Source organism: Lissotriton helveticus, chromosome 1_1 (assembly GCF_964261635.1).
Source record: "Lissotriton helveticus chromosome 1_1, aLisHel1.1, whole genome shotgun sequence".
NCBI lineage: Eukaryota > Metazoa > Chordata > Amphibia > Caudata > Salamandridae > Lissotriton > Lissotriton helveticus.
Window position 1 is genome coordinate 90,789,263 of NC_136057.1, and position 288,358 is coordinate 91,077,620.

Sequence of the window (288,358 nt, forward strand, 5' to 3'; positions counted from 1 at the left end):
ACAAAAAAAACAGCACCAAGAATTCTCCCTTTTCGTGTTGAAGGAGATGCCATAGTTCACAAAACAATATTCTTCAAAAGCAACACTAAGCGGAAAAATAAAAACGATGGTTCTGGACCGAGGCTGCCGTTGATTTGTTCTCCGGGATTCAAGACGGGTGTCGCTATACTGGGTAGAACTGATCCCCCCCCCTTGATATTCCCGGCTTCCGTTTCACAAACCTCAGAGCGGTTACCAACCAGTTTCAAAAACACAAAAGGGAATCTTATTTCCTGGGACGTAGATTGTACTTCACTTTATCAGAAACACCGTGGTCCGGGAAGGCTCCCTCCAATTCATCAGGCGTGACAGCTGGGCTCTTTTCTGTATCCAAAATCTTTCTGTAGTCGGATAGCACCACAGGGCTCACCAGATCCGGAGAGACACGTCGGCAGTGCGTTGAATGTATCCACCGCTTCTTGTTGGTGACTCTCACAGCAGTTCGCGTAGCCAGCAGCACTTGTTCAGGGCCATGCCATCTCGGTTCCAAACTGCTGGATCGCTCAAATACTTTGACCATCACGTAGTCCCCAGGGTGGAGATCGTGAGCCTCACCAGTGGAGTTATCAGAGAGCGCCTCTCGAACCTGTTGATGAATAGAAAGCAAATCATTTGTTAATCGTGCCAAATAATCGTTCATCATTATACAAGGCACATCATGTATTAAACGAGGTTTTGGAATTCCCCAAATATTCATCGGCCTTCCAAACACCACTTCATAGGGTGTGAGGCCAGATCGGGAATGTGGGACTGATCGAATGGACAGCAATGCCAAAGGCAAAGCATCCGGCCATTTCAGAGATGTGGATGCCACTATCTTTGCTAGCTTCAGCTTCAGAGTTGCATTATACCTTTCTACCAAACCTGCTGATTGTGGGTGAAAGACAGCATGGAATCTTTGCTTGATTCCCAATCCTTTCAGGATGTACTCAATTACTTTCCCAATGAAATGAGGACCATTATCACTCCACATAAGTTTACAAACACCATAGCGCGGGAAGTACTCTTTGAGTAACACCTTAGCTGTTGTCAATGCTGTATTGTCTTTCGTAGGGTAAGCCTCAATCCATTTGCTGAAGGCACACACCACCACTAGGACATACTTGAGATTATTACAGCGTTCCAGCTGGATGTAATCCATTTGCAGTACTTCGAATGGTGCAGTAGGTGGAACAAACCCTCCTTTGGGAGTATGAGTCCCTTGTCCAGGATTGTGCTGTAAACATATCAGACAAGTCTGTACTACTCTCTTAGCCGTGCTTGCAATATCAGCATTTTCCCAAACTCGTGTAAGCAATTTAGTAATTGTGAGAGCTCCAATGTGTGCCAGCCCGTGTGTCATTTGCACCATTGTTTGTAAATAGGCCATGGGTAGTTTCCATCTCTCCATATCTTTACTACGCCAGCAACCCTCATCATCCAATACTCCTTCAGTGGCCCATTTCGTAAGTTCTGCCTCAGATGCAGACTTCTGTATATCTAATATTTCTTCTCTAGCATCATGCCACCGCTCAGCTTGTGACTTCACCACATACATGGGGAAATTATTTTGTAGCATAGCGGTCTCTCTCGCAATGCGATCTGCGAAAGCATTGCCTTGCCCTATTTTGTCCGTCACCTTTTTGTGTGCACTGCACTTGACTATTGCAACTTTCTTTGGGCACAACAGTGCATTCAGGAGATCGCGTACCAATTCTCCATGCATGATGTGTACTCCGTGTGAAGTCAAAAATCCTCGTTCCTTCCAGAGTAAGCCAAAATCATGCACTACTCCAAAAGCATAACGACTATCCGTGTAAATGTTCACACATAGTCCAGTACTTAACTCGCATGCTTTCGTTAAGGCTATCAGTTCAGCTGCTTGAGCCGATTTCTGGGGTATTCGTGCTGCCTCTACAACTGTCTTAAGTGTCGTGATCGCGTAGGCTGCAGAAGTCGTACCATCTGGTAACCTCACGCACGATCCATCAACCCACAGTTCCCCATCTACATCTGGAAACGGTGTATCCTGTAAATCGATACGACCCTTTGTCTGTTCCTCAGTCAGAAAAACACAATCATGTTGTTCTTCCTTCTGAGTCTCAGCAACAGGATCCGGCAGTAAAGTAGCAGGATTCAGTGTCGTACATTGTTTTAGTGTGATGTGCGGCGCCAACAATGTTAGCTCATATCCTGTCAAACGGGCGCTGGTTAGATGCTGTGTTTTTGTTTGATTCAGTAACGCATCTACCGCATGGGGAACTAACACCAACAATTTGTGTGACAAAACTATTCCCTCACTTTGTCGTATCGCAACTGCTGTTGCTGCAACTGCTCGAAAACATCCAGGCAATCCTCGAGCCACAGGGTCGAGTACCGCCGAGAAGTATGCACAAGGCCTCTGTTTGTCTCCGTGTGTCTGCACTAGCACTGACAATGCGCACCCATCCTTCTCGTGTACATACAATGTGAAAATCTTCGTGTAATCAGGTGTACCTAACACTGGTGCAGAACAAAGAACTTGTCTTAATTGTTCAAAAGCATTCTGACATTCATCCGTCCATTCAATGGGGATCGGTGTATCTTTAGACAACAATGCCAACAATGGTTTAACGATGTGTGAAAAACCTAATATCCATTGCCTACAAAAAGACGTCAAACCTATAAAGGTACGAACATCCTTCTGGGTGCGAGGAACTGGAGTGTCTAGGATTGCCTGAATTCGATCTGGTGTCAATGCACGGCCCTCCTTAGACAAAAGATGACCGAGGTAGGTCACCTTTGGTCTACAATATTGCAGCTTTTTCTTCGAAACTTTATGATTATGTTTGGCCAGGAAGGAAAGCAAGGAAAAGGTACTCTTCTCACATTGTTCTGGCGTGTCTGCAGCAAGTAAGATATCATCAGTTGCATTATATTCTATATATTCCTAACTGTATCTTGCACGTCCCACTTTATAGTCACCGGTAATGCACCGTTTGCTACCTCATATATTATTCTTCTTCTTCTTTTGCTGCTCGCTAATGCCACTTGCTGTGCCATTTAATATGTGTCATTTAATCTATGTGTGCAACTGTATTCCATCAATGTACCTTACATATTGTGACTACTCACTATTGGCACCTTTGATCTAGATATTTGTATGGTCTGCACAGTTATTTTATTTTATCTTATTCAAGTTTTTCTTTCTCAGGGATATACTTCATATGTTATACCTCATATATATTATATATAACACCCATATCAAGTGTTAATCTCGTATGCACCGAGTACTACCTCAATTACCTTGGCAACTCACTAGTGTCAGTTGTTCTTGCACGCACCAACTACTACCTCAAATACCTTGGCAGCTCACTAGTGTCTCTCCCAATTATCTCACTATTTTCGTCGGCTGTACTCTGCACATAGCATTACTGTGAACGCACTAGTATCACCTTAGGCCCTCGCAACTGTCTAGGACAGTGCACCCTCCCTACTACACCCTCCTTCCTACACCCCCCCCCTACACCTATCTAGACTGTTCTCCCATTATGGAACCCGTCGGCAAACACACATATAAAATCAACTACCCACCAGCACTCACTAAAAAGGCCGCTAAACGCTTTAAACACAACTTCCTGAGGTCCCACCCTGAAACTCCGTGTGCAGACACCTACTTCTCACCAGTCAATGGTTCACTGAACATTGATATTATCTTCCACACCACACGCAGAGCCCAATGGAGAAACACGTTCCGCACCTTACTCTCCGTCTCCACCTCCAGGAATTTCGCGCATGGCCTAAAACTTACCATCACCCCATCACAACTTTTCCCTGGCAGAACAACCATCACTATATACAATAATGGGATTATCCTAATTCAATCCACAGACAAGAACCTGGAACTACTGGACAATCTGTTCCCCACGTTCAAACAGCACCTCACCAGTCATCGGACACCCACTCATAGCATCCGCAGGCCCATCACTCCTAAACTCACAGCCCCCAACCACAACCCTCCTAACCTAGCTCAACCACAAAACGGCACGCACCTTCCCTCCATCCCCGGCACCTTAGACATTCACCCACCTAAGGTAGCTATCGCGCACTCCACATTTACAGACATAGATCCCTCACCCACACATTCCAGCGATACCCCCTCCCCCCCCTACAACCTCACCCTGTCACCCTACCATACCACACCCATTCCCGTCACCCCTGACACCGCAGCCTCAAACCACACCCATTCTAATCCACCCCAACCCCTAAACTACATGCGCCTCTCCTTTACTCCCGACACCCCAGTCACTCACCCACCTACCATACCTACCTCACTCCCGTCGAGCACAGACATAGATTACTCACCCTCTTACACCAACCTCACCCCTTCCCCCCACACACCAGTCCTCATCCACTTTCCCACCCCTGATACCACAGCTCCCACCCAAAAAGACATGCACCACCCCTCTATTCCCGGCACCTTAGTCATTCCCCCACCTACCATAGCTATCCCACATCCCTCAAGCACAGACATAGATCTCTCTTCCTCTTACAACAACAACCCCACTCCTTCCACCTACACACCAGCCCTCATCCCCGTTCCTCTCACCCATGATACCACTGCTCCCACCCGCATCCCGCCTATCCTAGATCAACATCAGACCGACACACACAAAGGCAAACCCCACCCTTTATCCTCACCCATTCTCAGCCCCCACTTCCTCCCACTAACTAACCACACAGAACACTCCACCTCCATCAGCTCAACTCGACCCTCTCTAAATAGAACCATCTACAATCCCACTACCCCCCCCAGTCTTACCCCCCATCACCCAACCTCCACCCTCTTCACCACTAATAAACGCCCATCCTCCACCATGCATTCTACGCCCACCACCAATACTCTCATCCACACCACCAACCTCCCCCCTATGTCATCCACGCCTGACCCTCCCATCCCCACCACCAACACATGTCCCTCAGTGGACCACATTACGGCCTCCCTCCTCCAACTCAAAGAAGACATGTACAGCATCAAACAACAACTACTCTGTCTATCACACTCCAGCCACCCCCCACCCAACACTCTCCAACAGATCAAACAAGACATTCACATCATCAAACATTTACTCAGCACACACCCCAGACACCACTCACGCGTCTCCACCATCACCTCCCCTCCCAACTGGTCCTCCACCCGGGCGGCGAACTCACGCACTCGACTTCCACCACACTGGACCTCAATCCCTGTTCACAATCGTGAAAACCGCCCCCGTCGCTCCTGCAACCCTCTTTCGGACCTAGACACAATCACCCTCCTCCGCTCCTATGACCCAGCTCCCCTCAGCAACACACCCGACACACTCACTGCCATACCTACGATTCACTCCAATCCCCTTAGACCCCCCACACTGAACAACAGAGTCGCTATCCATAGTAACCTGAGTAAAGTCCCCCTCACCCTAGAGCACCCTTCCACCCTCGACACACCCCGTCTCAAATGCACTCTCCTAAACTGCAGATCAGCCGCTAGACACTCCGCCGCTATCGCCGATCTCATCCTAAAATTGGATCTGGACTTAATCATCATGACTGAAACATGGCTAACAGAGTCTTCTACACCTATAATGGACATTCTGGTTCCCCCCAACTACCTCATCACTAGACTCGACAGGTCTGGCAATAAAAAAGGTGGCGGAATCGCATGTATATACAGGAGCAACCTCTCTGTATTGAAAGTATCTTCACCTTCCCCGCCCTCCCCATCGTCCTGTGAATACATCAACCTAGATATTATCAGTCAGGGCAAACCGATCTGCACTCTTCACGGCGTTTACCACCCACCCGGTGACAACCTCACCTTCTCCCAACAAATCATGGACATGATCTCAACCAACGCCGGGCGGCAACTCACACAAATATACCTTGGGGATTTCAACCTCCACTGGAATGATCATAATGATGCGGTGGTAAAAGGTCTGAAGAATTTCCTCAACGCCCTTGACCTTGCACAAATTTGCAACAGTCCAACACACAAGAAAGGCTCTATCCTCGACCTTATCATCTCCAAAGAGGCCGCTATCCAACTCGAATCTATCCAACCCTGTGACTGGTCGGACCATCATATCATCACGTTCTTCATCAATGAAAAAGTTAAATTTAACCCTATCCAATCCGCCAGGCCCAAAGTCTGGAAAAGAGACATGAAAAAACTAAACTCAATCTCTCTGCCCTCCAACAGCTACAACTTACTACTTCCTCCGGCTGGCGTGAAGGACGTCCAATCCTTGACTGATCACTATCTTAACAATATGACCGCAATAATTAATGAAGTCGCGCCCTTGCAGCTAAAAAAAGCCACCACAAAAATCTCCAATCCCTGGTATGACGGGAGTCTCAATGACGATAGACGTGCCATGAGATTGGCAGAGCGCTCCTGGAGATCAGCCCCCTCTGCACTGAACCTAAAAAACCTGAAGAAAAAGAGAAATGCCTACTTCAGGAAAATAAAACGATCAAAATCAGACTTCTTCAGCCGTCAGCTAGACCAAGCCAAAAACCGTCCGAGAAAGCTGTTTGAGCTTATCCGTTCACAAACCAAAGAACAACCCCAACCTCTCAACACTATGTGCAATGCCCCTTCCTGCGAAGACTTCACCTCTTTCTTTAACCAAAAAACAGATAACATAAAGAATGATCTCCTCATGGACGCAAGCCTCTATCCCAAACCCCACTACATAACACCCACTAAACCAAAAAACAATGCAACCTGGTCAACCTTTGTCACCTACACGGAAGAAGAAATTGGCAAACTGCTCAGCACTCTGAAACCATCCAATCACCTCACGGACCCCCTTCCTGCTAATGCTGTAAAAGTCCTTACCCCGTCGCTCCTTCCACTCTGGACCAAAATCATTAACAGCTCACTTCAACAAGGGATCATTCCCGACTCCCTCAAAGTTGGACAAGTAACACCTTTGCTAAAGAAACCTACAGCCGACCCTTCTGACCTAAACAACTACCGTCCCATTACCAACATTCCGACTCTTGCCAAACTGCTGGAAAAATGCGCACAAATACAATTGACTAAACATATTAATCAATTTGATCTCCTCAACTCTCACCAATCAGGCTTCCGAGCCAATCACAGTACGGAAACTGCCATGATTCACATAATCGATGACGCCCTCCAAATACTAGATCATAACGATACCTGCCTCCTCATCCTCCTTGATCTCTCCTCCGCATTTGACACCGTCAAACATGAGAACCTACTCGGACTATTAAACACAAGAATGGGCCTATCTGGAACTGTGCTCAAATGGTTCACTTCTTTTCTGCATAACAGGTCGCAGAAATTCAAGAGCAACAACTTGATGTCCGCACCAAGACCTGTATCGCTAGGCGTACCACAAGGATCCTCCTTATCCCCAACTTTGTTCAACCTAGTTATGGAACCTCTCACCACCTTGCTGCAAGAATCCAATGTACATTTCCACATGTATGCTGATGACACCCAACTCTATCTCAAACTACAATCACCCAAAGACATCACGCTTTTGAACTCAACAATCAGAAGCACCCAATCTTGGCTGGCCGCTAATCATCTCAAACTCAATGCCCTTAAAACAGAGTTCCTCCTGATCGCACCTCCCGCGAAGATCACTACCGTGCAAATGTGGCTTAAAGACCTAACGGCACTCAATGTCCAACCCACCATTGTGGACTCAGCGAAATCCTTGGGCATAACACTTGACACCAATCTCAGCATGCAGGAACACATCAACAAAGCAACTAAGGGAGCAAACTACCAAATCAACACCCTCAGGAAACTGAAACCTTTCCTTCCAGCCAAAGACTTCCAAACTGCGGTACAATCACTAGTCATACCTCGAATAGAATATGGCAGCACCGCCCTCTGCGGTCTCCCCCTAGCTACTACGGCACCCATAAGAGCCTCTCTAAACGCCGCAGCGAGACTCATCACTGGATCAAAAAAACACTCGCACATTTCCCCCGACTTCAAATCCCTGAACTGGCTACCGTTTGAAGCCAGAATACACCTGAAAATCGCTTGTTTGACCCACAAGGCTGTACACCTGAGCTCACCTAGATACCTCGCTCAGAAGCTGACGATTTCTGGAGGCTCCAGGATCACTAGAGGCACAAACAATCTTTTGCTAAAGCCTAAAAGATTCCGCAAGGAAAAAACCTATAAACGCTCCTTCTCAGGAATGGCCCCCAGGATTTGGAACTCGCTCCCCCCTGAAACTAGGCTCATCACCTCTACCATACTGTTCAAGAGAGAAGTAAAAGCAATCCTCATGGCTAAATACACTTGAACGACTATTGGGGAAAACTACAAAGACTCGATACTCATCTGTACTACTTGTTCGAACCCTTGTATTTTATGTTGACTCTGAAATTGATTTACTTGATTGTTTTATGATATCACCTCGATGTACTCCTAACATGATTGATGTATCTGCGTATACATGCTCCCCTCCTCTGTAAAGCGCTCTGATATCTGCGAAGATCTTGTTCGCGCTATATAAAACTTTCAAAATAAATAAATAAATAAATCTACATATTGAATAAGAGCCACTCCATCTTGTAATTCAAAGGAATCAAGCTGTCTTTTTAATGCCTGACTATAAATGCTAGGACTTTCAGTATAGCCTTGAGGAACTCGACAAAATCTGTACGATTTGTTATTTAATGTAAAGCCGAATAGATATCGACTGTCAGGATGTACAGGGATCGAAAAGAAGGCATTCTTCAAATCGATGACTGTAAAAGTAGTTGCCGTCGAAGGAACCAACGTAAGCAACGTGGTGATGTCGGACACCACCGGGTATTGAGGTACTACTATCTTGTTTATTTCCCTCAAATCAATAATGAAACGGTAAACCTTAGCATCTGTATTTCTTTTAAGGATCGGTAAAATGGGGCTATTGCAAACATTGTAGGGGACTTCCTCAACTACTTCTGCCGAAATCAAATCATTTACAATGTGTATCAAAGCAAGTTCACCCTCTGGGGAAATCTTATATTGTGGGACACGTGGTAGAGATACTCCCTCCTTTACAGTAATACGTACTGGAGGAATTATCATCCGCCCCACATCCGTATCGGAAGTGGCCCACAACGTTTTCGGTAAAGAGGCCAGTACTTCAGATTCATGGAGAAAACACACCCGTTCTAATTCTGGGTAATTCTCATTCAACACAACTCGCACTCCTTCTGGGGCACAGCGAATAGTGGCGCGAAAGTGTTTTAACATATCGAGTCCCATAATATTATCTGGTGTCTTTGGAGACAACAAAAAGGGACAAGGGGCAGCAAATTTATCAACATGAAATGCAACTGGTTGAGACAGTGGGCTAGAAGTAGGTGTTCCATCGAACCCTATAGCTGTAATTACCTCGCCAGACAGGGGAGCCCTTGGAACCAAGTATTTGGACAAGGCGCTACGAGTAGCTCCTGTATCGACCAGAAATTGATCAGTAGAACCCAGAACATGTGCTTCTATATATGGACCCCTTTGATCAACCGGTACCTCAACCGATTCCACACCCCATCCTACGCAATCCTATGCATAGTGCTCATCCCGTGGTTCAGCAGAACCACCCTCATTTATCTGATATTGATTACGATTATCAAACGTATTATAGTCTGTCTGACCACGACCCCTTGCTCCATATCCTCCGCGATCATTCGTGCCATAACTTCCTCGATCAGTCGTTCCATAGCCTCCTCTTGACCCCCCATAATTACTTCTAGACCTCCCACTTCCTCGTCCCCTCAAATTACGCTGCTCTCGAAACACCGGACAGTCTGCAATCCAATGCCCAAACTGTTTGCAGTATGCACATTGATTCACAGAAATGTCAGAACGAGGGGGAGGAGCATTACTGTACGATCCTCGCCCTCCTCTATTGTTTCCTCTCGTAGCCTGAACCTGAGCTAACATTACCTTCGTCTTCAAATCCTTCGCCTTCTTTTCACTACTTTCTTTTGCCTCCAATTCCTGTCGTTCATAATATTGAGCCATAGTCAATAAAGAAGCAGGGGTTGCTGTGGTCCATGAACTTTCACTCGCTTTTAATCGTTTCGCAATCTCCGGTAGGAGATTAGCCACATACTTATCAACGAATAAATGCCTGCCTGTATCTTCTGTCAATGATTGACCACTGTAATCATGGAACGCTTCCTCGAAGCGAGAGAAAAAATCAGAAACCGATTCATCCATTTTTTGTGTACAAGAAGCTAACATAGTCCAATTAATCTTTTTAGCGGGAGCAAGAGTCTTTAATTTTGTTAGTATGGCCTGTGGAAGGTCTAATATTAATTGACACGGCTTACATGCTGGTTCTCTATCTAAATCAGCCTGAACAAGATCTTTCCAAGTGGCCCCGAGAGTCGTGAGGTCATCAAACTTACGAATTGCTCTCCACATATCAGGAGGCAATATCAACCCGAAAAACAGGTCAATATCAACTAACGTCATAATACACGAAGAAATCGCGCTTTCAACATTTTCATAAAAAGCCGCAGGATTTTTACGGGGATCAGGTAAAGCATTCTTAAGCGCCATAACATCTGCTCTATTCCAAGGCGTATAAACCCAGTTATATACAAAATACCCTTTCGCATCTTTGGATCTTTTATCATCATCTGTGCCATCCCCTTTATGAGGGACATATAAAGGCGCAGCTTCTCGCATAGGTCTAACATTAATCGCAGCAATCTTATCTGTTTCAAAGATAGGGCATTCTTTGGATATCCCCGTCGCTCCGGACGCAGACGAATTCTTCGACTTTGCCAACTCCCGTAGTCGTGTCGCCTCATTTCGCAGTTGAACCAAACGCTTGAAGAAGTCGTCCGCATCTGAAAGAACAAAAAGACCTTTACGGAAATTCTCACGACCCTCGGATATCTCCTTTGGCTCTAACTCGAGAGAATATTTTCTGTACCGCTCAACAACTTCATCTCCAAAATGATCTAAAAAATACAGTCGCTCCTGATCAGACCACTGTTCCATTTTCGCAGTAATGTCAGAAACAGTAACAGTATTAATATTTAGCTTTCGTGCAAACGAACGTAATTCCGCAGTTCGTTCCGCATGTAACCTGGTACGCTGTGTTCGATCACTATCCTCGTCTGATTCCTCGTTCGGAGCCGTAGGTGCGACGTACGGAGGCGGACAACGATCTAGTAATGAAAAATCATCTGTTTCATTAGTAAGGACTGGATAAAGAGGACGCCTGATTGGGAATTGACCATTAACCTGTAAATTGCGTTCTCGTCTCTCCCTCTCTTTCTTTTCCTGTAATTCCTTCTCCTGTAGCTGTAAAGCTTTGTCATGTGCAGCCTTCCGCTGCACTTTCTCCGCCAAGGCTTCCTCACGCTTCGCTCGCTCACGCACCTCTTTCTCCCACATACGCACACAATCAAACATATCTTGTCTAGACCTTCGCTGAAACAAACACTGCTCTACATATTGTACCTTTCGAATGTCAAACGATCCATATAGTGGCCACTGTAATTCGCGATCAGTCTTAGTATACTTATGCCATAATGTACTATACATTATTGGTGGAATACCGAATTTGACATACATTTCACGATTTGGAGTCCCCTCTGGGGGAGCCGGCTGTTTTTTACTTAATCGATAATTGGTACCATTTTCCGGACAGCACATCCTGCGGAGTGTGCTAAAAACAGGCATGTTTCAAAAAGTACCACGAGAACGCGACACTACAAAAATGACACCTAACGCGGTGTACCGTTCAAATCAAATAATATCAGAGAAATATCCCTACATGCCTGCCTATGTGAGGTGCACTTCACATATTCAAATTCAAATTCAAAGATTGAAACGTTAGCTAACTTCAAACAAATTCAAATTCAAATTCAAAATTCAAAAAGCCACAGTAAGTGTCAGTAGACTACCTCACCAATCAAAAGCTTACCAAATATTTTCAAACGTCCAAAGTCCAACTGCCAAGTTCTGTGGTCAAATCAGCCAAAACGGCACATCACGACAATCCAAGATCAGAATCTCAGTCGGAGACCGGCGCCATCTGGAAGGTCAGATCGGAAGGAAGGAAAAACACACCGTGGGTGCCAAGACTCGGGTCACTCAGTGGCAGCGTACGCGTCCATGGCGAGTTTCCTAACCTTCGTCACGACCTCTCCTTCGGGCATCCGAGTCGCCGATGAGTCCCTTCGTGGTCGCCAATTGTGGTGTTGGGTTCAAATCAGGCCTACATACTCTGCTAAGCTCTCGAACACCTTAGTATAGAAGTTGGCACGGACACTGGAAAAGGTAAAAGACAAGTTTATAAAGACCCCATGGGGTGGTGATACATTCCTACAGCACCCTTCGGCAGTGTAAGAAGTAGCACACCGAACATTGGTGCGCGACCTCTTTTATACAGTTTAATAGCAATAAAAAGATAGGCGGTCACAAGTTACACATTTTAGGTACATATAAGGTCATTTTTGGAACACAGCCAGCATGTGGGAGGAGTTAAATAGCACTGGTCAGTTAGTACCAACATTCCTAAAGAGTGACCAGTAAATGCATGATGCGCATGTGCGCTTGACCAGTACTAAAAATAGCCTGTTGCTGAGCAGAATAAGGGACCATGGATATCGAGAAAGGACGAAAGGGCACACTGACCACGAGGCAGCGTGTTCATAAGAAACGGAAGTCAGAGGGATTCAAAATGGCCCCCGTTCGTTTTGGTCAAGTTAACAGAAAAGACCGTGTAGCTGTGCTATACGCTAACTCAGGAGCTGCCAAAACACGACATCGGGATACCAAAGCGGCAGTCTGCCAAACCCCTCCTCATCAAACTTCATTGGCTCCCTGTCAGCCTTAGGGCTGCCTTTAAGCTTGGGTGCCTTATCTTTAAGTCTCTCTCTGGCTCTTGCCCCGCTTTTCTGAAATCCCTCATTCGACCTTACTGTCCTTCACGCAATCTTAGATAACTTCACTTACATCTCTTGGTGGTCCCTTCCTTTAAACTCTATAGATCTGGTGGTCGAAGAGTCGCCTTCCTCGGCCCCAAATTCTGGAATTCCCTCCCTCTCCCAGTTAGGATCTCTGGCACTCTCATCCAATTCCGCAAATCACTAAAAACCTGGCTCTTTCCACAAACTAGCTAAATTCCCTCTGTCTCTTCTCAGCACCCTACCAGCGCCATGATACCCACGGTGACAGTGCGCTTTACAAGCACCCCCTTAACATAACATAACATAACAAACCCCTCTTGTGATGTCTCACCTCTCTTATCCCTGCTCTGATCACAAACCCCTCTTGTGATGTCTCACCTCTCTCTTATCCCTGCTCTGACCACAAACCCCTCTTGTGATGTCTCACCTCTCTCTTATCCCTGCTCTGATCACAAACCCCTCTTGTGATGTCTCACCTCTCTCTTATCCCTGCTCTGATCACAAACCCCTCTTGTGATGTCTCACCTCTCTCTTATCCCTGCTCTGACCACAAACCCCTCTTGTGATGTCTCACCTCTCTCTTATCCCTGCTCTGATCACAAACCTCTCTTGTGATGTCTCACCTCTCTTATCCCTGCTCTGATCACAAACCCCTCTTTTGATGTCTCACCTCTCTCTTATCCCTGCTCTTATGACAAACCCCTCTTGTGATGTCTCACCTCTCTCTTATCCCTGCTCTGATCACAAACCCCTCTTTTGATGTCTCACCTCTCTCTTATCCCTGCTCTTATGACAAACCCCTCTTGTGATGTCTCACCTCTCTCTTATCCCTGCTCTGATCAAAAACCCCTCTTGTGATGTCTCACCTCTCTCTTATCCCTGCTCTGATGACAAACCCCTCTTGTGATGTCTCACCTCTATCTTATCCCTGCTCTCATGACAAACCCCTCTTGTGATGTCTCACCTCTCTCTTATCCCTGCTCTGATCACAAACCTCTCTTGTGATGTCTCACCTCTCTTATCCCTGCTCTCATGACAACCCCCTCTTGTGATGTCTCACCTCTTATCCCTGCTCTGATCATAAACCCCTCTTGTGATGTCTCACCTCTTATCCCTGCTCTGATCATAAACCCCTCTTGTGATGTCTCACCTCTCTTATCCCTGCTCTGACCACAAACTCCTCTTGTGATGTCTCTCCTCTCTCTCATCCCTGCTCTGATGACAAACCTCTCTTGTGATGTCTCACCTCTCTCTTATCCCTGCTTTGATCACAAACCTCTCTTGTGATGTCTCACCTCTCTTATCCCTGCTCTGACCACAAACCCCTCTTGTGATGTCTCACCTCTCTTATCCCTGCTCTGATCACAAACCCCTCTTGTGATGTCTCTCCTCTCTCTTATCCCTGCTCTGATCACAAACCTCTCTTGTGATGTCTCACCTCTCTTATCCCTGCTCTGACCACAAACCCCTCTTGTGATGTCTCACCTCTCTCATCCCTGCTCTGATGACAAACTCCTCTTGTGATGTCTCACCTCTCTCATCCCTGCTCTGATGACAAACTCCTCTTGTGATGTCTCACCTCTCTCTCATCCCTGCTCTGATTACAAACGTCTCTTGTGATGTCTCACCTCTCTCTCATCCCTGCTCTGATCACAAACCCCTCTTGTGATGTCTCTCCTCTCTCTTATCCCTGCTCTGACCACAAACCCCTCTTGTGATGTCTCACCTCTCTCTTATCCCTGCTCTGATCGTAAACCCCTCTTGTGATGTCTCACCTCTCTCTTATCCCTGCTCTGATCACAAACCTCTCTTGTGATGTCTCACCTCTCTTATCCCTGCTCTGATCACAAACCCCTCTTTTGATGTCTCACCTCTCTCTTATCCCTGCTCTTATGACAAACCCCTCTTGTGATGTCTCACCTCTCTCTTATCCCTGCTCTGATCACAAACCCCTCTTGTGATGTCTCACCTCTCTCTTATCCCTGCTCTGATCATAAACCCCTCTTGTGATGTCTCACCTCTCTTATCCCTGCTCTGATCATAAACCTCTCTTGTGATGTCTCACCTCTTATCCCTGCTCTAATGACAAACCCCTCTTGTGATGTCTCACCTCTCTCTTATCCCTGCTCTGATCACAAACCCCTCTTGTGATGTCTCACCTCTTATCCCTGCTCTGATCACAAACCTCTCTTGTGATGTCTCACCTCTTATCCCTGCTCTGATCACAAAACCCTCTTGTGATGTCTCACCTCTCTTATCCCTGCTCTGATTACAAACCCCTCTTGTGATGTCTCACCTCTCTTATCCCTGCTCTGACCACAAACTCCTGTTGTGATGTCTCACCTCTCTCTTATCCCTGCTCTCATGACAACCCCCTCTTGTGATGTCTCACCTCTTATCCCTGCTCTGATCATAAACCCCTCTTGTGATGTCTCACCTCTTATCCCTGCTCTGATCATAAACCCCTCTTGTGATGTCTCACCTCTCTTATCCCTGCTCTGATCACAAACCCCTCTTGTGATGTCTCTCCTCTCTCTCATCCCTGCTCTGATGACAAACCTCTCTTGTGATGTCTCACCTCTCTTATCCCTGCTCTGATCACAAACCTCTCTTGTGATGTCTCACCTCTCTCTTATCCCTGTTCTGATCATAAACCCCTCTTGTGATGTCTCACCTCTTATCCCTGCTCTGATGACAAACCCCTCTTGTGATGTCTCACCTCTCTTATCCCTGCTCTGATCACAAACCCCTCTTGTGACGTCTCACCTCTCTTATCCCTGCTCTGATCACAAACCCCTCTTGTGATGTCTCACCTCTCTCTTATCCCTGCTCTGATCACAAACCCCTCTTGTGACGTCTCACCTCTCTTATCCCTGCTCTGATCACAAACCCCTCTTGTGACGTCTCACCTCTCTTATCCCTGCTCTGATCCCAAACCCCTCTTGTGATGTCTCACCTCTCTTATCCCTGCTCTGATCACAAACCTCTCTTGTGATGTCTCACCTCTTATCCCTGCTCTGATCACAAACCCCTCTTGTGATGTCTCACCTCTCTCTTATCCCTGCTCTGATCACAAACCCCTCTTGTGATGTCTCACCTCTCTCTTATCCCTGCTCTGATCACAAACCCCTCTTGTGATGTCTCACCTCTCTTATCCCTGCTCTGACCACAAACCCCTCTTGTGATGTCTCACCTCTCTTATCCCTGCTCTGATCACAAACCCCTCTTGTGATGTCTCACCTCTCTTATCCCTGCTCTGATCATAAATCCCTCTTGTGATGTCTCACCTCTTATGCCAGCTCTGATCACAAACCCCTCTTGTGATGTCTCTCCTCTCTCTTATCACTGCTCTGATCACAAACCCCTCTTGTGATGTCTCACCTCTCTTATCCCTGCTCTGATGACAAACCTCTCTTGTGATGTCTCACCTCTCTCTCATCCCTGCTCTGATCACAAACCCCTCTTGTGACGTCTCACCTCTCTCTTATCCCTGCTCTGATCACAAACCCCTCTTTTGATGTCTCTCCTCTCTCATATACCTGCTCTGATCACAAACCCCTCTTGTGATGTCTCTCCTCTCTCTTATCCCTGCTCTGATCACAAACTTCTCTTGTGATGTCTCACCTCTCTTATCACTGCTCTGATCACAAACCCCTCTTGTGATATCTCCCCTCTCTCTTATCCCTGCTCTGATGACAAACCTCTCTTGTGATGTCTCACCTCTCTCTTATCCCTGCTCTGATCACAAACCCCTCTTTTGATGTCTCTCCTCTCTCATATACCTGCTCTGATCACAAACCCCTCTTGTGATGTCTCACCTCTCTCTTATCACTGCTCTGATCACAAACTTCTCTTGTGATGTCTCACCTCTCTCTTATCCCTGCTCTGATCACAAACCCCTCTTGTGATGTCTCACCTCTCTTATCCCTGCTCTGATGACAAACCCTCTCTTGTGATGTCTCACCTCTTATCCCTGCTCAGATCAAAAACCTCTCTTGTGATGTCTCACCTCTCTCTTATCCCTGCTCTGATCACAAACCCCTCTTGTGACGTCTCACCTCTCTTATCCCTGCTCTGATCAAAAACCCCTCTTGTGATGTCTCACCTCTCTCTTATCCCTGCTCTGATCACAAACCTCTCTAGTGATGTCTCACCTCTCTCTCATCCCTGCTCTGATTACAAACCCCTCTTGTGATGTCTCACCTCTCTTATCCCTGCTCTGATCACAAACCCCTCTTGTGATGTCTCACCTCTCTCTTATCCCTGCTCTGATCACAAACCCCTCTTGTGACGTCTCACCTCTCTTATCCCTGCTCTGACCACAAACCCCTTCTTGTGATGTCTCACCTCTCTCTTATCCCTGCTCTGACCACAAACCCCTCTTGTGATGTCTCACCTCTCTTATCCCTGCTCGGATCACAAACCCCTCTTGTGATGTCTCACCTCTCTCTTATCCCTGCTCTGATCACAAACCCCTCTTGTGATGTCTCACCTCTCTCTTATCCCTGCTCTGATCATAAATCCCTCTTGTGATGTCTCACCTCTTATGCCAGCTCTGATCACAAACCCCTCTTGTGATGTCTCTCCTCTCTCTTATCACTGCTCTGATCACAAACCCCTCTTGTGATGTATCACCTCTCTTATCCCTGCTCTGATGACAAACCTCTCTTGTGATGTCTCACCTCTCTCTCATCCCTGCTCTGATCACAAACCCCTCTTGTGACGTCTCACCTCTCTCTTATCCCTGCTCTGATCATAAACCTCTCTTGTGATGTCTCACCTCTTATGCCAGCTCTGATCACAAACCCCTCTTGTGATGTCTCTCCTCTCTCTTATCACTGCTCTGATCACAAACTTCTCTTGTGATGTCTCACCTCTCTTATCCCTGCTCTGATCACAAACCCCTCTTGTGATGTCTCTCCTCTCTCTTATCACTGCTCTGATCACAAACTTCTCTTGTGATGTCTCACCTCTCTTATCCCTGCTCTGACCACAAACCCCTCTTGTGATGTCTCACCTCTCTTATCCCTGCTCTGATCACAAACCTCTCTTGTGATGTCTCACCTCTTATCCCTGCTCTGATCACAAACCCCTCTTGTGATGTCTCACCTCTCTCTTATCCCTGCTCTGATCACAAACCCCTCTTGTGATGTCTCACCTCTCTCTTATCCCTGCTCTGATCACAACCCCCTCTTGTGATGTCTCACCTCTCTCTTATCCCTGCTCTGATCATAAATCCCTCTTGTGATGTCTCACCTCTTATGCCAGCTCTGATCACAAACCCCTCTTGTGATGTCTCTCCTCTCTCTTATCACTGCTCTGATCACAAACCCCTCTTGTGATGTCTCACCTCTCTTATCCCTGCTCTGATGACAAACCTCTCTTGTGATGTCTCACCTCTCTCTCATCCCTGCTCTGATCACAAACCCCTCTTGTGACGTCTCACCTCTCTCTTATCCCTGCTCTGATCACAAACCCCTCTTGTGATGTCTCTCCTCTCTCTTATCACTGCTCTGATTACAAACTTCTCTTGTGATGTCTCACCTCTCTCTTATCCCTGCTCTGATCACAAACCCCTCTTGTGATGTCTCACCTCTCTCTTATCCCTGTTCTGATCATAAACCCCTCTTGTGATGTCTCACCTCTAATCCCTGCTCTGATGACAAACCCCTCTTGTGATGTCTCACCTCTTATCCCTGCTCAGATCACAAAACCCCTCTTGTGATGTCTCACCTCTTATCCCTGCTCAGATCACAAACCCCCCTTGTGATGTCTCACCTCTCCCTTATCCCTGCTCTGATGACAAACCCCTCTTGTGATGTCTCACCTCTCTCTTATCCCTGCTCTGATCACAAACCCCTCTTGTGATGTCTCACCTCTCTTATCCCTGCTCTGATGACAAACCCCTCTTGTGATGTCTCACGTCTCTCTTATCCCTGCTCTGATCACAAACCCCTCTTGTGATGTCTCACCTCTCTTATCCCTGCTCTGATGACAAACCCCTCTTGTGATGTCTCACCTCTCTCTTATCCCTGCTCTGATCACAAACCCCTCTTGTGATGTCTCTCCTCTCTCTTATCCCTGCTCTGACCACAAACCCCTCTTGTGATGTCTCACCTCTCTTATCCCTGCTCTGATGACAAACCCCTCTTGTGATGTCTCACCTCTCTTATCCCTGCTCTGATGACAAACCACTCTTGTGATGTCTCACCTCTCTCTTATCCCTGCTCTGATGAAAAACCCCTCTTGTGATGTCTCACCTCTCTCTTATCCCTGCTCTGATCACAAACCCCTCTTGTGATGTCTCACCTCTCTCTTATCCCTGCTCTGATCACAAACCCCTCTTGTGATGTCTCTCCTCTCTTATCCCTGCTCTGATCACAAACCCCTCTTGTGATGTCTCACCTCTCTCTTATCCCTGCTCTGATCACAAACCCCTCTTGTGATGTCTCACCTCTCTCTTATCCCTGCTCTGATCACAAACCCCTCTTGTGATGTCTCTCCTCTCTTATCCCTGCTCTGATCACAAACCTCTCTTGTGATGTCTCACCTCTCTTATCCCTGCTCTGATCACAAACTCCTCTTGTGATGTCTCACCTCTCATATCCCTGCTCTGATGACAAACCCCTCTTGTGATGTCTCACCTCTCTTATCCCTGCTCTGATGACAAACCCCTCTTGTGATGTCTCGCCTCTCTCTTATCCCTGCTCTGACCACAAACCCCTCTTGTGATGTCTCACCTCTCTTATCCCTGCTCTGATTGTGGTATATAAATAAATAATACCGGATCTAGGTTTGAATAGGCATAGCAATAACAGATAGCTCAATAAATAAGAGTCAAGATTCGAGGTAGTAGGAGTTTGCAGGTTTATTACAGCATAAAGGACAGGAACAGGACAACCTGCACAGGAATGGGATGGCAAGGCCGGGCAGCTGCCCGGGGCAGGATCTGGAATGAGCGCGCTAGCTTTTAATAACAATACACGAACATATATTCTAAAACAGTTGCATTACAGTACATAGGATATTATTTATTTTATTTTATTTTGAATATTTGTAGAGCGCAGCTGATACCTTGCAGGCTTCCTGGCGCTGGAGAATACTCTGTTGACGGTTGACCGGGAAGCAGTCAGACGGGCATTTATTGGGGGAAGAGCCAGGTCTTAATACGTCTCCTGAATGGCAGAAGCTGAGAACTCTGACGTATGTCGGTGGGCAGGCTGTTCCACAGCTTGGCCGCTGCAACCCTGAAGGATCTGCCCCCTGTTCTGGTTTTGTTGAATCTGGGTACCTTTACCAGACAGGCCGAGGATGAGCGTAAATCTCTGGCAGGAGTGTACCACCGAAACAGGGCTTGCAGAGGTTTGGGTCCAAGTCCATGCAGAGCCTTAAAGACAATGCAGAGGGACTTGAAGGCCACACGTTGTTTTAAGGGAAGCCAATGTAGCTCAGCCAGAGCTGCTGTGGCCGAAGCCCTCCTCGTCCAGCCAAGAGCAAGCTTGGCGGCGGCAGATTGAATTCGCTGTAGTCGATCCATCAATGTGACTGGAGACTCCAGGAGCAGGGCGTTACAATAGTCGAGGCGACTAAGTATCGTACCCCTGACTATTGACGCCCGAGCTTGTGCCGGGAGAAGAGGCATGATTTTTCGGAATGAGCGGAGCAGGGCTGTGCAGGTCCCCACGATTTTCGTCACCTGTGTTTCCAAACTTAATTTATTGTCAAGCATGGCTCCCAGGTTGCGTACCGCGGCAACCGGCAGAGGCTTGTCTCTGATCTCTGGGGGCCAGAATTCATTCGGAAACTGGCGGGGTATCTTGGTGCCTGAACAGAACAGGACCTCCGTTTTAGAGGAATTGAACTGGAGGGAGTTTCTGTGTAGCCATCCAGCCGTCTCTCTTAGGCAGTCATGGAAGGTGGACAAAGGGATGGCATCCTCACCTTCCCAGGAGAGGATGAGCTGCGTATCATCAGCGTAATTTATTGTTTTAATCCCAAAGGATTTGATTAGCTTGACTAGCGGGATGAGGTACACATTGAAAAGGATGGGGCTGATGGAGGAGCCCTGAGGGACTCCCTGGGGTACTGGTGCAAAGGTAGATTGGAATGGGGGAAGGGCGACAGCCTGTCTTCTGTCCCGAAGGTAGGAGTGAAGCCAGAGCAATGCCGTGCCCTCCACTCCCACTTCACCAAGTCTCTGCAGCAGCGTGCCGTGGTTAACCGTATCGAATGCGGCAGACAGGTCCAGCAGTATCAGCGCCACTGGCTGGCCCCTGTCTGCACGCATGCGAAGATCCTCCATAGCTGTCAAGACTGCTGTTTCGGTGCCGTGGGCAGGACGGAACCCGAACTGGTGGTCGTCAAGCAGTGTGTTCTGTTCTAGGTGGGCGGACAGGCACGAACTGACCCATCGTTCGGCGACCTTCGCTGGGAAAGGCGAAGCAGTGGGTGTGGTCAATAGCAGTCGCGAAAGATAAGGGTAAAAGTGGGTGTAACAAGAGGCGTATACATAGACATGTGATGTAAACGTAACAGAATATGTCATGAATGGGGCGGAAACATGGAGGGGGCTACCTAAGGAGCCGGGACCTCTAACCTAATGGTGCGCGCAAACTGGCAATGACGTGTTACTAGGAGAAGCTGGGGGCTATGAACTCTGTGCTAGGAGCAGAGACTGAAGTCTGGAGAGTCAGGGCGACATGTACCTAAACAGTATCTAGTATCTGATGTTTAGAGAACATGTTGATAGAATCCAAAAGTTATCGGGGTAAAGGCTAACAGACTCTAAGACTGGAGCATGCATTATTCTACATGTAGTGCGTGATGAAGAATATTAAATGACCATTAATACAGTATTTTCTCTTACATGGAGACGTAAAGGCTAGACAATGACGGAAACTATTGATGCAGTTCAGTAGCTTAGGAATGCAGAGAAGGAGGGCTGGACTGATAACTAGAATCATAACATACTCTTGGCAGACTCAGAGACAGAGCCAGGCTGAGCCGGGCACTGTGAGGCAGGAAGTAAGTGAAGGGTCAGGAACACAGGTGGGGGCTGTATCGCTCCTCAGCGAGGGCTCAGGAGACAGGAGCTGAAATCTGGTGTCCGGGCCCTTTTGAGGCCTAGAAACGGGGACTTTACAATGAAATAACGTGCACACTGAGAAACGTGGCAACATGACTTTACATAGGCCTGATATTCGTAGTATTCACGAGGACTGGGAACAGGCATACTGGAGATGGACACAACTATAATTGCGTCTTTAATCGAACAGAGGGAATACATATGCATATTAATCATGCACACATAACATATGATGGAGGACGCGTAGGGACACAGAACATGGCAAAATTTACTTTTCCACATTCCCTCCTTGTCACTACGTTTCCATCAGGAAACATCAATATTCATGATACCATCTATCATTTCACACAGTATCATTTGCTCGTCTCGAATTGTCCTGGAACGGGATTCAGAACGTGACCCAGGACTAGGAATACAAGAGGTAGCACAAATGCCGCAAATCGCAGGGCCACATTGTATACAGAGGCAGCAGCTGAATATGATCGCTACTGCAATACCTAGAAAGGACAAGACTTTCCATCCCCAGGCGGAAATTATATTCCAGAACCAACCGGACCATGTCCAGGTGCCTGGATCTTGGTGTAACAGATGGGCAATTTTATGGAGTCTGGTTATAGCTGAATAAACAGACGGCGCGTTATTTGGAATGAAAATGCAGCAACTAGATCCGATGACTCTACAAGCCCCGCCCCTATCGGCCAGTATGACGTCAAGGACGAGACGATTCTGGAGCACGACAAATCTCATAGCAGATTGTTCTTCGGTTAAGTTACCTAGGGCAGAGGCAGTCTCATTAACTACGGCTTCGAGGGTTCTGGTTAATCTACGTATTAGCTTACTATTCTGGATAGGTCCTATAAAGAAAAAGAAACCTCTATTGAAATCTGTATACTGTTCTAGAGCAGTTTCAGTATAATCGACAATGGGGGACTCGACCTCCCTTCTATGTCTAAAGTGTACTAGAAGTGTGTTTCTATGATAATCAGATGGGGCTAGGAAAACTGGTGGCAGTAGGAAGGCAATGTAACAGGTTCCCTCCCAATCGAGGGGCAGACGAACATATGCGGTTTGACCACAAACAAAATAAGAATGACGTGAAGCTTTGAAAATAGATTTCCCACTGTCACTATACTTGACAATAGTAGTACAATCACTATGTCCTACATGTACGGAACCATAATTTCTAACACATAATTCGCCTTTAACTGGTAGTACTGAAATAGCGGGTAAGTCTGGAGTGGAATCAGACTGAACATTCAGGACCATGAAATTCGAAGAATAATTACCTAGATTATAAACTTCATTTTCTAGATCTAACCCTGTTCTGTGGGGAAGACCTTGCTTGTCTGGAAAACATGTACTGTTAAGAAAAGACATATCTGTTGAGGATGACGTTAACGTGGACCAGGCTCCACACGAACCATTATGTGAAAATGGATAAGGAAAAAGTGGCAGAACTCCCTTCGGTGTCTGGAAAGGGGGGAGTCGACCACACACCCAACAATTAGTGGCATTGCTGGTCTGGTGTGAATAATGTAACATGCGGATAAAAGAATTGTTGCGCATAGCGAGGCGATAAGAGAGTTCATGAGGAGGCAGATCACTAAACGTGTGCTCTACTGTAACATTAGAAGACTTATTTACATGAGAAACTGGAAAATACAAGTAGAATGCATAACTGGTGCAGGAAATCATAATGCTGAGAAACAAAACGAAACTTAGAAAAACGATACATCGGATTGAGTTTTGACTAACTCTCTCACTATGGGGGTCTATTTTATACATGTCAGAAACCGGTCTAACCGTTTCACCTAGGGGAGGACTTAGACAATCAAACTGGCTGACTTATTTTACTAGACCTTAACTTTTTCTTATACTCCTGTTGCGGAGTTATCTCTAACAGGGAAGGGTTCGTGTCAATGTCTTTTGCGGGACAGTCCTTAAGAATAGTACTTTGGCAGTCTTTAGAATCCTCGGAAATGTTCTTTGAAACAGGTTTCAGTCCATAACATTTCTTGATATGCGAAAGATGCACCCAGCCTTTCCTTCCCTCCAACTTCACGGCTGTACGGGTGGTGAGGAGGACCTGTCGGGGCTCCTTCCAGCGAGGCTCCAGCGGACTTGAACGATCAAAGTTTCTCACTAGGACCATGGATCCGGGAACGATTTCATGCGGTGCCACTTCGGTATTGTCTGGAAATGCGGCGGCAACCTGTGAACGACAAGAGTTGAGGGCAGACATCAAGGAAGCTAGGTAATCTGTCAGCATATTACTTGAAACATCGGTAATACTTCGGGGTCTGGGTGTACCCCACATGTTAGGGGGGCGGCCGAATACGACCTCGTACGGGGACAGACCTGATCTGGAATGTGCGACCATGCGCATGTAAAACAAAGCAACAGGCAGAGCTACTAGCCAGTCCACACCTTTCTCTTGACATACTTTTGCAATGCGGATTTTCAAAGTCTGGTTATGTCTCTCTACGAGACCGGCTGCTTCAGGATGGCGTACACAATGGAACTTCCACTGGTACCCTAACAAAAGGGAAACATGTTTCATCAACTCGGATGAGAATGGCTGGCCGTTATCAGAATATACGACTCTAGGGAGTCCATAACGGGGGAAGAACTCACGAACCAACTGCTTGGCAGTGGTCGCGGCTGTGTAATCTGGGACTGGATATGCCTCTGTCCACCTTGACAAAGCGCATACAACTACAAGGACATACTTGAAACCTCGACATCGCTCCATCTGAATGTAATCCATTTGGAGGACTTCAAAAGGGTGGTCAGGCGGCTGGAATCCACCTTGTTCCACCGGGACACTTTTACCTGGATTAAACTGGCAACATATCATACAGGTACGGACTTTCTGCTTGGCTGCAGCTCGTAAATGCTTGTTGAACCAAATGTTCTGGATACTGGCTAACATAGCTTTTTCTCCTAAATGTGCTGGACTATGTGCGGTATTAACAATAACTTGAACCATAGAGTCGGGGAGAAACCATGTGGTTCTACCCTTCGTTACCCATCCCTGATCTGTCTGGACCCCTCCTTGTTCGGACCATTTCTTGATTTCATCAGGAGTAGCATGTAACTGGATATCTATGACATCTTGAGTAGGGTCCTTAACTGTCATACAGGTAGTCGGATCTGGAGTATGTGTCTGTGTTGGATTAACTGAAATGTCTGGAGTCTGTGCTGTAAGCTTGGCTGTGTGATCTGCTAGATCATTACCCTGAGAAATAGTGTCAGTAACTTTCGTATGTGCTTTGCACTTCATGATAGCAATAGATGTCGGTAAATGTATGGCATCTAACAGAGCCTGAATAAGGAGACCATGCTGAATCTTGGTTCCATGAGAAGTCATGAAACCTCTCTCCTGCCAGAGCACTCCGAAGTCGTGTACGACTCCAAATGCATAACGTGAATCTGTGTAAACATTAACTTTCAGGTCCTTGGCGTGTATGCAGGCTTGAGTCAGAGCAACTAGCTCTGCTGCTTGAGCAGACAGGGTGTCAATACGGTGTGTTTCAATTACTTCAGTGTCAGTAGTCACTGCATACGCGGCTACTAGTTCTCCTGTACTTGTTCTCATGCATGAACCATCCACATAAAGTGTCAGGTCGGGATCTGGTAATGGAATATCTGTCAGATCTTGTCTTGGCTTAGTCGTAATGTTGACTACTTCCACACAGTCGTGTGTGGCAGGATTCGAAGTAACTGACGGTAACAGTGTAGCAGGATTTAAAACGTTGCAGCGTCTGATTTCTATGTGTGGCTGGAACAGTGTCAATTCATAACCTGTTAAACGTGCAATTGTCAAGTGCTGAGTTTGTGTTCGGTTTAAAAGAACTTCCACGGAGTGTGGAACTTGTACTGTCAGGGAGTGTCCTAACACTATGGAATCACTTTGTCTGATAGCTAGTGCTGTGGCTGCAACTGACTTGAGGCACACAGGCAGAGCCTGGGCTACAGGATCTAATGTGCTCGAAAAATAAGCACAAGGCTTGTACTGTCCTGCTTGATCTTGTGTGAGGACAGATAATGCGGTACCTTCGCGTTCAGTGACGAAAAGTGTAAAAGGCTTACTGTAGTTCGGTGTTGCTAGAACTGGAGCTTGACATAAAGCTTTCTTTAACTCATTGAAACTAAGTGTATGTTCAGATGTCCAAGGGAGGACAGTCGATACGGCTGCCTCCTGTGTCGTTAACTGTATCAGTGGTTTAGCTAGAAATGCATACTGAGGAATCCATTGTCTACAATAAGAAGTAAGGCCGATAAAAGCACGTACCTCCTTCTGGGTCCTGGGCTGAGGAAGACTCGCTATTAACTGGATACGGTCTGGTGTCAACTGCCTACCCCTCTTGGACAGTAAGTGGCCTAAATAGATCACTTGCTGGACACAGAATTGAAGCTTAGAAGGGGACACCTTGTGCCCCATCTCGGCTAGGAAATACAAGACTGTAAGGGATGCTCGCTCGCAAGCACGTTCAGAACGGGCTGTGATCAGTAGATCATCGACATACTGGAGCAGGGCAGTGTCAGTTGGCATGTGAATGTTGTCTAGTTGTCTCTTGAGTGCTTGACTGTAAATACTAGGACTTTCTGTGAAACCTTGAGGAGCGCGTGTGAACATATAGCTCCTTCCATTTAAACAAAATCCGAAAAGAAACTGGCTGTCTGGATGAATGGGGACACTGAAAAACGCATTCTTGAGGTCTATGACAGTGAAAAATGATGCTTCTGAATCAATAGCTGTCAACAGGGATGAAATGTCTGGGACCACTGGGTACTGAGGAATAATACATTTATTGAGTTCTCGAAGGTCAATAACTAATCGATATACTGGAGGTGCATTTGGATCAGTACGTTTCATGACAGGAATGATCGGAGAATTACATACATTGGAGTCAGTTTCTACAATTACTCCTTGAGCCATAAGCTCGTCAATAATTTTGGATAAGGCTGCTACAGCCTCAGGTGGCAATCTGTACTGTCTGATTCGTGGCAGGACTACACCTGGCTTGAGAGTCACACGATGGGGTGTGATTTGCATAAAACCAACATCAGTTGGACCTTGTGCCCATAGATGCTGCGGAACATTAGACAATCGTGGATCAAAATCTCGTAATACATAGTGACCCTTGAAGTCACGAAGAAACAATCGTATTCCCTCTGGGGAACAGCATATAACTGCACCTAACTCTTTCAGTGTTTTAATGCCTAACAAATTCTCTGGACATGACTTCGTAAGTAACAGATCAGTAGTGCGGGACAATGGACCTACTTCTAGAGTAACTGGCTGTGATATCTCGTTCACAATAGGTTTTCCTGAAAATCCAAGGGAAACATTTCTAGAGCCTGAGAGTGGAGCCCCTGGAACTTCGGCGTGACTAATGGTGGTCCTACTTGCCCCTGTATCAATCAGAAACTTTCTGTCTTTCCCTAGTACTTGACTATGAACATAGGGACCTTCTTGATCTACAGGTATCTCGATGAGAGGCAAGCCTACCTCCCTCTCTAGGCTGTTTCATGAATATGGCTGATATTCTGGATACTCGGACTGTGCATACTGGTACATCTGCTGTGTAACATGCTGTGTTGCAGCAATAGGCTGCGGTGCTGGAACGGGCTGTTGTGCATTCTGTGGCTGAGAAGTCTGTGTAACTTGTTCTTGTCTAAGCGGACGTGGTCTTTCTTTAGTCTTACCGGTAGCTATGTTGTGTTTCAGAACTGCACACTCGTTTATAAAATGACCTGGCTGTTTACAATAATTGCAGTTTCCTTTAACGGGAGCTGCAGGATGACTGGCTTGATTCGGACCCCTCTTCTGACTGTCTTGAGGAACAGATTGTGCAACTAGTACTTTCATTTTCGTGTCTTTCATACGTTTTCTCTCGTGTTCTTGCTCTTCTCTGATTCTATTCTGGTGGTATTGAAGCATCTGTAACATCTGGGACGGAGTACTAGCTTGCCAGGTACTTTCGACTTTCAAAACTCGGTTCTTAACTTGTGGACTTGAATTCTCGACTAATTTAGTAACAAAAAGGTGAGGGTATGACTCGCTACTTGTCTTGAGGCCACTGTTTATAATAAAACATTTTTCAAATCTAGAATAAAAATCACTAATATCCTCATCTTGCTTCTGTTTACAGGCTGAGATTGCATCCCAGTCTTCTTTTCTAGTTGTCAATAATCTAGGCAAAACTTGTATTAACAATTCTGGTAATTCTTTACATTTATCTCCAAGACCGGTACCTGGTACTCGTGCCTTGTCTTCAGCTTCTAGAACTGCCCAATCGATCTTTTTCTCTCCCACCTCCCAATCCTTTTCCTTGAGTTTCTCATATACCCCTGCGGGCAATAGGACTTTTAGCATTTTAATAACGTCTGGATACGTATATTCTCCCATACGGAGCATGTCTTTTAATTCTCGGTGGAACCCTGCTGGATCTTTATCATGACAGGGAATTAATTTTTTCATCTCTAAGAGTTCCATCTTTGTAATCGGGGTGTAAACAAACACTCGTTGCATTTCACCACCCTCTGTCTTAATTGGATGCACTTCTCGTAACGGATTCTGTCTATCTATGCAAAAGGGTTTACTTTCTGGGGGCGAGACATGAACAAAATGCGGGTTCAAGAACGTTCTATATTTGTGGCGCTGTTCTAGAATGACACTAATTAAATCGGTACCTAAACCTCTCCATTTATACTGGAGTAACTCGTTCAGGACATCATGTAACGGACCTGGATCAGAATGTTGACCCTCATACAAAGTAATGAGGTGCTGGATCATATACATACCCGCCAGTCGCTGCTCGGCTGGGGGCAATTTCAGAAACATTTGTGCCACTATTTCGTCTGGAAAAGTGGTAGAATCAGTAATCCATCGGACCGCTGATCGGACTAGTTCTTGTTCATGCATAGTACTTAACTCGCTATAACCGATTCGTGATTTCAGAATGTGATCGGTAGCTTGAAATACTTGTTCTAGAGAACCTTGTTCTGGTGCTGGGTGATGAAAAACTGACTTGTGTTCTAGGCGAGAATGACGGCCTGGAAATCTAGATTTTCCTACATACGCTATTCTGTCGGGATTCTCGTCGTCTACCTCTTCCGTAGGAGAGTCATTTTCTTTCTCGCTTACCTGTGCTGCCTTACGTTGATCGTGTAACCTTATTATTTCCTTACGAATTTTCTTGTACATACTCTCTATACTACCGATAGTTCTGTGCTTACCGTCGGCTATATTATCACTCCACCTTGTCAGGGTTCTCATTTCGACTTGATTTTTGGTCGGATAATCTTGTTCTCTTATTAGACAATTAATCAGAAACTTTAATAACATGAGCTGGACTTCAGCTTTTCTTTGGCACATGACGTCACTAATACTTTCTGGATCATTCCCTGTACGGATGAAACGATATATTCTGTCTAGATCTTCTTTCATATCTGGTAGGGTGTCCAAATACCCGGTCACCCGTCTTACACGTATGGAATATAGAATCATACTATCATCACCTGTGACTGGATCATAGCGACATTCAGTAAGGACTCGTCGGATATCTGCAGCGGACTGATATTTGGGCGTACGCTGTGACGCACATTCATGTAACTCGGCCAACGTTTTACGTTGGTGTGGTGGCGGGTACCAGGAGGACCTCCTCCTGCGGCCCCTAAACTGGAATCGTCGACTGATACTCTTCGTATTGGCAGAGTGGGAAATTGAAATGCAGGCTGGACTTGTATGGCGGGCTGGACCGGGGGTACCGTAGCAGGTACTCCGGTGTCTGGGGGAACAGGAATTGCCTGCTTTACAGGGACTGGTGGAACAGGAACAGGATTTGCATATTCCGGGACTGTGTCGTCCAAATAGGACGAGATGAAAATATCAGCTGCGGTCGGTTTGTGACGTAGCTTGGTCGGAACTAATGGTGGCGGGAAATTACTGGATGCCTCCGGGGTCGCTTTTGGCAAGCCCTCGGCAAGAAGAGGATACATACCCTTAATGAGGGCGTTCCTCTGTCTGTCTGACTGTTCAGTTTTAACTCGTTCCCCTATCTCGATTAATTCTTTTTCTCGGGCTCGCTCTAAAGATTCCCTACTTAATTCAGACTTTCTGATTTCTTTTTCGGTTCTTCTATGAGATTCTTTGCGCCATAACTCGATGGCATCTTTCTGTGACTGTCTGGCTTTCTTTTTCCATAATGCCTCTTCTACTCTCATGATGCACTCGGCATCCCACGTACCTGATACGGGCCATCTATACTTTTCTTCCAACTCTTTGGTGTACTCTACCCATAAATCTAGATACAATATGGCGCTTATGCCATGCTTCTGATACATAAAATGACCTGGACTGTCCCTAGGCGGGACAGGAACTGCTGGCTTCTAGCAGACCTTTTCTGGTTTTTAACTGACGCAGTTTTGAAAATAACGGCATGACTGAACTGTAATCTGGACACAATACAATACACAATAAACACGATAATTACTCCACACTCATACCACGACATTAAAATACATGAAGAACATTGAAAATAACAGTTCGAACAGAATACCACCTGGAATACTGAAAACAGAATACATGAATTTTCTCGAGAGCAGAACTGACTAGAACAGAAACTAGATGCACTGCTGAAACAGTACGAAACTCACCGGTCTCATAAAGAGACACGTCAGGACCCGCATCCACCGAAATGGACACTTCGTTTCGGGATATGTGTACCACCAAACCCCACGGACCAGAGTCAATTAGATTGACCCTGTCTAGATACTACCCCAGCAACGGTACTCACCGGGCAGCAAGAACGGAAGGCCTCGGACTGGACTGGACTGCTTCGACGCCGGACGGACGAACTTCGGACTTCTGTTACGGGTGGGCCTCCGGATACCTCGGACCTTGGACTCTCGGCTTGGGCTCTGGTCGGGACTCGCCGCATTCCTCCACCGCCTCGTCTGGATGCTGGACCGCCACCTCCGTCTCCTCCGTGGGCCTGAGGGATACTTGAAGCAGAAATATCTGCCGGTGCGCAGAAGAGTTCCGTCACGGCTGCAGAGGGTCAGGGGGCACGCGTGGCTTCACCGGCGCGTGGGGAAAGGGCAAGTCCCTATTCGGGCGCCATTATGTGGTATATAAATAAATAATACCGGATCTAGGTTTGAATAGGCATAGCAATAACAGATAGCTCAATAAATAAGAGTCAAGATTCGAGGTAGTAGGAGTTTGCAGGTTTATTACAGCATAAAGGACAGGAACAGGACAACCTGCACAGGAATGGGATGGCAAGGCCGGGCAGCTGCCCGGGGCAGGATCTGGAATGAGCGCGCTAGCTTTTAATAACAATACACGAACATATATACTAAAACAGTTGCATTACAGTACATAGGATAGGCGGAGCAGTGGGTGTGGTCAATAGCAGTCGCGAAAGATAAGGGTAAAAGTAGGTGTAACAAGAGGCGTATACATAGACATGTGATGTAAACGTAACAGAATATGTCATGAATGGGGCGGAAACATGGAGGGGGCTACCTAAGGAGCCGGGACCTCTAACCTAATGGTGCGCGCAAACTGGCAATGACGTGTTACTAGGAGAAGCTGGGGGCTATGAACTCTGTGCTAGGAGCAGAGACTGAAGTCTGGAGAGTCAGGGCGACATGTACCTAAACAGTATCTAGTATCTGATGTTTAGAGAACATGTTGATAGAATCCAAAAGTTATCGGGGTAAAGGCTAACAGACTCTAAGACTGGAGCATGCATTATTCTACATGTAGTGCGTGATGAAGAATATTAAATGACCATTAATACAGTATTTTCTCTTACATGGAGACGTAAAGGCTAGACAATGACGGAAACTATTGATGCAGTTCAGTAGCTTAGGAATGCAGAGAAGGAGGGCTGGACTGATAACTAGAATCATAACATACTCTTGGCAGACTCAGAGACAGAGCCAGGCTGAGCCGGGCACTGTGAGGCAGGAAGTAAGTGAAGGGTCCGGAACACAGGTGGGGGCTGTATCGCTCCTCAGCGAGGGCTCAGGAGACAGGAGCTGAAATCTGGTGTCCGGGCCCTTTTGAGGCCTAGAAACGGGGACTTTACAATGAAATAACGTGCACACTGAGAAACGTGGCAACGTGACTTTACATAGGCCTGATATTCGTAGTATTCACGAGGACTGGGAACAGGCATACTGGAGATGGACACAACTATAATTGCGTCTTTAATCGAACAGAGGGAATACATATGCATATTAATCATGCACACATAACATATGATGGAGGACGCGTAGGGACACAGAACATGGCAAAATTTACTTTTCCACATCTCTTATCCCTGCTCTGATGAAAAACCCCTCTTGTGATGTCTCACCTCTCTCTTATCCCTGCTCTGATCACAAACCCCTCTTGTGATGTCTCACCTCTCTCTTATCCCTGCTCTGATCAGAAACCCCTCTTGTGATGTCTCTCCTCTCTTATCCCTGCTCTGATCACAAACCCCTCTTGTGATGTCTCACCTCTCTCTTATCCCTGCTCTGATCACAAACCCCTCTTGTGATGTCTCACCTCTCTCTTATCCCTGCTCTGATCACAAACCCCTCTTGTGATGTCTCTCCTCTCTTATCCCTGCTCTGATCACAAACCTCTCTTGTGATGTCTCACCTCTCTTATCCCTGCTCTGATCACAAACTCCTCTTGTGATGTCTCACCTCTCATATCCCTGCTCTGATGACAAACCCCTCTTGTGATGTCTCACCTCTCTTATCCCTGCTCTGATGACAAACCCCTCTTGTGATGTCTCGCCTCTCTCTTATCCCTGCTCTGACCACAAACCCCTCTTGTGATGTCTCACCTCTCTTATCCCTGCTCTGATGACAAACCCCTCTTGTGATGTCTCACCTCTCTCTATCCCTGCTCTGATGACAAACCCCTCTTGTGATGTCTCACCTCTCTCTTATCCCTGCTCTGATCACAAACCCCTCTTGTGATGTCTCACCTCTCTCTTATCCCTGCTCTGATCACAAAACCCCTCTTGTGATGTCTCTCCTCTCTTATCCCTGCTCTGATCACAAACCTCTCTTGTGATGTCTCACCTCTCATATCCCTGCTCTGATGACAAACCCCTCTTGTGATGTCTCACCTCTCTCTTATCCCTGCTCTGACCACAAACCCCTCGTGTGATGTCTCACCTCTCTCATCCCTGCTCTGATCACAAACCCCTCTTGTGATGTCTCACCTCTCTCTTATCCCTGCTCTGACCACAAACCCCTCGTGTGATGTCTCACCTCTCTCATCCCTGCTCTGATGACAAACCTCTCTTGTGATGTCTCACCTCTCTTATCCCTGCTCTGATCACAAACCCCTCTTGTGATGTCTCACCTCTCTTATCCCTGCTCTGATGACAAACCCCTCTTGTGATGTCTCACCTCTCTCTTATCCCTGCTCTGATCACAAACCCCTCTTGTGATGTCTCACCTCTCTTATCCCTGCTCTGATGACAAACCCCTCTTGTGATGTCTCACCTCTCTCTTATCCCTGCTCTGATGACAAACCCCTCTTGTGATGTCTCACCTCTCTTATCCCTGCTCTGATCACAAACCCCTCTTGTGATGTCTCACCTCTCTTATCCCTGCTCTGATGACAAACCCCTCTTGTGATGTCTCACCTCTCTCTTATCCCTGCTCTGATCACAAACCCCTCTTGTGATGTCTCACCTCTCTTATCCCTGCTCTGATGACAAACCCCTCTTGTGATGTCTCACCTCTCTTATCCCTGCTCTGATCACAAACCCCTCTTGTGATGTCTCACCTCTCTCTTATCCCTGCTCTGATGACAAACCCCTCTTGTGATGTCTCACCTCTCTCTTATCCCTGCTCTGATGACAAACCCCTCTTGTGATGTCTCACCTCTCTTATCCCTGCTCTGATCACAAACCCCTCTTGTGATGTCTCACCTCTCTTATCCCTGGTCTGATCATAAACCCCTCTTGTGATGTCTCACCTCTCATATCCCTGCTCTGATGACAAACCTCTCTTGTGATGTCTCACCTCTCTCTTATCCCTGTTCTGACCACAAACCCCTCTTGTGATGTCTCACCTCTCTCTTATCCCTGCTCTGATCACAAACCCCTCTTGTGATGTCTCACCTCTCTTATCCCTGCTCTGATGACAAACCCCTCTTGTGATGTCTCACCTCTCTTATCCCTGCTCTGATCACAAACCCCTCTTGTGATGTCTCACCTCTCTCTTATCCCTGCTCTGATCACAAACCCCTCTTGTGATGTCTCACCTCTCTCTTATCCCTGCTCTGATCACAAACCCCTCTTGTGATGTCTCACCTCTCTTATCCCTGCTCTGATGACAAACCCCTCTTGTGATGTCTCACCTCTCTCTTATCCCTGCTCTGACCACAAATCCCTCTTGTGATGTCTCACCTCTCTCTTATCCCTGCTCTGACCACAAACCCCTCTTGTGATGTCTCACCTCTCTCTTATCCCTGCTCTGATCACAAACCCCTCTTGTGATGTCTCACCTCTCTTATCCCTGCTCTGATCACAAACCCCTCTTGTGATGTCTCACCTCTCTCTTATCCCTGCTCTGACCACAAACCTCTCTTGTGATGTCTCACCTCTCTTATCCCTGCTCTGATGACAAACCTCTCTTGTGATGTCTCGCCTCTCTCTTATCCCTGCTCTGAAGACAAACCCCTCTTGTGATGTCTCACCTCTCTCTTATCCCTGCTCTGGTCACAAACCCCTCTTGTGATGTCTCACCTCTCTCTTATCCCTGCTCTGATTACAAACCTCTCTTGTGATGTCTCACCTCTCTTATCCCTGCTCTGATCACAAACCCCTCTTGTGATGTCTCACCTCTCTTATCCCTGCTCTGATGACAAACCCCTCTTGTGATGTCTCACCTCTCTCTTATCCCTGCTCTGACCACAAACCCCTCTTGTGATGTCTCACCTCTCTCTTATCCCTGCTCTGACCACAAACCCCTCTTGTGATGTCTCACCTCTCTCTTATCCCTGCTCTGATCACAAACCCCTCTTGTGATGTCTCACCTCTCTTATCCCTGCTCTGATCACGAACCCCTCTTGTGATGTCTCACCTCTCTCTTATCCCTGTTCTGATCACAAACCCCTCTTGTGATGTCTCACCTCGTACAAGAGCTCACGCCTACGGTACAAATATCAAACTTGTAACACAGGAGGTTCAAGGGTCAATCAATGATTCGACCCATATCTCAGTTATCCAAGTGGAAAGGTGGAATACCAATAAGGACAGATCAAGTTGCAAGAATCTGAGAATTTTAGTATTCAGTGCTTACACTGTAGCTGTACAGCGAGGAAAAACAACTGTTCATCATATAAAAATGTACATGAAGAATAAGACCTTAGAACCTTTCAACAGCAAAGTACATTTCATTGGCAATGTGGCTGTGAACATGACAAAATCAGGTGGCAGGAAGAGGAGAAAGAAAAATATAAAAGCAAATCATGATAACATGGTTAACAACAAGGAGAAATAACATGATCCTACTAATGTAGAATCAGGTTATTTCTCCTTCTTCTACTCAGGAGTCTGAGTGATGTTGCAAGTCCAAGAAAATGACTTCAAGATATTCGTTGCCGCTCCTCAGTCAAACAAACACATTGGACAAGTGCTGTGGTCTTCGTGCAGGATCCTCCCATTCGCTCTAATAACAGCCCAAGTACCCGCGTCCCATTGAGGTTTACTACAAAAATTAAAGACTCAGGTCGAGATGGATGCCTCGAAAAGCTATTCACAAAGTTATCTTACACCTGTGAGTACACTACACATGCTAGGACGCTCCTAGAGTAACTGTGCTACTTTTAGCTATTCACCAATACGAGTGTAAAGTTACTCAAGACCTGCGCGTCACCACGTCATTAAACCGAGGTGGGGCAAAATTTACAAATGTAACTTACTACATCCAAAGTGGAGCAATAGAAAGTGAAACACCAGACATAACCCTCCCTTATAAAATATTGAAGACAGACACTTAAAAATAGAACTAAATAGGAAATAAAGATAAATTGCAATTATTTATTGTGCCTGCATATACATATATTCAAAAGAATGTTACAAAATTACATACATTTTAAAAATAATTACTTCATGATAAAATATGAACCTTTTAATTTAAAAAAATATTGTAACAATTTCAAAAATAATTTCAAATCATTCTACACATAACTTTTTGTAAAGCAGTGTCCACTCAACAGATACGTGAAGCAATTCTCAGTACATTACGAAAAAATACAATAAATACATTTTAGGTGGTATTTTTCAAAACAACTCTTTAAAAAATAGTTTATTTAACCCATTTAAAATTAATTACCTATTTAATTAAAATACAAGTTCCAAGAGTTGTAGCATTTTTTATTTTGTTCTATATTTAAAGTATCTAAAATGTATTTACATATATATTTCACATAAAAAGGACATTTATTTCATGTTTAATTAACTTTTTACATTTTTCTTATGTTTTTACAGAGCGAGCCCCAATTAACCCCTTCGACGCTCATGACGAGCTCAGCTCGTCATGAGGTACGCCTGTCGTACGCTCCTGACGAACCGCGGGTTTTTAAAAAACTCAGCGTATGGCGGGAAAATGTGCCGCACGCATGAGGTTAAGTTGAATCTATTCAAAATGATGACTTTTTTCGTAAGCTTAAATTAAAATGTTCCCACCTAAAGTAACATTTGTATTATGTTTTAATAACTATTAAATTGTACTTTACAAAGTGAGGAAGGCAAGGGGAACATGACGACAGGTTGACGCCATTCGCAGGGAGCTCCAGGGATTCATCCTGCTTATCTCACACATTCCACTATCTACTACTGCTGGAGACCTACCTACATTACCCTCCAGTAGACTGTTCTTCAGATCTTAACCTCTTTCTGGCTCTTCCTGCTGTTAACTTAATTTTTCTGATTAATTCATTGGCATTCTCTCCCCTCCCTAAGACTGTGCATCTCATTATTACACATAACCTTCAACTTGGCGGGGAATTTAAACTTAACAGGAGGCTCCCAGATCTCTTCGCTCCTCCATTTTCACGCCAGCTTAAGCCTCGCCAGATTCACAGATCTCCTGCTTTGCTTTTCAGTTTAAAAAGGTTAGATCTTTAGCTAGGACGCTAGATCAGTCAAAGCTTGGCCATGTGTATTCTGGTATGTTGACATTCCTGAGTGCTGAGAAATGTTTATATAAGTTCGGGGATCTAAAATGTTCTAAGGAAGTGAGTCTGAAAGTCCCTTTGTCAGCACTCAAGGGCTGGGTGCACTTAAGGAAGAATCTTGGGAACCACTGCTATACAGACTGGGACTTCTGCGTGGTTGAGGGATGAACTCAGTTTCCCACTACAAACGTTAAACTTTAGCACCTGGGGGGGATCTGCGGTCGAGTGACACCTCTATTGCAAGGAAGGCCCTCCGTTGTTATTGCAAAGGGAAATCTCCAAGTTGAAATAACTGCAGCTTTGTTCATGGTGGGCAGTTCAGGGAGTAGCAAAAATAGAGCACTGGGAACACAAAACCCTCTCAAATGAGAAGAAATGGATTCAAAAGGAAGTATCTTTGTGGTACTGGGGCATGGTGGTTGCAGAGGACAAGAAGAATATAGATAAAAACCAGATATGGGAGAAAGACCTGTTGTAGCTGGCTGAGGAAGACCTCTGGAAGTATATAGAAATATTATTGCTAAAACAGTAAAGTCTGTACGGCTGAAGCAAAACCATCTCTTCACTCTCCCCAGAGTCCACTGGACACCCCAGAGATTGGCTAAGTTCTCCCAAGTAGTCCCAGGTTGCAGGAGGTGCAGTGTGACGGGAGCAGACAACAAGCATAAGTTCATGGCATGTGAGTCAACTAGACCTAGCGTGTAACAATAAAGAAGCTGCAAAGCATAGGACTCCTTTTGTAACCTGCAAGAAAATCCTATTTGTCCAATAATTACACCATAACTTTGCTGAGTTGAGGCCGGACCGTCTAGTGTATAATACCATTCAGCAAGACATGCAGTCGTACCTAGAGTAAGGAGTATCTGAGTCCATCGACTAGGATAACTAGAGTTGGACAGCGACTGACAGTGGAATGAGGATAAAAAAGATAAATTATACTTTACTATAAATTTAATGCTGTATTAGTGCTTAAATTAAAACATCTTAAAATAATTAAAAAAATTCTTTTTAGATATTTTATGCCATTAAATTCCATTGATTCAGATTTGTAACTAGTTTACAGTATTAAATTTAACATTATTTCTTATAAGATTTTATTTAGCGGCCCTAACTCCATTATTATTTAGGGAGGGTGTTGCAGTTCCAGCGGATGGCTATGTGTGATTTGGAGTACATTAAAGACTGTTTTAGGTACATTATGGCTGGAGTAACGTCAGAAGTGTGTCTTGTAAATAGAAATGGGCTTACTCCTTTGTGGGAGAGTGCTTGTTCTTCCCTAAACTCCTCCCTTAGCCTCTCACCTTTATTCATAAGTATTTTCCATTTTACAGCCACTCCCCTCTGTCCCTTCCACATTTACTACTAAAAGGTATACTAAAGTGTGGAAACTGGGCAGACAAGGCCGACAACTCCAACCAGAAAAAGATGGGAGAGGCACACATAGGTTTGTGAATCACATTTTGTAGTACTATCCTATTGCAGTTCATGAATAGGCCTGACTATCGGTGAGACTCTCTTGGATGTATCTGATGTGATTCTAAAGCTCGTGGGTCAGTTCTCAGCAGATGGGAAGCAGGTTCTATTTGTAGCAAAAAGGAAATGATAATAGTGGATCATTATAATACTAGGCCGTGTCCCCTCAGAACAAAAGTGTTTAGGACTATTTATGGTGAGGCCAAGAATGGTTTGCATAGGGTTGGCCCTGACTGTAGTTGCACAAAGACTAGAGAAAGATGTGGCGGGATGTTGCAGAGAGTAACTACCAGTCGTTCCATCACTTTTAGTTTTTCTCAATGATCAGCCCTACGTGGCACAGGCATTAACAGAGTGTCGTTCCCAAGAGACCCATGACAAAGGGACTCCTGCTGCAGCTCCCTGGTGAGGCTCATTTATCCTAGAAATAGTTTGAAGTTACTTAAATTCCTGATCATAGGGGTGTGGCCTCAAAGTTCAGGATTAACTCGCCCTTGTGAGTTGGTGCCATGACTTATTAACACTGGGAGCAAAACACACAGAATGGAATGAAATCCAAATAGTTACTAAGGAATAAGGTTAATTCAAGCGTTTCCATCCCTCGCTGTGTGTTTTTCTCAGTAGACGGTTTGTAGGACAATCAATAGATTGATGTCTTTGAGGCTGCCTTATGTGAATGTTCTGCAATAATGAAACCTCCTCCCCAGGGGTTGACACAGAGCACCTTATACTCTCCCACACTGATTCTCTCATGTACATGGGTTGCATTTATAATGGAAGTTTTTGTCACATTCAGAGCACTGATAAGGTTTTTGCCCGGTATGGATTCTCTCATGTTGAATGAGACTGGTCTTATAACTGAAACGTTTTTGCCATTCCGAGCACTGATAAGGTTTGTACCCAGTGTGTGTTATCTTATGTCGAGTGAGATTACTTTTCTTATTGAAGCTTTTCTGGCATTCAGTGCACTGATAAGGTTTTACCCCAGTGTGAGTTCTCTCATGTTTAATGAGACTGTTTTTTTTATTAAAGCTTTTCTGGCATTCAGTGCACTGATACAGTTTTAGCCCAGTGTGAGTGTACTCATGTTGAGTGAGAGAGGATTTCTGCCTGAAGCTTTTCTGGCACTCCGAGCACTGATAAGGATTTAGCCCAGTGTGGACGTTCTCATGATAAATGAGCCTGGCCTTACAACTGAAGGTTTTTTGGCACTCTGAGCACTGATAAGGTTTGTCCCCAGTGTGTGTTTTCTCATGTTGAGTGAGATTACCTTTCTGACTGAAGCTTTTCTCGCATTCTGAGCACTGATACGGTTTTTGTCCAGTGTGAGTTCTCTCATGTTTAGTGAGAGTACCTTTCTCACTGAAGCTTTTCTGGCATTCATTGCATTGATAAGGTTTTTCTCCGGTGTGGCGTCTCACATGTACAATGAGAGAGGTTTGGTAACGAAAGTCTTTCTGGCATTCTGAGCACTGATAAGGTTTTTGACTAGTGTGGATTCTTACATGTTGAATGAGGGAGTATTTGTGAGAGAAGCATTTTTGGCATTCAGGACACAGATAAGGTTTCTGTCCAGTGTGAGTTCTCTCATGTTTAGTGGGGTGGGATTGATAACTAAAGCTGTTCTCAGATCCATTACTCTTATTCGAGTTATGTGAATCTTCATGTTGGGTTTGCTCCTGGACACCGGCCATGATAAGACTGAATCTGATTCCAGAGTCTGTACTCGTTTACGTTATACTCCGCATTAACTTCTAAAATAAACGGCAGATGCTCTTCTTAATATTTGTATTTAGCTAATTAAAGCTTTTATCTGGAGATTATTTTCCTACTTTTAAAGGCAGCATGGCTAACCTGTTTTATAAACTTTCACTGAGGAGCCCCTTATATTTATTAAGATGGATTCATTTTCTCCAAGTTCTGCCCTGGTGAGTTCCCTCAAGTTGAACTAAACTCAGTTTGTGAGTCCAGTTTTTCAGATTCGATTTCTGAGCTTTAAAAGCCCTGATAAGGTCTTTGGGGTTTAGTGTTTATCGTTTAAGTATATTTGTTCATATAAGTAATGACAGGTGATTAGGGCACGCCAGGGTGGCTTTATGAATTAGAAATACATAGCCGTGCCCCCTTTCAAACTTTGTGCCAGGACATGCTTTGCCACTCTATGGCTAAGGCAGGTACATGATCGACTTTGGCGGTCCGGTACACTTTGAAACTACTTGGATCAACCCAGGAGACCGAGTTGGTGGGGACAATCTTTCTATATTAAAATGGAATGGCACTTGACACAGAGCATTTACAATTCATTTTTTTAAAACAATGTCTTCTCTCCTCAAAGACGTAGACAAAAGCTCGCTCCTTTAAACTGCTGTTATTAGTCTTTCTGACAATTGTGTCACTCTGCATTTCGCATAAACCATCAGACAGAATTTACAATTCTGATTATTCTCAAGTGCACTGTGTGGGTATCCATTGTTGGCCAATGTTCTTTGTTCAACCGATCTTGAAATATTTCTTTTAAGCGAAAATATTTTTACAATTAGTAGATGCAGATTTTCAATTTACACTTGAGTTCTATTCATATTTCAGAGGCTCTTCAGTCTCAGTAACTGGCTCTTGGTAAACATTTATCGTCATTTTTCTTTAAATATTTGACAACAAATTTACATTCAGCCATTTCTTCCGCTCTAAATTCATCACCATTACTGGCACTTAGAATACGTTTCTCCTCTAGAGCTCGAGAATGTTTTTAACTTTCCTTAAAATAATCTTTTATGTTGTGTTTGACTAAATTAAAACCTTCATTTTTCTGTTGACGCTTCAGTCACCTGTAGAAATGGAGATAGAGATTGTAAATGAACACAAATAAAAAATATTTATGACTTTGTACTTTGCAGCAAGAAAGCATTTACAGAAGCAAGATTGGTAATCCGTTTGAGTTGCATTTCTGATAGTAGTGAAAAAGCTCTTTGACACTTTGTAGAAAGGGAGCTTGGAACTACTGGAACTCAAGGATGTGAGAGCAAAAGAAGTATATATATTAGGAAGAAACACAGTTAGACATATATTCTGACACAGATTCTGAGATGCAGACAACACCATCAATTTAGACTTTCTGTGGCAACGTCTGGCATCATATTTGTAATAGTTTTAATGAATTATCAGATGTTCTTTACTCCACTGCACACTTGGAGTGTTCATTATTTCCTTGTTCTATTTGTGAGAAGTTAGCCTGGCATATGATGTCCACTAGTTCTAGTGGGCACCTTGCACCGGTCTAATCGACCCTTATTGATGGTGGTTGTAAACTCAACCTTATAGAAAGCTATCCTAGTGGTAGCATGGACCAGCAGTCTTCAGGCTAAGACTTCAGTAGGCGAGTTAAGCAAGGACACCACAAAAGGTATATATCAAATATATATGTATTTAATCTAAACACAACCCCTCTGCACTCTTTATGAGGTCAGAGGTAAAAATACAATACAAGTCACACAGTTAATATACGGTAAACTGCACAGTATACGTTATGTCCTAGGGGCCTCGCAAACCATATACTAAGAAAGTGGTATAAGTACCACATGAGAGTTAGAAATCAGGCCTGGGGCCTGTGGAATCGCTGGGGCTACACTAAACAACCAAAGGTTAGGAAGTAGGAGGCCCATGGGAGACGCGTGCAGTGTCTAAACACAGATGCGGGTTACCATTGACTTTCTATGGGAAACAAAGTAGTTACAAATATGCAATTTAAGGACTCTTTCGGATGGACAAGGATGGAACCCTGTTAAACTAGGACACTTTGAGAGTCAAGACCCATGGGAGCACCCGAGTACTTGTGTAACCTCACCCAGGGAAGTCGGGTGCATAGGTGTCTTTTCGTGTCGGGTTTCTACATCGTTTTCTATGGAGAGCTGCAAAGAAGTGCTGCAGGCAAACAGAGGAAAAGTGTCCGGGTGGATCCAAGGATGGATCGGTGATGTGAAGAACCTGAAAGCAGAGGGGACAGAGTCTGGGTCACTAGCAAGTGACTAGGAAGGTACCAGGAAGGAACCAGGCGATGTCGGGTGCTTGAAGGTGAGGAAGGTGAGTTTGTCTCTTCAGCCATGAGGTCCAGGAGGCATCGACGATGACCAGGTGCTGGATTCGAGCTGTCCCCCAAAGGATCTAGATGACTGCGGTGTTGGTATCTGGATTGGACCCAACAAGCCTTCTCAACCGCAATCCATGCAGGATGTCAAGATTGGCTCTGTTGCAGACCAGCAAGGTCTGTGGCGCTTCTCCTTTTCAGGGCAGCTGGAGCAAGCCTGGAGCAACCAGGAAAGCAAAGTAAATTCAAAGATGGTGTCTTCAGGGGGCTCACTAGCCAACAGGCAAGGAACCGGGAAGACGCATCGAGCGCAAATGCAAAGGCGGGGCCCATGGGACAATCGGGCAGTGTGGGGGCCGGGCTTTGGTGCAAATGGTGCTCGGGGATGGGGCTTCTTGTACCCCAATGCACAACTTACTGAGGCTTCAGGAAAGGAGTGCAGGTAGCAAAATGCAGGATGTGCAAGATGTCCGGTCCCACGTCTCTCGTGTCTGCCAAGGGTCTCAGCTTTGCTGTGGATGTGGGTCGAGGTCAGAGAAGTCTGGAAGTACAGTTATTGTGTCGCAGAGTCTTCGGATTCCGACGGGAGCCTTGAAACTGCAGACCAGCAAAGTTGCTGTCGGTGCCTGTTTGCACAGGGTGGTCACTCCTTGACCACAAGGGAGATGTCTTCCTTCTTCCAGTCAGAATGGAATGTCGAAGGTCCAAGATATGTCTTTCAAAGATTCGTCCAGGATAATCTAAAGTCCTGGGGACAGAGCTCCTATACTAAGAAAGGGGGCTGGATTACCTGACTATGTCCCTCCAATAGGTGGACCTGAGAAGGGGGTGGTTACACCCCTTTCCCTTTGTCCAGTTTCACGCCAGAGCTGGGGCTGGAGTGCCCCAGCAACTGGTTTGAACCGGGCTATGCATGGAGCACCTTGTGTGCCCCAGGCAGTGTCTAGATGCATTCACTGAATGCAGCCCTCCCTGCCCCAATACACAAAACCCCTGTCTGGGGAGGTGCTGGCACCTCCCTGGACAGGAAACCTATTGTCCAGGCTGCCCTTACTGGAGTTCCCCCAGCAACAGGAGTCAGACTCGTGTCCGTGGCAGCAGCATCCATTTTGTAATGCTGAGGCTCTGTTTAACTTTAACCGGGTAAAGCAGTAACTTACATGTCTTCTCCCTCTAGAAGGGTGGAATGCTATCCCCGCCACCAGAATTGGCGGGGGGGGTAGTATTCCAAAGTGTTTGACACCTTACACGACATGTTTTGATAAAGCCAAACCAAAGTTAGCATTAACCGTGCGGATTATAATGCACTTAAGAGTATATGGTATGGTATTCCTCGCCTCTTGAGGACAGACTGCTGGATGGCCATCTTCCGGAAAAGGCCAACTCGCTAACGTACAAGAAACTCATAAACCACACACCAGACCTGCTGATGGCCCTAAGGGGAAAATGGGAGGCAGGTGGACTCAAAATTGATGACGAGGAATGGAGAGAGGCACTGGCATCCCCTAGAGAGATAGCAATATCTGCCAAATTGCGCCTCATACAACTGAAAATCCTGCACCGAGTCTACCTGTCTGGCACAAGGATGGTTCTTATGGGTCGTAGTGAGAATGGGCTCTATCGCAGGGAGTGTGGGGAGATAGGCACCTTCCTGCACATATTATGGGAGTGTCGAGAGATACAGGCCTGGTCCCGTGTGTTGCTTTGTATGTATGAGGTGTGGGAAGTGGAGCTGCGACCTGAGGCAAAGAGGTGTCTCCTCAATATATGGGAGACCTCAGACGTTTCATGAAGGGGGAAACTATGGGTCACATTAGGTCTAGCGATTGTAAAACGGAATATTGCGAGACTGTGGGGGGCGGAGGTACCTCCTACTCTTAGCTCCTGGAAAAAATACATGGACTGGAGCATGATCCAGGAGAAGACAGTATATGTGGCTCGGGGGTGCCCGCGGAAGTGGCTGGCGATATGGTCTAACTGGAATGAGTATAGGGGAAATATCTGTGAACCTCCATCGACTGCCCGTGACGAAGAGCTGACCAATCTATGATCATGGTAAATATCATCTAACCAGAATTTGATTATGACTTGACTGAAGCTGTAGTCCAGATGATTCTTTGATGTATTTATGTACTAGCTGCATGCCTTGGAAGTGACACCTGTGTTTGCTTTGCCTTTTGCAAATAAAAAGATATTGTTAGATCCGGCCTCGTGGCGTGGTCCTCCCCGACCCGTGCACCACACCAGGCCCCTGATTATCACGGCCTACCCGACCATTCCCTCCATGATCCACACCCACGACACTGGACTTCCCCGTCCTTCCCCCTCCATCTTCCCAGTACCGGACGCACCCAAACCCTATAGGCCCCAAAGGCCCCGGTGCCATTCCCCTGCACCTAAGATGGCCGCCCCCGGCCCCAGCACGACCTCGGCCCTAGACGCGCCATATCCAACTGGGGGGTAGAGCGCTCCCCGTGAGCGAGAGAGGGAGGAGTAGTTCGATCACACCTCCCACCTCCCCTCGAGAGATGGTTTCGATCGCCCATCCGGCCTCCCTGAGGGCTGGCTCCAAGCCTGCTGCATGTCTGGGATCCCTCCAGACCCAATTTGAAAGGATGAAAGAGGCCGCGTGGGAGGAACCCCCAACAAGCGGCCCCCAGGTGCCAAGACCTCTGCCTGCGAGGACTCCCGACATCAAAGAGGAGCGGTCATATATCAAGGGGAGCTCTGGGACGATCGAGTTAGTTGAATCCTGGAACTACGAGAGCCCTGCTGACCTCGTCGCGGCTCCTACCCGGCAGAGAAGGACTTCTGCCCGAATCCATCTGAGCCCTGCAGACATCGTCGCGGCTCCTACCCGGCAGAGAAGGACTTCTGCCCGAAACCACCTGAGCCTGCTGACCTCGTCGCGGCTCCTACCCTGCAGAGAAGGACTTCTAACCAAATCCATCTGAGCCCTGCAGACATCGTTGCGGCTCCTACCCGGCAGAGAAGGACTTCTGCCCGAACCTACCTGAGCCCTTCAGACGTGGTCGCGGCTCCCTTGCAACCTTGAGAACACCTGAGCCCTGCTCATTCGATCGCGGCTCCCCTTAAGACTGTAAGAACTGGCACATCCTTGCTCGAGCCCTGCGGACATGGTCGCAGCTCAGAGACTATCCTGGTCCGGCTGGACCCAAGATCTACTCGTATCCCCCAGCTCGAGGATTGAGAGCTGTGCGCCGGATACGCACCTGCATCTACCTTGAACACTAAGACTGTCCCGCTACCCTAATCCCTACCGAGACTCTTTGAGCCCTTGCTCTACTTGTACATAAGAATCCTGCGGATCATAGAGATCCATTGGTTTGAGATATAAAGAATACGTTCTCCTGAAAACCTACAGTGTGGTGTCCCTTTGTCGAGTGGTGCTAGCTCAGCGCGTGCGATCTTAGATTTGAGACTCTCCCCCTGAAGGGTCTCCCGCCAGTGCTCGGCAGTGTTCCTAGGAGAGGTGGGTCACAGGGTGGTCAGGTACATATTCTGGCCTCCACTGGGATCGCCCTTCTAACAGATATATTTAAAAAAAAAGAGTATATGGTATGGGTATATCATAGAACAGCTATAAGGAGATGGTTCCGAAAGCTGCAGAGGGGCTCAGCTCATGCCAGAGCACCCTCTCACATAAAACCAAGCACTCTGCCTCCAGGATTGACGAGGCCTACCATAGGAGTGGCTTATAGGTGTATATGTGTCTATATGTAAAGGTAGAAATAGGTATACTATATCTAAGTAAGGGGTGATTATACCACCTTACCCAGGCTGTGTGAACAGACCTGCGGTGTCAGTTTGGAAGGCAAACCAGGGGTGCCAAAATACATGCTGCAGCCCCTGGACGGCCTAGGGTACACCTATGCACTGGGTACCTATGGTACACTATTCAGGTGCTCACAAGAGTGACCCAGTAACCAATCTGGTATGTACCTAAAGTACATGGTATCAATTTAGAGATCAATCAATCAATCAGGAGTTTGTTAAAGCGCGACTACTCACCCGTAAGGGTCTCAAGGCGCTAGGGTTGGGGGGGAGTTGGGGGGGTGCAGGTTCCATTCCATCAAGGAGGGGGTCTGTCGAAGAGCCAGGTTTTGAGGTTTCTTGCGAAGATGGGGAGCGATGTTGTCTGTCTGAGGTGGAGCGGAAGGGCGTTCCATGCTTTGGCCGCGAGGAAGGAGAAGGAGCGGCCTCCCGATCTGGTCTTTCTGGTGCGGGGGACCACAGCGTAGGAAAGCTGGGCTGATCGTAGGGTCCTTTGGGGTGCGTGGAATTTGAGTCGGCTGTTCAGGTTTGCTGGTCTGGTGCCGTGGAGGGCCTTGTGTGCGTGGGTGAGCATCTTAAAGGCGATTCTCGCCTCGACGGGGAGCCAGTGGAGTGAGAACAGCTGGGCTGTGGGTCTGATTAGCAGGCGCACAGCCACACTAAAGTCGAAAAACCAGAGAATCACAGCAAAAAGTGGGGGTGACCATAGGAAGCAGACCCTACTCTCCTACACAACCCCCCCCCACCCCCCAACGCAGGGACATTAAACTAACCTTGACCAGTTGAGTCTTCATGTTCTAAGTGGAAATATCTGGAGAGTCCATCTGCATTGGCATGGTCTGTCCCAGGCCTATGTTCCACTGTAAAGTCCATCCCCTGTAGGGAAATGGACCACCTAAGCAGTTTGGGATTTTCACCCTTCATCTGATTTAGCCACACGAGGGGCTTATGTTCTGTCTGAATCTTGAAGTGAGTACCAAACAAGTATGGCCTCAGCTTCTTCAGTGCCCAAACCACAGCAAAGGCCTCCCTCTCAATAGCTGACCAACGTTTCTCTCTAGGGGTCAGCCTTCTGCTAATAAAAGCTACTGGCTGGTCTTGACCATCTTTATTCAGTTGTGAAAGCACAGCCCCTACCCCCAACTCAGAAGCATCTGTTTGGACAATGAATTCTTTAGAGTAGTCTGGACTTTGCAGAATAGGAGCAGTGCACATGGCCTGCTTCAGGTCATCAAATGCCTTTTGACAGCTTACTGTCCACTGAACTTTCGTTGGCATTTTCTTTGAAGTTAAGTCATTCAGGGGTGTCACAATGGATCCATACCCCTCGACACATTTCCTGTAGTACCCAATCAGGCCAAAGAAAGCTCTGACCTGTGTCTGGGTGGTTGGAGGAGTCCAGTCCATTATGGTCTGGATCTTGCTCTGCAATGGTTGAACCTGGCGTCCACCTACAAGGTGGCCCAGGTATACAACCTGACTCTGCCCTATCTGACACTTGGTAGCCTTGATAGTTAAGCCTGCCTTCTGCAGGGCCTCCAAAACATTCTTCAGATGGATCAGGTGATCTTCCCAAGTGGAGCTAAAGATAGCAATATCATCTAGATAAGCTGCACAGTAGTCATCCAGACCTGCAAGGACTTGGATCACCAACCTTTGGAATGTGGCAGGTGCATTTTTCAGACCAAAGGGCATTACCACAAATTGATAATGTCCACCTGGGGTTGAACATGCTGTCTTTGGCTTTGCATCATCAGCTAGTCTGATCTGCCAGTAGTCAGCTGTCAGGTCAAATGTACTCAAAAACTTGGCAGATGCCAATCTGTCAATGAGTTCATCTGACCTTGTTATTGGATGGGCATCTGTCCTAGTGACAGCATTGAGGCCTCTGTAATCCACGCAAAACCTCATCTCTCTCTTACCATCTTGGGTGTGAGGTTTAGGCACCAGGACTACTGGACTGTCCCAAGGGCTCTCTAAGGGCTCAATGACTCGTAAATCCAACATCTTTTGGACCTCTGTCCTGATACAGTCCCTGACATGATCAGGTTGCCTGTAAATTTTACTCTTCGCAGGTAGACTGTCTCCAGTGTCCACTTCATGAGTGTACCAGGTAGTCTTACTTGGAGTCAGAGAAAACATATGTCTGTAGGACTGTATAACTTGTCTGCAGTCCTGCTGCTGTTGTTCGGTGAGGCTGCCTGCCAAGGCTACACCATCAACTGAACCATCACCAGGGTTCTGAGAAAGCAGGTCTGAGAGAGGGGCACTCTCTTCCTCCTGTCCCTCATCTGTAGCCATGAGCAAGCCCATGTCTACCCTGTCAACATATGGTTTCAATCTGTTGACATGAAGCACCCTGTGGGGGCTCCTGGGAGTTCCAAGGTCAATCAAATAGGTGACTTCTCCCTTCTGCTCAACAATAGTGTGGGGTCCACTCCACTTGTCTTGGAGAGCTGCTGGGGCCAAAGGCTCCAACACCCACACACTTTCTGCCCTGGCTGGTAAACAGTCAGCACAGCCTTTTGGTCATGGCAGGCCTTTTGCAATTCCTGACTAGCCTCAAGGTTTTTAGATGCCTTTTTCATGTTCATGTTCAATGCCATCCTGGAGTGGAGACCAAGTACATAGTCCACAATGTCTTGTTTGTGAGGGTTGAGAGGTAATTCCCATCCCTCCTTCACCAGACAAAGGGGTCCTCTTACAGGATGCCCAAACAGAAGTTCAAAAGGGCTGTAGCAAACCCCCTTCTGTGGGACCTCTCTGTAAGCAAACAAAAGGCAGGGCAGCAGGATGTCCCATCTCCGCCTGAGCTTTTCAGGGAGACCCTTAATCATACCCTTTAAGGTCTTGTTGACTCTCTCAACTAGACCATTGCACTGTGGATGATTGGGTGTGGTGAACTTTAGTTCACTCCACACTCCTTCCACATAGCAGTCAGATATCCAGACATAAAGTTTGCACAACCTCCTTTGGAAAACCCACTCTTGAGAAAACTCCCAGGAGGGCTCTTGCCACACAGGTGCTGTTGTGGTCCTTAGGGAAATAGCTTCTGGGTATCTAGTGGCATGATCCACTACCACCAGAATACATCTGTGCCCAGAGGCTGTTTGTGGATCCATTGGTCCAACAATGTCAATCCCTACACATTTGAAGGGAACCCCCACCGCAGGTAGTGGTATTAGGGGGCCTTTGTGGTGCCACCTGATTTGCCACTGGCTTGGCAGGTGACACAGGAGCGACAAAACTCCTTGGTATCCTCTGACATATGAGGCCAGTGACAAGCCTGTCCCAAGTCTTGTTCTGGCCAAGATGTCCTGCAAGGGGAATATCATGGGCTAGTGCGAGAAGGAAGCCCCTGAATGCCAAAGGTATGACCAACCTCCTGGAAGCTCCAGTCTTGGGATCTCTAGCCTCTGAATACAGGAGCCCATCATCCCAATAGACTTTGTGGGTCCCACTAGCATTCCCTGCAGCCTCAGCAGCAGCTTGCTGTCTGGGGGGTTCAAGAGAAGGGCAGTTTAACTACGCCTGCTTCAGATCTGCCCTGGAGGGACCCCCTGTTCCAAGAAACTCAACCTGATCAGGCTCAAGCTCTTCTAGGACAGTTTCCTCCTGGGTCTCTCAATCAGTTTCCTAGTGTTAGAAATGGGATTTCCGGTTGGCTAAGGCTTGCGCCAAAGCCAGGCAGAAACCACCACTCTAGTAAGGGCAAGGGAGTTACACGCCAAAGATAACCCCTGCTCACCCTCTAGGCAAAGTGACGCGAGCAGTAAGGCTTATCCCGGAGGCAATGTGAGTTAAGTATTTGCGCACGCACCCAGCAACAACACCCAAGGCCCACCACAAAGGAAACTCCACACAAGGTCATATATAAAAATAGCCTTTGTATTATACCAAACACATTAGATAATAAATACACACTTTACAATGTGCCATAGGCACGGGCAGAATCTACAGGGGATTATATACATGGGACAGGGCCTCATGGACCATGAGGTTCCGTGGCGATTTCACTCGTGTTCATAACCGTGTCGTAAATACATAATTTTGGTAGCAGTGAACCGCAAATGATCCATTTAGTATATCCTGGTGTTTTCGCTATGCTACGAGCAAGAGCACTCCTGTTACCAACACATTTGTGATTTACCCATGGCATCCATCTTAGATCACGGAAGCCATTTTGTTTTCCTTGCCCTTACATAGTCAATGGACACGCAATGATCTCGTTCTTATTAAAGGACACGTAGGCTTTAACCGGCGATTCACCTTGCTAGTGACACGTGCACCTTAGGCCAGCAACACTGTAGCAGCATGACTCGGCAAGAACTGCCTCCCCAGCCTGAGGCCAGTCCTGCTATACTGGTTCCTGTGTTCGTTGGCCTGATCATGATTAGGCGGCCGAGGCTGGTAACCGTGCCCATTTACGACCCACAAACATTTCTTATCCTGTCTTCCTATCTTCTACACCTGTCTCTGCTCCTTCCCTTCTGGGCCTTTATTAGGGGGAGGTGACGAAATTTACGATGAGGCGGTCCGGGTCTTGAATGAAGAATTGACATGGGAGTATGATGGACTAGTGGGAACCCCTCATTCGTAATGTTTTGACATCAGATACTGTTGACGATTCCTGTGCAACGCCAAATATTTATTGTTTAAGACACGAATGTTTAGAACTGTGGTAACATGTAAAGAATTTGCCTGAAGCCCAATATTTAGTATATAAGGAGCAATCCTCTTTGTACAAATCGAACAGGCTCCTAGATACTGCCCATGTGTAGTTTCTGTGACTTCTGTGTCCCTGCAGTAATAAACCTTTGGTCTTTGACGCCACCATCGAGAAGCCCGTGTTTCTGTTTATTTGTGTACCAAGACAGGTTGAACTCCGGGGTCTTCGGGTGTTGTCCCTGACACCTCTGGACGTAGCGAAAAAGTCCAGAACTCCATTTGGCGCCCAACGTGGGGCGACGTCATTCGGTACCGGTCCAAAAGCCTGAAGAGTTCGAGGAGCTTCGTGTGAAGATTTCAGAGGGAGGCGCCCCACTTCATCGATCCCGGCATATCGCAAAAGTGGCCCCGACGTCCTCTTCCACGAGGGTTCCCGTTCAGACGGCTGCAGTGCTCCGTTGCCTTGACCGTCGCCCTGTCTTGGACCCGAGGTGCAGTCCTCAGTACGGCGAAACGTGACGGGTTTCTCCTTGGTGACGTCTTCAGTGCCTCAGTTAAGTATTCAGTGGTTGCTAGTTAAATATTTTGTGAGGATTGCTCCTGTTTGGATAATCCTTTTAGTTCTCAGTTCAGTTCAGTTCTGTAAGATTATCACTGGTTATTCTGGTTACGATAATCATTCTGTTCAGTTCAGGTATCGATACATTTGTCAGTTCTGGTAGGCCTAAGTTCGTGGTTCGAGTGCGCATCTTTTCTGTTTGTGTCTTGTTTGTCTTGTGTTCCGGATTATAAAATGGTAAGTCGGAAAAATTGTATGTTGTCTTGTTTTAGTTGCAACAGTGATTCCCGGTTGGAGGACTCGTGTTTGGTTCCTCCGATTGGAACTCCCCTTTATGATCTATATTGCAAATTTGGTGTGGGCCCTATCTCTTATAATGAGGTATGGATCCGCTACACAGAGAAAGACGGTGTCCTTAGTTGGCCACTGCATGGTAGTTTTGAACCTGAAGTTCTCGATAATCTAGAAAGAAGGTTGTTTAAGAAGAAAGCCCGGCCGGCAATGTTTGATTCTTTCCGTTATTGGCGAAAAGAATCTAAACAGAGAGAAATTAAAAAGTTGAAGAAAGAACAGAAAGAGCAAGAGTTGACTTTAGAACAGTCTGCTAGGCAGCTGCAACTCAACGAGTCTGAGAAAGCGATGGAGGTGGCCGATAGAGAGCGTAATTTAGCGATAGACAAGTGCTATCCTGCTTTGCCATCGAGTACGGCTAAGACAGTAGAGGACCCTGAAAAGGATCCCCTTTTGTCTTACTTGTTACGATCACCCCCACCGTATGCACAGGGTGCTACGGCTCCACCTATACCGAATGTTCAATTACCGGTTGCTGGACAACCTGGTGTCCCTGTTCCCGCTCCCCTGAATCTAGTTCCTGTACCTCCTGTGGTCAATATTAATGTTCCTTCGACAACCCCTCTTCTAGGGTTGCCGGCTTCTTTTCCTATGCCTGTGTCACTCACACCTGCTACTTCACAAGCTATCTTGCCTGCTACTCCTACTGTTCCTGATCTATCTATTCCAACTACTACTCTATTCACTGCCTCTGCAAGTATTATGACTCCGATTTCTGTTCGACGAAGAATCACTGATTCTGTCTCTAATATTCTATCTCCCTTCTATAAAACTCTGATTAAGACTCCTACCTCTGACTCTGTGCAGAGACGTAGTCAGCTTCCCAGTACTGAAGAAAGAGGAATACTAGATTCCACTGCCCTTAGATGGGTTTCGAAAGTTGGAAGATATAATGTACAAAATGTATTAGATACATTTATGCAATGGAACGAACCGACACAACGATATGTGTTCGATGAAATGTGTTTCCTTCTACGTGAGGAATTGGAAGAGGATGACCCTGAACCAAATTTAGGAGAATTAATTAATGTTCAGAAAGAGTTTGCTACAGGTATGATAGTTGGTCAAAATATAAAAGAAGCGATGGAACTAATTTTAAGTTATAGATCCGACTCATCCCTTCGTTCACCAAGAGAATTAGAGAAACGTAGTACGAAACGAAATCGTCAATATCCAATGAGAGAGGTTCCACCAATTTGGCGTGAAGCTGTGCAAGCTAATGCAAACCTTGGTATTGCAGCCGCTCCGGCCCAATTCCAGAGAGTATGGATACATATTCCATGGAAACGAGCTGGAGTGTTAGCAGTAAAACAGGCCTTGCCAGATCCGCGTAAAAATCCTGCAGGGTACTACAAAGAGTTGGCTCAAACAGTTGACGCTTGTGTATTGAATCTTGCTGACATAGATCTGCTATTTGGTAACGTAGTACCGCAACCAATTTGGGTTAAAATTCGTAAAGAGAATCATCCAGTTGCCCTAGGTGGTGACTGGGCAGCTATAACTGCAGCGGATGGTCAACAAATAGGTGGTTCCAAACCTGAACCTTTAATTGCTAACTTGCCTGGTAGAATAATCGATTTAATGAAAACCTTAATGCCTGCATTACGCGTTAACTGGGATAAATTGTCCGCATGCAAACAAAAGAAAGACGAAAGCGTCTCCGACTTTTTCACAAGATTCGAGGAGACTTTCGTGGATCATAGTGGTCAGGATATGAGCACAGAAGGGGGCCAGAGATTATTTGTTGATAAATTTGTGCACAATCTGTTGCCAGAACTTAGTGGTAAATTAAAGAATTCTGAAAGTGCGTGGGCTGTCTCTACGACTGCGCAAATACTTGCGACTGCTCAGTACTACGAAAATAGGGATAAAGAAGAGAAGGAAAAATCAGATAAAAAGACGAAAGATTTAAAAACTAAAGTACTTTTACAGCAAGCTTATCCGCCTCGCATGAATCAAACTAATATGCAGCAAGGGTCATATCAAAGAACGGATTATAATTTTCAAAGGCCACAATACCAATGGAATCAATGTGCTTATTGCAAAAAGGAAGGTCATTACAAAAGTGATTGTCCAGTTCGGGCGCAAAATAATGATGCGGCCGCTCAGAGAGGTCGTGGTAGTTCTATGCAAAACTCTAGAGGTCGAGGACGAGGTGCTATGCCTCCACAGACAAGTGATCGCCCCTCTAATTATTTCGACCAGCGTAATGGACAATCTGCCCAACAGAATAGGTCTCCACAGTATCATGTTGAAGACTATTATGAAGCTAGTGAGGAAGGTCAGCAAAGTGAATACTAGGACAGCCATGGACAAAGAGAGGGAGTAGTATCAGTACCAGTAGATCAGAGTGGGCCTTATGTCGCGGTAGCAACATCAGGTATAGTCGAACCGTTTCTGTTGGATACTGGTGCAGCAAAAAGTTCTATCATACATGCGAAACTCCCTGGCGCACCTTTGTCTGGCTCAACAAACGTTTCAGTAGGTTTTTCGGGCGCCCCTGTTCACAACCCTGTTTCTGGTCCTTTGTCTATTTCTGTTGGACCCCGTCAATTGAAAGCACCCCTGATTTTGACGACAGGTTGTAACGAAAATCTGCTTGGTTTAGACTTGTTAAAACGCCTGTACGCGACATTGTACTGTTCTCCAGCAGGAGTACAGCTTACGTTGGGTAAAAGAATAATCTCCCCGATGTACTTGTCGATGGATGCGCTCCCACCAGAGCTGCGTTCACTCCCTGATACTCTTTGGGCGACTGGTCCTAATGATGTAGGTCTATTGGAAATTCCACCCTATGTAGTAACTTTGAAAGCGAATGTCAAACTTCCACGAATCCCACAATACAGAATCTCTAGTGAAGGTGAACGTGCGCTCCTACTGATAGTACAAGACCTGATCAAGAAAGATGTTGTAGAAGAGACTAGAGGTAATGTCTGTAATAGTCCTGTACTGCCTATTTTGAAACGAACTGACCCTACAAAGCCTCCAGTATATAGGTTCGTAATTGATCTTAGAGAGGTTAATAAAATTGTGATCCCACAGTTTCCTGTGGTTCCAGACATTACTGCATTGTTAACGTTGATTCCTGCTACAGCAGCATGGTTTTCGGTTGTCGACTTGAAAAATGCCTTTTTCAGCATTCCGATAGCCGAGGAAAGCAGAGATATCTTCGGTTTTTCTCTAGGAGGACGAAGTTTTAGATTTAAACGCGCTCCACAAGGTTATTGTGAAAGCCCATCCATTTACAGTCAAGCATTAAAAAGCCAGTTAGATTCCTTCGTACTTCCTAGTGGTTCTGCTTTAGTACAGTATGTCGATGATCTTCTAGTGGCTGCCGATGACAAGGAAACTTGCAAAACAGCTACGATTTCTTTATTGCATCACTTGTCAGATTTGAATCACAAGGTGTCACCTTCAAAAATGCAATACTGCTGCCAAGAAGTGACCTACCTAGGTCATCTCTTGTCAAAGGAGGGAAGGAAGTTGACCCCAGAGAGAATAAAAGCAATTACACAGATGAATGTTCCTAGCACGCAGAGAGAAGTGCGTGCCTTTTTGGGTATTACCTCATATTGTAGGCAATGGATCCCAAATTTTTCTCTTCTAGCAAAACCATTGGTAGCCTTGACTGGGAAAAATGTTCCGAGTCCGGTACCATGGTCTGCTGAATGTCAGCAGAGTTTTTCTGAATTGCGAAATACACTGTGTTCAGCACCTGTATTGGGTACACCCGACTACAGTAAGCCATTCACGCTCTATGTCCACGAGAGAGAAGGTTGTGCATTGAGTGTTTTGACGCAGAAATTCGGTGATAAACAACGCCCTTGTGCGTATTTTTCATCAACGTTAGATCCGGTAGCCAGAGCATTGCCTAGCTGCTTGAGAGCTACAGCCGCAGCTGCAGCCTCCATTCGACAATCTGCTGGTTTAGTAATGAACAACATGTTAGTAGTTATGGTTCCGCATGCTGTGGATACACTCATGAACCGAACCAAGACGCAACACCTTACCAGTGCTAGATTATCAGGTTATGAACTGACACTGTTAGCTAGTCATATTCAGATCAAAAGATGCAATGTATTGAATCCAGCAACATTGTTGCCGACCAGTCAAGAGTCGAGTGATTCCGAACCACACGACTGTTGTTTCAAAACTGAGGAAGAAACAAAAGGACGAATCGATCTGAAGGACACTCCATTAACAGAACCAGATGGCACGTTGTATGTTGACGGGTCTTGCTTCAAATTGGAGAATGGTGATGTGACTGCTGCTTATGCAGTAACAACTTTGAGTACGATTGTGGAGACTGCAAGAGTGAGTCAGAATTCTGCCCAGGCTGCAGAATTGATCGCGCTAACAAGAGCGTGCGTTTTAGCTAAGGGAAAGAGAGTGAATGTGTTCACAGATAGTCAGTACGCGTTCGGCGTGGCCCATAGTTTTGGCCGTTTGTGGAAAGAGAGAGGTTTCATTACGTCCCATGGGACTAAGATTCAACATGGTCAGCTAGTTAATGACTTGTTGGAATCTCTAACCTTACCGACTGAAGTTGCGATTGTGAAATGCAGTGCTCATAAAGCAATCACGGATGATGTTGGTCGTGGGAATGCTTTTGCTGATGAGACTGCAAAACAGACAGCCAGAAATATGATGAGTAGAATGTATGTTGCAACGTCTGCAAGATGGATTTCTGAGTCTGGAATGTGTGAAGACACAGTGGAAAGCGTGAAGGAAATTCAGAAAGAGGCGACTGAGGAGGAAAAACTTGCATGGAGAGAGAGCACGGGTAAATTGGACTCGAGTGGGTGTTGGATTGACTTGTCGGAACAACAGCGTTGGATGTTGCCTGATGCGTATGTGCTTGCAGTAGTGATGATGGCACATGGAACAGCGCACATCAGTTCAAAAGGGATTTGTAAGATGTTGGCTCCGGTCTGGAAGAATGACGGGATTAGTAGGTGTGCAGAGAGAGTGGTGAGGAATTGTATGGTATGCTTGATGCATAATCCTGGCAAGGGAATCCCCACACCTGCAGGTCACTTCGCTCCTCCTTCCTGCCCCTTTGAGGTGATCCAGCTAGACTTCATTCACATGGATCGTTGTAATAACCTGAAATACGTCCTAGTGGTAGTTTGTGCTTTCTCCAGATGGATCGAAGCATACCCACTGAAGGACAATACTGCCTTATCCACTGCCAAAATTCTTCTTAAAGAATACTTCCCCAGATACGGAATGCCACGGATTGTATGGTCAGACAACGGAAGTGAGTTCGTAGGGAAAGTTATGCAGAGTGTGTGTGCCGGCCTAGGGATTAGACAGAAATTTCATAGTGCGAATCATCCCCAGTCCGCGGGTTTAGTCGAGGGTTACAATGGCACCCTTAAACTGAAACTCGCTAAGATACAAGCATCCACGGGTTTGTCCTGGCCAGACGCATTGCCTTTGTCTTTGCTATCAACAAGAGCAACTGTACATTCTAGAGTAGGGCTTAGTCCCTACGAAATAGTTTTCGGTCGTCCTGCAAATGTTTGGGGGGTACCTAGACCGAAAGAATTTAAACAGCTGGAATACCCAATGTTAATTGATTACCTTTTCGACTTGACTGCTAAATTGAGTCTTATTCACCAACAGGTTTTCGATGCATTGCCAAAGCCACCGGAGAGTCCAGGCCATCAACTGAAACCGGGTGATCAGGTGGTCATCCGAAATTTTGCAAGAACGAAAAATCTGCAGCCCAGATTTATTGGCCCGTTCCAAGTCCTGCTAGCAACGAGAACTGCTATTCGTGTGGCCGGAAGAAGAAATTGGATCCATACAACACACGCTAAACGTGTGCCTCTGCCACTTCCTTATGACAACTGGGTAAAGAAAGGAATCGGTGCCTCTGAAACGGAACAAATCCCCAGGTTCATACCTTTCAGCGATGCAGAACTGATCACGGATTCACCAAATTCTGACTCTCCTCCTGAAACTGCTCTTTTGAACCCTGAACATTTGCTTTCTGCACCAAAAGAACATTTGTCATCTGCGAACGTGAACATTGCAACGTCAGCTGAAAATACATTGTTTCCAGATCAGACAGCTCCTGCAAAACTGAGATACAACTTACGTTCTCGCAATATGGACAAATAAAGCAGGAAACTGCCTATTTTCAGATTTGAATTTGCTATACATTGCCTCCAGCCAGGAAGTTTGCTAATACTTTGTATTGTTTCTTTTTTGTTTTAAAATTGCCTTGCCGTCTGGGTAGCCGTAGGGTCGTGGCTGTGTGCCTAGTTGAATCTGCAGGGGTCTGACACAAGGTCGATCTTTCTGTTAGTTTTGGGAACTCCCAGGGCTGATAGAGGCATTTTCATCTACGTACACATCATCAGTGGTCGCGAACGGTCGTAGAAGATGGAGCTTCCTGAGCTGCAACGAGAAAATGTAATTTATGTTCGCAGAAATAGACTGTACAGAATACTTCACAGCAAATGCTTTCTAATGCAATGTGCAGTTACATTTTTAATTGTTTTGATAACGTTGGTGGGTGGAATCGTCTTTGGTGTACATTTGATTTTTATGCCAGTAACTACAGTACCTCCCCTTGATCCTACTACTTCCACGGTTTCTTCTATGCATTCTTTTCACTCATTTCCTGAACACGAACAAGCTCGACGCTCAGAATTTATGAACAATACATTTGTACAGCTCTTGCATCAACACCAACTGATAGTTAATACTACAGACTGCTGGGTGTGTGGTTTGATACCTCACACTATGGATAAAGGCATTCCCTATCTAGTCTTGCCTTTTAGCTATAATGGATCATTTCAGGCCTTTCAGACCATTTTTTCATATGCCCTTGAGACCTATCCTCCGCGTCCACCACGGTCCACTAAATACAACTCAGCCAACAAAGCTTTAGTCCAGGGAATTATTGACATGATTAAAGACGTCAATAATACTCCATCTTACCCTAGAGATGAATTACGGGTGTATTTGAGTTGGAACTCTACAGAGTATCGCCTTAGTTTGGGAGAAAGCAAGCGTAAAAGCTCCACTTCAGTTTGGGTCGTGCCTCACCGAGGTCAGGTCTGTTTGCAAGGAAATGGGAGAAATCTGAGAGCTCAGCTAGGGAGGAGTGAGTGCGTTGAGACTTACGTATTTCCGTCTAACTCCTCCCCTGCCTTTCTGACTGCTAGGGGTACCTACTTCATTTGTCAGGACAGAGCATATACATGGCTGCCTGCTGACTTTTCAGGTTCATGTTATATTGCTCGAATGTTACCTCCGACATACACTGCTTCTTCAGATTATCACAAAACCAGAGTAGCAAGAGGTGTCTTCAGCAAGGAAGATACCGCTGGTCAAGAAGCTGGAGACTTTTTCAAAGGTTTCCTTCCGTTTTGGGGGCCTATGGCTAATAGTAGAAGTATACGTCAACTAACACGAGTAGTTGAATCTACTATTACAGAAACTGCTGGTGCCCTTAGTAACTTAACAGCTGAGCTTCAGGCGGATCGTCTCATGACGTTGCAGAACCGTATGGTTCTAGACGTAATACTTGCAGATCGAGGTGGGGTATGCAGAATGATCCAATCGAGCTGCTGTGTCTTTATTCCTAATAATGCTCCAACAGTCTATGAAGCAATCTCTAAGCTACATAAGATTTCCGACTCTATACACGTAGATAAGGGAAACTGGTCCTTCATGGAGTGGTTTTGGACTCTGGTATCAGCGTGGGGATGGAAGGTTCTGATGGTCATTGGTGTCATCCTAGTATTTCTGTTCTCATGCTGTCTTATTATCCAATGCGGTCCCGCTCTGTGTAGCCTCTGTGCTGCAACCTGTTTCAGAAAACCACCTGCATTTGGAGAAAAAGCACGAGACAGGATGATGACGCAACAACATGTCACTGACCTAATGAACATAGAATTGGACTCTGACTCTGATATAGACTAAGTAATTGCCTACGTAAGGGCAAAAGGAGGGTCTGAGGTTCCGTGGCGATTTCACTCGTGTTCATAACCGTGTCGTAAATACATAATTTTGGTAGCAGTGAACCGCAAATGATCCATTTAGTATATCCTGGTGTTTTCGCTATGCTACGAGCAAGAGCACTCCTGTTACCAACACATTTGTGATTTACCCATGGCATCCATCTTAGATCACGGAAGCCATTTTGTTTTCCTTGCCCTTACATAGTCAATGGACACGCAATGATCTCGTTCTTATTAAAGGACACGTAGGCTTTAACCGGCGATTCACCTTGCTAGTGACACGTGCACCTTAGGCCAGCAACACTGTAGCAGCATGACTCGGCAAGAACTGCCTCCCCAGCCTGAGGCCAGTCCTGCTATACTGGTTCCTGTGTTCGTTGGCCTGATCATGATTAGGCGGCCGAGGCTGGTAAAAGTGCCCATTTACGACCCACAAACATTTCTTATCCTGTCTTCCTATCTTCTACACCTGGCTCTGCTCCTTCCCTTCTGGGCCTTTATTAGGGGGAGGTGACGAAATTTACGATGAGGCGGTCCGGGTCTTGAATGAAGAATTGACATGGGAGTATGATGGACTAGTGGGAACCCCTCATTCGTAATGTTTTGACATCAGATACTGTTGACGATTCCTGTGCAACGCCAAATATTTATTGTTTAAGACACGAATGTTTAGAACTGTGGTAACATGTAAAGAATTTGCCTGAAGCCCAATATTTAGTATATAAGGAGCAATCCTCTTTGTACAAATCGAACAGGCTCCTAGATACTGCCCATGTGTAGTTTCTGTGACTTCTGTGTCCCTGCAGTAATAAACCTTTGGTCTTTGACGCCACCATCGAGAAGCCCGTGTTTCTGTTTATTTGTGTACCAAGACAGGTTGAACTCCGGGGTCTTCGGGTGTTGTCCCTGACACCTCTGGACGTAGCGAAAAAGTCCAGAACTCCAACCACTGTCAAGAATATGCACTTTTAGAACTAGCACTTGGTAGAATTAGCACTTTGTAGGAATAACACATAGAACATAGAACATATAATAACTGTAGCACCAAATAGCAAATGTAGCACACAACCAGTAACCACTGTTAAAAGGTAAGTACCACCTACGCATGAAAACACATTCAGAGGTATAGGTAAGACACATGATGCATAAATACACATTCAGCGGTGTAGGTAAGACACATGATGCATACAAACACGTTCAGCGGTGTAGGTAAGACACATGATGCATAAAAACACATTCAGCGGTGTAGGTAAGACACATGATGCATAAAAACACATTCAGCAGTGTAGGTAAGACACATTAGGCAGGTAATCACCAATTGCGCAAAGATCACATAGAACCAAAGACATGTACCCCAACACATCAACTGTCCCCAGGCCAACCGGCCTCTCAGGGGCTGAAAAGCCCTTTGTTCAGCAAAGTCAGGGCAGGCTGCGCAGGCAGCCAAAGAAGATTCACAAGGGGCCTAAACGTAGCAGCTGCCCACTAAGTGCTGGGCAGCTGGATAATTGAGCCTGGCACCAGCGTGCCTCCTGGCTCTTTTGTGGGGCTCCAAATGACCAGTAGGGCCCGAACACAATGGGAGAGCCTCGTGGGCGCTATGAACCACAACTGGGCCCCCACGGGCCTCGGGGCTCTAGAAACGAAATGCGCCCGGGAGCCTTCTAGGCTCTAGCTACAATGCCCGGAATCGTTGGAGTCCCTCCTCTGGGGACTCTGGAAGACCATGGCACCAGGAGCTCCTTGTGGGCTCCAGACAACTGCCCCCAAAGAAGAGGGAGCCACGGGGCTCTAAACCAAATGTCCACGACATGGGAGTCAGTCTCGGGGGACTCGAAAGGAAGCAATGCTGCGGGCAACAGGGGAGCGGCCCACTGCCAACCGGGGCCACTCTACCCCTACAGACACGGCCCCAAAATGATGAATAATGATGATGATTACGCACTTGTATAGCGCACGACTACCCGTAGGCATCTCGGCGCTTGTACGAATACCACCGAGGAACCCTTCCTGGCATTTCCCTGTGAGGAGCCCACTCCTGGGCACCTCCAAGGTGAAGTCAGGCATCCTCAGCGTTGTTGGGGCCGTTGTAGAGATTAAGCAAGCTATTGCCCAGAGGTGCAGAGTGGGACTCATGATTAGAATAGGCACCAAGGTGAGAATTATCAGGGACGAGGAAATTGAGCCCAAGCCCCACCAAGGCGGGAATTGAACCCTGGTCCCGGCCAGACTACTGCATCAGGGTCTGCCGCTCTAACCATTGAGCCACACTTCTCTAAAATGATGATAGCACTACTGTGGGGGGGCAAGCACCGGCAATGTGCCCCGACGCCTCCCTCTCTCCCCACAAGACTACAACGGGCCCCCACTCACCGGAGGTTGCTGGGCTGGACTCGGGATCCGGACTCAGTCTCCTTCTGTCTGGGCGGCAGGGCAGCAGTGCGGCACCCGCAGGGCTCTCCCACGCTACCAGGGGGCCCCGGGTGCAGGCACCGTCCTTGTGCTCGCGGCGGGGTCGGGCGAGCCTCTCCAGTCCAGGAGCGCGGGGTGGGCTCCCGTCCGCTTCCTGTTGTACTTTTCAGGGGCAGCCAATGGCAGCGCGGCCCTTAGGATGAGCCTCTCGGCTCCAGGGCGCGCTGGAAAATGGCGGCGCGGCGATACCTTGTGAAAGTACAGGGTAGGCTCCCGTTGTAACGATGAGGTCCCTGGCGGACTAACTCGGGGTGGGCACCCGTGTAAGGGGAAACCAGGACACCAAGACGCAGGGTGGGCACCTACGCTCTTGGATAGAAGAATAGCGGCGATTCTGCAGGGTGGGCACATGCTCTGGAATGGCAAAAAAGGGGGGATCCTCACGCTGGGGGATCACTCGAGTTAGGGATCGCAGCGCTGGGCTGCAGGTGAGAACAGCAGCGCTCCTGGGCAGGGATATCAAGCGCTGCCCAGGCGCTTTAGGGACAAAGTTTCCCAGTCAAAAAGAAGTCCAGCAAGGTCCTTAGGAAGGTGGGGGGGGGGCAAAGGCTAGGCCCAGGGGCCAGCTCATAGGGCCCTCCAGGCAGGGAGGCAGTCCCCAGTGGCGGTTCCTCCTGGCACCCAGCAGCAGCAGGGCCCCCTCAAGTTAGGATCAGGAAAAATAACATTTTGTATGGGGTCACAGCCCCTTCTTATACCAAGAAATCCTTTGTCTACAAGGGTGCAGGCAAGGGGCGAACCAGATACAACTGGTTCCTGAGCACTTTGTTTTGCTCAGCCCCTCTGCCTATTCACAGGATGGGTAGGGTCATCAGTCGCACCACAGGGGGCAGAGCCAGCATTGTGTGGGGAAAGCCCAGCCCTATTCAGGTCCCAGGTGCACTCCTCCCTCACATCACTCATGCAGATCTCTCCACTCACCACCGGGGCAGACCCATCCTGACTCCTGGAGCCAGGCTCACCAGCCAGGTCCAGCCAATCACAAGCCAGACAGCCAATTCACATAATTTACACAGACATGCCAACTTCTGGAAGTGGCACTTCCACACTAGGCACAATTATGCCGCACACATCATCGCGCAGCATTTAATCACATAAGTCCGCACATACCAAACTCGCACCTGCACTCCCCACGCATCAGGAACTACCAGGGACACATACATTCCCCATGCATTCCTATGGGAGGGCAGGCCAACCTTACTACACGCACGCACTTTACCCTGGGACACAGTGGTAAAGTGCAGAGAAGCAAACAAAAAAATCACTAACACCATGTCACAATTAAAAGCAAAAAGTTTAGGGGTGAACCTGCCAGAAGGGCCAAGTCCAACACCTGTGAATGCTGATCCTCTTCCTGAGGCAATGGGGAAGGCACTGCCTTAACCCACCTGCTTCTCCTCCTGGTAGGCAACGGGTCCATTGTTCCAGTGCCAGTTCAGTGTTGCTATTTCTGACCTGTGACCTAGTCACAGCAAGGACATGAGCTGATATCCCTAACATTTCTGCATGGGTCCTATACTCCACTTCAGCCCAACCTGAAGTCTCCAGGTCATTTCCAAGCAAGCATTCTACAGGTAGGTCTGAGCTAACCACAACCTTTTTGAGGCCAGTTACTCCTCCCCAGGAGAAATTAACAATTGTCATACTGTAAATGGTAGTAACATTGCTAGCATTGGTCAGTAGGTAATTTTCACCTAGTATGATCTGTCCAGGATCCACAAAGCCAGGCGTCACCATTGTGACGCTAGCACATGTGTCCCTGTAGGCCTGAGCCACTTTGTCATTAATTAAAGAAGTTTGTCTGTACTTGCACAAAGGTTTCTTTGGGCCTTCTTTCTTTTTAGATTGTTGGGAACCCCCACCATTAGAAGCTTTTTAGGGACCTTGAGAAGACTTCTGGTCTTTTGCTATCTCCCCACCCTTTTGGTCTTGCTTCTTCTGATCACCACCTTGGTTCTGTACCTTCTGCTTCACCCTGGTTCTGACCCATGTGTCTGCCTTCTTTTCCAATTCTTGTGGAGAGGTCAAATCAGAGTCAACCAGGTGTTGATGCAATAGCTGGTTTTGACAGTTATTAAGAATCTGTTCTCTCATAAAAAGGTTATACAATCCTGTATAGTCACTTACTTTACTGCCCAATAACCAGCCTTCCAGAGCCTTAGTAGCAAAATATACAAAATCAGTCCAGTCCTGAGTCTGTGTCTTTTGGTTATCCCTGAACAGCAACCTGTACTGCTCAGTGGTTAGGCCAAACCCATCTATCAGAGCTCTCTTCAGGACATAGTAGTTCTCAGCATCCTGGTTATTAACTGTCAGGAGCTTATCTCTGCTTTATCTGAAAAGGAGAGCCACAAGATTGCTGCCCACTGACTTTTGGGTATCTGCTGTACTTTGCAGGCCCTCTCCAAAGCAGTTATCCATTTGTGGATGTCATCCCCAATCTGATAGGGAGGGACAATCTTGTTCAGGTTTCTATGGTCATGAGATCTTTCCCTATCTCTAGGAATTATGCTGCCACCAGTGGGCTCTAGCCCACTCAATTTCATCTCTCTCTCAAGAGCTAGGGTCTCTTTTGCATGGACAACTTCTTGCCTCTTGATACTAAGCTTGGCCTCTCTTATTCTAGCTTTATGCTCTCTTCTCTGAGGAGAAGACATCCTCCTCAAAGCAGAGGCATTGGACCTTACTGAGGAATCAGAATGCTCAGAGCCACTGGATTGTGACCTGTGCCTTCTGTTTCCAGTGTTAGGCCTACTGGGGTGAATGGAGGGGGCCTGCCTTGGCCCTCTCCACTTCCAGTTAGTCCTAGGTTGCCCAGGTCAGCACCATCAACTGCATCCTGATCATCATCCTCATCAGAGACAACTGGTTCTTCCCCAGTTATATTTTCCTCGGTTGAGAGACGGCCCCCCCTCTCTACCCCCTTGGCTACCTGGGTCTGATGCATTCTCTACATCATGGGCCACTAAGATATCTACCACGTGGTAAAAGGTTGGACTCTGTCCTTGTCTCAACTTTCTGACTGCACACAGGCTTCTCAGTTCTTGAAAAGTGAATGAGTCATACTTAGAAGGTACCCTCTGGGTTTCTTCTTGAAGAGGTCCACTAGGGCCTGCTTCCAAGGACATTTTCTAGTGAGGTGTGGTGTGGGAACCTACCTACACTAAATGGTTTCCTACTAGAACCTCTCTAGGAGTTGCAGTCAGGGTGTGCTAAGCCCTTACCACCTACAACTACTAAGTTCAGTAGAACTTACGTATATCTAAGACTTGATTTATATGTACCTACAGGTACCTTGATATGATCTTTCAGATGATATTACAAGATTATTTGGTAAAACAAATTGCAAGCTCTTATCCCAACTGCTGCACACCAATGTGAGAAGTTAGCCTGGCATATGATGTCCACTAGTTCTAGAGGGCACCGTGCACCAGTCTAAACGACTCTTATTGATGGTGGTTGTAAAGTCAACCTTATAGAAAGCTATCCTAGTGGTAGCATGGACCAGCAGTCTTCAGGCTAAGACTTCAGTAGGCGAGTTAAGCAAGTTGTTTTACCATATATAATCCCTTGAATACCAAATGAAAGGACACCACACAAGGTATATATCAAATATATATGTATTTAATCTTAACACAACCCTTCTGCACTCTTTATGAGGTCAGAGGTAAAAATACAAGTAACACAGTTAATATACGGTAAGTTGCACAGGATACGTTATGCCCTAGGGGCCTTGCAAATCATAAACTAAGAAATTGGTATAAGTACCACGTGAGAGTTAAAAGCAGGCCTGGGGCCTGTGGAATCGTGAGGGCTACACTAAACAACCAAAGGTTAGAAAGTAGGAGGCCCACGGGAGACGCGTGCAGTGTCTAAACACAGACGCGGGTTACCATTGACTTTCTATGGGAAACGAAGAAGTTACAAATATGCAATTTAAGGACACTTCCGGATGGACTAGGATGGAACCCTGTTAGACTAGGATACTTCGAGAGTCAAGACCCACGGGAGCACTGGAGTACTCGTGTTACCTCACCCAGGGAAGCCGGGTGTAAAGTTGCCTTTTCGTGTCTGGTTTCGTCGTCGTTTTCTATGGAGAGCTGCAAAGAAGTGCTTCAGGCGACCAGAGGAAAAGTGTCCGGGTGGATCCAAGGGTGGATCGGTGATGTGAAGAGCCTGAAAGTAGAGGGGACAGAGTCTGGGACACTACCCATTGACCAGGAAGGTACAAGGAAGGAACCAGGCAATGTCGGGTGCTTGAAGGTGAAGAAGGTGAGTTTGTCGCTTCAGCCCCGAGGTCAATGAGGCATCGATGATGACCAGGCGCTGGATTCGAGCTGTCCCACGATGGATCTAGATGACTGCGGTGTCGATATCTGGATTAGACCCAACAAGGCTTGGCAACTGCAACCCACGCAGGATGTCAAGATTGGCTCTCTTGCAGACCAGCAAGGTCTGTGGCACTTCTCCTTTTTAGGGAAGTTGGAGAAAGCCTGGAGCAACCAGAAAAGCAAAGTCAATTCAAGATGGCATCTTCAGGGGGCTCACCAGCCAACGGACAAGGAACTGGGAAGATGGGTCGAGCTTAAATGCAAAGGCGGAGCCCACGGGACACTCGCGGAGTGTGGGGGCCTGGGCTTCGATGCAAATGGTGCTCGGGGCTGGGGCTTCTTGTATCCCAATGCACAACTTACTGAGGCTTCAGGAAAGGAGTGCAGGTAGCAAAATGCAGGATGTTCAAGATGTCCGGTCCCACGTCTCTCGTGTCCGCCACGGGTCTCAGCTTTGCTGTGGATGTGGGTCGGGGTCATAGAAGTCTGGAAGTCCAGTTCTTGTGTCGCAGAGTCTTCGGGTTCCGACGGGAGCCATGAAAATGCAGACCGGCAAAGTTGCTGTTGGTGCCTGTTTGCACAGGGCGATCACTCCTTGACCACAAGGGAGATGTCTTCCGTCTTCCAGTCAGAATGGAATGTCGAAGGTCCAAGATTTGTCTTTCAAAGATTCGTCCAGGATAATCTAAAGTCTTGGGGGCACAGCTCCTACACTTATACTAAGAAAGGGGGCTGGATTACCTGACTAGGTCCCTCCTATGGGTGGACCTGAGAAGGGGGTGGTTACACCCCTTGCCCTTTGTCCAGTTTCATGCCAGAGCTGGGGCTGGAGTGCCCCAGCAACGGGTTTGAACCGGGCTATGCATGGAGCACCTTGTGTGCCCCAGGCAGTGTCTAGATGCATTCACTGAATGCATTCTTGGAATGCAGCCCTCCCTGTCCCAATACACAAAACCTCTGTCTGGAGAGGTGCTGGCACCTCCCTGGACAGGAAACCTACTGTCCAGGCTGCCCTTGCTGGAGTTTCCCCCAGCAACAGGAGGTCAGACTCGTGTCTGTGGCAGTAGCATCCATTTTGTGATGCTGAGGCTCTGTTTAACTTTAACCGGGTAAAGCAGTAACCTACATGTCTTTACCCTCTAGAAGGGTGGAATGCTACCCCCGCCACCAGAATTGGAGGGGGGGGGGGTATTATTCCAAAGTGTTTGACACCTTACATGACATGTTTTGATGAAGCCAAACCAATGTTAGCATTAACCGTGAGGATTATAATGCACTTAAGAGTATATAGTATGGCTATATCATAGAGCAGCTATAAGGCGATGGTTCTGAAAGCTGCAGAGGGGCTCAGCTCATGCCAGAGCACCATCTCACATAAAACCAAGCATTCTGCCTCCAGGATTGTTAAGGCCTGCCATAGGAGTGACTTATAGATTACTATGTGTCTATAGCTACCTTATATATAGACACCAAGCTGAGTGATCAGCCTGTGCTGTCAGTTTGGATTGCCAGCCAGGGGTGGCATAATACATGCTGCAGCCCCTGGTAGGCCTTGGATGCACGTATGCCCTGGGTACCTATGGTACACTATAGAGGGGCTCACAAAGGTGACCCAATACCCAATCAGGTATGTACCTAAAGTACATGGTATCAATTTAGAGAGAGAACAGCTGGGTTGTGGGTCTGATTAGCATGCCCACAGCCACAATACAGTCGAAAAACCAGAGAATCACAGCAAAAAGTGGGGGTGACCATAGCAAGCAGACCCTACTCTCCTACACTAGTGATCTAGGAAAGGCCATTTGTTTTAAACTAAGGAATCAGTCTTGTTGTAACCACTGCTTCAAATGTCAATGTAGACTGAGGCCGTGTCCAGTTAGCTCAGTGAAATTCACCATGTAAAATTGGGGGATGATAAGGACTTACCTGGTGGCCCAGAACTCATCACACTCCTCCGACAGGACCTGGTCACTGCAACACCTGACAATGGAAAAACATCACAGCTGTAAAGGAAACCAAAAAAGGACAAAAAAGACAAAAACAAAACAAACAAACAGAGGGAAGAGAAAAAAACACTATCTTCCACAATCACTACAGTTACACAAAACAACCCCTGAAGTGGCAAAGAAGACAGAAAAGGGCAGGAGGGGAGGACGTAAAGAGGTGGAAGTCAGAACCAGAGAGAAAAGACGCAGAAAGAACAGCCAGAGGGGGCACAGTTTCACATGGTGTAGAGCAGGAGACAAATACTAAATGTTTTATTTATTTTTGACATGTATAAAGCGCTCTGCAACCCTACGGGCATCCTGGTGCTGAAACCCAAATAGTGAAGGAACTGCTGGGCAAACAGGAGGCAAGTGCTCACGGCCCAGTGCAGCCCAACTTGATAAGGAACATGAACTGCACGAGGCCCACAACATGTTCCAGGTGGAATGTAGCTCCACTGGGTTATTATCAGAAGTCTGATAGCAACAAGAATAGTGTACAGAGGGAGTCAAATGTTGAAGTTGGAGAGACATAAATAAACTGAGATTGAGAGAGGGAATAGAGAAAGAGGAAACAGGGGAAAGGGAAGCTTAGGGTGCTAAGAAACACTACCTGGCAATTCTTTTTTACTTCCTTCAAGGGTGTCAGCCTCACGTCACAGCACCGTCTGATCATCCAAGAATACCTTGAAAGGAAGTAAAAAGAAGGTTTTAAATCAGCCAACAATCACACTTCACCCGATCTTCCAAATAACCGCCCTGAACCAACAAAACTAAAGGAACTCTTGTGCTCTGGAAGCCATTGTGAAGCAACTATGGTTGTGAATAAATATACTTTTTTGGGTCACCAAGATTCATGATCCCTTGCTGGAAAAGGTCTCAGTGAATATGGAGCGCACCCACAGCCTCAGAGAACAGACCCCAACAACACAGGCCCTTCTTCATAACTCCCATCTTTCCATTTACATCCCGTTAAACTTGCGAAGCAAAACAATCTTATTCACAAACGGCATATTAAAGCCCTTGTACATAATTGTGAGCACCCCTCATTAATCAGTCAACCAGACTCTCAGAATTATAGATAACCTGGTTTCTGAGTAACAGTGATTCAAGTTCAAGCTGATGCAGTGTGCGAATGCTGCGAATGAAAGCAACAAGGCATCAATGTGTTGGTGTAGGAAAGCGCCCTTTTTTGAATGGGTACCACCCACGTTTTGCCTGACTTCTGATGCAACCAGACTTGATGTGCCCTGGGACTCTGCCAATCAAGCTCCCAGGGCCTGTGTTCTCTTCCAAGATTGGACCTTTGTACCAACAATTGGCACATATCTGGCCACAGGTAAGGGCACTGTGACCAGGACAGGCCTCTAAGGGTTGCAGCACATTTTGTGCCACCCTTAGAGGCCCTGTACCTTAACACACATACACTGCCATTGCAGGCCGCATATTTTGGTGCAGAGAATTGTGAAAAGTCGACATGACGCACATACCTGTGTGCCATGCTTGCAGCCCACTGCCAATGGTATAGATAAGCCATCCCTCTAGCTGGGTGCACTATACCAGTGGTGAGGGTACGGTTGCATGAGCCCTGTACTCCTTCAGTGTCTAAGTCCATTCTTAGACATTGTAAGTGCAGTGCTGCATTAAAGATTCTATAGGCTGGGAATTTGTCATTACGAACTCCACAGCACCATAATGGCTTTACTGAATTCTGGGAAGTTTGGTAGCAAACTTCTCAGCACATTAAACCCACACTGATGCCAGTGTCGAATTTAATGTAAAATGCACCACAGAGGGCATCTTAGAGATACCCCTGAAAAACAACCAGCTCTGGTGTGGTTCCTGATTGGCTACCCACCATTTGCCTCCACCAGACAGATTTCTGGATCCCTGGGTAGAGAGCCTCCGCTCTCTGGGTCAAAAACCAAAGCCCATCCTGGGCAGAGATGTCATGCCTCACCCCCCATGATAGGCTGGGACCATGAAGGGAAAGCTTCAAAGGCCTGCCACCTTTGTAAGCTGTCTCTGCCTTTAGCTGCCCCAGCATCTTACTCCCTCTGTTGTGACCCCCACTTTAGGCAGGAGAACCGGCAGGAAAACCCAGTGAGAAAGAGAAGTGTGCCCACCTTTGCCAACCCCACCATTAAGTGGGGGAGTTGAGGTGAGGCACACATCTCAGTCCCCGTCATCTTGAAGATGGTGATCACAGCAAACTGGAGAGAGGCTCATGCTCCACTCCCACCGGAGGGTGGCATAGTAGGGGGTGTACTCACCCCAAGGAAGGGACCCATTGGTCCCAATCTGCACACCTCTGTAAGGCTCCTAAATTTAGTATTTAGGGGTGATCCTGAACCTTGCCTCCTCAGATTCGAGGAAGAAAGAACAAGGACCAAATAAGCCATGCTGACCCAGAAAGTAGAGGACGCCTACTGCCTTGGCCACAGCCCTACTGGCCTGTCCTGACTCCGACCTGCCTACAGCGAATAAACTGGCGTATCCAGCAGCAGCAGCTCCCCAGAGCCCAGAGGCCTTCCCCTGCACCCATCTTACAGACTCTGTCTCCTGTGAGCACCGAACTTGCTCAAGCAAAGACTCACCCACAGAATTCGGATCCAGGCAGCTCTGCGATTTTGCACCACTCTCCACCCGACACCATGGCCGGAGCTCAAGTGCCCCAACACCCAGAAAAGGTCACACCCTAGCGATCCTGGCCTAGAATATGGTGACCCCCGACCTTCCTCAAGCTTCGAGACGACGCCTGCAGCTTCAATTTGAAGGGTCACCACGACCGGAGCGGGTAGGAAAACTTGATGCCAGAAGACACCTCAGCACCCAATGCCCCACGGCCTTGGGTGGCCCAACCGATGGTGTCCAGGCATCCCCCAAGAATCCAACTTACCTTTCGAGCGGGTGATTGCCTTCAGGAAGTCTCCATGCCCGAGCCTGCAGGATTTTTTCTGAACTGAAAGTCCCCATTGAGAAGCACTGGGTTTCCGACGTCTCCTAGGCACCCTGCACCCAGCCGCCCCTTTGACGCTGGTGGTGCACCTTAACCCCAGGAACTTGGCTCACAAACCCGAGTGGCCTGCCAGAGAGCAGCTCCTAACCAAAGGCCCTCTTAGCCCAATTGGCTAACGTTGAGCCCCTGCACTCAGCACCCGGACGCCCCAGTTTCGCTGGTGGTGCAACTTGAGTGCCAACCTAGACCTTAGGGAAGCTTGGTCTCAACCCCCCCAAAGCTCCCACTCGTGAGTCTCGTACTTACCTGTGAGACCACTATTCTCTCACAGGAACTAATGTTGTGTATTTTTGTTCCTGAAATGTTTTGTGTGCAGTTGATCTTTTGTATGGGAAGAAAGTAACTAAACTGCAGTCATGCTATCGAGATTTGACCACTCTATTGCCAAATAAACTAGGCTCCTTGCTGAAAGCACAAATAATCTGTATAGTTTAGGGAATAAATCACATTTAAGATCTCCTATACAATCAGCAGTCAAATACCATGAATTCAAATAAACGCGTTGTTTTATTACATGAAAAAGTAGCGTCTCCTGGTTAGGGGACGTCCCCCTGAGCACAGCGTGGGACCCGCTAAGCGGGTATTATGAATCGGTGAAGGATCATTCAAGGACTGCTATGATCTTGAATGGTGCGTTCATGAGAATTTATTCATGATTGATATTGGTATCTCATATCAAGGGATCAAGTTCTAAACTTGAGTGCGACCATCATTCATATAAACATGTTTCCCTGATGCATTTCGGGCTCTTACGGCCCTTCGTCAGGGAGCATCATCTACAAAAAAGAAAGCAATGATACTTAGTGGGAGCCTTTAAATGTATTGTCAACTAACAATCACATTATCACGTAAAGCATGGGTGAGTCAAATTATGACAGTAACGTAAAAAGAAGTGCAAACTCAAATCAACATAAACGTGTGACCCGCAATAAACGTTGAAACATTGCAAAAATATTACAAAAATAATATGGGCAGCGAGTCCTCGACTCATGGGTCATGCCATCTAGTGTAGAACATCATGATCACTATGAACATGCCGGGTGAGGTGAGTAAGTGAACCGTAACACGATAACCAAGTGTTTAACTGAATCGTAATGGTCTAGAACTGCGTGCTTGAAATAAACATGCCGGATGTGCAGAGTGATTCAGAAAAGGGGGTGGTGATGAACAGAGTGTCTGAATTAAGCAGACCACTCTTACCCAGTCCAAAGATCAGGGCTTGATCCATCACCGTTATTTAGCTCACTGCCTCATCCCAGCTCAGAACCTGGCTATATGCAAATTAGTCTGTCCCTGGCCCAGTGCATCATGGGAACAGGGCAGACCAAACTACCAAGCCAATTCTTCACCAGAAAGGAGACAAGCTACCGGGGACCGGTTTCTGGCATTTCAGCCTCGTCGGCCCGGCTTGCTTGAATCCTGATGGAGCAGTGAGCAAGGGACTCATGTCTGAGTATACCCTGCCACACCTATAGTGGCCAAAAATGATTCAGAAAAGGGGGTGGTGATGAACAGAGTGTCTGAATTAAGCAGACCACTCTTACCCAGTCCAAAGATCAGGGCTTGATCCATCACCGTTATTTAGCTCACTGCCCCATCCCAGCTCAGAACCTGGCTATATGCAAATTAGTCTGTCCCTGGCCCAGTGCATCATGGGAACAGGGCAGACCAAACTACCAAGCCAATTCTTCACCAGAAAGGAGACAAGCTACCGGGGACCGGTTTCTGGCATTTCAGCCTCGTCGGCCCGGCTTGCTTGAATCCTGATGGAGCAGTGAGCAAGGGACTCATGTCTGAGTATACCCTGCCACACCTATAGTGGCCAAAAACGATTCAGAAAAGGGGGTGGTGATGAACAGAGTGTCTGAATTAAGCAGACCACTCTTACCCAGTCCAAAGATCAGGGCTTGATCCATCACCGTTATTTAGCTCACTGCCTCATCCCAGCTCAGAACCTGGCTATATGCAAATTAGTCTGTCCCTGGCCCAGTGCATCATGGGAACAGGGCAGACCAAACTACCAAGCCAATTCTTCACCAGAAAGGAGACAAGCTACCGGGGACCGGTTTCTGGCATTTCAGCCTCGTCGGCCCGGCTTGCTTGAATCCTGATGGAGCAGTGAGCAAGGGACTCATGTCTGAGTATACCCTGCCACACCTATAGTGGCCAAAAACGATTCAGAAAAGGGGGTGGTGATGAACAGAGTGTCTGAATTAAGCAGACCACTCTTACCCAGTCCAAAGATCAGGGCTTGATCCATCACCGTTATTTAGCTCACTGCCCCATCCCAGCTCAGAACCTGGCTATATGCAAATTAGTCTGTCCCTGGCCCAGTGCATCATGGGAACAGGGCAGACCAAACTACCAAGCCAATTCTTCACCAGAAAGGAGACAAGCTACCGGGGACCGGTTTCTGGCATTTCAGCCTCGTCGGCCCGGCTTGCTTGAATCCTGATGGAGCAGTGAGCAAGGGACTCATGTCTGATTATACCCTGCCACACCTATAGTGGCCAAAAACGATTCAGAAAAGGGGGTGGTGATGAACAGAGTGTCTGAATTAAGCAGACCACTCTTACCCAGTCCAAAGATCAGGGCTTGATCCATCACCGTTATTTAGCTCACTGCCCCATCCCAGCTCAGAACCTGGCTATATGCAAATTAGTCTGTCCCTGGCCCAGTGCATCATGGGAACAGGGCAGACCAAACTACCAAGCCAATTCTTCACCAGAAAGGAGACAAGCTACCGGGGACCGGTTTCTGGCATTTCAGCCTCGTCGGCCCGGCTTGCTTGAATCCTGATGGAGCAGTGAGCAAGTGAGTCATGTCTGAGTATACCCTGCCACACCTATAGTGGCCAAAAACGATTCAGAAAAGGGGGTGGTGATGAACAGAGTGTCTGAATTAAGCAGACCACTCTTACCCAGTCCAAAGATCAGGGCTTAATCCATCACCGTTATTTAGCTCACTGCCCCATCCCAGCTCAGAACCTGGCTATATGCAAATTAGTCTATCCCTGGCCCAGTGCATCATGGGAACAGGGCAGACCAAACTACCAAGCCAATTCTTCACCAGAAAGGAGACAAGCTACCGGGGACCGGTTTCTGGCATTTCAGCCTCGTCGGCCCGGCTTGCTTGAATCCTGATGGAGCAGTGAGCAAGGGACTCATGTCTGAGTATACCCTGCCACACCTATAGTGGCCAAAAACGATTCAGAAAAGGGGGTGGTGATGAACAGAGTGTCTGAATTAAGCAGACCACTCTTACCCAGTCCAAAGATCAGGGCTTGATCCATCACCGTTATTTAGCTCACTGCCCCATCCCAGCTCAGAACCTGGCTATATGCAAATTAGTCTGTCCCTGGCCCAGTGCATCATGGGAACAGGGCAGACCAAACTACCAAGCCAATTCTTCACCAGAAAGGAGACAAGCTACCGGGGACCGGTTTCTGGCATTTCAGCCTCGTCGGCCCGGCTTGCTTGAATCCTGATGGAGCAGTGAGCAAGGGACTCATGTCTGAGTATACCCTGCCACACCTATAGTGGCCAAAAACGATTCAGAAAAGGGGGTGGTGATGAACAGAGTGTCTGAATTAAGCTGACCACTCTTACCCAGTCCAAAGATCAGGGCTTGATCCATCACCGTTATTTAGCTCACTGCCCCATCCCAGCTCAGAACCTGGCTATATGCAAATTAGTCTGTCCCTGGCCCAGTGCATCATGGGAACAGGGCAGACCAAACTACCAAGCCAATTCTTCACCAGAAAGGAGACAAGCTACCGGGGACCGGTTTCTGGCATTTCAGCCTCGTCGGCCCGGCTTGCTTGAATCCTTATGGAGCAGTGAGCAAGGGACTCATGTCTGATTATACCCTGCCACACCTATAGTGGCCCAAAACGATTCAGAAAAGGGGGTGGTGATGAACAGAGTGTCTGAATTAAGCAGACCACTCTTACCCAGTCCAAAGATCAGGGCTTGATCCATCACCGTTATTTAGCTCACTGCCCCATCCCAGCTCAGAACCTGGCTATATGCAAATTAGTCTGTCCCTGGCCCAGTGCATCATGGGAACAGGGCAGACCAAACTACCAAGCCAATTCTTCACCAGAAAGGAGACAAGCTACCGGGGACCGGTTTCTGGCATTTCAGCCTCGTCGGCCCGGCTTGCTTGAATCCTGATGGAGCAGTGAGCAAGGGACTCATGTCTGAGTATACCCTGCCACACCTATAGTGGCCAAAAACGATTCAGAAAAGGGGGTGGTGATGAACAGAGTGTCTGAATTAAGAAGACCACTCTTACCCAGTCCAAAGATCAGGGCTTGATCCATCACCGTTATTTAGCTCACTGCCCCATCCCAGCTCAGAACCTGGCTATATGCAAATTAGTCTGTCCCTGGCCCAGTGCATCATGGGATGTGCAGAGTGCACAGAAAAGCCATGGAGCGATACTCATGATGAATGGAAAACACAATATCTCAAAAAACGTAACCATAGGGTGTACAAAGAATGTGAGTGCCAAGATCTAAGCCCAAAATGAGCTGGTGTACTTTCAGCGGTATTGTTGCTAGGATATTGAGCGTGATCCAAAACGTGTAACCCGAGTGGGAGGCTGGGTGTTTAACAAGTGAAGATTAACAAGTGAAAGGGGACTGAAAGGTCAGAGTGTGGGTGATCGCGGGTGGGTGCCATCTTGTAACATGTGTAAATACGGAGTTTTACACAATGTAAATATGCGAGTGCAAATATCAGAAATAACAGGATGTGTATCAAAATGACAAAATCTGACCAGATGACATGTAACTGAATAAAACGGACACAATCTGTATACAAAATATATACAATTCTAATGTAAAAACATACCAGGCCAAAGCACCCGTGTTATGATGCCCAAATAAAAAAATAGTTCCAATATAGAAAATGGAAATAACAATAAGAGTTGAATACAGCAGGGGTTGTACAAGATAAGAAGCTGAATGGAGAAAAAAAAAGAATACAATAATGACAATGTAAATAAAAAATTAACACACTAAGGGTTGTGCAATGGTAAAATGAGCTGAAGAGTGAAAGTGGAGCAGCAAGAGTGAAACTAACATGAGAGACCTGTGAAGTGGAGAGGAGTTAGTGTATTCAAGAGTTGATAACCTAAAGATGCAAATGGAATTCACCATGTACAAAGTGCGCGAACAAAACGTTAGAATAAAAAAAACGCTGTTCTGAACATATAAGAGTAGTAAGAAAAATGTGTAAGGAGATAAAGAAGTGTGATTGGTGGTGAAAGTAATTACACTAAAGCTACAGGAATTACTATGAGATGATAGCATTAAATGAAAAGAGAGCATTATAAGAGTCCATGCTGGTGTTACAGATAACAAGAAAATGCCATTCTGTCATTATGGCCATTGGGCTTGAGTGAGTTGAGAAATGTAATCCAATGATTTCCACTTTGAAGAAGACAACGACGACAGTTGTTATTATCTCTTCCTTCCAATTTCTCCACTGTGATGTTCGAGAAAGTGAGCAGCAATCACTGATTCTGTGTTTTTGGTCCGAATGTTGCTTTTGTGCTCATGGATTCTGGTTTTGATTTTTCTTTCAGTCTTGGCCACATATACTAGGCCACAGGGGCATTTCAAAAGATAAATGACATGGGTGGTATCACAGTTCGCTGTCACTCTGAGATTGATTCTTGTCCCCTTCATTGGATGCGTCATCCAAGCTCCTTTTACAACATTGTTACAATTGCTGCAGATGTAACAGGGTATGGATCCTTTGTAAGTATTCTTATTGACAACTTTGGGTTGTTGTGTGAGCAGCTCTTTGATATTTTTGCCTCTACTGTTTGTAAAGATTGGCCTCTAAAAGAAGAGTCCCTTGAAATCTGGTTCCATGGCTAGAATCGACCAATGTTTAATAATGGAGTTCTTAAAGCGAAGGCTCATGGTGGAAAATTTGGACTCCACTACCATCCTCTTCTGATCTTTCTTTTAAGTAGATCAGCCCAGGTTTTAGCTGCACTTCGTAGTTTGACGTGTTCCAACACATTTGAGGGTATCCATATTGCTCAAATCTAGTTAACATGTTGTTGACTTGTTCAGAGCAAGTTACGGGGTATGACACTATCCGTTTGACTCGCAAAAGTTGCGAGTATGGTAGGTGATTTTTAAAGGATTGTTGGGGAATGCTGTTGTAATGCAGCATGTTGTTCCTGTCCATGATCTTTCTGAAAATGTTGGTTTCTAGCTTGTTAGAGACTCTGTTGATTTTAACGTCTAGGAATGCCATCGTATTTTCATGAATCTCATAAGTGAATTGAATTCTGTCATGAATTTCATTCAAAGAATTGAGTGCAGTGATTAGACTGCTCTGTGACCCTTTCCATAAGCTGAAAATGTCATCGATGTATCTCAGAAAAACTAATGAGTGTTCTTTCCAGGTAGTCAACCTCAGATTATTGTTCTCCTCAAATTTGTGCATGAAAATGTGAGCATAAGCTGGAGCGGCACAATTGGCCATTGAAGTCCCAGTGAACTGTAAAAAACACTGGTATTCCCACTTGAAATAACTTTGTTAGAGCGTGAAGTGTAACAGTTGGAATGTAACAAAGTGTCTTAAGTGGCTTCAAGACCCAAGTAGTGTGGTATGGAGTCGTATGGAAGTATATAAGGATTTCATATCCACTGCGCATGGCCACATGTCGTCATACGCCGCAAAGGAGATTTGATTAATTCTGGAAGTAAAATCTGTAGTTTCTCTGATGTAAGTTCTCATACTTTGACCGAAGGGTTGTAGATGTTTATCAAAGAATTTGCCTATGGGTTTGTGTATGCTCCCTCTTGTAGAAACAATAGATGTAAATTGAGGAAGGTGCAGATTTTTATGTACTTTAGGTAACATGTACATTACGGGCGACTTGGGAATGGTTTGCGTAAGATATCTGCTCACTTTCTCAGTGAGGACTCCGTTGTCGACGGCTCTCTTTAACAAATATTTGAGGATGTTGGAAAACTGTTAAGTGAGATTGTAGTCCAGCATAGAATCAGTATCAGAGTCCATAATATGATTTCTCTATAAAAACTAGTATCCATGGTTACCAATGCCCATCCTTTATCTGCATTTTGACACGGGATAGTTGGGTTGTTGGCTAAACGTTTCAACACTTCCGTTTCTTTGATGGTTAGATTGTGGTTTTTCGATTTCTTTTGAAAATTAAATGATTGTAAATCATTTTTAACTAAGTTCTCAAAAATACCAAGGCTTTTGTGGCTGACTGGAGCCATATGGGTGCTCTTGGGTCTCAGGTCCCTTAACCGGTCGTCATCTTCAGCGTTATGTTGCACAACAATATATATGATCCTTCACAGATTCATAATACCCGCTTAGCGTGTCTCATGCTGTGCTCAGGGGGACGTCCCCTAACCAGCAGAAACTAGTTTTTCATATTAATTTCACACTCCTTTGACCAGAGAGTGAGACCCCAGAGGCACACGCAACAATTGGAACAACTTATCTATCTTCATTTGTGCATTTTCTAACACATACTACGTGTGTTTTATTATATATCAAAAAATATAAATTTCTTATTAATATGTAAAATCAAGTCATAATTGTGTACATTCCATAGCATCATGATTGTTCTTGCTGTATCATAATTTAGTTCATGTTAACGTTAAAGTAAATTGGGTTTGATCCTGGTACGCACCTCTGTATGTGGGGTTTTAAAAGCTCTTGCATGTCCATACATTGGTGGTGTTTGGATGTTTGGTTATGTATCATTAATGCAGATTTATAAAGTATTGGGTTATAAATGTATTATGCTACTAATGACCGTACAAACCACTTGTTCCTAAATAAAAATTGTCCCATTTAGAACTTGTTGCTGTTAACATGAAAGTAAAGTGATTTTCACCCTGGAGCAAACCCCTGTAGTGTGTTATGCATAAGGATGGGTGTGCTGAAGAGCAGTCTTGTTGCTGTTCCTCACTGGTTGGGTTGTGGTGGTGGTGAGAATGATGATGGTCGGCAGTAGGAAAAACTTCCCAGACTCAGCACTTTGTTAAAATGAAATCGGTGGAAAGCATTAGTTTCTACTATCTTTGGCTACTGAAGATGTATCCTTTCTCCTTATATTCATATTATATCGGTGAACTCCTTCCTCTAAGCAGGACTGGGCTATGAGAACACTGTGTATTTGACAGCTAAAGCAACACAAAAGCACATTACAGATGATTCAGAATGCTACGATCTATCTTATTTGTGGTCTGAGGACGTGCCAACTGCATCACAAAGTTTCACCGTTTGCTCATGAGGCAGTATATACTTTTTATGTCCATTCATTCACTGCCATTTTATAAAACGAGGGTTTCTTTTTGCTTGTTATGTTATGTTTTGATAAAGTGCGCAGCTGCCCCAGCAACGGGGCGTCCCAGCGCTAAAATGTCACTGCCACAAGCAAGCCAAGAACACCCAGGAGGCAATTATGCAGGGAAGAGGTGAGTTGTGATGGCTTTACGTAAGAGAAAATGATTTTGAATGTTTCTAATATGTGCAGGGAGGGAGTTCCAAAGCTTAGGGCACAAACGGGGAAGGAGCGCCCTCCGGCCCGTACTCTCTTAAACTGAGGAACAACCGCTAGATGCTGAACCATGGAGCGCAGCTGACGAGTAGGTCTATAGGGCGCCATGAGGCTAGCCAGAATAGCAGGAGATTGGAGAAAAAATGATTCTGTGGGCAATACATCTTAAATTGGATGCTTTTCTCCACTGGCAGCCAATGTAGTTTGTGGATGGAACTAGTGATGGAACAGATTCTTGGCAGACATGTGTGTGTTCGCTGAAGGCTCCTTAATGTTGAGTAACGACTAAAACTACTTTTACATTCACTACAATGGTATGGTTTTTCCCCTGTGTGTGTTCGCTGATGTGTCTGTAGATTTGATAACTGACTGAAGCTCTTCATACATTCACTACACTTGAATTGTTTTTCCCCTGTGTGTGTTCGCTGATGGATCCTGAGAGTAGCGGAACAACTAAAACTACTTCCACATTCAGTGCAATCATATGGTTTTCTCCCTGTGTGTGTTCGCTGGTGGCTCCGGAGGGTTGATAACTGACTGAATTTCTTCACACATTCATTGCAATGGTAAGGTTTTTCCCCAGAGTGTGTTTGATTATGTTTTTGTAGGTCTGATGACCCACTAAAGCTCTTTACACACTCACTGCACTTGAATGGCTGTCTCCCTGTGTGTGTTAGTTTATGTAATTGGAGGTCTAATAAATGACTGAATTTCTTCACACACTCACTGCAATGGTACAGTGTTTCCCCTGTGTGTGTTCGCTGATGATCTTTTAGGAGTACTTTTGAACTAAAGTTCTTTATACATTCATTGCAATTGCATGTTGCTTCTCCTGTGTGTGATTCCTGATGGCTCTTTAGTAGCGATGACAAACTAAAGCTCTTGCTGGATGTGTATGATTTTTCCTTCTTGGTTTGTGTCTCTGGGTCGGGTTTATATTTGTCTGCATCCCATGACTGCATTTCCTGAAGAGCTAACATGATTGATAAACCACTTGTTTTATTCTCACATTCCCTGTATGTGTGTAGCATTTTGGACGCTTGATTTCAGATTTCACAATGAAATACAAGACTCGCCAACTACATATATTATAATTGTGGAAAGTAAAGCTTCTTAGTAGGTGGTTATGTCTTTAGATTGCATAATGGTTTTGCATGTTTACGGGTAAAGATTAATCTTCCTTCAGGTCGAAGCAAATTGGGAAAGTCTGTTGTAGATCAGAGACCCTCTCTTTCCTTTCCCCTTCAGTTGTCTGGCTCCACTCCATTGTGCTTTTTTCTTGCTCCTGTGGTTTGGCCAGAAAGAGTTTACTTTACACCTAGAGCACTGAATGGTGGTCTGCCCAACAGGTTCTACATATGTAGATTTAGTGAGCCATGTTTCTTAGAGGAATAAGATGCTGAGCTTGTGATCCAGGACAAGGTCGGGGATATCAGCAGAGTGGCAGGTCAGTGAGCGAAAGTTAATGCTTGCATTTTTTAAGTTAATGATATTGAGTTAGCCTTAGAGGAAGTAATAGCAGAAATAGTGAAGTTACCCTTAATAGTTGAAGCAAAACAACAATGTCTGCAGTGCACTCCGGCCATGCCGTTTTCCCCAAAGGCGAATGGGTGTAGGCAAACCTTGGTGCAACGTGGTCTGAATAACAGAGGTTAAGGGGCAGAGTAGGTAATCCTAGGCAATGCCAAAGGAGCAGGGGTTCTGGCCTCACGCACTGACAGGCTTGCCTTAGGTGCACCTTCAGCACATCCGCCCATTGGCTGCCATTTTATAGCAGATCTGACTCATAGAGCTTTCCCCAGGTGGCAGCCACTAGACTGCAAACCTCTCTCACTCTGTGGCCAGAACAAAATGGCCACTGAGGAGAACAGTAGCTCAACTATGGTGAAGAACGTCAAGCGAATTGCGCCCCGCCACACATTCAAATTCATAGGATTCTGTAGCAGCACACAATTTTTAAGATTATTAAAATTTAATGGCAACAGTTTTTAAAAGCGCCTCATGTCAAGCAGCAAAGTCTCACCACAAAGACAGTGTCTGTGCATTGGCTGCCTTTTTATGGCCACCTTTTTATGGTCGATTGGACTTTGACCCTTTCCATGAGAGTAGAAGAGCCTGAAAAAGCTAACACCTAGAGGATGCCTGTGTTGAGGGGGGAGGTGAGGGCCCAGGTGTCAGACAATATCAGACAATATCAGCAAGGGGCATAAAAGGATCCTAAGGAACACCCTGCTTCTCTGACATAGCCACAACAGATCCAAGGTTCATTTGCTATCAGTCCACTCTCTCAAACTCAGATTCCCTTTCCAGTGCCTCTGGGACTACAGCTGCTTCTAGGACCCCTTCCTGTAAGGCTGGTTCTCGCTCTACAACATTGGTTTCAGACTTGAAGATTGATTTGGAGATGGCAGAGCGGTTATTGCATCACAAATGTGACAGATATCTCAGTCTATCTTACGACAATTGTCACTGGGTTAAATGCACTTCTAATATGGCAGGCGGGATACTCGTCACGTTTGTGATGGAGTAACCTGTCTGCCAAAATCTAAATGAAACCCTTGATGTACATCGTGTTCAGTGTCACCCCAAGCAGAGACCACCATTTATTTATTTATGCAACTTATATAGCGCGCAAATACCCTGGGGTGTGTCGGCGCTGTGGAGTAAATCAGGGGGAAAGCAGCTGAGTGTGGAGACTACTGGTTGAAGGGCCAGGTTTTTATTTGTTTCTTGAATGTCATGAAGGTAGGACTAGTTTTAATGTGGAGTGGGAGGGCGTACGATCTAACCATCTAACCGTCCCCCTTGCAGCTAGTCACTGGTACGTCAATTCCAACGCCAATACCTCAGAGCAGAACCAAACTAAGCGCAGAGTCCAGCTCCAAGGCCTTAGGTAATGAAATACATCTATATCTCTCTGAACTGACCAAAACTTGCAGACTCCTCTCTAAACAGGTTACCCAAAGGAAGGCGGCGCGCACCTCCGTGGGCCTACTCTACACCATACAGCAGCCCTGGGACCGAGTTCTGATGCGCAACATTCATCGGCAGTGGAAAGACAGTAAGTTTGAACGGCCCTTCAAAGTAGTCTTTTCAACTCCTATAGCTGTCAAGGTCGAAGGGAAAGAGTCATGGTATCACTTGTCAGATATTCACTTGAATACATCACCGCCATAGCAACCCATACTAGGCCGGACCATCAACGCCCCCCTAAAGTGGGCAACGGTCAAGCCCCTCCTCAAGAATCCCTCGGCTGACCCAACGGACCTGAAAAACTACCGGCCCATCTCTTCTTCCCTTTGCAGCTAAAGTCACGGAGAGATTCATCAACACTCAGCTGACCACCTTCATTATAGAAAACGCCATCCTCGACTCCTACTTGCAGCAACCACAGTACCGAGACCTCCCTCCTCGCGGCCACCGACGACATCCGCATGCTACTTGACCAGGGCCACACTCCGGTCTTCATCCGACTAGACCTCTCCAGAGCCTTCAACACTGTCTCACACTGCACTCTCGAAGACAGACTCTACGACGCCGGTATACGAGGAACCACACTCTACAAGATCTGATTCTTTCTCCCAGGTAGAACCCAAAGGATCAGATTCCCTCCCTTCCTCACCGAACCTACAGAGATCAACTGTGGTGTACCTCAAGGATCCTCACTTAGCCCCACACCCTTCAACATCTACATGGCCCCCCTCGCTGCCATCGTCAGATAGCACATGCTCAGCATAGTATCTTACATCGACGACACCCAGCTCATCCTCTCACTCAAGAAGAACCCTGAAGACACCAGACTCAGCCTCCAAGAAGGAATGTAAGACATTGCAGCCTGGATGAGCGACAGCTGCCTCAAACTGAACTCAGAGAAGAGAGAGGTCCTCGTCCTCAGACCCTCACGCACCCTGTGGAACAGCTCCTGGTGGCCCCTTGCCCTTGGAAACCCACCCACCCTGACAGACCACGCCCAGAGCCTCTGCATCATTCTAGACTCCTCCCTCACCATGACCCGCCAGATCAACGCCGTCGCCTCCACCTGCTTCAACTCCCTCCGCATCCTTCGCAAGACCGCCAAGTGTATCCCCCCAAATGCAGAAAGACCGTCTCATAACCAGTAAACTAGATAAAAGCAACGCCCTCTACGCCGGGATCAACAAAACCCTGCTACACAAGCTCCAAACCATCCAAAACACCGCTGCCAGACTCGTCCTCGGAACCCTGCGACACGAGCACATGACCCAGCACCTACTCCACTGGCTCCCCTTCAAGAAGAGAGTTATGTTATGTTATGTTACAGTTATTTCTATAGCGCACGACTCACCCGGGGGCATCTCGGCGCTTGACTAGAAATATTTCCTGAAACTAGAAGAGCCAAGAGAGATTAGAATAGGAAGGCCTTTGGCTGTTTTCTAAATGTGCTGTAAATAGCGATTTCACAAAGGGGATTTGGTAGCTCATTCCAATATCTTCTACAATAACCTCTGAGCACACATATCACAAAGCAGTCTGTAAATATGAATAAAATGTTCCAGGCAAGAGTCACTTTTCACAAATCACCAATGTGTGATATAATCGTCCAAAATCAAATAGATGAGTCTTTCTTGTCGTTTATTTTCTTGCTTCAATATTCCAATTGATGATACAACAACAGCCAACACGTGTTTCGTCGTGTACAAAATAAACACACTGACTTCTTCAGGGCTGAAACCAAATGAACAATATCCACATTTAATAAAACGAATATCGATGGCCTAATTCAAAGAAAAGGGGGTACCATGCACCTTCCTCTTAGTACGAAAGCCCGCATAGTGTGTAGTTTTAAGAGAAAGAAATAATAAGTCAAACCACTCCTTATAAAGTATTCTCCAAAGTTATGTGAGTCAAGTGAGAGTCCAACACCAAGAGTATAGAAAAGAAAATTAGTAATCAAAAGTGAAACTAATATTAATATTCACCTATATATTCACAGTTCCTTAAACTCTTGGTTTGGTATTTGGATCAAACGAAATTATGTCTCTATAAAGAGAAACCTTATATCAATATACGTTATTTGAATAATTCTATATGTATTTACATTACTCGTTAGAGTTCTGACAAAAGACTAGACCGCTAGAATTCTATTGTTAACTCTAACCAAGGTATTTAACATATTTCTTAAGGTTTTCCCAATATTTAGAAAATTCCAAGCTTAGAATAAAACAAAATCTTCTCATTGTGGTTGCACAAATGAGCAGTAAACGTTACTCACTAACTCATAGTATCGGTCTATTAGGTTTACGTAAGCGGTAGTAGACATAACTCACCAATATTACTTGCATCACTGAGGTATAGGAAAGTAGTGAATTATCACCTTCATATTATTTTTCACGTTTCCTATTAAAAATAAATAAAAGTAGTGCCATTAACAGTCCCGCTGCACATAATCTAAGCTATTAGTCATTATATTTTACGTGAACTCTCACCTATTATCGAGTATATTGTCACACGTCTTTCCTTCTCCTAAGTAAGTATCAGTTCCCCTATCCCTATGAACGGTGAGAAATATCAGTCAAAGTCACTCCTTTCTTCCTTTCCATTCTTATTTAAGAATAATTATGTGCACTCACCTACAGTCCGTTAATATGCAGGCTGTAGACGGAGGTCGCTAACCTTCTAGTATTCAAAAAGTACACTGGAAAATAATTTTACCAAATTCAGAAATAGTAAAGTAAATAGTGTGAAAGCAACCAAAAAGTATTCCCAATTGCTCACCAAATTTTAATTTCTCCGTTGTGTCACGGCCTCCTGTTTACACGTATCCCCTCCTGGTCAAAAAGAAATATAATTTTATATCCCTTCTGTCTGCCATAGTCCTTAAAAAATATACGAATAACTTAAGTAAACAGCTACCTCGTCTCGGTGCAGCAACTATCCTCGCTGTCCCAACTCGGCGTCTGAAATCAGCGCCATCTTGTAATACCCTCATATAGTCCTAGAGTATGAGCGCCATCTTGGAGCATGTTCGTTTCGTACTTAAAGTCCCGATTCAAATACAGGCACAAGTATATTGTTTCCCAATGTAAAATATGAAGTTATTCATATATTTTAAGTCTAATTATATTTACACTATTATCTATGAACGAATATATAAGTAGTCAGGAGTGAGTAAAATAACGCTCATGTGCGGTATCAGTATAGCAGTTACACCGTATCTAAATGAATGATATTAGGATAGAGTTAAGTAAAAGATTTATATATAGTAGAGAGTGCCAATGTTAACCACAGAACCGGGAGTAGGTTAAAGAGTTAAAAGTAAAGATAAAGCATTACAGATTCCTTTGAAAGAGGCAAGATAGGAAATATAACCTATGTATTCATTCTACATTTCAGTCATTAATACCAGATATCAAATGTAAATATCTGAGAACATGTCTAAACAGTCACATTCAAGAGCAAAGTTAGTTAAGTGAAATCATTCTAATAGTTCAGTACAGTTTCAAGGCTATAAGTAGTTTCAAGGCTAAAGCGAACATTTTACTCCATAACTGAATAGAATTACATGATTATCAGTATTAAACATACATTTTATCCGTGAAAAGGAAAAACCAGAAAGCCTCCCATATATGATTAAGAGTAGAGCCCTACTTCCTTGAATTCTTATTCAGTACCTAAAAAGAATTGATACTCATTGTCATATCAAGTATCATCCTAGTATGTTCCAATAATTCAGCCGGTCTCCTGTTCAAGAAGGTCTCAACTGCGATTGTCCCCAAAGTGTGGTCAATATTGGAATATAAAGACACAACGTCTAAGGTAACAAGATACATATCTTCCTGCCATGTAACATCTGACATTATGTTCAATACATGTTTAGTGTCCTGAATATAAGAGGGCAGGCTTTCCACATAAGGTCTCAAAGAAATGTCAATATACTCAGAAATTCTCTCTGTAGGTCCCCCAATGCCCGATATTATCGGTCTACCAGGTGGGTGTTCTCGGTTTTTATGTACCTTGGGCAAAGTGTATAAGCAAGGAGCTTTGGGTGTCGATAAGGTCATGTAATTGTATTCATCTACATCTAATAGTGTCATATCATACCATATTTTAAGTTTCTCATTAATAGTACACTTCAATTTTTCTAGTGGGTTATTCTCTAAAGGTTGATAGTATCTTCGATCCTCAAGTTGTGATTTAATTTCTGCATTATATTTCTCTGTGTCCATAACGACAACATTACCACCCTTGTCCGCCATACGGATGGTAATGCTGTCGTTAGTTTTCAATATTTTCAATGCTGTTCTCTCTCCCTGCGTCAGATTGTCCAGTTTCCTACAGTATCCACTCTTGGATTTATTATCAATAGGTCTATTTATATCCAATTCCACTGACTTGTGGAATGCATCAATGGTATTACCAGTACCAAACTGTGGAGTCCATTTAGATTTAAGTTTGAGACCGCTACTTTCGCTCAAAAACCTGTTAATCTCCAAGTCTTCAAGTAATTTCGCAGTGGTGATAGGGTCATCTTCACTCTCAGTAAGTGAGAGTAATAATCTCGTTGCATTTGCCCCCTCAATAGTAAGGTCACTCATTTGCTTTAATTGATCTTTTTTCTTGTCTTTAATAGGTGCATGTACAAAGAATTTCTTAATCTTTAGTAGTCTTACAAACTTATATAAGTCAATTTTAGTCATATACCAGTCTGGTATTACATTAGGACAAAAGCCTTGTCCCCTCTTTAACAAATTGACCATATCATCCGTAAGTACAACATTCGACAGATTAATTATCTCTATTTCATTCTCTATGTTGACTGGTGTACCAGTCAATCTTTCCACGATCTTGTTCTCATCCCTCTTCTGGTGCCCTGTTGTCCCCTTGCCCCTTGATCCTCTCCTTGTCCTGTAGCTGCGCCACCTCTGCCTCTGGTTGTGGAATCCCGATTCCCAATCCTGAGCCTTTTCACTTCCTCTAAAAAAGTATTTCTCTGTACCCCAACCCCGGCTGTCGGTACAGCATCAGTCTCTTCATTTTCACTACTCACTATAGATGATACTTCTGTATCGCTAGCACTAAGGCTAGGTGTGGTCACTGTTTTCTGTTTGGAACCCCGTGTTTGTTTAACCAAGTAATCAAAGCGCTTAGCAAATGTGAAGATGCGACCTGCCTTATAGTCATTTTCATCCCTTTGTAATTTCCTTGTCTTCCTACGTTTTATATCTGCCTGTAAGTCTGCGAGGAAGTTATCTAGAATAGTATAATTCCTAACTGTTGCCTCAGGCATATTAAGTTCCTTAATCTCATCTTCAATTTTCTGAATTTCCTCTAGTAATTTTTTGATCTTTCTCTCAGCATTTTCGATAAGTATGTTAATAAGATTTCTAGAAGAGTTTGTCAATTCTTGTTCCCAATTAGCCAATAGGTCAGGTTCCAAATCCTCATAAGTGGGCATAATTTGAGATCTCAAACCCCTAGGTACTCTATTCAGGGTAAGGTATTGTTTAAGGGTCGCGGCATCCCACCATTTGTTAAGCTCCTGTCTCTTCAAATTCTCCAATTTTATAAATTTTTCCCTTAAGCCTACATTCTTAGCAGGTAACGAAGCATTGACAGTCTTGCCTTGTCTGCTTCCAGTTTGCAGATTATTAAATAGATCCTGTGCTTCCTGATCTCTATTCATCATAGAAGTAGATGTATCACTAAATCCCAATGGGTGGCAGCACCTTGCTGTGAATTGCAAAACTCAATTTGGATACCAACAGACTAGTGGGCGCTCAACCTTATTACTATCCGGGATACCTGTATATATATTACTGTACAGTGGTGCCTCTAGAGGTAGGATGCATATCCAACATCCACAACTCTCAAAATTGAAAGCTACAAATTCTACAATAACCTCTGAGCACACATATCACAAAGCAGTCTGTAAATATGAATAAAATGTTCCAGGCAAGAGTCACTTTTCACAAATCACCAATGTGTGATAAAATCGTCCAAAATCAAATAGATGAGTCTTTCTTGTCGTTTATTTTCTTGCTTCAATATTCCAATTGATGATACAACAACAGCCAACCCGTGTTTCGTCGTGTACAAAATAAACACACTGACTTCTTCAGGGCTGAAACCAAATGAACAATATCCACATTTAATAAAACTAATATCGATGGCCTAATTCAAAGAAAAGGGGGTACCATGCACCTTCCTCTTAGTACGAAAGCCCGCATAGTGTGTAGTTTTAAGAGAAAGAAATAATAAGTCAAACCACTCCTTATAAAGTATTCTCCAAAGTTATGTGAGTCAAGTAAGAGTCCAACACCAAGAGTATAGAAAAGAAAATTAGTAATCAAAAGTGAAACTAATATTAATATTCACCTATATATTCACAGTTCCTTAAACTCTTGGTTTGGTATTTGGATCAAACGAAATTATGTCTCTATAAAGAGAAACCTTATGTGGAAAAGTAAATTTTGCCATGTTCTGTGTCCCTACGCGTCCTCCATCATATGTTATGTGTGCATGATTAATATGCATATGTATTCCCCATGTTCGATTAAAGACGCAATTACAGTTGTGTCCATCTCTAATATGCCAGTTTCCAGTTCTCGTGAATACTACGAATATCAGGCCTATGTAAAGCTACGTTGCCACGTTTCTCAGTGTGCACGTTATTTTATTGTAAAGTCCCCGTTTCTAGGCCTCAAAAGGGCCTGGACATCAGATTTCAGCTCCTGTCTCCTGAGCCCTCGCTGAGGAGCGATACAGCCCCAACCTGTGTTCCTGACCCTTCACTTACTTCCTGCCTTGCAGTGCCCGGTTCAGCCTGGCTCTGCCTCTGAGTCTGCCAAAAGTATGTTATAGTTCCAGTTATCAGTCCAGTCCTCCTTCTCTGCATTCCTAAGCTACTGAACCGCATCAATAGTTTCCGTCATTGTCTAGCCTTTCCGTCTCCATGTAAGAGGAATACTGTATTAATGGTCATTTCATATTCCTCATCACGCACTACATGTAGAATAATGCATGCTCCAGTCTTAGAGTCTTAGAGTCTGTTAGCCTTTACCCCGATAACTTTTGGATTCTATCAACATGTTCTCTAAACATCAGATACTAGATACTGTTTAGGTACATGTCGCCCTGACTCTCCAGACTTCAGTCTCTGCTCCTAGCACAGAGTTCATAGCCCCAGCTTCTCCTAGTAACACGTCATTGCCAGTTTGCGCGCACCACCAGGTTAGAGGTCCCGGCTCCTTAGGTAGCCCCCTCCATGTTTCCGCCCCATTCATGACATATTCTGTTACGTTTGCATCACATGTCTATGTATACGCCTCTGTTACACCCACTTTCACCCTTATCTTTCGCGACTGCTATTGACCACACCCACTGCTCCGCCTATCCTATGTACTGTAATGCAACTGTTTTAGTATATATGTTCGTGTATTGTTATTAAAAGTCAGCGCGCTCATCCCAGATCCTGCCCCGGCAGCTGCCGGGCTCTGTCATCCTATTCCTGTGCAGGTTGTCCTGTTCCTGTCCTTTATGCTGTAATAAACCTGCAAACTCCTACTACCTCGAATCTTGACTCTTATTTATTGAGCTATCTGTTATTCATTTATGCATTCAAAAAGAGAGGTATTATTTATTTATTTACCACATAATGGCGCCCGAACAGGGACTTGCCCTTTCCCCACGCGTCGGTGAAGCCACGCCGACCCCCTGACCCTCTGCAGTCGTGACGGAACTCTTCTGCGCACCGGCAGATATTTCTGCTTTAAGTATCCCTCAGGCCCACGGAGGAGACGGAGGAGGCGGTCCAGCATCCAGACGAGACGGTGGAGGAACGCGGCGAGTCCCGACCAGAGCCCAAGCCGAGAGTCCAAGGTCCGAGGTATCCGGAGGCCCACCTGTAACAGAAGTCCGAAGTCTGTCCGTCCGGCGTCGAAGCAGTCCAGTCCAGTCCGAGGCCTTCCGTTCTTGCTGCCCGGTGACTACCATCGCTGGGGTAGTATCTAGACAGGGTCAATCTAAATTGACTCTGGTCCGTGGGTTGGTGGTACACAGACCCACAAACGAAGTGTTCACCTAGGTGGATACGGGTCTTGATGCGTCTCTTTATGGGACCGGTATGTTCCGTACTGTTTCAGCAGTGCATCCAGTAACTCTAGTCTGTTCCGTTCTCGAGAAATTCTTGTGTTTCTGTTCTCAGTATTCCAGGTAATATTCTGTCCGAACTGTTATGTTATGATGTTGTTCAATGTATTTCCAATGTCGTGGTATGCCTGAATTGTTCTCCCAATTGTTATTGTTCCTCGTGTATTGTATTGTGTTCCGATTCAGGTTTGCAATGTCTCTCTTTTCGAGATTACGTCAGTTAAAAACTAGAAAGGGTCTGTTAGAAGAAGCAGTTCCTGTCCCGCCTAGGGACAGTCCAGGTCATTTTATGTATCAGAAGCATGGCATAAGCGCCATATTATATCTAGATTTATGGGTAGAGTATACCAAACAGTTAGAAGAAAAGTATAGATGGCCCGTATCGGGTACATGGGATGCCGAGTGCATCATGAGAGTAGAGGAGGCATTATGGAAAAAGAAAGCCAGACAGTCACAGAAAGATGCCATCGAGTTATGGCGCAAAGAATCTCATAAAAGAACCGAAAAAGAAATCAGAAAGTCTGAATTAAGCAGAGAATCCTTAGAACGAGCACAAGAAAAAGAATTAATCGAGATAGGTGAACGAATTAGAACTGAACAGTCAGACAGACAGAGGCATGCTCTTGTTAAGGGTATGTATCCTCTTCTTGCCGAGGGCTTGCCAAAAGCGACCCCGGAGGCATCCAGTAATTTTCCGCCACCACTAGTTCCGATCAAGCTACGTCACAAACCGACCGCAGCTGATATTTTCATCTCGTCCTATTTGGACGACACAGTCCCGGAATATGCAAATCCCGCTCCGCCAGTCCCTGTAAATCAGGCACTTCCTGCTCCTCCAGACACCGGGGCACCCCTTGCAGTACCTGCTACGGTACCCCCGGTCCAGCCCGCCATACAAGTCCAGCCTACATTTCCATTCCCCACTCTGCCAGCACGAAAAGCCTCAGTAGACGACTCTAGTTTAGGGGCCGCAGGGGGAGGTCCTCCTCAAACCCCACCGCAACACAAGCGTTTAGCGTTAGCCGAATTACATGCACAAGCGTCACAGCGTACGCCCAGACATCAGTCTGTTGCAGAAATAAGAAAATCCCTTGCCGAATGCGGCTATGATCCAGTCCCAGGCGAGGATGATATGGTTTTATATTCATTACGCGTAAGAAAGGTGGCCGAGTATCTAGTCACCCTACCGGATATGAAGGAAGATCTAGACAGAATATACCGTTTCATCCGTACAGGGGATGATCCAGAAAGTATTAGTGATGTCATGTCGCAAAGGAAAGCTGAGACCCAGCTCATGATATTAAAGTTTCTGATTAATTGTCTAATAAGAGAACAAGATTACCCGTCCAAAGATCAGGCCGAAATGAGAGTCCTGACAAAGTGGAGTAATAGTATAGCCGAGGGTAAGCACAAGACTATCAGTGCTATGGAGAGTATGTACAAGAAAATCCGTAAAGAAATAATAAGGTTACACGAACAACGTAGAGCAGCACAAGTAAGCGAGAAAGAAAGTAACTCTGATACTGAAGAGGTAGAGGACGAGAATCCCGACAGAATAGCGTATGTAGGAAAATCTAGATTTCCAGATCGCCATTTACGTCTAGAACACAAGTCATCTTTTCACCATCCAGCACCAGAACAAGGTTCTCTAGAACAGGTATTCCAAGCTACCGATCACATTCTGAAATCACGAATCGGTTACAGTGAGTTAAGTACTATGCATGAACAAGAACTAGTCCGATCAGCAGTCCGATGGATTACTGATTCTACCACTTTTCCAGACGAAATAGTGGCACAAATGTTTCTGAAACTGCCCCCAGCCGAGCAGCGACTGGTGGGTATGTATATGATTCAGCACCTCATTACTCTGTATGAGGGTCAACATTCTGATCCAGGTCCGTTACATGATATTCTGAACGAGTTACTCCAGTATAGATGGAGAGGTTTAGGTACCGATTTAATTAGTGTCATTCTAGAACAACGCCACAAATACAGAACATTCTTGAACCCGCATTTTGTTCATGTCTCACCCCCAGAAAGTAAACCCTTTTACATAGATAGACAGAATCCGTTACGAGAAGTACATCCAGTCAGGACACCAGCTGGTGAAATGCAACGAGTGTTTGTATACACTCCGATCACAAAGATGGAACTCCTAGAGATGAAAAAATTAATTCCCTGTCATGATAAAGATCCAGCAGGGTTCCATAGAGAATTAAAAGACATGCTCCGTATGGGAGAATACACGTATCCAGATATTATTAAAATGTTAAAGGTCCTGTTGCCCGCAGGGGTGTATGAAAAGCTCAAGGAAAAAGAATGGGAGGTGGGAGAGAAAAAGATCGATTGGGCAGTCCTAGAAGCTGAAGACAAGGCACGAGTACCAGGTACCGGTCTTGGAGATAAATGTAAAGAATTACCAGAATTATTGATTCAAGTTTTACCCAGATTATTGACAACTAGAAAAGAAGACTGGGATGCAATCTCAGCCTGTAAACAGAAACAAGACGAAGACATTAGTGATTTTTATTCTAGATTTGAGAAATTTTTAGCATTAACAGTGGCCTCAAGACCAGTAGCGAGTCATACCCTCATCTTTTTGTTACCAAACTAGTAGAGAATTCAAGTCCACCAATCAAAAACCGAGTTTTGAAAGTCGAAAGTACCTGGCAAGCTAATACCCCGTCCCAGATGTTACAGATGCTCCAGTATCACCAGAATAGAATCAGAGAAGAGCAAGAACATGAAAGAAAACGTATGAAAGACACGAAAATGAAAGTACTAGTTGCACAATCTGTTCCTCAAGACAGTCAGAAGAGGGGTCCGAATCAAGCCAGTCATCCTGCAGCTCCCGTTAAAGGAAACTGCAATTATTGTAAACAGCCAGGTCATTTTATAAACGAGTGTGCAGTTCTGAAACACAACATAGCTACCGGTAAGACTAAAGAAAGACCACGTCCGCCTAGACAAGAACAAGTTTCACAGACTCCTCAGCCACAGAATGCACCACAGACAGTTACAGCACCGCAGCCTATCGCTGCAACACAGCATGTTACACAGCAGATGTACCAGTATGCACAGTCCGAGTATCCAGAGTATCAACCGTATTCATGAAACAGCCTAGAGAGGGAGGTAGGCTTGCCTCTCATCGAGATACCTGTAGATCAAGAAGGTCCCTATGTTCACAGTCAAGTATTAGGGAAAGATAGAAAGTTTCTGATTGATACAGGGGCAAGTAGGACCACAATTAGTCACGCCGAAGTTCCAGGGGCTCCGCTCTCAGGCTCAAGAAATGTTTCCCTTGGATTTTCAGGAAAGCCTATCGTAAATGAAATATCCAAGCCAGTTACTCTAGAAGTAGGTCCATTGTCCCGCACTACTGATCTGTTACTTACTAAGTCATGTCCAGAAAACCTATTAGGCATTAAAACACTGAAAGAGTTAGGTGCAGTTATATGCTGTTCCCCCGAGGGAATACGATTGTTCCTACGTGACTTCAAGGGTCACTATGTATTACGAGATTTTGATCCTAGATTGTCTAATGTTCCGCAGCATTTATGGGCGCAAGGTCCAACTGATGTAGGTTACATGCAAATCACACCCCATCGTGTGACTCTCAAGCCAGGTGTAGTCCTGCCACGAATCAGACAGTACAGATTGCCACCAGAGGCTGTAGCAGCCTTATCCAAAATTATTGACGAGCTCATGGCTCAAGGAGTAGTTGTAGAAACTGACTCCAATGTATGCAATTCTCCGATCATTCCTGTTATGAAACGTACTGATCCAAATGCACCTCCAGTATATCGATTAGTGATTGACCTACGAGAACTTAATAAATGTATTATTCCCCAGTACCCAGTTGTCCCAGATATTTCTTCCCTATTGACAGCCATTGATTCCGAAGCTTCATTTTTTACAGTCATAGACCTCAAGAACGCGTTTTTCAGTGTCCCCATTCATCCAGACAGCCAGTTCCTTTTCGGATTTTGTTTAAATGGAAGGAGCTATATGTTCACACGCGCTCCTCAAGGTTTCACAGAAAGTCCTAGTATTTACAGTCAAGCACTTAAGAGACAACTAGACAACATTCACATGCCAACTGACACTGCCCTGCTCCAGTATGTCGATGATCTACTGATCACAGCCCGTTCTGAACGTGACTGCGAGCGAGCATCCCTTACAGTCTTGTATTTCCTAGCCGAGATGGGGCACAAGGTGTCCCCTTCTAAGCTTCAATTCTGTGTCCAGCAAGTGGTCTACTTAGGACACTTACTGTCCAAGAGGGGTAGGCAGTTGACACCAGACCGTATCCAGTTAATAGCGAGTCTTCCTCAGCCCAAGACCCAGAAGGAGGTACGTGCTTTTATCGGCCTCACTTCTTATTGCAGACAATGGATTCCTCAGTATGCATTTCTAGCCAAGCCACTGATACAGTTAACGACACAGGAGGCAGCCGTATCGACTGTCCTCCCTTGGACGTCTGAACATACACTTAGTTTCAACGAGTTAAAGAAAGCCCTATGCCAAGCTCCAGTTCTAGCAACACCGAACTACAGTAAGCCTTTTACACTTTTCGTCACTGAACGCGAAGGTACAGCATTATCCGTCCTCACACAAGATCAAGCAGGACAGTACAAGCCCTGTGCTTATTTTTCGAGCACATTAGATCCTGTAGCCCAGGCTCTGCCTGCGTGCCTCAAGTCAGTTGCAGCCACAGCACTAGCTATCAGACAAAGTGATTCCATAGTATTAGGACATTCCTTGACAGTACAAGTTCCACACTCCGTGGAAGTTCTTTTAAACCGAACACAAACTCAGCACTTGACAATTGCACGTTTAACAGGTTATGAATTGACACTGTTCCAGCCACACATAGAAATCATACGCTGCAACGTCCTAAATCCTGCTACACTGTTACCGTCAGTTAATTCGAATTCTGCCACACACGATTGTGTGGAAGTAGTTAACATCATGACAAAGCCAAGACAAGATCTGACAGATATTCCATTACCAGATCCCGACCTGACACTTTATGTGGATGGTTCATGCATGAGAACAAGTACAGGAGAACTAGTCGCCGCGTATGCAGTGACTACTGACACCGAAGTTATAGAGACACACCGTATTGACACCCTGTCTGCTCAAGCAGCAGAGCTAGTTGCTCTGACACAAGCCTGCATACACGCCAAGAACCTGAAAGTCAATGTTTACACAGATTCACGTTATGCATTTGGAGTCGTACACGACTTTGGAGTACTCTGGCAGGAGAGAGGTTTCATGACTTCTCATGGAACCAAGATTCAGCATGGTCTCCTTATTCAAGCTCTGTTAGATGCCATACACTTACCGACATCCATTGCTATCATGAAGTGCAAAGCACATACGAAAGTTTCTGACACTATTTCTCAAGGTAATGATCTAGCAGATCGCACAGCCAAGCTTACAGCTCAGACTCCAGACATTCCAGTTAATCCGACACAGACACATACTCCAGATCCGACTACATGTATGACAGTTAAAGACCCTACTCAAGATGTCATAGATATCCAGTTACATGCTACTCCCGATGAAATCAAGAAATGGTCCGAACAAGGAGGGGTCCAGACAGATCAGGGATGGTTAACGAAGGGTAGAGCCACATGGTTTCTCCCCGACTCTATGGTTCAAGTTATTATTAATACCGCACATAGTCCAGCACATTTAGGAGAAAAAGCTATGTTAGACAGTATCCAGAACATTTGGTTCAACAAGCATTTACGAGCTGCAGCCAAGCAGAAAGTCCGTACCTGTATGATATGTTGTCAGTTTAATCCAGGTAAAAGTGTCCCGGTGGAACAAGGTGGATTCCAGCCTCCTGACCACCCTTTTGAAGTCCTCCAGATGGATTATATTCAGATGGAGCGATGTCGAGGTTTCAAGTATGTCCTTGTAGTTGTATGCGCTTTGTCCAGGTGGACAGAAGCATATCCAGTTCCAGATTACACAGCCGCGACCACTGCCAAGCAGTTGGTTCGTGAGTTTTTCCCTCGTTATGGACTCCCTAGAGTCGTATATTCTGACAACGGCCAGCCATTCTCATCTGAGTTGATGAAGCATGTTTCCCTTCTGTTAGGTTACCAGTGGAAGTTCCATTGTGTACGCCATCCTGAAGCAGCCGGTCTCGTGGAGAGACATAATCAGACCCTGAAAATTCGAATTGCAAAAGTTTGTCAAGAGAAAGGTGTAGACTGGCTAGTAGCTCTGCCAGTTGCTCTGTTCTATATGCGTATGGTCGCACATTCCAGATCAGGTCTGTCCCCGTATGAGGTCGTTTTCGGCCGCCCCCCTAACATGTGGGGTACACCTAGACCCCGAAGTATTACTGATGTTTCAAGTAATATGCTGACAGATTACCTAGCTTCCTTGATGTCTGCCCTCAACTCTTGTCGTTCACAGGTTGCCGCCGCATTTCCAGACAATACCGAGGTGGCACCGCATGAAATCGTTCCCGGATCCATGGTTCTTGTCCGGAATTTCGACCGCTCAAGTCCACTGGAGCCTCGCTGGAAGGAGCCCCGACAGGTCCTCCTCGCCACCCGTACAGCCGTGAAGTTGGAGGGACGCAAAGGCTGGGTGCACCTTTCGCATATAAAGAAGTTTTATGGACTGAAACCCGCCTCAAAGAACATTTCCGAGGATCTTAAAAACTGCCAAAGTACTATTCTTAAGGACTGTCCCGCAAAAGACAATGATACTGCACCCTCCCTGTTAGAGAAAACTCCGCAACAGGAGTATAAGTTGAAACTCAGGTCTAGTAAAATAAGTCAGCCAGTTTGATTGTCTAAGTCCTCCCCTAGGTGAAACGGTTAGACTGTTTCTGACATGTATAAAATAGACCCCCATAGTGAGAGAGTTAGTCAAAACTCAATTCGATGTATCGTTTTTCTAAGTTTCATATTATTTCTCAGCATTATGATTTCCTGCACCAGTTATGCATTTTACCTGTATTTCCCAGTTTCTCATGTAAATAAGTCTTCTAATGCTACAGTAGAGCACACGTTTAGTGATCTGCCTCCTCATGAACTCTCTTACCGCCTTGCTATGCGAAATAATTCTTTTATCCGCATGTTACATTATTCACACCAGACCAGCAATGCCACTAATTGTTGGGTGTGTGGTCGACTCCCCCCTTTCCAGACACCGAAGGGAGTTCTGCCACTCTTTCCTTATCCATTTTCACATAATGGTTCGTGTGGAGCATGGTCCACGTTAACGTCATCCTCAACAGATATGTCTTTTCTTAACAGTACATGTTCCCCAGACAAGCAAGGTCTTCCCCACAGAACCGGGTTAGATCTCGAAAACGAAGTTTACAATTTAGGTAATTATTCTTCGAATTTCATGGTCCTGAATGTTCAGTCTGATTCCACTCCAGACTTACCTGCCATTTCAGTACTACCAGTCAAAGGCGAATTATGTGTCCGAAATTATGGTTCCGTACATGTAGGACATAGTGATTGTACTACTATTGTCAAGTATAGTGACAGTAGGAAATCTATTTTCAAGGCTTCACGTCATTCTTATTTTATTTGTGGTCAGACCGCATATGTTCGTCTGCCCCTCGATTGGGAGGGAACCTGTTACATTGCCTTCCTACTGCCACCAGTTTTCCTAGCCCCATCTGATTATCATAGAAACACACATCTAGTACACATTAGACATAGAAGGGAGTCCCCCATTGTCGACTATACTGAAACTGCTCTGGAACAGTATACAGATTTCAATAGAGGTTTCTTCTTCTTTATAGGACCTATCCAGAATAGTAAGCTAATCCGTAGGTTAACCAGAACCCTTGAAGCTGTAGTAAATGAGACTGCCTCTGCTCTAGGTAACTTAACTGAAGAGCAATCTGTTATGAGATTTGTCGTTTTACAGAATCGTCTCGTCCTTGACGTCATACTGGCCGATAGGGGCGGGGCCTGTAGAGTCATCGGATCTAGTTGCTGCATTTTCATTCCAAATAACGCGCCGTCTGTTTATTCAGCTATAACCAGACTCCATAAAATTGCCCATCTGTTACACCAAGATCCAGGCACCTGGACATGGTCCGGTTGGTTCTGGAATATAATTTCCGCCTGGGGATGGAAAGTCTTGTCCTTTCTAGGTATTGCAGTAGCGATCATATTCAGCTGCTGCCTCTGTATACAATGTGGCCCTGCGATTTGCGGCATTTGTGCTACCTCTTGTATTCCTAGTCCCAAGCCCCGTTCTAAATCCCGTTCCAAGAAAATTCGAGACGAGCAAATGATACTGTATGAAATGATAGATGGTATCATGAATATTGATGTTTCCTGATGGAAACGTAGTGACAAGGAGGGAATGTGGAAAAGTAAATTTTGCCATGTTCTGTGTCCCTACGCGTCCTCCATCATATGTTATGTGTGCATGATTAATATGCATATGTATTCCCCATGTTCGATTAAAGACGCAATTACAGTTGTGTCCATCTCTAATATGCCAGTTTCCAGTTCTCGTGAATACTACGAATATCAGGCCTATGTAAAGCTACGTTGCCACGTTTCTCAGTGTGCACGTTATTTTATTGTAAAGTCCCCGTTTCTAGGCCTCAAAAGGGCCTGGACATCAGATTTCAGCTCCTGTCTCCTGAGCCCTCGCTGAGGAGCGATACAGCCCCCACCTGTGTTCCTGACCCTTCACTTACTTCCTGCCTTGCAGTGCCCGGTTCAGCCTGGCTCTGCCTCTGAGTCTGCCAAAAGTATGTTATAGTTCCAGTTATCAGTCCAGTCCTCCTTCTCTGCATTCCTAAGCTACTGAACCGCATCAATAGTTTCCGTCATTGTCTAGCCTTTCCGTCTCCATGTAAGAGGAATACTGTATTAATGGTCATTTCATATTCCTCATCACGCACTACATGTAGAATAATGCATGCTCCAGTCTTAGAGTCTTAGAGTCTGTTAGCCTTTACCCCGATAACTTTTGGATTCTATCAACATGTTCTCTAAACATCAGATACTAGATACTGTTTAGGTACATGTCGCCCTGACTCTCCAGACTTCAGTCTCTGCTCCTAGCACAGAGTTCATAGCCCCAGCTTCTCCTAGTAACACGTCATTGCCAGTTTGCGCGCACCACCAGGTTAGAGGTCCCGGCTCCTTAGGTAGCCCCCTCCATGTTTCCGCCCCATTCATGACATATTCTGTTACGTTTGCATCACATGTCTATGTATACGCCTCTGTTACACCCACTTTCACCCTTATCTTTCGCGACTGCTATTGACCACACCCACTGCTCCGCCTATCCTATGTACTGTAATGCAACTGTTTTAGTATATATGTTCGTGTATTGTTATTAAAAGTCAGCGCGCTCATCCCAGATCCTGCCCCGGCAGCTGCCGGGCTCTGTCATCCTATTCCTGTGCAGGTTGTCCTGTTCCTGTCCTTTATGCTGTAATAAACCTGCAAACTCCTACTACCTCGAATCTTGACTCTTATTTATTGAGCTATCTGTTATTCATTTATGCATTCAAAAAGAGAGGTATTATTTATTTATTTACCACAGAAAAGAAAATTAGTAATCAAAAGTGAAACTAATATTAATATTCACCTATATATTCACAGTTTCTTAAACTCTTGGTTTGGTATTTGGATCAAACGAAATTATGTCTCTATAAAGAGAAACCTTATATCAATATACGTTATTTGAATAATTCTATATGTATTTACATTACTCCTTAGAGTTCCGACAAAAGACTAGACAGCTAGAATTCTATTGTTAACTCTAACCAAGGTATTTAACATATTTCTTAAGGTTTTCCCAATATTTAGAAAATTCCAAGCTTAGAATAAAACTAAATCTTCTCATCGTGGTTGCACAAATGAGCAGTAAACGTTACTCACTAACTCATAGTATCGGTCTATTAGGTTTACGTAAGCGGTAGTAGACATAACTCACCAATATTACTTGCATCACTGAGGTATAGGAAAGTAGTGAATTATCACCTTCATATTATTTTTCACGTTTTCTATTAAAAATAAATAAAAGTAGTGCCATTAACAGTCCCGCTGCACATAATCTAAGCTATTAGTCATTATATTTTACGTGAACTCTCACCTATTATCGAGTATATTGTCACACGTCTTTCCTTCTCCTAAGTAAGTATCAGTTCCCCTATCCCTATGAACGGTGAGAAATATCAGTCAAAGTCACTTCTTTCTTCCTTTCCATTCTTATTTAAGAATAATTATGTGCACTCACCTACAGTCCGTTAATATGCAGGCTGTAGACGGAGGTCGCTAACCTTCTAGTATTCAAAAAGTACACTGGAAAATAATTTTACCAAATTCAGAAATAGTAAAGTAAATAGTGTGAAAGCAACTAAAAAGTATTCCCAATTGCTCACCAAATTTTAATTTCTCCGTTGTGTCACGGCCTCCTGTTTACACGTATCCCCTCCTGGTCAAAAATAAATATAATTTTATATCCCTTCTGTCTGCCATAGTCCTTAAAAAATATACGAATAACTTAAGTAAACAGCTACCTAGTCTCGGTGCAGCAACTATCCTCGCTGTCCCAACTCGGCGTCTGAAATCAGCGCCATCTTGTAATACCCTCATATAGTCCTAGAGTATGAGCGCCATCTTGGAGCATGTTCGTTTCGTACTTAAAGTCCCGATTCAAATACAGGCACAAGTATATTGTTTCCCAATGTAAAATATTAAGATATTCATATATTTTAAGTCTAATTATATTTACACTATTATCTATGAACGAATATATAAGTAGTCAGGAGTGAGTTAAATAACGCTCATGTGCAGTATCAGTATAGCAGTTACACCGTATCTAAATGAATGATATTAGGATAGAGTTAAGTAAAAGATTTATATATAGTAGAGAGTGCCAATGTTAACCACAGAACCGGGAGTAGGTTAAAGAGTTAAAAGTAAAGATAAAGCATTACAGATTCCTTTGAAAGAGGCAAGAGAGGAAATATAACCTATGTATTCATTCTACATTTCAGTCATTAATACCAGATATCAAATGTAAATATCTGAGAACATGTCTAAACAGTCACATTCAAGAGCAAAGTTAGTTAAGTGAAATAATTCTAATAGTTCAGTACAGTTTCAAGGCTATAAGTAGTTTCAAGGCTAAAGCGAACATTTTACTCCATAACTGAATAGAATTACATGATTATCAGTATTAAACATACATTTTATCCGTGAAAAGGAAAAACCAGAAAGCCTCCCATATATGATTAAGAGTAGAGCCCTACTTCCTTGAATTCTTATTCAGTACCTAAAAAGAATTGATACTCATTGTCAATGTTGAGACCCAGTTCAACCGCTTTAAGCTTCATTAGCCATATTTCTTCCTTACGTCTGAGTTTCAGTAACCTGTTACCTCCCCTAGGGTCCGGCAACACATGTTTAATCCCATGGTAGCTGAATTAGTGACCCTCTGGATGTTGATTATTTTGGACATAATGGGCAGCAATGGGATACCTTGTGTCTCCATTTTTCCAAGCTCTAATATGTTCCATAATTCTGTCTCTGAGCCTACGTATAGTGCTGCCCACATAAATCTGTCCACATGTACAAGCTATCACGTACACTACAAAAGTGGTTTCACAATTAATGTAAGTGTCAATCTCATAAGATTCAGAACCATTATAACTGAAACTCTTTACTTTCTTTCTCGCCCACCTACAACAGTTGCAACGTCCACATTTGTGAAATCCTGTTAATGTATTCCTGGGCCAAAATGTACTGGTCCTGACTGGGTAACTCGGGCTTAAGTCATTAGCCAAAGTTTTTCCTTTCCTGAAGGTTATGGATGGTCTCTCACCAATAAAGGGTGCCAAGTCCTTATCAGCCTTAAGTAAATGCCAGTGACGATTAATAATAGAATAGAGTCTATATGACTCAGTGTTATAGCTAGTCACTAGGCGTACCTTCTGTTTATCTATATCAGTATGTACTTTCTGAGTCAAAGTTTGGGAAGGCCTAAGTTTAGATACTCGTCTCCTTGCTTTTTCTATCACTGCCTTGTCATAGCCTCTAGCTCTGAATCTACTGGTCATGTCTTCAATGTTATTCTTAAATTCCTCATCTTCTGAAGGGGCAGAAGCTTGGTCTTCAGAAATACAAGTCGGAGAGGTGGCAGGTGGGGAGCTGGAGTTGAGGATTTCTAAGTCTGTGTAAATATCCGAGATCTTTTCATGGAAAAATGTAGAGATCTGGTCACACAGTACCTGGGATGCTGTGATAGGGTCAGGGATCTGAATAAGGGAGAGATTATCCACTATCTTAAACAGATCACTGGGAGATTTAAGCGAGGATGTAAGCTTGGAGTAATAGGCCTGTTTTTCTGTGAGGACCGCAGCATTATAGCCTTTGAGAAAGGACTTATGTTTTTCCTTCTCACCGGGGTCCAGGTGTGTCCTCGAGAGCCTTTCCTGCCTCCTACATCCTTGTCTGAGGGTCCTGAGGGATTCAGAATACCAGGGGGCCGAAGGTCATTTCCTGGCAGAATAGTGTTGCCGGGCCGGGGCAAGCAAATTGACAGCCTCCGTCAAAGTATTGGAGAGGTCAAAGGCTGCAGCATGAACATCCCTGGTAGAACGGAGTTTGAGAGTGGCTAAATAAGGGGTGAGGGAGTCGTTGGTGATGTCCCCAAAGTTCCTTCTCAAAGCCCACTTGATGTAATCAGACCGAAGGCCAGTGGGAGAAGAGAAGAAGAAGTCAAAGGGGACGACAAGATGGTCTGACCACGACAAGGTGAAGGGAGTACCAATTTGAAGACGGGGTCATTACTCAAAACTCCATCCAGGTTATGCCCAGCTGAATGGGTAGGCCCCGTCACTAACAACGGCAGGCCATAGGAGGATAAAGAGTCCAACAGATGGGCCGTATCAGGGGAGTTATAATTTTCCAAATGGAAATTAAAGTCTCCTAGGATGGTTAGACTAGGCCCATCCAATATAGGGCTCTAAGATCTTGAGAAGTTCTAAACTGAATGTAGACCCAGGACCAGGGGGTCTGTAGACCAATATTCCAGTGAAGGAGATCGTAGGGGAAGGATTGAGGGTAAAATGCATTGCCTGAAGGCGTTCGGACGGAGAGGACAGATGGACAGTCCGGCATTTTATGGAGCTGAGGTACAGTATCCCCAGACCTCCTCCCACTCGACCCACTCTATCCATCCTGGCCAACGAATGCCCCTGGGGATAGCATTTAACAGGTCCGGTTCAGACGAATCCGAGGCCCATGTTTTAGTGATGAAAGCCCATGTGGGCTTTCTCTGTGAAATGAGATCCCTAAAGGAGATGTTATTTTTGACCAATGAGCGGGAGTTAAGAAGGAGACCCGTGAGACCAACGGTAGGCGACAGAAGTACCCTCGTGGAAGGAGGGCGAAAGTTAGCCGTATCCAGAGAGTTATGTGTGGTGGCTGTATAGTTACAGCCGCATTCATGGGCGTTTGCAAGGGTTTCAGGAGTGAAAGAGTGATGGCAGGACAGCTTAGAGGGTTTCAGTGCTCGCAGGGCAGAGGAAGAGTATAAGTGTTCACCTGAGGCAGCATGCCTGGCCCCTGGCGCCTCCTTGTCGCTGACGGGCGCAGACGGGCTGTACTCTGGCTCGATTCCGGCGCGAATGCGGCATGACCGCTGATCGCGTCCGCTGCGCGGAGTCATGACCAGTTGTTTAAATACTGACGACTAGAGCGCCGAACCACGAGTGCCCAACCAAATATGGCCGCTACAGATTTTCACCGCCCGGGAGCCTCAGCCCTTAATTCGGCCGCGAGCTACCCTGGGTGCGTGAGAAAGCTTAGTTAAAAATTATCTGCGGAGCAGAGTGCAGGTTCTGCAAAGTCCGTGACACCCGAGGTAAGTTTTAAAAGAGGGGAAGCGCCACGATAAGATCCATGAGCATTGGGAGATAGGAGGGGGGAGGGAGCGGACACAAAGGGTCAATAACAGGTACAGGATAAAAGATATTTTAAAAACGCTACTGGGACAATGCCTCCCGGCTTCCGCCTCAGGAGAAAACGAGCAGCAACCCTTTTCTCCCTATTCGTCAACGGGGTGATGGACCATTTGAGGGAGGACACGGCCGATGCCCCAACCCTGGCGGGGGAAAAACCCCCATGCTGCTTTTCGCGGATGACACCCTCTTGATTTCAAAAAGCCCCATGGGGCTACAAAAACTCCTCGTCCGCTTTACCCAGTTCTGTGATTCCAGAAGCCTGACTATAAATACCTCTAAAACAAAGTTAATGGCACTGGCACCATCGAAAAGTTTCAGAAACAACATCAAGCTGAACGATTCCCCTCTGGAACTTGTCGAAGCCTTTGACTACTTGGGAGTGTGGATTAATAGCCGGATGAAGTGGTCTTCCCATTTGGCAAAAATGTTGCTAAATCATAAGCACGTGTCGGGGGCCATCACTAAACACCAGCGCCTTTCCCATAGTCGGCCTGTGGCTTCTGCCATTAAGGTCTACGAGTGAAAAGCCCTGCCGTCATCACTATACGGGGCGGAACTGTGGGGTTTTGAGAATGTTACAGATCTACTGAGGTCAGAGAACAAGTTCCTCAGAGATCTGGTCTCGCTCCCTCCATCGACCCCATTAGTCCCGCTCCGTTATGATCTCGGGAGACACCCAATAAATGAGGTGGCAATGCTGTGCCCCCTACTGTTTTGGACACGCCTCAGAAAGACCCCGGAACTAAGTCATTATGCCTCTGCACTGACCGAGCTGATCCAAGTAGATGCAGGACATAAGATAGCCTGGCTATCCAAGCTGAAACAGTTAGTGGGGGACATTGGATTGGGAGAGGCCTGTGCGAGTCAGAACCCACCATCCAAGCAGGTTGTAAAGAAGGCCTACTGGGACTGGGTTTCTGCAGCTGCTTCACGAAACCAGAATTATGGCACTTTGATGGAAACTTTCTTGGACGTGAAGCCTGCACCTAAACTAGAACCCTACCTGGATCTCATCGAGTCCCCGAAAGATGGGGCACTTTATGTAAAGTTTAGGTTTGGTACCCTCCCACTGAATGATTTTAGAGCTGGCTGGATGAGGTCGAGGGAGGGGGACGCAGGGTGCCCGGGCTGTGCCTCCCCTACGGAATCTGTCGCCCACTTTCTCTTCGCCTGTTCAGCGTATGGCCAGGCGAAGAGAAAGTGGCTGAAACCCGTTTGTTCCAACCTGGGTTGCCAAAACCATAGGGAGGCACTGCGCATCCTAACATCTGAGACCTCGATCCCTAGTGTGATATGTGGGACAGCTAAGTACTTGGGCTGTGCCTGGTTGAGAAGAATGAAGCTTTCTAGGGTGACACAGGGCCAGGCGGTGGTCCTGTAAACTGTTATTTCCCATTGGGCTGTACTCTGTTTTATATAATATGACACTTTTTAAATCCATGTTTCATATTTTTTTATCTTTACATATCAAATATCGAGGATTATTACTCTATATACCCTTTGTACACATTATGTGGATGTAACATTAAGGGCTGTTTCTCTCCTCCATCTCTTTTTAGGGCTCGGCATCGAGCCCTATTGCAGTTGAGTTCGCTCTCAAGGGAGGACAGAGCGGTGCACGAGCCTACCAGGGTCTGTGGACGCGCACACACACAGGCAGGCAGGCACGCCCCAGACACACATAGACAGACAGACACACACACACACACACCCTCCCTCTCTGCCCACTCCCTCTCTGCCGCCCCCCCCCTCTACCCCCACTCACCGGGCTCTTTCCCTCCAGCGGGTCAGTCACGGCAGCAGGCAGACTCGGTGTCTTCTCCGGCGATCTTCAGCTGATGTGCACGCCCGCGCTGCGTCACGTGCGCGCCCACCACGCTGTTTCACGCCCGTTGATCCTCAGCTTGTTATATACTTTGGCTATGGACAATTAGACCACCGTTTTGCTCCGTCAACCATGTTTTCTTGGGCTGCGGTGTCTACAAGGCAAGGGGGCAGTGCACTGCACATGGATTTATCCTCGTCACGCCAATCGGTATTGTTTAATTTTATTTCTTTCGATCAGCATGTTTTTTTGTAATCTCTGGGAGAGCCGACGCTGGGACTTGAACCCCATTCCACAGTGTCAAAGTCCGGACACCGAGTGAAAGAACGTGGCTGTGCAAGCTACCACTGGACCCACTATACTCAGTTACCATGAGGTGGCGATATCTGCCACCCACTTTCCTCACTGCACCTTTGTGTTAGCCACGATGATCATAATCATTTCTATCCACTTCCATAATAGGCTTGTATTTTCAAAGATATCCTCTAATACTGAAAAGAAATTAGGGCAATAAATATCTATACAGCAGAGTACATAAACACAAAATGTCATGACATTTTGCACACTGTTGCAGGTCCGCTGTAGTCAAGGAGATTGTCTTCTGAGAAGTGTTTACATCCTCAAAATGACTTTCCAGTGTAGAGGACCATTGGTGCACCTGCTTATCTGGCAATATGCATAAGGATTACTACCTATCTCACTAATATTTTATCTTCATAAATAGTTTGTTCACAGTACATTGTAAATTGTTTTCACATCATGGGAGCTCTAAAAATGGAATTCTGTTCATCGCTTCTAAATGAGGCGTTTTGTTTGCATTCTTCGACAATGCTTTCAAACTAATTTCTGCTACTGCGGTAGATGGATGGCACTCCGGAGAATATTGTGTTGATCGGTATAGCTCTATAAGCCGTGCGCGCCCCTGGTGACCCTCACGCCCGACCCCAGGTCTGCCCAGTAGAACGGCGCTCACTTCATACCTCTGTGAGGCAGAAGGTGAGTGTGAGTGCAGAGTGCGCAGAGTGTGAAGTAGTGAGTGCAGAGTGAGTGTGCAGAGTGAGTGTGCAGAGTGCAGAGTAGTGAGTGCAGAGTAGTGAGTGCAGAGTAGTGAGTGCAGAGTTGTGAGTGCAGAGTAGTGAGTGTGCAGAGTAGTGAGTGCAGAGTAGTGAGTGCAGAGTAGTGAGTGTGCAGAGTAGTGAGTGTGCAGAGTAGAGAGTGCAGTGTAGTGAGTGTGCAGAGTAGTGAGTGTGCAGACTAGTGAGTGTGCAGACTAGTGAGTGCAGAGTTGTGAGTGTGTAGAGTAGTGAGTGCAGAGTAGTGAGTGCAGAGTAGTGAGTGCAGAGTAGTGAGTGCAGGGTAGTGAGTGCAGAGTAGTGAGTGCAGAGAGTAGTGAGTGCAGAGAGTAGTGAGTGCAGAGAGTAGTGAGTGCAGAGTGCAGAGTAGTGAGTGCAGAGTGCAGAGTAGTGAGTGCAGAGTAGTGAGTGCAGAGCAGTGAGTGCAGAGTAGTGAGTGCAGAGTAGTGAGTGCAGAGTAGTGAGTGTGTAGAGTAGTGAGTGCAGGGTAGTGAGTGCAGAGTAGTGAGTGCAGAGTGCAGAGTAGTGAGTGCAGAGTGCAGAGTTGTGAGTGCAGAGTGCAGAGTTGTGAGTGCAGAGTAGTGAGTGCAGAGTAGTGAGTGCAGAGTAGTGAGTGCAGAGTAGTGAGTGCAGAGTGCAGAGTAGTGAGTGCAGAGTAGTGAGTGCAGAGGAGTGAGTGCAGAGTAGTGAGTGCAGAGTAGTGAGTGCAGAGGAGTGAGTGCAGAGTAGTGAGTGCATAGTAGTGAGTGCAGAGTAGTGAGTGCAGAGAGTAGTGAGTGCAGAGAGGTGAGTGCAGAGTAGTGAGTGCAGGGTAGTGAGTGCAGAGTAGTGAGTGCAGAGTAGTGAGTGCAAAGTAGTGAGTGCAGAGTGCAGAGTAGTGAGTGCAGAGTAGTGAGTGCAGAGTGCAGAGTAGTGAGTGCAGAGTGCAGAGTAGTGAGTGCAGAGTGCAGAGTGTTGAGTGCAGAGTGCTATGTGCTGTTGAGTGCAGAGTGCTGTGTGCTGTTGAGTGCAGAGTGCTGTGTGCTGTTGAGTGCAGAGTGCTGTGTGCTGTTGAGTGCAGAGTGCTGTGTGCTGTTGAGTGCAGAGTGCTGTGTATTGGCAATGTAAATGACAATGTCATTTGTTTATGATTTAAAGAAAAAAAAAGAAATGTCATGAGCAATGCCAATAGCTCTTCCTTTAATGATGCCGAGACCATGGCATTGTAAATGCTTGTTTTTTAACTGGTTTATAAATTGCTTTTATACTTTTATGATATTGTATATCGAATAAAGTTATACATACATACATGCATATGGCCATGTCTGAACTGGGGTGGCTTGGTGAGCAAAATAACGATGGATTAAACCCAGATCTGTGACTGGAGGTGAATGTTTTGCCATTGTGCAACATTCCGTCCATCATCTTGTGTGTTTTGCTGTTCACCCTATGTGGGAAGAGTATGCCCAGACGTGGGTCCCTTGCTCACTACGCCACTGGAGTCAAGCTATCCTGGCTGAAGATGGCTGATAGCCAGAAACCGGTCCTTGGATGCTTGATTCCAGTCCAGGGAAGACATGGCTCGGCAGTTCGGGCTGGACTGTTCCCATCAGGCACAGGGTCAAGACTGATTTGCATATGGCCATGTCTGAACTGGGGTGGTTTGGTGAGCAAAATAACGATGGATTAATCCCAGATCTGTGACTGGGGGTGAATGTTTTGTCATTGTGCAACATTCCGTCCATCATCTTGTTTGTTTTGCTGTTCACCCTATGTGGGAAGAGTATGCCCAGAAGTGGGTCCCTTGCTCATTACGCCACTGGAGTCAAGCTATCCTGGCTGTAGACGGCTGATATCCAGAAACCGGTCCTAGGATGCTTGATTCCGGTCCAGGGAAGACATGGCTTGGCAGTTCTCACTACGCCACTGGAGTCCAGCTATCCTGGCTGAAGACGGCTGATAGCCAGAAACCGGTCCTAGGATGCTTGATTCCGGTCCAGGGAAGACATGGCTTTGCAGTTCGGGCTGGACTGTTCCCATGAGGCACAGGGTCAGACTGATTTGCATATGGCTATGTCTGAACTTGGGGTGGCTTGGTGAGCAAAATAACGATGGATTAAACCCAGATCTGTGACTGGGGGTGAATGTTTTGCCATTGTGCAACATTCCGTCCATCATCTTGTTTGTTTTTCTGTTCACCTTCAAGCTCCTCACCCAAACTCACAAGGTACTCCACGACACCGGACCAGCATACCTCAACAGACGACTCAGCTTCCACACCCCGAACCGCCAGCTGCGCTCCACCGACTTCGCCCTGGCTACCGTCCGACGCATCCGAAGAGCGGCCACCAGTGGCAGATCTTTCTCCTACCTCGCCGCCAAAACCTGGAACACCCTTCCCAGCCTCCTGCGGCAGACCGAAGACCTACTAACCTTCAGGAGGTTACTCAAGACCTGGCTCTTCGAACAGTAGCAGTAGCAGCACCCTCACCTCCCCAGCACCTGGAGACCCTCACTGGTGAGTAGAACGCTCTACAAATGTATTGCTTGATTGATTCATTGACACATCTCTCTTACAGCATGGGCAAAGACAACTGAGAACGATTATGTAATTGAGTGGAAATGCAGGTTTTAAGATCAAACTGTGGGCCCGATTCACAGAATGAACTTAAGACTCAATCCTAAACTTACTACTATTTTGTATGATGCAACTTAACAAAGTAATAAGAATTACTACCAGACTGTATAGGACAAACATCCCAACTATGGCAAATTATATATATGTCTAGTTCTACCCTTATTTTGTGAGCACAGGGACATATGTGCGATCTCTGGGATTTGCCTAAGACCCCATACCTGGTGTATGTATTTAGGTGGTCTGCATCATGAGTGTAAACTTGGTTTATGCAAGGTTGCATGTCAGGCACTGCTGTTCCAGAACAGTCCTCTCTGCCGGAATTCTCCTCTTTGCCCTCCAGGTGACAGAACACCATTTATATCATAAAACTATTGTGCTGGAGATACAGCTGTGCATCCGTGTTACGTCTAAATGTAAGGAGCTGTTCCTGGACGAGCAAAGAAAACAGTACACCATGTTGTTATGTATTCCAAACAACCTAGTATAAAATTTGAAGACGAAATCTAAAGAAGAGTCAATGAATAACAAACAATATGTACAGCTTATTGTCAAAATAATATAGCAAACACAAATGTGTTATATGTGGCAAAGCAGAGTGAGCAGGGGCAGCCTAACAAGTCTAAAACGCAAAACTAACGGAGAGCCAAAATGGGCCCAAAAGGGAAATCACTAGAAACTTTTTATCCATTCTTGTAATGCTGGTTACACTGCTTTGTTTTTTTGCCGAATAATTGCAGTACACTCTTTGTATACAAGATTATGATTGTTTCAATAAATGTTTGAAAAGTCAATTTGTATCTTTCTTGTTTTTACCTTGGGCTTGCAAAAGTAAACAACAAAAGGGTAGTTCTCTTTCCATGTTTCCCTTGGGGAGTAAAACAGTGGTCATGTTTGTGATTGCTGCTACCATCTGGAACCCTTGTAAGTTTAGGGGGTTCAGATGGGGCACTGTGAGCTAGTTAGAAGCCAGGCCAACAATTCCTGATCAAACTTGTAAACCACGTTCCCATATTTTGACATTTATGCAGTCCAGGATACACAGTCCTACTTAATTCGTAGGAACCGTAGCACATTCCCATGGGTAGGACACAGGAAAAAAGGAATTGGGTTTCAAGTCAGTACAAAAGGAAAAGAATATTCTTTCAAGCTCAAAGAGATAACTTGCTACAGGGGTCAGAATGAGGGGGCATTCAGAAAAGAACTCTCAGGTGAAAGACATGAGCCCCTGTTGGGCACAATCTAGCAGCAATCACCATTTTGGAAGGGGACACGGATGTTCCTAAGTGCAGGAATCCAAATATCATTGGGTCTGTGTTCTTAGCTAGCCTCGAAGGGAGGAAGGAAATTACACTGAAGGATGCAGGTGCTTACAAGACTATAGTTGGGAGGGAGTATCTCAAGCTTGAGGAGATTCTCCCTGCTCGCAGGCAGGTCGCTACCCATGCCACCACACAGCCGCCAGCTGCCTCGTTGCTCCTGCCACCGCCGTCTCCTGCTCCCTCGTTCCCGCCGCTACGTCACTGCGGCCCCTATCTCCCGCTCCCTCGTTCCCACCGCTGCATCCCTACGACTCCGCCGCGTGACACCCATTGGCCACCCCGCTCCCGCATCCCAGCTGCTCCTTCCTCCCTACCCACCTCTTATAGAGGCCGCGTAGCGGACGTGCGCCAAATTTTTGCCCGTCTGCGCCCGTCCGCGCCTTGACCGCGCCCAGTGCCAGAACCGCTGGACCCTTAGGACGCCACAACACCAGACTCCACTATGACGCCAGCAGCCTCCACGCACTCAACGCCAGCCGAAGCCACACCTGCTTCCAAGCCACACCGAAACGGACTCACGGACCTTTCACATGCCACACCTGCAGCTTCACCTGCGACAGAACCACCAAAACCTCCAAGGACCGGACCCAAATACCTCCGCTGCATACTCCTCAATACCCGCTCCGTACGCAAACACGCCGTCGAGCTTTGGGATCTGCTTGACACCCCCGCCCCAGATGTGGCCTTCCTGACCGAGACCTGGTGGAACGACTCCTCTGCTTCCGACATCGCCATAGCCATCCCGGACGGCTACGAGATCACCCGCAGGGATCACGCCAACGGAATCGGAGGAGGAATAGCCATCGTCCACAAGTCCACCCTCAAGGTCGCCGCCCACGCAGACGACACCCTTAACACTGCTGAACACCTGCACTTCCAGATCTACACCGACCCCACCACCACCCTCAGAGGAACACTCATCTACAGACCCCGAGCACAATTCAGCGACTCCATCGCCGACCTCTCCAGCACCCACGCACTTGCCTCCACAGACTACATCCTGCTCGGTGACCTGAATTTCCACCTCGAGAACTACAACGACGCCAACTCCGCCACCCTGATCGTCAACCTCGCCAACCTCGGCCTTAGACAACTCGTCACCGCACCCACCCACGCCGCTGGCACACACTGGACCCCATCTTCTCCACAGGCACCCACGTCAACCACACCACCGAACTCCACTGGACCGACCACCGCTGCATCCATTTCACCTTCAACAAACCAACCACCCACCACCGCACCCAACAGCTGCCGCGCCACTGCTGGAGCAAAGTCACCGCAGAACAGCTGATCACCACCCTCGCCCAGAACCCACCCACCGACCCCACCAACCCAGATGCCGCAGCCCACAACCTCAGACAGTGGATCGACGACTGCGCCAACACCCTCGCCCCACTCAAGAAACACTCCAACAACCACGCCAGCAAGAGAGCCACCTGGTTCTCCGACGAGCTGCAGACCTCCAAACGCGCCTGCCGGAAACTGGAGAAGATATGGTTCCACGAACGCACTCCGGACAACCGCGCAGCCAACAAGGACGCCACCCGCAGACATCACCACCTAATCAGATTAGCCAAGAGATCCTCCTTCAAAGACCGCCTGGATAACAATGCACACGACAGCAAAGAACTCTCCAACCCCAGCGCCAAAGCCAACGACATACCGCCCTCACAAGAACTGTGCAACTCACTGGCCATCTTCTTCCACCGCAAGATCGCCGACATCCATGACAGCTTCAACACCTTGACCACCCCGACTACGCCAGACCCCATGTCCCCTGTGAACACCACTAGCGCCAACCGCCTGACCTCCTGGTACCACGTCAACGACGACGAGACACGCACGGTCATGAACTCCACCCACTCAGGATCTCCGTCAGATCTGTGCCCACACCACGTATTCAACAATGCAGACGCTGTCATCACACCCCAACTACGGAAGGTCCTCAACATCACCTTCGAAACAGCGATATTCCCGGAAAGCTGGAAACACGCCGAAATCAGTGCCCTCCTCAAGAAGCCCAATGCAGACCCCAAGGACCTCAAGAACTTCAGACCCATCTCCCTGCTCCCGTTCCCGGCAAAGGTAATCGAGAAAATCGTCAACATGCAACTGGCCCGCAACCTGAAAGACAACAACATCTTGGACCCGTCCCAGTCCGGGTTCAGACGAAACCACAGCACCGAGACAGCCCTCATCGCCGCCACAGACGACATCAGGCGCCAACTAGACAACGGCGAAACGTCAGCCCTCATCTTCCTGGACCTGGCAGCCGCCTTCGACACGGTCTGACATCTCACTCTAAAGACACGCCTTCTAGAAGCCGGAACCCAAGAGAAGGCCCTTGACTGGACCACGTCCTTCTTCTCTGGCAGAACCCAGAGTGTGCGCCTCCCGCCCTTCCGATCCGAGGCCACCGACATCATCTGCGGCATCCCCCAGGGCTCATCCCTCAGCCCGACGCTGTCAAACATCTACCTGGCCCCCCTCGCACAAGTGGCCCGCCAACACGACCTCAACATCATCTCCTACGGTATCGACAGCCAGCTCATCCTCTCACCAATTAATCTTTTCCATAATCAGAGAAATCAGGGTGCAGCAGCCACCACCAGCAACATCTCCTCTTGCAAGACCCATTGCAACAATCTCTGTAACTTCTTTTGGAAGGAGATCACATCCACCTATGTCAACTTCAACCTTCAACCTGACGCCAGCAACCTCGCAGCCAGTCTTCCAATCTCACCTGAAGAATGGACCTTGACCATGTAGAACGCCATCCCCACAAAAGAGACTGCCGCAACCATGAACATCAATGACCGTGGGGACCTGTTAGACCCATGCCCCCACCACACTTTCAACAAAGGTCTAACCACCATCAATGAAGTCCTCACTCCCATCCTGAATGACTCCATCAATGCGGTTCTCTTCTCAGAAACACGGAGGCAGGCAGAAGTCACAGCCCTGCTGAGGAAACCCTCTGTGGATCTCACCAAACTCTCCAACTACTGACTAATCACCCTCCTATCATACATGGCCAAAGTCCTAGAGAAAACCATCAAGAAGTGTCTGACCAGCTACCTCGTCAACCCCCAGCAGCCAGTTGTGGACTGGAGACAGGCAGATAGGCATACAGAGCCATGAGTACAGAAATTTCCACTTTCCCTACGTGATATTTCCACTGTTGTCGTGTCGAATTCACTGCATTAAGAAATAATCGATATCAAATACTGCCACTCCTCTGCATGCAGGAAATCCAGCTCAATAGCCTTTCCACAGGTCTCTCAGGCCAATCCAATATGAGAAGCAGGCCCTACTGTACCAAACACACCACTCGGTTCCATTCACTACAAGCGTATGTAGCGGACACACGCACATGCCCTACCTCTTCCCGACATCGCACCCTGTCGACAGGGAGTACTCAGATATAGCAAGAGGCATGCAGGACCTTGACAAGTGTCTTCTTAAATGCCAAACCTAGTAACAGTAACCTGTACACACAGGCCCCGTCATGGCAAATCTGCGGCACATTTGAAGAACTACCTCCATGGGTGGCACAACCAGTTCTGCAGGCCCACGGAGGAGGCGTTGAGTTACATGCCCTAGGTATATGTCTTACCTCTAGACAATGGACTTATACCAAACTCAATTTAGCCAATCATCTCTACACTAATCACCAGTATTTATATGACAAGCACAGCATATTGACACTTAATGGCAGTGTAAAAAGAGATCAAAGTCTTTAGGCTAGCACATAGATCAGCGGAAAACCGGGAGGGCAAAAAGCAGAACATTTTTGAGGGAAAGCACCCTAGAAAGGGACATTCCCAACAGCACTTATTGGTATTGGTATGTGTGCTACATAGGTAACACAGATATGTGCCGTATGTGCATAAACCCACTTATTAAGGAGGGAGGTTAGAACCTGGGACCTCTTAACTTTCTCACTAGAGCTGAAATTGGTAACCCACAGTAAAATACATTGATCCCTCCATTTAGTTCATTTACACCGTTCAGTGATTGGGATTAAATCCCTGATCCATAGCTCTAACGTTGGCTCAAATATTGGTATCACTAAACAGCACCTTACAGCTAAAACTCTTCAAGACTCACATTCACATCACACTTAAATCACATTATTAGCTCAGAACATATAATTCCACTTTTGTCAATTTATAAATAATGTTTATTACATTTCTATTCCTGGCCATCTTTTAGAACTCTCACTCCCTCCCCTCAAAATTTCTTTCTTTCACATTTTGGCCAATATGTATTAATTTCTTTTCTCCACCCTTCGTGTATTTTCTCTCTGTATCCCTCTTATTTCTCTTCTCTGGCCTCTTCTTGCTTTTTCTTCTCGCTCATCTTGTTCTCCCCTTCCTGCTGAAGTGACAACTAGAGCAGAATGACTTCAAGAGTAAATTCAATTCAATTTCAAGGCTTTATTCGAATATTAAAAACAATCACAAAAGCATACAATAATGAAACACAGGCTACAGACATTTCAGTAGAAAAAAAATAAAAAAAAATAAACAGCTCATCAATAATGGGATTAAAAGGATTAAAACACCAGACTGTTCCTAAGTGAAACAGCTTTAAGTAAAAAAGTAGCAGTAAAAAAACAGATATCCATGGTATCAAGTGCAAATAACAGTTTCAATGCTTGGGCTGTAGTATACACAGAATATTTCTTAAAAACAGGTCTGAGATAGTAACGACGAAGGTGCATATGAAGAGGGCAAATAAGCATAAAATGCAAAGTGCTTTGCCTAGTTAGGCCATCACAGGGGCAGGGGGATTGGCTATGAATTTTCATCTCTGGAAAAGCCACTAGATAATGTACAATACCAAGTCTCAACCTCGTGAGAACAAACTGGTGCGATTGCTTGGTAATAGTTTTAAGGTACATAGGCATGCCCCTGTCTTCCAACATATTAGAATAATAAAATACATGAGTTGACATGAGGCTGCATTTAGCCCTGCGTAATTTAGATTTGGTCCCTATAAAGACATGTTTGAGTTCCTTTTTTGGTACAGTAACGGCACTATGGGGGTCATTAACAATATCAAGGTTAAAGATTTCACTAAAGGAAGATGAAACATAATTTAGCCAGGGAATCTTACGGGCGTTGTCCAAATGAAGACAATCTAAAATAATCCGCCTGGTAAAATCTCATCTTTAGCCCAGATTGACCTTCAGACAATTAAAGGTCTCATTTCCATTAGGTCTGTAAGATGGTTCATGCCCACCTCGCTATGGGCACAGTTCATTAGATGCCGAGGAGGGTAGACAAAGGAGTCTTTTGAGGAACCGATTCTCAGTGACTTGCAGTTCCCTGTGGTTACAATATCCCCATATACCAGAACCATATAGAGCAATGGATACACATCTATGCCTATAGATATTTAACATGTCTGGTATGCGGCGATTACCTAGCTTAGATGCAAAGTGGAATACTCCAGAGGAGCTTTTGCCCATCCTAGCATTCACGTTTAAAATCTCAGGTGCCCAAGTCCCTCTGTTATTGAATGTTACTCCAAGGTAACAAAATCTGTCCACCACCTCAATTTTGTGATTCAAGACTTCAAGAGTCTCTTGGAATCCTTCATGTAGGCTTCACATCACAGCAACCCCTTGTAGCATTGTCATACAAGTAGCCCTGGGTGCTTGTGGCAGTCACATATTTGGAAGTCGTGCTGAAGTCTCACTCAAACCTGCCTAATTCTCCCAAACTATGGGGAAGAACTAGAACTTCATGTGTGACTTTGCTCAGACGTCTACAGTGTGCCGAGTAGTACCTGACCATTCTGCACAGAGCAGACCCTGTCACAGCAAGTGATCATAAAGATTTTGATACAGAGAGGAGAGGCCGAGAAGAGTAACTGACAGTCCCGCCAACCTCTGCTAAGACAGACACACTCCAAAAAGACACACTGTAGACACGCCTCAAAGACACATACAGCCTGCAAAGACAACTCTACCCTGTTCACATGCACACACATCCAACTTGCATTTGTACATCGAAAACACAGACATGTATGTTCCACTGCTTGAAAGGCCTCCTACCTGGCAGACCCAAGGTCAGTGCACACACCCACAATCCCTGAAGCAGACACATAACCTCTGCAGCAGATAATGCTATAAGCCAACCTATGCCGCTGGAAACTATTGCAATGACTGGGGTTTTACCTAGACATAGATATGAGGACAGGGGCAAAGGGGCATGGGGCAGCAGGGAAAGCTTGATGTTCAATTGCCTGGGGGACATGCTTCTGACATAGGGGTACGGGTGGGCAAGTCAACAAACTGACAGCGAGAGCAGAGCAAAGAGTGTGCACAGTTTTCTTATAGTGCAGCAAGATACAGTGCATCGTGCACAGATCGCCTCTTTAACACAAATGATAACCACAAAAACCTTCAGGGCCGTACGGAAAGTCCCCCACAGGTCCCCAGATAGAAAAGCCTGGCTCCTGGCAGAGATTTACTCCAAGACTATTCAGTCTATTTCTACAAACATAGCACAAGGTGCTGACAATCTCCTACCTGAGCAGCAGGTGCAGATTTGGGATCTGGGGAGGGGGGTGTCTGTAAAAGGATAAGGATTACTGCACCGAGAGCCAGGGCGTTCTTCCTCCTCTGCAGCAGGCTGGACTCAGATTGAGTAGCAGGAATTAATAGCAGCATCCATTGCTCGTGCTGTCTCTGCCACCGCTGACTTGGAACAGGAAACTCTTCTCCCTTTCATACAATGTGCTCAGTGGATTTCATCAGCAGGCGAGGCACGCCCTCTGCTGGGCACTTAAAGAACCTTCACATCCAGACTCCAGGAGTGAATACACACAGACAAGCATTTTGTGGCAGGGTCTGGGTTTTTAGATGTCACATGGGTGGATGTTTTTAACATACACACAGTCCACATACAGGGTCTCACCCTTAGTTGCTGCTGTAAAAAAGTATTTACAGCTTCACTGCACATGAGCATCTTCAAAAGAATGATGCAGAGGACTAAAGAGTATTTACAGAAAATTGTCAACTGGAAGTGACAGTTGATATTTCATTCAATAAATGAGAATATGTGTTAGTGGTGCAATTAAACTGGGCAGCGTATTTATGCTTTCATTTTATTTTTTGAAACGCTTTATTTATCAGGTTTTTCAAATGCACATCATGGTACATAGCAAAGTAAATAGAGAAAAATACAATTCAGTTTGTTTCACCAGATCATATAATGTGGCATAAGTCATATATCAAAGCGAAAATTAAAATAACAGATTTTTTCTAATCTTCCTGTGTTTTTGGGTTATTCCTTTTATTTAATACTGTTTTATATCCTCAAACAACTCTGAATTTAGGCCCAAATTAGGCATAGCTGCCAAAGTTTCAGATTGCTATGTGTGAAATTTTCATATTTTCAGGGTAATTATGAGTGACATTTCAATGACTTGGAGTGACACTAGCTCCGTCACCACTGACCAGAGTCATCTGACCGTCACCCTCGTGGCCCAAGATACTTCTATCAATCAATCAGGGAAGTTTAAAGCTCGCTACCCACCCATGAGGGTCTCCAGGCGCTGGGGGAGGTAGAGAGCAGCTTCAGTCAGTCGAAGAGAGAGGTCTTGAGGGTCTTCCTGAAGATGTGCAGGGTGGTGCGCGTCTGATGTTGATCGGCAACTTGTTCTAGGTCTTGGCCGTGATGTAGGAGAAGGTTCTTCCCCCCGTTCTTGCTCTGCGGATGCGTGGGGGTTCAGTGAGGGTGAGGTCGGCAGATTGGAGGGTCCTTTTGGGTACGTGGAAGTAGATTATGTCATTGATATATCAGGGTCCAGTGTTGTGGAGGCATTTGTAGGTGAGGGTTAGTATCTTGAAAGTTACTCTTTTCTTGATGTGGGAGCCAGTTTAGGTTACACAGGTGCTGGGTGATGTGTTCGTGTCGAGGGATGCCAAGGATGAGTCTGGCTGCGGTGTTCTGTATGGTTTGGAGTTTGAGGAGCAGAGACTTGTTGATTCTGGCACAGAGGGCGTTTCCTTAGTCCAGTCTGCTGTTTATGAGTGCATGGGTGACCATTTGAAGGTCTTTCAGGGAATGCAGAGGTTATTGAAGCAGGTGGATGCGACGGCGTTGGCCTATCAGGTCACGGAGAGAGGGAGGAGTCAAGTATGATGCAGAGGTCTGTAGGGGTAGGGGGCTACATGGGACAACACCAGGTGTTGTCCCATGCTGATGGGGAGGGGACGAGGACCTCTGTCATCTCTGAGTTCAGCTTCAGGCAGCTGCTGCTCATCCAGGATGTGACATCCTTTATTCCTTCCTGAAAGTTGAGTCTGGTGGTGATTGGGTCCTTGGTGAGTGAGAGGATGACCTGGGTATCGTCTGAGGGGCTGAGCGACGATCCTTGGGGTACTCTGCAGTTTATTTCCATGGGTTCGGAGAAGAAGGGTGGAAGTCTGATTCTTTGGCTTCTGCCGGTGAGGAAGGAGGGGAGCCTGTCGAAAGCGGTTCCCTGTATGTCGGCTTTGTGGAGTCTGGTGGTGAGTGTGTGGGGGTCACAGTGTCGAAGGCTGCAGAGAGGTTGAGTATGATCAGGGCTTTGGTGTGTCCTCGGTCGAGGAGGGTGCGGATATCTTCTGTGGCGGCGAGTAGAGTCATCTCAGTGCTGTGGTTGCTGCAGAAACCGGATTGGGAGGGGTCTAGGATGGAGTTTTCTTTAATTCATTTCGTTAGTTGGAAGTTGACGGTCTTCTCTAAAATGTAAATGTAAATTGATACTTGTATAGCGCACTACTCACCCGCAAGGGTATCAAGGCGCTTGTACGAATACCGCTGTGGAACCCATCCTGGCTTTCCCTGTGAGGTGTCCACTCCTGGGCACCCCCAAGGTGGAAGCCAGGCATCCTTAGCATTGTGGGGGCCGTTGTGGAGATTAAGCAAGCTATTGCCCAGAGTTGCAGAGTAGGACTCCATGATTGGAATAGGCACCGAGGCGACAATTATCAGGTCCGTGGAATTTTGAGCCTAAGACCCGCCAAGGCGGGGAGTTGAACCCTGGTCCCGGGCTAGACCTCTGCATCAGGGTCTGCCGCTCTAACCATTGAGCCACACTTCTCCACTATCTGTGACTTTTGCCGCGAAGGGGAGGAGGTAGATGGGTTGTAGTTCTTGAGGTCCAATGGATCTGCTGAGGGCTTCTTGAGTAGGGATCTAACTTCTGCGCGTTTCCAGTCGTCTTGAAAGATGCAGGTGGCATTGATTGTGCATCGTAGTTCCGTAGCGATGCTTGTGGCGGTTCTGTGGAAAATGTGTGTGGGCAGGGGTCTGTGGGGGCTCCCAAGTGGATGCTTTCATGGTCGATGCGGTGTCTTCGGTGGTGACTGAGGTCCAGGAGGAGATGGTGGGCTGGCTGGCGTTGCTGGAGGGGGGAGTGGTTTCGGAGTAGGGTGTCTGGTCGCTGATGTTGTCGTAGGGGCCCTTGATTTTCTGATGGAAGTAGGACCCAAGCTTGTTGCAGAGGTCCTGGGAGGGGTTGATATCCGTGGTTTTGTTGGGGGGTTTGGTGAATTCCTGGATGATGCTGAAGCGTTCCTTGGATCTGCTGGAGTTGGCAAGGCTCTTGTTCTGGATGAAGGTCCATTTCGTGGATCTGAAGCGTTGGTGGTATTCTGTCGTGGTGTTCTTGTAGGTGATGCAGACCTCCGAGGATTTGTTGTTTCTCCAGTTCTTCTTGAGGCATCTGCAGGTGCATCTAGAATCTTGGAGGTCGGCGGGGAACCAGGTAGCTTTTCTGGTGCTCTGTTTGTCGGGGGTAGGTGGAGGTGCAAGCTCGTCTGCGCAGTTGGAGATCCATCTGTGGAGTTCTTTGGATACAAGGTTGTCGTTGGTCGAGGTGGCGTAGGCATTGCGGCTGAGGATGGAGTTCAGCTGCTCCTCAGTAATTGTGCTCCTGTTTCTTCCTGTAGGTTGGGGTGCAGGTTTGGATGCCGTATTTTGTCAACGTGGAAGTGTACGCAGTGGCGGTCCGTACATGGGGCTTGCATGGTGTGGCTGAAGTGGATGTTGTTATCTGCTATGAAGATGGGGTTGAGGGTGTGTTCTGTCTTGTGGGTGGGGGTGGTGACAAGTTGTTTCAGTCCGAGGTTGTTGAGGTTGTCAAGGAGGGTGGCGGAGTTGGGGTCACTGATGTTGTCGAGGTGGAAGTTGAGGTCTCCGATGAGTATGTAGTCCGTGGAGGCGATGGCGTGGGGTGCTATGAGGTTGGCGAAGGTGGTGGTGAACGCAATTCGAGGTCCAGGAGGACTGTAGCTGAGGGTGCTTCTTACGGTCCTTCTGGGGCTGGTCTGGATCTTGAAATGGAGGGGTTCGGTGGTGGCGGGCTGTCGCACAAACTCAAGGTCGTGAGTCAGAGGGAGCTCTTGTGTACGATGGCAAGTCCTCCTCCTGGGCTGTTGGGGCGGTCCTTCCTCTTGATCTTGTATTCGTCACGGATGGCGGAGGCGATGTCGGGATGGTCCAGGTTTCTGTGAAGAAGATGATGTCTGGTGAGAGGGTGTTGATGAAGTCCAGATCTCTATGACATGGCTGTGCATGGAGCGCATGTTGAGGAGGATGCACCTCAGGACTTCGGTGGTATTGGCGTACAGCGTGGGTGTGGTGGCCATAGGGGTGTGAATGGAGGTGAAGGCCTGGCAGCAGTGATGGCAGAATAACTGCCTGTGGGTGGTGTTTGACGAGGACAGCTGACAGTTGTTCCTGCCGGGGTTGAGTGCAAGGAGGGCTGCTCTGTTGTAGCAGTGGGTGGCCGGATATCAAGGGACTCTGGCGCTGGATAGGGACGGGTCGCGGACGGGTGCATGCATCCTTTGGCATGCAGCGACCCCCATTAAATAGGGAGGGGGGAGGGAAGCACAGCTGGGAGTTGGGAGCGGCGGGAAACCAGCAGGGTGGAGGGGCCATGGGGCAGCAGCAGTGGGAAAAACCAGGCACAGAGGACACAACAGGACAACATGAAAGACAGATGAAGAAAAAGAAAAATCAAGGCAAAGAGGCACAAATCAAAAAAGCACAATAACAAGACACCAAGGCACAGTAATAACAGACACAGACAAGGACATCACAAAAACAGACACAAGCAGAGAATCAGACAGAGGCCTCGAACACCTACTGGCAGAGCTGAAGTGGGGTCAGTGGCGGCGGCACCACAGCGGAGCTGCTGGGGGAAAGAGCAGGTCCCTGGCCAGGAGGTCAGGGGTCTTGCTCGTGCTCTCTCACAGCGGCCGCCATTAAATAGGGAAGGGAAGCGCAGCTGGGAGGTGGGAGCAGGAAAGCAGCGGCAGGAAAAACCTGTGCACAGAGGACACAACAGAACAACTGCCAAGACAGATAAAGAAAAAGAAAAAACAGGCAAAGAGGCACAAATTAAAAAAGCACAATAACAAGACACCAGGGCACAGTAATAACTGACACAGACAAGAACAGCACAAAAACTGACACAAGCAAAGAGGCAGGTAGAGGCCTCGAACACCTACTGGCAGAGATGATGTGTGGGTCAGCTTCGGTGGCACAACACAGAGCTGCTGGGGGAAAGAGCAGGTCCCTGGCCAGGTGGTCAGGGGTCTACGCACCCTCGCAGCGTCTGCCATTAAATAGGAAAGGGGGAGAGAAGCGCAGCTGGGAGGCGGGAGCAGGAAACCAGCAAGGGGGGGAGCCACAGGGGCAGCAGTGGCAGGAACAAGCGTGCACAGAGGACACAACAGAACAACAGAAAAGACAGATAAAGAAAAATAAAATACAGGCAAAGAGGCACCCATCAAAAAAGCACAATAACAAGGCACCAAGTCACAGAGGAGCCGCGAGGTCAGCTCTCCCTGTGACTGTATGTCATTGACAGATGTACATCCTGGATACATATGTTTCTTTCAACCATTTAAAGCCAATTTCCTTATTATATTTTTTTACAGATTTGTATTGCAACAGGTTAACCTATTTTTAAATATATGTACGGGCCATGTCAGATCACTTTTTTCCTAACTGCTGTTGACCTACCTGTGCTTTGACTCCCGCCACATGTGCGGTCTGGGTCTCACACTCCGTATGCCACATCTGAGGCCAGACTCCCGCAAACCTTCAGGTCTATAAATGTTAGGGTGCTATGGTCGGTTTATGATGCCTCATCACCCCCCTCCTGTTCCTGGTTATTAGGGCTAACCAGTCGAGACCTGGCCTGTGGGGTGCTGGGAGTGGATTCTTGTTCTACATTCTTCAGGTTGTCTACTAGAGCTCCCCAAGCCTGCACTCTCTCCTGTCTGCCTATAACTCGTTGTGCATTCCGAAGCAGTATTCTATGTTCGCAGCCCGCCCTCTTCTCCAATTCCCGCATCCAGCTGAACACCCCAGGACCCGCTGGGCCTTCCATTGGCTTATTAGTTTGCGCTTTGCTAATATATATGCTAGGTCCTGGAACTTCGCCGTGACTTTGGTCCTGGCGGAGTGGGGGGAACAGGTTGACCAGCACATGGCTTGGGGTGCATGGTATCTCCTTCTCTGTGATGCACGCTGTTTCCCTAATCACTTCTTGCCAGTACCCTTCCAGCCGTGGGCAGCTCCACATCATGTGGATGTAGTTAGCTCCTATCTCCTGACAGCGGGGGCAGCTCGCATCATCTCGGTGGAAATAGCGATTGATTCTGTCTGGTGTGATGTACGTTCTATGCAGGGTGTAAAAACGAATTAACTGGAATCGTGCGTTACGGGATACCTTACTGGCCCAGAGGAGTGCATTTTCCCAATCCTTATCCTCCATATGAGTCCCAAAGTCCTCCTCCCACTTAGCCCTCAGTCCCTCCAGTGGTCTCGTGGAATGGCTCAATAAAGGCACGATACCGCCATTATGACGCCTCCGGCTAGGCTTATGTATTCACATGTGGAGTGAATGTAAGTATTTCCCCGTCGCCATATAGGTCCCCTATTTTAGTGACTCCTGATTGCATCCACTCCTCTAACCCCCTCCACTGGCCCCCATGTGGGAGCACCTCTAGTAATGCCACTGACATCTCTGGGGAGTAAGGACGTTTGTTTTTTGTCCTATGGAGACATCTGGCCCAGCAGCTCCTTATCACTCTGTGTTCTGAGGAGCTTATCTTTCGCTGCGTAATCGTGCCCATTAATGTTCTCATGACATCCGCCCTATTCGGGGTGAATGGGGGCCTCCTCTGTTCAGGATCTAGACTGCCTGCCACCCATTCGTGAAGCGTTGGAGTTGTCCTGCCAGGTAATAGTTTTCTATATCCGGCAACGCTAACCCTCCCTCCCCCTGCGCCCTCCTCAGCGTGGTCCAGGCCACTCTGTTTCTGCCGGGCCCCCAGATGAAGGCTGTAATAAGAGAGTCGATGGGGGCAAACCATGCACTGTGAATCCACACTGGTAGGGTGGTGAAGAAATATAGCAGTCGGGGCAGAGCTATCATTCTAAGTAAGGAAATTCGCCTGCCACCGACAGGGGTAACGTTCCCGAGAAAGTCATACAACTTTTCAGTGATCGTAGGGCCCCCCTCATTCCCCTCCTGAACATCAGTGAGGTCGTGATATACTTTCACACCTAGGTACCTAAAACAGCGCGGCTCCCACTGCAGGTCCCCAGTCCCATAGGGGGTGGAGTATACCTTGTCACCGGAAAGAGTCACGACTTCTGCCAGTTAACGCATAGTCCAGAAAGGCTTCTGAACTGTAACGGTGTCTTTTAGAAATAGCAGGAGATCGTCTGCATATAATGCAATGTGGTGTGCCTGATCAGCTAGCCGAATACCCTCATAGGGCGTCCCAGAGTGTGCTATGCACGCAAGTGGCTCTTCACTAGAGCAAATAAAAGGGGGGAGAGGGGGCACCCCTGTCTCGTGCCCCTCTCCACCTGGTATTGTGTTGAAATGGTGCGGCCCATGCGGACCCTCGCTACTGGGTCCTTATACAGTATTTTAACCCACTAGGCAAACCCCTGTCCAAGCCCCATTCGTGAGAGCACAGCATAAATAAATTCCTATTTGAGACTATCGAATACTTTCTCAATATCAATAGCAAAGATCGCTCCTTCCGGGGCCTCCACTGTACCCTGTTGTAGGACTGCAAAAAGATGCCAGATGTTGAGGGTTGTATTTCTGCTAGGAATGAATCCTGCTTGGTCGGGATGGACAAAGGAGGTCATATCTGGTAACAGTCTGGTGGCCAATATCTTACTTAGGATTTTAAAATCTAAATTTAGCATCGACAGCGGTCAGTATGCTTTGCACTCTGTTGGGATCTTGTCGTGCTTGAGCAGGGGGATCATTACCGCCTCCCGTGTTGTCTGTGGTAGACTACCTCCTTCCCATGTAGTTCCACTAATCTAGGCGCTAGTTCTGCAAGGTATGTGGCATAGAATTCCTGGGGTAGTCCGTCGATGCCTGGGATTTTCCCCCGTGCCATGGCCTTGACCACCCTCCTGATTTCCTGTTCTGTTATTGCCTCTCCCGCCTCAAGGGTGTGAAGTGGGAGGGGTGACAGATAGTCTGCAATCCTATCTATTTCGTGGCTGCGAGAACTTTTGTATAAGTGGGAGTAGTAGTCGTGGAAGAGGTTACATATAGTGTTAACCACTGACTTTTACTCTACATTGGGGGACTTCCCATTAATCCGAGACATAACTTCTATGAACTAGCATGATAAATATATGTCAAACTAGACTACATGTAGTCCTGTGGCAGAGGGCGGAGGGCTTCGCGCTGAGCGCTAGAACCACACTTTGGCTTTTAAACCTGCTACCTGCTGTGCTCTGCTGATTGCTAGCAGTCTGTTTGTGTATTCCTTCACCGTCCCGCTGATCAAGAGCGGCGAACGGCAATCTTTATTTTTAAACTCACGATCCCTACCCCGCCCTCCCGACTCCTCCCCCACCGCGTCACTGCCTACATAGGCTCCGCCCACTCTCCTCGCGCATTGTCTAAGCCCTGTGTCAGAGGGCGGAGGGCTTCACGCTGAGCGCTAGAACCACACTTTGGCTTTTAAACCTGCTACCTGCTGTGCTCTGCTGATTGCTAGCAGTCTGTTTGTGTATTCCTTCACCGTCCCGCTGATCAAGAGCGGCGAACGGCAATCTTTATTTTTAAACTCACGATCCCTACCCCGCCCTCCCGACTCCTCCCCCACCGCGTCACTGCCTACATAGGCTCCGCCCACTCTCCTCGCGCGTTGTCTAAGCCCTGTGGCGGAGGGCTTCGCGCTGAGCGCTAGAACCACACTTTGGCTTTTAAACCTGCTACCTGCTGTGCTCTGCTGATTGCTAGCAGTCTGTTTGTGTATTCCTTCACCGTCCCGCTGATCAAGAGCGGCGAACGGCAATCTTTATTTTTAAACTCACGATCCCTACCCCGCCCTCCCGACTCCTCCCCCACCGCGTCACTGCCTACATAGGCTCCGCCCACCCTCCTCGCGCGTTGTCTAAGCCCTGTGGCAGAGGGCGGAGGGCTTCGCGCTGAGCGCTAGAACCACACTTTGGCTTTTAAACCTGCTATCTGCTGTGCTCTGCTGATTGCTAGCAGTCTGTTTGTGTATTCCTTCACCGTCCCGCTGATCAAGAGCGGCGAACGGCAATCTTTATTTTTAAACTCACGATCCCTACCCCGCCCTCCCGACTCCTCCCCCACCGCGTCACTGCCTACATAGGCTCCGCCCACTCTCCTCGCGCGTTGTCTAAGCCCTGTGGCAGAGGGCGGAGGGCTTCGCGCTGAGCGCTAGAACCACACTTTGGCTTTTAAACCTGCTACCTGCTGTGCTCTGCTGATTGCTAGCAGTCTGTTTGTGTATTCCTTCACCGTCCCGCTGATCAAGAGCGGCGAACGGCAATCTTTATTTTTAAACTCACGATCCCTACCCCGCCCTCCTGACTCCTCCCCCACCGCGTCACTGCCTACATAGACGTTCCTCATGCGTCAGCGCAGCGGACGAGCGCAGCGGGCGCGACGTAGGCGCGCCGGAGTTGCGCCAGAGTTAAGCCCGTCTGCGCCCGTCCGCGGCAGACCGGGGCTAGGGGCCATCACCCCTGGCTCTCGCACCCAATATTCACCCGGTGACTTGACCCTATTGCAAGGCCATTGGCCCCTCGATCCTCATACCATTCATCGGATCGCACTGCTGGGCTGTAATTCTCCCTGTTATGCCTGCCCATCTGGTTGCCCTCCTCCTCACGCGTCACCGTCGGCCCCTGTCTTATTTACCACCAGTGATTCGTATTCTCCCCCTTTATCTATTGCGTTACTCAATACTAGGTCTGCCATTAAACATCACCATGAACTTTTTACTCTTCTAGACACTGACAAACCCGACCTTCTATTGCTGACGGAAACGTGGTTTACTGAAGCCTCCCTCCCTTCCCTTCTGGCTGCCCTCCCCTCGACTTACTATGCCATCCGTGCAGACCGCCCTGGCGGGAAAGCGGGTGGAGGCGTTGCTCTCATTGCCCGCTCTGATCTCCAGTTTCAAGTCCTCCCTTCACCCCCCTTGGCCGGAACCGACTACCTGGTGGCCCGCTCTACCTCCCTCTCCCCCCACTTAGCCATTGTGCTCGTCTACCGCCCTCCCCAACCAACTCCATCCTTTCTCCCGGCCTTTCAAGACCTTCTTGGCACCCTGGCGGTCAACTATGCCTCGGTTTTAGTCCTCGGGGACTTCAATTATTGGCCTTCGGACCACAAGGAGTGTGTTTCATCCAAGGAATTCTCAGAAACTCTCCTTTCTCTTAATTTTATTTCTTTTGTTCACACCCCTACTCATATTCACGGACACACTCTTGACCAGGTCTAGTCTCTCAACTGTACCCTCTCTACACTGTCCGTTGTCCCTTGCACTTGGTCCGATCACTTTCTAATTTCGTTCTCCCTTAGCCTTTCTTTGACCAAGACCCCTATCCACATCAAAAATTCATGGGCTTGTAACTGGGGTAAGGTCAACCTGTCTGACCTCTCGACCGCACTCCGGGCCTCCTCTCCCCTTCTATCGGGACTGGATTCCGCAGCCCAAGCCAAAGCCATTGATTCATGGCTTATGGAAGGAAGCGACTGCTTGGCTCCTCTCCGGCGTACCTCGATTAGGCGCCCCAAAGACGCCAATCGGTGGTTCAACAACGAGCTGAAGGAATTGAAGCTTACGGTTCGAAGGGCTGAACGCAAATGGAGACTGGATTACTCCCTTAATTCCAGGACCTGCTACGTTCACCTCCTGGGGACCTATAAGCAAAAAATTACTGAGGCCAAGAAAGCATATTTCTCGGCCAAAATTTTAGCGGCCGAGAATCAATCAAAGGAGATCTTTGCCATTACCCATGATTTGGCGTTCTCTGACCGGACCACACTTAAACCCCCCCCTTCCCAGAAACTCTGCGATTCGCTGAATCTTTATTTTGTCGAAAAAATCACGACAATCAAATCTAACATCCCCCCTCCTTCCCCTTCTTTTGTTGACCCCCTCCCTCACCCTGTCCCAGCTTCTCTTAATTCCTTCCCTCTTCTTTCTGAAGAACTTTTCTTGTCTCTCCTCTCTAAAATTAAGTCCGGTTCCCCGTCTGACATATGCCCGGCTCATATCTTACGGCAGATCTATACTGTCTGCTTTTTGCCCCCTCTGGGTTTCCTTAACGACTCACTGGCCCGAGGGGTTGTCACTTCTACTTTAAAAGCCGCCTCCATCGTCCCCATCTTGAAGAAGCCGGGAGCCGACCCCTCTGTGATGGCTAATTATCGCCCCATCTCCCTTCTCCCTTTTCTGGCGAAGGTGCTGGAGCGGCATGTTACATCTGCACTCAGCTCCTTTGCCGAGGAGAATGGGAGGTTGGCCTCATGTCAGGCTGGGTTTCGGCCAAAGCACTCGACAGAGTCAGTGGTGGTGTCAGTTTTAGACACCCTCAGAGAGGGTATGGACGCAGGTAGACCACAGGCGCTGGTCCTCCTTGACTTGTCCGCCGCTTTTGACACGGTGGATCATTCCATCTTGCTTTCCCGTGTCAAGGCGGCGGGCATAGGAGGATCAGCCCTCATTTGGCTCTCGTCCTTTCTGAGGGACCGGACCCAGGCGGTTCATCTTGGGGAGTTTTCAGCTACCCCCTGTCAGGTCCAGTGCGGTGTTCCCCAGGGCTCTTCTCTCTCTCCTTTACTGTTTAATTTCTATATCGCTCCGCTCATCTTTGCTCTACAGCAACTGGAGGTCACGGTATATAACTATGCCGATGACCTCCAGCTCATCTTTAATCTTTCTTCTACTCCTGACTCTATTTCTAATTTCCAATCTATTCTATCTTTCACCAGGGACTGGATGAACTTCAACCACCTGAAACTCAATCCCGATAAAACGGAACTTGTGGTGACGGGTGGTTGCTCCAGTCCCTGGAATTCTCTCTTTTGGCCCCCCTCCTTTGGCTCTCCTCCTACCCCTGTTCCCTCTGTTAAGACTCTTGGTATTAAGCTAAATAATCAACTTACTATGCACTCCCAGATTGGTTCGGTGGTTTCCTCTTGCTTTCTTACTCTCCGTACTATCCGTTCTATCTCCCATTTCTTTTCTTTCCCTGCACTCAAGCTAATTATGTCCGCACTGGTCCTGTCCCGCCTGGACTACGGGAACATTCTGTATAATGGCATCCCTCAGTACAGCCTCCGTAAGCTGCAATTAGTGCAGAACCAGGCTGCTCGCCTTGCTTTCGGTCTTCCTAAATTCCATCACACTTCCCCCCTCCTGAAAACTCTTCACTGGCTCCCTGTGCGGGAACGCGCCCTGTTTAAACTAGGCTGCATGGCGTTTCAGGCCAGGACTGGCCTGGCCCCCCTATTCATATCCTCAGCCATCAAGGCTTACGTCCCTGGCAGAGACCTCCGCTCCTCGGTACAACTCCTCTTAGCTGTACCTCGTTACCGGAAAAAAAAACAGGGTGGCTCTAAATTTTCCACTCTCGCCCCCATGTTCTGGAACTCTCTCCCCTTTCATCTCAGGTCCCTCACCGAGTACTCCAGTTTTCGTAAAACTTTGAAGACCTTTTTATTTTCTCAGGCTCTTCTTTAGCAAATTGCCTGTCTTCCAGTTGTCGCCTTAGTCACTGTTCTAGCTCAGTTAGCTGCCTGCTACTTAGCGCCAAGAAACCGCCCAGGTGTATGTTGCGCTTTATAAATATTTTAAACTTAAACTTAATGTATATTTTTCACATTCACTGTCAGACCTTGAAAGGCAGATATCATGGAGCTGGTAGCAGACTTGTGTCGCCTTCTGTGGTGGCAAAGTTATTGTTTGGATGAATTGAAACATTCATGAGTTCTCCGAAAGATAATGACATGCTGCATATCGGCCAAACACAGACAGGATAGGGTTTTGGGAATTTACAACAGTTGTGTGTCTAGTTATCTATTTAGGAAAATAATATTGTCTGTGATGACCATATAATCATGTAAACAATGTTTAGGTAATATATGTATTTTTATTTTTGTGCTTGAAGATTGTTCTAATGACATAAGCATTTTGAGACCAGATGTTCAAGCTTCCTAGTGTTTGAGACAAGTAGCTACACAGAGAATTTGGTCGCTCAGGAAAGGCCGGATAAACCACTGGTGTTAAAAATGTTTTGTACAGCTGGAAATTGAGAACAGAATTCCAAGAGAACACTGCCTAGCCAACGCATCAAAAGGATTGCTGTCTGAAATGCAAAAGCATGGTCAATTAGACTTGATAGACCTATCAGAGAGAGATAGGGATTCTCAGGCCAGGCATTTAACAAAATAAAGACTACGTTACCACATCATAACATCTGATATGTCAGTAAACGAGGTATGCTTATCCTTATTCCATTTTAAACAGTCGAATTAATGGATTCTCCCACACAGGTTTCCCATTAATAAAGTGTGGTGTATACAATGGTCGATCTGCCTGTGTTCACCATTCTGTAAGACTTAGATGAAGACGATCAATAGCTTAAGATATTTGCCAAAACAGACAGAGCCACAGCATTTAATTGAGCACGCCAATTTGGCTTATTGCGAATGGGCATTGTGATCTGTAACATTTTGATAACAACACATTATTAGTGAATCCTCATAGCCTTGTTTCTGCAGCTTCTGCGTCCCATTAATGATCGTGAGAAACAGTTAGGATCCCACGTAGAAAGTGGTCACTACGGCGCTACAGTCAGCAGCAAATCAATAGGATCCCAGGTAGAAGGTGGACACAATGATGCTGCAGTCAGCAGCAAGTGTATGGAGAGACAATGCTTTACTTAAGTCCTTTTGCAGCCAAAGAGAGCACAGCCTCAGATGGAGGAACACTGCTTTTATACAACATTTGATGCAACAGCACAGCCTTGGAGAAAGACACACCGGTTTTACACAACACCAGACACAATGTTGCAAACTTCCAACCAAGGTCTGTAAGGAAGAATCTCCACTTTTAACAGTTTTACAAATTTGGAGAAACTGTTCAAATAAGGCTCTTTAATAAAACAACAGGAATCCTTGAAGGATAAATTGGTGGAAGAGGTTACCCCAGAAGGACTAAAGCAGGTGAAGAAGAGGCCAAGAATCATAGAGACAACCTCCAGCACTCTTATGCATGAGTAAGAGAAGAAAGCATGGCCGTGGTTCTCATGTATAATCCATTAGCAAATTGTATTACAAGAATTATAAAAATAAATTGGAGAATTTTGGAGGTTGGTGAGAAGAAGCTATGAATGTTCCCCTCTGTTTGAACAGAGGTGACAACCTCAGGAACCCTCACAACAATGACCGAAAAACCTGGGGCTGTTGGTGTAAGTACATCAGACCGTCCACCCTACTTATGGTAGGGCATTCTGACCTACTTGTTTCTCTTCAGGAACACAATGAAAAGACTGCCAGTCTCAAACGGAAAAAATCTAGGAATAATGACCTAGACTCCCTTGTTGAAAGCTCTCAGTGTTTCAAGTACATTATTTATTGGTTTTACAAAAAGCAAACGCTCACTTTAGGAGCAATACCAAAAAGTCTGTTGGGCAACCTTGTGAAAAATGGCAGCAACTCAGCAAACTTTAGGTGGTTTTAGAGGAGCTCCTGTTGCTCCTCTGAAGACACAGGGATGGCCAGGTTGGTGGAGATTGCTAAATATGGTGGATGGTAGTCCAACGGGGGAGTGGAAGTTGTTACGCCTGTTACTCTGGCAGACTTTGGACCCCTGTCACACTATAAATGAGAGGAACAGTCTTCAAATGTAACTCAAAATAGAAAAATTACTAAAGAAAGATGGGCTGGATTCAGGGCACTCTATCAAAAATGGCTTTATACCAGCCAAACCAACGGCCCACCCACCAGCCCTGTTAAAAGTTGGACAGATTGTCAGCCTTTCATCGGAAATCCCATTGGGTCTGTCGATGGAAAACTTCTTCCGAAGAAGAAAGGGCTCTTGAAGAAAACCCATCAGACATTATTAGACAAAGCAGCGCTATATAAGAACCTTACAAAAAAAGACAATTTTGTATTTGACAAATTCATGTTTAAATCCCTGTTGTATTTTATGGATTAATAACAAGAGGACTGCCAAGATACAGACATATTTTAGCTTTCCTAAATAAATCAGGTATTGATTGGGTAAAAACGACTGAATAAGTTCCCAAAACAGGAGTGAATCCCAGATCTCAGTATTACTGGTAGCACTTCTCTCTTCATTAACAAAGAAGGAGAGGTAGAACCACCTCAAGCAAAGAACCGCTTCTCACTCTAAGAGAAGGCACCCTGGGGAGAATAGTCCCCTCTGATACAACCTGCGCCAGACTCCCAGCTGAAACAGTTATGCTGTCGAGATTTTACCCCTCTGTTGCCAAATAAACTAGGCTTCTCGCTGACATCACAAATTATCTTTATAGTTTAGGGAATAAATCACATTTAAGATCGCCTTAAATGCACTCAGCAGTCAAATACCTTAAATTTAAAAAAATTTGTTGTTTTATTACGTATCTAAAAACAAATCATTGTGTACATTTCATAGCATCATGATTGTTCTTGCTGTATAATAATTTAGTTCATGTTAACTTTGAAGTAAATTGAATTTGATCCTGGTACACACCTCAGTGGTGTGGTTTTTAAAGGCTCTTGGATGTCCATACATGGGTGGTGTTTGGTTATGTATCATTCATACAGATCTATAAAGCATTGGGTTTCAAATGTATTATGCCACTAATGGAAGTATAAACCCCTTGTTCCTAAATATAGAATCTCCAGTTTAGAACTTGTTGCTGTTAACGTGAAAGTAAAGTGAGTTTGACCCTGGAGCAAACCTCTGTAGTGTGTTATGTATAAGGATGGATGTGCTGAAGAGCAGTCTCGTTGCTGTTCCTCACTGGCTGGGTGGTGATGGTTTTTCCCCTGTGTGTGTTCGCTGGTGGCTCCGGAGGGTTGATAACCGACAGAAGCTCTTCACACATTCAGTGCAATGGTACGGTTTTTCCCCTGTGTGTGTTCGCTGATGTCTCTGTAGGTTTGATAACTGACTAAAGCTCTTCATACATTCACTGCACTGGAATGGTTTTTCCCCAGTGTGTGTTCGAATATGTTTTTGTAGCTGTGATGACCCACTAAAGCTCTTTGCACATTCACTGCACTTGAATGGTTTTTCCCCTGTGTGTGTTTACTGATGACTCCTGAGATTTGAGGATTGACTAAAACTACTTCCACATTCATTGCAATGGTATGGTTTTTCCAAAGTGTGTGTTCGCTGATGTCTTTGGAGATGTGATAACTGACTGAAGCTCTTTACACATTCACTGCACTTGAATGGTTTTTCCCCTGTGTGTGTTCGCTGATGACTCCTGAGAGTTGAGGAATTACTAAAACTACTTCCACATTCACTGCACTGGAATGGTTTTTCCCCTGTGTGTGTTCGCTGATGACTCCTGAGTTTTGAGGAATCACTAAAACTACTTCCACATTCACTGCACTGGAATGGTTTTTCCCCAGTGTGTGTTCGATTATGTTTTTGTAGGTCTGATGACCGACCGAAGCTCTTCACACATTCATTGCACTGGAATGGCTTTTCCCTTGTGTGTGTTCGCTGATGACCCCTGAGAGTTGAGGATTGACTAAAACTACTTCCACATTCATTGCAATGGTATGGTTTTTCCCCAGTGTGTGTTCGCTGATGTGATTGGAGATGTGATAACTGACTGAAGCTCTTTCCACATTCACTGCACTGGAATGGGTTTTCCCCTGTGTGTGTTCGCTGATGACTCCTGAGATTTGAGGAATCACTAAAACGACTTCCACATTCATTGCACTTGAATGGTTTTTCCCCTGTGTGTGTTCGATTATGTTTATGTACTTGGAGGTCTAATAACGGACTGAATTTCTTCACACATTCAGTGCAATGGTACGGTTTTCCCCCAGTGTGTGTTCGCTGATGTCTTTGGAGTTGTGATAACTGACTGAAGTTCTTCGCACCTTCATTGCAATGGTATGATTTTTCCCCTGTGTGTGTTCGCTGATTATCTTTTAGGAGTGTTAACTGACTAAAGTTCTTCATACATTCATTGCAATTGCACGTTGCTTCTCCTGTGTGTGTTTCCTTATGGTTCTTTAGTAGCGATGACAAACTAAAGCTCTTGCTGCATGGGTATGATTTTTCTTTCTTGGTTAGTGTCTGTGGGTTGGGTTTATAATTGTCTGCATCCCATGACTGCGTTTCCTGAGGAGCTAACATGGTTGATAAAGCACTTGTGTTATTCTCACATTCCCGGTGTGTGTGTGGTATTTTGGGATGGTTGATTTCAGATTTCACAATGAAATACAAGATTCGCCAGCTACATATATTATTATTTTGGCAAGTAAAGCTTCTTTGTAGGTGGGTATGTCTTTAGATTGCATAATAGTTTTGTGTGTTACGGGTAAAGATTAGTCTTCCTTCTGGTCGATGCAAATTAGCACAGTCTGTTGTAGATCAAAGACCCTGTCTTTCTATTACCCTTCAGTTGTCTGGCTCCACTACCTTGTGTTTTTCTCGTGCTCATGTGGTTTGGCCAGAAAGAGTTTATAATACACTTAGCACGCTGAGTGGTGGTCTGCCATCATTACAGGAAGCAGAGCATTGCTGTATCCACCTCAAACACATGATCAACGCTGGTGGTGGAGGCCAGTTTCTACAGGAGGTGGTTTGTCAGTGTTGTTGCCTTAATTTTCTAGAGGTCATTTCTTAGTCCTGTTGCGTTCATCCACTGATATGCTCTTGACTGCTTCTTCCAGGATCTATCAGTTTATGTTCAGGGTCCTCAGTCTCTGACTGTGCAGATCTTTTCCTGAATATTGGAGCTCATTTTTTCTGACCACTTTTTTCAGAATTGCACGATTACTGTCATTCTTCGCGATCCTTTGTGCATTCAAGGCAGGTTTCCTATTGGATGTAAAGAGATTTAAAATCACTACATGGAAATGTAAGAGAATGTGAATACACAATATTTAACTAGTTGTAAAAGATATCTCTTCTTTACCATTTATGAAAGTTACCAAGAGATATTTCACCATACACAGATATTTAACTAAATCTTTCATTGAACATGTCACTCTTACTTACTTCAGAAAAGGAGATGATTTTCCAGTGTTCACAAAGTAACTTAGTACAGAAAGAGTACACATGGAGTGCCCACTCGCTAGAGGTACAGCTTTAGGAAGATGCAACATGGGCAACATTTTATTTAAACAAGAAGGGATTGTGGAAAAAGAGATGGATCAGGATGTGCTGCTGTCACTTCAGTTTCAGGAAGTGTATAACAACAGTAACCCTTTCAAGAACCCTATCACAAACAAAACTCTTCAGGAAGTATATAATAAAGGTAACGCTCCAGGAAGTATATAAGAAATGAAGCTCCATTCACTCTCTTCTTGACAATACTTTTCTGATCACACTCGAGCAGCTGAAGTTCCAACTCCTGTCTTTACTTTTCTGTTTGTTAAGTTATCTTTGCCACTTTCCTGGGGTTGGTTCAAGCATTTGTGGGAAGATTACAGCATTGATTATAGAGATTCCATCACAACCTGTAATATACCTGAGATATCTCTGCTGTCAATACATATCTGCTTTTTGTCTTTTTCTACCTTGCCAGGGCATCTGACTTAATGTTTTCCGTTTGGTGCCAGCATGCTACTCTGTGGGTGGATGGAGCGTTGGCAGAGTGGGACAAGATGTCTGTTGCTTGAGGGTGCGTGCAGCATTTACACCTTTGGGCATTTCTTGAAATCAGCTTCACCTTACTCCCTGTTCATCGCCTTCCATACTCCCTTATGTCTGTGTACTCGCTCCACAGGGTTCACTCACAACTAAAGCAGAGGAGTGACTTGATGTACACAGCAGACATCAGGTAATGATCTGATAGACAAACGGCCATGCTTGGCAGTACCAGGATCACAAGCGTCATTAAAGAGGCTCGCCCGGGACATACAAACGGAGGAAGTGCGCAGGTAGCTACTAATGAGGTACAAACAGAGGAGGCGAACATGTAGGTACATGCTCCTTTTTCGGTCTGTTTCAGACCTTTACTGGGCTGGGTATTGGTGTGCACTATATCTTATTCCTGCGGCTGATAGAGGCACTTGCTGCAGGGGTGTTACCACTTTGACCCTTTACAAGAGAAGAGCAGAGCCTTAGATCGCACAACAGCTGGAGACTGCCTGCCTTGAGGGGAAGGCGAGGGTCCGGGTGTGAGACAATATCAGCAAGGGACATAAATGGATCCTATGAAACACAGCCGCAGAGAGGCAAAATCGTCAGCCTAGATGGAGAAATTGGTCAATAGTTTTCTGGAGCTGTGGCATTTAATTATGGATCACCTTGGCCAGTTTCCATATTGATACTTCTTCTGTGCTCAGCGTGAGTTTGGCTAATGCTAGAAATATGGGTGTGACGCTCTCCTGAAATTTCAAAATATTATCAGGTTTAAATGGGTGATCTGGAGATCGAGATTTCACTTCACGCATTAAGGTGGAAATAGAATCTGCGTCATGTAGAGCCAATTGGTCCAAGGAAGCCCATTGCGAGTGGTAGGCCCCTGTGTCAAGAGAGAAAGGTTTGACTGTTTCCTCACCCCTGTTAAAGTAAAGATAAAGATCACTGACCAAGCTTGCTGCAGTGGCTGTCAGAAGCTTCCGCTAATCTGGGAGTGGAGGTAGGTTTAATCAGGTTGTTCACAATAGAGCGGATTTCCATGCTTTGGTGGAAGTCTCCGCTCGTTCTACATTGAAGTCTACTAGAGGCACACTCCTTTCGATAAACCTTGAAAAGGCAGAAGGGTCCAGTTTATGCTACTGCTTTCTCATTGTGGGGTTACCGGTAATGTTTTTTCAATGCTAGGTTTATCAATAGTCATAGGCACCAAATAATGGTTTGACCAGGTCACTGGAATAGGGGGAGCAGTTTGAAGTGTGGCCAGGTTGGAAAAAACAGGGTCCAGCTGATGGCCGGCCTCATAGCTGAATGTTTTACTAACTGAGCTAAATAGAAAGTGGCCAGGTCATTAGTAAAGTCCTGGATTTCTTTATTGTTGATTAGATGAAGATGAAGATTCAAGTCTCCAAATATGCTCAAGTTGGACAATTGAAGTGAGTGCACTCTACTAGAGATTCCCTGGGGATGCATTGGAGCAGGGCCGTGGCACTGAATACAGTCCCCAGGCTCCACCACATGCCGCATCACTCTTCCTGCGCCCGGAGGTGCTTAAAGGCAGCAGTGAGGTCCCACTGTGGGGTACACATCAGAGCAGAGCCATGGCACTGACTAGAGCCCTGAGGCTCCACCACACGATCCAGCACTCTTCCCGCACCCAGAGGCGCTTAAAGGCAGCAGCGAGGTCCCGCTGTGGGGGCCGCATCGGAGCAGAGCCGGGGCACGGACTACAGCTGCTTAAAGGCAGCAGCGTGGTACCTCTACATGGGCCAAGGGCAGACCCATCCATGTCTGTCAGAGCCCAGAGGAGTCTGGGCCCCCCCCTCTAACTTCTACACTCCCCCGTTACAGGCCCACCATGGGCAAGAAAAAGCTGAGAGTAACAGAGGGGGTAAATGTTACCTCTTTAAATACCTTTCTGGCCAAGGCAACATCGGCATTAGAAAAAATAAATCACACTCACAGAAATGAGAATTTTGTTAGGGTTAGGGACAGGGCAGTCATCTAGTCTAGTTGTTTTTCTTCCAGAATTACCGGCAGTCCCTGTACAACCCCCGAACATTCCTAGCCTGCCTCTACATTTAGTGGGAAACCAACTGACGCTACCTCCGTAAATGGTAAATGAAAAAGAGGTTATGAGACACGGCCCTCCAAGTGTCCTGCCAAAAAAGATCAGAAAGGTTTCTCTGCCAGCGAGTTCCACATGTATAAATAGCCAGCAACTTTCAGAGACTACATTTTCCTCATATTGGTGTGATCTTCTTGATAACTTCAAACTACTTTTGCAACCAATCTATGCCCGTTTAGATTCTACAGATAGCACCTACGGTCATCCCCTCTGATGTCTGTAAAACTCTTAAAAATTATAATTGTGAAACTCATAATTTGCGTTTTAATTGTGAAAACATGATCCATGGTCGTGAGTTAGCTAAATCGCCCTCTACTTCTATTGGTCATCCTTGTGTTGAAAATCAGTTGGCCCCCAGCAGGGATCCTACACGACCAGACCATGTAGATTTGGTCCCTAGGTGTTGCCCACCACAGGTGACCATACAAGAGTCTATGGGTAAGGGGCAATCACATGACTTATCAAGACCACAGGTTAAGATTAATCCCCCGTCTACTCAGGCCCATAGCAGACCAAATCAGCAATACATTGACTTCCCTCCTGCAGCTTGTCAGTATGTTCAAGTTTTAGTCAACGTGCCTTTATTACGTCCCAATCTTAGAAAATCTTCACTTCAGCTGATGGCCAAAGCTCGACACTGGATGACTCAAAACTCTAATCAAGGTCATCTCATCCAAAATCATTTCATATTGGCCAAAAGAATGCAGTGAATTGGGTCTGGTGTAAAACCAACCAATATGACTGGTTATTTTAAACTTTGATAATGAATGGCTAGTGAGAGACCTATTAGGGAGTTTACTGGTTGTCCCTTCACTCCAATCTCAGATTTATGCAGTCTTGTTGGGATTTTTTATAGGTCCGCACCAGTACATAGTTCCACCGTATTCATCCAGGGCCTATCTTTAGTGAAAAATGGACATAAGCCTGCGCAGGTGGCTTTCGATGCCCTTGCCCTATCAAATAAGTAGTCATTGTTGGAAGATATAGAGGCATGTGATTGACTGATCTTTCCACTAAATCATTTGCCTCCTCAGTCTGTTCTTTATAACGATTTTTAAACGGTTTCTGGTTTGGTACCCGTGGAGAGGGTTCAGTTGGTCATTTTAGATCCACTAAGCAGTATTACATCCTTCCCAATTGACCCTACATCATCCTTCTCACCAGTACAGACAGCGATTTGGTCGCAGGAGTCCCTAAGTGATATAAAGATTCTCTCTAGGAATTTAGCGGGCTATGAAAACAAAAAGGATAATCAGAAGTGTTTACGAATTCTGATATCTGCTTACAGGAAAATTGGGCAGAGCAGTTTGTCTATGTAAATGGCTACAGCTCCTTTGTTACGCCAGCAGTTGCATCAGCAGCAGGTAGATCTAAGGGGGGCTTACTCAGAATTGTAGCAAACACGATCACCCTAACTAAGGTGACCTTTATCAATGACTCACCCCATTTTCATGTTATCGTCGATGAAGGTTCTGGGGAAATTGATTTGTTACACATTCATTTTTATTATAATAATTTTAAGAATTCTACACAGGTGACAGATTAGTTGGCGGGAATATTGGAATCTCTGTTAACATACCAAACATGTTCAATTTTTTTGATTTGAGCTCGGGATTTTCACGTGTACTGTAGCCCCAATTCGGACTAATGTATTTGTGGGGTAATTGACACTAATGATTCATTGCTAGTCCATTTTATGCATCATAACTACGGAAGCATTTCAAACATTTTTTCATTAACTTGGGACCTAGTTATAATAAACCTGTATCAATTCATGACTGGTCAACCCCTAGAGTACTAGGACTCCTGAGGTGAAAAGCCGGGAGTCAGGGAACGCGAAACCTAAATTGTTTAATCTTATGCTGGGTGCACTTTATTTTAAAACACGTACCTTTTGTGCGTCTATGTTGTTTTAATTTCGCTTTTACAGTGCTTGGATTCAATTGAGAATTTGGTGTTGAAATACTGACCCATAGGGACCCCCTACCTTGTGAAGAGCCGAATTTGGGCTCACGGATAATCACCGGCCGTAATCCCCCCGGCGCAGACTTCGGGCGCCATATTGCAGGAGGACCAGGTCAGCGGTCTAGTGCGCAGGCTGATTTGGGGCCTCAGCGCTACAAAATGAATGTCATTTCCCGTCCGGGCCAGACCGGGCCCAGGGCCAGATACAATGTCCATTTCACCTGAGTATCGTATGAGGTATTCGCGGGAAGAGCTCTTTCATTTAAGGCCCAGAATATCTCCTTTAGAACCATTGACATTCAACTCGGATGTTCCACTTCCGAAAGGTAATCCCTTGACTTCGAAGTATGTGAGCTTGGCATTGCTTAATTGTAGATCTGTACCGAAACACTGTTAATTCAGGACACTACAATCTCTACCGCAAAGGGCCATACATATGTTCCTGCGGACTCCACTGCTCCAATCTCTGGCCCTTCTCTGGATTCCTTTGCGCAGATATCTAGGGAAGACTTCCAAATTGCTCTGTCCTCCATGAAGAGTGGATCCCCTAATGACCCGGCACCTATGTATATTCTACAACACGTGGGACCTACCATCTCCCCCTTGGCTACGGACCTTATTAACGCCTCCTTTGATCAAGGGGTTGTCCCCCCTGGTTGGAAGCAGGCTATAGTAAAGGCGCTATTAAAAGAAACTGAACTTGATCCTCTGGAGTTAGCCAACTTCCGACCAATCTCTCTCCTACCAGGTCTCCAATAGGCTGCTTCGCACCTCTCAAACTGGTTTCCGCCCAGGGCAGGGTACTGAGACCGCTCTATTAGCAGTGGTCGAGGAGGCAAGGTGCATCTTGGATTCGGGAGGATCAGCGGCGCTGATCCTCCTGGATCTAAGTGCAGCCTTTGATACGGTGGACCATAAGATCTTAGTCCAGCGCCTCTCTAATTTAGGGGTAACGGGCACAGCACTGTTGTGGCTCACATCCTTTCTGAAGAATAGAACCTTCCAAGTTTGGGAAGGAAGCACGCACTCCAAGTCAATCCCCCTCCAGTGTGGGGTTCCTCAGGGCTTATCACTGAGCCATACTTTGTTTAACGTTTATATGGCCCCCCTGGAGGATGTGGTTACTCCCTTTGGGATTAAAGTTATTACGTACGCAGACGACACCCAGCTGGTCGTCTCGCTTTCCCTGGAGAAGGGTAGTACGGAAAACCTGCATAACTGCCTCTCTGAAATTCACGCATGGATGTGTGACTCCTGACTTAAATTGAATGGCACAAAGACAGAACTCATGCTTTTAGGCCAGCAAATAACATCTCTTCCTATCTCCATCTGGCCCTTGTGCCTGGGAGACTTCCCCGCATTGAAGAAGGAACTTAAAAGCTTAGGGGTGTGGCTTGAGCAGGACCTCTCCTTCAGGACACAGGCAAAAAAGACTGCCGGCACCTATGTGGGCTTACTCCGTTCAGCCCGTAAGATCCTTCCCCTACTACCGGCACAATCCAGGAAGTTGCTTATTCAAGGTCTAATCCTGTCCAGATTAGACTATAGCAATGCCCTTTTTTTGGCCGCCCCAGAATCAACTATTAACATCCTTCAGCGCGTCCAGAACTCGGCGGCCAGGCTGCTTATAGGCACTCCCCGGAGATCATCGGTCAAACCTGCACTCAAAGCCCTCCACTGGTTGCCAATCCGGGAAAGGATTAAATTTAAGTTCTTGTTTATTACCCATAAATCCCTTCAGGGCAAGGGGCCCCCTATCCTTGGAAACATGGTCTACTCCTACAAGGCCACCAGGACTCTGTGCTCTGCTCACGGTAATCTGGCCACAGTACAAAGAGTCAGGAAGGCCCGAACTGGAGGGCGCCGTTTTTCGGTTAATGCTGCGACCTTTTGGAATTCCCTTCCGGTCAGGCTTCGAACCGAACCGTGCTATCTGAAATTCCGAAAGCTCTTGAAACCGTTCCTGTTCCCACAGGACGCGTAAAAGCCTGTGCTCCCCCCAGATATCCTTAGTTGTCCTCTGTACTCCATCGCTGGGACGCTCCCGGGCAGCCATGCGCTTTATAAATCCTAACTCTCTCTCTCTCTCCTTTCATCGTACAGGAATTACCTCGACATCTGATTTTACAAATATTCAGACTAATTTTAAGAGATGTATTAAGTAATCCATAGCCGAGTTGGCAGAGTTCATTGATCATGCTTTCCTTCTTTTTTTGTTCTGTTTGGCCTCTTTCTGCAAAGTCAAGCTCTATATTTACCCCAGAACCGATTCTGAGTAGGAAAAATGGATCTACTCTTAATTGAGATAAAATTAACCCTATTTCCTTCATCCCAAAGGTTGTAAAGGAGGTGTTACCTGACATTGTATCCTGCTTAAACACCAACACTGATAGTCATCAAGTAGTAATACATTTAGTAAAATTGTAATATCTATAAATTCTAATCTTTTACATCCAGCTACAAGGAACACTCCATCGACAATAAGGGGGTTTGAGACAAATTGCTCAAAGGCCTCCAAAAATCTTCGCACTGCTCTTAAAACAAGTCCCAGAAACAAAGATATGATAAGGAAGCTACGAGCTGACTGTAAGACAGCTAGGGTGGTGAGAAAAAAGGAGTTACAGGATGAAACATGGGAACATTTGTGTGAGGCTTCGAGGAGTAAAGATATCAAGGCATTTTGGAGGGTGGTAAATGCCTTTCTTCTGCAGGATCAGGGCTGCCCCTCTCTTGATATTCATATAGATCAATCGACCTGGGTGTCTCTCCTCCAGGGCATTTTTAATGTAGAGATGGATAGCGCTACAAAAAAACCTTAGGACTTGATGACTGACCATCTGGGGATGGAATTCGCATTAGAGGAAATTGAGCTTGCACTCTCTCAATCGCCTGCCTCAAAGGCAGCAGGGTCAGATGGGGTTCCTCTGGATATTTTCTTTGTACCCTAAAATGTATGGGCTCCACCCTTGACCCAAGTTTTTAATACAGTTTCCAAAGTGCGACCCCGGTATCTTGGAACAAATCCGTGATTATCCCCATATATAAGAAGGGGAATTCCTCGAATCCTGCAAATTACCGCCCAATGTCCCTGCTGGATAGCACTGCCAAACTTATGGGGAGATTGCTCCTAAATAGACTGGAGGAGTGGGCATTTGTTATATAATGTTTTAGCTGGGACACAATAAGGGTTTAGAAAGGGGAGGTGTACAATCTACCATGGACAAAATACACCCTTACTTGCAGCAAAATATGTTTGTGCAAAAAAGGGCCAGTTTTATACAGCTTTTGTGACTTGTTCGCGGCCTTCGTCTGCGTAAACCACTCAAAATTGTGGGTTCTTTTGGAGTCGATGGGAGTGAACAATTCAATCATTCTTTTTATTAGGGAGACGTATACAGAGGCAGGGACAGTAGTCAGATTTGGTAAACAGGAGGAATGTTCGGAAATTTAAAATTGAAAAGGGGGTACGACGGGGTGTGTCCTTGCCCTCTTGCTTTTTTTCCTTGAACACCAATAAATGTAATGAGGTTTTGAACGCGCAGGGCAGAGATGTTCCCTCAGCAGGAGGCTTATGGCTGTATGCTCTCTTCTATGCAGCTAATGCAGTTTTGATGGCCAGGACACCGCTGGCCTTACAGCGCTTGATTGGCTCTTATTCAACTTTCAAGGCGGAACTGGGCCTGCTTGTTAACAAATCAAAAACCTTTATTATGAGAGTGGGACTGGGAAGGAAAAAGTATTTATCATTCCATCTAGATGGGTGTTCTCTGGAACGGATAGAGTCCTTTATTAGGTTGAGCCTGAGCCAGCGTGCAGGCGCTGCTCTGCGGAGATCTGTGGTAGTTCTGTACGGTTCGAAGAGAAGCTTCGCTCATGTTGCCATTTGTATCCTCCCATGGCTACTAGCACCTTTTTAAAGTCAAGGGGGGAGGGAGCACCGCGAACATATCCCAGCTGAATTACCTCTGTTGCATCTTGGTAAATGAAGTTCATTGTAGTTGCTCGTTCAGTTCAAAAATCATAAAGTTCAAGGCCAGTGCCATTATTCTTCTCTCGCGTATCCCTAGACACGTGTTTCAGGCTTCTGCCATCATCAGTAGGGAAAAATATCGTTAGGTCGCCGGATATGCTGCCACAATCTTCTCAGGACCATCACCACTCCAAGGCATGCAGGCACTCCCTGAGCTCGTCAGCTCGTGGCTCACGGGAGCCATTTTAAAGTCAAGGGGGGAGGGAGCACCGCGAACATATCCCAGCTGAATTACCTCTGTTGCATCTTGGTAAATGAAGTTCATTGTAGTTGCTCGTTCAGTTCAAAAATCATAAAGTTCAAGGCCAGTGCCATTATTCTTCTCTCGCGTATCCCTAGACACGTGTTTCAGGCTTCTGCCATCATCAGTAGGGAAAAATATCGTTAGGTCGCCGGATATGCTGCCACAACGTGCCCCACTGGGACAATGGTGCAGCCGATTTTCTAAGCGCCGCACTTTAATGCTATTTGCTCCCCCTCTAACCCAACCCACGTCTTCATTAGCCGCAAAAGCTTCTTCTGGCTATAGTGGTCAGCCGCTGAGCTGGTGTCGCGGTCCTAAGCCAGAGAGAGGGTTATGGGATTTCTGCTCCCTCCTGGCATGGTAAAATACACACATCCTGTCCCAGAGCAGTGAGGGCTCCACCTCCAATGATGCAGGGAAGACATAACTATAAGGCCCAGAAGGCCATGGAGCACCAGGGCAGGAGCCGCCTATAAAGCCCTGTTCCCATGGGGCACAGGGTCAAGACTGATTTGCATATGGCTGGGTTCAAACTGGAATGGGATGGTGAACAAAAAACGATGGATTTAGGCCCAGATCTCTCTGTTGGGGTGTATGTATGACATTGTTCTGCATTCTGTCCATCAACTGTTGTTTTTGCATTTGTCACCCTGAGTGGGGCGGGTATGCTCAGATGTGAGTCCTGTGAATTTGAATTTGAATTTGAATTTAAAAAGCTTATATAGCGCATCGTACACCATTGCGGTTTCTTGGCGCTTTAACGGCTTGCAATAACCTAGTAATGGACCATTTAGAGTGGGAAGGCCTGAGCAAACAAAAAGGTTTTCAGGCCCTTGCGAAAGGCCGAATATTGTTTAGAACTTCGAAGGTGGTCCTGCAGGGAGTTCCAGAATACCGGAGCTAAGAAGGAAAAATTAGAGCCTCCCCATTTTTTCCTAGTGAAACGAGGGACTTGAAGTAGGGACCGATCCGACGAACGAAGTTGTCTGACGGGAACGTAGTTGGTTAGAAGTGATGAAATGAAGGCCGGAGCCGTTCCCTGTCTTGCCTGAAAGACCATGCACCCCATCTTAAAAAGTGAGCGTTGCCGGACAGGCAGCCAGTGTAGTTCCTTCAAAAGAGGTGTAGAATGATGGAACCGGGGAAGGCCATACACCAGCCGGGCTGCTTGGTTCTGCACCAGCTGGAGTTTGCGGAGGCTGTATGCCGGAATGCCGTTGTAAAGGGCATTGGCATAGTCTAGCCGGGAGATGACCAGGGCAGACATAATGAGTTTAAGTGCCAACGGGGAAAAGAAACGGGAAACAATACGGATAGTTCGGAGCATAAGGAAACAAGAAGAGACAACGGCAGCAACCTGTGAGTGAAGGGTGAGCTGGTGATTAATTTTTATACCCAAAGTTTTTACCGTAGAAGAAGGAAGGGGAGGGGTACCAAGAGTGAGGGGCCAAAAGGAAGAGTTCCAGGGACTGGAGGAGCCACCAGTGAGCACCAACTCGGTTTTGTCCGGATTGAGCTTCAGATGGTTGTGGCTCATCCAGTCCCTGATAAAAATCATAATAGACTGAAAATTGGAAATAGCGTGAGGAGAGGAAGACAGATCGAAGACCAGCTGGAGGTCATCCGCATAGTTATACACCGCGACATCCAGCTGCTGAAGTGCAAAGATCAAAGGGTAGATGTAAAGATTGAACAATAGGGGAGAAAGAGAGGAACCTTGGGGAACACCACAAGTGATCTTCAGAGGGTCTGCCATGAACTCTCCCAGCCGGACCGCCTGTGTGCGATCCCGCAGGAAGGACGAGAGCCACACTAGTGCTGACCCCCCGATTCCCGCCGCTCCGATACGTGAAAGCAAGATGGAATGATCCACCGTATCGAAAGCGGCGGAGAGGTCGAGGAGCACCAGGGCTTGATGTTTATTTTGGTCCCGACCCTCCCTGAGGGTATTTAGGACCGACACCACCACAGACTCAGTCGAGTGTTTGGTGCGGAAGCCAGCCTGGCAGGATGCCAAGCCTCCCGTGGCCTCAACATGGGTGCTAAGCACCGCGGCAACATGCCGCTCAAGCACCTTGCCCAAGAATGGCAGCAAGGAGATGGGCCGATAGTTAGAAGAAATTGCAGGGCCGGCCCCAGGTTTTTTCAGAATGGGCACAATAGTTGCCACTTTAAGGGCCGGGGTCACAACTCCCTGAGAGAGGGAACTATTTAGGAAAATGATCGGGGGCTGTGTGCAGACCGAGAAAATTTGCTGCAAAATACGAGCCGGGCAGATGTCAGCTGGTGAGCCCGACTTAACTTTCAGCAGAGTTTCCCGGAACCCGATTTCCGTGATAGGAGGAATTGATGTTAGGCTAAGCGGCAGGGCTGGTCTGTGCTCTCCATGCCACTGGAATCAAGCTATTGTGGCTGATGAGGGCTGTTGTTCTGCATACTGTCCATCCACTGTTGTTTTTGCATTTCCCATTTCAGGTATTATTTTTTTTGCAGTTTTATATAGCGCGAACGAACCGGATCAGGTATCAGAGCGCTTTACATATTTTTCCAGTTACGTTACATTTTTACGTTTTCCAGTTACTTTCATTTTAGGCACGGGGAGATTAAGTGATTTGCCCAGAATCACAGGAGGTTTTGGCGTCGTTACCGAGACTCGAACCCAGTTCCTCCAGGTCCGAGGTCGAGCGCCCTAGCCGTGTGGCCAATTCCTCTCCCCTAATTTAGGCACTCTTCTTGACTTTGGCGTGTTAGTACACCCTACCCCCGTACTATGTGAAAACATTTGACAGCGACCGTCTCTGGGACTCTGGGGGCGGCTTAGCTTTTGAGCTGTTCCTTTGGTTTCTTCTCAGTGCGCTGTGATATTGAACAGTGTGTGAGGTTACCAGAAGGGATTGATAGTGGATTTGTAACCGCCCTTGGTTTCTGATGCCTGCTGTCGTCACTTGCTGTGCTATTAACAGGATCTGAGGCTGTAAAGAAGGATTGCAGGCAGATTCCTTCATAGCACATAGTTTCCTGAGCCTGCCATCTTCATATGCTGAATGGTTAACAGCTTTCATCTTCTTTGATTGGTATTGGGATACAAGTGTCCTCCCCTCCGGGTACTTGTGCAGGTCATGCTGGGAACCCGAAGGTAATGGCTTCCTCCTACTGCTCCAACACATAACTGCAACATCTCTGGACCCCGGGGCTCGGGGATTCTGGAAAACCAGCCACTCTGCAATCTGGCCTCCCTCTCTCCCGTGCTGTTCCGAAGAGCAGTCACCATGATCGATAGCTGCAAAAAAACAGCAGCAGCAGCAGCAGCAGGCTTTCCAGGACATCTTACCTGCTGAGGATTTCGAAGCAGTCATGAAAGACCAGTAATGCCTTGATCTGAACAGCCAGAAAAGTCTGAAGGAGGGACAGTGAGTCTGTGGATGGACGGGGGTGCGAGCGGAAGCCACGCAGACAGGACTTCAGCCAGGGATGAAAATCCTCTGCATTAGACGGTGTCTGTCTGCCCCTGCTGCACATCCCTGCCCGCAGTGCACACACCCCACCCCTGCCTAGACCTATGCAGATCAACCAGCCACACCCGGATCCAATGTCAGCAGCCGGGTGGGCGCGTAAATGTTTTCTGTAAAACCACACAACAAACATGCCCTTCTCAAAACCATTTAACAATATAGTTGCTTTTCTACACACACACACACACACACACACACACACACACACACACACACACACACACACACACACACACACACACACACACACACACACACACACACACACACACACACACACACACACACACACACACACACACACACACACACACACACACACACACACACACACACACACACACACACACACACACACACACACACACACACACACACACACACACACACACACACACACACACACACACACACACACACACACACACACACACACACACACACACACACACACACACACACACACACACACACATACACGTGTTACCATCCTTGTGGGGACTATGTGTTTACACCAGCCTTGTGGGGACTAACCCTTCCCAATGTTTTAAAAATATACAGATAACAGAAAAATGTTAAGAAAAAATTCATAATACAGGATCCTGCTTCAATTTTACAAATATGTTGTTATTTAGTCACGCGCACAGAACCATCATTGTGGGGACTTGGACATGTGTTACCATCCTTGTGGGGACCTACTCAATAATTCTCATTTGTGATGGAATACATTCATTATCTAATAGATAAATGGTATTTTTCAGTGCCATACATACATAACATGATACTTTAGTTAATTTTGAATAGGTCACTATGTCCTAGGTGCACCTAGAACAGGGATTTGTTTAATAATGCATTTTAACGTTGAAAATTATCATATATATATAAAGTTCATGGACAGGGATTCATGGATGTTTAGCCTATTACTGAGTGCTCACAAACATTAAGGAATATGAAAACAACACACAGTTAAATTAATTTAGAGGCTTAAGATCCTGCAATGGGGACAGATGTCAAAACTAAGTTGCCAACTGACCACCTAGTTGTTTTTCATCAACCTCACCAATTGGCACCATCTTCGTATGGCTGTGCATTAATAGTCCCCAAAGAGATGGCATGCTATTATAATAATATTCTAGAGCTGACAGAGTAAGTGTATGATGATGATAATTTTCAAGGCCCCACAGAGATATTGCATGATTAGATTGATGCCCAAGTCCCCACAGATAGTGTGGTTTTGGTGTAGGATTATAATCATGCTGCAGTTCATGCAGAAATAACACTATTTCAGTAATGCACAGGTCCCACAGAGATAGTTTGTGATTATAGGAATGCCCAGGTCTCCACAGAGATAGTGTGGTATTATAGCCATGTTCAAGTCCCCACAGAGATAGTGTGTGATCATAGTCATGTTCAAGTCCCCACAGAGATAGTGTGTGATCATAGTAACGTTCAAGTCCCCACAGAGATAGTGTGTGATCATAGTCATATTCAGGTCCCCACAGAGATAGTGTGTGATCATAGTCATGTTCAAGTCCCCACAGAGATAGTGTGTGATCATAGTCATGTTCAAGTCCCCACAGAGATAGTGTGTGATCATAGTCATGTTCAAGTCCCCACAGAGATAGTGTGTGATCATAGTCATGTTCAAGTCCACACAGAGATAGTGTGTGATCATAGTAATGTTCAAGTCCCCACAGAGATAGTGTGTGATCATAGTCATGTTCCAGTCCCCACTGAGATAGTGTGTTACTATAGGAATGCCCGGACCCCCACAGAGATAGTGTGTGATTATAACCATATTAAAGTCCCACATAGAGAGTATTATGATAGTGTTGTTCAAATCCCTGTAGAGAAAGTGTACGATGAGAGTCATTCTGATATTCATCCAGAATTCGTATAGCACTTAACTATAGTCACTCTCAAGACCCCGTTGACAAAATGTGTGATTATATTCATGTTCAAGTCCCCTCAGAGATAGTGTGTGATTATTGTTATGTTACATCTCCGCAGATATAGTATGTGATTACAGTAATCTTCAGGGCCCCACATAGAGAGTGTTATAACAATAATGCTGAGGTTCTTGCTGGTATAACAGTCATGCCCAGGCTCCTGCAGAGGTAGTATGTGATTATAAGGATGCCTAGGTGCCTGCTCAGGTAGTGTGTAGTTACAGTCATGTTCAAGTGATGTTGAGATATGTTGTGATTATACTAAAGCTTAGTTCCCCAAAGCGATAGTGCAAGATTACAGGGATGCCCACTAAGATGGGGATTATTGACCTATAGAGAAAGTGTGTGATACATGTAATGTTCTAGTCCCTCTAAAGACAGTCTGTTATGATATACATGTTGATGTCCCTGAAGAGATAGTATGTGATGACAGTCATATTGAAGTCCCACAAAGTTAAAGTATATTGAACCCACGTCCCCACAGAGATAGAGTGTAATTATAGACATGTCAGGTCCCCATAGAGATATGTGTGATGAAATCCATGTTCAATTACTCAAAGATAGCGCTTGATTGATTATATTGATGCCCAGGTCCCCACAGATATAGTGTGTGATTATAGTGATGTCCAGGTCCCCACAGATATAGTGTGTGATTATAGTGATGTCCAGGTCCCCACAGAGATAGTGTGTGTTTATAGGGATGCCCAGGTCCTCACAGAGATAGTGTGTGACTACAGGGAAACCGGGTCCCCACAGAGATAGTGTGTGTTTATAGGGATGGCAGGTCCCCACAGAGATAGTGTCTGTTTATGGGGATGGCAGGTCCCCATAGAAATAGTGTGTGTTTATAGGGATGGCAGATCCCCATAAAGATATGTGTGATGATAGTCATGTTCAATTACTCAAAGATAGCGTTTGATTGGTTATATTGATGCCCAGGTCCCCACAGAGAGAGTGTGTGTTTATGGGGATGGCAGGTCCCCACAGAGATAGTGTGTGATTATAGGGGTGCTAGGTACCCACAGAGATAGTCTATAACTATAGAGATGTCAAGCTCTCAACAGTGATAGTGTGTAATTATAGAAATATCCAGGTCCTCACAGAGTTGGTGTGTGATTATAGCGTTACCACAGTTCCCGCAGAAATAGTGTGTGATGACAGTCTTGTTCAATTCCCCACAAAGGTAGTCTTTGATTATATCGATATCCATGACCCCACTGAGATAGTGTGTGATTATAGACTTGTTCAAGTCCTCACAGAGATAGTATGTCTCCACAGTGATGTCTGTGATTATAGGTATTATGAAGTCTTAAACCCCACTGCTTTAAAGCAGGGCAATGGAAAAAAGGAAATGATAAGAATGGACCGTATTATCATTTTATTTTTAGTATTCCAGTTGTTTGACATGGTGTTTCTGGTTGGCTAGGGTATGCAGGTATGGTAGGGCAGAACCCATCACTCTAGTCAGGGTAAGATAGTAACACATCAAAGACAACCCCTGGCAGAGCAGTCGGGCTTATCCCAGAGGCAATGTCTAAAGCGTTTTCACAACGCACTCACACAACAGTGACACTTTAGGCACACCACAAAAAGCGAATCCACACAAGGTTACATAAAAATATCTTTTATATTATTTATTAAAAAAAAGTTAGACCACAATCACATAAATCACGGCACTTTGTCATTACATCACATAAAGTCATACACCACTTTTGCCAATTGGATAATTGTCATAATTAACAATATTAGTGAACTTTAGTAAATACTTATAAGTGAACACCACACTGAAAACATAAGGCCTAACATTACAGTTAGTGCAATCAAGACAATAACGATTAGTTGAACATGTTTCCGCTTGAGCCGGTGTCACCAGTCTGACAGGGCAATCTTTTAAGATAGTTGCTTCCAGCTTTGTTAACACCCAACTACATCCCCTCTACATCCCCCTGCCTCCTTCTACATGAAAATGCTCCACTGGTTCCCGTAGAAACAGAGAAAATGCCAGGAATTACAGAGACACCCTACGGGGCAAGAAAACGGCAAAAGATCTCCTGCCTGCATGACGGGGAGAGAACACCGTCTATGGGTGCTTGTGCTCACCAGCATGATAGGGCTACTGGCCTGCACTCTCTGCAAGGAAACACTATCTGTTTCCATGGAAGCGGGTGAATGACGGAAGTACAGGGGTGATCTACGGGGTAAGGAAACACCAAAGGATCCCACTCCTGGAGATCAGCCTAGCGGGAGGTCTGTTTGTTGGTGCGAGCACACCATCCCTGGGTGCTCGCACTATCTAGCGTGATGGGTCCACCTGCCCCCACTATTCACAACAACGGGGCCAGACGACAAGGGGAATGCAATGCCTCCGGTACAGCTCCGTAGTGTGGCATGGGTACGAATCTCTTCATGTTTCGCTGCAAGCGGCCTGGTGCAGCTGGGAGGCTCTTCCCTTCCTAAGCAATGCCCGCACCCAGGGGCTCGCGTTGGCCACCTAGGGGCTTACATCGGCTGCGTGTGGAAGCATCTGAATGGACACGTGAGGCTCCGGTCACTTCCGGGTGCGGCTGGGCCACATCGTCTTCTGACATCCAAGGGAACTCCCGGGCCGATATTCCTTGCTGCTTGGGCATGGCCTCGCAGCCATGTAGCAGAGCCCCAGCTGCAGGCCCACGTAAACAAAGGCAAGCAATACGAGAGGGAGAGCATTTTGTTCCGTTCACCTCCTCCTTCTCAATGTTCAGGCCCTAGATGAGGGAGCTGCACTGCCCATGCTGCAGGGTAAAAGCGCTCCTGTATGGGGTTAGCACAAAGTGAGCCAACTCCTTGGGCAACAGAATTGAAACCGCTTAGCACACGCTATTAGCAAACAGGGAGGCAAGCACTTCCTCGTCCCTGGAGACACTGGGGCAGAGAACAGGGCACAGGCAGGCTAGCATGGAAGGTCCCTTAGCAGAGAGGCAGTCTCTTCAGCCACCCAGCGGGCAGCAGGTTAGTTCCACAAGCAGGTATTCCCAAATGGCGGCTCCTCCTTGCACGCAGCAGTCATTGGATACGTGCCCCACATAGTGTCTTTTTTTTCATGGGGTCATGGGGTCATGGGGTCATAGCCCCTGTATTTATAGTGCCAAAGTCTTTGTTCTGAGGGAACTTCAACCACATATTAGAAGTGCACAACACTGCCGTTCATATTGAAAGCCTTGGCCCCAGACACCACAGGGGGTGGAACCATTATTGCGGAAGGTAGGCACAGACCTATTCAGGTGCATGTGCAACTCCTCCCACCACACCAAATGAAGACCAGGCCTATTCAGGTGCAAGGAAAACTCCCCCTGCCACTTTAAATTCAGGCAAGGCCTATTCAGCCTAGCACTGAGTCACCCACGCAGGGCAGGGCACACCTCAACCCCCCCAGGGACTAGAGTGAATGCACATCCCTTCTCTGTCAGTCAAAACCAAACGGTCAATACACATCAGGCAGGCGCAAAAACTCATAAGCACACAGAAATACCCACTTCTAAAAGTGGTTCTTCTAACTCTGTGTTCACCAATAAGCAGGATTTATCACTAGGATGCCTGCCCACTACGGGCCCCCAAAGTTAAAAACTGCCTGCCTTTCCGTGGCGGCAACGCCGCTATGGAAAGGCACATCCCAGCCTGCATACAAATATGGATGACGGTGTCTACCAGACACAGCCACCATATAAACTGCTTTTCCACCCGGTAGACAATCAGGCGGATTTCCTACCTGCGGAAAACCGGCGGACGATATACCTGTTCGCTAGGGTCCCCCCCGCCATGGCGGGGGGAAATTACAGGCGGCCGGTGGTTTTTGGCGGGTGGATCGCCACCGCCATACGGGCAGTGGCGATTGCCTGTTATCATAATGAGCCCCTTAATTTTCCCTTGCCACCCAAAAAACCCATACCCACCCTAAGCCCTAAGAAATCCCTTACAATCCAAAAACCCATACCCACCCTAACCCTAAAGAATCCCTTGTCACGCAAAAACCTATACTCACTATAAACCATAAAATATACCTTGCTACCCAAAAACCTATACTCACCCTAAACCATAAAAAAATACCTTGCCACCTAAAATCCCATACCCATCCTAAACCCCCAATATTCCCCTGGCACCAAAAAAACCCAAACCCACCATAACCCCTAAGGCACAACTTAGAATCCAAAAACCCATAACTACCCTAAACCAAAAAATATTCATTATCACCCAAATACTCATAGACACCCTAAACCATAAATGTTCCTTGCCCCCAAAAACCCGCACCCACCCTAAACCTTAAAAATTCACTTGTGACACAAAAACCCATACTTAACTTAAACCCTACAAAATCCCTTGCCACCAAAAATCCCAAACCCATCCTAAAGGCTAAAAATCCCCATCAAACCCAAAAAACCCATACCCACCCATAACGCTAACAATCCCTTACCACCATCATAATCCTAAAAATGCCCTTGCCACCCCATACCCATCCTAAACCCTAAAAATTCCCTTGATGCCGAAAAACCCATACCCACCCTAAACACTAAAAAAGCCCTTACCGCCTAAAAACCTATACTCACCATAAACCATAAAAAATACCTTACCAACCAAAATCCCACGCCCACCCTAAACCCTCAATATTCTCTTGGCACCCAAAAACCCATAACCACCCTCAACCCTAAAGATTCATTATCGTCCATATTTTTACCCACCAGTTCCACGTCATAACACAGTCCCCCCTTGGAGTTGGACGAGAGTGGGTAACTGGGATGGGAACAGAGACCATGGTCACTGGGCAGGCTATGGCTTTTCCAACTCAGTCTTCGGACATCCTTCCAATTGGAGAGGTCCACCATTGTCCAACAGATATGAATGTTTGGACATGGTTGACTGACCATCAGTCCTCTCCGACAACATTCAAGATTCCATAAACACCCAGATCCCCACGATCCATTCTTTAGGCAAAAATCATCTTTCCCTGCCCGGCGCTGTCATTAAACCCTTCTCCTCACTGCCAAAATCCCTCTTACATTCGTCATCTTTGCAGGTTTGTGCTCTTAGTTCTGCTCCTCCTACTACTTCGGAGGAGATACATATAAGTCAACAAAATAGTTTATCTATATCAACTAGTCTATCTAATAACACTGTCTTTTCCACCTCTCCGTCCCCCCACATCTGTGATTTAACACCGCCCGATCACCCCTTGACCTCATATACCCCTTCAACCTCTACTAAGGATATTGCTATCATGTTCTGGAATGTAGCGGGCCTTAGGTCAAAAACACACTTACAACCCTGGATCGACCTGGTTAATAGCCATGACATAGTTTGCCTCCAGGAAACCTGGGCCATTGAGCCGATTCATATCCATGGTTTCAAAACCTTTTATGTGTCCGCCACTCCATCTGCTCAAGGAAGACACAAGGGCGGATTGGCTATCTATGTCTCGAACCAAATTCCGTTTACCATGACCGAATTATCCCAGCTGTCTGCAATCTCTCAAATCCTTAAGTTTACTGTCAAAAGCTCTGTTTACTATGTTATAAATATGTATAATAATGTGCCATCGGTTGACAGTGTAAAGTCATTGACGGAAATTACTCGATTTCTGCATGACCAGAAAGTTGTAAATGCTCAGTCACAATGTTATTTTGTGTGGGGTGGGGACTTTAATATCTATTTATGTAGTAATTACAACAAAGGGGTATGTGGCCTTCAAGACGAGCATGACTCTCCCATTACCCACTTTGTCCATTCGAGCTTAGGGTCAGCTTTTAATACATCTTTATTCTCACTGGAACTTGAATTTGCGAACGAACTTGTAACACCTGCTGTCGACTTTAAGCCAACATTCAATGGTAGAGGATTGCTGTCAACGATCGACTTTATACTGTGTTCGCAGATTCTAGGACCCAGACTAAAAAACTTTTCTACCGGCACAGACCCTTCTAGCGACCACTTTCCTAATAGTATTACTATAACAATTACCCTGGTTCCCGTATCTAGCACCAAGCCCAGTATTTTAACGCAGCAATCACTGGAGATGGGTCGAACTAATGGTTACACAGTAAAGTGGTCTAAGATTAACCCCAAAGAGGTCACTGAAAAGGTCATCCAACAAACCCTCCCTCAAATATACACCTGTTTAGATGAGACTTCTCCTCCACAGCTGATTCTGTGTAGTTTTGCAAAGATCCTAGAAACCATGCGGCAGGAACTTACCCGCCATCATAGCATGAAAAAAGATAAAGATAGTCGGGGTGGTTTGACTCCGATTGTCGTAGGGCCCATAATGCACTCAAACGAGCCCTTCACACCCAAGACAGGGACGCAGTTCAAATCTCATTTTTAAGAAGGCAATATAAATTGGCCATAAAAGCTCGTAAGCGTGAAATAAAAAATAACCTTTGGGCCCAACTCCATGAGAGTACAAAATCAAAGGACAGCAGGTTATTTTGGCAAACAGTCAAGTCCCCTTTTTTGGCAGATGATACCGCCTCTTCCCATTTAGATGTGGCAATACCTGCTGAAAAATGGGTAACCCATTTTTCCCAGATTTTTGGGGATCCATCACCAACTACTGATGATACCACATCTGGGGAGACCTGTACCAACAGTAATAACATCTTTCCAATAGACATTCATTTTGACCTTGGAGACGTGAACATAGCACTAACGTCTTCCAAGACTGGTAAAGCACCCGGCCCTGATGGGGTTCCCCTAGATATCTTTGTGAATAACCTCGAATTATGGTCCCCAATAGTAACTCAAGTCATGTCCGCAGCCTCTCAGGTTGGTTTAATTAATTCCTGGTCCACTTCTGTCCTTCTCCCTATTTTTAAAAAGGGAGATAGAGACAATCCAGCTTGTTACCGACCAATTTCCCTCTTGGACTCGCTGGGCAAGGTCGCTGGGAGACTTCTCCTGGAACGTCTCCAGGACTGGGCGAAGGAGAATAAGATCATCACAGACCTCCAGTTTGGGTTCCAAGAGGGATTAGGTACAGTGGAACAGGCTCTTAATCTTACCTTACTTATGGGGAAATATGCTTGGGCTAAAGGTGGCAATCTTTATTTGGTCTATGTGGACCTTAGTTCCGCATTCGACTGCGTGATTCATTCCAAGCTATGGGAGATCCTAATCAAACTGGGAGTAGACCCTCCAATCCTGAAGTTCCTCCGAGAGCTTTATTCGGATGCCAAAGCCTGTGTGAGGTTTGGTATTAACGGAGAACTAACGGATTCATTTGGAATCACAAAAGGAGTTAGACAAGGGTGTGTCCTTGCCCCATTCTTATTCAACATCTATACTAACGGCTTGGAACAAGCAATGCTGATAGGGAACAAGGACCTCCCCTGTATAAAGGCTCGCCCGATTCCAGCACTTCTTTACGCCGATGATTCGGTAATTTTAGCAAGGACGCCCAACCAGCTCCAGCTACAACTCAACAAGTATTGCCAATATATGCTTTCCCTTGGTCTTAAAGTCAACGAATCTAAGACCTTTGTAATGCATATTGGTAAGAAAGCCCAGAAATGTAAGTCCATCTATATTGAGAACACTAGGCTAGATAGCGCTAGGTACTATCCGTACTTAGGAATTCTCATTGACCATCAAATGACGTGGAAACCTGCCATATCTAGTAGAAAACTGCAGCTCCAGCGCACAACATCAGCACTAACCTCATTCTCAAGGAAACTGGGCAAGCCGGCTCCTGCAGCATTATTGCAAATCTATCAAGCTAAATGCATAAGCGTGGCTACCTACGGAGCGGGTGTATGGGGCTATGCCCCTGTCCAAGAACTCCAGGTAGTCGAAAATGACTTCCTGAAGTACATGTTAGCCCTACCCAGAAGTGCTTCCAATTACGGTAGCCATATGGAACTCGGTTGGGAGTACCTATCTGACACCATAAGGTACCAACCGATTCTCCTGTGGCATCGTATATGGACCAAGGAACAATGTCTTCTAACTCGGTCACTAATAACGGATTGCCTTACCTTGACCCATTGGAAAAAGATTCCTTGGCTGGTGTATGTATATAAATTTCTGAATGATTTGAACTGTCTAGAGTTTTTTATAAATCCCACTTCACTTTTGACCATATCTAGAAAGTCTTTAAAGAAGCTATGTGTCTCGCATCTGAGCGATCTACGCTTGTGTTCCGAAATCAGCAAGCAGTCGACTATTCATCTAATGTCGATTCAATCTTCATATGGTCTGCAACCCTACCTGTCTTTTTATTTGTCTAACCATGACAGATATGTTTTAACCCGTTTTAGATTTAACTCTTTCTACCGCCTTGTCTCATTCCCTACACCCTCAGATTGGTCACGCGAATTGGCCAAATGTCCCTGTGATGACTGTACCCCTCAGTCTATGTTACATGTAATTTTATTTTGTACTTTTTATGAAATCCCACGCAAACGTTGGTTGGTCCCTTTGCTTAGATCACTAGGACTGAGAAGATGCAGACCTGCCCTTCTGGCACTACAATGCTTAGACTCTCCTTACGTTGCAAAAACAGTAGCTTATTATTTAAAAGCTTGTATCAAAATTCGGTCTAATCTTGCGGCGTTTGCACAGTAAACATTATTTTCTATACTGTTGTTATTTTTTATATTAATATAGAGAAAACTGATCTCATGCCAAAACGGACATATTATTGTACATAGCTGTCAAATACTATATGAAGAACAAAATGCTGTAAATACCTGTATATGTATTGTATGATTTACTTTTATGATTGTAAATTCAATCGAATAAAGTTACTTTTTGACTTTGACATTATCGTCCAAATACTCCTACCCACCCTAAATCCTAAAGATTCATTATCACCCAAAAACTCATACCCAAATTCACTTGCCAACCAAAAACCCATAACCACTCTAAACCCTAAAATATCCCTTACCATCCAAAAACCCATACCCACTCCACACCCTGAAAAATTCCCTTCCCACCCAAAAAAACGATACCCACCCTAGAAAATCCATTGCCACCCAAAATCCCATACAAACCCTAAACCCTAAAAGATTAATCACCATCCAAAAACCCATACCCTCACAAAACCCATGTCCACCCTAAACCCTTAAAAAAAACCCTACCATGGAAATACTCCTGCACACCCTAAGCCCTAAAAAATACCTTACCACCCAAAATCCTATACCAACCCTAAAGCCTAAAAATTCCCTTGCAACCTAAAACGCATACCCACCCAAAACCCCAAGAATTCCCTCACCACCCAAAAACCCATACCCTCCCTAAACCTTAAAAAAAATCTCTTCCCACCCTAAAACCCATACACACCCTAAACACTAAAGGTTCCCTTGCAACTCAAAACCCATACACCATAAAACCTAAAAAATCCCCAATCACCCCAAAAAAATATTCACTCTAAATTCTAAAAATTCCCTTGCCAACCAAAAATACATACCCCCCTTAAACCCTAAAAAATCCGTTACCACCCAAAAATCTATATTTTCCCGAAACCCTAAAAAAGGTAGCACCACTCAATAGCCCAAGCCCACCTTACACCTTAAAAAATAGACATCTGTACCACCACTGCTTTCCTCCAAGGGTAACTACAGGGTATGGTTGCTTCCCTGTGAGTCTATCACCTTGAGTCTTTCTATGTATGCCACTACAGAACTAGGTATACGAGATGCTGCCACAATAGTTGGCTATACTGTGCATCTATTTTCAGTCACTACTACTTCCCATGTTGCACTTTTTTAATGTGATGGAAACTTCACTGCTAAAGTTAGGAGAGTCGCAAAAGTTTGTCATTCTGAAAATTGGGCTGTGGTTCTGAAATGTTGGGCTGTACCGTCTTACTCCTCCAATGTGCTTCTGTTGAGTAGGTAATCAGCTTGAACTGCTGCAACATGTGCTGCACATGTTTTTGTCTGAGGAAAACATGCTTTTCTGCTGTTTGTACTTAATCTGAATGTGGGTTAGGAAAGCTTGCATTTCTGCTCAGCGCACTGTAAATGCTGCGTGTGGGTGTGAGATGCTTACAGGGCTGCTGCATGCTCCGTGTCTGATCTGTGTGTATTAGGGAAGTTTGTACTCCTTGCGCTTGAGGAAAAATGTCCTAATTCTTGGGTCTATTTTGTGTACATTCAAGGTTTTACTATGTATGGTCATGCTATACATGCCCTATATGTGAAAGGAAGTTGGTACTACTATTGTCTGTATTGTACCTGTTGCATATCCGAGTGACTCTTCCACTACTGCTGCAATGGTGGACCTGTTCGATGTGTGTTGTAGAAGGTAGAGAAAACGTTTTCATTATATAAACTTCAAGGCTATTTGGTTTGTCCATAATTGTACTATGTTTATAAGCTGCAAGAAAGAAAAGTTGACACTGTAAGACGGTGCCTTGTGTGTATTGTCACAAAGCACATGTGTGAGGTATAAATGCACCTTTATGGCAACTTGCCTTTCCGAAAATGGAATATCCACTATGCTCCAGGAGCGAAGGGGAGTTTTAATGATAATAATATTTAATATAAGTATATACAGCACATAATTAATCAATCAAGACTTGTGATAGGTGCAATCATTACACTATCCACCATTGACCTCAGAAAGATGAAAAGCCCTGGACAGTCACAGCAGGTCTCAGGGAAGCGTATTTACCTATTGTACCACTCTCCCTGCCGTGCAGGGAAATGCAACCTTCGTTTAGCATGAAATCCTTTAATTGCAAATAAGCCTTTAGTATTCATTTGTGCTATAAATGAAAAATAAAACTATATTTCAACTTCCTTAGCTTCCAATATGTGCTTTTTGAGGCATTGAAGCGCTGCTGTTCCATTTAAAGTCTTATCACCAAATACCTACTATTTTTTCTAGATCTTTTAAAATGAATCTCTTACTTAAAAGGTTAACCAGTGTTTAATGAATACGACAATCACATATCACAAATCATTTCAATAGCACATTAAAACATGTCCCTCTATTGCGGCAGTGAAATAGTGTTCTTTTTGAAGCACTTCAAATTTGACTAAGCTGGGGGGCCGTAAAGAGGGCCCAGTCTGTCATGCCACTGTCTGTGTACTAAACAAAATATATTGGTCAGAGAGTGATTGTTTGCTGTTAGGTGTTACTTCTCTTCACAATTTAAGAGACAACTGGCATTTTATCGATTTCCCTTTGGAAATAAAAGAAAGGCGTTTCAACATCCTCTTTCAAGTAACGAAACGAAAAAAAAAGGAAATGCATCCAGGGCTACCTGCGTTTCTTAGTATCAAACCAGACTTTGCATTTTCACACAGTTAGGACGAGACCCTGCAAAGCAGTTCTTCTCATAATGTAAGAACAAAGACCTCCACCCTTCCCTGAACAGCAGCGCAGACAGCAGTGGATTAACAACACAATGGTGTCCAGGGCTCCTACCTGAAGAGGTGTTAACGAATGCAAATCACGGCTTTTGTTTGGCCTTTCTGAGGCTGGAAACGCAGGTCAAAGTCAAAGGTTGAGCCCTGCACTAAAGGAACTGAAGGACACCTCTCCCTTCCCCCAGCCCTCAGAAACTGGCTTGGGGCTGCAGTTTCAACATTTGGACAGGCAAAGAGCTGAAAGCGAGCATCAGTGTGATGCAAGCAGGGAAATTGCAAACAAACGAGTTAAGTCACTTACTTTTGACTCATGCACCTGTGAGAATCCACGAAATAGATAAGGCCTGTTATTTAATTGTGTTAGGTGTTCATTAAATTCTAACCTATAAAGCAATGCATAAAATGGTTTATAAGGTCCAATGCGGCTAATTCATCTGGCGGTCCTTGTTCACCTTAAGTTTTTCATTTTTTATTAAACCATTTCTTTTTGTAAGTATCGTTTATAAAAGAAATGCAAACTAAACAGAACTGGTTAAACCAAATAATGCTTTCAGAATATATCCCATAAATACCAAGAAGTCTGAAGTACGTATCAGACAAAGAAACAGTTTTACATTTTAGTGCATTGTTCCTGTACTTGCACGTTTTTAACATAGTTAAACATCTAATCATGAATAAAGAATATAATTTAACAGATTTCTTCAAACATGAGCGGGATGACAGAACACCCTCCTGGGATATTTTGACCTATGCACTGCTGCAAAAATGACCGCAAATGCAAATTGTGCAGTTTAAGCAATAGCACTGATTAGTTAAAATTTAGATCGCTCCTCCATTAGCACTGGAAAGTACCCCCAGGTTTTATTAAGGTGTGTCTGTTTATTCTATTTAGGAGGGAGTAAGCATTAATATTATATGTAAAGTGAATGTCAAAACCTGTTTGAGTGTGTTACTTCCTATTTCATTGGAAGCAGATGATAATTGGCTGTAAATAAAAAACAAGCATTGACAAAGCCAATATGTCTCGCCTATTAGACATATTGACTTGGAGAATGCGTTTCAGCCATGCTGCATCTTATGATTAACGTGATTATAAAATGAGGTTCCCAGTTTCTGTTATGCTTTATAGCATAACATTTGTAAAAAAAGAAAGTGCTGGCCTTGGCACAGAGGTGGGAAAAGGCAGGTCTTTCGGTTCGAGTACAATGGATTCGGGGGACTTAAGCGAGGGCCAGGGAGGCAGACCACAGGTGGCTGGTGGGGTGGTGGAAGGTCAGGCGGCTGTTCAGATATTCGGGTCCCATGTTGTGGAGGGCTTTGCAGGCATGCATGAGCAGTTTGAAGTGGAGAGTCATTGAAGGTTGCAGATGTGGCAAGTGTAGTGGACTCACCTTGGCACTTTGAGGATGATTTTTGCGTTCTGGATGGTTTGGGGTGCTTGAGGAGGGTGGTGGTTCTGGCATAGAGGGTGTTCCCATAGTTAAGTCGAGTAGTGATGGGGGATTGTGTGACGATTCTACTGGTGTCTGTTAGGATCCATCTGAAGATCTTACGGAGCATTCTGAGGGTGTTGAAGCATGTGGCAGCAACCGTCTCACGGAGAGCCCACTGTCAAGGATGATGCCAAGGTTGGGGGTGTTGCTAGTCCAAGGGTGGAGGGCTACCAGATGTCATCCGATGGTGAGGGGGATCCTCCAAAGAGATCTTTGGTCTTTTCAGTGTGAGTTTGAGGCAGTTGGTTCTCATCTATTCGACGTCAGTCGTGGTGTTCTGGAAGCTCGCTCTAGTGGTGTCTGTGTCACTGGCGAGGGAGAGTATAAGCTGGGTGTCGGTGTATGAGATAATGTTGAGATCGAGGTTGCGAATGATGGGTGCTAATGGCGACATGCAGAGGTTGAACAGTGTGGCACTGAGAAAGGAGCCCTGGGGTACTTTCAACGATGCAAAAAACAAAATGTTGTCCCTCTGTATCAGGAGTCTCATGTACTTTCTTCTGCTCTTTGCCTGCTTCTTATTTAGGTGCATATCTGTGAATATCACTATGAAGTCACCCTTTCTGCCATATCAGACAACAATTGCAAACAGTTTTCTTCATTTTTCAAGTACATGAAATAAGGAAGTGACTGTTATTTTCAAGTCCCCACAAAGATACTGTGTGGTTACATGGATGTTCAAGTCACCACAGAGATAGTGTGTGATTATTACTGGGATGTTGAAACTGCCACAATGATATTGTGCGTTTATTATGATGTTCAAGTCTGCATTGAGATAGCGTGCAAGGTTAGTAGAGTTCAAGTCCCTACAGTGATAGTGTTTAAATATAATCTTCATGTCCCTACACAGATAGCGTGTGATGGTAAGAATGTTCACATTCAAACTGGGATTATAGGCATCTTCAAACCTGTACATACATAGGTTGTAATTATAGGGAAGTTTAAGTCTTAAAAAGATTTCACATGAAGTAAAGGATGTTTTGGTCCCCACAGAGATAGTGTGTGACTATAGGATTGTATAAGGCCTTACAGAGATTGTGTGTGAGGGTCACCACATTCTAAGTTGCATCAATGAGTGTGTGGTTGGGCAAATCTGGGACTGCCACAACCGCCAGGGATCAGAGATAACTGGCGGCAGTTTTAAGGCCACATGATGCTTGGCGGTACCGCCACAGTCCTGCCAAGCATATTATGAATTTTCTCTCCGCCGCGATTTTCATGGCAGTTCCACCTCATGAAAACCATGGCAGAGAGGAAACAAAGGGGACCTTACAGGGCCCCTGTTGCTTCTGGGCCTGGGGATGCATGCTATGTGCATTCACCCAGTACCTGCACTGCATTGACTGCAGCAGTCCATCCCGTTCAGGTACTGATTTTGACTTTCCCAGTGAGGTGCCTATTTAATAGGCACCGCAGTGGGAACTCCAAAGAACCGCCCACCAGATTGTAATCTCTTAATCTGGTGGGCCGTTAAACCGTGGGTTTGGCGGGGCGGGGTGGTCCCACTCCTGCACCGCAAAACTCTTATTCAGGCCCTAGAGTGTGATTACATTGGTGTTCAAGCCCCTATCAAAATAGTGTATGGAGACTCTTATGGTCACACCCAAACACCTTCACCCACCCTAAGCCCTAAATATTCACTTGCCTCCCTAAAACCCATACCCACCCTGAAAAATCCCTTGCCACCCAAAAATCCATACAAACTCTACACCTAAACAATTAATTGTCACTCAAATACCCATACCCACCCTAAACCCTAAAAATTACCTTATCACCCAAAAACCAAAACCCAACCAAAACCATAACATTTGCCTTGGGCAAAAAACCCACACCCACCCTAAACCTTAAAATTTCCCTTGCCACCCAAAAAAAGAACCGATCCTAAACAATCCCTCGCCAATCAAAAACCCATACCCACCCTAAAAATAACAATTCCCTTGCCACCCAAAGACCCATACCCACCCTAAGCCCTAAACATTCCTTACCACCCACAAAAACTATATCCTCAATAACCCTAAAAATTTCTTGCAACCCTAACCCCAAAAATTCTCTTACCACCCAAAAACCCATACCTACCCTACCCTTAAAAAATCCCTCCCTTCCCAAAAACCCACACCCAACCTAACCCCATAAAAATTCACTGGCCACCCAAAAAACCATACCTAACCTAAACCGGAAAAGTACCTTACCACCCAAAAACACACATCAACTTTAACGCCTGAAAATTCCCTTTTCATCCAAAAATCCATACCCACCAAAACCTTGAATTTATCTTGCCCCAAATAAATCCACACCCACTCTAAACATTAAAAATTCCTTTGCTACTTAAAAACCCACACCCTTCCTAAATGCTGAAAATGGTTAAACCCCAAAATGTCCCTTGCCACCCAAAAATCTATACCTACCCTACACCCTAAAATATCCCTTACCACCCAAACACCCACACCCACCCTGAACCCTAAATATTCACTTGCCAATGAAAAAACTATACCCACCCTAAACCCTAAAAAGCCCTTATCAGATAAAAACCTATACTTACTCTAAACCCTAAAAATGTGCTTGCCGCACAAAAACCCACACCAACCCTAAACCCTAAAAATCCCCTTGTGACTCAATAACCCATACACATCATAAACCCTACAAAATCCCTCGCCACCAAAAATTGAACGCTAAAAATACAGTTGGAAGCTATAAAACCCATTCCCTCTATACCCTAAAAATCCCTTACCACTCAAATACCTAAACCCCAAAAATTCACATGCCACCAAAAACCCACACCCACTATAAAAAATCTCTTGTGACCCACATACCCATACAAACAGTGAACCTTGAATGCCTCATTACCACGTAAAAAACCCATATCAGCCCTAACCCCTAATTGTTCCCTTGCCACCCAAAACGCAAGCCCACCCTAAATCCTAAAAAATCCATTTCAACCCAAATACCAACACCACACCCTAAACCTTAACAAATCAATCAATCAGTACATTTATAGAGCACACTACTCACCCGTGAGGGTTTAAGGTGCTGAGGGTGAAGGGGGGAGGGGGGTGCTGCTACTGCTCGAACAGCCAGGTCTTGAGGTGTCTCCTGAAGGTGAGAAGGTCTTGGGTCAGTCGGAGGCGGCTGGGGAGGGAGTTCCAGGTCTTGGCGGCGAGGTACGAGAAAGATCTGCCGCCTGTTGTTCTTCTGGTGCGTGGTACAGTGGCGAGGGCGAGGCTGCCTGAGCGGAGTTGGCGAGTCGGGGTGTAGAACGAGAGGCGTTTGTTGAGGTATTCGGGTCCGGCATTGTGGAGCGCTTTGTGTGCCTGGGTGAGGAGCATGAACGTGATCCTCTTATTAACGGGGAGCCAGTGCAGGTCTCTCTGGTGGGTGGTGATGTGGCTGTGGTGGGGGATGTCCAGGATGAGGCGTGCGGAGGAATTCTGTATACGTTGTATTCTTTTCTGTAGCTCGGCCATTGTCCCTGCATGTAGTACGTTGCCATAGTCGAGCCGGCTTGTGACGAGGGCTTTGGTGACAGTCCTTGTTTCCGTGGGGATCCATTTGAAGATTTTTCGTAGCATGCGGAGGGTGTTGAAGTAGGAGGAGGAGATGGCGTTCACTTGCTTGGTCATAGTGAGCGATGAGTCCAGGACGAACCCAAGGTTGCGTGCGTGGTCGGTGGGAGTCGGTGCTGTGCCCAGGGCGGCGTGCCACCAGGAGCAGTTCCAGGCGGAGGGGGATGGTCCAAGGATGAGGACCTCCGTCTTGTCTGTGTTCAGTTTCAGGCGGCTGATCTTCATCCATTCGGCGATGGCCCTCATTCCTTCTGAGTGATGAGCCTTGGGGTACGCTGATCTTGGTGGCCTCTGAGTGGATCGGGGGTAGGCAAACTCTCTGGGTTCTGTCAGTGAGGAAGGAGGAGATCCAGTCCAGGGCCTTTCCCTGGATCCCTGTGTTGTGGAGACGTGTTTTTAGGGTGCGGTGGCAGACCGTGTCGAAGTCAGCTCAGAGGTCTAGGAGGATGAGGGCTGCGGTTTCTCCTTTGTCGAGCAGGGTTCTGATATTGTCGGTGGCGGCGAGGAGGGCGGTCTTGGTGCTGTGGTTGCGGCGGAAGCCAGACTGGGACGGGTCGAGGGAGCTGTTGGTTTCAAGGAAGTTGGTCAGTTGCTTGTTGACTGCTTTCTCGGTGACCTTTGCCGGGAAGGGGAGCAGGGAGATGGGCTGAAAATTCTTGAGGTCCTTGGGGTCTGCTGTCGGCTTCTTAAGGAGGGCGTTAATTTCAGCATATTTCCGACTCTCAGGGAAGGTGGCAGATTTGAAGGAGCTGTTGATGATGTCTCGGAGGTGGGGTGCGATGATGGTGTCTGCTTTGTTGAAGATGTGGTGAGGGCAGGGGTCGGATGGAGAGCCGGAGTGGATGGTGTTCATGATCAGGGTGACGTCTTCGGTGTTGACGGGGGTCCAGCGACTGAGGAGGGCGGTGGAGGGGCGTTGGTTCTGCAGCTGGTGGAGGAGTCTGGTTTGCGAAGCTGTCATGTATGTCACGATCTTGCGGTGGAAGAAGGCTGCAAGGGGGTCTCAGAGGTCCTGTGAGGGGGGATGTCGTTGGAGTTGGAGCTTGGGTTGGAGAGTTCCTTCACGATGCGGCGTGCGGAGGCATTCTGTATACGTTGTATTCTTTTCTGTAGCTCGGCTATTGTCCCTGCATGTAGTACGTTGCCATAGTCGAGCCGGCTTGTGACGAGGGCTTTGGTGACAGTCCTTGTTTCCGTGGGGATCCATTTGAAGATCTTTCGTAGCATGCGGAGGGTGTTGAAGTAGGAGGAGGAGATGGCGTTCACTTGCTTGGTCATAGTGAGCGATGAGTCCAGGACGAACCCAAGGTTGCGTGCGTGGTCGGTGGGAGTCGGTGCTGTGCCCAGGGCGGCATGCCACCAGGAGCAGTTCCAGGCGGAGGGGGATGGTCCAAGGATGAGGACCTCCGTCTTGTCTGTGTTCAGTTTCAGGCAGCTGATCTTCATCCATTCGGCGATGGCCCTCATTCCTTCTGAGTGATGAGCCTTGGGGTACGCTGATCTTGGTGGCCTCTGAGTGGATCGGGGGTAGGCAAACTCTCTGGGTTCTGTCAGTGAGGAAGGAGGAGATCCAGTCCAGGGCCTTTCCCTGGATCCCTGTGTTGTGGAGACGTGTTTTTAGGGTGCGGTTGCAGACCGTGTCGAAGTCAGCTCAGAGGTCTAGGAGGATGAGGGCTGCGGTTTCTCCTTTGTCAAGCAGGGTTCTGATATTGTCGGTGGCGGCGAGGAGGGCGGTCTTGGTGCTGTGGTTGCGGCGGAAGCCAGACTGGGACGGGTCGAGGGAGCCGTTGGTTTCAAGGAAGTTGGTCAGTTGCTTGTTGACTGCTTTCTCGGTGACCTTTGCCGGGAAGGGGAGCAGGGAGATGGGCTGAAAATTCTTGAGGTCCTTGGGGTCTGCTGTCGGCTTCTTAAGGAGGGCGTTAATTTCAGCATATTTCCGACTCTCAGGGAAGGTGGCCGATTTGAAGAAGCTGTTGATGATGTCTCGGAGGTGGGGTGCGATGATGGTGTCTGCTTTGTTGAAGATGTGGTGAGGGCAGGGGTCGGATGGAGAGCCGGAGTGGATGGTGTTCATGATCATGGTGACGTCTTCGGTGTTGACGGGGGTCCAGCGACTGAGGAGGGCGGTGGAGGGGCGTTGGTTCTGCAGCTGGTGGAGGAGTCTGGTTTGCGAAGCTGTCATGTATGTCACGATCTTGCGGTGGAAGAAGGCTGCAAGGGGGTCGCAGAGGTCCTGTGAGGGGGGATGTCGTTGGAGTTGGAGCTTGGGTTGGAGAGTTCCTTCACGATGCTGAAGAGCTCCTTGCTGTTGTGTGCGATGTTGTCTATGCGCTCTCTGAAGGCCATTCTCTTGGCGATGCGGGTGAGCTGGTGGTGTCTGCGTGTGGCGGTCGTAAGGGCCTTTAGGTTTTCCGCAGTCCGTTCTTGGCGCCAGGCTTTCTCTAGAGTTCGGTAGATTTTTTGGAGTCCTTGAGGTCTGTGGTGAACCAGGTGGTTTTCCTGCTCTTGTGCTTGTTCGGAGGGTTCTTGATAGGGGCGAGGGTGTCGGCGCAGTTGCTGATCCACTGTGTGAGGTTTCAGGCGGCAGTGTTGGTGTACGAGGCGTTGGCCGGGGGGCCCTGGGTGGGGGAGGCAGTCAGCTGGTCAGTGGTGACTTTGCTCCAGCATCTTCAGGGGATCTGCGGCGGTTGGATGTGTGCGGTGAGTTTCTTGTAGGAGAAGTGGATGCATCGGTGGTCGGTCCAGTGGAGAGTGGTGGTGTGGCTGACCGTGACGTTGATGCTGGCGGAGAAGATGGGGTCCAGCATGTGGCCTGCGTGGTGAGTCGGGGTGTTCACTAGTTGCTTCAGTCCGAAGTTGGAGAGGTTGTCGAGCAGGGTGTTGGTGTTGTTGTCGCTCTCGTTCGCCAGGTGGAAGTTCAGGTCCCCCAGGAGGATGTAGTCTGTGGTGGCGAGGGCGTGCGTGCTGACTCTGCGATGGATTCACTGATTTGTTGGTGTGGACCCGGTGGTCTGTAGATGAGTGTTCCTCTGAGGGGGGTCTTGGGGTCCGTGTGGATCTGGAAGTGTAGGTGCTCGGCGGTGCTGAGATTTTCTTCGGTGCTGGATGTGACTCTGAGGGTGTTCCTGTGGACGATGGCGATTCCTCCTCCGGGCTTGTTGGTACGGTCCCTATGGATGATTTTGTAGCTGTCCGGGATGGCAATGGCAATGTCAGGGGCCGAGGAGGCGTTCATCCAGATTTCCGTCAGGAACGCGACGTCCGGGGCTGTTGAGTCGAGGAGGTCCCAGAGTTCGATGGCGTGCTTGTGTACGGAGCGGTTGTTGAGTAGGATGCACTTGAGGTCATTGTTTTTTCCTGGGCTGGTGTGGGAGGCGGTGGTTCGGGTCCTGGTGTAGCAGCAGTTTCGGCAGGAGAATGGTCCGTGAGTGCGCTTCGGGGTGGCTTGGTAGCAGGCAGTCATGTGGCCGGTGTTGAGTGCGAGGAGGGTGGCGGCGTCGAAGGTCCGTCGTGCGTGGTGGGCCTGTCGGGGGCCAGAGGTTCTGGAGCTTGGCCCGGACCAGGCACAGACGGACGCAGGCGGGCTTGCCTCTGGCGCGCCAGCGGCATGGCCGCACAGCGGCCTGCATGAAGGAGTGGAGGAGCAGCTTGGAGGTGGGTAGCGGGAGCCAATGGGAGGGAGGGGGCAGGGCCGCAGGGGATGCAGTGGCAGGAAAGAGCGGGAAGTGGGCGGTGGGGAAAGGAGAAAAGGACGGCGAAAAAAGCAAAAAAGACAAGGAGACAACTTTATTCACTCGGGGGGAGGCAGAGGGGAGCAGAGGCAGCACAACGGGGATCACGAATAACGGAAAGAAAAGCGAGGTAGACAGGGACACAACACAATCAGATGGACTGAAAAACAAGCATAGATGAGCAGAGAGAATGCATTCGGATGGACAAAGCAAGCACAAATGAGCAAAAAGAGAGAAAGCAGACAGAAACAGGCAGAACAATACTTACAATACATATAGCCCACCAGGGATGAGGCGCAGGCGGGAGCCTGCAGGTGGAGGAGGGCCTCGAACTTCCAACAGTAGCAGCAGTAGCGAGGGGCAGGGACACGGCACCAGCAGGGTGTGCTGATGCGGTGGGGGAGGGGCCTGGCCTTAAACAGGGTCAAGGGCTGCTCCCTCGCCGCGCAGCGGCCTGCATTAGGAAGGGGTGGAGGGAGGGAGGAGCAGTTAGGAGGTGGTAGCAGGAGCCAATGGGAGGGAGGGGGGTGGGGCCGCTGGGGACGCAGCGGCAGGAAAGAGCGGGAAGCGGGTGGTGGGGAAAGGAGACAATTACCTTGCGACCCAAAAACCCATAAACACTGTAAAATCTACAATATTCCTTGCCACCAAAAATCTCACACTCCCCCTAAACCGTAAAAAATCTCTTACCACTATAAAACCTACACCCACCCTAAACGCAAAAAATTCACTTGCGTCCCAAAAACCCATACCCACCCTTTCAAATCCCTTGTAACCCCAAAACCCATACAAACACTACACCTAAATGATTCATTACCACCCACAAAACCCATACCCAGCCTAAACACAAATAAAATCCTTACCATCCAAAAACCCATACCCACCCTAAACCATAACATTTCCCTTGCCCCCAAAAATCCACATTCAACGAATCTTAAAAATTCTCTTGCCACCCAAAAAAACCATACCCACCCTAAACAATCCCTTGCCAATCAGAAACCCATACACACAAAGGAAATAAAAAATCCCTTGCCACCCTAAACCTTCACAAATCCTTTGCCACCCAAAAACCCATACCCACCCTAAGCCCTAAACATTCCCTTACCACTGAAAAAAAAAAGCTAAACGGTAAAAATTTCTTGCGACCCTAACCCCCAAAAATCCGTTACCACCCAAAAACCCATACCTACCCTAAACTTAAAAAAATCTTCACCTGTCAAATACCCTTACTCACCCTAACCCCATAAAAGTTCACTGCCCACCCAAAAAACTAAGCCCAACCTAAACGCGCAAAAGTACCTACCCATCCCAAAACACATATCCACTCTAATCCCTAAAAATTCCTTTATCATTCAAAAACCCATACCCACCCAAAACCATAAATTTCCCTTGCCCCCGCAAAAATATATACACATTTTAAACCTGAAAAATTCCTTTGCCACTTAAAAACCCACACCCACCCTAAACTCTGAAAAATACCTTACCACTCAAATCCACCCTAAACCCTAAAAATGTGCTTGCCTCCCAAAAACCCATACCCACCGTGAGAAATCCCTTGCCATACAAAAACCCATACAAACACTAAACCTAAACGATTCATTACTAACCAAAAAACCCATACCCAGCCTAAACCTTAAAAAATCCCTTACCACCCAAAAACCCATACCCAGCTATCTATCAGGCAACATGTGTGAGCATTTCTACATTTGGTGCGGATGTGTTCTATGATTCACATCCCATTCAGTCTGTTGAGAATGCCCTCTTAAAGTTTATTTTAGCAGTACCCGGCAGTACCTCTGTTTACAACTGTCACAGTGAGTTGGGCATTCCATATATTGCTGATGTTATCAAAGCACAGCCAGTGTTACTTTGGCACAGGATTTGGACCTCTAGTAGCACAGGTCTGATCAAGAAATAATTAAAGATTGAATGAAGCTGGACCATGCTGCCAGGATTTCCTGGCTGACATATAAAAAACTTTATAAATGATCTCGGCACCCTGAATATTATAGCCAACTTGAGTCAAATAATTCTATCTCTAGGAAGGAGTTTAAGAAAACCTGTATGAGTCATCTGGAGGCAATAAGATTTACCCTGGAGGTAAACAAACCAACAGTGGTACAGCATCAATTGATTTTAACAACATGGGACATTCAGCCTTATCTTCTATGTCGTTTAAGTGGATACGACAGATATGTTTTAACCCGTTTTATATCTGGAAACTTTTATCGATTAATTAGTTATCCAGAAGTGAATAACTGGTCTTGAGAATTATGTTGCTGCCCCTGTGATGACATATCTCCACAATCATCAATACATGTGGTGCTTTTCTGTAAATTTTATACAAAGGAGAGGTCAAGATGGATTTTGCATCCACTATGGTGAGGGGGATGGAGGCAATGCCGACCAGCTTTTATGTACTATCAGTTTTTAGGCAGCATAAGCTATATTGGATCTATAGCTAGTTTTTTAAAAGGTGTACTCGACCAGAAAAGGTATAAATGCTGAACCATTGTTAAGACCTGGAAATAACCAAAACATTTAAGTTTTAATTGTTTGTGATATATTTTCTGCATAATAATCTTTTTTTTTTTACTTTTTGAGCTATGTGCATTTCTTTAAAAAAAAATGTTGACTTTTTGGATATACTGTACGTTTTTATCTGATAATGCTTGTACTGATATTTTGGTTTTTCTGTCATCTCTGCTTTTGTAATTTTATATGACTAAAATTGAATAAAGCTTGTTCAGATTCTGATTTACTGGCCACCCAAAAAACCATACCCAACCTAAACCTGAAAAAGTACTTTTCCTCCACTCTAATCCCTAAAAAATCCATTATCAACCAAAAACCCATACCCACTCAAAACCATAAATTTCCCTTGCCCCCCAAAAATCCACACCCACTCTTAACCTTAAAATTCCTTTGCCTCTTAAAAACCCACACCCATCCTAAATGCTGAAAATTCCCTTGCCACCCAAAAACGTATACCCACAATAAACCCTAAAAATTCCCTTGCACCTAAAAACTTATACCCACCCTAAGCCCTAAAATTGACTTTGCCACCCAAAAACCCATACCTACCCTAAACCCTACAAAATCCCTTACCACCTAAAAACCTATACTCGCCCTAAAAAATTCCCTTGCCACCCAGAAACCCATACCCACCATAAACTCTCAATATTCCCTTGCCACCCAAAACACATACCTACCCTAAACCCTAAGGCAAACCTTACAACCCATAACCACCCTGCAGCCTTAAATTCCTTATCACCCAAAAACTCGCATTCACTCTAAACCATAAGATTTCCCTTGCCCCAGAAAAACCCACTTGAACCCTAAACCTTAAACATTCCCTTACGACTCAAAAACCCATGCACACCATAAACCCTACAAAATCCCTTGCCACCAAAAATACCACACCTATCCTAAACACTAAAAGTTCCATTTAACCCATAAAACCCATACACACCCTAAACCCTAAAAATCCCTTACCACTCAAAAATCTACACCCACCCTAAACCACAAAAATTCACTCGCCACCCAGAAAAGCCATACCCACAATAAAACATCCCTTGCCACCCAAAACCCATACAAACTCTAAACCTTAAAGATTCATTACCACCCAAAAAACCCATACCACCTGTAACCCCTAAATGTTCCGTTGCCACACAAAACCCAAGCCCACCCTTAACCCTAAAACATGCCCATACCCGCCATAAAATTTTAACAATTACCTTGTGACCCAAGAACCCATACACAGTGTAAAATCTACAAAATCCCTTGCCCCCCAAAAATCCACACCCACGCTAAACCCAAAAAATTCCCTTGCCACCCAAAAACCCATACCCACCCTAAACCCTAAAAATTCCATTTTCAACCAAAATCCTATACCCAACCTAAACCCTAAAAAATCTCTTGCCACCCAAAAACCCACACCAACCCTAAACCATAAAAATTCCCTTGCCACCCAAAAACCCATACCATCTAGTTCTGGGCCCTTGGAGGGGAATTTAGTGCTGCAATCACGAAACCAATGCATCAACTCCTAGCGTCTGTTTGGAATTGGTGCATTCCTGCAATATTCAATGCATTGCTGCTGCCGCACCGATGCTGTGATCACCACTCACTAAGGGCACGACACACTAACCATGACTACTTGTCCATCTAATTTATCCTTATGCTTCCATACAGCTGTAAATCTTTTAGTAGCCCACATCTTTTTTGCATACGCTTCCTCAAATGTTTTTGTTAGAATAATTTTATTTTGCCAATTTCGATAAACTGGTATTTTGTTGTCCTCCAATCATGAAGAATCAAGGAATGTGCCATTAGAGAGGATTTTGCTATAAATGCTTCCTCTCCTTTAGAAATTGGGAAATCTTGCCCTCTGCCTTACTAAACCAAAAAGTGCAGTTTTCCTCCTCTGTTTCTAGTTTTCTTTGTAGGCCATAACTAAGGGCGGAGAAAACTTTTTCTCAAAACTGGGCTAACTCCGGGCAGGTAAGAAAGGCATGAAGCCAGACACCCTGTCCCAATTGATGGCAGTGCAAGCATCTATCCTCTATTCCTGGATGCATTTTATGTAATGCTCTGGGAGAACAAAATGCCATCCAGCATGATAAAAATGTCATTCTTTTAAAATGTGCTGCTCTTAATGTCTTATTACCATAATGCAAAAACATCTGCCACTCGCACTCAATTTAGCACAACATTTCATGCACAGTGGCCGCCTCGGGCTCCCATGTTCCTTCACCACTTTCCCAGTCAGTGTCTGAGGGAGAAGTTGACATCTTGTCTCCTTTATATTCCGAGACATTCATGGCCAGTAGAAGTGGGTAACTAACCTGCTCCAGTTGTTGGTCTGGCCAAAATGCCCAGCTGGGATAATGTCTTGGGCCGATGTTACGAGCAACTCCCGAAACATCTAAGTCACTATCACTCTTCTAGTGACTCTAATTGAGGGGTCTCTGGCCTTAGTGCATAGGAGTCCCTCCTCCAAATAGGTCTTGTGAAAATCACTGACACTTGCCTTTTCCTGATCAGCAACTTTTGCTTCGGTCTTTCAAGAGTGGGACAGGTTCTCTGGCCCTAGTTCACATCTTACCAAGAAGGTCCTCCTGGGCCCAAAAGCTCTGCAGTGTAAGGCCGGAGCTCCTGGGGCTCAGTTCCCTCTGGGGCTGACCAGTCTTCTCCCTGAAGGAAGGGAACTTGATTAGGGGTCTCTCTGATCAGAAGTTGGTTACCAAAACTTCTTGCCTTTTCTCTTGGAAAGTTGGACCATAATTTCAGGCTCCAACACTTCTGTTTCACCCTGGGTTCTGATCTGTGCTTTTGTTTTTACACACACCCATTCAAGTATTTCCCAATATCGCTACATGGGTTTTCCTTTCTGCCTTTTTCTTTATGCAGAGGTCCCCAAATCATTGCCAAGCAGAAACTTAACAGGAATTGCACAAGATGCCACCACCTTTTTGTGGCCAGTAACCTTTCTATATTCTAAGGACTCAAATATCAATGGTGCACCTTAACCGGATTGTCAGAATTGAGGACTGTATAAGTCTCTCCAAGCAAGTGCTGATCTGAGTACACCATTTGCTCAGTCACAATAGTGACACTGGCACCAGTATCTCGCCAAGCTTCAACTTGAACCCCATATATATGTCACTGTTGTCTGTCTTTTTCCAGGTTACTGGGCCCGACAGCCAAGATTGCTATAACCACTCTACCCTATGTGACTAGTGTTGCCTCAGCAGGCTCTCTGATGTAGTCAGGGACCACCTGTGATCCCATCTGAAGGCTTGCCAATGCATTTTCTGCAGGTGTGCTAGAGGCATTCTTTTTGTTTCTACAGCTAGGGTCTCCAGTTCAGTGTTGCTTTGCATGACATTCATGACACCAAGCCTATTTGGATCCCAGGTTTCATCCTGGTACCCACCTCTGGGGTTTCAAGAGTTTCTGGGCCCTACCCCCTGAACAGTTTTTTCGGGACCTTTAAAATAACTATTTTTGTTGTTATCTTTTTGGTCAACAATTTTTCCTTTGGGGGGGTCATTTTGACCTCTTTCTTTTGGTCACCCCCTTCAGTGGTTGTCTTGGTTACCCTTGTCTTGACCCAGTAGTCTGCCTTCTTCCCCAACTGTTGAGGACAAAGTGGACCTAGTTCTACCAGATGCTGTTATCAATTCTCACAATAACAATTACTTAAAAGATACCCAATTTATAATTAAATTGCATAGACCTTCATAGCCATGAACATTGTTACCTGTTAACCAACCACCTTGTGTTTTCACTGAATAGTCTGAAAATTCAACCCAGGACTGACCTTTGGGTTTTTCAAGTCTCCCCAAATATCACCCTGTATTCTTCAGTGGTGAGTCGAAAGCCCTCAATCAGGGTACCCTTCGTGAGGTTATGAGACTCAACCTTTTTCATCCAATGTCAGGAGTCTCTCTGTGCATTTTCCTCAGAATAGTTCCCAAAAGATAGAGAGTCTCAGATATTTTGGCTAATTTCCTGGCTATGCAGACTCTCTCAAAAGCAGTGATCCATTTGTCATCACCATCTGCATATTTAGTGACAATCCCTCTAGGGAATACAAATCTTCTCTCTCCTTAGTTATAAAATTACTTCCACCAGGCCAATTCTTTTTTTTATTTCTGTGTCCAGGAGTTGAGCTTCTACGTTTAATCTCCTGGCCAACCTTTATAAAAGGAGGTTATCCTTTGTGGACCCTTCCTCTGTTTCTGAGTGGGTGGACTTTACCACCTCCTCAGAATTATCTTCATTACTGTGCAGATCTTCACATTCAGATTCAGGTGCTAACTCTGGGTCATCTCTCTCAAACTGTGTAAATATTAATCTAAGGTTTTCATTGTTAGCATGTTTGCTAGTTTTGATAGCATAACTTTTACAGAAGTCCATGAGACTGGTGTAGGCCAGGTCCATGTAAGGGGCTAGGTTGAGTTCCTGAGCCTGGTTGTTGGCATCACCCATTATTTGTACTGAAGTTGGTACCTTTTTGGATTTAGAAAACAAATCAAAATACAAATGATTTGCCTAACTACAGTAAAAATTTTTACATTTTACCACTCAGTTTCAGAAACTTTTTGCCAAGGCCCTATCAGTTAATTTGAGAAATTTAGAAAATTAGACCACTGAAAAAAGTACAACCAAACTAGAGAGCATTTTTTTATTTACTCATGTGGTCACTTATTGAGTGCTATCAGCAAATGCAAAGCCTTACATCCCGCCACTGATCCACCAATGTAGGAACCTGGCATCCTTATATGGTGTACAAAAATGAAGTGACAAATTGTTGAGCTGCCCCACTGGGAAGCGTCCCTCGGGGGCATTGCTAATTTCCAATTGGAAAAATCTAATCTGATTCCAAATCAACTGCAGTATTTAAATGTAACTTTTTATTATTCAATATATTTATTTCTCAATTTCATGAATTGTCCACATCATTCATGTGAAAACATTGTGTGCATCAATGGTAAAGCGTCAAACAAGGTGCTAATCATCCCCAATGCATTTCGGGCATATCCATGCCCTTCGTCAGGGTGTATGTTCCTAAAAAGCATTTAAACAAGGCAAAAATGAAACGACTGTACAGTGTGCGGGCTGTCCACTTTTCCCGGTGTTCAATCTTAAGTGTCATGGTGATAGAATTATCCAAATGTGATCTCAATAAACATCCAAACAACTCAGGCACTGGGTGGGTGATAAATGTCCAAACTCTTGAAAACAGAGGTTTCAAAACAAGGGGTGAGGTGTAAAACAACATGCCCTGACACTCTGAATTTCTCCAATGAGCCACATTCACAGAAAAATATGCTTCGTTGTTTAACCATCCAGTGGGAGTCAGACTCTTATTTACAAATTAGCCACGAAATTAAGATGGTAAGATTTCGTCCTCATTTGCAATGCACGAATGAATGAGTTATAGCGTGGCTTGTGGTGTAACAGGTTACTGTGCTGTAACTCAAACTTGAATTCACATTAAAAAAAATAGTGCATGCACTGACCATCTGCCCAGAAAAAGTCATCCTGACTAAAAAGATATTGAGCTCAATTCACTGAGCTTTTTGTTAGAGAACCCAATTTGTTGTCATAGGAATAAACGTTGTTGGTTGATGGAGTGTGCGCCGTTTTCAAGCAACAGCCACAACTCTGGTCAGGGTAAACCACAAAAGCCACTGAAGTAACCTGTTCTTAACCCTCTGGTACAAAACCAGGCAGGCTTAATCTAGAGGAAATGTGTAAAGTATTATGCAACACTTAAACAATAACAAAGTGAAAAACCAACACCAGAAAAACCCCACACCACTTTCGAAAAACTGAGTAAAATTCAATACATTATTTGAGACCAAAACAACAAAAGTCTAATGTAAAAATGTATTTGAGACCAAAACAACAAAAGTCTAATCAGTAGAACCAGAGATATGCAACTTCAAAGGTTTCAGCACGCATTGCGGCTAAAAGCCCAAAGCATCACTTCTGGTCATCTACTCATGATAGACCAGAGGAAAGTCGCAAGTTCAGGCTGACCACAATGGAGTGCAGGCTGGATACAGGGTCCAGGTTAGTACTGCTGAAAAAGTTAGCTTCTCAAAGGACGACGCATAGAGTTCAGTTCGCTGTGGAGGATGCGGCAAGAAGATAGGAGAGTGTCACAGACTGGGTGTTGTGGATGGTCATCACTGTAACAAAATGGTCCTGTTGGGCGTCACGGGTGGTTGATCCCGAATGAAGTGCAAATCTCACGTTGCCAATCATTGCAGGTGGTCTCTGTCATGTGAAGAGTAGAGTTCACCAGAGCTTTGTGTTGCCGGTCATTGCGGGTGACAACATTTCAGCACAAACTGGCCCATTCACAGCCGCAAAGAGCCCAAAACCTCATGATTTCGCCTTTGTCTTCTGAGGAGTGCAATCTGATGGCAACTGAGGACCCAGGACCCGGTGAGGTGCCCCTTGGGGACCAGGGACTCACTCTAGCAGAGGCCAACAGGTCTCAGGCAAGCACAGTTGCAGCCAGTCAGGTGAGCAGTTGGCAAGGGACCTCAGAGGCATCTTGTGTCTCAGTAGCTCAGACAACTGACCCTTGAAGTCACTCGGGTAGCCTATGGTGAATGGAGTAGGTCCAGCCTTCCTTCTTAGAGTGCAGGGTAGGTCTTCACCAGCAGTTGAGTCCTCTGGCGCAGGGCAGTCCGTATCTGTAGTGTCCACAGGTCCAGGAGTGTACTGATGAGTTGGTCTCAGGGTTACATGTGTATACCTCGTGTCAGCTTTGAAGGGGAGACACCTCTAGACTTCCCTCACATCTGTTCCAGGGTTTTTCCTTCTGTTCCCTGCCCTGGCTCCAAAGGTTCTGAGGTGACAATAGGCTAGTGTGAAGTTTTTTGTGAGTAGGATGAGGCAGCCCTTTTTATGTGCATATGTGGTACGAGACAACTACATCCCCACCTATCCTGTCAGGACGATCAATCCTGCCCACAACTAGTCCCTCTTTGTAATACTGGCTGGGAGGAATACATAAAGGCCAGCTACCAGCCAACTACACCTAGCCATGTGACAGCTGCAGGCATCATGTGGAGAGAACAAGAGAATGCCTTTCTAAAATTAGCAATTATTCAAAATTGTGCCTTAAAATCCGACTTTACCATTAAAGAGGATTTTAAATTACAATTTGTTTGAGATTAAACATGAAATTTCAATCTGTTCTCAATCAAAAATTAGCATATATTAAAAGTAATAAGATAACCCAATGTAATCCTATGGGAGTGGTAGACCTTGAAGTAATGAAAATGGAATTTAAGAGTTTTTCACAACCAAGACATGTAAAACCTAAAAGTACATGTCCAACTTTTTACATACACTGCACCCTGCCCAAAGGGCTGTTTGGGGCATACCTTTAAGCCGGAAACATGTTTTAGGGGCTACCTAAGTGGGTGGAACAACAAATGCTGTAGGCCCATTAGGAGCATTTAGTTTACAGGCCCTGGGTACATCTATTACTATTTCACTAAGGAATGACAAGTAAAATAAATGTGCCAGTTGAGTGTAAGCCAATTTTACCATGCTTAAAGGAATAAGCACAGGCATTTTAGCCCTGGTTAGAAAGGGTAAAGTGCACAGAGTCCTAAAACCCCCAAAACATGGGTTCAGGAAACACAGGGAGATTCTCAGCAAGCTGGAATATTCTACGCTTGTAAAATGTAATTCAAACGTGCATCAGCACGTTTGTCTCCAAGGAAGCAATTTTTATTTCTGAATAAACCATTATGCCTGCATCATCAATAAATATCAGAATGTTCCCTTCAAATCCCTATTCAGGATATACTTTTGATCTTGTCTTTAACAAATTAAAATGTGTTAAACTTAGAACCAAATAAATACAAGTGGTAGGTGAATAACCACATATGTAGTGATCACCTACATTGTCATAGTTCCTCATCAGAAGCAAACAATCCACAATTCCAACCCAAACTCTGAACTTGCAAATGCAGCAAATCCATCCACCATACAGATGAGTTCTCCCGAGTTATAGCGGGCACAGCCGCGATGCTGCTTCTTCTAAGAATCCTACCTAGAGTTGAGGCTCCGGTCAGACTACCATTTCTCCAGAGGTCAGCATATTCCACACTTCTCTCCTTAGCAATAAATATTTACAGACCCATCAGAGCAGTATCTGTTTTACAGTATCCTTATATATCTAAACACACTATATTTCTCCATTACTCAACATGTTACCAAATCTTGTTCTTTACACTACATGCACCTCCCCTTAACCACATTATATCCTGAAAGCCAGTACTCACTTTCAAAAGCTTCAGTTTACAGCCTGACAAACCTCACCACAGCTCCAGGTTGTTTTCAATACCTTCTTAACCATATCTCCTTAACCCTCCACAGCTCTCTCATAACCTTCATAGATGTACAGCCCTACCATATTTCCATTGCTCATTTACGCTGTAATATCTTCACAGTTTTCCACAAGTGTAGCATCTCTTGACAGACACCATCACTCAACTAAGGCAATACTTGAGAACAACAATCAATGACAACGCCAGTATATCTTGTCTCTAGGGCCTACTGGCTTTGCCAATTGCTTTTAGCAGTTCTGTACACCATTGGGATGCTGTGCCGCATCATCAAAATAAAAAATAAAGAAAGACACATTAGGGGTAACATCTTTTCACAGATGCATACATGCATCAGAAAGCATGTGCTCACCAGTGGAAGTACACAGCTGACATTTATTTTATGAGCAGATCCAAGATGAAAGATGTCATTTGGCTCAGTAAATACAAAAAATATGTTTTTTAGTATAAAAGTGGCAATTAAAAAGGACTGCAGGTTTTGGTGGTGGAGGTGCCTGGTAATGCAGGAGCGGGGGAAGGGGAAAAGCAGTGCATGGTAGGGGGGAAGCACAAGAGACAGAGAACATCACAGAAGTACACAGGTGATAGAGCGTGTGTGGAGTGCAGGGATGGAAGCATGCTTATGAGAGATGGCAGCATGGGGAGAGAAGCACACGAGGGAGACAGCTAGAAAACACAGACACGTGTGGAGTGCTTAAACAAAACAAAACACAAGTTAGCAGTAAGGAGTGAGAAAAGCAGACAGGAGAGAAAGAACAACAAGAAAAAGGAGAAGTAGAGACGCACACAAACAAGACAGCTGGACAACACATGCACTCTTGTAGACTGCTTAAGGAAAACACCAAATTAGTTCCCTTAAAGTGAGGAGTGTAAGGACACAACTAAAGAGGTTATTCTCCTCAGGAGGGACAAACATAAGATAAGACAAGCAATCTAAACAGAAGTAGGCAAATGAGAAAGAAAATAAAGCCATAAAAAGGCAAGCAATGGTTGGGCTTTTATCCCAATGTAAGATCTTGATAAGCTGATAATCCAGGCCCCATTTACAAAGTTTTGGCACAGGGCAGAGTTGCAAGGCTTCTTGCTGCACTCACCTGCATCACAAGAAAAGGGCAGGAATGCACAGTATCTCTGAGATTTGGTGCATTCTTGTCCTCTTTCACAACAGTGGCACAAAAATGGCTTCCATGTGCCAATGCAGGCAGCCTTACACCATGGTGCAAGGATGTCTGCGTAGAAAACAGGTTGTTTTTGTGGGGGAAGGGCATTCTTTCTTCACAGAACCAACCCTTATGCCACCTCTGGGGAGGTAGAGGATTTTGATGCATTCCCAGATTTATGCTTTGTTGTAAATCTGGGAATGTGTCAAAAACCAGAGGCTTTGAGTGGGAACACCTACAGCAAAACACATGGTACGTCTCCCCGAGGCAGTGTGAGGCAACGCCGTATCTACGAGGCCATGAAAAGCCATGCATGGTAGCTTTCTATGGCCTTGTGGATATTATTCAGAGGCCTGCGGCAACAGAGCATTAATAAAATTGAAGCAGCGCAGGCCTCTTGTAAATTAGATGCTTGGTCTATGCAAACAGGCAGCTTGCTCTGTCATGGAGCTTCCATCTAAAATTGCTTGCTCACAACAAGAACAACTGAAGTATACAGCGAAGTGAAGGAAGATAAGCTCTAATTAATCTCAGCAGCTGGTAAATACTCAACGTCCCATCCTGGTCCATTGTTATTTTGTATACCATCCCATCTAAGTTTGGATCCATGTATTGCAAATCAGTCTGGACCCTGTTTCAATGGGAACAGCCCAGACTGAACTGCTAGAACAGGTCCACCATGTACTCGAACACAAGCAACCCAGGATGGGTGTTGCCCTATTAGGACTCCTCAGCTGGATACAACTTGGTTCCAGCGGCTCAGTGGGCACAGGTCCCACGTCTGAGCATATCCATTCCTTTTACATCACACTGAGTTATGCAAAAAAATTATGGTGGAATGCTTGAACTAATACCAGCCACTGGCAATTACTCTGGCCACATCCTAGCCCATTGCTATTTTGCACACCATGCTACCTCAATTTGGACCCAGCCATTTGCAAATTAGTCTGACCCTGCTTCAAGGGGAACAGTCCAGCCCAAACTGCCAGACCAGGTCCTCCCTGAACCGGAATACAAGGAATCCAAGACTGGTTTTGAAAGTTTTAGAGCTCTTTAGTCTGGCATAGCTTGGTTCCAGTGAAACTCGAAAGGACCTGCCTTGGCAGTACAGGCTGGACGTTTCCCACTGGAGCAGGGTCATGGTTTCACTCATTGGTAGTCATACCTCATTTTTGTGCTATTGCATGAAGTTTAGCCTCTGGCTAAAATGACTTTTTAGCACAAATGTGTGAGGACGTCCGTGTTTGACTCCTTCTGCATATGGTACTGCATACTTTTTTGCCATTCACTCAATGCAGTACTGCTGATTATTGCACAGCTTTGCTATGCATGACCTTTTATGAATCTGGTCCATACTTCTCTTCTTAAGAAATAAGGTGGTGCCCTTTCTTATTTTGTTGAAATATTACAAGAAAGAGAAAAAATCTACCAAAACTGCAAATGTAAAAACTGTACCTTCAAACTAGTAATTCAGCCTAAGCCTTATCTTTTCATTAGAAGAGCAGCTCTTCATATATCACAAACCAACAGGCTGTGCTCAGCATGGTTGTTTTCCTTATGAGGACAAGTATGAGGATTCCACATGAATTCTAATGCACTTTTCATATGTTTGGTACCATTTCCAGCATTGTGCATTACATTTCTAACATAGCACATTCTGCTGTTTTAGTTGTACATGACATAACATCAAAATAGTTAGCCTGACTGCCCTGCTTAATTTTGGCTGCTGAGAACGTCTTAAGCCACCAAGACACATTATTTTTGCTCTCCATGCGTGAGGGCACTTGAATTATGTAATTTTACAGCCATGGCATTTTCAGTATAGTTATGCTTTTGCCACATAATAGATCATGTGCTGCATAACGTGCAGATTTTAACAAAAAATATGTTTCTACTTTAAATGGACAAAAACGACTAAACCCGAAGTGACACACTTTGCCCAGCAGTCGAATGCCCTTGGCAAAGGTTCTCTGGTCTTCTTTTCTGTTGCATATTGCTGCATTTGGGGTTTAAACTGGTACTAATGAGATGAAACATTTGCCCAAACAGTGTTAACCTGTTTGAAAAGCATGACAAAATGAGGAAGTAAACTATCACAAGTGTGCCCGCGTTATGCAGTTTAATTTGCCTTTTCTCATCAACCCTCCCATATTATGTGATACAATGTGATAGAAATGATTTTGAAATGTTCAAAGAAAAATAAAATGGAGATGCCCAAAATGTAAATCTAAAAGATTTTTTCTTTATCAAATGTAGGAAATGTTGCCATTAAACTTTCTACATTTGTGCAGGCGAATTTGGTGTGCCGCTAGAATAGATATCTATGCTTAGGGTGCGGTGCACCATTAAACTCTGTTGATACCCTGGCCTTTCTCTTTTTTTCTTTACAATATTTGTCAGTAATACATAGGAATAAATGTCCCACTGCATGGGTTTCTCTTGAAAAGCACCTTGTTACGTTGTGTATTTTTTAATTATTGGAAGCGCAAAAGCAGATAAACAGTGCAGGTGCTCAGTCTCATTCGGAGTGGTGCTGCTGAAGTTTCAGGCCAAGCAAACCTAATGCTTTTTGCTGGTGTCTCTGCTCGCCTAACATTGTGTTTGAAATCTGTTGCAACTGTGCCCAATCCCTGGTCTGCAACAGTCACTGACATGACGTGTTCACAGCTCTGCTAGTTAACTGTCCCTTTGTTATGCACGGAAGTGCATTTGCACATCTGTGGCTGACCTTGGCAACGCCGTGGCTACCTTTACTTCTCTGCATGAAAACAAACTGCGGAGAATACTTGCATTCTTGTAACAAGACTCTAAAGAAACAGTTCATTTTAAATTAAACCACCTGCACATCTAAGAAATGAAATAGTAAATGTTTTATGAAAAGAACATAGGCAATAAGTATACCGCACAACAAAGTTCATTTTATGGCCAAATGCTGCTCAAATGTATATGCTGGCATTAGATGATAAAAGAGAAAATAAAGCTAGAACGGATGCAATTAGATTGTTTGCATTTTCAGAGCTCTGGCTGTTGGATAGTTGAAGCATTTCTTTTTTAAATATAAAATGACATTTTCTGCTTACCGTTTAGCTTCACTGAGTCAGGTACAAACACGACTGGGCTCAGTAAATATTTTTTTGAATTAATAAAAGGATCTATTCACACTAGATATGTATAATGTTTGCTATCTCTATGCTTCACAGTCGAAGTAATTATCTGGTTTCAGAGATTTACTTTTTCTTTCTATACCATAGAATTGTACAAGTTCGCTCCTATAATTTAAATTTCACCCAGGCCTACTCGGAAGTTTAACAGAGAGAAGCCATATGCACTTTGCTTTAGGAAATAAATAGTCCACATAATTCACCTACCTGTTACCGTGTTTACTGATGCTATTTCCTGAAGGAACCCTTGTGTATGAAATACACAAGGCATTTCTAATGGGCAGTACACGACCTACTAACAGGTTAAGGACAAGCAATAAAATAACCCCAAGTGTTTCAGTTTGGAAGGCCTTGATTTCTGTAATTGAGCTCAAACTTCGATAATCTGCAGACTGCTTACAAAGAATACATTGCATCATTATTAAGTAATTTTTCAAGGATGTGTCATCATCTTGAACTCGAAAATGATGCATTTTGCATTTTAATAGCATGCGTGAAATCAACAGCAGCTTTTGCTCGCTCAGGCACCTGACTCCCTTCTTGGCTGCTGTCAGTCCCATGCTGAACTACAACTCTGTTTGAAGGTGCGTTGGCAGCAGCGCCCACCCCCAACTCGGACAGATTAATCAACTCCAAGAGCTTTCAGCACCCTGATCTGCAGTCGTGCTAATGTGTTTTTTGTCAGGCATAAGTGTGCGTTTACATGTCTGCGACTGCCCATTCTAAAGTACTGTTTTGAGTTTCCTCTTAAGGCAGATTCCGACATCTACAACTAATGCAATGCACCACGGGATTTTCTTTTCTTGCAGCAAAACACATTGCAGCAAATTCGAATGTGATTCAAACAGGGTGTTGCGTGATTTCATATTTTGGTACAACATTCTTTTATGTTAATAGGCTTTCATTTATATATCACATGCACTACCAGCAAATCAGGGGCTGCTTAAAATATTGTGCTGTAAACACAGTCATTATTTCAATAGGGTGCTTGGAATTTAGACGGATCCTAACATATACTTTTAAAAACTGATGATTTTAATGCCAAAGTATATATAAAAGGGGAATTCTGGTTAAGGATGAAAGAAAATGACCATACTTTACCCCCTTTTTGGACATTGGTATGCCTTTTTAAAAAAAATATTTGTATTATTGTTACATCCATGAGTACTGATAAGATGATGAAGTGCACCATTTCTTAAATAGGGATTCTGTCATGTGTTGGAAATGTAAAGCAATAGTATTCAATTAAATGTGCATTTCTTAGCTTTTCAAAGAAAATAGCTACAAAAAAATAAAAGTGCAAAGTCAGTAACCTAAGTTGATCAATGTTTTGCTTCTAAAAAAAGGTTCCATAAAATAAAAAAGGCCATTATATTCAGGTATTATGTTTTCTGATGGGTATGCCCCTTTAAAATCACTATCCTCTGTTGCTAGATGGGATTCAATCACTGAAGTGTGTTTAATATGCTAAGTGTGTTTAAGGCTGCAGTACCACCACCTGTCTACGGGGGCAGAGCGAGCAAAAAAATAAACACACACGGTGAAACACAGGTCCCCACAAGGCAGTTTTTAAAAAAGTTGTAAAAATTGGCACAGATGCTCCTGAAGTCATTTCCAATCATTTAGAAGACTTTACCTTGTGGGGACTTGGGTTCAGGTCCCCACAGTGCAATCAAGTCCCCACAGCGTGAGTGTGTTATCATACTCAAGTCCCCACAAGGATAGTAACACAAACCCACACACACACACACACACACACACACACACACACACACACACACACACACACACACCACCATATGACTGCCCATGCAATTTAAATTGGGTGGTTGCTATATTCTTTCAGAAACTTGTTGTGTTTTACATATAATGCTGAGGTGGCATAATTTGTCTTTCAGTTTCGACCACGTCTAACTAAATGGCTCCTTCATCTGAAGTGGTTATTGTTTTGTGATTCTGTACTAGCAGCTGTGATTAAAAATCTGTCCCAAGCAAGCTCAGTCTAATGTGCGCGAGTCAATAAATCAGTATTATATTCTGTGTTCTCCTGGTGAATATTCTTTTGCTAATTTGTAATATCGGTTACTTGGTTTTTGCAGTAAGTGTTATGCTGTATCCCGGTGCCGCCTTGCAGCACTCTTGTTTCTGTCGGCTCTCTGCTGTCGAAGAGCTTGGAAACAAAAATCTGTAAGGTGTGGTTAAGCATTAAATGGGCCATTCGGTGAATTATGTTACACTGGATATCCACACCCAAACTGATTTCTTCGAACAAAGGAACCTTCTGGAAGGCCTATTGATGAAGATGCAGAATTGGGCAAAGTGTACCTTTTTTTATCTCTACACTGGATGGCCTCTTTAAATACATTTAGAGTGAAGGCTCAAAGCTGGGTTCGAGTCTCAGCAGGGATGCTCAACATCCTGTGATTCTGTGCAAATCACTTAATCTCCCCATGCATAACAAACAAAAAAAATGAATGTGTCCGTCTGTAAGCAACTGGTGCTCATGTAAAGGGCTCTGATACCTTCATGTCTAGTTTGAGCTATATTAAAACTCCCCCAAAACAGTCTTTTGAGAACCCGCAACTACTTGTTCTAGAAACTGGATATTTTAGGTGGGCTACAGACTTAAAAAAAACAACTATCTTCTTGAAATATTAGCATTTAAGAAGCAAACAGTGAAAATCCTTTCCAATCTTGGCGGTATTTTATATAAAACTGCAAATAATATAATTATAAGTTCGTACACCCCACTCTGGGCTCTATGTCTGAATATCATAATGAAAAATGATGTCTGACAAACATTTTGTCCTAAATATAGTTTACAAACATATCGACCCATTGGGGTAGATTTCATGTTATTACTCCAGTGTACCAATGGACTTGAATCAACAGGGCACAATATTTACATCCGACAATATTACAACCACAGTTTTCTGGCACCATACCCACTCTGGAAGAATAAAGGAATTCACAAATAGTGTTTTTTGTTAATTTAATTTTTTGAGAGTTTGTTAGCCTTCCTGCACTTTGTATTTCTGCTGGATTTTGTTTTCTGTTTCCTCAAAATGTCCAGACTATTTTAAGAATAACAGTCTGTATCAAAATGCTTAGCAAACACCCATGGCTTGCCTCATGGAATATGATGATTTAATTTCCTGTTGATGTGTAAGTGGATGCTATCCAATGACCCTGCATTGAATGACTTTATACGTTTGGAGTTTGAATGTGCTTTTTTTCAATAAATCTTTTTTATTAACTGTCACTGACATTTACATACAGTATGAAGGATAAGGGAATTTATGCTAACAGTGGTGACATACAACATACATTGGAGTAGCATCATTACTTATCGGAATCTATGGGGAAGGGACATCATCAAGGTCAAAACCACGGGGTGGGCTACACACATGTCCTCTGTAGGTGTTCCATGGGTCTCAGATTTTGCACCATTTATGGGGGCTGCCTGAGCGATGTAGACTGTCCTCTCCCTAAACATGCACCAGTCGAGGTCTTTCTTCCAGTCTGAAAGCATGGGTGTGTGGGCCGCCCCCCAGAGCTGTGCTATGTTCCTTTTCGCTATTGTAACCCCCAGAGTGACCCAGAGGGTTTGATGACCATTTAAATTCATGGGTTCCCAGATATTGAGAAACCATCTACGTGCTTCTGGGCGGAGAGGAACTGCCATTACCTCGCTGATCACCTCATGCAGTTTTTCCCAGTAGGTTTGTATGTGAGTGCAGTCCCAGATAATATGCATGAATGTACCTACTTGAGTGCAACCCCACCTACAGTCCCCTCCCCGGCTACCCCCATGTGTAGTAGTTGTGGTCCCGTCATGTAGGCTCTGTGGAGAATTTTGAGCTGTATCAGCCGCAGGCGTGCAGAGATTGGCACTATTCTAGGGGAGGACACCGCCTCCTGCCACTCCTTGTTGTCAATTATCATGCTGTTGTTCAACCATTTTTCACGCAAAGCGTGGAGGGGGTCCTCCATATTACTTATTAATTTTTATATATTCGCGAGATGGTCTTCTCTGGCAGATGTCCATCGAGAATTCTGTCCTCTAAAGGAGATGCTTCACGGGGGGAGGACACCGCCAGAAGGAGTGGTCTGAGCGCGTGACGTACCTGAATGTAACGAAAGCGTTCCGAGTCTGCTAGTTTGTATTGGTGCTGTAGTGCGGAAAACGAATTTTATGTCGGCCTTATCCCATAGGTCTTGTATACGCGAAATCCCTATGAGCTCCAACTTGTCAAACCCCTTCGATTTCCACAGATCCCCTAGCACCTGGGAGTCCTACTACGGGGTAGCCAGCGTTAGCTTCTCTCCCCAGCCCAATGACCTTTTAGCAATGTGCCACATCACAGTAGTATGTTTAGTGGGGTCTGTGAGGGGATATCTGCTCAGGTTGGAATATAGCACCCGGCTGAAGGCTCCTTCGGGGAAGAGCCATCTGCCCATAGCATATCCAGGGTCGTCGTGGCATCCATATGACTGTGATTTATGGCTGCGAGGTGCGCCGCCCAATAGTATTTTTTAATGTCTGGTAAGCTAATTCCCACGTCATACCAATTGAGGGTTAACTTCTGCAAGGCGGTGCGTGGTTTTTAATCTGCTTTCAAAAACAACAGTTATGTGTGGCTGAAGAAAATGAAAAATGAGTTAAGTGCTAAGCAAGAGTCAGTGTATCTACTTTTGCTTATTGCTGGTGATATTTTGACATCTTCATAACTGTCTCTGTGTCTAGTTGTTGAGCCCAGTGCCAAGAGACACAGATATTTCTAAAAAACAGTATTTCTGAAGTCCGTGCATAGTTGAGGAGTGCTGCTGCCTGTGGACCGTTGAAAGTCAGAATTTTCACTAGAAAAGGAACAGCTGTTGGATCATTGGGTGATGAGTGATTGGGTGAGATGCTCATGGGTTTGAAGTGTGACTGTGCGATTTTATATTCATTGTGTACACCTTTTTTTATTATTGGTGAAAATGAGCAGCTAAGACCCACAGATATTTTGATTACACTTCTTAATGTTGTTTGAATTATTTTAGTGTTTGTTTTTTGTTTGTGCTAGAGGTGAGTGACGTTGCAAGGGCTTTATGTCCACAACACTGTAAAGTTTTTAAAAACTTTACAACTTTGCAATCTTTGTGAACTTCATCAGTTCCGCAAAGCATTTTCTTTGTTTAACAGTTTAATAACGCTTTAAATTACCGAATATTTTCAGGACAAAGGAACTAAAAATCAATACTTTTTTGAGAAAATAATATGATAAAAAAATTATGATTACATTCGCATTCAGTTGGGAAATTTGGTTGGTTTGGATGTAAACTGAGTACCTGGTCTGGACATGCATTGAGCCCATATATAAGCATAGACTACTAATCTCCTGCATTTGGTTCAACTTTAGGATAGAAATGTGCTATTGACCTAAAATAATATGGAGTCAGCAGTGCCTTTCCCAGTAAGTCCAAGAGCTGTTCCATTACTGTAACCATATACTTTTTCTGTTTCTTAACCTTGAAAAAATGCCCCACCCTCCATATTGAGTGCGGGAAGCTGACTAAAGCACATCTGTGTTACATGTCATTTATATTAAAGCCACCTGACCGGTTGTTTTCAAAAGCCTGTTTTATTAACAATACCACTAGCACCAATAATACCACCACCACCACCAGTACCAATACCACCACTTCAGCGCCTCTCGCTCACTAGTAATAGCAGGGGCTCTGTACAAGGCTGGAGCTGCCACCGAGACCATCCCTCTCTCCCTCCATGCAGACGTTGCAGACCGGTCTCATCCTCAGATATTTACAATCCAACAAGCGGTTGAAACGGCCCTTTATTACAATGCAATAGGTCTCGCATTTGCTAGAGCTTTAGCTATTAGTATTGTAAATGACAATGCCTTTTCATTTAGGTTTTAAAACCCAACATATAAATAAAAGGCATTGTCATTTATAGTGCCAATAACTAAAACTTGTGTGAATGCAAAACCTTTTGCGTTGCAAATGCTTGTCTATCTAGCCCTCTTCTTCGATTCCAAACTTAACTGGTCTGCTATGGTAGAAAACAGAATTCATTTGTTGCAAAGAAGCATAGCTGCTCTGTGGAAATTTGTCTCTAAACTGGGTAAAAAATAAATTAGAGAAATGGTAGAAATGTATTTGGCAAAATCCATAGCCGCTTACGGAGCAGAAATATGGGGCAAAGCTGAAGTGGGTGCTCTGCAGAAAGTGGAGGATAAGTTTGTTAAAAAGCTGCTTTCAGTTACTCTGGCGTGCTCAAATCTGATTGCCCACAAAGAACTCAAACTCCCTTTTATTACTGACTCAAACTGGCCCAGCTCCTCTTATGGTTTCGTATTTGGAACAGGGACTCAGTTATGTTGAATCAAGCTGTAATAGAAGATATTTTCAGCCTTGACCAAGCCATTAGTATTCCTTGGCTAGCATATGTCAAGAAGTCTTTCACAGATTTGGGCCTAGCTTTTCTGCACACATCACCCTCTAAATGCTTATCGTTCTCCAAAACTGAGTTAAGAGAGGCTTTTGTTAATACATGTGAGTTAGAAAGATGGCAATATAATCAAAGTAAAGTCATGGTTTTATTCTACCAGATACTGCCTAGGGTGCCCATGGGACATGATTCATATCTCTCCTTTGTCTCTAACAACATGAATATTCAGGTAGTGTTCATTTCTTGGTTTATTCCAAATTTTCAGCGTAACTTCCGAGACACAGCCAACACGTGTTTCGTCTTGTCAGTCACAGACAAACAGACTTCTTCAGGGCTGTAAACAAGTATAATAACCAAAATTCAAATATCATCACTAAATTAAACAATATCGCACTACCACCAAGATTCACCACGTAATGTGAAAAGTAAAACATTAAAAAGCCCTACACCAAGAACAGAGCTAGAGTCACCTCAGATGTGACAAAGACCAAAGGACAGTACCAAAGTACATAGTTCAGTAAACAAATAAAAGTTGACTAGTAAAACATACCATCAACGAAGGATCAAAATTATTCAATTTTCTTCATTGAATTCAATAAGCTAACCGCTGTAGTATTCTAATTGCACAAAGAAAATAAAGACAAAGCCCCGGTCACAGATAGGCTCTTCTGAAAATATCAAGGACTGGTATAAAATAAATGTAAATTGACTCACCATGTAAGTATATGGTAGGTCATGTAGCACAATAGTAAATATAGTAGCAAATTCCGTAATTTCCAAATAGTATTGAGTTATAGGTAACAATTCCGTAATTCCAATTAGTAGAACAACACTCCACTCTGTAACCAAATAAATATCATGTAGTAGCCAAATAAACATCAGAGTATACGTCTCAATGGCCATCAAATTCTTAATCTTACCCGAGTGAAAGTACTCTAAGTCATCCAAGTTACTCCATTTCATGATCTATGTTTAAACCCCGCTCAACCGCTTGGGTTATAATGTTTAACAATGTGAGAAGCAATGGGATATTGGCTTCTCACATTGTTAAACATTATAATGAGAAAGAGAAACATAAGTTCAGCTACCATGGTATTGATCATATCGAAAGAAACCCAAGAGGAGGGAATAGACAGCTACAATTGAGACGTAGAGAGGTACTGTGGCTTATGAAAATTAAAGCGGTTGAGCTGGGTTTAAACATAGATCATGAAATGGAGTATTACCTAGGGAATGATTGATACTGTGAAAAATGTTTAATGTTACTAATATGAGTACAACATCATGTGAGAGTTTCCTTACTGTATATCCAGAGCTATGAATTGCTGTTAGTTCTTAATTGTCCTTAAGATTGGAAGTATGAATTATGAGACAATTTACTTGTGTGACAGTGGTCATATTGTATACCTAGGTTACTGAATGTTGTGAGTTAGGAATAGTTCTGACATGTATGCTAATTTTTGCCTTCCCACTTCTCCTTCCCCACTTTCTGTTTTTCTGTTTACTCTCCCTATATATTATCTGACATCCCCGTGGGAGATATGCACTCTTGGAATATTAAGGACTTTTTGTTTTTGTTACAATTATTTAATCTACACGATGTAATTCTCGCCCCTATTATTGGTTTTGAGGGCGTAGTTTGAATATACTCAATATAGTATCATGACTTTATAACCTTACTAATGTTATGCACTGAGCGATTAATACTAGGCTTCCACGGATGATATAGAGAATTTGCTATTATTACTTAAGGATATTACTAGCGCTTTTACTAATTGTTTGAATATGACGCCCTTCAGGTTAGTAACTGTGTAGCTTTATACTCTGGTGCATTAGGCTACATTAGCGAAGGGGCGCCTTGCATTTAACTATGATACCAGGCTTCCACGGATGATATAGAGAATTTGCTATTATTACTTAAGGATATTACTAGCGTTTTACTAATTGTTTGAATATGACGCCCTTCAGGTTAGTAACTGTGTAGCTGTATACTCTGGTGCATTAGGCTACATTAGCGAAGGGGCGCCTTGCATTTAACTATGAAGGCTTAACTTGAGCGCTATTATTCACTACTCCAAGATGGCGTAGACCTATTTACTACTTTCTTCATGTCCTGGTGTTTGACGTGACATGTTTGTTACGTAAACAAGTCACGTCCGGTGATTACCTTATTTACTTTTGTAATTTACTGCTATTTGACAGATTACGCTCGCTTAGTGCTTTACATATATTTTCGTAAATTGATGTATTTGCGGGGTATAATTATGCCACAACACTTTGCGCTTTGTAAAAAGATATTACTTTTGCCATTCAAAGATGGCGCCCGCAGCGATTTGCCTTAAATTGCCACTGTAAGATGGCGCCCGTGTAGCACGCGGAGCCTCTTACGAACACTCTGAGCAGACATGCGGTGAGTACGCTGTGTGGTATGCGCTGGTTTAAACTCACATGCTGGTAGACTCACAAGCCAGTTTATGGTTGGGGTTTGATACTAAGAATTGTATTTACTTATTGTTTTAGATATTGGACATATTGACGGATTATTGGACTAATGTGACTTGGATGACTTAGAGTACTTTCACTCGGGTAAGATTAAAAATTTGATGGCCATTGAGACGTATACTCTGATGTTTATTTGGCTACTACATGATATTTATTTGGTTACAGAGTGGAGTGTTGTTCTACTAATTGGAATTACGGAATTGTTACCTATTACTCAATACTATTTGGAAATTACGGAATTTGCTACTATATTTACTATTGTGCTACATGACCTACCATATACTTACATGGTGAGTCAATTTACATTTATTTTATACCAGTCCTTGATATTTTCAGAAGAGCCTATCTGTGACCGGGGCTTTGTCTTTATTTTCTTTGTGCAATTAGAATACTACAGCGGTTAGCTTATTGAATTCAATGAAGAAAATTGAATAATTTTGATCCTTCGTTGATGGTATGTTTTACTAGTCAACTTTTATTTGTTTACTGAACTATGTACTTTGGTACTGTCCTTTGGTCTTTGACACATCTGAGGTGACTCTAGCTCTGTTCTTGGTGTAGGGCTTTTTAATGTTTTACTTTTCACATTACGTGGTGAATCTTGGTGGTATTGCGATATTGTTTAATTTAGTGATGATATTTGAATTTTGGTTATTATACTTGTTTACAGCCCTGAAGAAGTCTGTTTGTCTGTGACTGACAAGACGAAACACGTGTTGGCTGTGTCTCGGAAGTTACGCTGAAAATTTGGAATAAACCAAGAAATGAACACTACCTGAATATTCAGAGATATTTTTGATTGGGATTATTGGAACATTACAAATTGAGTGCTTGGTGGAATTTTGAAGTACTTTAAGCCTTGGCTCATCAATTTGAGTAGTGGTAACCTACTCAAATCCGCCTCGAGCACCAACTGGTTGGATTACTATTTTCTTAACGTACATACTTATACACGCTGTGCGCTCCTATATAACCGTTACCATTGTTATTATTATTGTCTCTAACAACATGCTTCTATATCTTTGAACAAGGATGAGATTGAAATTTAAGAACATGAACTAAATAATCTATTGCTATGTCCTTGTGATGGCTTGTCCACTCAAACAATGTCTCATATTTTATTCTTCTTTTGTTTTTATAAAAATGGAAAGAATAAAATTAATTCTCCGAATGTTAACAAAACTGAGTCTGTTTTCTTGCTCTTCAGCCCTTACAATAATGAATTCCCTGGAAAGCCCTTTCATCTGTTTTATGACTGCAAATTTGTTATACTCAGTCATTCGGACTAGGAAAAGTTCATTAGAGAGGGGGGTTGTTTTATTTGATCATTTTCATTAGCCTGTCGTTAATTGCCCAATTACTGATAATGAATTGTGGTATGGCTTTAAACATGTTAACTAGAATTCGACACAGGATTAGGAAGAGTTTACGTACTCGTGGCATCCTTTTAAATTGCTTGATGTAATAATTTGTTCCTATTACTTTTATACATCCATAATGAATTGTTGTTAGTTTTAGTGGCGAGGATTCTTGTAAGTATTTTTATTTAAAAAATAATTAATTAACTACTGATTCTAAATGCTTTTCAAACAATTTGCATAGTGATATTTCTTTCTACTGTTATGCGTTCACCAAATGCAAATACAGTTATTTGATTGATTGATTGATTGATTGATTGCAATGTAGGGCGCTCCATTAGAGATTCCCTGTACTATTTAGAGGTGCCTGGTGGTCTCTAAATCAGAAAGCCTGAAAATGTAAATGTTTTGCTAAAATGCAGTTTAATGGCATGCTTTCACAGTCCTAAATATGGCCAGGGGACAGAAAGCACTTAATATAGGTTCTGTGAATGATTGTGATACCAACCCCTCTGCCACAGGGTCCTTCGCATCTTTGAATGAAATATCCTAGAGGGGGAGCCCAAACAGGTTCAACATATGTATATTGAGTGAGCCATGTTTCGGTGAGGAATAAGACGCTGAGCTTGTGATCCAGGACACAGCCGTGGATATCATAATAGTGGCCGGTCGGTGGTTGCAGATCATCAGGTGGGAACTGCTGAAAATGATGAACACCACTGAAACTGGCCAAAAGCAAAGAAGAAATGTGTACCATCTGCCTCATTGTGATGTAGCACCGGTATGTGTTGGACTTAATACCACAATGGAAGGGGCGTATGCGCCAAGATAGGTACAATGTGTTCATCCCCATGAAAGACCTGGACAATGACACACTGTCAATCGCCTTCCAAATACTGTACAACCTACAGCAGATCATGATTAAAGAAGGAGGTGCCCCAAACATAGAATGGTTTACAGGTTTGTTTACCTGGGTACCAAAGTGGATCGCAGGCCTATGCAAGGCCTCGTTACCAGTGGTTGCAATCTTCCTCTTACTGTGAAGCACCCTGAAACTAATATAGGCCTGCATGAAGAAGGCTACCCTGAAAATAGGGGGAATACACCTGATTAGGACACACAATTCCAAGGGAAACTCTCATGCCACAAGCCAGAAACAGGAACAATCCATGCTCAAGACACGGACACAAACAGCCAGGGTAGTAGATAACTCAATTAGGGAGGGGGAATGTTAGATTCAGATTAATTTATAGAAAGGGCCCGCTCTTAGGAGTCCAGCACACCAGAGAACAACTGTTGCCTGCACTACCTAAATCACCATAAAACACTTGTTACGGTTACAGAGCAACCCTTTATCAGATCAACATAACACAGTTGTCCTATGTTCATCCCTTGCACTTACTGTGATGGAAATACCAGCCATGGAACTAGCTTCAATCACACCAGGAAGATTGCAACAGAAAAATTACATGTGGTCCCAGGATCTAATACCTAAAGAAACAAGTCAGATGCACACACTCAAACACAAACAAATGTCGGGTTAAGCCTGGTATAAGCGAGATTCCACAGGAGTGAAGAGGAATTTCCCCCCAACTTCCAGAAAACAGCACCCGGAATGCAAATATTTAACACACTCACAGAAGGCTGTTCCCTAAAAGTATGGGGAATAAACCATAGAGTGTCCACCACTCTTTCCCAGAAGATGATGATAGAGAATTCTGTAATGGGCTGACTGGAGAGACTGGCACTGTAAACAAAAGAATATCTTTTATAGAATCCATTTAAACATTAATCTATGTTCAAATCAGTGCTCCACTTACCCCAGTGTGTCCCCGAAGGTCTTGGAAAACTGCAGAGAAGAGCCTCCACAATGAATGAGTGAAAGTTGAGGGTGTCTTCAAATGTTTAATAAATTCTTTTGTTGGGACTTGGTGGAATAATATACTCTCATACAGCCATTCATACAAAATAGAACTAGAGGAATCAAATGGTGGGTAATAACACTATTGAGAGAGTAGCTCCAAAATACTGAAAATGAGGAAGTGGAATGAATGCCAAAGCTTAGGATTTGGAGCTGTGTATATACTGCTCAAGAGAGAAATAGAGCATCAATCACATTAAAGGACTCCTTAAGTGTTACATATAAAAAAGAGCTGCAGGTCTCAAAGTAGTGAAGGGATAAATAATAGCTATTATGTTTGTCTGGCTCCGTAGGGAATATGGAGTAGAACAATCAAGAATAGTATAAGGGTGAGGCCAGTAGAGACGAGTCGTCCGGCTCCATGGACCTGGAAGAGCGGAACAAACTCACACTCGGAAGGCAGGGGTGAGGTACACCGTCCAGCTCCAGGGTCACTGAGAGCGGAACAGCTACACACTCGGAAGAAGGCGTGAGGTGCGCCATCTGGCTCCAGAGGGCAGCAAGAGGAGACCAGCCACACACTCGGGAGGAAGGGGAGATGTGCCGTCCGGCTCCAGTAGGCAGCAGGAGCAGAACAGCCACACACTCGGGGAGAAGAAGTGAGAAGCACCGTCCGGCTCCTGAAGGGCAACAGGAGCGGAACGCCCGACTTACTCACCGGGGAAAAGAAAATCTTCCGAGGGGAGAACGATCCGGTATTCAAAACGAGACTGCTGGAAACTCCTAATACAGGGCGCTAGGCACTCGGAAGCAAAGAAAGGGGGCGTGGTCACGTCCAAAGAACAATAAGCCAAGGAGCGGCTTACGTTGGAGACAGCTGTCGTCGTCTGGGGACCGTATGTAAATTACCAAAAGCGAAGGGAGGCACAAATCCGAACATACATTAAGGTTAGTTTCATACATCCTATCCCCCAAATATCATCTATTCCTAACAATAAATGCACAGCTGAGAGCATACACTCCAGCGAAGGACAATGCCAGAGCAGCTGGTGTGTTGCACTCATCAGATAAACAATGTATAGCTGTAAGCGTTATCCTATATAACACACACAACACACCTGGACCCCCTCAGAATGTGACATCTAGTTGGTATTTATGGTCCCTTCTATAAGAGTAGGATAAAGTAGTTAAACACAATTGGCCACAGAAGGCACTTATTTATTTCGGTATTTACAGAAGTCATTTAGGAGTCTTAAAGTTAGGACACCTAACTTTACTACTCCTAAACTGAGAAAAATCCTAACTTTAAGACTTTCGGTATTTACAGAAGGCATTTAGGAGTCCTAAAGTTACGACTCCTAACTTTATGACTCCTAAACTGAGAAAAATCCTAACTTTAACACTTTCGGTATTCACAGAAGGCATTTAGGAGTCCTAAAGTTACGACTCCTAACTTTAGGACCGTAATGATGAAATTCAAATACCCTCCTCAAAAGCGTTACGAACCCCAACTTTACTCAGCACATCACTAGACCCACCCACACCGCCAAACACTTCCTGGCCCCTCTCTTCTCCACACTAAACAACATCAGAGTCTACAAACCAACGCCTATCACCTCTATGCAAACTGACTGAATCTTGTGTCAACAAACAGCTGATGACTTTTCTGGAGGAGAATGATATCCTCCATCCGCGTCAAGCTGGCTTTAGGGCACACCACTCTACCGAATCCGCATTATTATTTACTACTGAGACCATTCGAGCTGCATTGGATCAGGGCAAGAAGACAGTCCTGATCCTATTAGACCTCTCTGCAGCATTTGATACGGTGTCCCACGCTATCCTTTTATATTTTTACAATGCGGGCATAGCGGGAACCGTTCACGAATGGTTCAGAAGTTTTCTGGCACATAGGCATCAGGTCACTATGTTGGGCCAATTTCGCTCTGAGGAGAAAATGCTGAAAGTTTGAGCTCCACATTGTTCAACCTCTATATGGTTCCCCTGATCAAACTGATCTCCTCTTTCGGCATTAGTACGATTGCATATGCCGACGATACTCAGTTGGTATTAACTCTTGACAAAAACGTAACTAATGCTGAAATGACCCTGAAAGAATGTCTTTCAGCAACGTTTTCATGGATGACTAGTAACCAAAATGTAACTCTGCAAAAACTGAAATTGTGCCATTCGGTCTCAATAACTGTTTCTCCCCTCAGTCTTGGTGGCCGAAGGAGCCAGAGGCACCGCCTAATACCATCAATGCAGTAAGAAATCTGGGGTTTAAATTCGATAACACTCTGTCCTTTAAACAGCAAACTAGGGAAGTGGCCGGAACTGCTTTAACATCATTAGAGGTCTGAGAAAATTCTTTGACCTGCTTCCTCTGAGCGCCAGACGGACGGTTGCAGTAGCACTGATAACATCAAGATTGGACTACTGCAATAGCCTGTATGCAGGGCTGAATAAATCTGCCCTGCATAGACTCCAGATGGTCCAGCATGCAGCGGCCAGACTAGTCTTAGGTTGGTCAAGAGTATCCTCGGCCTCTGCTGCTCTAGACGCCCTGCATTGGCTTCCGATACAAAAACGCATTCTGTTTAAGGTTATGACAATATCCTACAGGGCCTTTCATCACCAAGGCCCAGTTTACCTATGGAAATATTTCACACAATACCATCCGACACGTGAACTTATATCACCACAGCAAATTTGCTTATCGTCCCCAACTTTAGGCTGACGACTAAGGGAGGCAAATCCCTATCTGCTATTGGCGCAAAAGCATGGAACAAATTACCCCAACATCTCCGTGCAGCCAATACGGAACAAAGTTTCAGAAAAAGGCTGAAAACATGGATCTACTCACTGCCAGACACAGTATGCAAAACCCTAATCTGATCCCCCTCCATCTCCAGGATAGTCTAGCTATGGTCATCTGCTTGACATAGGGAGTCACAGCGCCAAGATGCTCCTTGGAGTGGTAGCGCGCTATATAAGTGTCCAATCACATCACATCACATCACACCTGAACTGACAGCACCCTTTTGAGTTTCAAGCTCGCCATCCTAGATCACAGGAGATCCACCACCTCTGGACAGGCTTGCTGCTGCTGGAAGAACATCTCAGAGAAGGTCTGGGCATCAGCCCCCTCCATACGCCTCCCCAAGCACACCAGCAACCTAGCGGAAGACATCAAGAACTTCAATGAATAGATCACCACCTGCACCAACAACCTGAACCCCTCAAGCATACCAGCAACCTAACGGAAGACGTCAAGAACTTCAATGACTAGATCACCACCTGCACCAACACCCTGGCCCCCCTCAAGCACACCAGCAACCTAACGGAAGACGTCAAGAACTTCAATGACTAGATCACCACCTGCACCAACACCCTGGCCCCCTTCAAGCATACCAGCAACCTAACGGAAGACGTCAAGAACTTCAATGACTAGATCACCACCTGCACCAACAACCTGGCCCCCCTCAAGCACATAAAAATCAAGATCACAGAAGTACACAGAAGAAGAAAAACTGTAGATTGTGATGCAGCACTGTAAGCACCTGGAAAGCAAGTGGAGAATGATCCAAGACACCGCAGACAATGACGTCTTCTAATCTGCCCTGACATGCTTCCACCAGCATGTCCGAAATGCCTAGTGAACAGCCCACACCCAACGCATCGAAGCCAGCAACAACAGCACTGAATAAATCTTCTTCATAGTCACCACCAGCAACATCTCCCCTTACAAGACCCAATGCAACAAACTCTGTAACTTCTTTTGGAAGGCGATCACATCCACCTACGCCAACTTCAACCGGCAAACTGACTCCAGCAACCTCGCAGCATGTCTTCCAATCTCAGCTGAAGAATGGACCTTGACTATGTAGAATGTCATCTCCACAAAAGAGACTGCTGCAACCATGAAGACCATCCACTGTGGGGCACCCTAGACCCTTGCCCCCTCCACACTTTCAACAAAGGTCTAACCACCGCCAGTGACGTCCTCACTCCCATACTGAAAGACTCCATCAATCCGGTCTTCTTCCCAGAAACCCTGAATCAGGCAGCTGTCACAGCCCCACTGAGGAAACCCTCTGAGGACCTCACCAAACTCTCCAACTACTGGCTAATCACCCTCCTATCATACATGGCCAAAGTCCTTGAGAAAACCATCAAGAAGTGTCTGACCAGCTACTTCGTGAACCACCAGCCCCTCAAGGCCACCCAGAGTATGGAAACAGAGATCATTGAACCTACCTACACCATTTGCATGATCCTAGACAGAGGAGAGGGTAAGGCCGTCATACTAATGAACCTCTTGGCGGTGTGTCACATGGTACCACATCTCATCCTCTTCAGGTGCCTTCACAAGGACGAGATTCAAGAACCTGCATGCAAGTGATCTGCTCCTTCCAGATAAAAAGAACTTCAACAGTTAACCTGACATCAAACTCCTTGGAAACCGGAAATCTCATCTGCAGAGCACCTCAAGATTCACTCCACAGCAGAACACTATCCATCACTTAAATATCCCACCGGCCAACGCCATCCATACCCACTACATCAATATCCTCTCCTTCACTGACAACACACAACTAATACGGTCCCTCTAGGACAAAATCCACAACAAAAGGAAAGAGTTCACTGCCTGCATGATGGAAGTAGCCACTAGGATGAAGTTTAACCGTCTCAAACTCAACACTGACAAACAACACTCATCACTCACCATCCAACCTACGACCTACTCCCACCTCCAGCTTGCGCACCAGCAACCTAAGAATCATCATCAACAAAAAGATGGACATGTTCGCCCAGGTCAATGCCGTCACTGCTTCCATACCCTAAAGAACATTTTCAAATGCCTCCCGAGAATCACCATAAGACCGTCATCCGCACACTATTCAACAGTAGATTGGACTACAGGAACTCTCTCTATGCAGGAATCATCAAACAGCTCACCAGAATGCTGAAAACCACCCAAAACGCGGCAGCCAGACATATCCTCAACCTCCCACTCAGAACACATATCACAGCTCCCTAGCTCCAGATACATAGGCGCCCACAGTTCAAACTCCTCACCCACACATTCAAGACACTACCCAACAAATTCCTGCCTACATTAACAACTGCATCTCATTCCATCAACCCCCTATGCACCTCCATTCAGCCAGAATCATACTCAGACACATCTCATGCATAGACAGAAACAGATCCAGAGGTCAACTCTTCTCATACATCACTCCTAAAGTGTGGAACGACTTCCCTCAACACATCAGAGCCTCCTCCTCACTTCTTGAGCTAAGCAAGAAGCTGAAGACATGGCTCTTCAAAAACATGTCTAGAGTTGGGACAGATTGAGGTGGTCTGGGGTGCAAAATCGAAGCAGCTTAAATTTTTTTTCAATGTATTTATTATTAGGAATGTGTTAGACCCCGCGGTTTCTGGCTGGAATGCATCAAATTCAGGCAGAATCCACTGTCCTAGATACACTTGTCTGATAACCTACGCTCACCCTTGGATAGCTTGGCACAGAGCAGTCAGGCTTATCCTCAGGGTCAAAGTGTAAAGTGTTGATACAACCCTACCACAAAAAGACTCCACACGGTATGTATACAACACTGGTCTTTTGTATTGCACACACATTGAAATCAAAACAACATACACATTGCATATATATTTTACAGTTATATCAAATTTTTAAACTCTTCCATTAGCAGCAGAACGGCATTAACATATATATAATTGTCCAAAGCGTTCACTTGCACCATTATCCCTTCAGCCTTGTAAGCAACATACACACAATACAAGCAATCCCTTCCACATTAAAAGCAACAGAAACAAATATCCAGGCTGTTCAGAGGTATTCCACTTTTCCGCTAACACATTTGCATAAACAACAACATTCCCATTATTGCGTACTCCATATACTTGTAATGGTCAAGAAATTACAGCTTCTCTCTACACCTTGCGACTTAGCCCCTCAGCCACTCACACTACACCAGCCAACGATACAGATTGCCCCTGCTGTCGACACTTTGATTAGATTAAGGGACCACCTTAAGCGGGAGGAAACAGTTACACATTTTCGTCCATCTAGATAAGGCCCTTAGGCACCCAGTGGCACCTTCACGAGTGCAAGCTCACTATCCTCCCCACAGGAAAAGTACTGCAACACCAGAAGCTGGCATGCTCCCAATTTGGAGAATGATTTCACCTCCGGCAGAGGTGGGAGCTACAGTTGCTCCAGGGAGCAAGTCATGGGTGCACACATGGCACGATGAGACCTTTCAGTCACGCTATCCTTAACAACGTAGTACCTTGTGGTGTGGGCTTGGGGAGAGGGAGCGAGTGACCTCAGACTGAGGCTGCGATGTCAGGCACTGTTGTCCTCCCAATCTGGAGGTCGGACACAGTCTATGCTGCCAGCTTGGCTATCGGTTGGCTTTCGCAGACTCTGCAAACTTCTCCCAACACTGCTCAGAAACCTAACGCTTAGGAATACTAACTAGCAGAGGTGTCCGGCTGAAATCTTGAGCCTCTCAGACTCATTAAACATCCCCTGCACTCATTGAACTTGTCACTCTATAGCCACCACAGGTGAGCCACTGATATTTACCAGCTCAGTCTTAGGCACAGTCTGATGACTGCACACGTCGGAAGGGTCCTTGTCCCAACCGATGATCATTTCCACATGTTTACCCCTCACCCTGCGTGGTCCTTACGAGCTTGTGGAAACAGGGAGACTTTTTCTGTCCCTGGGAACTCGAGCCCTAGGACAGTGGTTGGGGACCTGGGTCACAACAGTTGCCAATTAGCTGCAGGCCAGCAACATCCAGGCAAAGTCCCATTCCTAGAGCACAAAAAGCCCCAGGCCACCACTGGTCTGCAGATAATCCAGTTGCAGCCCCCGCCCCAATAGTTCTTCTTGTTGATGTCCCAGCATCAAACCAGCGTAGTATGTTTCCAATCCCCAAAGCGTCTCTAACTCCTAAAGGCAGAGCCCCAGTGGTTGCACCCACAGTGAACTATGAAGATGAGATCAGTAGAAAAGGCCACCTTTGAAATGAACGGGCCCTCTCTAAATGTTGTCATGGCTGACATCCTACCCTGGGAGGCTTGATCAGTATCTTTAGTGGGGCCACAACCCTGCCACTTGGAATGCAGGTGCCAATTCCAACCCCTCTTAACCAACACAGGGAGGCCCTTCAGAGTGAGAGGTCTACAGTAAACCTTGAGCACTTAGTTTATGACTGTCTTATCAGAAATGCACAGATGTAGCCACCCCCCCAGCAGCCAGCTGAATTGAAGACAGGTGGATAGGCATACAGAGCCATGAGTACAGACATTCCCAAAGTGGTATTTCCACCGTCATAATGTCGAATTCACTCACACCACCGGAGCAGGTTCGCCATTACGAACTCATCGATATCAAACACTATCCTGACACTCTTCTGCATGCAGGAAATCCAGCTCAATAGCCTTTCCACAGATCCCTCAGTCCAATCCAATACAAGGAGCAGGCCCTACTGTCCCAAACACACTACTGTGTGCCATTCACGACCAGTGTCTGTAGCAGACACATGCACATGCCCTTCCCTTTCCCGACACCGCACCCTGTCCAGAGGGAGTACTCAGATATAGCAAGAGACATGCACAACCTTGGCAAGCGTCTTCTTAAATGTCAAACCTAGTAACAGTAACCTACACACACAGGCCCTGTCATGGCAAATCTGTGGCACATTTGAAGAACTACCTCCGTGGGTGGCATAACCAGTTCTGCAGGCCCACAGAGAAGGTGTTGAGTTACATGCCCTAGGTATAATTCTTACCTCTAGACAATGGACTTACAGCTAACTCAATTTAGCCAATCATGTATACACTAATCACCAGTATGTATATGACAAGCACATCACTTTGGCTCTGAATGGCAGTGTAAAAAGCGATCAAAGTCCTTAGGCTATTACATAGATCAGCGGAAAACCAGGAGGGACAAAAGCAAAACTATAGTTGAGGGAAAGCAGCCTAGAAAGGGCCACCTCCAACATAATTTATTAGGATTGATATGTTTGATGCAAAGGTAACACAGATATGTGCAGTATGTGCATAAACAGATGGAGGACGGTTGGAACCTGGGACCTCTTAACTGTGTCACTTGAGCTTAGATTGGTAACCCAAAAATACATCGATCCCTCCCTTTGGTTCATTTACACTGTTTGGTGATTAGGATTAAATCCCAGATCTAAAGCTATAAACTTGGTTCAAGTATTGGTTCCACTAAACAGCACATTACACCTATAACACTTGAAAACTCACATTCATGTCTCACTTAAATTACATCTGTAGCTCCTTAAATATAATTCAACTTTTGTCAATCTATAAATAATGTTCATTAGATTTTTTTCCTGGCCATCTTTTAGAACTCTTGTTCCCTCCTGTACAAATTTCTTTCTTTCACATTTTGGCCAATATCTATGAATTACTTTTCTCCACCCTTTGTGTTTTTACTCTCTGTATCCCTCTTATTTCTCTTCTCTGGCTTCTTCTTGCTTTTTCTGTTCACTCATCTTGTTCTCCCCTTCCTGCTGAAGTGACAACTAGAGCAGAATGACTTCAAGAGTCTCTGGGAATCCTTCATGTAGGCTTCATATCATCGCACAATCCTCATCAACACACCGTTGATGAGAGAGTGAAGCAACCCCCTGTATCATTGTCATACAAGTAGCCCTGGGTGCTTGTGGGCAGTCACATATTTGAAAGTCGTGCTGAATTCTCACTCAAACCTGCCTAATTCTTCCAAACTATGGGGAAGAACTAGTACTTCATATGTGACTTGGCTCAGACGTCTACAGTGTGTCGAGTAGTTCCTGACTATAATGCACAGAGCAGACCCTCTTACATCCAGTGATCCTAAAGATTTCGATACAGAGAGGAGAGGCCAAGAAGAATGACTGACAGTCCCGCCAACATCTGCTAAGACAGACACGCTTGAAAACGATACACTGTAGACGTGTCTCAAACACACACAGAGCCTGCAAAGACAACTCTACCCTGATCAGATGCACACACATCCAACCTGCAAAGGTACATTAAAAACAGAGACATGTACGTTCCACTGCTTGAAAGGCCTCCTAACTGGCAGACCCAAGGTCAATGCACACACACACAATCCCTGCAGCAGACACACAACCTCTGCAGCAGATACTGCTATAAGCCAACCGATACTGCTGGTAACTATTGCAATGACTGAGGTTTTACCTCGACTGAGATATGAAAACAGGGGCAAAGGGGCATGGGGCTGCAGGGGAGCCTTGACATTCAGCTGCCTGGTGGACATGCTTCTGACCTAGGGGTACAGGTGGGCAAGTCAACAAACTAACAGCGAGAGCCGAGCAAAGAGTGTGCACAGATTTCTCATAGAGCGCTAAGATTCAGTGCAATGTGAACACATTTTTCACAGTGCAGTGGCACAAATTCCTCAATACAGTAAGATGCATTGTAGTGACACAGATTCCTTATAGTGCTGTAAAGTGCTGTGTGCAAAGATCTGTCACAGTGCATTAAGATGCAGTGCAGTATGCACATATTTCTCACAGTGCATTAAGATTCAGTGCAGTGCACAGATCCTCTCTTTAAAACAAATGATGACCACAAACACCCCCAGGGCCAGACGGAAAGGCCCCTAGTGGTCCCTGGATAGAAGAGCCCGGCTCCTGGCTGAGATTTCCTCCAGTCTTATTCAGTACACTTCTACAAACACAGCACAAGGTACCGACAATCTCCTACCTGAGCAGAAACGGGTGCAGACATTTCCAGGCTCTCTCCTCCTCCTATGGCTGGGGTGGGGCAAGTGCAGATTTAGCGTCTGGGAGAGGTGGTGGGGGGGCTGTCAGGGTCTGAAGATGAAGATAACTGCACAGACAGACAGGGCGTCCTTCCTCCTCTGCAGCAGACTGGACACAGAGGGAGAGGCAGGAAGTGACGTCAACATCTGCTGCTTGTTCTGTCTCTGCCACCGCTGACCTGGAACAGGAAACCCGTCTCCCTTTCATTTAATGTGCTCAGTGGAATCCTCTCAGCAGGCGAGGCGCGCCCTCTGCTGGCCACTTAAAGAACTATCACATTCAGTCTCGAGTGAATATACACAAACAAGCATTTTGTGGTATGAAATGCCTGGGTTTTTAGATGTCTCAGAAAGTATTTACAGCTTTACTTCGCATGAACATCTTCAAAACACTGATGCAGAGGACTAAAGAGTATTTACAGAAAGTTGTCAACTGGAAGTGACAGTTTATATTTCATTAAATATATGGGAATACGTGTTATTGGTGCAATTAAACTGAACAGATTAATAATTTTTCATTTATTTTTTTAACGCTTTATTTATCGGGTTTTTCAGATGCACATCTTGGTACATAGCAAAGTAAATAGAGAAAAATACCATGCAATTTCATACACCAGACCAAATACAGTGTGGCATAAGTCATATGTCAAAGCAAAAATTAAAAGAACAGATTTTCTCTAATCTTCCAGAGGGACAAAACCAAAAAAATAGTTGAGGGAAAGCACCCTAGAAAGGGCCACCTCCAACAGAATTTATTAGGATTGATATGTTTGATACAAAGGTAACACAAATATGTGCAGTATGCGCATAAACACATTTATAAAGGAGGACGGTTGGAACCGGGGACCTCTTAACTGTGTCACTTGAACTGAGATTGGTAACCCGAAAATACATTGATCCCTCCCTTTGGTTCATTTACACTGTTTGGTGATTGGGATTAAATCCCAGATCTAAAGCTATAAACTTGGTTCAAGTATTGGTTCCACTAAACAGCACATTACACCTAGAACACTTGAAAACTCACATTCACGTCTCACTTAAATTATATTTTTAGCTCCTAAAATATAATTCAACTTTTGGCAATTAATAAATAATGTTCGTTAGATTTTGTTTCCTGGCCATCTTTAGAACTCTCGTTCCCTCCCGTACAAATTTCTTTCTTTCACATTTTGGCCAATATCTATGAATTACTTTTCTCCACCCTTTGGACCCGATTCACAGAATGAACTTAAGACTCAATCCTTAAACTTACTACTATTTTGGTATTCACAGAATGCACTTACTACTTTTGGTATTCACAGAAGTTAGGATTTTGTCTTAAGACAGACTTAAGACAGACTTAAGACAAAATCCTAACTTAAGTCTGTCTTAAGTCTGTCTTAAGTCTGTCTTAAGTTTGTCTTAAGTTTGTCTTAAGACAGACTTAAGACAAAATCCTAACTTAAGTCTGTCTTAAGTCTGTTTTAAGTTTGTCTTAAGACAAACTTAAGACAAAATCCTAACTTCTGTGAATACCAAAAGTAGTAAATTCATTCTGTGAATACCAAAATAGTAGTAAGTTTAGGATTGAGTCGTAAGTTCATTCTGTGAATCGAGCCCTTTGTGTTTTTTCTCTCTGTATCACTCTTATTTCTCTTCTCTGACTTCTTCTTGCTTTTTCTGCTCGCTCATCTTGTTCTCCCCTTCCTGCTGAAGTGACAACTAGAGCAGAATGACTTCAAGAGTCTCTTGGACTCCTTCATGTAGGCTTCATATCATAGCACAATCCTCATCAACACACCGTTGATGAGAGAGTGACGCAACCCCTTGTATTATTGTCATACAAGTAGCCCTGGGTGCTTGTGGGCAGTCACATATTTGAAAGTCGTGCTGAATTCTCACTCAAAGCTGCCAAATTCTTCCAAACTATGGGGAAGAACTAGAACTTCACATGTGACTTTGCTGAGACGTCTGCAGTGCGCCGAGTAGTACCTGACTATTATGCACGGAGCAGACCCTCTTACATTCAGTGATCCTAAAGATTTCGATACAGAGAGGAAAGGCCAAGAAGAGTGACTGACAGTCCCGCCAACATCTGCTAAGAGAGACACACTTGAAAAAAACACACTGTAGACGCGCCTCAAACACACACAGATCCTGTAAAGACAACTCTACCCTGATCAGATGCACGCAAAGATTTCTCATAGAGTGGCAAGATTCAGTGCAATGTGAACACATTTTTCACAGTGCAGTAAGATGCAGTGCAGTGGCACAAATTCCTCAATACAGTAAGATGATTTGTAGTGACACAGATTCCTTATAGTGCTGTAAAGTGCAGTGTGCACAGATCCATCACAGTGCATTAAGATGCAGTGCAGCGTGCACAGATTCCTCATAGTGCACTGAAATGCAGTGCAGTCTGCACATATTTCTCACAGTGCATTAAGATTCAGTGCAGTGCACAGATACTCTCTTTAAAACAAATGATGACCACAAACACTCCCAGGGCTGGACTGTGGAAAAGTAAATTTTGTCATGTTCTATGTCCCTACGTGTCATCCATCATATGTTATGTGTGCATGATCAATATGCATATGCATTCCCCATGTCCGATTCAAGACGCAATTACAGTTGTGTCCTCCTCTAGTATGCCAGTTTCCAGTCCTCGTGAATACTATGAGTATCAGGCCTATGTAAAGTTATGTTGCCACGTTTCTCAGTGTGCACGTTATTCTATTATAAAGTCCCCGTTTCTAGGCCTCAAAAGGGCCCGGACATCAGATTCAGCTCCTGTCTCCTGAAGCCTCGCTGAGGAGTGATTCAGCCCCCACCTGTATCCTCGACCTTTCACTTACTTCCTGCCTCGCAGTGCCCGGTGCAGCTTGGCTCAGTCTCTGAGTCTGCCAAGACTATGTTATGATTCCCGTTATCGGTTTAGTCCTCCTTCTCTGCATTCCTAAGCTACTGAACTGCATCCATAGTTTCCGTCATTGTCTAGCCTATGCGGCTCCATGTTAAGAGAAATACTGTATTTAATGGTCATTTAATATTCTTCATCACGCACTACATGTAGAATAAATGCATGCTCTAGTCTTAGAGTCAATTAGCTTTTCCCCTCATGACTTCTAGTTTATATCAACATGTTCCCTAAACATCAGATACTAGATAGGGTTTAGGTACATGTCGCTCCGACCCTCCAGACTTTAGTCTCTGCTCCTAGCACAGAGTTCATAGCCCCCAGCTTCTCCTAGTAACACGTCATTGCCAGTTTGCGCGCACCATCAGGTTAGAGGTCCCGGCTCCTTAGGTAGCCCCCTCCTATGTTTCCGCCCATTTATGACATATCCTGTTACGTCTGCACCACATGTCTATGTATACGCCCAGTTACACCTCTTTTTACTCTTATCTTTCGCGACTGCTACGCGTCACGCCTTCTGCTCCACCCACTGCTACGCCTACTGCAATGTAATGTTATGTGTTCGCGCTATGTATATATGCTCGTGTATTGTTATTAAAAGTCAGCGCGCTCATTCCAGACCCAGCCCCAGCAGCTGCTGGGCCCTGTCATCCTATTCCTATGCAGGTTGTCCTGTTCCTGTCCTTGTGCTGTATTAAACCTGCAAAACTCCTACTACCTCGAATCTTGACTCTTATTTATTGAGCTATCTGTTATTCATTCATTCATTCAAAAATAGATCCGGTATTATTTATTTATATACCACATAATGGCGCCCGAATAGGGACTTGCCCTTTCCCCACGCGTCGGTGAAGCCACGCCGACCCCCTGACCCTCTGCAGTCGTGACGGAACTCTTCTGCGCAGTGGCAGATATTTCTGCTCAAGTATCCCTCAGGCCCACGGAGGAGACGGAGGAGGCGGTCCAGCATCCAGACGAGACGGTGGAGGAACGCGGCGAGTCCCGACCAGAGCCCAAGCCAAGAGTCCAAGGTCCGAGGTATCCGGAGGTCCACCCGTAACTGAAGTCCGAAGTCCGAAGTTCGTCGTCGTAGCAGTCCAGTCCAGTCCGAGGCCTTCCGTTCTTGCTGCCCGGTGAGTACCGTTACTGGGGTGGTATCTAGACAGGGTCAATTTAATTGACTCTGGTCTGTGGGTTGGTGGTACACAGTCCCACAAACGAAGTGTTCACTTCGGTGGATACGGGTCCTGACGTGTCTCTTTAAGAGACCGGTAAGTTTCGTACTGTTTCAGCAGTGCATCTAGTTTCTGTTCTAGTCAGTTTCTGTTCTCGAGAAAATTCACGTGTTCTGTTCTCAGTATTTCCAGGTAGTATTCTGTCCGAACTGTTATTTTAAATGTTTTTCATGTATTCTAATGTCGTGGTATGAATGGGAAATAAGTATCGTGTTTATTGTGTATTGTATTGTGTCTAGATTACAGTTCAGTCATGCCCATATTTTCCAAATATGCATCATGCGAGTAGAGGAAGCATTATGGAAAAAGAAAGCCAGACAATCACAGAAAGATGCCATCGAGTTATGGCGCAAAGAAGCTCATAAGAGAACCGAAAAAGAAATCAGAAAGTCAGAACTAAGTAGAGAATCCCAAGAACGAGCACAAGAAAGAGAATTAATCGAGATAGGTGAACGAGTTAGAACTGAGCAATCAGACAGACAGAGGAATGCCCTCATTAAGGGTATGTATCCTCTTCTTGCTGAGGGCTTGCCAAAAGCGACCCCAGAGGCATCCAGTAATTTCCCGCCACCATTAGTTCCGACCAAGCTACGTCACAAACCGACCGCAGCTGATATTTTTATTTCGTCCTATCTGGACGACACAGTCCCCGAATATGCAAATCCTGTTCGCACTCCGCCAGTCCCTGTAAACCAGGTAATTCCTGCTCCTCCAGATACCGGGGTGCCCTTAACAGCCCCCCCGGGTCAGCCCGCCATACAAGTCCAGCCCACATTACAATTACCCACCCTGCCAGGACGAAAAGCATCAGTTGATGATTCCAGTTTAGGGGCCGCAGGAGGAGGTCTTCCTCAAACTCCGCCGCCATACAAGCGTTTATCAGCACTCGAATTACATGCTCAAGCATCACAGCGTACTCCTAAGAGTAATAAGTCTGTTGCAGAAATCAGGCAAACCCTTGGTGAATGTGTCTATGACCCAGTTCCAGGCGAGTTTAATATGGTTTTATATTCCGTACGCGTAAGGAGAGTGACCGAGTATCTAGTCACCCTGCCGAATATGAAAGAAGATCTAGACAGGATATATCGTTTCATCCGTACAGGGGATGACCCACAAAGTATTAGTGATGCCATGTCTCAAAGGAAAGCCGAGATTCAGCGCATGATATTAAAGTTCTTAATTAACTGTCTAATAAGAGAACAAGATTACCCGTCTAAAGACCCGGAAGAAATGAAAACCCTGACAAAGTGGAGTGATAATATAGCCGAAGGAAAGCACAATACCATTGGTGCCATGGAAAGTATGTACAAGAAAATCCGTAGAGAGATAATAAAGATACACGAACAGCGTAAAGCCGCACAAGTAAGCGAGAAAGAAAGTATCTCTGATCCTGAAGAGGAAGACGACGAGAATACTGCCAGAATAGCGTATGTAGGAAAACCTAGATTTCCAGATCGCCATTTGCGTCTAGAACACAAGCCAACTTTCCATCATTCAGCACCAGAACAAGGTTCCCTAGAACAAGTATTCCAAGCTACCGATCACATTCTGAAATCACGAATCGGTTATAGTGAGTTAAGTACCATGCATGAACAGGAACTAGTCCGATCGGCAGTCAGATGGATTACTGATCCTACCACTTTTCCGGACGAAATAGTGGCACAAATGTTTCTGAAAATGCCCCCAGCCGAGCAGCGACTGGTGGGTATGTATATGATTCAGCACCTCATTACACTGTATGAGGGTCAACATTCTGATCCAGGTCCGTTACACGATATCCTGAACGAGTTACTCCAGTATAGATGGAAAGGTCTAGGTACCGATTTAATTAGTGTCATTCTAGAACAGCGCCACAAATATAGAACATTCTTGAACCCGCATTTTGTCCATGTCTCACCCCCAGAAAGTAAATCATTCTACATAGACAGACAGAATCCGTTACGAGAAGTCCACCCAGTCAGAGGAACGGGTGGCGAAATGCAGCGAGTGTTTGTATACACTCCAATCACAAAGATGGAACTCCTCGAAATGAAGAAATTAATTCCCTGTCATGACAAAGATCCAGCAGGGTTCCATAGAGAATTAAAAGACATGCTCCGTATGGGAGAATACACTTACCCAGATATCATTAAAATGTTAAAGGTTCTGCTACCCGCCGGGGTGTATGAAAAGCTTAAAGAAAAAGAATGGGAGGTGGGAGAGAAAAAGATAGATTGGGCAGTCCTAGAAGCAGAAGATAAGATACGTGTACCAGGTACTGGTCTTGGAGAGAAATGTAAAGAATTACCAGAATTATTGATTCAAGTTTTACCCAGATTATTAACAACGAAAAAGGAAGACTGGGATGCAATCTCAGCCTGTAAACAGAAACAAGATGAAGATATTAGTGATTTTTATTCTAGATTTGAAAAATGCTTTAGTATCAACAGTGGCCTCAAGACAAGTAGTGAGTCATACCCTCACCTTTTCGTTACTAAATTAGTCGAGAATTCAAGCCCACAAGTTAAAAATCGAGTTCTGAAGGTCGAGAGTACCTGGCAAGCTAATACTCCGTCCCAGATGCTCCAAATGCTCCAGTATCACCAGAATAGAATCAGAGAAGAACAAGAACACGAAAGAAAACGTATGAAAGACACGAAAATGAAAGTACTAGTTGCACAATCTGTTCCTCAAGACAGTCAGAAGAGGGGTCCGAATCAAGCCAGTCATCCTGCAGCACCCGTTAAAGGGAACTGCAATTATTGTAAACAGCCAGGTCATTTTATAAATGAGTGTGCAGTTCTGAAACACAACATAGCTACTGGTAAGACTAAAGAAAGACCACGTCCGCCTAGACAAGAACAAGTTTCACAGACTCCTCAGTCACAGAATGCACCACAGACAGTTACAGCACCGCAGCCTATTGCTGCAACACAGCATGTTACATCGCAGATGTACCAGTATGCACAGTCTGAGTATCCAGAGTACCAGCCATATTCATGAAACAGCCTAGAGAGGGAGGTAGGCTTGCCTCTCATCGAGATACCTGTTGATCAAGAGGGTCCCTATGTTCACAGTCAAGTATTAGGGAAAGACAGAAAGTTTTTGATTGATACAGGGGCAAGTAGGACCACAATTAGTCATGCCGAAGTTCCAGGGGCTCCGCTCTCAGGCTCAAGAAATGTTTCCCTTGGATTTTCAGGAAAACCTATCGTTAATGAGATTTCAAAGCCAGTCACTCTAGAAGTAGGTCCATTGTCCCGCACTACTGATCTGTTACTTACTAAGTCATGTCCAGAAAATCTATTAGGCATTAAAACATTGAAAGAGTTAGGTGCCGTTATATGTTGTTCCCCAGAGGGAATACGATTGTTCCTACGTGACTTTAAGGGTCACTATGTCTTACGAGATTTTGATTCCAGACTGTCTAAAGTTCCGCAGCATTTATGGGCGCAAGGTCCAACTGATGTAGGTTACATGCAAATCACACCCCATCGTGTGACCCTGAAACCAGGTGTAGTGTTACCACGAATCAGACAGTATAGATTGCCACCTGAGGCCGTAGTAGCCTTATCCAAAATTATAGACGAGCTCATGGCTCAAGGAGTAGTTGTAGAAACTGACTCCAACGTATGTAACTCTCCGATCATTCCAGTCATGAAACGTACTGATCCAAATGCACCTCCAGTATATCGATTAGTGATTGATCTACGAGAACTTAACAAATGTATTATTCCTCAGTACCCAGTTGTCCCAGATATCTCTTCCCTATTGACAGCCATTGATTCCGAAGCCACGTTCTTCACTGTCATAGACCTCAAGAACGCATTTTTTAGTGTTCCAATTCATCCAGACAGCCAGTTTCTTTTCGGATTTTGTTTAAATGGAAGGAGCTATATGTTTACACGAGCTCCTCAAGGTTTCACAGAAAGCCCTAGTATTTACAGTCAAGCACTCAAGAGACAACTAGACAATATTCACATGCCAACTGACACTGCCCTGCTCCAGTATGTCGATGATCTACTGATCACAGCCCGTTCCGAACGTGCTTGCGAGCGAGCGTCACTGACGGTTCTGTATTTCCTAGCCGAGATGGGGCACAAGGTGTCCCCTTCGAAGCTTCAATTCTGTGTCCAGCAAGTGGTCTACTTAGGACACTTACTGTCCAAGAGGGGTAGGCAGTTGACACCAGACCGTATCCAGTTAATAGCGAGTCTTCCCCAGCCCAGAACCCAGAAGGAGGTACGTGCCTTTATCGGCCTTACTTCTTATTGCCGACAATGGATTCCTCAGTATGCATTTCTAGCCAAGCCACTGATACAGTTAACGACACAGGAGGCAGCCGTATCGACTGTCCTCCCTTGGACATCTGAACATACACTTAGTTTCAACGAGTTAAAGAAAGCTTTATGTCAAGCTCCAGTTCTAGCGACACCGAACTACAGTAAGCCTTTTACACTTTTCGTCACTGAACGCGAAGGTACAGCATTATCTGTTCTCACACAAGATCAAGCAGGACAATACAAGCCCTGTGCTTATTTTTCGAGCACACTAGATCCTGTAGCCCAGGCTCTGCCTGCGTGCCTCAAGTCAGTTGCAGCCACAGCACTAGCTATCAGACAAAGTGATTCCATAGTCTTAGGACATACCTTGACAGTACAAGTCCCACACTCCGTGGAAGTTCTTTTAAACCGAACACAAACTCAGCACTTGACAATTGCACGTTTAACAGGTTATGAATTGACACTGTTTCAGCCACACATAGATATTAGACGCTGCAACATCCTGAATCCTGCTACACTGTTACCATCAGTTAGTTCAAATCCTGCCGCACACGACTGTGTGGAAGTAGTCAACATTACGACAAAGCCAAGACAAGACCTGACAGACATTCCGTTACCAGATCCTGACCTGACACTTTATGTGGATGGTTCATGTATGAGAACTAGTACAGGAGAACTAGTCGCCGCGTATGCAGTGACTACTGACACCGAAGTTATTGAAACACACCGTATTGATACCCTGTCCGCTCAAGCAGCAGAGCTAGTTGCTCTGACACAAGCCTGCATACACGCCAAGAACCTGAAAGTTAATGTTTACACAGATTCACGTTACGCATTTGGAGTTGTACACGACTTTGGAGTGCTCTGGCAGGAGAGAGGTTTCATGACTTCTCATGGAACCAAGATTCAGCATGGTTTCCTTATCCAAGCTCTGTTAGATGCAATACATTTACCGACATCTATCGCTATCATGAAATGCAAAGCACATACGAAAGTCACTGACATTATTTCTCAAGGTAATGATCTAGCAGATCGCACAGCCAAGCTTACAGCACAGGCTCTAGACAGTCCAGTTAACATGACACACACTCCAGATCTGACTACATGTATGACAGTTAAGGACCCTACTCAAGATGTCATAGATATCCAGTTACATGCTACTCCCGATGAAACCAAGAAGTGGTCTGAACAAGGAGGGGTCCAGACAGATCAAGGATGGTTAACAAAGGGTAGGACCGCATGGTTTCTCCCCGACTCTATGGTTCAAGTCATCATTAATACCGCACATAGTCCAGCACATTTAGGAGAAAAAGCTATGTTAGACAGTATCCAGAACATTTGGTTCAACAAGCATTTACGAGCTGCAGCCAAGCAGAAAGTCCGTACCTGTATGATATGTTGTCAGTTTAATCCAGGTAAAAGTGTCCCGGTGGAACAAGGTGGATTCCAGCCCCCTGACCACCCTTTTGAAGTCCTCCAGATGGATTATATTCAGATGGAGCGATGTCGAGGTTTCAAGTATGTCCTTGTAGTTGTATGCGCTTTGTCCAGATGGACAGAAGCATATCCAGTCCCAGATTACACAGCCGCGACCACTGCCAAACAGTTGGTTCGTGAATTCTTCCCCCGTTATGGACTCCCTAGAGTCGTATATTCTGATAACGGTCAGCCATTCTCATCTGAGTTGATGAAGCACGTTTCCCTGTTGTTAGGGTACCAGTGGAAGTTCCATTGTGTACGCCATCCTGAAGCAGCCGGTCTAGTCGAGAGACATAATCAGACTCTGAAAATTCGAATTGCTAAAATATGTAAAGACAAGGGTGTGGACTGGCTAGTAGCTCTGCCAGTTGCTTTGTTTTATATGCGCATGGTCGCACATTCCAGATCAGGTCTGTCCCCGTATGAGGTCGTTTTCGGCCGCCCCCCTAACATGTGGGGTACTCCTAGACCCCGAAGTATTACTGATGTTTCATGTAATATGCTGACAGATTACCTAGCTTCCTTGATGTCTGCCCTCAACTCATGTCGTTCACAGGTTGCCGCCGCATTTCCAGACAATACCGAGGTGGCACCGCATGAGATTGTTCCAGGTTCGATGGTGCTCGTCTGGAACTTCGACAGATCAAGTCCGCTGGAGCCTCGTTGGAAAGAGCCCCGACAGGTCCTCCTCACCACCCGTACAGCCGTGAAGTTGGAAGGACGCAAGGGCTGGGTGCACCTTTCTCATGTTAAACTTTTTAAAGGACTGAAACCCGTCTTTAAGAACATTTCCCAGGATTCGAAGGATTGCCAGAATATTGCTCTCAAGGACTGTCCCGCAAATGACATTGATACAACCCCTCCCTTGGTAGAGAAAACTCCGCAGCAGGAGTATAAGCAAAAGCTAAGGTCTAGTAAATTAAGTCAGCCAGTTTGATTGTATAAGTCCTCCCCTAGGTGAAACGGTTAGACTGTTTCTGACATGTATAAAATAGACCCCCATAGTGAGAGAGTTAGTCAAAACTCAAACCGATGTATCGTTTTTCTGAGTTTCATATTATTCATCAGCATAATGATTTCCTGCACTAGTTACGCATTTTTCCTGTGTTTTCCAGTTCCTCATGTAAATAAGCATTCTAATGTTACAGTAGAACACACGTTTAGTGATCTGCCTCCTCACGAATATTCATACCGCCTCGCTATGCGCAACAATACCTTCATCCGTATGTTGCATTATTCACACCAGACCAGCAATGCCACTAATTGTTGGGTGTGTGGTCGACTCCCCCCTTTCCAGACATCGAAGGGAGTTCTGCCACTCTTTCCTTATCCTTTTTCACATAATGGTTCGTGTGGAGCATGGTCCACGTTAACGTCATCCTCAACAGATATGTCTTTTCTTAACAGCACATGTTTCCCAGACAAGCAAGGTCTCCCCCACAGAACAGGTTTAGATCTAGAAAATGAAGTGTATAATTTAGGTAATTATTCTTCGAATTTCATGGTTCTGAATGTTCAGTCTGATACTACTCCAGATTCACCTGCTATTTCAGTACTACCAGTCAAAGGCGAATTATGTGTCCGTAATTATGGTTCTGTACACGTAGGACATAGTGATTGTACTACTATTATCCAGTATAGTGACAGTGGGAAATCTATTTTTAAAGCTTCACGTCATTCTTATTTTGTTTGTGGTCAAACTGCATATGTTCGTCTGCCCCTCGATTGGGAGGGAACCTGTTACATTGCCTTCCTACTGCCACCTGTTTTCCTAGCCCCACCTGATTATCATAGAAATACACATCTAGTACATACTAGACACAAGAGAAACCTCCCGATTGTCGATTATACTGAAACTGCTGCAGAGCAATTCATTGATATTGATAAAGGTGTGTTCCCTTATTTAGGTACAGTCGTAAACAGTAAGCTAATCCGTAGGTTAACAAGAACCCTTGAAGCAGTAGTAGATGAGACTGCCTCCGCTCTAGGTAACTTAACCGAAGAGCAATCCTTTATGAGAATTGTTGTGCTCCAGAATCGTCTCGTCCTTGACGTCATACTGGCCGATAGGGGCGGGGCCTGTAGAGTCCTCGGATCCAGTTGTTGCATTTTCATTCCAAATAACGCGCCGTCTGTTTATTCAGCTATAACCAGACTTCATAAAATTGCCCATCTGTTACACCAAGATCCAGGCACCTGGACATGGTCCGGTTGGTTCTGGAATATAATTTCCGCCTGGGGATGGAAAGTCCTGTCCTTTCTAGGTATCGCAGTAGCGATCATATTCAGCTGCTGCCTCTGTATACAATGTGGCCCTGCGATTTGCGGCATGTGTGCTACCTCTTGTATTCCTAGTCCCAAGCCCCGTTCTAAATCTCGTTCCAAGACAATTCGAGATGAACAAATGGTACTGTATGAAATGATAGATGGTATCATGAATATTGATGTTTCCTGATGGAAACGTAGTGACAAGGAGGGAATGTGGAAAAGTAAATTTTGTCATGTTCTATGTCCCTACGTGTCATCCATCATATGTTATGTGTGCATGATCAATATGCATATGCATTCCCCATGTCCGATTCAAGACGCAATTACAGTTGTGTCCTCCTCTAGTATGCCAGTTTCCAGTCCTCGTGAATACTATGAGTATCAGGCCTATGTAAAGTTATGTTGCCACGTTTCTCAGTGTGCACGTTATTCTATTATAAAGTCCCCGTTTCTAGGCCTCAAAAGGGCCCGGACATCAGATTCAGCTCCTGTCTCCTGAAGCCTCGCTGAGGAGTGATTCAGCCCCCACCTGTATCCTCGACCTTTCACTTACTTCCTGCCTCGCAGTGCCCGGTGCAGCTTGGCTCAGTCTCTGAGTCTGCCAAGACTATGTTATGATTCCCGTTATCGGTTTAGTCCTCCTTCTCTGCATTCCTAAGCTACTGAACTGCATCCATAGTTTCCGTCATTGTCTAGCCTATGCGGCTCCATGTTAAGAGAAATACTGTATTTAATGGTCATTTAATATTCTTCATCACGCACTACATGTAGAATAAATGCATGCTCTAGTCTTAGAGTCAATTAGCTTTTCCCCTCATGACTTCTAGTTTATATCAACATGTTCCCTAAACATCAGATACTAGATAGGGTTTAGGTACATGTCGCTCCGACCCTCCAGACTTTAGTCTCTGCTCCTAGCACAGAGTTCATAGCCCCCAGCTTCTCCTAGTAACACGTCATTGCCAGTTTGCGCGCACCATCAGGTTAGAGGTCCCGGCTCCTTAGGTAGCCCCCTCCTATGTTTCCGCCCATTTATGACATATCCTGTTACGTCTGCACCACATGTCTATGTATACGCCCAGTTACACCTCTTTTTACTCTTATCTTTCGCGACTGCTACGCGTCACGCCTTCTGCTCCACCCACTGCTACGCCTACTGCAATGTAATGTTATGTGTTCGCGCTATGTATATATGCTCGTGTATTGTTATTAAAAGTCAGCGCGCTCATTCCAGACCCAGCCCCAGCAGCTGCTGGGCCCTGTCATCCTATTCCTATGCAGGTTGTCCTGTTCCTGTCCTTGTGCTGTATTAAACCTGCAAAACTCCTACTACCTCGAATCTTGACTCTTATTTATTGAGCTATCTGTTATTCATTCATTCATTCAAAAATAGATCCGGTATTATTTATTTATATACCACAGGACGGAAAGGCCCCCCTGAGGTCCCTGGATAGAAGAGCCCGGCTACTGGCAGAGAGTTTTTTCAGGATTATTCAGTCTACTTCTACAAACACAGCACAAGGTGCTGACAATCTCCTACCTGAGCAGAAACCTGTGCAGACATTTCCAGACTCTCTCCTCCTCCCATGGCTGGGGTGGGGAAGCATAGCTGCCAAGGTTTCTGATTGCTTTGTGTGACATTTCCATAATTTCAGTTAAATTATGAGTGACATTTCAGCGACGATGAGTGACACTTTCTTGCAAGCAAAAATCATTCAATGAAGACGAGGGAAACTTCTTAACATCAGAAATGACAGCCAATTGAGCAACAAGAATCTCCAAGAAGTTCTTGAAACTGCTCCAGAGAGTCAGAAAAGGCAGGGTGCTAACCTTATTGCTCCCTCCTGACAGATGAGCGAGAGCCCTTCTGGCAAAAGAAAACACCACCAATGACCACGGGCATCGGCGCACTGTAAGTCACACCAGATCAAATGTGTGAGTCACTCAGTGACTAACACATTTTGATCTGGTGGGACAGTGCGTGCAGCTGTGTGACAGACAAGAGACAGCACCGCTCAGCAACACCAAAGGTTTGCCCTCCGACGACAGTACAACACACACGACACAGTTAGTCTCAGACTGGCAGCACTGAGCGACGTGACTGTGAGCAGCCTGCCTCTCAGACACAGAATCTGTCAAGTGACGAGCGTTAGAAGTACTTACATTTCTTACTTAGTAAGTTACTGAGTGTGTTGAGACGGCAGTTCGCCTTGTTCTCTCTCTGGCTGCTAGCCACGGTGGTGAGCCCAGGACTAAGCCGCACGGCCGGGGTGACTGACATGCGCCTCGGACGCCTGCCTCTCCCGGTAATTTAATTGGGCAGCAGGGTGAGTCTCCTAACGTGAAAACTCACTCTGTCATGTGGTCAGCACCATGGTGTTAATTTAGCCAACTTTTAGTGTGCCAGTAGAGAGTGGGGAAATGCGTGACAATGCATTTTAGTGCGGTGGTGCGGAACACCTAACCGAAAAGCATTAGTGTCACGCGTGATGCGTGACACTTGGCAGGACTGGGGAAGGTGCAGATCTGGGGTCTTGCAGAGGTGGTGGGGGGGGCTGCGAGGCTCTGAAGATGAAGATAACTGCACAGACAGGGTGTCCTTACTCCTCTGCAGCAGGCTGCACACAGAGGGAGAGGCAGGAAATGATGTCAACACCTGCTGCTTGTACTGTCTCTGCCACCGCTGACCTGGAACATGAAACCCTTCTCCCTTTCATTCACTGTGCTCAGTGGAATCATCTCAGCAGGGTGAGGCGCGCCCTCTTCTGGCCACTTAAAGAACCATCACATCCAGTCTCGAGTGACTATACACAAACAAGCATTTTGTGGCAGGAAATGCCTGGGTTTTTAGATGTCTCAGAAAGTATTTACAGCTTCACTTCACATGAACATCTTCAAAACACTGATGCAGAGGACTAAAGAGTATTTACAGAAAGTTGTCAACTGGAAGTGACAGTTTATATTTAATTAAATATATGAGAATACGTGCTATTGGTGCAATTAAACTGAACAGCTTAATAATTTTTCATTTAATTTTTTTTAACGCTTTATTTATCGGGTTTTTCAGATGCACATCATGGTACATAGCAAAGTAAATAGAAAAAAATACCATGCAATTTCATACACCAGACCAAATACAGTGTGGCATAAGTCATATGTCAAAGCGAAAATTAAAGAACAGATTTTTTCTAATCTTCCTGTGTTTTTGGGTTATTCCTTATCATAGCTGCCAAGGTTTCAGATTGCTATGAGTGACATTTCAATGACTATGAGTGACACTTTATGGCCAGCAAAATTAAGCGAAGAAGAAGAAGAAAGCATATAAATATCAGAAATTACACCCATCTGAGCAACAAAAAACTAAAACGTCAAGTGATGTATAGCACCAGAAATGGAAGGGAAAGGACCTAGTGCCCTTGTACAGTCAGAGGCACAACACTACTGTTAACTGCTGCAACTATTTAAAATATCTTAAACACTCCTAAAACCATTCATAAGCAATAGTTGTGTCACCTATGGTTTCACCATTAATTTTCGCCATGCATGCCATGATGTAAAGCTGTTTCTGTGATATCGACTGATGGAGCTAAATCTGTTTGTCTATTTCTATATTACACATGCAGCACCAATGGTGTAATTCATAAGAATTTAGGCTGACTACTGTGATTTATGTCTCAAATTAGTAGACACGCTGGACGTGAGAGGAGCTCTCTGAAGTGGTGGATGTCACCAGATTCAAAGTACTAGTGTTGCCAGGCGACAGCAACAGTTTTAGGGGCCCGGGAAGGTAGGGTATTGAACCAGGGACATGTTGCCACAGCCTCGGATACCTGTTGGGAGGATGGGCACAAAAAGACAGGAAGCTCAAAACAACGTGACACCCACAGAAAAGCAATTAGTCATTCCAGCTTTCACCAGCCTTAGAACACCCTCTGGGCCCTAGGCTTTTTGCTGGTAATCAATTGAGGCAACGGAGGAACATCACTGGTCAGGCAGCTCTCTCCCGGGTCCAGTCTTGTAGGATGTGAGAGGCCCTGAAACAGATTTCCGCTGCCTTACCCTTCATAATTATAGTCAGCTAGCAGTAGTCTAGGTCGCAGCCTGGCAGGCTGCTGTATTTCAAAACACACTCACTGATAACTCACAGATAAAAATCATTCATTATAGCTGAGATTCTGACTGCCATGTGAGCCGGAGCGCCATGTGCCCACAACCTCAGTTTAGTTGCATCAGTATGGCCAGCCCTGCCACGTACTATGCATCAGGCGTTAGACTAACGCATTTCAGTGTGGTGGTCCGCATCACTGCACTGAAATCCGAAGTCACACTTTATAGCGTCTCCTCAGCTGCTATCATGCACCATGACTGAGTGCAAATGCGCGTTGTGTGCTGTTCCCGCTAGGTTTCAGGGGCGTGCTCATGATCTGCTCCACGCAGCTCTCTACTTTGTTACAATGTATTAGGACTGGACACACCACAGGCTGATACAACGCGGCATCACTGAGGAGTCACTACCCAATGACTTGGCTACTTAGATACTTAAAATATAATTGGGAACCCTTGAGACATTTTAATAAGTGGGGGGTTGAGTCACGGGGTAACCCTGTAGTGCTGCTGGCCGGCGCTACCCACAGCTTTGCGAGTGCGTGGCATTTCAGGAAGTGTTCGCTGACACTTGTCTGTGTGTTGGGCAAAATAACGTTAGGAAAGGTCCTCTTCACTGCTCGCACCACGGCATTGTGGATGAGGATCGATTCCCGGACCCAGAGTTGGCCAAGCCTGACTTGCCATTTTGGTGAAGCTGGTCAGAACCTCCATATGCTCATCAGCCCGGCAGTATGGATTCTGTGAGTTACCATGTCACACACAGGCTGAGCCCACCAGCACCCGCAATAGAGCTGATGACAGACCGAGTCAGCAGCCTGCCGCCCTGCCAGAGTGAGTACTATCACCGCAACACACACAAAGGAGTAGGAAAGTGGATAATAAAAGTTGGCACATGCTCAGTGAGAAAAAACTGCCCTCACTCACAAAATCGTGACATGCTTCATCATTGGGCTTGCTTACTAAAAACCTTGTGTTCCATGACTTACCCCATGAGCATCTATATGTGCATAAAACTAAATAAAATATGAGAAATACAAACAACTGAACATGCTGTGTGGCTCTAGAAAAAACTTGATGAACAAAAACATAGGAGAGACACAAGTTAATGCAAACCTTAGGAGTAAGAACACAGAAGTACGATTAGATGTCAGAAATCCAATACAAAGTTTACTACACACTACCTAGAGGAACACCACACAGTAAATGACCTATCCTGGATGGTGCTGGACTAAACCAGAATCAGACCACCTACAGGCGATAAAAAGAGATTACTCCTGATGAGTGAACAGAAGTGTTTGTACAGATTAAAAAGCCATGTGTTGGGATTGAATGATGATATTTCATGGAACACCCTGAATATATGAATGTTGACCACTATATAGACTCCAGTTTTCATTAGTGGGCCCCCTTGCACCATAAGCATCTATCGGTGAAAAAAACTAAATAAAATATGAGAAATACAAACAAATGAACATGCTAGTCGGCTACAGAAAAAACTTGATGAAGGAAAACGTAGCAGAGATACGAGTTAATGCGAACCTTCTGTAAGAAGGTTCCCTACATTTTAGATTATCTATATATTGTATCGGTTTAAACATGTATAGAATTATCCCCTTGTCAGTACGACTAACAAATGTAATTACACATCAGGTACTGTTTTTATAATTTATAACACTACGATGGGTGACCCCCAGCAAGAAACAACATTCCTCCAGAAGGGAATCTGTATATTAAATTTACACTTCCAGACAATCATAATTTATCGGCAACAAGCTGGGGGCATATATGTTTATACCGCCATGCAAAGTTATTTTTCTAATAACCTGTAAAGAATCACAGCATAGATCTGAAGATCGGACTAATGACGCTGTAAACGTCGAGATTATGTGACTCCTACCTTCCCCAAGTTGCCGGAACTTCTCCCGTCTTAGGGTAGGAGGAGGACAACAACTTGCCACTTACACGGCAAGAGTTGGAAAATGCCCCGGAAGTGAACCCACCATGACGAAGTAAGGAGCTAGGGGTGGGGTTCCATGGGACGGGACCACTCTACAAAGATTAGGGTACTGGGTGTGCAGTTACACCGACAAAGTAAATACGTGATTGCTTACTTTAATTATGACTATGTGTGGTGGTATACACATGTATATCATGAACTGGGGCATTTCCACTGTTATCCAGGCATTCTTTCAGCGGTCATAACCCTTAAGACTGTGTGAAATGACACTATGAGTTGCTTCGGAATTGATTGATTTTCCACATTTATACTGGGTGTGCAGTTACACCGACAAAGTGATCGCTTACTTTAATTTTGACTATGTGTGGTGGTATTCGCATTTATATTGTGAACTGGAGCAGTTCCACTCTAATCTAGGTATTTGTTTAGCGTCATGACACTTACGACTGTGTGAAATGGCAACATGAGTTGCTTCCAGATTTATTGATTTTCCCAAGTTATAAATAACACCAATATGTATATGTTTTATCTCCTTATAGAGTTTGACTACAGAGGGTCCCTCCCAACACCTCGCTAATTCTAGCGATTCACTTGGTGAAACTCGGTGAGTGACATTTTCTTGCGCAGCATTAGTGGGCCCATTTGATTGAAACTGATTTCGGTGATGGTAAAAGTGTTTCCTGAGTGTTATGTGGTGCGGACACTGTTCCACGATAAATGTTTAGTCCAATTTGGACGCAATGCTTGAAATATTATACCAATAGGGTACTGTGAGCTTTGAGGTGGTGTGTGGATGTGGTGCAAAGAGGGAAGAAGCACCCAGGGGTTTGGATTTTCTACCCCCTGAAACTTTGTAGAGGATCAAAAGGCAATCTAGTAATAATTCTCTCCCCTCCGTGTGCGTTTCCCACAGATTACAAAGTGTGCGTGAAATAGGGAACCCCATGTTGGAAGGAATACATTCCATAGATACCTGAGGCAGGATCAGAGGGTACTACGTTTTGGGATCCGGAGGGTCCTGATGAATGCCGGAGTGACCCGACACTGTGGGCACGATTTAAATAGCAGAAACATGTTGACACCTTGGCAGTAAGGAGGGGTGAAAATCTTCTCCTGTCACCATCATCCTTCACGTTTTAAAAACTAGCCAGATGACCCAGGAATAAAGTTTTGAGTGGGTACACATCCAAGCTAGTTTTAACTTTCATTAGCTGCACTTTTCTTCGGTGATCACAAATTTTCATTGTTTTTTTTTTCTTCTTTAGAGTTTTACATAGCGCGAACTAGACCCGAGGAATCAGGTATCAGAGCACTTTACATAAGCACCAGTTTCATTACAGATGAAAACATTCTTTTTTTTTTTTTGTTAGGCATGGGGAGATTAAGTGATTTGCCCAGAATCACATGATGTTGAGTTTATTTATTGAATTTTTGTATAGCGCTAGTTGGACCCAAGGGTATCAGAGCGCTTCACATCAAATACAAATGTGCACCACATAGACAAATACAGAAGTGGAGTGGTGTGGCTCACTGGTTAGAGGCGGCAGACCCGGAAGCAGAGAATGGCCCAGGACCAGGGTTCAATTCCCGACGCGGCAGGGTCGTGGACCAGGGTCAGCGGACTCGACAATTCTCGCCTCGGTGCCTACTCTAACCAGGGATCACACTCGGCAACTCTGGGCATTAAGCTTGCCTCATCTCTACAACGGCCCCCCACAGACGCCGGGGATGCCTGGTTTCACCTTGGAGATACCCAGAAGGGACCATCTCACAGGGAAAGCCAGGACGGGTTCCCCAGCGGTCTTCAGCGCCGGGGCGCTTACGGGCAGCTGTGCGCTTTACAAGTCCAACACATTACATTACATTACATATGCATCAGATAGACAGTGTGGACGGTAAACAGGAGTAGGGAGCCAAGGCGGGAAATAAAAGTCGGAACAATGACACCATGGGCGCATTCCAGGATGGAGATCAGGCGCGGATCATAGAGATAGAGGTCTTTCACAATCCGACGTGGGGTTCTCGTTGCGCTCCAGAGCGCTCAAGGAAGAGGGTTTTAAGTAGCATCTTGAATTTCAGGAAGGAGGCGGTCATTCTGATATGGGGGAGGATGGAGTTCCAGATCCTAGGAGCATTGCCCTCAAAGGATTTATTTGCGGTTTTATGTTTCTGTGTTTTCAGAGGGATGAGAAGGAGCGTGTTGGAGCTTCTGAGGTTCCTTGACTGACCGGCCATTTTGAGTTTGGCGGCCAGACATTCAGGTTTGCCTGTATGCAGGGCTTTGTGTGTGAGGCAAGCTGTGTGAAAGCAAGCTCTTTGGTCAATAGGGAGCAACTTCAGGTCTTTGAGTGCCGGTGAGATGTGTTCGTATTTCTTTGTTCCTGTGACCATTCTTGCTGCGGCATTGAGGGTAGTGGTCAGGGGACCCAGGTGAGATTTGGCTGTACCAGTCAGAGCTGCGATGCCATAGTCAATTCTGGAGAGCACCAGTGCCTGAGTGGCCTGTTTCAGATTTTTCGGGGGGAGGAAGGGTTTCAGTTTGTAGAGAAGTTTCAGGTTAAGGAACGCACATTTGGCAGTTTTTGAGATGTGTTTTTTCATGTCCAGTTTGGGGTTGAATGTAATCCCGAGGGATTTTAAAGAGTCTGTCGGCACAAGATGAACTTTAAGGGCGTTTAAGGCTTTGAGCCATTTAGTTATTTGGGGGTTTTCATCTTTATTCAAGATGAGGAGCACTTCTGTTTTTGCTTCGTTGAGTTTGGGTTGATTGTTTGCGCGCCAGTGTTGAACCTCCGTGAGTGTACTATTTAGTCTGTTAATGTCAGAGATCGATGTGGTTTCCAGGTAGAGTTGTGTGTCGTCTGCGTAGAGGTGGAAGGGGATGTTGGAATTCCTTAGAAGTGCGGTGAGGGGTTCCATGTAGACGTTGAAAAGTTGCGGGGAGAGTACTGACCCTTGTGGAGCTCCTCTATTAATGGGGAGGGGTTCCGATTCGAAGCTGTTGATCTTTATTTTTAGTGTGCGGTTGTTAAGAAAGGAGGAGAACCATTTTAGAACCATCTTTTCAATGCCCGCTCTCTCCTGGAGGACATTGAGTAGCAGGGTATGATCCACTATGTCAAACGCAGCCGAGAGGTCTAAGAGGATGAGAAGGCTACATTGGCTGGAGTCGAGTGACCTTTGCAGATCATCTAGGACATTTAGGATTGCGGTTTCCGTGCTGCAGCCCTTTCTGAACCCTGATTGGTGTGTGTCGAGTAGATTAGTGTTCTCTAGGTGTTGGGTAAGCTGGGACAGCACACATCTTTCAAGAATTTTAGATAAGAGAGGGAGGTTCAAAACCGGTCTGAAGTTGTTCATGTCCTTGGGATCTAGACCGGTTTTTTTTTAGGAGTGGCGAGACTTGTCCTAGTTTGAGGCAGTCAGGAATGGAACCCTCGCTCAGAGAACTGTTGATGATATTGCCCCAGATTGGGGCTAGAGTAAGCTTCAGGTCTTTGGTCAGTCTCAAGGGTAGCAGATCTAGGGAGTGTGACGAGGGTTTAGCAGAGGCTATGAGATTGCTAATCACTACATCCTGAACCGGTCGGAAGGATGACCAGCGAAAAGGCGAGGTTGAAGTCCTGTTGTGATTAGTTGCAGGAGGGTGGGTCTCTGTGCGGGCGGAGGGCTTAGCGCTGAATGATCGATCAATTTTAGCGATTTTTCCGTTGAAAAAGCTTGCAAAATCATCACAGTGGCGAGACTCGAAGCTGGTTCCCCAGGTCCGAGGTCGACCGCTCTACCCTTAAGTCTACATCCTCCCCTCCCCTTTGCTCCACCCCAGGCGTTGGTCTGCGCAGGGGTGTTAGTAAGCAAGCCCAATGATGAAGTATGTTACAATTTTGTGAGTGAGGGTAGTTTTTGCTCACTAAGCACGTACCACCTTTTATTATCCACTTTCCTACTCCTTTGTGTGTGTTGCAGTCATAAATTGGGGTGGTCAGAGTAGAGATGCCACCTCTCCCCCCTTCAGGTTGTGTTAAAGTGAGTACTGTCACCACCAGTGTATGTACAGTGGCTCATGACCATGAATCATGCAGGGGTGGTGTTGGGTGAACCACTGGCCCGGGAGTCCACAACGAGTTGTTGCAGGCTGGTCATGCAGGGGGTCCGCCTGTTGCAGCAGCAACAATGTTCCGTAGTAGAAGTTATTGGCTGAGAGCGAGCCAGCATTCATCCATCGTCATGTAAACTTGTGCCATATTTGTTATTTGCTTTTAAAAGACTATCCATACATAGCTACCAAGGTTTCAGATTGCTATGTGTGACATTTTCATATTTTCAGTGTAATTATGTGTGACATGTCAATGACTATGAGTGACACTATCTCCGTCACCACTGACCAGAGCCACCCGACGTCACCGGCGCGGCCAAAGACACTTCTGATGCAGATAGATAAAAAATGAGCATTTGGACGTGGCATTTCTTGAGACCAGTTGTGAGTAGCCCCGTAGCTTGTCCTATCTCTCCTCAGTGAATTGTTTGCTTTATGTTTCCTCCCATGTTCTACATTTGAGTCACCTGGTATATTTCGGTCACAGCCTTACATCCAGTGATGAACCTACAGGTGGGCTTTAAGTAGGGTATTTGTGACACATAAAATAAAGGAATTTTATGCTTAAAAAATCATGAGTATCCCACCAGAATCAGGTCTGACGATATGTATGTTTCTGTTCATTGGTCAGCGCATTCTGCCATGTTGTCTGTTAATGTCGACCTTCTCTGAAGTGTGCCCTGGTACTTGTGCGTCCTTCCACTGTTTGGGTTGTAGGATCTACTTTTCCCTGCTTCCTTGATGTCTGCTTACAAACACTTTTAGCCTCTCAGGCATACTCTATGTGAATGTATGTCGTTACCGGAGTTTTTTTTCTTCTCTTTTTAATACTTCACTCAATATTTTTTTTAATGATATTTACGTATTTATTTTAAACTTGTCTTGTAACTATGCCCTTAGCAGAGGCACATCCAGACCGCATACTTTAAATACTTTGCTCAACATTCTTTGCTTCTTTCTTAATTTCAATCACACGTACACTTTAAACTCTCCCTGTGAATGTCATTGACAGATGCACATCCTAGACACATACGTTTCTTTCAACCATTTAAAACCAATGTCCATATTATATATTTTTGCCGCCTTGAATTGCAACAGATTGTTACTTTTAAATAGATCTATTTACACAGCTAACTAGACTTATAATGCTACATCTTTCCCAAACACCTGTACTACCAACCTGCCGCAAGAAAATAAACAGCTATGACGCAGCCAGTGCTTGCCACGTCAGATCGCTTTTTTCCTAACTGTACTATTTGGTTTCGTTTTTCGTGAAATCGGTTGATGTTTGCACACTTTCGAGACAACAGTGTTGCGGAACAAAAGTGGGTTTCATAAACTGATATATGGTTTCTTTGGCTGCTATACGATAACTTACGTTTATTTGACAGACTCAATATATTTTCAAAAGCTCACAATCTGTTCTTTCATAATCTTTTCCTTTAATTATCTTAACTGACCTTACTGCTGCAAAGAACCTGAAATATAAGTAAGGGCACTCGTGAGAGGTCCCTGCGGTGAGCGGGCTTGAGCCAGCTTTATGAAACTGACCAGAAATCAACTTGTTGTGCAGACAGTCAGTGACTGCAGAGCTCTGAGCTGTGTCACTTTCACAATTGCTTTAGGGACTCCCACCTGGGAAGTTACTTTGTGCAGCTGCCTGCATACAGGGAAATGCAGAGCAGCCTCTCAGCTGAACTAACAGTTACAGGCTGAATGAAAATGTGCGCTTGGCCTCCCGTGCTGCAGGAGACAGTACGGGCTATAAAGCAGGTTGAAGATGCAGTCCCTCGTCCTTGTAGTCCCTTTACCATGCAGCTGAAGTGGTTTGGCGTCCCACGCTGCAGGACATAGTTCAGCGCTATATAGCGTTTAGAAGATACGGTCCCTCCTCCTCCCTCAGCAGACAACAGGTCTCCTGGGATTTGTAGTCTCTTTACCAGGCAGCTGCAGTGGTGTGGCGTCCAGCGCTGCATCTGAGAGTCCGACACTATATTGCGTGTAGAAGATGTGGCCCATCCTCCTCCAACAGCAGACAAACAGTTCTCCTGGGACTAACAGTCCTTTTAGCAGGCAGTCTGTTGACAGTGTGCATGGCTCTTTGTTGATAATTAATGGTTGCCACAATGGGTGCTCTCCTGACCAGGTCGAACAGGGCTTTTTGGGTGGCCAGTCATAGCTCTGATCCTGTGCTTTCCTGTCTCCTCTGATTCCGTACTCTTGCATGGACACGTACTGACTGGGTTGTTACTACTTTGTCCCTTTACCGTAGGAGAGCAGAGCCACAGAAAGCACAGTCCCTAGAGACTGCCTGGTCCAAGGGTTCATTTGGTATCAGTCCACTCTCTCAAACTCAGATGCCTTTTTCAGCACCTTTAGTACTACAGCTGCCTCCAGGGCTCCTTCCTGTCATGCTGGTTGTCTCTCTTCCTACAACGTAGGATACAGAGTTAGTATACATAACACCCTACCAAGTGTCTTTTCAGATCCTGAAAGCCTCAATCTTATTAAATGTAAATGTAAATGTATTGCGACTTATATAGCGCACGTATCACCCGAAGGTATCAAGGCGCTTGCTTAGGGAACCCGTCCTGGTATTCCCCTGTGAGATACCCCGGCAGGGTATCCACAAGGTGAAAGCCAGGCATCCCGCCGCGAGGGGCCGTAGTGGAGATTAAGCAAGCTATTGCCCAGAGTCGCAGAGTGTGACCCCGTGAGTCGAGTAGGCACCGGAGCGAGAATTGTCGAGTCCGTGGAATTTTGAGCCCGAGACCCGCCGAGGCGGGGAATCGAACCCTGGTCCACGGCTGATCTCAGCTTCCGGGTCTGCCGCCTCTAACCACTGGGCCACGCTTCTCCACCAAAAGACAGCATTACTCCTCCACTAACGTGACTTATAGTCATAATGCTGTCCTTGTTGTTCAGAAATAATTCTGTGTTCGTGGGAAGACTGAGGACGTTCTTCTGACAATAAATGCGTACATTAAATAAAGGTATACTCTAATCGTATGCTGAGACATAATGCAATGATTAATGATACACAATATAAGTTTGAGACTCTTACATTGATTCAACACAAGTATTGTCAATTAAATTAACCTATAAGAAACAGGTATAGGGTTTCTCTTTTAGCATAGTTTACATTTGTTCTCACGAAGTTAGGAGTAGGAATTCATTTTTTACATTCAAAGACCTCTTTTTTAATGAGATAAATTAACAAAATAAAACTGGTCCTTTTAATAGAACTTGTATCACTACTCGAAGGAGTTAATGGATATTTAGGGATTGAGCAAACTATATTATTGTTTAAGTCAATTGCTTACAAGTCCTATGTAATGTTGGCTGGCACAAAATCATGCAAAAGGTTTTCTTACAGAATAGGGAACCACACATTAGAAAAGGTGCAGTCTTTTTCCTATCTCGGTCTGTTATTTGACGGTTCATTAAAATTTGATTCCCTGGTGGAAGAACGATGTAGCAGATTGGTATCCTCAAATGGTGCTATAGCAGGCTATGGGCGTAGGCTGGGTTATTGGTCCCCTGAACTTGTATAGTTCTATATGCTGTTCCAAAGCTACGTATGGTTCTGAAGTGTGGGGTTTTGTAAATGTTGACCAATTGCAGCAGGAGGAAAACAAATACTTGCGATCGATCTTGAAAATACCCCGGAGTACCCCTGCTGTAATTGCTCACAGGGAACTAGGGAGGCCATATATTGAGGACCTGGTTAAGCTCAGACCGATTATGGCATGGATAAAAATCTGGGCAAACCCTGAGGCAGTCTTGAGCAGACAAATTTTAAGAGACTGCTTGGATAGGGATCAAGGCCTGGAAATATCGTGGCTGAAATATGTGAAGACTACCTTGGAAGACCTAGATCAGAAGGATCTTTTTATAAACCCCACAGCAATTTCACCACTGGACAAACCTAAAATTAAGAAATCGTTTTTGGACTGTAGAGCTACCCGTAGAGCAGCAACTGAAGGGACCAAACGCTCCGTAAGTGCCCAGGGTCTTGTTAAGAGCACAGAGGGTTTGGAACCGTACCTTTATCTTATGTATAATGCTCAGGAGAGGTTTTTAATGTCTCGTTTTAGGCTCAATCTTTTACCTAATTTATTAGCTGATCCACCAGGTTTTACCTTATCAGTTGAGCAGAAGGGTGCCTGCGGCTGCGACAATAGGTCTCCGCAGGACACCCTTCATTTTGTACTCTTGTGTTCTTTTTACGTAACCCCTAGGCGTAGATTTCTGGTGGATATTTTAAAACAGGCCAAGTTGAGACATGCTAAAGCCGCTCTACTCTTCTTGCAAAGGGCGAATGACCCCCGTACATTGTGCTGTGTAATGAATTTCTTGAAAGTTTCTTTAAGATTAAGGAAAACAAGAGGGTCGGCCTGATTGTGGACTTTGTAAAGCTTTTTAAATCATTTGTATAAATATTAGTCGGGGTCTAGAAAATATTTAATTATGTTTTAAATTGTGTATATATATGTGCTTTTATGGTGTTTTTTAATCACCGAATAAAGATCCTTTGAATTGAATATTTAGGGATTGAGCAAACTATATTATTATTTAAGTCAATTGCTTTAAAGAGAAATATTAAATATGAATGGCTATATATTTAACAGAGACAAATCCTGTGACATAACCTTTAGTGTCATATTGTACTAAGAAAATAATTAAATTAAATGTGCACAGGTTTAAAAGAATATCATTTAAGTGATCAATATAATCGTGTGGAAATTTATCGTGAATTTATACTATATATTTGTGATGTCATTCTCATTTACAATTGTTTTGATATCTTGAATGGCTTTCATGTTCTCTTTTTTGAGTGATAATTGATGTTTTAATTATAAAATGTTTTGTTTGTGTATGTATTATGCTTTTGAAGATACGGTCTTATATGAAGCAAGGGGAAACATATGATAACTGTTTGTCTATCTGTCTTTTTTGGATAGAAAATATTGTTTCTGATAACCCAATAAACATGTAAACAATATTATTGTGTTGCATAAACTAGGGCTCTGGCCAAGCTCAATCGGCTTTGGCTTTCCCACCCACGGGTGCCTGGACTAAGTTCAGTGCTCCATCGCTTAAACAGAATTCAAAGTTATTGTACCCCCCACATTACCCCACTGGACATACGTGCCGGTGTGGTGTCCGTGCATTCTGGGTTACTAACAGTTCTGCGAAGGGGTCAGGGATGCAGTGGTAATTCAAACCCAACTTTGTTCTTTAGCATAGCACTCACAAGTACTGTACTAAAAAAATACACTATATATGTTTAAAAGTGTTTATTTCAACCGTCTAATCCTGTTGCGTAGTACATGAGTGATAACCACACAGAATATAATTAGAACAGAACTCATGTATGTTACTAGCAGCAAGAATAATATGAACATTGGTAACAAGAGTGGGATGTTCCTAGGATCTTAGCAACTGGAAGACTACTAATTTTAGATCAGAATGGGGCAGCTGCCCTTATACTGCTTGATCTCTCCGCTGCCTTTGACACGGTCGATCATACCATCTTGATCGACCGTGTCTCAGCACTGGGGGTTAATCATCTAGCCAGAGATCTCATAGCCTCCTTCCTGGCCAACCGCTCCCAATCTGTGAAACTAGGTTCGTTCTACTCGCCCACTTCCTCACTACCTTGTGGAGTGCCTCAGGGATCATCGCTAAGTCCGACACTTTTCAACATCTACGTGTCGGACTTGGCGAGGGTCATTAAAACTTATGGGCTGAATCTGACCACCTACGCAGACGACACCCAACTGGTGTTGGCGGTCCACAAAAATGGGTTGGCAGTGGCATCTAGATTCCAGGAGGCTATGCTAGCCATAGGCTCCTGGATGATGATGAACTGCCTAAAACTAAATTCTAATAAAACTGAGGTTATGACCTTTGGCAATCTGTCTCCAGTATGGTCTGACATTTGGTGGCCCATTGACTTTGGCCCTCCTCCCGTACCGGTTGCCAAGGTGAAGAACCTTGGAGTCATATTTGACACTAAATTAACATTTATCCATCATGTTAATACAGTGACTTCATCCTCCTTCTTCACCCTTAGGAAAATTAAAAAACTTCTCCCCTACCTACCCACGGCAGCTGGAAGAACATTGATAACTGCATTAATATTCTCAAAATTGGACTACTGCAATGCCCTCCTGATAAATGCCCAACAACAGGTTGTGGACAAATTGCAATTAGTCCAAAATGCAGCAGCGAGAGCACTTCTTGCTATTCCCAAACATCAATCTGTTTCTGCGGCCATACGTCAACTGCACTGGCTCAGAGTCAGGAGCCGAATAAAATTCAAGGCCCTCTGCATTGCGTATAAAGCTATTCACAATTCAGGCCCTCAATTTCTGATAAATGCCTTCAGGATCTACACTCCCACGAGGTCTCTCCGTTCGGCTTCCAACTACCTTCTTCCTCTTCCTCGCACCAGAACAGTTGCCTGGGGAGACAGACGTTTTTTGGTAGCCACGGCGAGACTGTGGAATACTCTCCCTCTTACCATTAAGACCAGTCCTACCCTTTGTATTTTTCGAAAACAGCTGAAAACATGGCTCTTTGATCAATAGTACCATTCTTCATTCACTGTCACTGTATAAATCCTCTGCGCCGAGACACCTCCGGGTATTTGTTGCGCATTACAAATCCAATAAACATAAACATAAACATAAACTACTTCTATATGCTACGCTATGAGAGTTTGGAGTATCTAACTTGCCTCTAAAGTTTCTTGGGACTCGGTACACTGCTTTCCTGTTCACATTGGAGAAGCTGTGACTATCAGACTTATGTCGAGAAAGAGTGTTCCCTAGAAAAAAACACACATCATCTGGGCTTGGCTCTGCTCCTCTCTGATTGGCTCTCAGCATAGGAACGAATGCTGCAGCCGTCTGGCAGGAGCTCTTGCGATAAACTGGGGCGAAGACCTCCCTAATTCAGTGGTCAATTCATGAGGTACATTTAGTGTTAAGCACTGACTTCTACTCTACATTGGGGGACTTCCCATTAATCCAAGACATAACTGCTATGAACCAGCATGATGAAAATATGTTAAACAAGACTACATGTATATTTTTCACAATTACTGTCAGACCTTGTAAGGCAGATATCGTGCAGCTGGTAGCAGACTTGTGTCGCCTTCTGTTGTAGCAAAGTTATTGTTTGGCTAATTGAAACATTCATGAGTTCTCCGAAAGATGCTGCATATCGGCCAAACACAGCCAGGATAACGTGTTGTGAGTTTACAAAAGTTGTGCGTCTAGTTATCTATTTGGGAACATAATATTGTCTGTGATAACCATGTAATCATGTAAACAATGTTTAGGTAATATATGTATTTGTATTTTTGTGATTGAGGATTGTTCTAATGAAATATATGTGCTTTCAGAATGCTATCTATTAAATTGTCTCTGTAAATTGGACCTTACGTTGTGAAGCACATGAATAAATTATTAGTGAATCCTCAGGCCCTTCTTTCTGCAGCTCCTACGTCTCATAATGATGGCGACAAACAGATAATATTCCAGGTAGAAGGCGGACACAATGATGCCGCAGTGGGCAGCAAACAAATAGGATCCCAGGTAGAAGGTGGACACTATGACATCGCAGACGGCAGCAAATGTTTGGAGACACAATGGTTTTGCACAATCCCTATGCAGCCTAAGAGAACTGCACACTACTTGTTTTGCAACTAAGCAGCTTTGGAGAATGTCACACTGGTTTTACACAACAGCTGACACATTGCTGCAAGCTTCCAACCAAGGTCTCGAAGGAGAATCTTCACATATAACAGTTTTTACAAATTACGAGAAACTGCACAAATAAGGCTCTTTCATGAAACAACAGGAACTCATGAAGAATAAATTATTGGAAGAGGTTATACCAGAAGGACTGTGCAGCAGGCGAAAAAGAGGCCAAGAATCATATAGAGACCCTCATGATCCCTAATGCATGAGTAAAAAAAGAAAGCATGGCTGTGGTTCTCATTTATAATCCAATAGCAAATTGTATTTTAACGGAATATAAAAATAAATAGGAGCATGTTGGAGGTTGGTTAGAAGAAGCCATCCATGTTCCCTTCTCCTTGAAGTGAGGTCAGAACCTCAGGAACCCTCACAACAATGACCGACATACCTGGGGAGTTTGGTGTACATACATCAGACCGTTCGCCCTACTTATGGTAGGCATTATGACCTACTTGCTTCTCTTCAGGAACATTATAAAAAGACAGGCAGCCTCAAACAAAAAAACCTAGGAAATATGACCCAGACTCCCTTGTGGAAAGCTCTCAGTGTAGCAAGCACATTATTTTTTGGGTTTTCAAAAAGCAAACTCTCACTTTAGGAGTAAAACAAAAAAGTCTGCTGGGCACCCGTGTGAAACATGGCAGCCACTCAGCAAACTTTAGGTGCTTTTAGAGGAGCTCCTGTCACTCCTCTGAAGACACAGGTATAGCCAGGTTGGTGGAGATCGCTAAACATGGGGGACGCTAGTCCAATGGTGTAGTGGAAGTTGGTACACATGCTCCTCTGGCAGACCGTGGACACATTGTCAAACTATACATGAGGGGGACAGTCTTCAAATGTAACTCAAAATAGAAAAATCACTAAAGAAAGACAGGCAGGATTCAGGGTGTGGCAGACAGAGCAGTCTATCAAAAATGCAACACAGCGTTGTACCAGCCAAACCACCGGTCCTCCCACCAGCCCAGTTTAGAGTTGGAGAGAAAGTCATCTTTCCATTGAAGATCACATTGGGTCTGTCAATAAAAAACTTCTTCCGAAGGAGAAGGGGCTCTCGGAGAAAACCCATCAGGCATTATTAGATAAAGAAGCGCTATATAAGAACCTTCAAATAAAAATGTAAGTCAATTTTGCATGTGACAAATGCATATTTAAATCCCTCGTATGGCAGAATGCTTTCAAGTACTCAGCATTCTGTAGCATTTTTATGGATTATTAACAAGAGGAGTGCCACGATACAGGCATATTTTTCGTTTTCCAAAATAAATCCGGTATTTATTGGGTAAAAATGACTGAATTAAGTTCCCAACACGGGAGTGAAGCCTAGATCTCAGTATTACTGGTAGCACTTCTCTCTTCTTTAACACAGAAGGAGACATAGTACCATCTCAAGCAAAGAACCGCCTCTCACTCTGAGAGAAGGCACACTGGGGAGAATAGTCCCCTCTGATACCACCTGCGACAGACTCCCTGCTGAAAGCAGTCATGCTATCGAGATTTGACCCTTCTAATGCCAAATAAACAAGGCTCCTTGCTGACATCACAAATTATCTTTATAGTTTAGGGAAGAAATCACAATTAACATCTCTTTTCATGCAAGCAGCAGTCAAATACCATGAATTCAAATACATTTTTTGCTTTTATTACAAATCAAAACATACATTTGTTAGTAATATTTAAAATCTAGTCATCATTGTGTACATTTCATATTCTCATGATTAAAGTAAATTGAATTTGATCCTGGTACACACGTCTGTAGTGTGGTTTTTAAGGGCTCTTGGATGTCCATAAATGGGTGGTGTTTTGATGTTTGGTTATATATCATTAATACAGATTAATAAACTATTGGGTTTCAAATGTATTATGCCACTAATGGCCGTACAAAACACTTGTTCCTAAATAGAATTTGTTCAGTTTAAAACGTGTTGCTGATAACGTTAAACTAAAGTGAGTTTGACCCTGGAGCAAACCCCTGTAGTGTGGTATGTATAGGATGGGTGTGCTGAAGAGCAGTCTCGTTGCCGTTCCTCACTGGATGGGTCGTGGTGGTGATGATGATGGTCGGCAGCAGGAAGAACTTCCCAGACTCAGCACTTTGTTAAAATGACCTCGGTGGAAAGCATTTGTTTCTACTATCCTTGGCTACTGAAGATGTATCCTTTCTTCTGATGTGCATATTATATCGGTGAACTCCTTCCTCTAAGCAAACCGAACCCAACCACATGAAGTTCCGAAAATTACTCAAAACGCACCTCTTCCCACAATAAAACTTCTTTCTTTTTTCCCTTTTCCCCTCCCCTTTCCTCTCCTCAGCTGTATATGCAATCTCAGCGCTGGGACGCTCATGGGCAGCCATGCGCTATACAAATCCTGCTTTCATTTCATTCATTTCATTCAAGGCTGGGCTATGAGAGCACTGTTTATTTGGCAGCTCCAGCAACACAAAAGCACATTTCAGATGATTCAGAATGCTACGATCTATTTTATTTGTGGTCTAAGGACGTCCCAACTGCATCACAAAGTTTCACTGTTTTCTCACGAGGCAGAACTTTTTTTGTCCATTCATTCACCGCCAGAGTTTATAAAACACAGGTTTCTTTTTGCTTGTAAATACAAACCTGATTATCATTTGTGTCAAAATTCTGTATCTTTTGTGTTCCTTTACTTCTGAATCCAGATTTATTTTCCAGTGCCAAGGTTCAAGAAATGTAAAGCAGGGAGTCGATAGTTCTGGACTCTAAGAGCTGGATTTTTTTACTGCTCAAGATTCAATCTTTACCTAACACTCAACCTTTCATAAACCTATTCAGAACTAAACGTTTCAACAGCTCTCTCTCTGATCAATCAGTTTGCCATCATGCACGGATTCTGTCCTTTCACCAGTTAGGAGTTGGCTGGGTGATTCTCTGTAAATAAGAAACATCTAAAATATATTCATATACAATTAATCTCACTGTGAATCATTTACAAGCATTAACTCTCAGAGTTACAGGTCACATTTTCCTACTTTGACTTCTTGTGTGTTTGGACGTTGTTCTCTAGCAGCTGTCTTTGAACCAATTGTTGTACAAAATGGCCAAACACCAAAAGCAGCTACAAATATCATCCAGTCTGTGCTTGTTAAACTTATTCAAGTGTGTTGTGCTTATAGGTTTTATCACTAATCCCTGTAGTTAGCTGAAAATCCTTTCCACAACTACTTCCAAATCCACTGCAATGGTATGGTTTCTCAACTGTATGTGTTTGCGGATATCTTCGTAGTATTGATAATCGACTAAAGCTCTTCGCACTTTCAGTGCACTTGAATGGCTTTTCCCCTAAATGTGTTTGCTGATGATTTCTTAATGTTGAAGGGTCTCTAATACTACTTCCAAATTCACTGCAGTGGTAAGGTCTTTCACCTGTGTGTACTCATTAATGTTTTTGTAGGTCTGATAATTGACTAAAGCACTTCACACACTCACTGCACTTGAATGGCTTTTCTCCAGTGTGTATTCGCTGATGATTACTTAATTTTGAAGATTCCCTAAAACTACTTCCACATTCGCTACAATGGAATGGTTTCTCCCCTGTGTGCACTCGCTGATGTATTTTGAGGTGTGATAAACGACTGAAGTTCTTCACACATTCACTGGTTTCTCCACTGTGTGTGTTCGCTGATGTCTTTGTAGGATTCATAATTGACTAAAGCTCTTCATGCATTCATTGCATTGGTATGGTTTTTCCCCTGTGTGTGTTCGCTGATGTATTTGGAGGGATGATAACTGACTGAATCTCTTCACACATTCATTGCAATGGTATGGCTTTTCTCCTGTGTGTTTTCGCTGATGATTCCTGAGAGTTGAGGAACAACCAAAACTACTTCCACATTCATTGCAATGGTATGGTTTTTCCCCAGTGTGTGTTCGCAAATGTGTTCGTAGATTTGATACCTGACTGAATTTCTTCACACATTTACTGCACTGGAATGGTTTTACTCCTGTGTGTGTTCGCTGATGAATCCGGAGAGCTGAGGAATCACTAAAACTACTTCCACATTCATTACAATGGTATGGCTTTTCCCCTGTGTGTTTTCGCTGATGATTCCTGAGAGTTGAGGAACAACCAAAACTACGTCCACATTCATTGCAATGGTATGGTTTTTCCCCAGTGTGTGTTCGAATATGTGTTTTTAGGTTTGATGACCTACTAAAGCTCTTCACACATTCACTGCACTGGAATGGTTTTGCTCCTGTGTGTGTTTGGTGATGAATCCGGAGAGGTGAGGAATCACTAAAACTACTTCCACATTCATTGCAATGGTATGGTTTTTCCCCAGTGTGTGTTCGCAAATGTATTCGTAGATTTCATACGTGACTGAATTTCTTCACATATTCACTGCAATGGTACAGTTTTCCCCCTGTGTGTGTTCGCTGATGTCTTTGGAGTTGTGATAACCAACTAAAGCTCTTTACACATTCAGTGCAATGGTATGGTTTTTGCCCCATGTGTGCTCGCTGATGATCTTTTAGGTGTGCTAACTGACTAAAGTTCTTCACACATTCATGGCAATTGCATGTTGCTTCTCCTGTGTGTGTCTGCTGATGGCTCTTTAGTAGTGATGACAAACTAAAGCTCTAGCTGCTTGTGTATGATTTTTCTTTCTTGGTTAGTGTCTCTGGGTCGGCTTTATAATTGTCTGCATCCCATGACTATGCTTCCTGAGAGGCTAACACGGTTGATAAAGCACTTGTGTTATTCTCACATTCCCTGTATGTGTGTGGTATTTTGGATGCTTGATTTCAGATTTCACAACGAAATACAAGACTCACCAATTACATATATCATAATTGTGGCAAGTAAAGCTTCTTTGTATGTGGTTATGTCTTTAGATTGTATAATTGTTTTGCATGTTTACGAGTGAAGATTAGTCTTCCTTCAGGTTTATGCAAATTGGGACAGTCTTGTAGATCAGAGATCCTCTCTTTCCTTTACCCTTCAGTTGTCTGGCTCTACTCCATTGTGCTTTTCTCTTGCTCCTGTGGTTTAGCCAGAAATAGTTTACAATCTACCTAGCGCACTGAATGGTAGTCTGCCATCATTACAGGAAACAGAGCAATGATGTATCCACCTCACACCGATCCAATGATCAAATCTTGGAGACTTGTTTATACAGGCAGTGGTTAATTGGTATTTTTGTTGCGTTCATTTTCTAGAGGAGAATTAAGTTCCCAACACGGGAGTGAAGCCTAGATCTCAGTATTACTGGTAGCACTTCTCTCTTCTTTAACACAGAAGGAGACATAGTACCATCTCAAGCAAAGAACCGCCTCTCACTCTGAGAGAAGGCACACTGGGGAGAATAGTCCCCTCTGATACCACCTGCGACAGACTCCCTGCTGAAAGCAGTCATGCTATCGAGATTTGACCCTTCTAATGCCAAATAAACAAGGCTCCTTGCTGACATCACAAATTATCTTTATAGTTTAGGGAAGAAATCACAATTAACATCTCTTTTCATGCAAGCAGCAGTCAAATACCATGAATTCAAATAAATTTTTTGCTTTTATTACAAATCAAAACATACATTTGTTAGTAATATTTAAAATCTAGTCATCATTGTGTACATTTCATATTCTCATGATTAAAGTAAATTGAATTTGATCCTGGTACACACGTCTGTAGTGTGGTTTTTAAGGGCTCTTGGATGTCCATAAATGGGTGGTGTTTTGATGTTTGGTTATATATCATTAATACAGATTAATAAACTATTGGGTTTCAAATGTATTATGCCACTAATGGCCGTACAAAACACTTGTTCCTAAATAGAATTTGTTCAGTTTAAAACGTGTTGCTGATAACGTTAAACTAAAGTGAGTTTGACCCTGGAGCAAACCCCTGTAGTGTGGTATGTATAGGATGGGTGTGCTGAAGAGCAGTCTCGTTGCCGTTCCTCACTGGATGGGTCGTGGTGGTGATGATGATGGTCGGCAGCAGGAAGAACTTCCCAGACTCAGCACTTTGTTAAAATGACCTCGGTGGAAAGCATTTGTTTCTACTATCCTTGGCTACTGAAGATGTATCCTTTCTTCTGATGTGCATATTATATCGGTGAACTCCTTCCTCTAAGCAAACCGAACCCAACCACATGAAGTTCCGAAAATTACTCAAAACGCACCTCTTCCCACAATAAAACTTCTTTCTTTTTTCCCTTTTCCCCTCCCCTTTCCTCTCCTCAGCTGTATATGCAATCTCAGCGCTGGGACGCTCATGGGCAGCCATGCGCTATACAAATCCTGCTTTCATTTCATTCATTTCATTCAAGGCTGGGCTATGAGAGCACTGTTTATTTGGCAGCTCCAGCAACACAAAAGCACATTTCAGATGATTCAGAATGCTACGATCTATTTTATTTGTGGTCTAAGGACGTCCCAACTGCATCACAAAGTTTCACTGTTTTCTCACGAGGCAGAACTTTTTTTGTCCATTCATTCACCGCCAGAGTTTATAAAACACAGGTTTCTTTTTGCTTGTAAATACAAACCTGATTATCATTTGTGTCAAAATTCTGTATCTTTTGTGTTCCTTTACTTCTGAATCCAGATTTATTTTCCAGTGCCAAGGTTCAAGAAATGTAAAGCAGGGAGTCGATAGTTCTGGACTCTAAGAGCTGGATTTTTTTACTGCTCAAGATTCAATCTTTACCTAACACTCAACCTTTCATAAACCTATTCAGAACTAAACGTTTCAACAGCTCTCTCTCTGATCAATCAGTTTGCCATCATGCACGGATTCTGTCCTTTCACCAGTTAGGAGTTGGCTGGGTGATTCTCTGTAAATAAGAAACATCTAAAATATATTCATATACAATTAATCTCACTGTGAATCATTTACAAGCATTAACTCTCAGAGTTACAGGTCACATTTTCCTACTTTGACTTCTTGTGTGTTTGGACGTTGTTCTCTAGCAGCTGTCTTTGAACCAATTGTTGTACAAAATGGCCAAACACCAAAAGCAGCTACAAATATCATCCAGTCTGTGCTTGTTAAACTTATTCAAGTGTGTTGTGCTTATAGGTTTTATCACTAATCCCTGTAGTTAGCTGAAAATCCTTTCCACAACTACTTCCAAATCCACTGCAATGGTATGGTTTCTCAACTGTATGTGTTTGCGGATATCTTCGTAGTATTGATAATCGACTAAAGCTCTTCGCACTTTCAGTGCACTTGAATGGCTTTTCCCCTAAATGTGTTTGCTGATGATTTCTTAATGTTGAAGGGTCTCTAATACTACTTCCAAATTCACTGCAGTGGTAAGGTCTTTCACCTGTGTGTACTCATTAATGTTTTTGTAGGTCTGATAATTGACTAAAGCACTTCACACACTCACTGCACTTGAATGGCTTTTCTCCAGTGTGTATTCGCTGATGATTACTTAATTTTGAAGATTCCCTAAAACTACTTCCACATTCGCTACAATGGAATGGTTTCTCCCCTGTGTGCACTCGCTGATGTATTTTGAGGTGTGATAAACGACTGAAGTTCTTCACACATTCACTGGTTTCTCCACTGTGTGTGTTCGCTGATGTCTTTGTAGGATTCATAATTGACTAAAGCTCTTCATGCATTCATTGCATTGGTATGGTTTTTCCCCTGTGTGTGTTCGCTGATGTATTTGGAGGGATGATAACTGACTGAATCTCTTCACACATTCATTGCAATGGTATGGCTTTTCTCCTGTGTGTTTTCGCTGATGATTCCTGAGAGTTGAGGAACAACCAAAACTACTTCCACATTCATTGCAATGGTATGGTTTTTCCCCAGTGTGTGTTCGCAAATGTGTTCGTAGATTTGATACCTGACTGAATTTCTTCACACATTTACTGCACTGGAATGGTTTTACTCCTGTGTGTGTTCGCTGATGAATCCGGAGAGCTGAGGAATCACTAAAACTACTTCCACATTCATTACAATGGTATGGCTTTTCCCCTGTGTGTTTTCGCTGATGATTCCTGAGAGTTGAGGAACAACCAAAACTACGTCCACATTCATTGCAATGGTATGGTTTTTCCCCAGTGTGTGTTCGAATATGTGTTTTTAGGTTTGATGACCTACTAAAGCTCTTCACACATTCACTGCACTGGAATGGTTTTGCTCCTGTGTGTGTTTGGTGATGAATCCGGAGAGGTGAGGAATCACTAAAACTACTTCCACATTCATTGCAATGGTATGGTTTTTCCCCAGTGTGTGTTCGCAAATGTATTCGTAGATTTCATACGTGACTGAATTTCTTCACATATTCACTGCAATGGTACAGTTTTCCCCCTGTGTGTGTTCGCTGATGTCTTTGGAGTTGTGATAACCAACTAAAGCTCTTTACACATTCAGTGCAATGGTATGGTTTTTGCCCCATGTGTGCTCGCTGATGATCTTTTAGGTGTGCTAACTGACTAAAGTTCTTCACACATTCATGGCAATTGCATGTTGCTTCTCCTGTGTGTGTCTGCTGATGGCTCTTTAGTAGTGATGACAAACTAAAGCTCTAGCTGCTTGTGTATGATTTTTCTTTCTTGGTTAGTGTCTCTGGGTCGGCTTTATAATTGTCTGCATCCCATGACTATGCTTCCTGAGAGGCTAACACGGTTGATAAAGCACTTGTGTTATTCTCACATTCCCTGTATGTGTGTGGTATTTTGGATGCTTGATTTCAGATTTCACAACGAAATACAAGACTCACCAATTACATATATCATAATTGTGGCAAGTAAAGCTTCTTTGTATGTGGTTATGTCTTTAGATTGTATAATTGTTTTGCATGTTTACGAGTGAAGATTAGTCTTCCTTCAGGTTTATGCAAATTGGGACAGTCTTGTAGATCAGAGATCCTCTCTTTCCTTTACCCTTCAGTTGTCTGGCTCTACTCCATTGTGCTTTTCTCTTGCTCCTGTGGTTTAGCCAGAAATAGTTTACAATCTACCTAGCGCACTGAATGGTAGTCTGCCATCATTACAGGAAACAGAGCAATGATGTATCCACCTCACACCGATCCAATGATCAAATCTTGGAGACTTGTTTATACAGGCAGTGGTTAATTGGTATTTTTGTTGCGTTCATTTTCTAGAGGTCATTTCTTTGTCTTGTGGCGTGGAGGTGCACAGCTCAGACTCTTACATCCACTGAATTACTCTGGACTGCTTCTATCAGTTTATGTTCAAGTTCCTCATTCTCTGACTGTGCAGCTCTTTACCTGAATATTGGAGCTAATTTTTTCTGACAGCTTTTTGCAGATTTACACGATTAAAGTCATTATTCACAATCATTTGGGCATTCAAGGCTGGTTTCCTGTTGGATGTAAAGAGATTTAAAATCACTAAATGGAAATGTAAGAGAATGTAAATACACAATATTTAACTATTTGTAAAAGCCATCTCTTCTTTACCATTTTTTAAAGTAACCAAGAGATATTTCACCATACACAGATGTTTAACTAAATGTTCTATTGAACATGCCACATCTTAATTCAGAAAAGGAGGTGACAACTTAGTAAAGAAAGAGCACTTACGGAGCACCCATTCGCTAGAGGTATAGCTTTAGGAAGACGCACATAGTCAAGATTTCATTTAAACAAGAAGTCATTGTGGAAAAAGATGATCAGGATATGCTTCTGTCACTTCAGTTGTACAAAGTATATAACAACTGTAACTCTTCAGGAAGTGGACAACAAAGGAAACTCTTCAAGATGTATGTAATAAAGGTAACACTTCAGGAAGTATATAACAAATGCAGCTCCATTCACACTCTTCTTGACAATACTTTCCTGTTTACACTGGATTAGCTGAAGTTCCAACTCCTGTCTTTAGTTTTCTGTTTGTTAAGTTATCTTTGCCATATTCCTAGGGATGGATCAAGCATTTGTTGGAAGCCAGTAATATACCTTCAATATCCCTGCTGCCAAGAAGTGTGTGCTTTTTGTCTTTTTCTACCTTACCATGGTATCTGACTTAATGTCTTACATTTGCTTTAACTCATCTAAGAAGCTGACAGACGGACGGGCGCTGCTCCCGGAAGAAATACGACTATTTTGTCATCACTGAATATTTAGTGAAGGCTCCTAACACATGACTCCAACCGGCTGGTGGATGTCAATCGAGCCCATAGATGAGACTTGTTAGAAATGGGATTTCTGGTTGGCTAGGGCATGAGCCTAATACTCTAGTCAGGGCAAGGGAGTTACACGACAAAGAGAACCCCTGCTCACCCCCTTGGTAGCTTGGCATAACCAGTCAGGCTTATCCCGGAGTCCATGTGTAAAGCATTTGCGCAATCCACACAGCAACAACATACTAGGCACACCACAAAAGGAACTCCACACAAGGTTATATAAAAAATAGCCTTTGTATGATCATAAAACACATTAGAATAGTAATCACAAAATATACACTGTGCCAACTGGCACTGGGCAATATTTTCAGGGGATTATATACACATGACAGGGCGACTTGGAACACTGTCTGAACCACCACTTAGTAAAGATAGTAAACGGAAACCATATAATAAGCATAGAATACAACCTGTAATTACTGGCAAACACTGGAATAAGCATCATCCTGTAACATAAATCATATTCTCCACTGTATCACATTAGGCATGCAATATATCCTGTGCCAAGCTCATAAGCCTAAACATTTTAGACCATAACCTTCTAAGCATAACTCACCTTAGGAAATAATCTCACTACCATAAACCACAGTAGAGGATAACTAAAACATAAATGCAGTATTCAAAACCTCATAATCATAAACCACATTTAGAGGCCTAAAACAGAGCGCGTAAATCATACTACATAAATCACATTTCCTAGCACCACATCCATCACAATAGGGCCTGGCGCCCTACAAACCTAACAGTTCCCCTGGCCAACCGGCCTTGTCAAAGGGGCTCAAAATGCCCTTTGTCCAAAGTGTCAGGGCGGCTGCCAATGCAGCAGAATCCATGTGCGCAGTTCAAAACGGTGCAGCTGGCACAAAGTGCTGCACAGCTGTGAAAGTATGTGGTTTAAAGGCGGGGGCTCCGCGGCACAGCTCCTCAGCTGCAGCAGCCCACAATAGCTGTATAGATGATTCTCGTAAGACGGCAAATGCGGGCGCTCAGCGGCACAGCTCATCAGCTGCAGCGGCCCGCTGTAGCGATGATTCTCTTAAGATGGCAAATGTGGGCACAGCTCCTCAGCTGCAACGGCCCACAATAGCGATTGCGATGATTCTTATAGGACACCAAATGCAGGCACTCAGCGGCCACAGCTCCCTGGCTGCAGTGGCCCACAATAGCGATGATTCTCGTAGGATGGCAAATGTGATCATTCAGCGGCCACAGCTCCCTAGCTGCAGCGGCCTGCGATAGCGATGACTTTGGTAACCACAAGCAAATGGGGGCTCTCAGCCGCAACAGCTCCTCAGCTGTGGCGGCCCACAATAGTGATAACGATGACTTTAGTAACACAAGCAAACGCGGGCTCTCAGCGGCAACAGCTCCTCAGCTGCGGTGGCCCAAATTAGCGATAACAATGAATTTGGTAATACAAGCAAATGCGGGCTCTCAGCGGAAACAGCTCCTCAGATGAGACGGCCCACAATAGCGATAACGATGACTTTGGTAACACAGGCAAATGCGGGCTCTTAGCAGCAACAGCTCCTCAGCTGCGGCGGCCCACAATAGCGATAACGATGACTTTCAGCCCGCGTTCCCCGCAGTAGAACCAGTGGCTCTGGAATTCTCAACAAAGGCCTCACCTGCGAGGAGAATTCCCCTCAAATAGGAATCCGGATGGCTGATGGGTGAAGTCTAATGTCCCTGATACTGCAGCAGGAGGCAAGCTCAAATCAGGCCCTTGGGTAGATGCTTCAGCAAGCTGGATGAAAGTTGGGGCGCGTGGCCAACCGGGCTGCGAGATGGCCGCCTCTTGAGCGAGCTCCGCCGGCCGTGGGGAAAATCCTATCATAATCCTGCAAAAACTGGGGCCTCGGCGTCCTACTGCCAGCGCCCGAAGAAGCTGACATCCTGGTGCTTACGGTGAACTAATTTTTGCTGCGGATGATGCGACTCTGAGGCTGCTGTTGGTTCCGGCGTTATCGGAGCTGCTGGGGCCGGTGCCGGGGCGGGCTTGAACCCGCGGAGCGGCGCAGGTCTGACGGGCCGTATCACCGAGGTGCATTGCGTCGCACAGGCGCCGGCACTATTGCAAGGCTGACTTCCCTGGTGCCTACCGCGGAGTGGCGGCAGCTGCTGGCTGTGGAGGTGCCGTCTGGACGGCGGCGGAGTTCGTGGAGGACCGCGAGGTCTGCTGGCACCATCATCATATGGAGGTACGGAGATCAGTAAAGTGCGCACCGCACCACCTCATTGCATACACACTGCTCGCCTGCCCCGGGGCCCCACAGCGCTGTGCACTGGCCGCCTTCCGAAGACCCTGGCTGGGATACGTGAGCCCCTCACAGAGCCCCGGCCGGAACGCCTGGCTGCCATTTTCTCCTCCTACTCTGCGGCACACTGACACCATTTTGTCCTGTGCCACGCGGCTGGTGATCCTGCGGCGCCGGCGTGTGGGAGGAACAGGTCTAGAGCTGTTTGAACTGTAAACTCTTGTGATTCTATCCTTACTGTGATTTCCTTCCTCTCACCAACGGTGCTGTGGCACCCGTGTGCTATATTCACGGTGACGGAGGTGCAGAGAAGAACTGAACGCACGAGCTCACCTCTTCACGGGGCACCCGCTCTGCACTCACATCAGCCTCCATGTGGTTGTCGCTCAGCTCCTGCGCCCTGCCTTCGCCATTGCCCGCCCGGCACGCCCAACATCATGGGGAAGAACGATACTAGACAGGCAAAATTACCCTTCGACAACGCCCGTGCTGCCAGACCCAAAGGCCTTTCTCCAGTAAGCCAGGGTGCCTCCGGGGGTGTCGGGGCGGCGGAACACCAAGAAGAGGACATTCGCACCTTAATGCTTGAAATGCGTTCCAGTCTACGCAATATTGATGCGAAATTGGACATGTTGACCGCCCAGATGGACCAGGTTAAAATACAGGTCGCCAGTCATGAAACCGGACTTGACGGGCTGGAAAACCGGCATACAGAATGTATAGAGTTCCAACGAGACACTAAAGAGCAGCTCCTGCAGATGGATAAGCTACTCATGATCATTAAGGCCAAGAACGATGATTTGGAGGCACGTTCTCGACGGAATAAACTCCGAATCACGGGAATTCCGGAAACTACAAATATAGGAAAGATGGAGGTTTACGTAACGGATCTCCTACACAAACTATTTGGTCCGGACCTGTCCAAAGTGTTTGCAGTGGAACGGTTGCACAGGGCGTTGGGTCCGAAACCTCCGGTGGGCGGCACACTCGGCCCATTCTAGCAAAAATTCTTAACTATCAAGACCGGGATCTTATCCTAAAACTTGCGCGGAAAAGGGCCAGATCTCCCACAAGGGGAACAAGATTTCTTTTTACCCCGACTTCACGCCGTTGGTGCAGGCCGCACGGAAAGAGTTCTTGCCTGCTAAACGTTTGCAGCAAGAGGCGCAGATACCCTATGCTCTCTTATACCCAGCCAAGCTCAAGGTTACACACGAAGGATCGGCGCAGTTTTTTGCGGACACCACGTCGGCCCTCAAGTTTGCTAAACACCTGCGTGGTTCGCGGAAGACACCTCTGACCTTGCCGACCGGCCAGGATGAGGGTAACCTCAGTGACAATGACTGAAGTGAGGATGTGGCATATATATTTGATGGGGGTTTCCGAGAAGTTTCTATTTGTCTGATGACGTAAATGTTGGGCTCCTGCTCTGTTAATGTACTTTATTTGCAGTTTTCCACGCACCAGACGAGGTTGTGTGACGTTTGTGTGCTGCCTTGGTGCTGGGCGTCTTGACGTTGGGCTCAGGTACTGCCGGGTGCTGGCTTGGATGTTCGCGGCCCCATACGTTTCCCCCCCATGGCCACCCTGTGCGAACGGGGGTGTATGCCTGGAACTCCTCGCCCTCCTGTGGTGTTTCCCTATGGTTCTGTTCATTCCGCGTGGCCTAAGGGGGGTATTGCTCAAACTAATTGGGGGGTTGGAGTGGGCGTAGGGTAGGCAGTGTTTGTTTGGGGTTTGTTATGACATCAGACGTTGTGCCAGAGGCTCTGGCTTACTATGTGTTACAGGCCGTTTGATCATTTACAAGGCGTCCATAGTGTGAGATTGAAAGTGTAACCATGGATGCATCTAGAGATGTGGTTAGAATACTGACCTGGAACATACAGGGGTTAAATGACAACAGGAAGGCTCGGCTGATGCACGCACAGTTACTGAGACATAAGATAGACATTTGCTTCATTCAAGAAACTCATCTGAAGTCGTTACCATCGTCCAGACTTAAACATGGCAGGTGGGGCTCTGTCTATTCTGCTATCTACTCTAACTTTGCTAGGGGGGTGGCGATCCTTGTGCGCCGTGGGTTGGATTGGAGGAACTGCTCCCTATATACAGACCCGGAGGGCAGATATATACTGGTTCACGGGAGGTTGTGTGACAGATCAGTGGTGCTGGTTAATGTGTATGGTCCTAACTCAGATGTGCCAGAGTTTTTCAGAGAGATTTGGGCTCACATCGCTATGTTTGATTGCCCTACTGTTATCTGGGGAGGGGATTTTAATGTGGTGCTGAATGATGAATTAGATAGAAAGGGCTCGTCTAGGAAGTTGCATTCCCTCGCTTGCCAGGCCCTTACGGACATTATGTTGGAGGGCTCCCTGACCGACATATGGAGACTGAGACACCCGGAGTGCAGGGAGGGCACCTGCATCTCTAGCCACCACGCGGCTTGGTCTAGACTAGACTTTTGGCTGGTGTCCCCAGAGGTAGCCGCTTGGAATGTGGATGTTCGGCATCTTGCCAGATCGCTGTCAGACCATGCACCATGCCTTCTCGAGCTGACCCCGCCCGACGCCCCTACACGTGCCTTTAGCTGGAGACTTCCTCCTCATGCCTTTATGGATGAAGCCTTCAAAGAAGAAATCAGGAATGACATTTCGGACTACTTTACTTTAAATTCCGGGTTCTGTATCCACTGAATCTGCATTATGGGAGGCATTTAAAGTTGTAATACGGGGGGCAATGCATTGCAAGACAGGCAGGCATTCTAAAAGCTATTAGGGGCACCCTGAACACGTTGGAGGGGCAGTTGATAGACCTTGACCGCACATTCTGCACTGACCCTAGCCCTGAACTCGCAGCCGAGATCAAAGAAAAATTGCTGGCCTTCGGAGAGGAGGCGCAGCGGGAACTGAAATTTTTGGGTAAACAGGCCGAGGCCCGACGTTATGGTGAAGGAGACAGGCCGAGTCGCACACTGGCAATCCTACTTAAAAAATCAACAACTGCTCCATTTGTACACACTATTAAACGGCTAAATGGTACCACAGTCACAGGGAAGGGGGAGATTCTGCAGGAATTTACATCCTTGTATTCACAAATTTACACTACCGCACAGCCCGAGGTCCCAGCCCATTTCCACGAATTTCTGGAATCCATAGCGCTGGTGTGGTTTAATGACATGCATCGCAAATATATGGATCTCCCAGTTACGGTGGAAGATATTAAGAAAACAATTCATAGTCTTCCACTCAACAAACCCCCTGGGCCAGATGGCCTCACCACAGCTTTTTACAAGGCTTACTCGGAGGAGCTTGCGCCGCGACTACACGCTGTCTATGCTGAGTTGTTAGAAGTGGGCGTACTCCTGGCGTCCATGAGAGAGGCTCTAATAATGACGCTTCTGAAGCCGGACAAAGATGAGTCTTCCCTGGACTCCTACAGACCTTTATCTTTAATGAATGTGGATGTCAAGATATATGTAAAATTGCGGCCAACCGGCTACAGCCCCTCCTACAGATGCTGGCGCTACCGGATCAGTCGGGTTTTATACCTGGTAGGTCCACGGCACATAACCTGCGGACACTTTTTTCGGTGCTGCATTATCTTCATTCTACTGTGCAGGCAGCTGCCGTTTTCTTGGCCGCCACGAAGTCGTTTGATTCTCTCGAGTGGCCGTATTTATTCTGCATATTGGAGCATATGGCTTTCAGTCCGCTCTTCCTTACCCAGATAAGACTTCTGTACACTCGCCCATTAGCACGTGTGAGAGTCAACGGTATGATTACAGAGCCATTCGAAGTGACACGCAGTACGAGACAGGGGTGCCCCCTTTCCCCCTTACTATTCGCTGTTGCAATGGAGCCACTCGCAGCCCGCATTAGACAACATCACACAGCGAGAGGGATTGGCTTCAGCCCTCGCAGCCTGTTGATATCTATTTATGCTGACGATGTGACACTATGTGCTGAACCCCTCAACCAATCTGGACCCCCTGTTGTGAGAATTTGTTAAATTTGGTGGGCTGGCATAACAATAAATTGGTCGAAGTCTGTTGTCTTCCCCCTGATGGACGGTACCCTTGAGGTGAGGTCCGAGTTCCCGCTGCGCTGGATGGCTGACGAGATTAAATATTTGGGGGTCTGGGTTAGCCGTAAACTCCAGGATATTTGGTCCCTCAATTTTGGGCGTGCAATTGACTGGCTTGAAAGCAAGGTAGCGATTTGGTCCAGATTGCCGCTCTCCCTTGCGGACCGCGTGGCCTTAACCAAGATAGTAATCCTCCCTAAGTTCCTCTACCTCTTTGGCAATATACCGATCCCTCTCACCAGCCACTTCTTCGCGTGCCTTTGCACTCACTTGCTCTCTCTGGTATGGGCGGGTGGACAGGCCAGAGTCTCTTGGGCTCTGCTGACCCTGCCGTTGTGGCAGGGAGGTTTGGGAGCTCCGGATATGCACCTCTACGCTCTTTGCGCGCAAGCTCAGTACTTGCACTTCTGGGCATACCCGACGCCTTACCAACCACACGTCGCAGTAGAGCAGGATTCTTTATCACCTACGCCCCTGGCGGTAGCGCTTTACCAAACACATGTCCGCCCCTCATCAGATGTGGACTCTGCTAACACTCTACGATGGGCGTGGCGTGAGCTACAAAAACGTGCGAAACTCCCACTTCTTTATGCACCTGCTGTCCCCTTGAAGGGTAATCCGATGATGGCCTGCCTAGAATCTCGCGGTGGCGAGATAGTGCTTGGAGGCACCCAAATTCGCACCTTTGCTGATCTTTATCCAGACTGAGAGTTTCGGGCCCCGCAGTTGCAGGAGGAGGGTAGGGAGACCCCCTTTCAGGAGTTGTTCCTGTATCATCAGTTAAAGATGGCTTGCCGCTCCCCTTGGGTGGGCTTCCCAGAGGCTCCCCCCACACTTAATGCCTTACAAAATATACTTGCTCGCACCTCCCCCAAGAAACTAGTGACACGTTTATACAATGAGATGCAGGATCAGGCCCCCATAGTACAGCCTAAGTCTATGGCGCTTTGGAACGCTGAGCTAGACCCCCCTCATACTGAGGAACAATGGTCTTTCTGCTGCAAACAGTTATTGGAGCTATCCCCCAATTACAAGCTACACCTCATCCACTTCAAATTTTAACATCGCTTCTATCGTACCCCGATTAGCCTCCACCGCATGCGCATGCGTGAAGACGCCAGGTGTTGGAGGTGTGGCCTCGATGATGCAAGTTTTCTACAATTTGCATGGCACTGCCCTAAGCTCACTAACTTCTGGCAAGAAATATTTGTGTGTGTGAATCAAATAGTTGGCAGGTCTGACGACCCGTCCCCGCATCTAGGTCTGCTGGGGTTGGTCAATGACACCTTGCCTAAAAGGAGGAAATTACATGCTTTGCTCTTGCTTTACGCTAGGCGGCAAATTGCACTCAAATGGGGCAGGCGTAGGATACCCAGGGTCTCAGACTGGCTCTCCGATGTTACCTATGGGCATACACAATTGGGTATCTATTGGGAGTCCATGCCCGCTGCCTCACGACCCCGAGACATCTGGGAGCCATTCCTTCAGTGGGCCTCTGCTAGAGCGGGCTCCCCCGGCTCAGTGGGTGGGTCCTTGTCACAGGAGGTTGTGGTAGGACACCCTCCCTAGTTTGCTGCTATTGATTCTCCCTCTTGTGCTGCCCCTGGGTGTTCGGCCCCCCCTTACTCAGGGCCATGGGCTGGGCGCCTTCAAGGTCTGTGTTCCCGCAGCCTCCACTGTCTGCGGTGCCCCCATGTGTTTGCACCCGTTGCAGTTCTCTGTGCACTTCCGATATGCTCTGGTTGGATATGGACGCCCTGCATCTCTCATACGCCACCAAGGCCTGATACATGTATGCGATACTTTGATCTCTTTGCACTGACTGATGCCAAGTTAGTTTGGTTTTCGTTTTACTTTATTGTTGTTTTCCCTTCTACCACTGAGTACTTCTATTGCTGGATATATTTTGTCCATACATGCTGCAAGTTTTTATGATGTACTTTAGGTATTCTAGTGGGACCATATGTTTCTTTGAGTGCAAGACACCTGATATGATTTTGCACGTGTACGATACAGTGCTCCACCACTGCTGCAAGAATGCACCCGGTGTAATATTATGCTACTCTTTATCCATCACAGGTTACTATTCTATGTTCAAATCCTGCTTGTAAATTTGGGATGCTTAATTCTGTACGCGGCCGGCCCGAAGTGGTTGTAGGCGGCTTGCTGTGTCAATAAGCAATTTTCTTTACCTTTCTGCTTACTGTCTGCTGTCCACCATTTAGCGCTGCCGGCCACACTGTGGTTGTGGGCACTGAGCTGTGTTCATATTTGTAGCACTCAATAAAGTTTTTGGGAAAAGAAAAAAAAAAAAGATGGATGGATGGAAGTTTCAAAGTCCTTCCCCTCTAGTTACATGGACAGAGGTACGTCTTGGCAACCAGAAGTAACACGTTCTTCCTCCAGGAAAGAATTAAAATATAGCGCTCACAGGGTGCAGGGAGCCATTGCTCCAAAAGCAACAGTCCTCAGCAATCAAAGGGCAATGCAGGGCCCAGGGAGGCAAGCCCTCATGGCAGTTCCTCCTAGGCCCAAGCAGCAGCATGCCCCAGCAGGATCAGGAACAGCACATCATCCTAGAAGAGCACCATGGAACTGAACACGTTCATAGGGTCACAGCCCCTTTACTTATACCACCAAAAGAATTTGTTCTCAAAAGTCACGTCACTGAACCCAGCCAGAACCAGTTTGGTGTGGTCCTGGAGAAATTTGTTTACAAGGCTGCATTCTAGCTTTGAGGAAGACGGGGTCTGCCATCTGCCGCACAGTGGAAACTAGAGCCAGCATTCACCTTGCCAGGCACAGCCCTGTTCAGATCAAAGGGTCACCCCTCCCCATACTCCAACTGCAGATCTCTCTATTCAACCCACGTCTGGCTCAGCCTGCCCTGTCCCTCCAAAACCAGACATGCCATTCACATCAGGCAGGCGGACAGATAGCACACAGAAATGCCAACTTCTAAAAGTGGCATTTCTCACAGTCATAATAAATCTGCGCACACCATTGTGCAGCATTTATTCTCACAATTTCCGACATACCAGACTTGACCATACTGCTACTCTCATAACAGGAATTACCACTGACACACACTGAGCAGGGAATACCCCATGCATTCCTATGGGAGGAGAGGTCACTCTCACTCCCACTAAACGTAACAAAGAGCGAACGCACTTTAGACTCTATCCAACTGCCCACAGCCTCAGAGGAGCATAAGGAGGCGCTCAATGAGCCTCTCTCCTTAGAGAAAATTGGGGAGGCGATCAAGTCAAAGGAGTCTGGGAAAATGCCAGGACCGGGCGGCTTGCCTGCTGAGTACTACAAAGCATACTGTGAGTCCTTGGCGCCATTACTTCATGCGTTATATAACACGGCGGTAGAGGAAGGCTCGTTACCCCCTTTGATGCTGGAGGCGTACCTAGTCTCCCTGCCTAAACCCGACATTGACCCCACGGCTTTAGGATCATATAGACCCCTGGCGATGCTTAATGTGGATTACATAATCCTCGCAAAAGGGCTGTTGGAACGGTTGGCGCCGTTGGTCCCCCACTTAGTCCATGCTGAACAGAACGGGTTTGTCCCTGCGAGGTCCACGTTGCTGAACCTAAGGAGGTACTTTAGGGTGGCAGCCGAAGCCACGCAGGAGTGGCCCAGGGCAGGATGTCTCATCCTCGACCTGGAGAAGGCGTTTGATTGCCTAGAATGGGGATACCTGTCGGCGGTGCTGCTGCGATATGGGTTGGACATGGAGTTCCTCCAAATGGTCGACCTGCTATACAAAAACCCCACAGTCCGAGTGCAACTAGGCCCCTATGTCTCTAAAGCTATACCGGTGGGTCGAGGTACCAGGCAGGGGTGCCCCCTGTCCCCGTTACTGTTCGCGCTGGCAATTGGGATGCTCCTCGGAGTAGCCGTGCGCTATAGAAGAAATAAATTAACATAACATAACATAACAATTGAGTCCCTAGCCATGGCTATACGTGCGACTCTGGGGGATAGTATACCGCTGGGGGGCGCGGTCCATCAGGTGTCGCTCTACGCTGAAGACCTGTTGGTGTATGTGAGGGACATGGGGCACATACCTGGGTAGCTGGCCCAGCTGCTGCAGACCTTCGCCACCATCTCGGGGCTCCAAGTGAATGTAGGTAAATCCTGTCTTCACGCTTCCGGCGCGGGGAACACTGACCCGGGATATTTTCTTGGTGATACACGGGTCCAATGGAAGTAGGGTACCTTCCGATACCTGGGGATACAGATCTACCGCCAACCAACTGATTTATTTGATGGAAACCTGGGGAGGGTAGTCAGGGTGCTTAAATCGCAGGTGCGCTTCTGGAGCACACTTCAACTGACGACAACAGGCAGGGTGGCGCTCGCCAACATGGTCATGCTCTCCCGTCTCCTGTACTACTTCGTTAATTTGCCACTATTCATTCCGGTGGCCTTTTTTAACATGCTTAATAAGATGTTACGAGACTTTATCTGGGGCACCGCTCGGCATAGGCTGGCGCTAGCAAAGTTATACCTTCTGACGGATCGGGGAGGCCTAGCTGCTCCTTGTTTCGAACACTACTACCTGGCCGCTCAGTTGCAATGGGTTGCTTGTTGGCTGGCGGATAGGGGTAGGGATGATACAGCCACAATACTGCAGCCGTACTCGCTAGACCGAATAACTAGACTTTTTCACCCTGTCGCTACAGTTACATGGCCAACGCTGCTCCTCTCAGCGGTGGCATACAAAGGATACCGGAAGGCTCTATATCTCACCCAAAATATCGTCCCTTATGCGCCAGTCATACCTCTGGAGGGTTCCCCTAGTGCTGGAGGGGTGGTACGGCTCCTATGCTTGTGAAATGGTGGGAGGCTGATATTCGTACACTTGGAGATTTATATCGGGATGGTGAGCTCATACCATACAAGACCTTGGTGACAGAGGAGGGGCTCCTGTCTGGGAGGTTTTTAGCGCATCTCTCCCCGATAGCGAGATTCACTGCCAAATGGGGGGACGTGACCACGGAGCCAAGTTAGCATCTAGCAATGCAATATCTGCATGTTATGGGGAGAGGCAGGCAACTGGTTCGCTGGTTTATGGCATCGTTGCCGGCGGATGCGGCTTTTAGCTTAGATCCACTCCGACGCAAATGGGAACTGGACCTGGAGCGGCCACTGGTGGATAAGGAGTGGGAAAGGATACTTAAAAATTCCAGTACGTATCCCCAGAAACATGCGGTTCAGCCAAATCCATATATTCATTGTCCACAGGGCTTACTTCACACCCGAGCTGATTAACAGGTATTTTCCTCGTAACGATGCACTGTGCCCTACGTGTAACAAGCTGGGGGGGTTCTTGCATATGCTATGAAATTGCCCTAGGTTGGATATCTACTGGCGCGCAATTAGTGGGCTGCGGCAGGGTTGCACAGGTCGCACCATACCCTTTGACTGGCCCAAGTACATATTACACCACTTCAAGAGGTCCCATAAAGACAAGGTAACGTCCCGATTCTTGGATCAGGGGCTAGTGGTTGCCTAACGCCTCCTCACAAGGCGATAGAAGGCATATGACCCATCACACACAAGGGCATGGAGTTCCTCATTTCAGGCATGGGCTAGGGCAGAGGGGATTGCCATTCGAAGGGAGGAAACACTGGGACTACGGAAGGAGCCTATAGCAGCCCATTGGGAGCAGATGCTCTGTGCGGTTCAGCAACTGGAAAGGGAGGGACACGCGAGGCAAACGGAGGGAGCAGATGAGGACCGCACAGGCAGAAGCATGCTATAGGCCAATACACTGACGGGATAGTGTGGTAACACTTTACTCTTGCTTTATCTTGGCACGAGTTCAACCACACTAACGTGGTCATAGCCGAGGAGCGCACAAGAGGTCCCGGGGGCGGGATGTGGGGAAAGAGGAGAGGGGAGAGGGAGTTAAGCATGTACACAGAGTTTATGCTGCCACTGTTCTTGTTCCTTTGTTTTATAAGTCAACCATCTGTTTCAATGATCGAGGTGAATGGTCAGCAATGGACCGCACAAGCTACCGGAAGGTTAACACACTGCTTTTATGTTGTAACCTCAGAGACTGCATCATGACTTGCGGACCGTAGTAAAGCTAGCTCCTGTGTGAGCACTCATCGTTTCATTCACAGTAAAGCTCGAATGCCTGCGAAACCAATGTGGTCGCACACTCATGTGTTGGCAAGCAACCCTATGCATGAATGTAAGCTTATATATGAGATGCTTGTTATGACTAAGTGTAAACTTAAAACAATAAAAACAGATTTGACACAAAAAAAGAGCACACGCACTTTACACTGGACCACAGGGCTAAAGTGCCCAGTGGCCTAAAACCACTAACACTACACAGAGAAAAGGGCTGGGAGAAATGCAAAAAGTTCAGAGGTGAACCTGCAAAAAGGGCCAAGTCCAACACAACCCCCTTCCAGCCAAAATGCAGGGTAGACCAATCACTACCTTGATGGGCTTCCCTGCTTCGGGCGATAGAACATAGATGCAGGCCCGCACTGCAGGGACACCCTCCGGTTCTATGCCACTCTGAACCCACGTGCTTCCCTCTGAAAAAAAGCTCAGGCCCAACTAGGCTACCCCACTGGTAGTCCTTGTTGTCCACGGCCAGGACCAGGCCCTAGGCAATCCATATGTCATTGGTTCTTGCCAAAGCACAGAGTGGGGGGGGGCAGTAACCCCTGGCACATAATAGCCATTCATAAGGGTAAGTATACACATTTAGGAACAGAATAAATGAAGTGGACCTAAAGATTGTGAACTAACGAATAGGATAAGCACAAAACATCAATTGCAACTTGAGATAATAGATATATGAAAAAATCTTTTTAATTCACTTTTTTATAAATATATTTCAAAGACAATAAATATACAATCATTAAAAAAAAATCCATCCAGAGGATATTGTTACTAAAACAAATCAATGAATATCAGGTCAAGGGAAAAACTAGTCAAAACAAAATACAGAATTATTAGACCACAATGATAAAGGGCTTTGTAGGAAGGTGGCTACCTGACTATGGTTACCCCAGATTTTTTGCCTGTGTTTAGCTGTTTTTTTGACTTAGTTGACCTGGTTCCCTGCTAATCAGGGCCCCAGGCCATCTGCTCTCTCTGTAAAATGGATTCCATGTACCCTAGGTACATACCCCAATTGGAAATGGACTCCTTGTCAGCCCCTGTATAATACACTATAGGTGCCCAGGGCATAGGAGCCACCAAGGCCTACCAGGGGCTGCAGCATATCTTTTGCCACCCCTGGCTGGTTCTTAAATTGACACAACTGGCTGATCACTCAGCTGGGGTAAGGTGGTGTAATCACCCCTTACTTAGATATAGTATACCTATATCTAAACCTATATCTGGACACATATAAACCTGTGAGCCACTCCTATGGAAAGCCTCATCAATCCTGGAGGCAGAGTGCGTGGTTTAATGTGAGATGGAGCTCTAGCATGAGCTGAGCCTGTCTGCAGCCGTCGGGAACAACTCCCTAAGCTGTTTCAGGATAAGGCCATACCATATACTCTTAAGTGCCTTATAATCCTTGCGGTTATATAGCAACTTTGGTTTGGCTTTATCAAAACATGTCGTGTAAGGTGTCATACGATTTGGAATACTATCCCCTCGCCAGTTCTGGTGACGGGGATAGCATTCCACCCCTCTAGAGGGGTAAGACATGTTACTTTACTTAAATGCGGTTAATTTCTAAAAAGGCCTTAGATCCACAAAATGGATGCCTCTGCCACAGACAAGAGTCTGACCCCCTGCAGCTGACCGAAACTCAGCCAAATGGGGCCTGGACAAAGGGTTTCCTGTCGCAGGGGGGTGTTACCACCCTCCAGACAGGAGATAGTGGATTGTAGCAGGGAGGTTTGAAAGAAACCAGACACTGCTTGGGGCGCACAAGGCTGCCCCTTGCATAATCCGGCCAAACCGGTTCTGGGGCACTCCAGCCCTCGTGCCAGGGCGGCCTGGATCAAAGGAAAGGGGTGTATCCACCCCCTTCCTGGGTCCCACCCATAGGAGGGGACCTAGCAGGTAATCCAGCCCCCCAGATTCGAATAAGAGTGGGAGCAGTGCCAAGACACTTCAGATTATCCTGATGAAACATAAGAAACGAAACTCTGGACCCTTCGACATCCTACTCGACGTAGAAGCCCGAAGAATCTCCCTTGTGGTCAAGGAGTGACCACCCTGTGCAAACAGGCACCATCCAGCCATCGACGTCTGCTTTGTCGCAGTTCCCGCCGGAACTCGAGCGACAGAGATCGACGAGATCAAGCTTGCCTGCCTTCCAACAGCCCGATCCACAGTACCTGCAGAGCTGAGACCCGTGGAGGCGACCGGAAGCGTGGGGCACGCCATCTTGGAAAGACCACGAGACGCTGACCGTGCAGCTCACGAGTGACCCTCGAAGCTGTACACCGGGGTTTGAGAAGCCCCAACCCTGAGCCACACTTGCACCGAAGTTCAGCCCTCCACACTCGACGAGTGCTGCGTGGGGCCCTTCTGCTTCTTTTGGCTCAACGCGTTGGCCCGGTCACTTGCCAGCCGGCTTGTGGCCCCTGTGCCGACGAAACTTGAAATTCGACCTGCGATTCTGGTTGCTCCAGATTTGCACCAGCTCCCCTGAAAAGGAGCCCCCAGTCTGACCCTCCTGGTTCGAGTGAGAAGCTATCTCCCGGTTCCGCGTGGATTGCTTTTGCCAAGTGTTGTTTGCTCCAATCTTGAAGCCGACGGCGAGAGCCTGCGTGGGACAGATCGTGACCTGCTCCTGGACGTCGTAGATGCCCCAGAGCCCACGTGACAGCGGAGAGAAGCTCCTCGACGACCACCTGATTGCGTCCGACATTGCCTGGTTCCGTCCTGGTTCCACCCTGGTCACTGCTGAGTGACCCAGACTCTGTCCCCTCTGCTTTCAGGTACTTTTCGACTTGAGTCCACCCTTGGACTCCACCGGACACTTCTCTTTCACCCCGCCTGCAGCCCTCTCAGCTTCAAGCACCAAGAGCCTGCGTGACGAAACCCGACTCAACTTCGACCCTGTGCACCCGCTTCCTGTGGGTGAGGTAACTTTGCTCCGCCGGTGTTCCCACACTGGTACACATCTCTAGGGTCTGTGTCTTAAGTTTTGTTCCTCTAGGTTCAGCGGAAGTGTCCTTAAACTTTAACTTTACAACTTTTATGCACCATTGATTAACATTGGTGCATGCGTGCGCTTTCCGCACTGCACCCGAATCCCGTGGGCCTCTCCCGACTTCAGCATTGCTTGTCCCGACTGCTCCCAGCGATTCCCTAGGCCCTAGGCCTAACCACTGTTCGATTGGTATCTCTTATACCACTTGTTTAGTATATGGTTTGAGTGGCCCCCGCCCTCATCTATAATTGTGCAACTTTGTATGTTTAAACTGTGCTTTTGATTTAACGCTTGTGCCCCTTTATTCATAAAGAATACTGGGGATTGTTTTTAGTAATAAATACATATATTTTTCTAATATATACTTGTGTGGTGTCCTTTCATTTGATATTACAGGATTGTATGTGGTAAAACAGCTCGCTTAACACAACCTCTTAAGTTAAGCCTTTAGGCTGCTTAGTCCATGCTACCCCTAGGATAGCTTGTCTAATAAGGTTGACTTACAACCGGACACCATAAGGGATTGTTTGGTCTGATATTAGGTGGTTCCAGAATTGGAAACATCACCTATCAGGCCAACTTCTCACATTGGTGAGCAGCGGTGCGGATTTGAGCTTGCTGTTGTTTTACCATTGCAATCTTTTATCAAATTGAAAGATCACATCAAGTACCTCTAGGTACATATAAATCAAAAGCTTAGCATATTAAGTTCTACTGAACTTAGTAGTTGTAGATTAAAGGGACTAGCACACCCTGACTACAACTCACTAGCAAGGTACAGTAGGGAAACACTTAGTGTAGGTAGGTGCATCACTTACACCACACTAGAGTCATGTCTGACACAGGAAAAGCCTCAGGGTCTGCTCCTGTGACAGTTGACCTTACCCAGGCAACTTCCAGCTATGACAAACTAACCCGAAAGGACTTGATTGCCTTGTGCATATCAAGAGGGTTAAAAAGGGGCAGAAGTCCCACCTGTCCTATCCTGATAGCCATTCTAGAACAGGATGACTTAGAGAAGGCGAATGAAGTTCCCTTAGAGTCAGGAGATGGAGTGAACCCCTCTGTAACTGATACCACTCCAGAGGAGGAAGAAGAAGAGGAGGAAGAGGAGGAGGAGGATGGTTCAGACATAGATGGACCTGAAGATCAGGAGCTAGGGGTTAACCAAGGTAAAGTTGCCAGGCTTAGCCAGGCCAACTTAGACCTACTGGGAAATGGAGAGGGCCAGCACCTCCCCAGATCCCACCATGTCATTCTCCCAGGCAACAGAAGAGTGAGATCTCCCTCAGGGGACTCTCATATTTCTAGTGCCTCAAGAGAATCTCAGAGAGGTATGACTGCCTCTCAAAAGCTAGAGCATAGGGCCAGAATGAGGGCTGTCAAACTCCAAATAGAGAGGGAGGAGGTAGCCTTGGCTCAAGCTAGACTTGCCTTGGCAAGAGAGCAAAAATTGTGTGGCTTAGATGCCACTGGTGGCAGCAATATTCCTAAAGAGAAACCCAGGTCCTATGATAGTAGAAACCTGACAAAGATTGTGCCCCCCTACAAGGAAGGGGATGACATCCACAAGTGGATAACTGCTCTTGAGAGAGCCTGCATGGTACAGCAGGTTCCTGAGGAACAGTGGGCAGCAATCTTATGGTACTCCTTTTCAGAGAAAGGTAGAGATAAGCTCCTCACTGTCAGACATGAGGATGCAAACAATTACAAAGTCCTGAAGAGTGTCCTAATAGATGGGTTTGGCTTAACCACTGAACAGTACAGGTTAAAGTTCAGAGACACCCAGAAGACACAGACACAGGACTGGACTGATTTTGTTGATTGTGCAACTAAGGCTCTAGAGGGTTGGCTACATGGCAGCAAAGTACATGACTTTACAGGATTGTATAATTTGATTATGAGGGAGCAGATCCTAAGTAATTGTCAGAACCAGCTCTTACACCAGCACCTGGTGGACTCTGATCTGACCTCTCCCCAAGAATTGGGAAAGAAGGCAGACAAGTGGGTCAGAACCAGGATTAGGCCTAAGAATCAGAACAGTAACCAGAAGAAGGAGTCTACCAAGCCTCAAGATAAGGGTGGGGATAAAAATAAAGAAAAGACTTCCCCAGGGCCCCAAAACTCCAAGAATGGGGGTGGGTCCCAAGACAGTTCTTCAACAGAGAAAAAGCCTTATTGTCATGTCTGTAAACAGCTTGGGCATTACAAAACAGACACCTGTTGTCCCAAGAATGGCAATAAAGAAAATATACCTCCAAAGCCAGCTCCAACACCTCCTGTTACTGTCAGCAGTAATCCCCCAGGAAGTGGGAGCACACCCAGGAATCTGGGTGGGTTTACTTTTGGAGCCCAGGAGGACCCTGGCCTATCCAGGCCCTCCTCCCCAAATAATCTTGTTTATGAGACTGGCATGGGGTTTGCCAACGTCTCTGATTGCCCAAATACTTTGAGCAAATATAGACAAGAACCCATCATCAATGGTTTGAAAGTTGAAGCTTTTAGAGACACAGGGGCTAGCATCACCATGGTGGCTGATGGTATAGTCCCCTCTAAGCAACTTTTACCTGGTGCCACATACCAGGTAACAAACATTGATGGCATCAAAACAAATCATCCCATGGCAGTAGTAAGTCTCAGCTGGGGAGGTGTCATTGGCCCAAAGAGAGTGGCAGTGTCATCAAACTTGCCTGTAGACTGCCTATTTGGTAATGATTTGGAAATCTCAGCCTGGGCTGGGGTTGAACAGGAAACCCATTCTAGAATGGTAAATTCCAATGGAAAGGTTAGTGGGGCTGTAATGGCTACAGCCCCAATTCAAGATGTCCTTCCTGAAAAGGTTGGTAGGGCTGAGAAACTCTCTGCCCCATCTTTAGCAAAAGCTCTTCCTGAACAGAATAGCAAAGCTGTTATGATAACAGCAGAAACCCAAACTGAGTCTCCTCCTGAAAAGGTTGGTGGGGCTGTGATGGCCACAGCCCAAACTCAAACTGATATGTGTGTTGTGAAGCCTGAAATGATGGATAACTCCACACAAACTGAGAGCATGGAGGAGGAAGAGAAATCTCCCCCTCACCAGACTTTAGGACAGGATCAGCCTCCTCAGGGAACTGATCTTACCCCTGATGAAGGAACTGCCCCAGAGGTGGTTGGGCCTAGCCTGACATAACCTCTGATGTCAGTGGACCCTTCTCAGGTGGGACCCAGTCTGGAGCAGGTAACCTGCCCCTCTCTCCCTTGCCTTAGCCAGCCCAGGGCTGCAGAGGACAAGAAGGACAGTGAGACCCAGAGGGCCCCCTGTCAAATAAAGCACCCCCATCAAAAGATTAGGTGCACCAAAACTAGTAGCCCTAGTAAGGTGAAAACTTTAAAAACTCCTGAGGGAGCCCCCTTAAAAACAGTTAGGGACCTCCCACAGATGGATTCTGTTGGGCACAGCCAGACCTGGGACCCAAAGGGCCCAAACCTGAACTGTCCCTCCAGCAAGCCAAACAGAGGGACCCAGCCTCCAGCTTTAGGTAGCCAGAGGCTGACCCTGAGAGCACAGTGCAACTCAGTTAAAGAAAGAAAGGCACACATGGTGGAAGATAATTGTAGGAAGCTAAGCCCTAAATTAGTAGAGCCTCACTTCAATACTCCATATCCAAACCAGCCTTTAACTTTGCATAAACACACCCAAGGTAGTGATTCCCTATGGTGGAGACCCTCTAATAATCCAAGGGTGAGGGACTGCTTAGTGGACCATGAGACAGGGGGTACCCATGCTAGTGCAGGTACTTCCTTATATGGCCACTCAGGCAATATAGGCTTACCTGGCCAAGGATAGCCTTATCTCCTTTCGTTTGGGGGGGGGGGGTTGTGTAGGAAGGTGGCTACCTGACTATGGTTACCCCAGATTTTTTGCCTGTGTTTAGCTGTTTTTTTTACTTAGTTGACCTGGTTCCCTGCTAATCAGGGCCCCAGGCCATCTGCTCTCTCTGTAAAATGGATTCCATGTACCCTAGGTACATACCCCAATTGGAAATGGACTCCTTGTCAGCCCCTGTATAATACACTATAGGTGCCCAGGGCATAGGAGCCACCAAGGCCTACCAGGGGCTGCAGCATATCTTTTGCCACCCCTGGCTGGTTCTTAAATTGACACAACTGGCTGATCACTCAGCTGGGGTAAGGTGGTGTAATCACCCCTTACTTAGATATAGTATACCTATATCTAAACCTATATCTGGACACATATTAACCTGTGAGCCACTCCTATGGAAGGCCTCATCAATCCTGGAGGCAGAGTGCGTGGTTTAATGTGAGATGGAGCTCTAGCATGAGCTGAGCCTGTCTGCAGCCGTCGGGAACAACTCCCTAAGCTGTTTCAGGATAAGGCCATACCATATACTCTTAAGTGCCTTATAATCCTCGCGGTTATATAGCAACTTTGGTTTGGCTTTATCAAAACATGTCGTGTAAGGTGTCATACGATTTGGAATACTATCCCCTCGCCAGTTCTGGCGACGGGGATAGCATTCCACCCCTCTAGAGGGGTAAGACATGTTACTTTACTTAAATGCGGTTAATTTCTAAAAAGGCCTTAGATCCACAAAATGGATGCCTCTGCCACAGACAAGAGTCTGACCCCCTGCAGCTGACCGAAACTCAGCCAAATGGGGCCTGGACAAAGGGTTTCCTGTCGCAGGGGGGTGTTACCACCCTCCAGACAGGAGATAGTGGATTGTAGCAGGGAGGTTTGAAAGAAACCAGACACTGCTTGGGGCGCACAAGGCTGCCCCTTGCATAATCCGGCCAAACCGGTTCTGGGGCACTCCAGCCCTCGTGCCAGGGCGGCCTGGATCAAAGGAAAGGGGTGTATCTACCCCCTTCCTGGGTCCCACCCATAGGAGGGGACCTAGCAGGTAATCCAGCCCCCCAGATTCGAATAAGAGTGGGAGCAGTGCCAAGACACTTCAGATTATCCTGATGAAACATAAGAAACGAAACTCTGGACCCTTCGACATCCTACTCGACGTAGAAGCCCGAAGAATCTCCCTTGTGGTCAAGGAGTGACCACCCTGTGCAAACAGGCACCATCCAGCCATCGACGTCTGCTTTGTCGCAGTTCCTGCCGGAACTCGAGCGACAGAGATCGACGAGATCAAGCTTGCCTGCCTTCCAACAGCCCGATCCACAGTCCCTGCAGAGCTGAGACCCGTGGAGGCGACCGGAAGCGTGGGGCACGCCATCTTGGAAAGACCACGAGACGCTGACCGTGCAGCCCACGAGTGACCCTCGAAGCTGTACACCGGGGTTTGAGAAGCCCCAACCCTGAGACACACTTGCACCGAAGTTCAGCCCTCCACACTCGACGAGTGCTGCGTGGGGCCCTTCTGCTTCTTTTGGCTCAACGTGTTGGCCCGGTCACTTGCCAGCCGGCTTGTGGCCCCTGTGCCGACAAAACTTGAAATTCGACCTGCGATTCTGGTTGCTCCAGATTTGCACCAGCTCCCCTGAAAAGGAGCCCCCACTCTGACCCTCCTGGTTCGAGTGAGAAGCAATCTCCCGGTTCCGCGTGGATTGCTTTTGCCAATTGTTGTTTGCTCCAATCTTGAAGCCGACAGCGCCGACGGCGAGAGCCTGCGTGGGACAGATCGTGACCTGCTCCTGGACGTCGTAGATGCCCCAGAGCCCACGTGACAGCGGAGAGAAGCTCCTCGACGACCACCTGATTGCGTCCGACATTGCCTGGTTCCGTCCTGGTTCCACCCTGGTCACTGCTGAGTGACCCAGACTCTGTCCCCTCTGCTTTCAGGTACTTTTCGACTTGAGTCCACCCTTGGACTCCACCGGACACTACTCTTTCACCCCGCCTGCAGCCCTTTCAGCTTCAAGCACCAAGAGCCTGCGTGACGAAACCCGACTCAACTTTGACCCTGTGCACCCGCTTCCTGTGGGTGAGGTAACTTTGCTCCGCCGGTGTTCCCACACTGGTACACATCTCTAGGGTCTGTGTCTTAAGTTTTGTTCCTCTAGGTTCAGCGGAAGTGTCCTTAAACTTTAACTTTACAACTTTTACGCACCATTGATTAACATTGGTGCATGCGTGCGCTTTCCGCACTGCACCCGAATCCCGTGGGCCTCTCCCGACTTCAGCATTGCTTGTCCCGAGCTCCCAGCGATTCCCTAGGCCCTAGGCCTAACCACTGTTCGATTGGTATCTCTTATACCACTTGTTTAGTATATGGTTTGAGTGGCCCCCGCCCTCATCCATAATTGTGCAACTTTGTATGTTTAAACTGTGCTTTTGATTTAACGCGTGTGCCCCTATATTCATAAAGAATACTGGGGATTGTTTTTAGTAATAAATACATATATTTTTATAATATATACTTGTGTGGTGTCCTTTCATTTGATATTACAGGATTGTATGTGGTAAAACAGCTCGCTTAACACGACCTCTTAAGTTAAGCCTTTAGGCTGCTTAGTCCATGCTACCCCTAGGATAGCTTGTCTAATAAGGTTGACTTACAACCAGACACCATAAGGGATTGTTTGGTCTGATATCAGGTGGTTCCAGAATTGGAAACATCACCTATCAGGCCAACTTCTCACAGGCTTGGCTAGGGAATGTGTTACTACGCGCGTTTCGGCTAAAGAGCCTTCATCAGGAAGCCATGTTTCCAAGGGCAAAGAGATATGACCTAGAGAGTAAAATAAGACACAGGTTGATGTATGTGATATCTATTCGTGTCACATATTAAATACAATACGGTCCTACTCATGATACATAGAAGAGATCATACACAAAATGATTTAACTGAAAATAAACACATTTGTTGCCTAATGTACGAGAATCTAGCGAGACATATAATAGATGCCGTGATATAAGTGAGGTACCACCACCACAAGGTTTCCTACAGTTAAGTCTAGCAAAGTAGAAGAGATGCTATAAAGTAAAGGTGAGGCAAACATGATTGGAGAAGCGGGGGAAGGGGCGGGGAGGGGAAAAGGAAGAGAAAAGAACGGACCATGAGTATGCACTGGTTCCAAAAAGATATAATAGGAAAAAACACATGGTCAGAGTTACCTAAGATAAATGAGGTACAGTCCCAGCAGGTTGAACAGTCATGGCCACGAAGGTTGATTATAGGATATTGATTAAAAATGGATCTGGAAAGAGAACACACAGAATGGAAGGATTGTAAAGGTCAACCTGTAGACATCCGCAGTTAAACTTGTACCCTACTGGAGGTAATAAGGGATGGGAGGTATCTCCAGTACATACGGATAGAGCTCACTGGGGTCCTCAATAGGAGAAAACAGAGTCTATTTACCTTTTTGGTGCAACAGATTATCTGTGCACGGGGCGCCAGGCAGATGAGTTGGGTCCCGGGGCTCTCAATAGGAAGAGCTGCGATGTCTCAAAGAATGATTTAAAAAAATACCAGCTCCAAATAATGTAGAGGGGCGGCCTATTCTGTGAAGCCTACAAAAAAGTCCAAAAACAATATTGCAGAGTGTGCCCCACTTCAAGGTGACAGAAAGTTGCAGGCATGGTACGTTTCACACAGGAACTTACCTAGATGTACAATATAAAAAGACCGATAGTATCCGGGCAGGGGCGTAGATGTCATCAAGAGGGGTGACAGGCAGGTTATAACGTGGTGATGGGCCCGGGCTGAAGGGTTTAGAATTGACAAAAAGGATTTAACAGTGCAGGAGCCGTTTAGGCGATATAGAGGGCTACATTTATTTCACAGCTACCAATGGCGGAGGATTCTTACCTGCTAGAGTGATTAATTTGTCAACATAGAAGCATGAAGCGTCCTATCATATCAGGGCAAAGACGTGGATGTCATCCAATAGAGTGACCGGCAAATTGTAACGCGATCAGGGGCACAGGCTGAAGGATGTAAAAATGACAAAAAGAATCAGCGGTGCAGGGGCCGTCTATGGAATATCGAGGCTAAGTTGACTACACGGCTAACACTAGCGGGGAAAGTCTTACCTGATGGCGTGCTTAGGGTGTCACAAATATGATGGCGGTGTCAGGAAGCGGCGTGTAGTACACTGACTGCTCGGTAGCCCTCTGCTGCACGACGGGAGAGCATCCGGCGTGTGGCCAGGGCGGCGTAATGTGTGTACATTTATACTAAGAAGCTACCCGAGAATGGGCGCCTTTCCGAGTGGCCCGCCTCTGTGTTGCTGTCGCAGCGGATGTGCGTGGCAAACAGAGGGAACATAGAGATAGGCAGTGAACGCCATAAAGGGGAGTACTGGGAAGCTTGAGGGGAAAGGGGACGGATGTTGTCTGAATACTGCAAGTCAGACATGAAGGTAGGACTATGCAGAATGATCACTACGGGTGCCATCTTGCAGTGTGCAATATAGTTCATATGCGCCCAAAGGAATATATAAATGATGGAAAATGCTAAATCAAAAGTCTGGATGCAAAATCGCTTAAAGGTACCTATGGTGTATAAAATACCTGATAAAGAGAAAATAGGGCCACTGTGCTATGTGTGTTAAAAATTACAAATTAAAAAACTCGACTGCAGCAGCAGGAGAGCTGTGAATATATACAGTATATATGGGCATAGGGTGAACAACTGATGGTTGGAAAATAGGTTCGAATAAATGCAGGCATGAGTGCAAAGCAGGACACACAGGGGAGGGGTATGCCTAATAAAGGGAGCTGGAGCAGTAGTATGTGAAGTGCCTGCTACACAGTTTATCCCGGGTTGTGTCTGATAACCTGATCCCAGGGTATCTCGCTATTCATGCCCTTGAGGTATGTGTTTAAGGTAAATATCCAAAATACCTCTCTGCATTTTCTAATGTTGGTACTCTGTGGACTGGTATTGATGCGGATTTTCTCTATGATGAGCCAACGTATCTCATCCGAGGTGTGATGTTGGTCCATATAGTGTTGCACCAAAGGTGCCTGAGTTTTAGCCGTCCGTATCGCTGATCTATGCTCCGATAGTCTGGTGGCCATGGTGCGTGAAGTCTCTCCCATGTAACCTTGGTTGCACGGACATAGAAGAAGATATACGATGTTGGTGGTTTTGCAGTTCGTCAGATTGTGTAAAGGAATGTTTATGTTATTGAAACGAAAGTCTTGTGTCTCAATGGCAAACTGGCAAGCTGTGCACGATCGACATTTGAAATTGCCATTAACTTGTTTCAGACCTGTGATAGATGTTTGTCCTGTAATGGAGGTATAGGCGTGCAAGCCCGTGGGGCCAGGCAAACGGGATTGCACAACTAGATCTTTAAGATTTTTACTCTTCCTATAGGCAAACAAGGGCTTAGGAAGTTGGGTATCTTTTGGTTTCACAGCATTCAGTATGTGCCAATTGGCATTGATGGTATGACGAATCTTTTTGTTAAAGGTGCAATGTCTCGTGACGAACACTAGCCTGGAATTACGTTCCTTGGTGTGAGGTGTAAGCAGGTGCTGTCTGTCATAAAAACGTGCTCGCATATAGGAGTCACGTACCAACCTTTTCGCTTCCTGCTTCCATAGCCATTTTGTTGTTGTTGTTCCCTCTCCTGGCCCGTGTCTCCTCCCCGCTCCCGCCTCCCAGCTGAGCCTCCCTCGCCCCTCCCCCTCCTCCATCCACATATGACAGATGCTTCCACGCGCAGCGGTCGCGCCGAAGGTGCGCCAAAGGTAAGCCCGTCTACGCCTGTCCACGCCTGGACCGCGCCCAGTGCCAGTCCCCCTGGTCCCCGCCTTACCCAGCCCTCTCGCTTCACGTATGATGCCACAACTCTCCTCTCCCTAAACCCCGGACACCACTACCACACCACCACTATGCTACGAAGCTGCCCCTGGACGTACCCACGGTCCCTTCGCCTGCGGCTCCTGCAAATTTACCGGCGTTAAGACCAACACCACATCCACTGACCCCAAACACTGCTCCAACTCGAACCGTCTGAAGTGCATCCTACTGAACACCCGCTCAGTCCACAGACACGTAACTGAACTCTGGGATCTACTTGACACTACATCACCGGACGTCGCCTTCCTTACTGAAACATGGATGAACGCATCATCAACTCCCGACATCGCCATTGCCATCCCGAACAATTACAAGATCATCCGGAAAGACCGCACCGTCCAAACAGGAGGAGGCATCGCCATCGTCCATAAGAACACCATCAAAATCACGACCAACTCCGACGATAACATTACAACCGCCGAACACCTCCACTTCCAGATCCACACCGACCCTAGGACCACTCTCAGAGGCACCCTCATCTACAGGCCTCCAGGAACCCGTAAACAATTCAGCGAAGACATTACGGACTTCATCAGCCCACATGCCCTCGCCTCCGAGAACTACATCCTACTAGGAGACCTCAACTTCCACCTGGAAAAGAGAAACGACAGCAACACCACCACCCTTCTTGACAACCTGGCCAATCTCGGCCTCAAACAACTTGTTAACACCCCCACCCATATAGCCGGACATACGCTCGACCCTATCTTCACCTCCAGCAAACACATCTCCTTCGATCACACCACAGCTCTCCATTGGACGGACCACTGCTGTGTTCACTTCAGCTACAAAACCACCCCGACCCACAACCCCCCACAACCTATCCCCCGGAGAAATTTGAACAAAATCACCACCGACCAACTCCTCACATCGCTCAACCAGAACCCACCCGCCCTCTCATCGGACCCAAACCAAGCCGCCACCAAACTCAAACAATTGAAAAACAACAGTGGTCCCAAACAAAAGTAATAATGAAAGAATAAAATATAGACAGAGTCAATCTATATTTACAGGACAGACATGTCCAGCCGGACAGGGGTCTTCCAGAGATTTTACTCAGTATTTATGTATTGAAGTCACATAGAGAATACCTTCCAACAATCAACCAAAGTGGACAACAAGCCTGTGTCCAGTACTGACAGAGCGAGTACAAGCGGTGATATAAACAGCAGAGAAGGGCTTTGTAAGGCAAACCAACGTTACTCTATAAACAGTACAATTGTACAGAGTATAACATAAATGCACTAGACATTTCAGTAGTAATCACATTTCAGTTCAAGTGCATAAAAGGTCGACGGCGTTTCGGACCCCTATAAAATATCAGGGACCATCATCAGAACAAATACAATGAAAAGCCTTAGATTAATTAAGCCTCTAAATGCCTAAAAGGGGGGAGAGAAAGAAGATATTCAAAACATATACAAGGGATAAAATTCAGTAACTTGGTGACATGAGTGAGACCAGTGAACAACGACGTACCGGTCAAGCGAGACACGTGGACTATAGTGCTGGTGATGTGCACTAATAACTGTGACCCGGATGATGGAGACTTGATAAGGACAGTGAGAGTGTCTTCGAGATGCCGCAGTGACTGATAACAGGATCGCTGTATTGCGTGTAAAAGTGATTCCGAGCAAACGCGTGGGCGTGTGGAGATATCGGCGCAAGTGGTTTCATAAAAGCAGTCAGGAGTGAAGGGAAAAGTAACAATGGGTGAAGACGATTTTCATATGCGGCGGGCGTGTGGACGTGAGGAGACGTTGAGGGGCAAGCGGCGCGGACTATTTTAAGGGTTTCAGGCTTACCGAGTCGCCTCATGAAGGAGGGGCTGGCTCCTCAGGCAGATGATACAACCGCGAGCCCTGCAAGAGTAAAAGGGGGTCAGAACCAGGAAGGCGCGGTGCTTAAAAGTGAAGAGCCGCGAAGGCTCTGTCTCGGCGTGCAGCCACTCACCAGAGTCGGGTTGCGGGAGCCGCGGATAAAGTATTTTCCGTTGGCTGGCCAGGATACCTGTCAAAAAGGGGGGGCGCATCAGTACTATGCAGAAATTAATTAACCACGGAGCCGATGGGAGGAAGGAGGGGTGCACTTACCGGATTAGTCGGCTTGAGTGATTTCCTGGCGTCCAACACGCAGGATAGCCAGTGTCTAATATGCTTAGACCGGATTGGTCCAAGGATTAGGCATAGAAATAGAAGACGGACACACATAGGTGCCATCTTAGAGTAATGAAAGGACAGGACAGGGCATAGAAATAGAAGATGGACCCACATGGGGGCCATCTTAGGGCAGTGGACGTGAAGGGGTGAGGGCATGCTTAAGGAACCCGGCCCGTTTAGGAGAAGACCAGTGTTGTGAAAAGAATTACAACAGACGTACATTTTAACAGTTGAATGACACCAGCATCCAGTACAAAATGATTACTTCAGAAAGGCACATAATTGTTATTGTACAGGCACAGTCATGAATTGTAAACAACCCTGTCTAACCAAAGACCAGAGGTGTCAGATAAGGGCAGTCCATTCATCTTGGACGTTGAGCCCCGAGTTCAGACTATCAGTCTTTAATATCCATTTCAGTTCCTCTCTGTTCAAGAGGCGTGTCAGATCTCCGCCCCTGGGTGAGATTATGACTTGTGTAATAACAGTCCAGTGAATGTCGTTCTCGGAGTGTCCTTTCTCCACAAAGTGTTCCACCAAAGGAGCATTGGGTGTTTTACACCTGATGCGGCTTCGGTGCTGGGAAATCCTCAGTTTGACCTTCTGCTTGGTTTGGCCCACGTATATCAGGTTGCATGGGCAGACGATGGCATATACAACATTCTGACTGTTACAGTTGGTAAAGGTTTTACGAGCATTTCTTGCATTGTTGAACACAAATTCTTTGCCATCAATTGAAAACTCACATACAACGCAAGCCCCGCAGCGGGCGTGCCCAAGAAGTGGAGGTAATTGCCAATGGTCATTCAGGGTTACATTTCTACTGGATGGTAACGCAGCCCTAACCAATTGGTCCTTGAGATTTTTGTTTTTCTTCAAGGCAAACAAAGGAGTGTCCCAATTCAATAAGCCTGAGTTTAAAATGTGCCAGTTCTTTTTGACACATTGTCTCACCCTACTGGAGACCGGGGAATACGTTGTTACACAAACCAATTTCTCAGTGGTCTTTTTGGGTTTGGGTTCTCTGCTGTTTATATCACCGCTTGTACTCGCTCTGTCAGTACTGGACACAGGCTTGTTGTCCACTTTGGTTGATTGTTGGAAGGTATTCTCTATGTGACTTCAATACATAAATACTGAGTAAAATCTCTGGAAGACCCCTGTCCGGCTGGACATGTCTGTCCTGTAAATATAGATTGACTCTGTCTATATTTTATTCTTTCATTATTACTTTTGTTTGGGACCACTGTTGTTTTTCAAAAGTATGCTCCCCATGGTCCCTACAGACTAAAATTGGGGTCCCTTGTTGCTATTAAATTCACTTTGCGCAATCGGTTGATTGCAAGGGTTTCTGTTCCCTCCACTTCTCCTAAGTGGTCCTTGCCCTCCGGCACCTACAGCTGGGTACCTTTTCCCCTCCCCTTGTTATGTCTGACCCAGCACCCTTATACTCCATTGAATACATAAACAAAATTTGTGCAGGCCCTTCCCTGTTTGACACCCCTGATGCACCATCCCCAACCGGTAACACCAGCTTACCAGATGATTTCGAGAAATACAAGAAAAAACATGCACGCCTAGAACTGATGATGCTCATGCTGACGCAGTATCTCAAGTCTAACACTATACCCCTTGGCTTACAGGTGAGAAACATTCCGGGTGTGTTCACTGACAACCCCAAATACATCACAGGGTTTAGCGGGATTGGTACTACCTGTTCGCGCCACTGGTTAGTTCTTGGGATTGATACTGCTATTGAGGAATTGAAAAAACTAGACGATATTATTAAGGATTTGGAGAAACAAATCATAGATGACAAAACTATTGTTGATACAAAGTCCCTCTTGGAGAAAATTGATAAAACAGTTGCCGAATTTCACCGGATAGAACAGAACAAAAAATCTAACAAGGTAAAGAAGGACATCAAATTCTTTTCCTTGGAACGTACCTATCCCTATTTGCAAAAAGATTTTTATCTTAACCGCAACTTCAATCCAAACCAGCAGACCCCTAGACCTTGGGGACGTTTCAATAAAAGGAACACAGTGGTTGGGTTCACAGACTCGTCAGCTGACTCATCTGACAATTCGGATACAGGTGAAGGAACAAGTGGTAATCAACGCAATCCCTCTCATTTTTTATCCAGAGGCAACCCAGAACCCCAAAAGAGAGGCAAAGTGAAACAACAACAGAGATGGCAGAATCCCCCTGGGGAACGCCAGACGAGGCACAAGTTTTACCAATGGTAACGCCTAACTGTGTCCACAACCTGATACCCATCTTCAATATTTCGAATCACGTACTCACTGAATGTGAGTCGTCACTCCTCCAAAGAGGACTTTCCTTTGTCCCTGCTAAATACCCCAATTTCTTGGATCTTCAATCTGAACTGATGGTCTTTTTTCGTAAGTTAAGACTACGTTCCTATTTCGAACTCAATCCCTCTGAGCCTAAAACCACTGTCACACCCTTTAGACCACCTTCGACCTTCTCTCCGGCAGCCAGCATGATACCGAGAGAGATTGTTACATTTGAGAAGGTTATCTTGAAAGAGATCTCTGAGTTAGAGAAATCCCATCTCTTCATACCTTTTAATATTACTATTGAAGAAAAGAATGCCATCTCAACCCTGAAAAATAACAACCAGCTCGTAGTTAAACCTGCTGATAAGGGTGGTGGGATTGTCCTACAAGACATTGGGAATTATAAAGATGAACTATTGCGTCAGGTTTCCAACACTGATCATTATTGCAGGTTACCCTGCAATCCCACCAAGGAACTACAGACTCTCATCAGACAGTTGACAACTGATGCGATGTCAAAGGGCATTATCAGCCAACATGAATTCAATTTTCTAACCACCTCCAACCCCAGAATACCGGTGATATACACCTTACCGAAGATCCATAAAAGATTGGATAATCCCCCCGGCAGACCTATCGTCTCGGGATGCGGTTCAGTTCTTGAACCACTGGGCCTCTATGTCAACTATTTCCTAAGAGACTTTGTATCAACAACCCAGTGTTATATTAGGGATAGTATGCATATGATAAATATCATAGAAAATCATGCCTTTGACCCTAACATCGAGACTCTATGTACACTAGACGTCGAGTCTTTGTACACCAATATACCACAGAGGGACTCCTTGCTAGTGATGGAGAGCATTCTCAACACCCGACCCAGCCCCCATAGAGTTCCAACTATATTTATCATCCAACTCTTAGAAATCTGCCTCACTCAAAACTTCTTTATGTATGACTCACAGTACTACCAACAAGTACGTGGGACATCTATGGGAGCTGTCTTTGCTCCCACGCTGGCGATTCTTTACATGGACTGGCTAGAGACCAATACCATCCTGTGTCCCACGAATCCCTTTCATCAAGGTCTAAAAAATTGGAAGAGATACATAGACGACATTTTTTTGATCTGGGCGGGCACTATCCCTGAACTAGATGGGCTCCTACACTGGCTGAACCACAACTGCAATGGTCTCACCTTCACAATTGCTCACAGCCAAAGCAGCATCTCTTTCCTTGACTTGAATATTCAACATCATGAGGGCACCCTGTACACCTCCCTCTTCCGTAAACCTACGGAGAGAAACACACTGCTACGATATGACAGCTGTCACCCCAGGGCTCTGAGGGACAGTCTGCCATATTCTCAGTTCCTGAGACTGAGAAGAAATTGTTACAAAAAGGAAGACTATTTCTGTGAGGCTAACATACTATCGAGTAAACTGAGGTTTAGAGGATACCCCAAGCGTCTCATCAAGAATTCTATGAAGAGAGCTTGGTACTGTCCTCGGGAAACCCTCCTGGAACCCAAACCCAAAAAGACCACTGAGAAATTGGTTTGTGTAACAACGTATTCCCCGGTCTCCAGTAGGGTGAGACAATGTGTCAAAAAGAACTGGCACATTTTAAACTCAGGCTTATTGAATTGGGACACTCCTTTGTTTGCCTTTAAGAAAAACAAAAATCTCAAGGACCAATTGGTTAGGGCTGCGTTACCATCCAGTAGAAATGTAACCCTGAATGACCATCGGCAATTACCTCCACTTCTTGGGCACGCCCGCTGCGGGGCTTGCGTTGTATGTGAGTTTTCAATTGATGGCAAAGAATTTGTGTTCAACAATGCAAGAAATGCTCGTAAAACCTTTACCAACTGTAACAGTCAGAATGTTGTATATGCCATCGTCTGCCCATGCAACCTGATATACGTGGGCCAAACCAAGCAGAAGGTCAAACTGAGGATTTCCCAGCACCGAAGCCGCATCAGGTGTAAAACACCCAACGCTCCTTTGGTGGAACACTTTGTGGAGAAAGGACACTCCGAGAACGACATTCACTGGACTGTTATTACACAAGTCATAATCTCACCCAGGGGCGGAGATCTGACACGCCTCTTGAACAGAGAGGAACTGAAATGGATATTAAAGACTGATAGTCTGAACTCGGGGCTCAACGTCCAAGATGAATGGACTGCCCTTATCTGACACCTCTGGTCTTTGGTTAGACAGGGTTGTTTACAATTCATGACTGTGCCTGTACAATAACAATTATGTGCCTTTCTGAAGTAATCATTTTGTACTGGATGCTGGTGTCATTCAACTGTTAAAATGTACGTCTGTTGTAATTCTTTTCACAACACTGGTCTTCTCCTAAACGCGCCGGGTTCCTTAAGCATGCCCTCACCCCTTCACGTCCACTGCCCTAAGATGGCCCCCATGTGGGTCCATCTTCTATTTCTATGCCCTGTCCTGTCCTTTCATTACTCTAAGATGGCACCTATGTGTGTCCGTCTTCTATTTCTATGCCTAATCCTTGGACCAATCCGGTCTAAGCATATTAGACACTGGCTATCCTGCGTGTTGGACGCCAGGAAATCACTCAAGCCGACTAATCCGGTAAGTGCACCCCTCCTTCCTCCCATCGGCTCCGTGGTTAATTAATTTCTGCATAGTACTGATGCGCCCCCCCTTTTTGACAGGTATCCTGGCCAGCCGACGGAAAATACTTTATCCGCGGCTCCCGCAACCCGACTCTGGTGAGTGGCTGCACGCCGAGACAGAGCCTTCGCGGCTCTTCACTTTTAAGCACCGCGCCTTCCTGGTTCTGACCCCCTTTTACTCTTGCAGGGCTCGCGGTTGTATCATCTGCCTGAGGAGCCAGCCCCTCCTTCATGAGGCGACTCGGTAAGCCTGAAACCCTTAAAATAGTCCGCGCCGCTTGCCCCTCAACGTCTCCTCACGTCCACACGCCCGCCGCATATGAAAATCGTCTTCACCCATTGTTACTTTTCCCTTCACTCCTGACTGCTTTTATGAAACCACTTGCGCCGATATCTCCACACGCCCACGCGTTTGCTCGGAATCACTTTTACACGCAATACAGCGATCCTGTTATCAGTCACTGCGGCATCTCGAAGACACTCTCACTGTCCTTATCAAGTCTCCATCATCCGGGTCACAGTTATTAGTGCACATCACCAGCACTATAGTCCACGTGTCTCGCTTGACCGGTACGTCGTTGTTCACTGGTCTCACTCATGTCACCAAGTTACTGAATTTTATCCCTTGTATATGTTTTGAATATCTTCTTTCTCTCCCCCCTTTTAGGCATTTAGAGGCTTAATTAATCTAAGGCTTTTCATTGTATTTGTCCTGATGATGGTCCCTGATATTTTATAGGGGTCCGAAACGCCGTCGACCTTTTATGCACTTGAACTGAAATGTGATTACTACTGAAATGTCTAGTGCATTTATGTTATACTCTGTACAATTGTACTGTTTATAGAGTAACATTGGTTTGCCTTACAAAGCCCTTCTCTGCTGTTTATATCACCGCTTGTACTCGCTCTGTCAGTACTGGACACAGGCTTGTTGTCCACTTTGGTTGATTGTTGGAAGGTATTCTCTATGTGACTTCAATACATAAATACTGAGTAAAATCTCTGGAAGACCCCTGTCCGGCTGGACATGTCTGTCCTGTAAATATAGATTGACTCTGTCTATATTTTATTCTTTCATTATTACTTTTGTTTGGGACCACTGTTGTTTTTCAAAAGTATGCTCCCCATGGTCCCTACAGACTAAAATTGGGGTCCCTTGTTGCTATTAAACAAACTCAAACAATGGCTCACTCACAGCGCTGACGAATTAGCACCCTTGAAAAACCATCACACCAAACAAGTCAACAAAAAGGCCCCCTGGTTCAACAATGACCTTAAGAAATCCAAGAAGCTATGCCGTACTCTCAAGAAAACATGGAGAAAAAACCCAACCACTGACAACATGACCACCTTCAAGTCAGCCACCCGCAAACACCACCAGCTGATTCGATCCACCAAGAAATCAGCATTCAAGAATCGACTCGACAACAACGCCCACAACAGCAAGGAACTATTCAACATCGTCAAAGAATTCACCAACTCCACCGCAGCCTCAAACGACATCACTCCCTCCCAAGACCTCTGCGATTCATTATCCTCCTTCTTCTACAACAAAATTGCCGACATACATAACAGCTTCGAAAACAGTTCCAACGAACAATCCTCTCCACCCCCCTCAGAACATAAACCGCCTTCCAACAACCTCATCGCCTGGAACCCTATCACCACTGAAGACACCATCCGCCTAATGAATTCCATCCACTCTGGCTCGCCAACCGACCCATGCCCCCACCACATCTACAACAAAGCAGACTCCATCATCGCACCCCAGCTCCGTGATGTCATCAACTGCTCCTTCAACTCTGCTACCTTCCCAGAAAGTTGGAAACATGCCGAAGTCAGCGCCCTCCTGAAGAAACCCACAGCAGACCCCTCTGAACGTAAAAACTACCGCCCCATATCCCTCCTCCCATTCCCGGCCAAAGTCATTGAGAAAGCCGTCAATAGCCAACTCGCCGCCTCCCTCGAATCCAACAACTCCCTCGATCCATCACAATCCGGCTTTCGAGCCAAACACAGCACCGAAACCGCCCTGATCGCAGCTACAGACGACATCCGAACACTACTGGACAACGGAGAAACAGTGGCCCTCATTCTACTCGACCTCTCCGCCGCCTTCGACACTGTCTGTCACAGCACCCTCATACAACGCCTCAGCAACATCGGCATAAAAGGTAAAGCCTTGGACTGGATCATCTCGTTCCTCGCCGGAAGAACCCAGAGAGTCCGTCTCCCCCCTTTCAAATCAGAGGCCACCGAAGTCATCTGCGGTGTACCACAAGGATCATCACTCAGTCCCACCCTCTTCAACGTTTACATGAGTCCACTCGCTTCCATCGCGCGCCAACACAACCTCAACATCATCTCCTACGCTGACGACACCCAGCTGATCCTTTCCCTCACCAAAGACCCCAACACCGCCAAAACCAATCTTCACGAAGGCATGAAAGAAGTAGCCATATGGATGAAAAACAGCCGCCTAAAACTTAATTCAGACAAAACAGAAGTGCTCATCCTAGGATCATCCCCCTCTGCCTGGGACAACTCATGGTGGCCCTCGGATCTAGGCTCCGCACCCATACCCACTGATCACGCACGTAACCTAGGCTTCATCCTAGACTCCTCCCTCTCGATGACCAGACAAGTCAACGCCGTCTCATCCCCCTGCTTCAACGTACTTCGTATGCTCAAAAAAATCTTCCATTGGATTCCCACCGATACAAGAAAGACTGTCACCCACGCACTGGTTACGAGTCGACTAGACTACAGAAATACCCTCTACGCCGGAATCACAGCCAAATTACAGAAAAAACTCCAACGCATCCAAAACGCATCGGCAAGACTCGTTTTGGACATCCCTCGCCAAGATCACATTACCGGACACCTGAAAAACCTCCACTGGCTTCCCGTCAACAAGAGAATAACATTCAGTCTCCTCACCCACGCACACAAGGCCCTCTACAAACTAGGACCCGAATGCCTCAACACTCGACTATCCTTCTACACACCCACCCGCCAACTAAGATCCGCCAATCTAGGCCTCGCCGCAGTCCCGCGTATCCAAAGATCCACCATGGGAGGTAGAACCTTCTCCTACTTGGCGGCCAGGACCTGGAACTCACTCCCCACTCACCTCCGCCTCACACAGAACCACATCTCCTTCAGAAAAGAACTTAAAACCTGGCTATTCGATAAATAAATAACCTCCTCCCCAAGCGCCTTGAGACCCTCTGGGTGAGTAGTGCGCTATACAAATTCCTGAACTTGAACTTGAACTTATGGTTTCTGTACTCCATGTGCTGCCTCATACATTGCCTGAGGGTTCTGTATCGATGTAGTTCCACTCATGTGTCCTAATAAAATACTTTTGTGATATTACAGCTTCCATGCCAATCTCTACTTCGTCAGTCTAAAGGACCAGTGCGCAAAAGGGCGAACCCCTACACCAGGTGGGCTCCTGAAAAGGCTCACCCCCACAAATTGGCACCCGTTACGCGGGGCTCATCGGCGACTCGGATGCCTAATGGAGTGGTCTTGACGGAGGTTTGGAATCTCGCTAAGGATGTGCACTGCATGAGGATTCCCTTGTCTTTGCAGGCTAAAGTGCTTTTCCGATTTTCCAGACTCAACCCTCCAGGTGGTGCCGGTCTACTACTGAGATCCCTTTTGGCGTTCGTCCTACAGTGACCATTTGGTCGATTCAAAGCTTGGCAATTGGAGGCTGGAGACTTTTGTTTGGTAAGATCGCTAAATGTGACGCTTTTTGTTTGGATTTGCTTGGCCAAGATTTTGGTTTGGTTTGGGTATATATAAATTGCAATTTATATAGGCAAGTAATGTGGAGATTTTTCTCTAATTTTTTGAATTCTTGAATGGTACAATATTCGTGTTAAGTATCACTTTGTTATAATATTATATATTATAATATTTTTTGGTGCCTGTTTCACGCACGGTTTGAAGGATGTGTTGCTTTCTTTGAGGTATCAATATGGATTTAGAACGAAATCAGACAGCTCCCCCCAGGGGAGACCAAATAGGGATAAGTACATTAAAAACGGTATTTCTTCCACAATGTATAGTGCACTATGGAATAAATATACTAAGAAGGATCCTGATTTATGATGGCCAATACATGGGTCATTCGATATTAGATAAATTCAGTACGTGGAACAGTGTGTGTTTAAGCGCAAAAGTAGACCAGATATGTTTGACTGTGTGCGAATGTGGATGAAAGAGGCGCATGGAATAGCGCAGGAGACTGTTGTCTCGCTGGTAATTTGGTGATTTTTAAAGTAAAAACTGAAAGTTGCACTGTTATAATTTTGTTTTTGCACCTTTTAACTTCATGCAATACCTTTTTGCCGCCTCCCCGGTCAACCACCGACACTAGGCCGGATTGTTGTGGAGGGAGGTCGGCATTCTACCCCTTACACACCAGAAGTGATTAGACTTCCGGTGTGCACACATTGCAGGTCAGCAGTCTAGCTGTTGGCACAGTATAAAAGAGGACGCTTTTCCCACCCTGCGCTAGATTGGAATAGCGCAGGAGACAGTTGCCTCGCTGTCGTGCTGATGCTCTGGTAATTTGGTGATTTTTAAACAAAAAACTGAAAGTTGCACTGTTATAATTTTGTTTTTGCACCTTTTAACTTCATGCAATACCTTTTTGCCGCCTCCCAGGTCCACCACTGACACTAGGCCGGATTGTTGTGGAGGGAGGTCAGCATTCTACCCCTTACACACCGGAAGTGATTAGACTTCCGGTGCGCACGCATTACAGGTCATAAGGTGACGATAAAAGAACATGCCGCCCAGTACGCGCAGCGGACGCGCGCAGCGGGCGCACCGGCGGCGCACCAAAGGTGCACCAATGGTAAGCCCGCCTGCGCCCGTCCGCGCCATGACCGGGTCCGGGGCCACGCTCCCTGGTCCAACCATACAACATTCAAGGGAATTCTTAATTGGGATAAACTCCGACCCAACTAGATGTATACAGCCATTAAATATGACAAACTGGGTAGGACCATGGAGTAGTAAAATATGCAGGGGGAGTTTCGGGCCATGCAAAGATACCAAGGCAAAGAGTCAAATGAAAGTCCTGAGATGCGGCCTCATTAATGTTAGGTCAATGAGCAAACATGCCCTGCACATTTTTGACCTCATAACAGAAATAGACTTGGTCTGCCTCTTCATGACAGAAACATGGGCGACGCCCAACAGTAATCCGGATGTTACAAACACTCTTCCCCCTGGATACCTTATTTCTAGAGAAGATAGATCAATTCAGAGGGGGGGGGGTATCGTGATTGTCTATCGAGATACTTTCCACTGCCAAACTTTTGCGATCCCATCCCTCAAAGGGGCTGAAAATATGGGCTTTGCAATAAAGGTGCATGATTCATTTACTCTCACAGGAGCACTAGTATATCGTCCGCCAGGGAAACACACAGACTTTATGGAGAGCATCGGGGAAGCTGTTAGTGACCTAGGCCCAGATGTAGGTAATAGCAAATTACCGAATGGTAAATACCGAATTTTACCGATTCGGTATTTGCTATTCGGTAATTACTATGTAGGTAAAAAATTCTGTAAAAATACCGAATCGGTAAGAGTCGGTAATTACCGATTCGGTAATTACCGATTCGGTATTTGCTATGGAATCCTATGGGCCTTGAAGCCCATAGGATTCCATAGCAAATACCGAATCGGTAATTACCGAATCGGTAAATTTACTGATTTTACAAGGGGGACAGGGTGTCACTTTGACACCTTGTTGCACCCGTTTCAGGCTTGTGTGCCATGTGACACACATACATGCCCTTAGGGCATGTCTGTGTGCCACATGGCACAGGTGTACATGCACAGATGTGCATATACACAGGAATTCGTTATTTACCATGTAATAGTATTACATGGTAAATTCCGAATCCTGAATGGCCTGTAGCACTGTTAACAGTGCTACCTACATAGCAAATTAAAGATTCGGTATTTTTACCGATCGGTAATTTTACCGAATCGGTAAAATTTACAGAATCGGTAAATTTACCGATTCTGTAAAATTACCGATTCGGTAAAATTACCGAATCTGTACGGTTTTTCAAATCCCTACATACCAATGTCCAAATATCGGTCAGAAACGGCCGAAAATCGGTATTTTCGGCCGTTTCCGACCGGTGTTTGGACACCTACATCTAGCCCCTAGTTCTTAAATCTGCCAATTTCACATTCCTAGGAGACGCCAACGTACATTTAGACTCCCCCACGGACCCGGCGGCAATATGCTTCAGGGACACGATGAATGTTCTAGGTTTAACTCAGCTCACAACAAACACCACACTCAAGGCGGGGCATATCCTCGATTGCATCTGCTCAAATCTAGGAACACTCAGTGTAAAAATACCCCAAGTATTAACGTGGACAGACCACAGCTTTATTCCTTTTGACCTCCCAGTGCTGGCTGGCAAGACTGTAGATCGCCTAGGTATGACGTCTGGCCTCTCCCAGGGGGAACCCTGTTGGAAAAACATGATAGGACAGACGGAGTTTTTAACTATAGCAGCAGGAAATAGACCCACCCCCATAGGAGATCCAACTAGGGATAGTCAAATCTTCAGGAAGTGGATAAATACATTTAGCTCAGAAAACATCTACGCTGCGCCCAGGCGAGGCGCCAGAAAGAAGCAGAGGCCCTCTGCACCTTGGTTCTCACCGGCTCTGAAAGAAGAACAAAGGAAGGTAAGGGCTTTAGAGCGGATATGGAGTCTTAATTATGGAGAAACTGATAAAAATAACTATAAAGCTGCTAGCCGCCGGTATCATGGGATGATAAAAACCGTAAAAAAGGAATATTATACTGAGGCTATAACCAAAAGCAACAACAAGCAGAAAGAAATTTTCAAAATAGTCAGCACCTTCACT

General features: G+C 45.7%; 2 protein-coding genes across 2 annotated transcripts; both read right to left on the reverse strand.

The window, feature by feature from the left end:
* Positions 1–36,105: 36,105 nt before the first annotated feature.
* Positions 36,106–119,157, reverse strand: LOC144755458 (uncharacterized). The gene is made up of 4 exons (XM_078644452.1): positions 119,027–119,157; positions 69,564–69,636; positions 68,892–68,945; positions 36,106–41,554 (listed from the first exon to the last, which is right to left on the reverse strand). The coding sequence occupies exon 4, from the start codon at positions 40,421–40,423 to the stop codon at positions 39,479–39,481; it is 945 nt and encodes a 314-aa protein (XP_078500578.1). The 5' UTR covers positions 40,424–41,554; positions 68,892–68,945; positions 69,564–69,636; positions 119,027–119,157; the 3' UTR covers positions 36,106–39,478.
* A 15,273-nt stretch (positions 119,158–134,430) lies between these two features.
* LOC144755408 (uncharacterized) lies at positions 134,431–208,947 on the reverse strand. The gene is made up of 2 exons (XM_078644319.1): positions 208,773–208,947; positions 134,431–136,885 (listed from the first exon to the last, which is right to left on the reverse strand). The coding sequence occupies exon 2, from the start codon at positions 136,196–136,198 to the stop codon at positions 135,131–135,133; it is 1,068 nt and encodes a 355-aa protein (XP_078500445.1). The 5' UTR covers positions 136,199–136,885; positions 208,773–208,947; the 3' UTR covers positions 134,431–135,130.
* Between the last annotated feature and the right edge of the window lie 79,411 nt (positions 208,948–288,358).

Coding starts and splice junctions, on each gene's coding strand:
- LOC144755458 (XM_078644452.1), bottom strand. CDS start 40,423: ATGGCCGGTGTCCAGGAGCAAACCCAACATGAAGATTCACATAACTCG.
- LOC144755408 (XM_078644319.1), bottom strand. CDS start 136,198: ATGTTAGCTCCTCAGGAAACGCAGTCATGGGATGCAGACAATTATAAA.